At 43.2% G+C, this 288,358-nt stretch overlaps 4 protein-coding genes across 4 annotated transcripts; all 4 read right to left on the bottom strand.

Moving 5' to 3' along the window:
- Positions 1-68,281: 68,281 nt before the first annotated feature.
- PRR18 (proline rich 18) lies at positions 68,282-69,016 on the bottom strand. The gene is made up of 2 exons (XM_066622883.1): positions 68,744-69,016; positions 68,282-68,656 (listed from the first exon to the last, which is right to left on the bottom strand). The coding sequence occupies exons 1-2, from the start codon at positions 69,014-69,016 to the stop codon at positions 68,282-68,284; spliced, it is 648 nt and encodes a 215-aa protein (XP_066478980.1).
- Positions 69,017-71,312: 2,296 nt separating this feature from the next.
- Positions 71,313-87,594, bottom strand: SFT2D1 (SFT2 domain containing 1). The gene is made up of 8 exons (XM_066611367.1): positions 87,459-87,594; positions 83,011-83,097; positions 81,220-81,305; positions 79,670-79,751; positions 78,226-78,261; positions 76,407-76,465; positions 72,763-72,792; positions 71,313-71,940 (listed from the first exon to the last, which is right to left on the bottom strand). Exons 1-8 carry the CDS (start codon positions 87,519-87,521, stop codon positions 71,901-71,903), a joined length of 483 nt encoding a protein of 160 aa, XP_066467464.1. The 5' UTR covers positions 87,522-87,594; the 3' UTR covers positions 71,313-71,900.
- Positions 87,595-91,996: 4,402 nt separating this feature from the next.
- On the bottom strand, positions 91,997-103,939 carry MPC1 (mitochondrial pyruvate carrier 1). The gene is made up of 4 exons (XM_066616385.1): positions 103,689-103,939; positions 95,821-95,917; positions 94,062-94,194; positions 91,997-93,892 (listed from the first exon to the last, which is right to left on the bottom strand). Exons 1-4 carry the CDS (start codon positions 103,761-103,763, stop codon positions 93,874-93,876), a joined length of 324 nt encoding a protein of 107 aa, XP_066472482.1. The 5' UTR covers positions 103,764-103,939; the 3' UTR covers positions 91,997-93,873.
- A 7,169-nt stretch (positions 103,940-111,108) lies between these two features.
- RPS6KA2 (ribosomal protein S6 kinase A2) lies at positions 111,109-236,474 on the bottom strand. The gene is made up of 21 exons (XM_066616399.1): positions 236,151-236,474; positions 190,814-190,930; positions 188,660-188,741; positions 171,316-171,396; positions 170,058-170,137; positions 164,940-165,046; positions 161,128-161,165; positions 160,185-160,327; positions 155,620-155,690; positions 152,590-152,678; positions 140,535-140,599; positions 133,228-133,330; positions 131,215-131,345; positions 130,371-130,496; positions 120,332-120,421; positions 119,556-119,714; positions 119,064-119,225; positions 116,153-116,229; positions 114,843-114,960; positions 113,887-114,024; positions 111,109-113,330 (listed from the first exon to the last, which is right to left on the bottom strand). Exons 1-21 carry the CDS (start codon positions 236,247-236,249, stop codon positions 113,205-113,207), a joined length of 2,202 nt encoding a protein of 733 aa, XP_066472496.1. The 5' UTR covers positions 236,250-236,474; the 3' UTR covers positions 111,109-113,204.
- Between the last annotated feature and the right edge of the window lie 51,884 nt (positions 236,475-288,358).

Genomic DNA, 288,358 nt, shown 5'->3' on the forward strand with positions numbered 1-288,358 from the left:
TTAGTAAGTTGACAAGGGTGTGTGTGTGTGTGTGTGTGTGTGTGTGTGAGAGAGAGAGAGAGAGAGAAAGACTCTACAAGTTTTCAAAATCAGAATTTGGAGGAATAATACCATCATGTTATATATCAATCAATGCGTAATTTCATGCAGAATGCAATGAAACAATCCACATTGAAATATCTGTGTTCTAACAAAAGGTACAGCCAAAAAACCAGTGGAGGCGTGGTGATGTGCCACCTGGGGCGTAGCCCCACCCATTGCATGGGGTGACGTGCAGGCCTCCTGCACCAGGTGATGCGAATCCTAGTGACACCACTGCTATGAACTAATAGGTACTACAAGTAGGCCAGCATGATAATGTGCAGGAGGCTTAATAAAGAAAATAAAATGTAGCTTACTACAACTGGACAGAAGCGAGTAACATCTTCCAGAGTTAAAGGCACAGCAATCATTTCATGCTGGACAAAGGTAGAAATATTGCATTTCTGATCTTCAGTTCTGCAGTACAGATTCAGAATATTATTAACAAATTGATTAGAAATTACAAATGAAGTTGAAAAGTCATTTGTAAGATACATGTTGTCACTATGAGAGTCATTTTGTAATTCAATTTTGTGTTCTAGCACTCCCATTTTTGCACACATTTACATATTCAGTTTACATATTCATTCTAAAAGTCAGGTGGGGTTTATCTTCATAAAATCAATTGATATGAATGGACTCTTATATGATATGAATGGACACTGGGGACAACAGCCAAGCATTAGAATTTCCTGCACAATGTGCATGACAACTCTTAGATTCTGTAGTAATACAGTATGTTTCCTGCCTTGTTTGATTACATTTTTATAAAAAATGTCAAATGAACAGGTTATTTTTTTTCGGTTATCACCAGGGTGAAACAATCACCAGGGTGTGAAGTTTAGCACCACCACCACTTAATATTATGTAGGAGCTTGTATTTCTATATACAGGTACGCGCCACTTAACAACTGGATACGTCCACCAATCCCCGTTGTTATGCAGTTAGATCATTAAGTGAACATTCAGTCCAATCTATTGCCTTTGTTGTGTAAACAGATATTCCCTGCTAGATACTAGGTGGCTGCACAGGCTACTAGAGACAGATTGCCTCTTCTTTGCATTGAGCCTCTCTGTTGTGTAAACAGCCACTCTGCTGCAGGCTATGAGAGATGCAATTGCCTCATTAAGAGCATTTTTACTGTGCTTTGACCATGGTCATATATGAAGTCTGTCATTAAGCAAATGGTTGTTAAGCGGAGCACACCTGAAGTCTTATAGTTTCAGTATAGGCCTCTGGAGCTTGTATTCAGGCAAGTGTTTCTCTATAATTTTAATAAAACGGGGGGAATAGATCCAAAATGAGGTGCAGTTGAAAGGAAGAAAATGAATGAAATCAAGTCTCTCTATCAAGTGTACTCACATTTCAGCAGCATCATGACCCTTTTGTTGCCTCAGCATCTTTTTCTTTTCTTTTGAAATCTTTAATATATTGGAAGAGTCTTTATGATGCAACTCCTGATGCTTTCTACCTACTAAAGATGGAAATGTGTTTTCTCCCATTCTCGTTTTGTTGTGATTCTCTCCAGATTGTTTATGCCAATTTGGAAACAAATAATCCATCTTGGAATAATAAGTAAAACAAATTAGTGTCCTGCCTTAAAAAATTCTATTGGTGAACATTATTTTAGAGAATTCTAGTCAAGTCAAAATTCTAGTCTAGTCAAAATTCAACCAAGTCCTGTTCAACATGTGAACGTAATATTCACTGAGCTTTATTGCTGACAGTTGTAGGACTTGTATGGTAAACATATTTATGTCATCTTCCTTTGATAGTATGCAAGCACCATCACAAAAGTTAGATCTATCTATGCTCAGATCTATGCCTCTTTTCTTACTTGACTAATTCAGTTTCAAATATAGAAATATAAGGAAGAGTTCAAATGAAGTACAGTATTATCAGTTTGCTTGCAAACCAATAATGCTGTGCATAAAGTGAGGTACGATAATACAAATGTTTCTATTACTTTCACACTTCCAATGACATGTTAAAATGACGCCCTCTGCTGCTCTGGACTGGACCTAGTTTTTTTAGAAATGACAGATAGGCAGACACTGGAAAAAGGAAAATAATGATCATGCTGGAATCTGCTGCCAAAGTGGTACATTGTCCCCTGGTAAGGCTGGCCTGGCTCACTGTGCTGCCATATACAACTGCAATTCTGTTGAAAAATGACCCTACTGAGGATAAGCTGCTTGTCAGCAGGAAAACAGAACGTATGAAAAAAGTTAAAATGGATTCTACTATCCACAACATCCTTACAATATATCAGTAGCTCTTCCCTAATATCTGTCAACTGGTATTGACCACATCCAGCCTCTGGAAGTGTCAGGTATGGGAGAGGCGCTTGAACTGCAGGATGGATCCTCTGTTTAGTAACAGTTGCCAGTCCCTTATCTTCCAGAAATTGTTCTAGTTCTCTTTCAAAGCTCACATGCCATTTTTCATGTAACTACTAATCTTGGCAGAACATTCCCCTATCAAGATGGGGACACTGACAGGAGAGGAAGGCTCTGCCAGTACTATATGGACTGTATAACCACATAACAGCATGACAACATCCATTTTGAACGGAAAACCTTAGCATTTCCCAATTTTTGCTATAAGGTTAAAAAAAGAATGCACCGTTGAAATGAAAATCATCAAATTCTAGATACGATGAATTTCCAGAAGGACTCAAGAATAAGCTTTCATTTTGCCTTGATTATTAACAGTATTTATATACCGCTTTTCAACTAAAAGTTCACAAAGCAGTTTACAGAGAAAAATCAAATAACTAAATGGCTCCCTGTCCCAAAAGGGCTCACAATCTAAAATGAATACCAGCAGACAGCCACTAGAACAGACAGTGCTGGGGTGAGGTGGGCCAGTTACTCTCCCCCTGCTAAAAAAAGGAGCACCCACTTGAAAAAGTGCCTCTTACCCAATTAGCAGGGGTTAATTATTTGTTAAAACTCAATATATGATAGTAGTAAGTACTAACCAGATCGTGGACACATGACTCATTCCTGACATCTGAAAACTGTCCGTTTTGCTCTAGGAGCCTATTCCAGGTAGTACCAAACATAGAAAAAAATTAGAAAGCCACACAGATCATGGCATATTAAACTGTATTGTCTTAGCTGCTTTAAATTTGTGTTCCTATTTGCTTGCTTCAGGGTAAATACACTACTGTTGTGGCAAATTATCTAAAACAAGCTGGCCGGTAGCTGTTCTTTGGGTGCATACATTTTGAATACATATTCTGTTCTAAAAGAATCTCATTGATGTCAACACAATCACACCTCTGAAGACCCAGTGCTATTTGGACACTGTGCTGATGTCACATAGATGCCAGTGCAACATTTGTCATATCATAAGCCCAGCCAGTAAGAGCAGGGGAGAAGGGGAGATAGCAGGGCCCAAGCCACATCCTGCCATTGCAGCCAGCCCAGCAACATCAGCCCAGCAACATCATCATACTGTTCCTGGTAATCACAGTGCCACCCAGATGCCATCATCAGGTGTGACAGTTGCACAATGATGGACCCACAACCAAGCAGTTCCTTGTGTGGCAGTTGCCCAGCAACTGAGCGATGCTACACAGATGCCCCTGAGACCCACCTGCCAGTCTGCAAAACTGCCTGCCAAGCTCATAGCCAAACACTGGCCCCACCCCCACAGAAGCAAGCGCACTTAACTATATAACTCTGAATACAGCTCACCTTTTGGACGATGCCATGTTAACAAGGGAAAAATAATACATGTGATGCAAGTAGTGAAGATGCTGTTCATATTTCCTCTTTCTTTTATATGTTTTGTTCTGTCAATAAAATAAAAATAATAATGAAGCATGCTGGAATTTACCTGTATTTTAGTGCCCAGACCTTTGGCATTACTTTTTGGGTATAGTATAACTATACTATACTATAGTATAGTATAACTATAGTATAACTAATCTTTCTCTGTTTAGTAGTTCCACAATGGCACAATTTACATACTATCTCTGCAGTGATTTTATTTTTGATTTTCAGGACGTTCCATTTCTCCATCCTTACCCTGCCACTTCACTTCCACTGATACCGTCTTCATGCAGCTCAAGCTTCATGCGCAGCTGGAGCATATTTTATGACTGGCACTGGCTGCTTTATGGCAGTCAGTGCCAGCAGAAGAGGCCTTTGCCCAGTCTAGGTAGGACTAGCCTAGTCCTATGTGCTTTCCAGCTTTTATAAATTCTTTTAGCAAGTACACTATCATTGTGGTGGTTCAAGCATCATGCCAAATCATGGGGTGGCACTATGTGAACAAGCTTTGTAGAACCTTCTGACTCGCACACTCTTTCTTCCCCTTTGTTAGCTGCCATGTATGTTAATATATGTATGCAGTCACAAGTGCATGCTAAGAGAGTTTCTGACCCGACTCAGGTTTTTCTTGATCAAACTGTGCTAAAGGAGCATCAAGTCAACAAGCCTCTTGCAAAGGGCAAACTTTGGTTCTGTGAATTGATTTCAACCCCTTCTCCCACCCCTTTCTGGCTCAGAGAAACCTCTAGTAAAATTTCAGAAATGGCTACACTGCATCCTGCCCTCCTATACAAACCTACAAAACAATGCCACCATTCTGGTAAGGCAAAGAAAATGGCCATCTTCTCACCAGAAGTGTTACCTGCTCTGGCAGGTCTCCCTCTGCACATTCTGGATTTCCCACCAGTGTGTACAGCCTTCCGCAGTAAGCTTTTAGCAGAAAAAAATGTACTTTTTCCCTGCTAAATTGTGTGATTTTCTAGTCTACATGACATCGTTACTTAGCAGCAACATCATAAAGGGTGGTATACAGTATTGGTAAGATTTTTTTAAATGAAGCTATACACCTAATATTAGGCTAAAATCCCAGACATACTTATCTTGGAGTAGGTCCCAGTCAGGTCTTACTTCTGAGTAGATATGTCCTCATAGTTTGCACTTTTAGTGTCCTTAAAATGCAAGCAATTTCTATTTGGAGTTCCACACACAAACAAGCAGTAAAGCAGTCAGCACCAGTCACAAAAGGAGCTCTGACAATATGCAACTCAGCACACTACCCGCAGTGTAAATGGGAAGGCCTGCATCTTCCTAAAAGCAGCAACATGCCTCCTGCCACTAGATTACTTAGGTAAGTCATCAGGAGAGGCAGGAGGAGGGCGGGGAGGGGTGAAATAGGGCAGGAGATGGTGGATTGGGTCCCAAGAGTGGGCAGGATTGGTGCCACTGGCACCGTCAATATTCATCAAGTGATCCTGTGGCACTGGTCAACACAGACCTACAATAGCAATAGCTGCTGCAGTTCCAAGAAGACCCCTCTGTGTTGTGGTGGCTCTGCTGCATTGATGGGTGGTAGAAACAGTAAGATTGAGCCTTTAATCCAATGGTTCCCAAACTTTTTCAACTGGTGGCTCCTTTGACCTACTGGGCCATTGGCTGCAGCTCCCCATTAAGGCTACAATCCTATACATTTTATAGGGTGGTGGGTTTTTCCAAGGATTCTGCGGCTCCCCTAGCTTGTTTCCATCACAGTTTGGAAACCACGGCCTTAATCTATTACAGAGAACAGCATCCTTACGCAACAGTAAAAAGGTGCCCAATTAATTTATTGACAGAGCTTTGCTTTTGAAGCCTTATATAAATATTGTGATCTTTCCAAATAATGAAATATTCTATTATAAAAAGGTTTTAAAGGACCAGTGGAAAAAGATTGCCAGTGTAACCCAAGATTTATAGCCATAGGTAGGAGACAGTACTAAAAGGGGGCTCTCAATCTGCATAATTGATTAGGAAGCTTGATTACACCCCTTTGAGAGGCCTGGTGCCCTGCAGTAAAATGCAAGTGGGAAATTACATTCTGAAATAAAGACAATGTTGACACAGACAGGGGGACAACCTCTGCATCGTTAAAGATACCTTCCAAAATAATCTTTCCTAAACTTACCTGACCCTTGCTTTACAAGCATGCATGCAGTTCAACCTTAGGCAAGCTCATCAACCTTAGTGCTGCTGCAGCCCAAATTTCACTGATGTTGGAAGACTTCAATTCTCTCCCCCATGTCAATGGCTAAGGTCTTTCTTTGATTCACACAGTGTCAGGCCATTTGTAGAAAGAAATTAATAAATGGTCCTATGCCCAATGCCAACATTTCCAATATTTATTATTTCACATATTCCCACAAATCAGGCATATAAGAACAATAAGGGAGAAAAATCAGAACTGCTACATTTGATGAGCTCCTGATAAGAAGGTGAAACCTTCAGCTCCCCTTGTCTTTATAGTTCTCTAATCAGCCTAAGCAAGAAGAGTTGTGAATCTGAGTAGCAGGAAACGGTTGATGACATAGTAGCCTAGCCCCATTGTGTGTAGGCTCTTTCCACTTCAGCATCATTACCATTATCATAACAAAGCCATCACTTCCCTTTCTCCCCCTTTGGGTCTCAGCTTGATCTTGACTTTTCAGAAAATTCCCTTTCATACTGTGACACTTTGGCTTCTCTTCCAGACTGAGAATAAATACAAGAACTCAAAAACAACAACAAAAACCAACCCTCCTCTGGAGATGAAGGGATAGGGGTGGGACGATGCAAGTCTGATAAAAGATTCGCTGAAGGAACTCACCACCTGCTGAGTTCTGGATTGCTCCCCACGCCTCTTCTGCACTTCAGAAAGCCACAAAGGCAGCAACTATAGGGAAAAATTGACATCATTAATTTTAACAGAGAACCTAACATAAATGTGCTCTTTCTCGATGACATTTTGTGTGGGAAGGGGGGAGAAAACAAGTTATATGATCATTTTTCATTTTTGCTGAAGCAAACTAACATAACTACTTACTGGAATCTGTCAATATTATTTATTACAGTAATTATTATTTATTACTAAGATGACTAAGATGATAATAAGATCAGGGAGGTGACAAGGAGGGACAGGGAACTGGGGGACTTCAATCATCCTCATATTGACTGGGTCAATTTGTGTTCTGGTCACAAAAAGGAGAGCGGATTCCTTGACGTGCTAAATGACTGTGCCTTAGAGCAGCTAGTCATGGAGCCCACCAGACAGGTGACTCTGGATTTAATATTGTGCGGTACACAGTACCTGGTTAGAGATGTCAGTGTTACGGAGCCGTTGGGGAACAGTGATCATGCTGCGATCCGTTTCGACGTGCACATCGGGGGAAGAATACCGGGCAAATCTCTCACAAAAACCCTTGACTTCCGACAGGTGGACTTCCCTCAAATGAGGAGGCTGGTTGGAAGGAGGTTGAAAGGGAAGGTAAAAAGAGTCCAATCTCTCCAGAGTGCATGGAGGCTGCTTAAAACAACAGTAATAGAGGCCCAGCAGAGGTGTATACCACAAAGAAAGAAGGATTCCACTAAATCCAGGAGGGTGCCCACATGGCTAACCAGCCAAGTTAGAGAGGCTGTAAAGGGCAAGGGAGCTTCCTTCCGTAAATGGAAGTCTTGCCTAATGAGGAGAATAAAAAGGAACATAAACGGTGGCAAAAGAAATGTAAGGTGATACAGGAGGCCAAGCGAGACTATGAGGAACGCATGGCCAGCAACATTAAGGGGAATAATAAAAGCTTCTTCAAATATGTTAGAAGCAGGAAACCCGCCAGAGAAGCGGTTGGCCTCTGGATGGTGAGGGAGGGAAAGGGGAGATAAAAGGAGACTTAGAGATGGCAGAGAAATTAAATGAGTTCTTTGCATCTGTCTTCACGGCAGAAGACCTCGGGCAGATACTGCTGCCCGAACGGCCCCTCCTGACCGAGGAATTAAGTCAGATAGAGGTTAAAAGAGAAGATGTTTCAGACCTCATTGATAAATTAAAGATCAATAAGTCACCGGGCCCTGATGGCATCCACCCAAGAGTTATTAAGGAATTGAAGAATGAAGTTGCTGATCTCTTGACTAAGATATGCAACTTGTCCCTCAAAACGGCCAAGGTGCCAGAAGATTGGAGGATAGCAAATGTCACACCAATCTTTAAAAAGGGAAGGAGGGGGACCCCGGAAACTATAGGCCAGTCAGCCTAACATCTATACCAGGTAAGATGGTGGAATGCCTCATCAAAGATAGGATCTCAAAACACATAGACGAACAAGCCTTGCTGAGGGAGAATCAGCATGGCTTCTGTAAGGGTAAGTCTTGCCCTCACGAACCTTACAGAACTCTTTGAAAAGGTCAACAGGCATGCGGATGCAGGAGAACCTGTAGATATTATATATCTGGACTTTCAGAAGGCGTTCGACACGGTCCCTCACCAAAGGCTACTAAAAAAACTCCACGGTCAGGGAATTAGAGGATAGGTCCTCTCATGGATTGAGAACTGGTTGAAGGCCAGGAAACAGAGAGTGGGTGTCAATGGGCAATTTTCACAATGCAGAGAAGTGAAAAGCGGTGTGCCCCAAGGATCTGTCCTGGGACCAGTGCTTTTCAACCTCTTCATAAATGACCTGGAGATAGGGTTGAGCAGCGAGGTGGCTAAGTTTGCAGACAACACCAAACTTTTCAGAGTGGTGAAGACCAGAAGTGATTGTGAGGATTTCCAGAAAGATCTCTCCAGACTGGCAGAATGGGCAGCAAAATGGCAGATGCGCTTCAATGTCAGTAAGCATAAAGTCATGCATATTGGGGCAAAAAATCAAAACTTCACATATAGACTGATGGGTTCTGAGCTGTCTGTGACAGATCAGGAGAGAGATCTTGGGGTGGTGGTCGATGAAAGTGTTGACTCAATGTGCGGCGGCGGTAAAGAAGGCCAATTCTATGCTTGGGATCATTAGAAAAGGTATTGGGAACAAAATGGCTAATATTATAATGCCGTTGTACAAATCTATGGTAAGGCCACACCTGGAGTATTGTGTCCAGTTCTGGTCGCCGCATCTCAAAAAAGACATATGTATTGTATTGGCAACCTTCAGTCTTGAAAGACTATGGTATCGCGCTCTGAAAGGTGGTTCTGGCACAGCGTCTAGTGTGGCTGAAAAGGCCAATCCGGGAGTGACAATCCCTTCCACACCGGGAGCAAGTGCAGTCTGTCCCTGGTCTGTCTCCCTGGCTATGGGCCTTCCTTCTTTGCCTCTTAGCCTCAGACTGTTGGCAAAGTGTCTCTTCAAACTGGGAAAGGCCATGCTGCACAGCCTGCCTCCAAGCGGGCCGCTCAGAGGCCAGGGTTTCCCACTTGTTGAGGTCCATCCCTAAGGCCTTCAGATCCCTCTTGCAGATGTCCTTGTATCGCAGCTGTGGTCTACCTGTAGGGCGCTTTCCTTGCACGAGTTCTCCATAGAGGAGATCCTTTGGGATCCGGCCATCATCCATTCTCACGACAGGACCAAGCCAACGCAGGCGTCTCTGTTTCAGCAGTGAATACATGCTAGGGATTCCAGCACGTTCCAGGACTGTGTTGTTTGGAACTTTGTCCTGCCAGGTGATGCTGAGGATGCGTCGGAGGCAGCGCATGTGGAAAGCGCTCAGTTTCCTCTCCTGTTGTGAGCGGAGAGTCCATGACTCGCTGCAGTACAGAAGTGTACTCAGGACGCAAGCTCTGTAGACCTGGATCTTGGTATGTTCCGTCAGCTTCTTGTTGGACCAGACTCTCTTTGTGAGTCTGACATCCGAACACAGGATGTCCGAACAAAGGATCCGAACAAAGGATGTCCCTTTTGACATCCGAAGCAGAGTGAAGCAGGGCTGTGTTCTTGCACCAACCTTGTTTGGGATTTTCTTCGCTGTCCTGCTGAAGCAGGCCTTTGGAACTGCAACAGAAGGCATCTATCTCCGGACCAGATCAGACGGAAAGCTCTTCAACCTCTCCAGACTGAGAGCAAAATCCAAAGTCCAGCTGAAATGTCTGCGTGACTTCCTCTTTGCCGACGATGCAGCTGTCACTACCCACTCTGCCAAAGATCTCCAGCAGCTCATGGATCGTTTTAGCAAGGCCTGCCAAGATTTTGGACTGACAATCAGCCTGAAGAAAACACAGGTCATGGTTCAGGATGTGGACTCACCTCCCTGCATTACAATCTCTTCGCATGAACTGGAGGTTGTCCATGACTTTGTGTACCTTGTCTCAACGATCTCCGACACTCATTCTCTCGATACCGAGCTAAACAAGCGCATCGGTAAAGCAGCTACCACGTTTTCCAGACTCACAAAGAGAGTCTGGTCCAACAAGAAGCTGACGGAACATACCAAAAAAGACATAGTGGAAATGGAAAAGCTGCAAAAGAGAGCAACTAAGATGATTACGGGGCTGGGGCACCTTCCTTATGAGGAAAGGCTACGGCTTTTGGGCCTCTTCAGCCTAGAAAAGAGGCGCCTCAGGAGGGACATGATTGAGACATACAAAATTATGAAGGGGATGGACAGAGTAGATAGGGAGATGCTCTTTACACTCTCACATAACACCAGAACCAGGGGACATCCACTAAAATTGAGTGTTGGGAGAGTTAGGACAGACAAAAGAAAATATTTCTTTACTCAGTGTGTGGTTGGTCTGTGGAACTCCTTGCCCCAGGATGTTCCTGGCCTGGACGCCTTTAAAAGGGGATTGGACAAGTTTCTGGAGGAAAAATGCATTACGGGGTACAAGCCATGATGTGTATGCGCAACCTCCTGATTTTAGAAATGGGCTATGTCAGAATGCCAGATGCAAGGGAGGGCACCCGGATGAGGTCTCTTGTTATCTGGTATGCTCCCTGGGGCATTTGGTGGGCCGCTGTGAGATACAGGAAGCTGGACTGGATGGGTCTATGGCCTGATCCAGTGGGGCTGTTCTTATGTTCTTATGACCAAATATACACAAAAAGATAAAATTGCTACCCACCGAAATCAAATATTGTTGAAATTAAATACTGTGCTAAATTCATGATGATACATGAAATTAAATATTATGGATTAAGGGCCCAATCCTATCCAATTTTCAAGAACTGGTGCAGCCGCAATGCAGCCCCAGAGTAAGGGAACAAATGTTCCCATACCTTAAGGAGGCCTCTGTAAATGTGTCCCCACCACAGGATGCAGTGCACTCCCCATTGGCACAGTTGCACCAGCACTGGAAAATTGGATAGCATTGGGCCCTAAAGCAACAAATAATTATCTAGTTTCAAGCAGCATTCAAAGATACTTAATTTAATAAACACATATTGATATGGAACAAAGAGGGACTACAGAAGCTATGGCCTACAATTGGTTAGGATGTGGTTTGGGATCACTTAGCTCCTCTAAATGAATCTAAGTTTTAGGGGCAGAATGAGCTGCATCCTAAGGTGTTCAACTGGCAAATGAACCTCTGCCAGTTGGAGCCTTGGAGCCTCTGTTCAGGGGTAGCCCAAGTCTGAGGCAACTGCTGAAGCTTGCACTCCAAATTCACTTCTTGCTCGCTAAAAACAAGTGAGAAGCAAATCAGAAAGCAGTGATAAGGAGGCACACTCATTGCCTTCTATGTGGCAGGCAGTGGGTGGTAGTAGTAATTTTATTGTCATTGTGCTACAGCACAACAAAATTTATGCACCTTTGAAATACAAGCATAAATATATACTACAATTCCAACAATCACACTCTACACACTCACCCACACATTCTATACAACATGCATCATAATATAAAAACAGTATAACAGACCATAATGCCCAGGAGCATGGTAACAACTATATTGCCTTATTCAACGTAATTATGGCTGTGGGATAAAAACTGTTCAGGAGTCATGTGGTGCGTGCTGTAATAGTTCTGTATCGTCTACCCGAAGGCAACAGTTCAAAGAACTTATGAGCCGGATGGAAGGGGTCTCTCGGAATACTATGTGACTTCTGCAGACAGCAAGATGTATAGATGTCCTCCAAAGCTGGTAGATGAAGGTTGATGATGTGCTGCGCGATCTTAATAATTCTCTGCAGAGCTTTTTTGTCCCCTGCAGAGCAATTTCTGTACCACACCAAGATATCATAGGTTAGGACACTCTCAATGGTGCAACAATAGTAAGACACAAGCAGCTGCTGTGACAAATTTAACCTCCCAAGCTTCCTCAGAAAATATAACTGCTTTTGTGCCTTTTTTATCAACATGCTGGTGTTAATAGTCCATGAGAGGTCCTCTGTGATGTAAAATACCTAGGAATTTGAAACTAGCAACTCTCTTCACCTCCTCACCATTTATGTATAATGGTGTGTGTACATCCCTCTTTTTCCAGAAGTCAATTATAAGTTCTTTAGTTTTTTGATGTTAAGTGAGAGATTATTTTCTTTGCACCACAGTAACAACTCCTGTACCTCCTTCCTATAAGCAGACTCATCATTCCCACTAACAAGCCCCACCACTGCAGTATCATCTGCAAATTTTATAATTTCATTGGTGTTCTGTGATGGGGTACAATCATGTGTATACAGGGAATAGAGGAAGGGTCTCAGCACACAGCCTTGGGGAGCTCCTGTATTTAATATTAGAGTGGAAGAATGATAAGAGCCCATCCTAACTGACTGTGGCCTATTTGTCAAAAAGTTCTTTATCCACAGACAAATGTCTTGCTGTATGCTCAAACTAGTCATTTTAAAAAACAGTCTGCTAAAGAATGGTGTTAAAAGCAGAACTATAATCCACAAATAACAGCCGTACATATGTACCCCGTTGTTCCAAATGACACAGGACTGTATGCAAAACAATAGAGATGGCATCATCAGTCAAGGGTGTACAGTAGAAGCAGTATCAGGCATCAGATAATTCCACTGAACTTGCCTCTGTCTGTAATCTCTGAGAACTCCTGGACAACTGTGGAAGTGCCAGGACACTGGAAGCAAGTTAAAAGGGTCTCTGTCTTCAAGAAAGGGGAAAAAATTACATCTGGCAACTACTGACTGGTCAGCATGATGCTGATACCAGGGAAAGAGCTAGAGGAAATTATTACGTGATCTGTCTATAAGCACAGAAAGGAGGGCTGTGATTGCAGGTACTAGCTTGGTTCTCTCAAGGACAAACTTTGCCAGATGAACCTTGTCACTTTCTGTGACAGAGTGACTAACTTGGTAGATAGGGAGGATGATATTATTCATCTGGATTTCAATACATAATACATCTGAATTTCAATACGGCTTTTGACAAGGTTCCTCATGGATACGGTCTAGAGATGATGCTACCGTTGGCTGGATCTTTGGCTGGTTGATGGACAGTACCCAAACAGTGCTTGTCAACCTGCAGAAAGATGGAGCGACTCAAGTCTCTGTCTTGGGCAGTGTTCCCAGGAAGCTGCATGGCCATACAACTCAAAACAAAGCTCCACACAGCTTGGAGCTTGGCTGAACCAGAAGTTGGTGATGATTGTGACATTATTGCTGAATGCTGGAAAATGTTGCTTCACAGCAACCAAAGGGGTTGACAACTCCCAAATGACATCCCTATTCTCACTTGACTAATTTTTATTTTACACATTTTTATACCACCCTTCTTCTAAGGAGCTCAGGGTTTTGTACATGGTTCTGCTGCCCGTCAAATGGAAGAAAGCTGTAGCTGCGGTGCTGGGTACCGGAGAGTGGGGAGCGTTGTGCCCAGCACCAGCAGGAGGAGGACCTGCCACTGCTGGAGGTAAGCAAGACTGCTGGGAAGTGGTGAGGTCTCTAGGGGTGGGAGAAGGGCAGAAAGAGGAACCAGGGCAGGAGCGGGGTGGTACGGGCAGAGGGCTCTGCTGGATCCTGAACTCTGTGTTGGGCTGGAAGGCCCAACACGGAGACTGTCATGTCTGCACTGGCAAAATGAGGAGACGCATTGCCGGGGCAGGGCTTTTCTCAGGGGAAGGGGATGAAAGTTCCCTTCTCCTGAGGAGACTCCTGGCTGTGCCCTGGCACCCGCTGGATACAGTGAAAGCCACTTTGGCACCGCTGCTCCAGCACTACTGGAGGAAGAGGAAAAAAGTTCCTCCTGCTGCAGTTGCCTCCTTGCTCTATGAAAGGAGAGGCATTTGCAAGGAGAGGCAGAGTGTGGTGATCAGGAGCTCACCCCATTACTTTCACTTCCAGCACCAGCTCCATCCTCTGCACAGCCCTGATTAAAATAAACAGGATGAGCAGAAAACGTTTCCAGTGGAGGATGGAGGCAGCGCTGGTGCTGAAAGTAAGGGGGTGAGGGTGGGCTCAGGATCACCATACTCTGCCACACACCTCTCCTTGCCCACCTGGCTGCCTTCCTAAGCAACCAGTTGGGCAAGAAGGAGGAGAGCAAGGAGGTGGCAGCAGTGACAACAGTGATACGCAAATTTGTTTATTTGTTGACAGGGTGCATACTAAGAGGGGCAGTAGATCCTGACTGAGCTCAGTAACAAATGCATACACTTGGTCTTTTTTTGTTTTAAATAAGACTTTACTACATGCTATACCTTCCTAGTTAAGCATCAATTTATGAAGGGCTGTGGAAAGGGTTTCCAACCCCTAGTCCCATTTTTACTTCAACACACTCCAATTTTTCAAACTCACTTAAGTCACTGATATATCAAAGTAATCAGCTATAACAGAGGACTTCCAGTGACTTCATTTTTCTCTCTCAATTCCTTGCAATACAAGCCAATAGAAAAGGACAAGTTTTAAGTTTTGTACACACAACCTCAAAATCTACTTCTGTATACATAATCCATCTTCAATCAATTGAGTGATGATCAGAATTTGGCAAAAATTACAGGACCTACAGCAATAAAATATTACATCTGCACAATTCTGGCAAGTAACTGTCACCTTAGAAAACTTAACTATTAATTTCCCATCTTGCTTCCCAATTCCAACTTCAGTTTTAACACTGTATTACGACAGCTCTTCACACTTTGTGAACTTAGAGAGTGTTTTTAGATTAGAAATTCCTAACTGAAAAAGGCTTGTTTCTTTACAGTATGCTAGTAAGAATACTGAAAATTTTAAATACACATTGTCAACTACTGTACTGAGACTCCTTCCAAAACAACAGAGTTAGTGGCTAATATCTTCATGTACCTGAGACAGCTAATTAAAAAAGGAAGTGGTCAAAGTCATTCTTTTTGGCAGACTTCAAAGGTGATTCCTCTCCTTCCTCCTCTTCACATTTTACTGTCTGCCGTCCTGCAGCTGTCAGCTTACCCCTGGTTTCATGGCGTCAAACCTGCCTCCTCACGGCCCATAAAGTTACAGCAGCAGGGATCATGGTATGCAGGTGTGGAAAAGGGAAAAGTGCAGGATGAGTCTGTTAATTATTTTTCTGGCACCCCATGCTGCCCTGCTGAACAAAAAGAGCTGCACACTGCAGAAGGTCACCTCTTTGTTCGGAAAGGTACTCTGGTTTGTATTCTCCCCACTGCAGAGGTGTTGGTTTTTCACGTCAGGGCTGAAATGATGCACCTTATACAGCTTTTAAAAATGCTTTGAGGCTTTAATTAGGCACAGAAATGGGGTCACACCACAGCGAAGCCTTTTACTACCTAGTTAACTTCATGTTGCAAATGTTTTTATTCAGTGATAATTTAATGTAGTTTAGGCTGACTTTGTCTGTCTTCCGTCCTCCATTAAACAAACCTACTATTCCAAAGACGTAACAGACCTTATCTGCAGTCTTGCTATCATTAATGGTAACTAATTGGAGCCTCACTGAAACCAACTGAACAAGTTAATCATCATGACACTCTTTGTTCTCAGTATTTCTAAGTTTGCAATGTAGAGCACACTTATGTGGGAATAAGCCCCACTTAACACAGTGAAACTTACTTCTGAATAAATGCGTATTGGAAAGCACTTAGTCACAACTCTTTTTAGCTGGGTTGGAACCCTTGCATTTATTTGTAGTGGAAGAATATTTCCAATTTTAACAACTTATAAAAGCTATTGCAATTGTGTGGCTGCACTGAATTAACCACCATGCAAAGTATATGCTCAGAGGATCAAAAAAGAAAGCAAACTGCCCAATCCTAACGGGCACTTACAGATCTCACAACCCACCACTTTTAAATGCTGCTTCTGCAATGCAACACGGATCAAATGTGTACAACTGTGGGCTGGGCAGAAATGGGTTAACCACAGTCATAGATTAACATTACCATGTGGGTACCAATGCTTCATATTTAAGGCTAGAGACAGAGGGGAATGTGCAATCTATGCTAGAGGCTTTCCCCCAATCCATTAACCATAGTTAAGGGACAGGCCATATTACACTTGCACTGGCCCTGTGTAAGAAAATGTAAATGCATGAAGCGGCCCTCAATCTCAAATCATTTACAAAGAGAACTGATTTTTGCTTTTTTCACTTTCACCAAAGAAAGCTTCTCTTTTTCAAAAGCTATATGTTGTTCTGAACACTGACCTGCAAGGGACCATCACCAGTTGTTTGTGCTACCTCTTCCACATTGCTGATCACATGCATAACCCTCTTGAATACTGAAGAATAAGTGTGTTCCAGTCTGCTTGCATCATCTTGTCAATTACAGTATTGTGTTGTGAAGCCAGCAATTGGAATCTAGTTCATTATAGTGGAACCTGTGCAAATTTGCAGAAAGGGGGAAACTTTTCCAGTGGTGAAGACCAGAAGAGATTGTGAAGAGCTCCAGAAGGATCTCTCCAAACTAGGAAACTAAGCAGCAAAATGGCAGATTCGTTTCAATGTAAGTAAGTGTAAAGTCATGCACATTGGGGCAAAGAATCAAAACTTTACATATAGGCTAATGGGTTCTGAGCTGTCTGAGACAGATCAGGAAAGAGATCTTGGGGTGCTGGTGGACAGCTCGATGAAAATGTCGACCTAATGTGCTGCGGCAGTGAAGAGGGCTAATTCCATACTTGGGATCATTAGGAAAGGCATTGAGAATAAGATAGCTAATATTGTAATGCCGTTGTACAAATCAATGTAAGGCCACACCTGGAGTATTGTGTCCAGTTCTGGTTGCAGCATCGCAAAAAGGAGATAGTGGAAATGGAAAAGGTGCAAAAGAGAGCGACTAAGATTATTACTGGGCTGGGACACCTTCCCTATGAGGAAAAGCTACAACGCTTGGGCCTCTTCAGTCTAGGAAAGAGGCACCTGAGGGGAGACATGATTGAGACATACAAAATCAAGGGATGGACAGAGTGGATAGAGAGGCGCTCTTTTCCCTCTCACATAACACCAAAACCAGGTGACATCCACAAAAGTTGAGTGTTGGGAGAGTTAGGACAGACAGAAGAAAATATTTCTTTACCCAGCATGTAATTAGTTCGTGGAACTCTTTCCCACAGGATCTAGTGATGGTATCTTGCCTGGATGCCTTTAAGAGGGGACTGGACAAATTTCTGGAGGAAAAGTTCATTATGGGTTAAAAGTCATAGTAGGTATGTGCAAGCTCTTGATTTTAGAGGCAGGCTGCCTCTGATTGCCAGATGCAGGGGAGGGCACCAGGACGCAGGTTGTGTCTATTGTCTTGTTTGCTCCCTGGGGCATTTGGTGGGCTACTGTGAGATCCAGGAAGCTACACTAGGTGGGTCCTTGGCCTGATCCAGCAGGGCTCTTCTTATGGAATATCTGTAAGCTATACATCTTTGACACTAAGGGTGTTCAAATGATTTTTTCATTAGTTCCCCCCCCCCCATGATTTGTACCTTAAAAGCACAGTAGAAGCTTGTATAGTCCACACCTCATCTTGTACCTCATAAAGCAGGTGCTAACTTTGTCACTGTCATTAATGCTCATTTGGGCAAGCTTTTTGCACTGCTCTTCCTCCCTCTCCATTATCATAACCTTTAGATAATATCTGGTGGTGCAAATGTCTACCAGTTTACCAGTCTCTTCCAATAATCCCTTTTCCTATTTTTCTGCTTGTTCCTGACCTTATCCAACCCCTGCTTATTTCACAACCCCACAGTAGTCTCAAGGCCTTCCTCGTATTCTAAAATAATGAAGGTAAATAAAAAAGGGAAATAAGCATAGTCAGGCATTGCTCATATAAAGTCAATCCAATTTTATGCATATTATATATATCCATTCCAAGTCAAAAGGTAATTATACAGTTGGACCTCACCTCAGAATCTGTGGGGATTCATTTCCAGACCCCCCGCCTCCATGGATGGCGAAACCGGTGGATAATTAAATCCACTTGCAGTCCAATAGGGCCACCAGATGTGACTGAAACCTCATTTCAGTTGTGTTCTGAAGCCTGTAGAGCAGTGGTTCTCAAACTTTTAGCACTGGGACCCACTTTTTAGAATGAAAATCTGTCAGGACCCACCGGAAGTAATGACCGGAAGTGACATCGAGCAGGAAAATTGTTAACAATCCTAGACTGCAATGCTACCCACACTTACCCAGGAGTAAGTCCCATTGACTATTATTGTTAAAAGCACAGATCTGTAACATCTCCCAGAAAGTAGTCACATACCATAGTAGTATCAAGCGTGTAATACAGTGGTTCTCACACATTTAGCAACGGGACCCACTTTTTAGAATGAGAATCTTCAGGACCCACCAGAAGTGATGTCATGACCGGAAGTGACATCAATAAGCAGGAAAGTTTTTAACAATCCTAGGCTGCAGTCCTACCCAATCCTACCCAGGAGTAAGTCCCATTTACTTTCATATACCCTGTTAAAAGAACAGATCTGTAACATTTCCCCAAATGCAATCACATACCATGGTAGCATAAAGTCTAATAAATTAAAAATAAAATATTGAAATGAATGGGGACTTACCTGGAATTGGTTCACAACCCACCTAGTGGGTTCTGACCCACCGTTTGAGAAACACTGTTGTAGAGACCTCAGAAAGACTTTTGGATGCAACCAGAGAACATCTCCAGTTGCGTCCAGGAGCTCAGGTCTGATCTTCCACTACAGGTTCAGAACTTGTGGTTAGTTAAAACTGTGGGTCCTGAATCTGCAGATAGGGAGGTCAGACCTGTATTACAGTTCTATCATTGGGGCTTCCATCTTTTACTGGCACCTGTTATTCTTTTACTGGCATCTTTTACTGGCACCTGTTATTGGTGTCTGAGGGAGTGGCGCATACCTGTCAGTGCACACACATAGCACTTATTATTTTAAAATAATAAAATTATATTAAAATTGCTATTCTCTTACTGTAAGGTAGATATCCCAAGGAAAAAGTGAATGAATTAAGAGTAGTCCAAAGAAATGCAGAGAAACACAGGAATAACAAGGGACAAATTAAACCATAACAAAGTATTAAAAACTTCAACAAAATTATCCCTGGTGCAAACATATTCAAAGGCTGTGTCCAAATTTCTTGCTACCAGCATTCTACAACATGTTCCAAAAGCAGCAGTCATAAAATATGTTACTCTTAAACCACAGACAATGTTGCATTCAAAGACACTGATCATCCTGACCAGATTACAGCTACTACTGCAATATGACTAACAGATGCTCTCTTTGGATACCATGACTTTTTGTACTGGTATATTGTTGATGCACAACTATCCTGTAACATGGTGCAGGTCAGGAGTCTGCAATATTTCTGAATTTTCCTTATATTTAAAAAAATGCTCCTGGAAAATTGTCACATCAGGGGACATCAGATAGAACCATTCTCCTTGATCTGAAAATATTCTGGGCAGTAATTTATTTTTGTAGCTATAAGTAGGAACTTGTTGTAGCATTTAGAAATGTGTTCCTACAGTTTGAACCAGTAGAAATCGACACAATCTATGTCTTTTTTTGAGATCAATTCATCTATAAGGCATTTGTTACTTAACATTCAGTCCAATCCTATTGGTCTGTCACACTTGTGGAAAGCCATCCGCAGCTGCGGAGTTGTAGCAGTACTCCAGCACTCCAGCAGTATGTGCTGATGAACTGCCAGAAGGAAAGTCAGAGCTTTCTTCTGCATGCCAGTGGATCTATAGAGACTCAGCAGAGGTGATAAACCAGCATAGGAGGTTGGCGAGAGATGAAGAAGGGTTGAATGAGGCAGAGGGTGGAAAGAAAGGGGTGGTAATGGCGCAGGGAGGAAGGCAGGCCTGGGAGGGGGGGCAGTGTACACCAAATCCCAAACCTCTTCTCAGACATGATCTGCTTTCCTCAGTCAATATGGACTTGTGCCAGTGCGGTGGTGAAGTTCCAAGCTGACCAATAGTGGCTTCTGGGGCTTACCTTGGGGTCAAATGTCACACAAGGGGACAAATGTCATGCATTGCCGCACAGGAAGTTAAGTATGAATGGGCCATAAATGTATTTCAGGAAGTACCAGAATTAAAATTGCTACTGAATCTCACCAGCTTTAGACCTTCCAAAGAGAGGAACTGCTAAAGGTTTTCTCACTTACCTTAGGAGACCTTTGCTCTGTTTGTTGTTGGGTCTTTATCTGTTTGTTAATATGGAAAGTGGGAGGTTGACAGGTATCGACAGGCTGTAGCAGACAAGTTTTGTTCTGTCATGTAAATTAGGAAAAATTAAAAAAAAATTGTTACTTTTTTTAGTTTTGTTAGTTTTTGTTACACATTAAAAATACATGTGCACAGGCATACATATACACACAGTCCAGTGCTTAACTGTGTTGTTTTTATGAACTCATTTGCCCCAAAGTTATAAATAACCTGAATATAGAACAAAACTAATATACGTTTGGGTTATCAGCAAACAAATAAAAGAACAAAACAAATCCTCTCATCTAAAAAACAGTTACAAAGAACTCATCTAAAAAAAAGGAACAAAGAACATATTTATGAATAAAGATTCCCCAGGCCTCCCAATGACTTATAAGGCATTTAAGACATTACTTCCATTTTTAGGAAAAACTGGAAGTCGCATTTTTTTTTACTCTAGGAGTCAGTCTGAGTCTGGAGGAGGCTGTGGGCAGACATGTGCGTGGTTTTTGCCAGGCTCAGAAGACCCTCTGGAGGTTAAGGGAACAGAGCTCACCTCGCCTCTGGAGAGGGTACATGCGATGGGAGGGGTGCATGTACTCAATCCGCAGATAAATGAAACCACAGATATGGGATCCATGGATGCAGACTCCCCCCATACTTATGTTTCATGATTCTACTCAGCACTGATGCCAAGTTTGACATAACTTTTATCATTCTTTGAATTTTGCAAGACAGATTCATGAACAAGATCTGCACAGCTTTAGCATTCAGACACAATGATATTCTGTATTCTCTGAATTATAATTATTAGTACTAGTGGGCTTTTTATGGAAAACTGGACACAAAATACAAAATGAGCAGAAAAACAGTGGGATTGAAACCAGCAATCTATCAGTGGCTCCCAAACTTTTTTGCATCATGACCCACTTAAAAAAGGTTTCATTTTACCAGCCATTCAAGCCTCTCTGGCTATAATGGTGATTGGGCAGCAGTGTTCCCTCCAAGTAGCAGGTTGTTTCACCTTGATGCACAGAGCCTAATGTACCCTGTCAGTTTCGTGAACCACCAAAAACTGGATCTTGACCCACTGGTGGGCCACAGACCCACGGTTTGATCCTATCCAATTTTCCAGCTCTGGTGTAGCTCCACTGCAGCCCCAAGGTAAGAAACAAATGTTCCCATACTTTAAGGACACTGTGACTGCTCCCCCCCCCCATCACAGGATGCAGTGCACGCTCCATTGGCATGGCTGTACTGGCACTGGAAAATAGGATATGATTGGGCCCTGAAACTACTATAATAATCAGTTCAGTTGTCTTAAATAATCCGTCATTTTTATAAAAGTATGGCTATCCCTCCATAGAGGAAAAATGTTATATCAACATGCAGTCCTAAAAAAAAAATGGTACATTTTTATTTAAAAAGTCAAAACAACAAGAACAACTAAGAAGTCCTAGTGCAACTGAAAAAGTCTCTTGTAAATTCAGAGATTCCAGGTGACAGTTTAGAGAGTTTAGGACACATCAATCATGGTACTCACCACTCATAAACCACATGAGGATAGTATGATGTCCATTGTTCTTAGTCCAAATGACCAGCAATACTGCACAAGGTGATAAACTGACTGTAGTGCCAACCCTACTGCAGTGCTAGCAGTAGCTGCTGCCAGCTTTTAGAGAAGCTAATCCTGGATATTTTTTTCCCAATATGATATAATACCATTTAGCCAAGGAGAACTTGTTAAAATCTCCAGGATTGCTCTGGAAACTGATGCTGATTCTTCAAATCTCCAGGCCAATTCTAGTAGACTGGCAGTCTTAGCTAGTAGCTACCTCTTGCATGAAATTCCGGTTCCCCATTTTCATTTTCTTGCCAGTATGTATCCAGTTGTTGATGATTGTGCTATATGAAGATGTGCTTAGATATACAGAAATTGCAACTTTTCATTCTCATATTAGTATTATGGCAATGCAGAATATAAATGTGATATAGTAAAACTTCAAAAGGTTCAAAATTGTAAACTTTGCAAAAGAAGAATCAATTCTGCTTCGCACCTAAGGGAGACCTTAAAAGGAAGTAGCAACAAGAGAAATACAAGCAACACATGTATCCTCTTTTTGGTCAATCCTGTCTGTGTAATATGTGAAGTGATGAGATGTGTGAGCTCCATGCACTTCTGGAACTCTCACCTCAAGCCCTTTTCACACTGAGTCAGATGGGAGCCATTTCCCCCTGGCGAAATGGCCAGCATGGCCACAAAAGCTACATGCATGTAGGGAGGGCCAAGTGCATTTTTCTGCACTTCTCTGAAATCATGACATGCACACTGGCTTAACCACTCGCTGGAAATAAAGCAGTAACCGGGACTGGAAGAGAAACTAATATTTCCAAATAGATACTACAATGTAATATTATGAATTACAACAGAATTATGTTAACTACTTGCAATGTAACATAATTCTGTTTTCTTTAATTTTACAGAATGCCATATACAGTAAAATTGATATTGATATTCTTAACACAGAGCAGCCATTAAATTCAGCAGAAAAGCTAGATTCTGACCCTACATCTCACGCTACAAAGCCAATAATAATCCCTATAATAATAATAATAATGCTTAATAACCCCTAGAAAAGGAAAGATGGTTGGCAACCTTCAGTCTCGAAAGACTATGGTATAAGCCTACAGCACCCAGTAATCCCAGGCGGTCTCCCATCCAAGTACTAACCAGGCCTGACCCTGCTTAGCTTCCAAGATCAGACAAGATCAGGCATCTGCAGGGTAACAATTGCTGCTAGAAAAGGAAAAGGAAAGAACCACCTGAAATATTAGATAGTATTAACTGAGAAGTAAAAGAAAATCTAGCTCACTGAAAATTATTTAGCGAAGGGCACTATCCTATGCATGTCTACTCAGAAGTAAGTCCTGCTGCATTCAATAGGACCTACTCCCAGAAAAGTGTGCACAGAATTACAGCCTAAATTTACAAAGATGGGGAAGTGTGTATAGAATTGAAACCTTAGATAATCCTATACACACTTCTCCAGGAGAAAATTCCACTGAATTAAATGAGATTTTCTTCTGAGTAGGCATGCATAAGCTTGTGCTGTAAGTTTCCTGTTTGTAGTCTTCAAGTTACAAGTCTTTACCCATGTAGAACCACCACAAACATCTTTGTTAGGAAAGGTTGTTTAATTTAAGCACAAGCCAGCTGAACAAAGAAAAGGCAACATATTAGTCTTTGTGTAATTGTGCTACACTTGGCCATCTATTTTACCCTTACTCTGCAAACAATAAACTCTTTCTCAGAAGCAATCCTTCTCCTGACCTTCCCACCCCAATACACGTTCTACAAACAGAGCTCAAGCAAACACAGAGGCACACTTTCACTAATCTCAAGGTCTATAAACCTAACAGCAATCCAAGTTCACCATGTTGTAATTATTTTAAATTCAACCAGGTAAATGGCAAAGGTATAGTGATATCTGACACATAGGAACATTAAAATAATAACATCCAACACACACCAGCATTAAAATTGGAGCTTCATCTCTCCTGAGGTCCCAGGTTCAAAGAGAGATAATGGAAGCAATCCAGGAGAAAATGTTGGTGAGACAATTAGAGATGAAGACAGAGAACAAGCCAAAGATGGAAAAGCAGGTTTGGGAGTAAACGGTGATGAAGACTGGGAGTAACCACAAACTAGGCAAAAAGAAGAACAGAAAGCACTGATACTCTGGAATCACAGTACTCTGATACTCTGGAAGAGGCAGAAGGAGAGGAGAAGCAATTGCACAAGAAATTACATAAAATTTCACTGTGTAGAAAAGAGGTAGAGAACCAGAACACAGTGTCACAGAAGCCCAAGAAGAAAAAGGTCCAGGTAGATGAAATATTCAGCAGTCTTACAAGACACAGAAAAAATGCAGGTTTATAAACTGGGCCAGAAAAATAAATGGAAAATTTCATAAGCTCTGTTTCAACAGACTATAATGAATTAAACTTGGTTCCCAAATGGTTCCCAAACTCATAAAAAGGAGATAGGAACCACCTAAGTAGATGCAGGGGCAGGGCTAACACAGTGACACCATTCCCAGGATTGTGATGCTGCTGGGAACAGTACAGGGGTTTGCTTACCTCCTACAAGCAGTGCTGGCATCCGGGGAGTGCTGGGAGCCCCACAGCTGCTTCTGCAGGGTTCCACAAGCCTCAGAAACTGAAAAAAAGCAATTGGAACCCACTTCCAGTTTAAAACAATGAACCCAGAAGTGGGTTCTGATTGCTTCCCCCCCCCAGTTTCTGAGGCCTGGGGGGCCCTGTGGAAGTGTAGACAGGGCTCCCCACACTCCCGGATGAGGACACAGCTTATAGAAGTTAAACAAACCCCCCTTCCGTTCCTGGCAGCAGCATGATCCTGGGGATCACATCACTGCCTTCCCCCCCTCCCCGCCCCTTAAAGGGGCATAGGCCAGTACTTCCCAGGCTGATGGGTCATGACCCACCAGTTTGGAACCACTGAATTACAGTCATATTGGAAGGGGCTCATAATGAAGATCATAATGAGGAAGCAGTACATGGAAACCAAGTAAATGTGAAGTAGGGCAGCAACTGAGAGAACATGAAGCTTCTGTGGAGGATTTTTTTAAGGGTGGGGAACACTGAAGATTAAAATAAATGAGAAAGAAAGATGAAGAGATAAGAACAAGCTTCAGAATGAATTCAAGGGGAGAGAATCAAAGGGAGGGTATTGAAGAAAATGTATTCCAGATCTTATTAGACTCCTTGAAGAAAACCAGGTATTTAGTTCTGCCAGAATGGATTTAGGAATGAATCAAGGATACATACATTTTGAGATAAACAATCAATGAACTAAAAGATCAAATCCAGTCAGCTGCTCCAATAATGAAGCAGACCAATGAAAAATAAAGTATGTAGGACTCCATATTACTGATGTGAAAAAAGAAAAATGAATACCACTTGCTACTTCTGTTGGATAGCTAGGTATGTTGCAATGAAAGGCTCTATACAAGGATGACAAAAAAAATTCAAACTTCTCATTTGAAAAGTGAACTTGAAAGAGAAATTCCAGGCAACAAGAATGTAACAATTACCAAAGACTAAACAAGTTAAATATCATGCATTTGTTCTGCATACGTGTGGATAAGATTTCTATATTTATGTAAACACAGTTCCTTGGTTTTTGCCTAAGATCTCTTTCAGGAGAGATTTTTGCACTAAGCAGTCAAAGTGTGCCAGCACTGGAGTGAGCAATATTATTGGGTGTTAGCTGCAGCACTCTGATACATCCTTGAGAACTAGCACATAATTAGTGATACCTTCGCAACTAAATGTTCAGGCCCTAGGTCAGATGGCAGACAAAGCCCAGAATGCCTCTAGCTCCCACCTCACCTCCACCTATATGCTTCCAGACTGTACCAACTTAAAAGAATTTTGGAAACTGATTCAGTGACTTTGCAACACTTTGTTTGTGTGTACATGTTTGCATTCTCTCTCTCTCTCTCTTCATTTTACAAGAATAGGCAGGATCAACCTGCTCATCCAGTTAACTTTGCACTGAAGCAAGTTACAGTGAAGCAGAACAGTTACAGTTTTGTGTTGTGTGTGGGCGCACAATGATGATGATCCACGCATATACTGTTTTGTAACTTCTTGTGTGGATCCATCCAATTTACAAAACATGCAAGTTGCAAAAACCCATTAAAGAAAATAAATAAATAAGATGCTATGGTGACTTGTGAGTGAGCACAAAAGTAATCTCTGTCCCTATTTCACATGCAGGTAGGGCATGTCACACAGGGAATTCTTATGTAAGCATACATTTATGAACTATAAAACCTTACCATTTTTATGTGTTAATTATACATGCAATTTATCTCTCTTCTCAGTTCTAATAGTTTTGTATTTCCTCAGTTCTATTATTTCCTAGTTAGGAAATATTTATTGACAACCCCTGCTAATTGGGTAAGAAGCACTTTTTCAAGTGGGTGCTCCTTTTTTTAGCAGGGGGAGAGTAACTGGCCCACCTCACCCCAGCACTGTCTGTTCTAGTGGCTGTCTGCTGGTATTCCTTGGCATCTTTTTAGATTGTGAGCCCTTTTGGGACAGGGAGCCATTTAGTTATTTGATTTTTCTCTGTAAACCGCTTTGTGAACGTTCAGTTGAAAAGCGGTATATAAATACTGTTAATTAAATTAAATTAAATTAAATGAGTGGGGCAGCACATTATTTCTTGGAAAGCACATCTGCACATGATAAAGTGAGTTTGGACCAATAAATGAGCTGTCCACACAAGTCAGTGCAAATCTTCTAGACTCCTTCCTGGTCTCAGTTGGCTGAGTCCTACACCCTAATTAAAAAGCTTATGCATATACCTCCTGCTAGTAGAGTTAGAAGCGCAGTGGAAAGTATAGCAGTTGACTTTGACAAGTCTTAGTTATAAAATATTGTTTATAGCAGGGGTGTCAAACTCGTTTCGTACAGAGGGCCAAATAGCATTTGTGATGCCTGCTAAGGGCCAGAAGTGATGGCATTAGGCAGGAAGTGATGTCATTAAACAGGTCTTAACCAAAAATAAGCACTTTTTCTCACTTAGGAACTCATTAGCTGCAAATGACAGAAGAGAAAATATGCAAATCTTGATCATATTTCAAAATATGAGAGAGCCCAATTTTCATGTGGGCTGCCCTTTCAGCAGTAACTCCTTAGCACTACTTAGCAGCTGAGAGCCTGAGGGTCGCATAAAAAGCTTCCACAGGCCACATCCGGCCCCCAGGCCTTATGTTGGACACCCCTGGTTTATAGTATTGTCCAAAAACAAAGTTAAACTGAATTTCATCTAGCAAGTCAATTTTTCTTTTCTTATTGACCTGATCCAAAGGTAAGGGGCTATGATGGAAGCATAGAGTTCTCACACAAGCAGGTTCTTCTCCATGTACTGCTATGTTGGGTCACCTCTGCAATATGCCCACACAAACTTGTCTTCCAATTGTGTCTTAATAGCAATCTTCCCAGTGGTCATGTCTATCACCTAAACAGATGTCCAGTCTTTCCACAAATCATCTTAAATTCCTGTTGGTCTCTGTTTGACATATTATGGTAATTAGTTCCTTAATACATTCCTTAAGTTCTTGTCCAAATAAAAAAAAAATAACTAGAAAAACTTTTATACCCTGGTCATTTTGGAAAACATAAGATCCAACTCCTGTGTCCCCCCTACCAGTATTTTCCCCCCGATTTCCAGAATTCTTGTCTTTCTAAAGTATTCTATGTTGGTTATTTTGTTTAGTTGCTTTACTTGGTTCTTTAGTGATTCTCTGTATTCTGTTTCAACCTCCTCCTCCTAATTCAGAAATATTCTTCTTGAAACATAGCACATGAAATCTGAGTGAGGCTTAGTTTTGTATTCTGGGGACTCTTCCATATACAAATGTATATCCTATTTCTTTTATTCCAGTACTGTCATGCAGCTTAAAATGAAAGCTCATATTTTCAAAAATGAGCCTTACTAAGCTGTCCAATGTGGTACATATCAGAAAGATTTCAGAAACAATTTAAACTACATTAAAAGAAAATGTTAAATTCCAACCGCTGGAATATAACGATGGGATCAGTTTACTAAAACCTTTGTTTAATTTTGTTTAGCTTATTCTCATAGGGAAATATATCTTGATTGCATTTATCTTACTCTCTAAAATGAGCTTTGCATTCATTTTCAAGCGGTACTTAGCCATTCTAATGCATAAAAGGGTGCTTCTTCATTTCTCCATTTTATTTTCTTCTCACATATATGTGAACAATCTCCCTTATTTCACCCAGGCTCACAGTAATAAGGATTCTGCTAAGATATATTTGTCTTTGGCCAGGCAAACAGGGGCCCATGTGGCCTACCTTTGACTGGGGAAGGATGAAAGACTAGCAAGGCCTCCTAACGGTTTGGTGACATCTCCACTAATCCTCCCACCCCTTAGAAACAATTACAGAAGTCACCTGAAAGTTTTCAGTGGAAGTTCTGAAGATTTCAGTTTCAGAACCAAGCTTAAACTTTTTGTTATATATTCTGAATAACTGATTCCATTGGGTTCACTGCAGTTACTCATAATCAATACTGGTGAAAAGAAGCTGGCATAGCACTAATGCAAAAATTCAGTATGACAAGATGTGTTGGTTACCACTTGCTTAAACAGACTTTTTAAAGGGTTAGACAAATTTATGGAAAGCAAATCATCCACAGAGTTAAATAATTAAAAATGGAACCATCCGGTTCAGAGACTCTGGGCAGGAGGTCTGGTCTAGAGGGTAGAGCCTCCATTTGCCTGAAGATTAACATCCACAAGGTCGCCAGTTCGAGGACACCGGCACCATGCGACCTTGAAGCAGCTGGCAAGCTGCAGCTGGGCTGTTCCATCTGCTCGGAGCGTGGGAGGATGGAGGCCAGAATGTTAAACCAGATCGGAGTGTAACAGCTTGAATGTGGTGGTTCTTGAAAGAGAGAACCTTCTTTCAATTTGTAAAAATCCCTGCGTGGATTTAATAAGCCTGCCTGTGTAAACAGCCTTGAATAAAGTCTTGAATAAAGACCAAGAAAGGCGGTATATAAATACTGTATATTATATTATATTATATTATATTATATTATATTATATTATATATTAATAGCCAAATCCAACATTACTCCCTGCATGGTGATGCAATGGTACCAACACGGCAACTGCTATATCCCATGGGGGAGTTTTGGCATGTTGAGGTCTCCTCAGGTAAGAGAATATTTGTTCTCTTGCCCCAGGATAAGCCCCATCTGCTATCATCTATCAACTTGCATCAGTGATAATTGCTGGCAGAAGCCCACATTGACCTGCAAAGGTGGGTCAGGCCAGGGAAGGGGATTAGGATTTGGCAGGCATCACCGAGCATGCCCCCTTCCTGGGCCTAATCCACCCTCCATTCTGCCCCCATATTCTCCCCATTCTGCACTATCCTAGCACTTGCTTTTCAATCCAGAAACTGCAATCAGAGCTAGGATGGAGAAAGAGAAATTGCTCCATACTCCAGCAGCTACCATACAGAGAAACAAGCATTTGATCCCTCTTATCTGCCTCTAGTTGCAACCCATTTATTTTGTCCCACTGAACTCAATGGAAACCACAGACAACCAAGTCAGCCCCAGCAATATCATCTTCCCCTGTTCCTTCGTCACACCAGAGGGCAACAAAATACAAGTCTGCCCTTATCATCCATGGTTTGTCCATCTGCAAATTTGACTCAATGTGGATAGCCACTGTGGAGAAGGGCCATGCCAATCCCTGGCAGAAAAAAAAGCATCCCTTATAAACTGCTGTTTAAAAATCACTTTTCTTACCTTTACAAAGTGGCAGATAAGCAGTCTCCAGAGATTAGAATGGTTATTTCTGGGTTGTGCTGAGGTTGCAACCCCTTCCCTTGGTCGCCCCAGAATGCAATGTGGAAGCATTTAATCACCTTTGCATTGCATTCTTCAGCATACCAGGGCCAAGGGAGGGGGTAACTTACCTCGGTGTGACCCAGAAATAGCCATTTTAATCAGTGAAGATTGTCTGCCTGCCACTCTGTAAAGGTAAGAAAAGTAGTTTTTGAACTCCAGTTTAGAAGGGACACTTTTTAAAAGTGTGGGTTTGATTATCTGTGATTTTTTGCATCTGCGGGGATTCCAAGAATAGAACCCCCACAGGTGCCATGGTGGACTGTACAGGCAGAATAAGGAGCTGATCCTATCCAACTTTCTAGCACTGATGCAGTCATGCCAATGGGGCAAGCGCTGCATCCTGTGGTTTGGTCGCAGTCATGGAGGCCTCCTCAAGGTACGGGAACATTTGTTCTCTTATCTTGGGACTGCATTGTGGCTGCATTGGCCCTGGAAAGTTGGATAGGATTGGGCCATCAGACTGATATTCGTATATTCACTCAGTTCAGATAAACCAAGCAGGCAATGGCCTAACATGTTTTCAGTTTCAATAATCACAAGATGTCACATGGCTGCACAACCTATGCTCACAGGGGGAAAATTATGTCTGTAAAGAAGTCTAGCTCATGACATTTAAATTAACTTTCCAACTTAACAGTGATATGCTGTTCTTATTGTACTCATCAAAACAGTTCTCCCCTGAGTCAACAGCATAAGAGTAAAGGCCAGGGCAATATAACCATAGAGTCTGAGGCACTGAAAGCAGCCATTTAAGGTTCATTGGGGATTATTTATTATTTACTAAACTGAGTTCCTGTATGAAGACATATACCATAAGTGCTACAATGACATATAATCACGACTTAAACCTAATGCCTCCCTTTGCACAATATAGAGAAGAGATGGAGGGCTGGTATGGTAGCAAAGTTGATATGATTCATAAGTTCCAAGCGAAAAGCCTGCAGTCAAAAAAATGGGTACTTTAGAAATGCTTCTTAAGAGGAGAGAAATGGCTGGTATGGATGCTCTGTCTGAACATCTTCTCCCAAACCGGCAAGAATTTTCTTGCAGCAGCAAACTCATCATCATCCATATGAGGGGCTAGGCTCCAGGGGAGCTGCCTTGTGGCATCAGAGGACAAAACTGACTCTGGATCATTCAGCAACCCTGCACTGGTCATCACTCATCACCAAGGTGACTTACTTCTGAGTACATCTGCATAGGATTGCTTTGTAAGATTTTGTTTCCCTAAACACCTGGAACATTGACAAACATTCCATGTTATCACACCAGCTCAGCCAAGAGAAATGTGGATGTTTGTGCTAAGGTGAAACATGTAATTTACATGTAATATGCATTAATTTTACTTCAGAGTGGCAATTGTAATCTAATATGTAGAACGTCCCCCCCCCAAAAAATAACAGGATTTCAGCACAGTCTAATGCAGGGGTCTCCAGACCCCAGCCCAGGGGCCAGATGCGGCCCGCAGCAAGCCTCTCTCCGGACCACAGCCAACCTCTTGTCCTCTTGTCCAAAGCCTCTGGCCCACTCAACTGAACATGACCAGAACTGTGCTCTGATTGTGTCTGGAGGGTGTTCTGAGGGCCAGAGAGGTTGAATGAATGAGCCCATTCATTCATTTAGTCACTCATCTAAGTTCCATCTCTAATTTATGTATTTAAATTTTATATTTCAATTTTTCAAATCCCACAATGAAAAACGAACAAATTGGAAAATTATAACTTCCCTTTAACTATAATTCAAAGAATATGCTAGATGATCAAATGAAGTTGAAAATTAACCCTTTAACCGGTTTCAGCAACCTTTTAAAATTAATTTAAATTTTTTATTTTCGTTATACAAGCTATCTTGGGTGTTTTAGAAATGAAGTGGGAAAATGGGAATTAAATAATTTAATAAACTGAGCAACTTGCCCTAGCATACTGCCAGGTATAATGAACAGGAAGACTAATGTGATCATTGCACAGAAGTGTGAAGAGACCAACTATCCCTAGATCATCTTGCAGGTCATAGCTGGTGAACTACACAGAGAAGTTGAGAAAGGGCAAGTTAAAATGATAGCAGATAACTCTAGACTAATTTTTTCCTTAAATTAAAGGACAGGTTGTTTTTGCCTTCTCCTCAGCAGTCTTAGGTGATACAATATTTGAAAAACATTGATTTTTCTTCCAGCTGCATGTATCCATCTGTTGACCAATCAACTTAGGATGCAATCCTAACCAACTTTCCAGCACTAGCATAGCTGTGCCAATGGGTCATGTGCTGTACTCTGCAGATGGGGGGGCAGTCATGGAGACCTCCTCAAGGTAAGGCAATGTTTGTTCCTTTACCTTGGAGTTGCATTGGCCTTACCTTGGTGCTGGAAAGTTGGTTAGGATTACACCCTTAGAAACTCAAGAGGCAATGCTGCCAGGTCAGACATTCTACTTAACACAACTTTTTAAAATTCAGGAATGACTACCCATTTGCAAAATATTACAAAATTGAGACAAGTTATGATTATTATCCATACTCTAGCACTGATACTGGCACAAGAAATATATATTTAATTTCATTTTAATTGCATTTAAGAGTATATGTAAGCTTTTCAGCATACTCAAAGATGTTTACAGTATATTGTATCATAAGACCCTCCAAAAACCTCTCATTTATGCTGAAGACACTGGCAGAAGCCAAACAGTTACGCAGGGTGACTCCATACATTATGTACAGTATCAGGATGTTTCCCATCTGATGACCAGTTACCTGTATCACCTGACATGCCATTCCCCAAAGTCAGAGGGCTTTAAGAACAGCCTCCTATAAAGTACAAGGCTTTGAATAAAGTAAAGGAAGCACTCACATGCTATGCCAGAAGCAACTTGCTTGCACCCAGTAACTCAATAGCTCTCTGTATCATAGACTTAGGTTGTGATACAAAGATATGCACAATTTGGGGCTTCCTATTTTGGAACTGCTTCTCCACTACCTCTTTAGAACTAACTTGGTTCACTCATATTTTACAAAGATAGCTAATGTTACTGTTAAATCATTGTACTCGAGAGTACGTTTCTTCAGAAATGATTTGTGACAAAAAAAATTGACCAATAAATCACAGCAGCGACTTGTCTGCTCAGATTGGACAAGGCCTATGGAGGCTTTTGGGGGCTCATGTGTCTTTAATTCAAAATTTCACCTTTGAAATCTTTGATCCCATCATTGTTCTGCTTCCTATTTCTGAAGCCAATGAATTTTTCCTTAACTGTCACCATAAATAGCTTCTTTTGTCCCAGTGCCAGTTTTTGTTCCTGGGTCTGGGGGTCAAAGGAGGGAAGACAGGAGGCTTTCTGTATTTGTTTCCTTGCATTACTTTTTCCTTTTCTGCTTTTATAGTAAAATAGTATTCTATTATTTAAAAAAATTAAGAAAAATGAGAAAAAATTGAGCTTTCTGTCTATATAGGAACCGAAACCGACACTGAGCCAATTAAATCAAGCTATACAAGGGGCAATTCACCACTATCCCCCAGCAGTATTCAACAAAAAGCCATCATAGGCAGAATGTGCAAACAGAAACCTTTAAGTAGCATTGAAAAGGAACTTACTTGTGAATAAAGATATAAAGAAGATGAAGAAAGAACCTTGCCATGAAAAAGGGTATTGCTAAATCAGTGGTTCTCAAGCTCTCAGGGAGTCTGAGAGGCACTGGTAAGTTTTGACGGGGCGGGGACTGGGATGGTGGGGATGTCCCAACAGCTCCACAGCCCATTTCCGGTTCTGGAAACTCTGCGCTCTGGAGCTCTGACTGCAAACCAGAAGTGAGCTCCGACTGCAAATCGAAGCCTGGACTGATCGGAGGCCACTGCAGCTGAGGGGAGGCTCACAGAGGGGGCTGCGAGCCTCCAGGACCCTCCAGGAGGCTGCACAGTCCCCCCAGATATGTTGAAATGCACCTGGGTGCCCATGGCACCACAATCACTGTGGCGCCATTGGGATACCCATTTATGGGTCACTCTCCTTAAGGGGAAAGTGACCTTATTTTGGTTCCAGTGGTGGGTTGTAACCCACCACTTTGAGAACCATTGTGCTAGATAACGTGCTACATTGCTGCTTGGAACTTATGTTTAAATTTCACTTCTACCAAAAGTAGTGCCTCAGCAATACTAAAGTGTTCCAGTGCAGAATCATCCCAAATTGAAAACTCTCTCTGTTGTATTTTCCAATGTAACACAAAATGTTTTCCATCTTACAAAAGAAAATGAGAAAGCAAGAGCTGAATTAGAACCAGGGCTAACCTGAAATCTCTTTTTAATTCCAGACCTTAGTAGAGTATATAAATAATAGGCAAGAGACACTAACTTGAAGCTATGCAGATAGGTTTCCCCTAACCACTGAGAAACTAACTTTACTCCCACATATGTTTAGGGAAGAGGGGGAAAAGGCTTCTAAGCAGTTTAAACCTATCACTGTTCATTTTAAAAATTCAGATCTGAGGATATGAGCAGGACTCCTGTATAAAAGGGCTCTACATGGAACAGTCTCCTCCATCCTCTTCTGGTCAAAACAACTGTTTTATTATCTACATGAAAAAATATGGAATGCCTAAAGAGATATTTTAAACAACCTAAACAGATTGAGTCAAAGCAATAATTTTATTTTTTTGGGCATTTTCATACGTGAGGAAACCTTTTACTCTGGAATGCGAGTACTATTAATGTGGCACAGAAAGTGTGCAAGACAGATTTTTTTGAAAAGATACATATATAATCTACGTTGCTTTTTCATTTAATTTAGAGGTGTGGGAAATGCAAAAACCCATTGAAACATCACATGACAGCAATCAACAAGGACAATCCCCCCACCAATACTCTGTTGAAACAAATTGATTTACAATATGGAAGAGGAGCAGCCTCACAATGAATTAGTGACTGTAATGAGAAACTTAATCACTTACATAGCAGAAACTCAAGACATTAAATACAAAAAAAATTGGCTTACTGTTTCTAGTCCACCACTGTTTATAAAGCCATTAAGGGGACGAACTGGATTTGTTCTTGCTGATGTAGAAAGAGGCAAAGACTTAGTAGCAAACACTGTAGGTTAAAAACACAAAGTAAGTAGCAGATCTCTAGGATAAAAAATGAAACTGAGGCTGCAGTCTTATGCATGTTTACTAAGAATTAAATTTCATGGAACTGAATGGTTTTGCTCCCAGGAAAGTATGAACAGGACTTCAGTCTAAAATTATTTATTGTCAATTGAAAAGAATAAAAGAAAGTTGTGGCAAAATTTAACAGTGAAGCTTTATGATTACCAAGCGTTACATATTACCAACCCATATTTCCAAATACCTGAACATGACTTCTTCAATGCAAAGCAGCATCAGTAGCAATTTGATTACCAATTACCCTCTGGAACTCTCCCCCCAGCTGAGGTTCCAGACCTGTATTTGGAGATCTGAAACTCCAGCTAAGGGAAAGTGGTTGGTGGAGAAGGGAAAGAGTTGTTCAATATTTATGCGCACATGAGAGCATTACATTGCTTTAATAGAGCCTGCTTCCAACAATTTTATCACATTCTTACTGATGTCATGAGCTCTATTTAAACAAATTTTTCATGAAACTCAGCTTTTTGTTTTGATATCTGGAAGAGTTTCTTTCAGTTTTGATGAGTAAATGCCCTTCTGAGTCAGTTTCCAGAAATCTTCATAATCTTGCTGATTCTTTAAAATTCCAAGTTTTGTTAATTCATTTTGTAATCCAATAACCTTTAAATGAGAAAAAAAAGAGAATATGGAAATTGTAACATAATTTACAAGCATCAAAACCAAATATTTTGCCAAGCAAAATATGACTGATTATAATCAAAGGCCATAACTTGTATTACAACCCAATCTTATGGCCTCAGGAAGTGGCAGAAGTTTCCCGCCAGTACTATTTGCCTTATGGCAGTTATGAAAATGCTTCTAGCAGCGCGCAAAGTAGTGTGCTTCCTGAGCACTGGCAGGAAGGCCAAACCTTCCCGCACATGTCAGGGGATTGCCGGCCACCCCGTGAGGGAGCAGGGGAGGAGGAACAGGGCAGTGACGGGGTGGGGGAGGGTAAAATGCGGCCACATTGGGGGAGGGGGGAGAACAGATTGGGTCCGTGAAGGAGGCGGGTTCAGTAGCAGCAGCGGCTGCCAAATCCTAGTCCCCTTCACAGACCCAGTCCCACCGCATAGGTCCACTTGGACCTGAGCTAGCAAATTCACTAGTACACATCCACATAGACCCCTTTGCACTGTGGAGGCTTACTGCCAGGAAAGGGAACAAATGTTTCCTTACTTCCATAACTGCCCCCCTCAAGAGATGCAGTGGTAGCCTTTTGGCATTGCTGCATTGGCGGGTGTGTGTGTGGGGGGGGGGGAATAGATAGAATTGAGATCTTAGATGATGAAACTTGCCGGAATGATTTTTTTTAAATACATTCTTTATAATAGATAAACTGTTGGTTAGGTAGGAATTCACATGGCTCATAAAGGGAGGAGAAACATGCTGCTGAAACAAGATCTGAGAAACCCTCTAGTGTTCTCTGCAGTTCATGGCACATAGACATATGCTAGATGAAAAGGAAAAAAGTACAGCGGCCTATTCCCCCCCTTGCCCCTCCCCCATAATCTTCAATAGCCATTACAGTAGTTGAATGCATTTGATAGCAGTCAGTTCAGCACTTGTATTTTCTGTTGTGTAATAACATAAAAATAGCATCTTTGTGAAAGCAAATATTTAAAACATTGGCTTCAAGATGCGAGCTTAGAACTTGCACATTTATGGACGTACACACGCACCCCATCATCTCTGAAGGTTAAAAAAAGCCTCCAGCCATGAAACAACTTCATGTACTAAAACCTATTTCTACTATACCAATTCCAGGACATGTCTACTTAAAAATAAAATTTAAAAAAATCAGTTTATGATAGGTTTAATAATTTTTCTCTCTAAGCAGTCATCCTAAGATATGCAAACTAATTTGCAGAAAATATCCAGATGACTAAAAAAGATCTTAATAAAACTTCCTAAATGATGACTTTTTTTTCTTCCTGAAGAAACTGCAAAGATTTCACATCTCTTCAAATATCCTTTCTTCCTTCTCTGCAATCAGTCAACTGGAAGCAAGCAGGTTAAACAATTGCTGCAAAGCCTCCTGTTATAGACTAATGCAGCTACTGTTCTGGAACTAGCAAAGTAATTATAGTTATTCTGGCTGTTATTCTGTATGCCCACAATGAAATAAAACAATTCAATGATAGAGAATAACTTGTATATCCATGAGGGATAATAGACCTTTCATTCCTGTCAATTCATTTATTATTAGAGCAAAAGTATACAGTGACACACATAAAGTGATATGAAAACAAAATATACACAATCAAACCATTTCTGAACTGAAAATCGTTTTTTTATATGTTTATGAAGTGCTGTTTTCCTATTACATGGGATATTCTGTGTATCTCAAAGTAAAAATCTGCACTTGAGAGAGAACTTAAAGTTATGTAGATTAAGACTGAGTTCCTGAAGATAAGATGCATTTTCACAAAGGGCTGTGAGCCTGTGAGTAGGATCTATTTGTAATTCAAAAACAAGAAATAGGGCAATCTCCACAGGGACAGCAGATGACTAGGAAGATAGGCATAGATTCATCCAAGGCTTCTGTTTTCTTCATAGTTCTGCTATAAGTTAAAGCAGTCATCTTCCAATATCCACTTTTAAATTAAAACTAAATTACCTGGCAGCACCTGAGTTGTATGTTAATGGGTTTAACATTGTTTTCTTGTAGACAAGCCTATCTAGAAGTTAGTGCTAACTAACTATAATTGAGGTGGGGGAGAATACTCAAGCAAGGAGTTTAAGATGGGAACTGTTGCAAGTGGTATATTTCAAACCAAGTACTTGTGGTGGGAAGCATGGGAAACTTGAATATAGTGTAAAACCACGCTATGTCCGCCATCCTTAAGTGTGGATTAAATGCTTATCAATACCCAGTTACAGAGGGCATCTCCGCACAGCAATTATAATCATATTTGGGAGTGCTCTTTTTGGGTTCCCAGCCTTTGCAGCTTAGATGTATAGATTTCTTGGTTCAAAAGCAGGCCCCTTTGGTTGGACATGGCTGACGGTGATTAGATTACAACCACTAGTTAGATGAGAACGGAACCTTTGGTCCCCTCAGCTGCCAACCTGCACTGAGCAGTCCTCTCTGAGGAGAAAAAGTAATCATCTTTCCTTGGGATCCTTTTTAGTACTGTACTGTACTTGTAACATTTTCTAAAACAATTAAAAGAATAAGAACAAATGCAGGCCTTGCAGCTTACCAAGTAACAACTTGACTGTGGAATAGACTCCAAGTACTTTACATTGTGAGACAATTTGCAGAAGGGTGCTGGATGACTGGGGATATTCTTTAAGAGAAAATAAAATTTTGGTCAGCATTTTTCCCTTAGTAGCTGGGAAACAAAGCTCAAAACAAATGACAAGTAAACACTCAGCCACAGGAAGCCATTAACAACAGTGGGCACCAATTAGGACTCAGCAGGTATTCCCAACACCGCCTGGTGCTTTTGCCCCACCCCAAATGCTTTGACATAACACTCCCAAACTCAGGCTTAGGAAGCAGGCTGTTTCGTTTACTCAGCAATTTGTAGCCACATATTCCTGCTGATAGGCTTATAAACCTGTTTGTAGTCTTTTTCTACTTCCCTTCAAGTTTGTGTCATTAGAAGTCACAATTACTGTCTGCCCAAAGGAAAATACTTTTGGAAGAAGAAATTAAACTGTGGCCATCTCTTTTCTTGTATTTTTCTTTTTTCCCCTGCATATAACAGCTATTTCTAATGATGTCTTCAAGCACTCTCTTTATAAACAACACATTTGCTAAAATACTCTTCTCTTTATGGGGAGCACTTTTAAAATGGTCAAGGACAACTTCTCGGGGGAATGGAAAGAAAATAATTTGTTAAATAATTTTAACAAGATTCCGCTAAAGACTTTAATACCTTACAGGCTATTCCTTAAGCAAGTTCACTTGGAAATAAGTTCCATTGGGTTGAGCAGCAATTACTCCCAAGTAAGTTGGCATAGTGCTACAAACTTAGGAGATTATGCATATATCCATACACATTCCAGTTTAATAAATTAGACTGAGTATTGCAAAAAAAGGTGAGAAATTTACCACTTACAGAATGGAGTATTATTATTACGAATATTTATATACCTGTTTTTCAACAAAGTAGTTCACAAAGTGGTTTACATAGAAATAAATCAATAGTTCCCTGTCTCTCAAGGGTTCACACTTTTAAAAAAAATTCAGAAGAGGCAACAGCCACTAGAAAAGACATCATGCTGGGGCGAAGAGGGACAGTTGCTCTCCCTCTGCGAAATAAAACAGGACATCACTTTAAAAGGTGCCTCTTTCCCGGTTAGCAGGGGTTGTCAAGTAGGTATGTTTAGAAAGGCCTTTGATCCTTGATTTTTAAAACTGGTTCTAGGTAGTATGGAACTTTGTTGGGGAAGAGTGTAACAGCTCAATCCTATTTAAATCCCAGTGAGGTGATGCAGCGTCACCAGTGTGGTGACCACTGTATCCCGCAGGGGATTTTTGGCTCATCCGGGTAAGGGGACATTTGTCCTCTTGCCCCAGAGTAAGCCTCAGCATCTGTTATGGGTCAACTCAGACCTACACCAGCTCAGTTGCTGGCATAAATCTGCATTGACCTGGGAAGGCAGAAGAGTTTTGGTGTGTGCTGCCATTGATCCCCTGCAGGCCTGATCCAGCCTCCTCCCTACCTCCATCACTGCCCCAAAGTGCCTCTGAGAGGAATTTTATCAGGGGGTACGAAGTTTCTTTTGGATCCCTTTGCAAAGGGGGAGGGGTGAAACAGAGCGGGGGAGGGTGGTGACAGGTGAGCAGAATAGGGGCAGGGATGGGCAAAGCAGGATGAGGGGAGGGCAGAGACAGCTGGAAAAGTCTTTGGAGCCCAGGTCTACCCACCCAAGTGGCATCAGTAATGTCCCCAGCATCCCATACAGGCAGCAAGTCTGAACAGATAGGAAATTTCTGGGCCCCCTCCTTTGGCTCCTGGGCCCCCCCTTTTGACCCTGGGCACAAATTTACCACCCTCTCCTAGGCCCTTCTGCCCCACTCCTCCAATCCCTCCTCCATTCTGCACACTCCCTCCCTATTCAACCTTCATCAATGCAACACTAGTTAAGCTGGCAGGCAAAGGGAATAGGATCGGCCATAAGAAAATCAAGAGAAAGGCACCACAATGGCCTCCAAAATCTCACTCACTAAGGGTCAAACTAGACAATCTGCTAAGCCTATCATTAGCACAGACTTCACTTAAAAACAGCCAGGTTGGGGGGGGGGGAGGAGGCTTCAACCCCGACTCTGCCACAGTTCTTATTCAATTCAGGATCCCACAGCTGATACTTGCCAAGACAAAAAAGCTTCTACTGACACAAATATCCTTGTCAAACAGCAGCTTGTGGGGCCCCTGATCTGGATTTGAACTGTGACAGTGCAGGGGTTTAAAGATGTCTGCCCCTACTGGATGCCTGATCTCAGGGCCCTGTTTTGGCTACATTTAAAAGTTAAACCTGTGATTAGCACGGAGAGGCCTCATGCAACATGCAATTTAGTTCCAATTTAATTTAATTTATTTATTACAATATTTATATACAACCTTTTTCGTAAAGTCATAGACTTGAGTCCTGTAAACCAGTAGTTCCCAAATTCCTTTTCAGGAGGAGAAAACAATGTAAGTATTTGCTGGGGTGGGGAGATTGCAGCAACACGATCCCCGGGATCATTCCGCTGCCGGAAATGGGAGTGGGGCTTTTACTTACCTCCAGCCAGTGCTGGAGTCCTGAGAGGTCCATGGGGTCTGGGGAGCCCTCTGCAGGGCTCCCCAAGCCTCTGTAATTGTGAAAAAAAAAGTTTAAAAGGGCACATCGAGTTTGTCGCAAAACAGAAAGTGCCATTTATTTTTTTCACATTTGCAGAGGCTTGAGCCCTGTGGAGGGCTCCCCAGACACCGAGGACGCCAGTACTGGATTGAGGAAAGTAAAAAAACATCCTCCCATCCTCAATAGATCCCAATTCTGGGGATCACATTGCTGTCTTCCCCCCTCCCCACCCCTTAAAGGGGCAGGGATAAATGCTTCCCTGGCTGGTAAGTCATGACCCACCAGTCTGGGAACGACTGTCGTGGAATCAAGGTAGTTTACATTGGCAGGTTGACCATAAACCTCATTTTTCCAAATGGGATATTTAAAACTGTTATTCTATGAGAGAAGCTCACAGAGCCCTCTCTTTCTCCAGGTATTTCCCTTCATTTCCTTTTCTTCCCTTCTCAGAAGATGCTCCATTTGCACAAGGGGGAAAGTGTAATTTTTGCCAGTCTCCCCTTTGCTCTGCAGTCCCCTGCACACTCCCGAAAATCAATTACTAGCGACTGGGGATTCTCAGGAGCAGATATTTGGGTGAAGGGGCGCAGAGGAAATGGGAAATTGGCAAAAATCACCCCTCTTCCTCTTGCGCAAATGTGTTTCTTCCGCAAACAAAAAAGATGACTTTGCTGGTGTGCTACTCCTTCCCCACTTTCCCAGGGTCCGCTTGAGAACTGCATGCCCTGAGGAAAGAAGAAGAGGTGGCCAGGCCAGAGGGAGCAGATGACAACACCAGCTCCCATGGCTTGAAAGTTTTATTACTTTGTTACGGTGCTGTGTTTTATGACCATTTTGCCAGCGGCCTTGGGCATTTGCTTTGGCAAGGGAAGGCAGGACAGAAATTCTTTAAACAAATAAAGCACTTAGGATACAACTTGAACAGATTTTTTGTAGTGTACAGTATAAAGCCCATTAGTGGGTTCTAGTCCGTGAAAGCTCATGCTACTACTGCATTTCTTAGATTTTAGGGTGCAACAAGTTTTCGCTACAAGAGGCTAACACGGCTATCCTTCTGAAGATTTTCTATCATGCCATAAGTCCTATTCTGGTATCAGACCTGTAGAGAAGGTTAGCAGAATTAAACTGGTAGGCCATGCCCCTGAAATTACATGCTCTCTGGCCATATCTCCTGATATTGCCATCTTCAGCACTTGTTGCAAGCTTCTTAATCACAGAGAGAACACTCACTACAGGCTAGTGCTGAATATGAAGCTGTCTGCTGCATAGGAGTCCGTATTCTAGCCACTTACTTTTAAATCTTCCCACAGACTTGTAAGGTAGGTCAGAAGTATTATACCCATATTACAGATTTTGGATGTGAGGCAAGGAAATAGTGGCTTGCCTATGGTCACCTATTGGACTCATAGCACAGGTTAAATTCTAACTGGGGACTTCCATAGTCATAGCTCACACATAGTTACTATACTTATTTTGGAATGTGCCATTTCAAGAATGTCTACTGATCCAAGGCAGTGGTTGGAATCTTCCAGCTACGATATCCAAGTTGATACAAATTACTTTAAAAGAAAAAATCTGGCATCTAATTTAAATGGAACCAGTCAGAATTTAGCCATCTACTCTGTAGCACTGGAGAGACAGTAAAGTTAATAAAAATCCACATTTAGACAAAGAGTTTCTTCAGAAGCAAAATGCTGCAAAAAAAGTGAAACAGTTTATTCAGCTGGACATTATACCCATGAATGAATTATAAAAGGTAAAAAAAAGCACTCATTGGGGAAAAAACAATTTATATCCTGCCATTCTATTGTGTATTTGAAGAAAGATACCATACTTAAAAATCATATACAATAATTTTAAAGATCATTTAAAAAATCACTAACAGCAAGTTAAAACAGCAGGATAAGAACATATAAAACCGACAACCAGATTAGTAGTAGCCAATGATTTTAGTAATCCAGTTGTTTACTGCTACTGGATTGTTTCAACTTTCTCCACACTTTTTAACTTTATAGTACCAATAAAGTTATTGAAATTCAAATGGTAGGGGGAGGAGACTTTGCCTGCATTTTCTAGTCAGCTCATCACAGCCTAGCTTTGCTCTATGGTCATAGAGCAGTGAATGCTGTATCCTTCAAGTAACGCAAAGAGGCAAAATAAAGTTTTGAACACTTAAGGGATGGTAAAAGTGCCAGCATGTGTGGAGCTATGCAGTATTTTTCACTTTCCTCAATTCACTAAATCTTATATAGTTAATGTGCTTAATGCATAGATCTGTTGAGTACCAATCCCAAAATAATGAGGGCTTATCTGAATAATCACCTGATGTGTTAAACTAATTCTTTAACCTCCCACAGTTGTGTTCTGTATTATTCTTTCTTGTTAAAATAGCATGCTATTTCCATCACTCTACAGTATTTCTGCAGCAGCATTCTACAGTAAACCTCATAAGTATATTGCTCCCTTTAGGGGTACAACGGTTTTGCTGCTGTTTGCTACCCTGTTTTATTTTCAAAATCTTACAGTTAGTGCTGTATGCTGTAAGAGTTGGTGGGTGCAGGTGTCTCAGACATATACTGTGACGTTAAAAAAGAAATGCAGGTTGGGAGTGGAGACATCATAAGCAGAAGCATCTCTGTGTAAAGGCTAGACAAAGGTCACACAACTACTGTCCACACTGCAGTTGCAAATTTGTATCTGGCATACATATTGCATTTTTCCAGATGCAAACACAGATTTTTGACTGGTTAAAAAATGCAGTCATTATAATTACAAAGTTTTTTTAGGCAACTTTAGGATTATCAAACATCATTGACCACACTTTCACCAAGTACCACTTCAGCATTTTCTCATCACCACCTGAGTCACACGAAAAGGACAAAAAGTTGGATATCATCAGCATACTGATGGCATCCCAGATCTCTAGAACATGGAGGGCATCAGACTATGGCATCATTGAGCAGCCACTGGGAACCCATAGCCCTCAGAAGAGCTCACTGCTGATCCTTGAGACCACTTCTGTGCCCATAGTTTTTGTGTTGTCATTTACTTATACGGTGACATCATCACATGTGTCTCCCCCATATCATACATAATTAGCTGCCTCTTCTAGGGCAGGGAAAGGTGTGGGTACAACATGGGAACAATAGGCAAACGTTTCAGGGAAAAACACAACACTAGGATGCTGTTTTGGGGCTGTGTCAAGCACAGCATATCCTTCCACCCTCAAGAATATCAAACTTTTCCTAAATGAGCAAAACAAAATTTGAATCCTCAAAATGGAAGTTACAACCTATCATTTCACAACTGCTTGTTAATCAGAGTAGATTTCAGAACAAAAAAGAAGAAACCTCAAAAATAAGGATAGATAGAAACAGTCTGGATTTTTAACAAATAAAAAATAGCATTGATTTTTAAATTAGTAACTAGCATGTTTGTATACATTTGGTAATTTCTGTTTCTAAACTGCAAGGTCAGTTATCAGAAACTTTATTGTACTGCAGTTTACTCTCTTACAAGGTCTTATCTATTTTAAAAAATGTTTTTTTTTCAGAACTATGAAGAACTAAGCTCTGTGTGGCAAGCGCTTACTGACAATTTAGCACAAAATTAAGGTGAACAAGGCAGTTTCAAAACAAAAGCAAATGAACTAAAATTGGCATTATATTTTATATTTTTTCTTAAACAGATTTAAGTTAAATTAATGCAGCTCTTTTTTGTTAAATGATTTTCCCTTTGCATATTCAGAATGTTTCTATAAGCAAAGAACTCAATTGGACTCCTCACTTAATTCTGGTATCAAAGTATTATTTCTTAAGTACTTTTAAATACAAAGTACTATTTCTTGAACTGAAATCTTGCTTTAAAAATGGTATGTTCATTATTCCTGATGCATTCTACAGCAAGGAAAACAAAAAAATTTTGAAAGAAAGAGAAATACTCAAATCTTTCTTTTTTCTTTCTTAAAGATTAAAACAAGTCCAGACTTTGTTCAGTAGGATTCTTCCATTTGTGTCAAAATATCACAATTAAAAGGTGTTTCTGATCTCTCAGTGATCACATAGCTGTAAAGAGAATTTAATGCCATATTCGCCTGTTAAATATGGAGAAGTGTTCCCTTTAGAAGAGGAAATTCTCTTGAGGAAGTTGTTTTTAAGATAAATAAAAGTTCAGGATGAAGCCAGCAAAAGGTGTGAAGGATTTCTCTTTGATTTCCCAATTTGTGTATTTGGGCTGAGACACAGACTACATTTTATGCACATATTAATAGGATGCTAATAAGCCCACAATCTCTATTTTAACATGGGTTTGTAGAGGCAGCCTGATATATTAGCCTTCGTAAGACAGAAGGCGTCTTTTTTCTTGCAACGAGGTGCTCAGGACATGCTCTTTAGAATTCTGAGTGCCAAAGAGAAGTCCTGTAAAGGGGAGAGTTCTTTATTTTGATGTCAGACTGTTCAGCACCTGAACAGGCCAGTTAAAACTTACATTAAAGTTCCAACACACTAGTGTCAGGACTAATATAGAGGATAGTTTTCCCCTCTGTAAATGTACTTGATTGGACAAAAACATATATAGCTGGCCTAAATAATCATCTTCCTTTGACATGCAACACGAAAATTCACAATAGTATATTTAAAGGTTAGCTGAAATCTATTGGAAAACCCTGAAAGTCATTGCTCAAAACAATTCTGAGCAATTTTTTAAATTGAAAAAATAAATACTGAAAGAACTTTCACAAAAACCAAGATTTTCAATGGTTAATTTTATCACTTTCAGAAAAATAAAAAGTTGCTTAAGTGATAGAACAGGGAACCAGACTGTGATGTCATAAAAGAGTTTGCCTACAGTTTGGAAGAGAAGAGAATAGAAAACAGAAATAGAGGAAATGCTTTCAAAAGTCAGAGCATTTTCATGCAAATATCCTCATCATTTAAAAATAAAGCAAATATCCCAGAAAATACGTAGACCCAATACTTAGCAACAGTGAAGAATTTAGAAGTAATCCTTAAAATATACTTTGTCATGTTAAAGGTCAGACTATCCAGATTTTTGCGTACATTTTACGTTGCCCAAAGTTAAGAATATTTAAACCAAAAGTTTTAACCTATTATTTCTTCACTTGTGTGTATTTTATTCATAACTAATAAATGGATTCTATGCATTACAGTTTATTTTAAATGTTTAGTACATTTCATTTGTGGACTCCTCAGATCTGCAAAACAAAGTACACTATTTAAAATAAATCAATTTGATTTGAGGAGTAAAAAAATCTTTAAAAATGTAAAAATTGATTTTTTAAAACTATTAACTCTTTTTAGTGACCTAAACGTCAAATCCTATTTGCTTTATTATGGCTCAACCTTGTAAACTGCAGAATACTCCTGGTAATTTGAACAAATTATATAAGTATCAGTGGTGGTCCTGGTGTTTTGGCGCCAATGGACGCCTCCCCATCTGCCACCCCCGACCTGGAAGTAACTGCAGTGACGTCATTGCATAAACACAATTACTTCCGCGCTGCCTCCTCCTTCCCCCTTTTAAAAAAAGGGGGATTAAAGAGGCAACCCAAGCTCCAATTGAGCTTTTCATGCCATTAGAAGCAGCATCCAGGAGGCAAAAGCCATGGAAAACTCAGCCGAATGCAGCCCTCACCTCTTTCACAATTGGATCAGGTGGGTGCCACTTCTAGCAGAGCAGAAAAACTGCAATGAAGCCTTGCACACAGCTAGCAGCAGCGCGAAGGGTTCTATCAGAGCTAAAAGTGGCTTGTGCCTTCTCTGAAATTGGAGGAAGCAAGTGCCACTTCCGGCCGGCTACCTGGCCATTCTGAGGGCAGCCCTCTTCTCCTCTCCTTTCTTTAAATCAGTGCGGAACTGCACCGACAGTGGCTGCAAGAGCACAGGCACTGTAGGCGCGGTTCTGGACTGCAAGGACAAAACCAGTGGCAGGATGGAGCAAGTCTCAGCACCGCCCCCCCAAGCCTGCTCCTGGGGCATTTGCCCCCATTGTCTCCCCCCAGTAAGCCATTAATAAGTACATGCTGAAAATATACTTAAGGAGCAGAATTATCTCCAAGCAGAATTATACATGTGCAGGTTTAATTCTAACCTTTAACTGAAAGTTGTAACAGGCAAGGACCACATGATTGATCCTGCTTCTGCCTCTTCCACATGCGTTCTCTCCAAGCAGACTGAATATTTGAAAAGTGTTATAGTTGAAATAGACATTAACAAAGTGATGGAATGCAAGTACTGCTTCTGTCAGTACTCAGCCTTTATGTTTTTGGTGGAATATTTACAGAAACCATAATTGGATTTTAAACATTCATGGCTTATCTGTATAGTAGGGCTCTCCACCTGACAGGTCTTTGGTGCTTCCTTTCCTCATAAGCCACTTGGGACTTCAAGAACTGCTTTCTGATCTGCTAGTACTCTGAATAAGAGACCACAGGAATCTCTTGGTAAGTAAAAGTGGTGGTGTCCACATGGCAAGAAGGTGCGCAAAACTCTGAGCAACACCATGCATTTTGTGTGCCCAATGCAGGAAACAAACTGGGAACATGGAATGCTTCCAAGTGTGTGTGGTCTTGCTCTCTAGTACAGTGGCCAATAGCCAACCTAAACTAAATAGCTGGCATAGATCTGAGTAGCCCCATAGGGCTGGCTGGGGTGCTACATGGGGTAAGAGCAGGGGTCTCCAAACTTTTTGACCAGAGGGCCGCATCAAATATCTGGCACGGTGTTGAGGGCAAGAAAAAAAATTTAAATATAAAATTTATTTAAATAAACCAGAGATGGAACTTAGCTGAGTGAATAAATGAATGAATGGGCTCATTCATTCAACCTCTCTGGCCCTTGAACATCCTCCAAACGCAACCAGAGCATAGTTCCAGTCATGTTTGGCCAAGTGGGCCAGAGGCTTTCAGGGGACAAGAGGCTGGCCGCAGGCCGGATAGAGGCTTGCTGCGGGCCGCATCTGGCCCCCGGGCCAGGGTTTGGAGACCCTTGGGTAAGAGGAAAAATATCATCCTGGAGTGACCTCCAGCCCACTCCTACCCTGTGTAGGATACAGCACAGGCCAAGTGGCCTGGTTGTGTCTGGCACATGTTAAGATTGCGCTCTAACCATCAGAAGAAATGTATTATATTCTTTAGTCTGAATATTAAGCAGAATATTTGAAAGCTGATCTTCTCCCACATGAGCTTCCCTGCCAACCGCATTCATTATTATCAGAGGTCCCTCACCATTTCCTGTAGCCATCAGATGTTCAACTCATGAGAATGCAGAATAGGATCTTTTCACTAGTGGTGTCCAGATTGTGAAATTCTCTCCCCTGGGAAGCCTAGCTGACCCACCTCACTGCTGGTGTTAAAACTTATCTATTCTTCTGTGATTTTGGTTAGGGTTTGTGACAATGGTATTGGCTTTGTTCCATAATTGGATGTGCTATCTCTATTGATATGCATGTAATTTATTTTGTTATTACTGTATAACATTTGCATTCTAAAGTGTGCTCTAAGTTGAGCTCAATTAAATGAGATTGAAAAGCAGAATATAAGTCAGCATTTTAGCAAGCAAGCAAGAACTACCATTCTAGATCATCAGATGAACATTAATATTCTGACTAGAATACCATATGCTCTGAGAAGGTCAACGAGGGTCAGGTTTCTAGCCATCCCTCACTGTTCTATGGTCCCTGCATATCCTGACCTATATATGTAGGACATGACTGAGTCCAAGGGTGTAATTACTAAGATATCTTTAGTGTTTAAGACACAGAATGCATTAATCTTAAAGTGCTTATAAACAAACAGAGAATCCTTCCCCAGTCAATATTCTGGGACTGCAATAAATTTCAACAGTGTATTTCTGCTTTACTTTTGACCACGTATTTTTAATATAAGACATTCATTGTCTCCACATGGTCAAAGCAACAACTATCCCACTGAAAACACTAGCTTATAATGCGTTGGAACTACGCACATAGATCACATACAAAGACTATGTGTATGTCAGAAGACATACTGACATGTCTTCTGTCAGAAGACTCAAAAAGAATTAAAAAGTGTGTTTTTCAGAATAGTTTTCTAGACTGTGACCAGGACTGTGAAGCCTCAAAGTCAATAGACCTGCATGGCAATTTCTCATTTTCCTCCTATAGAATAATGCATCTAACCTTTTTTCCTTTCTGCTTAGTATGTTGTTGATATCTAAGATTAGACATCTTGATCTGAATTCATTGCTTTTGAACTTTTTCATTCAGCAAAGCACTGTAACGTTCACACAAAATATTTCTCAGCTTGTACAGGTTCCTGTAAGTTTCAAGATGACGCTGAAAGGACAAAACATTCAGAAATATATTTTGAAATTCTCACCAGGAAAGTTCAGTTTACAACATTATCACAACTGAAATTTTCTTAGGTAATGTCATAACGACAGTTTTCTGCATTCAAACACTAGATCAGCTATTTTCAACCACTGTGCGATGGCACACTGGTGTGCCACAAAAGATCTGCAGGTGTGCCGTGGGGGTTTGACAGAGGGTCATTTATTAGTAGGGCCAATGGGGATGTGAGCCCCCAACAACAGCATGGTGTGCCTTGTCAATGGTCAAAAAACTGATGGTGTGCCCTGACAATTTTAGCACCTTGTCAGTGTGCCATGAGACGGAAAAGATTGAAAATCACTGCACTAGATGCTATAAAAATCCTTTTTCTACAAGATTATTATTATTGATATTTATATAACACTTTTCAACAGGAAAAAGTTCACAAAATTGCTTACAGAACAAAATATATAAATAGTTCCCTGTTCTAAAAGGGCTCACTATCTTTTAAAAAACTTCTTCTGAAGAAACATCTTCTTCTTCTGAAGAAACAACAGCAAACACCACTGGAAAAGATGCTGTGCTGGCATGAATAAGGGTAGTTGCTCTTCCTCTGCTAACTCTAAGAGGTGCTCCATTTTTAAAAACAACCCTTAGCTCAACTAGTGGGGTGAGACAGCAGCTGACCAAGCCATCTTCCATACAACCAACACACTTTACAGCACTCAGAAGAAGTTATTTCTTTATGTGTGAGATCCAGATATCTTCCTTCATGGAAGTGTTACTGTTTGGGGAATATCACATTCTTCCCAGGACTCAAAGTGTACCTGCTGTAGGGAAAAGTCAGGGAGGGCTTTTTCCACCCTTCTATATATATTTTTTGTTGCACCCATCTAAGTAGCACAGTTCTGCACTGCCATCTACAGTTGTGCCTTTCTATTGCACTCTAACCCTGACAACTCTATATTTCACAGCAATTTGTGTCACAATGTCTCTTGCTATATTACATGACAGTCACACGGGCTGTATCTTAAGGAGCAAATGTAGAAATAAGCTGCATTTTGTGTTGCTCTGTATACAGTCATGCAACTGCACAATAATAAAGAGCTGATATTATGTGTGTCATCTACTGGAATGTATTGAGTAAGCAAAAGGCCATGTCAGAATTTCACTTGGGTCATTTAACTACGCATTGGGTCATTTAAATATTCTTTCAGATGTGCAAAACTGCTCAAGGATCAGTTGCTCCCATATAACTGGGAAAATATCTGAAGGGCACCTAGGATTTCTTTATTTGGATTTATGTTGTTCAGATTATGTCCTTTCAGAGTTCCAACGTAGGTACCTCCACACCACAACATTTTGAGCTGTTAACCTAGGAAGCAAAAAACCCCAAACCTTAATGGTGCTCCATTAACTACTTTATTGAAGTCTGTGAGTCTTTGAGTCAAAGTACATGTGATGCCAAAGAATTGTTACAGATTTCCACCCCCATGCCTCTTTTTCGGTTTAAAAAGAGTTGGGGGGGGAGCCTCCAAGTTGGACGAGGTCTACAGTCCTAGGAAAGGGAGGATAATATTTCCTTCTGCATCATTCCCCTCATTTAAATCAACTCTCCAAAATTACTCCTTAGCTGCAGAAAAGGAGGGGGATCAAGTACAATAAAAGTTCTTTCTTTCTTTCTTTCTGGGTCTAACAGCAGCTTTTTTAGATCAGGAAGAAGGGTGAGAACTAGGTTAAGCACTCCTGACTTTGCACTTCTACCATAAACTTAGGAGCTGCCCACACCACGAGTTCTAAACACAAAACTTCTTCACAACATCTAGTTTGATGCTTAATCAATTAGGAAACTAAAACCTGTTGTGTAACTCAAATGATAACTTACGAATAGACAAGGCAGCTTCGTTGTCTGTAAGAAAATATTTCAGTTAGGTTACATTTATACAGAAATGGGCTACTAATTGGAAATTTTGATAGTAAAGTATTCCACAGACTTTGCAAACATACTCCATTAATTAAAGGATATCATGGCACCACCAAATTTGCTATGGCTACACTAGGTACAACACTAGATACAACACTAGAGTATAAAACACTAGAGTTACTTTATAACATCCAAAAATGGCTTTCTTTGCAAAAGAGACTTGGGATGCAGAAGCACTGATACAAGAAGATGCATCAAAAGATTTGGCCAAAATCTTTGACATTATCAAAGTACAGGGGTGGCAACAGGGGTCAGCCAGGTGAGGCTATGGCCAAGGATTCACACCCAAGCTGAACTTTGAACCCTCTGTTCTGATGGAACTGGTAGAGGGACACCATGGGCCTAGTGCAGGTTGTGCCGCAGGGCCCCCAGCAACCTGCCACCAACACTCTAGGAGCAACCTGGGTAAATAAGCTGCAGTGGCTCCAACACTCTTAGAGCCACATCAAAAGAGGCCCTAACAACACAATCCTAAGCATATCTACTCAGAATGCAGTTCTGAATTCAGTGGGACTCATTCTTAGGTTCACAGGACTACCGCCTAAGAGTGAATAAAGTGCCAAATTTGAGAAAGAGAAATTCGCATATTGAATGAACCAGCTGGATTTAGCCACTGATCTTTGATACCATGACATAGAATTGTTTTTGACAATGTATCACTCATGGAGGCAAACTTCCCATCTGCCATGTTATTTTACCCATGTCATGCAAGCAACATTGGGAACTGGCTCAGCTACACTCACAGCAAAATGACAACAGGTTGAAAAGCTGTAGCACCAACTTCTCTGAGCAAGTTCTAAACTACATTTCTTCAATTGAACAAATCATCAAGTACATTATTTGCAACAGCAGACTGAATACCTGTGCTTGCAATGCTTGCTTGATGCGCTCATCTTTCTCCTTGTCACTCAGAGCTTGTTTGTTGTTCCTTGTCCCTTTATTGTATGTTTCTATCTTTTGCTGGTTTGGGGCATTTTGGGAAAAAAAAAATAAGAAAATAGTTATTAAATTAAAAATAGTTATTATGATAAGAGGAAAATTAAGGCACAACATTTTCCTCCCATTTTATATATTAATGAGCTCTATTACTGACATATACATCTTAAAGATATCCCAAATGCCAGCTAAAGAACTGCTCACAAATTTTCAGTACTACACAGATTTTTAAAATATTCATTAGAGATCTCTGCTCCATCAGTTGAATGGGCGGCTGTGGTAGATCTCCAGAATGCAGGTGGGGTGGATTCAAATTGTGGGAAGTCGCCACCATGGTCCAATAAGGACAGCATATTCCAGTAGCCCTTGCTTCTTCCAGGGCTGTAGTTAGAGATTTGCGTGAATTGCTTCACTGGTTTCCTGGAAGTTTACAAGCCTCAAGTATTTGTGTACCTTACTTTTTGCAGTTACTGTTCTCAGTGTTATGATACCACAAAAAGAAAACAAGTAAATCTGGATTGTGCAGGCCTGAAATTGTTACCAGAATATTCACTGCCTGGGATGCATAATATATCTGGAAGACACTGTGCTTGTGACAACTTGACAAAATTGTACCGATTCACACTAAAAATGAACCATGAGGTAACCTGATGTGGCTTGCACCAGACAGCAGGGGTGAGAGGGCAGCAGATTAAGGGTGCCCTTTACCCAAGTCCGCCGCCACCTCCAACATGAGCAGCACTGATTGGTTTCCACCTGCTACAAGTGAGTGGAAAAATGGATCATCCACTTCACTATTCGCTCCCCTCATTTCTTCCTCACACGGATGAACTGAGGAAGAAGTAAAAGGAGTGAACCAGCTCACTGCTGCTGTGCCAAAAAACCCATACAGACAGCAGTAAGCCCTGCCCCTGGTTCCTTCCTTGCATGGTCCATTTAAACTGCAAGAGGCTGCACAAGGAAGAAGTTAGGGGAAGCAGTCACTTACCTGACTCCTTCCTGCCAATCACTTTAAGTAAAAAAGAAAGTGCAGTGTACAGTGGGAGTTTCCAGCACTTCCTGTTTTACTAAGATCAGGCAGGAAGGAGCTGATGTAAGAAGCAGTTATTTTTCCTCAGCTGGAAAGGATGGCACAAGCAGCAGCATCTGGCAGGGGTATTGGTTCAGCCGTCCCTGAGGAGAGCTGTCAGAGGCAGTGGATTTTTCTTCACAATGGTATCTCCATGCCAGGAGAATCTGCAGCTATTGAAGTCTGCCTACCTTGCTGCTCATAAAGACAAAGAGATTAGGTATCAATGTTCTGAATCTTGAGAAATCTTCCCCAATCCATGGTTGGAGGTTTGATAAGAACATAAGAAGAGCCCAGCTGGATCAGGCCAAAAGCCCATCTAGTCCAGCTTCCTGTATCTCACAGTGGCCCACCAGATGCCTCAGGAAGCACACAAGAGACCTGCATCCTAGTTTCCACCCTTGCATCTGGTTTCAAATGGTCAGAAACCAAATCATCAAATGAGCTGGCATTGAGTCTGCAACTCTCCTTTCTACCAAAAGAAAAATGTTACAACAATATTAAATTGGATGGTTCCTTTAAGAGGATATAAAATGAATGATTTAATGAAGTACTACTGAACTACGGCAAGCATTATTTATTAAAATATCTCACCTTTCCTCACAACAGAGGACCTCATCTCAAAAGACAGGGTTCCAAGTGGGCAGTACCACCATAGAGAAGGCCATCTTGCATATACCATCAGCTAACCCTCAGACGGTTATGCAGTGTGCAACAGGAGCTCTCCATTGGTGGGGAACCCAAACTCATAATTCAGTCAATAAGGATAATAAATGCCACTGTTCTTACCTGAACTGCTTTGTAAACTTTTAGTTGAAAAGCGGTATATAAATACTGTTAATAATAATAATAATAATAATAATAATAATAATAATAATAATAATAACCCAGTTTAAATCAACTTGTTGATCTTTTGGAATCTATACTTACACAGATCATATACATGGCCCTAAATCAGGACTACATAGTTCAATGCCTAATAAACATCATGTGCAACAAAGAATGAGCCATTTTCTCCTCTTACCAGTCCTACTAATGTTCACGAGAATGTTTGCAATATGCAGAAATTAACAGAAAAAACTGTTTAGATGGCAGTATTAAAAGCTTTACTAAGAATGTTATATGTCCAACCTAATGCATTAACCTGATGAAACTTAGTAGCTGTATTCCTTAAGACAAAGGAATACAGTTTAATATGGAAATTGCAAACAGTCTAATAAATGAAATTGAAATGTCTTATTTTGGTGAAAAGACTGAGTAGTAATAAATGATAAATTTACTCCAGATTTTATAAGAGTAACTTCAGTTTTATCCCCACAACCTGCTTAAGGAATACAACCAAAGTGAAAATCTTGGAGAATAGCAAGGTCAATCAAGGGTCATTTAAGTGGTATGTGAAATCCTATATGTGGCTCCAAAGATACAATTGACACCATCATGTTTTACAAGAATAACAGTATCATTCACACCAACAGTTGATTGTCCCTCTTCAATTATTTTATCTGAGCAACATTTATCTTGACTTAAGAATTGGGGGCAATCAGTTTAAATCAGAAAGTAGCTTTCTGGAAAAAAAATATCACCAAACAAAAAAGCTTAACAAGTAGAAATCAAACTTCATATCAAAAGCTTGCTTGCAACACATACTGCCTCCTGAACACAGTAGCCTAGAAAGTATACAACAGAATGCAATGCCTTGAGATTTAGTCAGAAAACAAAATGAGTACAGTACATGTAATATAACAAGAAATAAAGTATTTAGCACAATGGCTAAAGTTAAATAAAACAAAACCTGCTAAACTATCTATTCCCTTTTTTAATGTCTTTGGATAAGAACTAACATACTGCTTAATTAGAACTTTGCTCAGACTGGCAAGAATTCCCCTTTCATTCTTTGCTACCAAGGACACACTGCAAACATGCATAATCCCAGCCATTCCCAGAAAGGTCTGCTTGTGTAAGCCTCAGAGGCAACAAAAACAAAAGTGGGGGCTGGAAATTGCTAAATGGCTAAGAAGTTCAAGCTCACCACAATGGTAGCAAACATGAGACAAAGTTATGAAATACCTTCAGTTCAGTGCATCAAGTTATACTGAGGAATAAGAAAAGAGTTTTGATAGTGATTTTTAAAATGTTTCCATGACATTGATTTTCCCATTAAAAATCACCTTCCCTGCCCCAACCTGCTTTTCCTTCATGGGGCAAAGATACAGACAGATTTTTAACAGAACTGATCTGTTTTCCCCAGCATGGCAAAATAAAAGCTGGAGGGAATGGGGCAGAAAAGAGATTAAAAGTTACAGAACAAAATGTTGGACTTTTTTTTAACAACATGAATTTTTAGACACAGCTATGGTCTAAAATAAATTGTTAGACCTGGATAAATGTTAGATAAATAGCCCTTCTCACACACTCACTGACTCACACTCACCACTGCTCTGATCCAGTTTGAATCCTTCTCCCCTATGGCTGCTTTTAAGTGAAAATCAAGATGTCAGAAAATCTAATTAGAGTCCGCTTGCATTCATGGTCTCATATACATACCCGTGTAAAACTTTAAAACAATGCATAGCTCAGGTTCAAGATAATGATAATGCTCCTTGTGGAAACAAATAACAGGTGAACAGAAGGTGCAAAGGGGGAAAGTAGCATAAATTACAACTGAGTTTACATTACCTTTGCACTTTGCATTGACATGTGGCTTCTATATGGAAGCTGAAGTGCCAAGACAGGCTATGTAAATCATTACAGAATACTATAATTAAGAAGGATGCACTTTAACAGCTTATGGTATTGGTTGTACAAGACTTCTGTGTGGCCCCTAAGGAACACTGCAACTACATATAACCTCAATGCTAATAAATAGAGTTTGTATGCATCCTTCCTCCACACTTTGTGAAGAATGGCTATATTTATCACCTTGTTACTATGGCAATATTATGTATGACGTAGGCCAGAGCGTTGGCACTTTTATCCTTCCTCTTTGTACTTGCAACAGATCCTTTTCATATGTTGCTTTGAAGATGACCCTCCACTAAAAAGTGCAATTAATTACACTGGCAATTTGGCTTCGGGGGGCCTAGTCAGGGATTTTTTTTCACTTGTAAACCTTTCCATACACTGATTTTGATAGTACTGAAGAGGCTGGGAAAATATACTGTACTGATATCACAAGCTCCCAAACTGAGCATCCATGTTGTTTTACTGCACAACGAGAAAGAAAAAAAACGTTTTAGACCCAAGTACAGCCTCCTCGTTATATGGTTTCCAGCGGGGTTTGAAGACCTCTCTCTTTCACCTGGTCTTTGAGAAGAGAGGTATTCCCTAGGGATCCCTTCTTAACTTTTATGCTGTTTTTACATGCTAATCAGTTCTGTTATTGCTCTTATTTGTAAAAAAAATTTAATGGTTATTTATGTTCTATTGTACACTGTTTTGGGTTTTTAGAAAGGTGGTATAGAAATCTTTTAAATAAATAATAAATACTGGTATACATGGCTTTGCTCATTTGGCAACAAACCATTCATTGATATGCAGTAATCTTAAATATCTTTTTGGTGCTAATGGTACTTTCCTGATACTGCACAGTTATTGGTGCTGCTTTTATGCCAATTATTGTAATTGTTTTTCCTGCATTCTGTAGATTCTTATTTACTGCTTAAATTTCATTTCATCTCAATCTTTTCTATATAGTGATGCATATTTACATGTTCATTCTATACTGCAACACTTCAGTATCGGAATATCCTCTTCTCCCTTCTGTGACATTGCCACTATTTATTCCTGATTACATTTTAAAAACTGCCTTAAGCCATTTCAGCATATACGCAACAGGGATAAAATGTGTACACCTGTGGGCTGGGCAGAAATGGGTTAAATGTCTTTTTCATATTTCCTCCAATTCTGCTTTTCCTGGGGTTGGCACCTCACTTCCTGTTTTTGATTTCCCACAATCACTGCAATGCTTGCTTGATTGAAGCTCAATCATATATAAAGCAGGGATTGATTTTTAGAGTAAGCAGGCTACCTGTGCATAGGACAGCAAGTTTTAGGTTTAAATTAACACAACACTACTACACCTGTTTGCTTAAAGCTAGGCCTGCCTCAAACACATCTAGGGCTGGGATGGATTTTTATAGCAAAAAGGAGTTAAGTGATAGTGGGGGCGCTGCTTGTTCCTGCAGCTTACCTCCTTTTAACATCTCTCTCCAGGTCCTCTTTGCCAAGCAGGGATCAAATTCAGTGTTTGATCCAAGCTAGGGAGAAAGTGACACTGGGGAATTGCTGGGTGAGAAGGTAAGCTAAAGGTAGTGGAAGGTTTAGAGTATGTACTGTTATCATGTTATTTTGGACCAAAGCTGCAATCCTATGTACAATAACTTAGGTACATATTCTACTGAACACAGTGGAACTTCTCTGGGTAAACATGCTAGGATTGTGCTGTTAGACTGAAAGTTTGAAGCTGGAGCCTGTATAAATTATGAGTACCTGTGTTCAACACCTAGTCTTTCAGGCACTTGCTATTTTACTTATCCTTAGCAACTTATGTTTAGCAATTTTATATGATTTTATTTATACGATGATATTTATTAAAACTGTCATCAGTGCCTGAAGCCTTAAGAAAGGAGTTTAGAAATCTGAATGAATACGTTGATTGAGATACCAAAAGTAAAAATAATTCCTCTAATGCTATTTACCACAACCTCAAACTAACTTGGAGGGGACTGGAGACACAATCTCAAACTATAAGGGGAAAAAGAACATTGTATCAGATCAAAATAGTAGTTGCTGACCTATAGTTTGTTCCCTTATGACATCTGTACACATGGTAGCTTCCATTACCTGGGCAATTTTCACACCAGGGTTCCCTTCTGTCATAGGCACTGATTTGGTAAAGGTGCCAACCATGAGGATACAGTTTGAGGGCAAACTTATAGCCAAGGCAATTTAGGAATTGGGTTTACTATTCTGAAAGCTTTGGAGCAAATCAACATTAACCCACAAAATGATTTTATTTTTTTTTGCATTTAATAATCTATGAACATTCTTGTAAACTGTCACCAAATCACACCAAAAATAAACACTCTGATAAAGAGCCACACAACAACAATGCCTGAAATCAAATCCAAAGACACATCGATAGCCTAGGCTTAATCCATTCCTAAAGATTAGTGCTGAATGCAGCAGCCTGTGTAGTTATTGGAGGTAGGCGGTTTGACTCTGTCGGACCGCTTCTCCAGCGGCTGCACTGACTGCCCATTCGTTTCCAGGCCCAATTCAAGGTGCTGGTTTTGACCTTTAAAGCCCTATACTGCTCTGGGCCAGGGTATCTTAGAGATCGCCTACTCCCATACAATCTGACTCATTCGCTTAGAGGAGGCCTTTTTACAAGTGCCGCCACCCAGGGAGGCACATAGAGTGGCGGCAAGAAATAGGGCCTTCTCAGTAGTGGCACCAACGCTGTGGAATTCCCTCCCCCTTGACTTACGAACTGCTCCCTCTCTTGAAACTTTCCAGCGAGGCCTGAAGACTCTTCTGTTTAGACAAGCCTTCTGAGTTCCTGGCCTTTTAAACATCATTTTAAACATTTTAATACCTTTTAAACACCTGGTTACAGGCCTGGATCCTTTTATAAACTGCTGCTCTGCGCTCTTTTACACTTTTATCTGACTGCAGTTTTTAAGATGTGTTGCAAATATGTTTAATCTTGTTTTTTAAATTATGTTTTTAATTTATGTTTTTAACCTTTGTTGTAAGCCACCTTGGGTCCCTCCAGGCAGAAAGGCTGGGTAAAAATAAGGTTAATAATAATAATAATAATAATAATAATAACAACAACAAACAACAACAACAACAACAACAACAACAAAAGATATTCAGTGAGTCATTCAGTGAGTCATGTGGGGCTTCATCAAAAATGAGAAAGGAGGAACTAAAATACAAATTTGTATTTGAAAATACAAGTTCAAATGTAATTATTACAATAATCACACTGAAAACCGCATTCACGACCAGTGACTATTGTAAAAGGATTACCTGATGTTCGCCATGAACTGGCAGGTAACCATCCAGAAGTGGGGGAAATGTACTCTTCTTGTAAAGTGGTAAGCAGGTTGCCATATCACGTCACTATTTCTCTAGTGAGATGTTGTGAAAGAAAAGGTAAACATGCTTATGCGCTGCAGAGAGAATAATATGACCGCATCTGATTAGGTTAAAATTGCTAAACTCTTAAATCAATATTAGGCACTTGCATAAAGGCTCCTGTTCACACTGTTTACCTGAGCAACATGATAGTTACCTGAGTGACCCAGTTCTCAAAGTGCTCCATCGGCACCAACAGAAGCCTGGTTTAAACAAACAAGGTGCTGCCAGAACAACTGTTTAAGGATTACAATGTTTTATTCATCAGGTAATAGTTAAGCCATCCACCTTTATAAAATTACATTTTCCTTAAAGTAAATCCTCAATGGACTTACTCTGCAGCAATGGAACAGATTATTGTTACTGGGGTGCGGAGACACAAAATAAACCCAGGGGCACACATTCAATTACTATGACTGCACAGTCATAGTAATTTGGATAGGCCGTGAAAAAGAACACTGAGATATCAAGATAGCCATGTTTCTGAATACAAGATGCTGGGAAGCAAAAATAAGGAGGAGCTGTCACTTTCAAGCTTTGCTTGTGGGCTTCCAAGAGGCTCAAATCTACATGACAAAGAAAGTGTGAACTACAGCCTCTCCTTTCCTCTACTTCCAAAATGGCCTATCCAAATAATAAACATTTCTGAACATTTTCAGTTTCAGCCGTTCAGTCACAGGGCAAAGCTTCCATTTTCTGTAAGTACAGCTGAGTGCTTGGGAGGAGATAGGAGGAGATCCTATCTTAAATTTTGCGAAAAGAGTCCATTATAGTCCAGCTCTGCGGTTCTCACACATTTAGCACCGGGACCCACTTTACAGAACGAGAATCTGTCAGGACCCACCAGAAGTGGTCATAACCAGAAGTGACATCATCAGGCAGGAAATTTTTTAACAATCCTAGGCTGCAATTCTACCCACATTTACCCAGGAGTAAGTCCCATTGACTATCATTGTTCAAAGAATATACACAGGAGCTTGTTGAAATTACAGGTCTGTAGCATTTCCCCAAATGCAGTCACACACCATGGGAGCATCAAGTCTGATATATTAAAAATAAAAATGAATGGGGACCCCCTGAAATAGGCTCATGGCCCACCTAGAGGGTCCCAGCCCACCGTCTAAGACACACTGGGCCAGCTGAGCAGCCAGCAAGCAAGCAAAGCAGAGTCCCCCTGCTGGGCGCGCGGCTTCTGCCCACGGACCTCCCAGCCCAGGACTGACTCACCGCGCGCAACGAGGCAGGCGGTGACGCAGCCGACGCGGGAAGCTCCTGCTCCTCCACTTGCCAGAGCGGGGCGAAGCAGCATCAGGCTCGAAGTGGTGACCAAGCGCCCGCCTTTTCAGGCACCGCCCCCTTCTGCTAGCGCCTCGCCACGAGCCTCAGGCTGCAGTTCTGTCTGTGCGCACTTTCCTGGGAGTAAGCCCCACTGAACATTGTAGGGCTTACTTCTGAGTAGACGCGCATAAGAGCAGTGCCAACACTGCAACCCTGACTACGCTTACAGCCCAATCCTATCCACACTTTCCTGGGAGTAAGCCCCATTGACTATAATGGATTTACTTCTGAGTAGACATGCATAGGATTGGGCTGTGAGGCTACAATCCTATCCACACTTTCCTGGGAGTAAGCCCCATTGACTATAATGGGACTTCTCAGTATACATGCCTAGGGCTCTTACTTGGGAGTAAGATTCATGGAAGTCTTTGGGTCTCTGAATACATATAGGATTGAGCTGCTCATTTGTTTCCTTCCAAGTCAACTGTATGGAGATATTCTAAAACTGACTGGCTAGGAATGCACTGAATTTGGCCCATCCAGAGGAGCCAGTGGACATCCTCTGTCAGGGTGGACCAGGCACCCAAAATGTAGGACATCCAAGAAAAATGTAGCACATGACAAAAGAAAAGCTAAAAACACTCGTCTATTGGTTTCATGTGGTTAATTTAAATACCATATTACTTATTATTAAATTTAAAACTATATTACATATATTTTGTTACATATAATTTATTACTTACAAGACGACTATGTGCTGCCTTCAGGGACCCACTCACTGGGAAAAAGAGGATATTTAAGTTATTTTCCAGGGCACTGGGCTATAAAAGAGGACATGTCCTGGAAAAAGAGGATGCCTGGGCACCCTGCCCTCAGTCATCATTCGTTTTAGACTGTCCCAATTTTGAGGGAAAGCATACCTGCAGAGACGCATACTCAGAGCCCAGTCCTATCCAACTTTCCAGCACTGATGCAGCTGTGCCAAAGGGGCATATACTACATCCTGGGGAGCAGTCACAAAGTCCAATCCTATCCACAGTTTCCTGGGAGTAAGCCCTATTGACACTAATAGGACTTACTTCTGAGTAGACATGCCTAGGATTGGGCTGACAGAGGCCTCCTCAAGGTATGGGAATGTTTGTTCCCTTAGTTCAAGGCTGCATCAGTGCTGGAAAGTTGGATAGAACTTAGAAGTGCAGGATAGGAGTACAAAGGATGTACCATGTTCCAAATAGGAAAATGAAACATAAGCAGGAGCTTTCCCCCTTTGGGAAACAAATGCAGCACCTTCCATGAAGCAGGGTGGAAATGCCCAGAAATATTTGAGACTGTGCCCAGGATCTGGGAGTAAGCCCCATTGATTCTAATGGGACTTACTTCTGAGTAGACATGCTCCTAGTAACAGCCCAATCCTATGCAAGTCCTATTACTTCTGAGTAAGCATTCATAGGCTTATTCTGTGAGTGCTTCGTGCATAACCACCAGCAGGAGCTGCCCATGTACTGGTGTTTTGACAGGGAAACAGCATGAGCTTCTGAAGGGAAGCCCAAATCTTGGTGTTGAAGGTAGTGCCAAATTCTGCTGCTCAACCCCACCACATTCTGCCTCCCTCATCAGCATGCAAGTGTGCACACCAGCACCAAGTTAACTCCACACCAGTCCAAGCGCCAACAATCTAGCTCAACAATCTAACCCCATGCCCCAGCTCAAGGACCAACTAGCATCCACCCACCCTCACCCAAACCGGTTCTTCTCAATTTTGTCTTCCTCCAGTACCACTTTGCTAAACTGGCACAAGGGAGTTTGAGAACCTCTATACTCCCAGCCATTAAGAAGTGGCTCTGGAAGCAGTAGTATATTCCCCCAACCTCTTTGCATTTGCTCTCAAGAGAGTAAGTGAAAAGGCGATAGGACAGAACTGGGCAGGTGATGAGCTAGGGCAGGTGCAGAGTGCAGATAGATGCCAGTTTGCCTTCTTCCCCAACCTGCCACCTGAAGCAATGGCCTGGCATGTATATAGCTCATATCTTCATGGATGGGCCTCCCCTGAGAGTCCATGAGACTTCACACAGACTTGGGAGTTTGACTCTGGTCAAAAGAAACTGCTGATTCTGAAGTAAATACAGAGTGAAACTGTCTTCTAATGCAAGCTGTTCCCTTTGGCTCCACAGTAATACAAAAAGAAGAGAAAGTCACAGCAAAGCCACACACCATGTTATCTAATGGAATGTAAAGAGGATTTAGCTTGTTTAAAGGAGTTTGAGATCACCAACATAAATTCTATGAGGAGATTTACCAAGGGCAATAGTAAGTGACCATTTCTTCAAAGGCACTCACTTCCTCTTGAAGGAGAACAGGGAGCTGGATTAGATGACCTACCTATCTACTCAGTTCTTTGATTTTAGACCTTCTTGATCCTAGTTTTGAAGAGATAGCTACACAGTAATTCCACAAGACATTGCAGGGATTTTGCATTTATAAGTTTGTTAAGTATATACAAAGTTACAATGACCATCAATAAAGATTGGCTTCTACAACTTTTTTGTTGATTATACAACTCTTTTTCATCCTGATCCTAAATGCATTCGGTGGAAGCATATCACCTTCATTTCAGTTGAATACACTTGTACGTCAGAGCCTAGTAGCCCAATCCTGAGCTGCCCTGCGCCCAGAGGAGCAACAGCGCCAAAGTGGCTTTGGGCAGCCACTGGCATCTTCTCAGGGGAAGAGGACATTTTCCCCTTCCCCCTAGGAAAGACCCAAGCCCTGCAATGGGGCTACTCAAGTCTCCACTGGCTATTTTGCCAGTGCAGAGTTGAGAGGCCCCATGTCAGGCCGGAAGGCCCTATGCGGAGTTCTGCATTTGGTGGAGCAGAGCCCCCCTCCTGCCCCAAGACTTGCATAAGATTATTCGATGCATCTTATGACTAACCACTTTTGTAGCAAACTTTTATGAACATGAAAAATTCCAGATGGAGTCCTGCCATTTATTTATTTAAATTATTTATAATCCCATCTTTCCCTCTGAATAAATGGAGCCCACATTTCCATTCAATCTGCAAATATTCTCTCCTGGAACTGAATCCCAGCACAGGAAACACTTGCTCTTTACTTAACTGATGGGTTGCTGCAATTATTATTTAGAACCAAAAGGCTCATTTGTTGACAGGGCCTCTGCTTCTCAGGGCACAATCCTAACCAGGTCTACTCAGAAGTAAGTCTAATTTTGTTCAATGGGGCTTACTTTCAGGAAAGTGTGGTTAGGACTGCAGCCAAAGTCACACTACTGGACCTTGTAAAGCTCCACTCTTGCAGCTCTTACCACCACCTTCTAGCAATCTTTCAATTATTTAACTGTAAGAGCCCAAGCAGCCCCATAAAGGTAAACCTATTTAAAGTTAAGTACCCAGGTATTTATGCTGGTGTATTAGTTCCACTCTGTTACACAGATAGTGTGCAACTATACATAAGAAGAGCCTTGTTGGATCAGGCCACAGGCCCATCTAGCCCAGCTTCCTGTATCTCAGTGGCCCACCAGATGCCTCAGGGAGCACTCATCCTGTCATGCCTGCATCCGATGCCACTCCCTTGTATCTGGAATTCAGAGCTAGGGTACCATGAAAACCCAGAGGAAGCATATAGTCAAAAAGGTGTGTGCTGCATGCTGGGGAGGATGACCTGAAGGCAAACAGGTGGTAAGTAAAAAAATATTTTTACTCATCTCCACAGAAGCAAGTTTCATGGAGCTCAATGAGTTACTTATTGGTGCACAGAGCAGAGCCTCGGCATCCAGCTGAGCCTGCTTTGTTGTTGGCAGCAGTGTTTGTATGAAACACTGTTTATTGTATGAAAAACCCTTCTATGAGTTTGTTCCTTGTATTTTAAAATAAATATTAATTGCATGAGTCATACCCAGTATGTGTGTTTAGGCAGAAGTTGAACTGCATCAGCATGACACCGCATAGTCAGGTCTGCCCTATCTCAAAGCATTGCTTGTTGCCTTCATTCAGGTAGTCTTAGTCCACCCAGTTCAGTTGATCTGAGCCTTGTGCTACTTGACGGAAAAAGAGATTTTCTCATTTTTCAAGACAATATACAGTATGCAGGAAATCTGCTGTTAGCAGTTCTCTTAAAATGACAGCTACACAAAAGATGTTTTATAACCCACACAAGTAACTGCCATTGCAAAACAAAAATGAGCATGCAACTTGAAACCAGACTGTTCTTCAGACAGTGCCTCCCTATGTAATTATCTCAAAAGTCTAACTACCAGATCAATGTGAGTTATAAATGCTGATCAGCTGGACTGGTTTAACAGAACAGAGCTGTTGTCCGTGTGGTTAACATCACCAAAACATCTTAGTCCCTTCTGTTTCCCTGGGTGAATGCAAACATTAGGCACGGTCCAGTCAATACAAAGCAATGGTCCCAGTGACTGAAATACGAGTTATATGCTGAAACCTATAACTGAAATAATGGGACCATCCAACTTTCCAGCGCTGATGCGCCCACAATGCGTGCCCAAGGTACAGGAACAAACATTCATGTCTGAGGCCTCCATGACTGCCCCCCTTCTCCAGGATGCAGCACACACCGCATTGGCACAGCTGCATCAGCCCTGAAAAGTTGGGTGGGCCCTAAAATTGCAATCCTATACACACTTGCACGAAAGATAGTGAACACAGTAAGACTTCTGGGTAAACAAGTATAAGATTGGACGGTTGGGCTGCAATTATATACATGCATAACTGAGAATAAATTCCATTGAACTCAGTGGGGCTTATTTTCAAGTAGTCACGCATAGGGGATTGCACTATAGCACTGATCTCTAACCTTTTTGTGCCATTACCCCCAAAGCCAATAAAATATGGGACTGGAGACCCACCATTGATCCCATCCTCTCCCAGGACCCAGTTCACCCTCCATGCCTGTCACTGCCCACACCTGCCCCATTTTCCCCTGTCTCTTGTGTCTTCGCAACAACCCTGTGAGGTAGCAGCCTGAACAGGGCTGGCCTTAGGAGCTCCAGGGCAAGACAGCAAGAAGAGGCTGTGCAGGATTATATCATAAATTCAGTTTTGATAAGGCAGTACCATTATTGGACTGGATCCAAGCCCTCTCTTGGATCGAATCCAATAATGATACTGCCTTATCAAATGGTACTTTATTTATCAAACAGTACTGCCTTATTAAAAGGTTGCCGCAACCCCCCAAATGAGGTTTTGTAACCTCATTGGGGTCCCAACCCACAGGTTGAAGAACACTGCATTATAGAAATGTTTAATTTTGGCTGGGTATTCTCAACCAAATTGGCCTTTTCAGCCACACCAGACGCTGTTCCACAACCACCATTCAGAGCGCGATACCATAGTCTTTCGAGACTGAAGGTTGCCAACAACATTCTCAGCTCTTTCTATGGTACATCTTTTATCTTCTTGTCCCTTCAATGACTGAAGAGTTGTAGGGCAAATGCAGTCATATTAAGCCAAGTCACACATTTCCTCACAAATTTTAATGGTCTATTCAAATAAATAGAAGTATTACAAATTTACAAAAAAAACACTGTGCTATTCTTTTTTTTAACAATGTATTCTTTTTTTTTTAAAGTTTGTCTACAGCACTGAACATTGTATTTTGAGTCCTTGGAACATACAGAGCAGATCACACTTTACTCTTTCATAAACTTTGCAGTATCTGGTCTAGGAGAAAGGAAGGGCAGTTGGAGAAATGGTCTCCAACTTTTCCCCTTCTGGACCATAGGCTACAAATTATGTGAGAAAATAAACGGGCAGTCCAATCCAATGCTTCCCAGCACCCAGGGTTGCAGTAGTGCCAAAATGGCAACCACTGCATCCAGCGGGGCTTGAAAGCAGTGCCAGGTCTCCTCAGGGTAAGGGAGCTTATGCTTCCTTACTTGTGTAAGATCCGGGCGACCCCAATGGGTCTCCTTGGATCTGTGCCCATTATTGAGTGGGCACAGAATCAAGGAGAACTGTGTTGGGTCTCCCAGGTCAGGATATGGTGGCAGAGCCTGGTGCCATCTCTGCCCTGCTCCCCCTGCCCTGGAATGCCTTCCCCCACTCCCATTCACCATTCCACTGTCCAGCACTCGCCTGGAGCTCTGGGCAGCATTCAACAGGCTTCCACCCAGCACTGGTTCAGTGGGGGCTCATGCTGAATGCCAGTGCTGGGCATACATGAGCCCAATAGGATTGGGCCCTGAGTACTTTAAGAGACTTTAAAATAAATGGAAAGTGTTTTTCCATGTGTTTAGCATGTGTTGCTATAATTGGTTATTAAAACACAATGAGATGAGAAAGCTTAATACTTAAATTTGGCCAGTCACAGTAAAATTAGCACACTGTTGGGTCTGAACTCCATTTACTAGGTGAGCCACAAGCTGCTGTCTCCCACAAGAGATGAGCAACAGCCTACTAGCCTCCCACCAGCCCTGGGAGCGCTGGAGGCAGCCTGTGATGCAGGTGGACCCCCCCCCCCGAAAGCCCCTGAGCCAACCAAGAGACTGTTCAGCTCGGGGGTGCCTGGGGGGACATGCCACCTGCCCTATGCAGTGAGGAGGTGGGACATGCCTGCCTCCAACCTCGGACTGTATACCACCTGAGCAACTCGGCACCCGCATATGCTGTCAGAAGGACTGACAAACTTCCTACTCTATTCTCTTTCCCTTCGCCTCTAACTAATTGCTTATTACTCTGTATGTCACCTTATGCTGATTTGTGCCCCACTGTAATGCATGAACAAACTCATCCAGAAGCCAGACATGCCTGCGACAACCACGGAGACCACGCACAGAGGACCCCCCAGGACCCACGACTGGAGGCTGCCATTGGCAGAAGAAGCCTGGCCTGGCACAACTGGCCATGTGCAAGGCGAGAGTGTTGCTCGCCAGCCTTGGACCTAGTGACCAATGGACTTCCAACCTACCACCTGTAACCCCTGGAACGGACTTACATACCAAATGCTCTATGCTTGTGAATGACAATACTTTCTCAAATGTATGTAACCGTGTTTCGGGATCTTGTATTCTCTACCCAGTTGTTTTTATGCTTGTAAAATTGAAACATTCTCTAATAAAAGTTAATTTGTTCTCTTAAAGCTATCATCGCTCATATTCAGTCACTATTATTATTAAAAAATGTCAAGCCAAGTACTGTATATAGAACAAGTTAGTGCTCCCTAGCATCATCATCAAGTGCTTTTTTTCTAGAAGATTTTGAGCAAAGACATTAAGAAAAATGTTGCAACCACAACACTGGAAATCTAGAAAACAGTTGCAGCCACAAGAGTGGCAATAGAGTCCATGGAGCACGTGAAGCAGATTCCCATCTGAGAGGACCCAAGAGTGGTCTTCAAGCAGAGGCATCTTATTTTCATCTGCACTGTAAGGCTCCCTGGGGGTGACTGTCAGCAAAGATTTGTTCAGAGCACTGAAAACCTGTTTCCCTGAAGGACTGCTGGAAAGGAGGCTGTGGCTGCCTCTGGAGCTGGTTTGCAGGGAAGGGCAGAGCTTGATGTGATGGTGGAGGAAAGGCACAAGAAATGCTTGGCACAGGAAGAAGTCCAGTGACAGCCCACCACAGGTGAAGGGGAGGTCTTGGGCCAAGACCAGACCAATCCAGGACGGTGCCAACCTGGGAGCTTCCTTCTCAGGGGTGATGCCAGCCTGGCTGGGGCCCAGCGCGGAGACCTTCCCTTCTCAGGGTGCTGCTTGCCCCGGGGGCCGAGGAAGCACCTGGAGGCCGCTCAGAGGGTGCTCAAGTGAGGCAGGCTGTGCAGCTTGTCGGCCCGGTCGCGGGCAGTGGCGCTCTCCACGCCGCGCAGCCACTCGGTGCACTTGCGCACCAGCCCCTCGTCGGCCGCGGGGGCGCCCCCCGCCTCGTCCTCCTCGTACTCCACGTCGTCGTAGCGGTGGCGCTCGTTCAGCAGCGACACCTGCAGCAGAGCGCGCAAGTCCCCGCCGCCGGGACAAGAGCCGCCCCCCAGAGGGCGCTTGGCGGCGTCGGGTGAGGCGGAGCGAGGTGCCCGCGCCCGTGGCCGCCGCTGCTGCTTCTCCAGGCTCCGGCGCTGCAGGACGCGGACCGCCTCCGGGGGCAGGCTGAGGGAGAAGCGCAGGGCGGCCTCCCCGCGCCCTGCTGGCGCCGCGCAAAGGCTCTCCAAGGAGCGCGCTCCGGAGCCCGGCGGGGCCACCGCAGAGCGACCCCTGGCGAGAGCCGGAGGAGCCTCCGCCCCTGGGGCGGCTGTGGCCGGCGCGGCGGAGCACCTGCTGCTGCTGCCTGGCGGGGCTCTGCTGCGCGGCTGCTGCTGCCTTGGGAGAGACGCGCTGGGCCAGGACCCCGCGAAGGGCGCCCCGCGACCTCTCCGAGGCGGCTTGGCCGGTGCTAGAGGCGCCGCCGCCACCGGGGACCGCGCCTGCTGCTGCTTCCTCGGCTGCAGGCGGGGGGCGGCAGCAGGAGGCGGCGCGATGGGCGGCAGGGACATGGCCTCGCTCCTCCTCCTCTCCCGCCTGGCGTTCAGCGCGGCATCCCCCTTCCCCCGCTTGGGGCTCCTTGGAGAAGCGCCTCGCAGCTGCTGCCAGCGGCGCCGCCGGATGAATGAGACACGCGCGGCCGCGGCTGGTTGGAGGCGAGAGGAGGAGCCGGCGGGCAGGGGGAGAAGAGGCGGCTTTGGGCAAGGCCGGCTGGCGAGCCAGCCCCTCTTGCTGCGGCCCCAAGCCCGCCCCTGGCAGGCCGGGAGAGAAGGGGCGCCTCACTCCGAGGGATGACCAGCCGGCCCGCTGGGGCGTCCTTTACTCTCTTCATCGTAAAGACACCACACACCCCCTTCCAGGCTGACTGGGGAATTTTTGAGGCTACAGCCTTCTTGGAGTTTCCCCGATTTTAAACCCTCTATCAAACCTTACCAGCCTGTGTAGAAAGACAGTGGTGACAACATCATGGTAGCTGTGCATAAGGCCTGTGCTCTGTGTGCTCCCCGTGCCCTAGAAACACACACCTGATCCATGCTTTTAGTCCATTTCCACACAGCTGACTTGCCTGCAGAGCCCATTCTGGTGCTCATTTAAGTAAAACTAGTCCACTGAGCAGCATTCCAGCATTGCTTGCTCATATTATGAAGATGAATCAAACACCTTCCCCCATTTACAAGGTTCAGAGTAATAGCACCTCTTCACTTTTTCCTGAGCAAAAGCAATGGGACTTGGGCTGGGACCAGGTGCTTAATAATTTTGCTTCACTGGGCTTTTATCAGTTTGAATGGTTCTTTCAGGGTTTTTTATCAACTCACCTTGCTCTGCCGATCTGAAAATGGCTTTTTATCCTGTTTTAACTATTCATTTTGTGTTCTTGCTTTGAAAATTAAGCATTCTAAACCAAAACATTTTATGAAAATGCAGGCTAAAAGTATTTTGAATACACCACTCCTATACCTGCTTTCTTGCTGGCATGTCACTGTATGAAGCAGACACCTATCTCCCCCCCATTCCTGCACCTTTCCTTCTGGATATGTCACCTACTAAGTATGTTCTGCACAACCTTGTTCCTAGTACTGCAAATAGGGATGGAGGGGCAGCATGCAATCTGTAGTCAATGCCGTCATAATTATGAGCTTCAGTATTCCCCCTATTCTGCAGAGTACAAGGATTGGGAGTGAAAGAGAGAAACCATGGCTGCAACCATGTTTACTACTTACATAGCATGGAAGCTAAGGTTGAAACTTTAGAGTCAGAGCCTGAGCCACTATACAGCCTGCTAAAAATAATGCTGGTTTTAACTGTTTAAATAAAGGACAGGTTATTAGGGCCAGCTCCAAGCTTCAGCCCCTAACCCAGTGCTTCCCAATCTCCCCCAGCCCATGACACTGTAAATACAGAGCATAATGCAATGCTACAAAGTGTGGTAAGAGGCTCAGAGCAGGTAGGACAGCCTTTCCAATCCTGAAAACCATGCACGAGCTCTGCTGGCCAAGCCTACTACCACTGTTTGAGCATTGCAGCACATAGTTTGGGAACCCCTGAACTAACCTGTTAGGGCTTACTCCCAAAGTTTGCTTTAAGTGGGGCCCCCTGAAAAGCAAGAGGCCATGGGAACAAGCCTTATTGGCAGGTGGGGTAAAAGAAAGGTTCATGCTAGATTTTCATGGGAACTTTTTCTCCCAATCAAGCCTACTCCACAGGGACAACTTTCATATAGAGTTAAGGAGTTGCAACAACTTAGAACTAACAAAAGTACAGCAGAGCCATGCTGTAACTTGTGCAACAGCTCCCCAAAAGGATGAGTCATGCTTGTATGAGGCACCTGGAGGGCATGTGCCAGGGATTAACATGTAAGAGCCTATTGTTGGTGCTGCTCCCAGTAGCATAATCTGTAGGACTATATAGGCACCCAATTGGTTAAAACTATGTTTTGGTATTAAAAGAATGAGCTGTGGGCTCAGTGCTCCCTTCTCTGTATTTGATTTTCTCTGTAAACCGATTTGTGAACTTTTTGTTGAAAAGCGGTATATAAATACTGTTGTTGTTGTTCTCTTGCAAGTTCCATTCAGTTATTTTCTGGTTTGTGACAAACTGCTTCTCAGCTGTAAGAGCAAATTATGGTTTGCCACAAACCAGGAACTAATCAACCAGTGTTCATGTGGACAGGTCAGTGAACCCAAGAGTAATTGCTGTCGTACCAAACCATGGTCTGGCATTACACAATATCCATCTCAATTTCACTTTAAAATTATTGTATAAAGCATATTTTCTACTACACTCATGATTCAACTATGTTAACCTTGATATTTTTAAAATAATTCCATTTATTTTGTACAATCATTCATTAATATATTATCCATCAGCACTTTAAGTATCACAGTAGAAAAGTTGGCATTTAAAAATAACCCTAACAAAAACATTCAAGAACTGCCTTCTCACATCCAATTCCATACTTGTTTAAACATTTCAGTTATACCACAGTAGCTATAAATTTAGTGAAATACTTCATTTTACAATTTTAAAAGATCTTTGTCTTTGGAAAAAGCATATAACAAATGCACAAATGGTAAAGATAAATAGCACATTTATGATAAAAGTATTTACATGTTTTACCCAAAACCCAAAAGACCATCTATGTTTGAGATTAAACTACATTAGCAGAACCTGACCTGACAATTTTAAAATTATGAGGTGAAACAATTTTAAGATTTAACACTGTACAAGTTCTCTAGACATAGGACTTCTCTTTTTAATAAATTGTTCTGCTAACACAATTTAATTTCCACTATAGAAGGAAGATGCTCATGTTTCATAAGCTGAAGTAGTCCGAGTAAACCTGAAGGAGAAATGAATTGAGCTTCCAAAGGTATTCAAAAGTTCCTGTTTATCACTTTAGCCTAGGCAGGATGTAAAGCATTTCATTATAGCATCCCTATTAAAAAAAGAAAAAAAACCTGTTAACATGCAACTTCTTAATATACAAACTTGGTACTAGCTAAATGTTAAAACAAAATTCACTTGTCCACTACTTCCCAATCATTGTGATATAATTTGTGCAGGTTGATACTATGCAACAATTATTTACAAAGATAAATGTAAACACGCTATTGCCATGTGCTGGGGAAAAAAGGACTCAAGAAAAACCTGCAAAACAACTGTTCTCCTATAGGACCCAGAGCAATTAAGATGATATCCAAAACACACAAATCATAAAAACACAACACCAATTAGAAAAAATAAAATAGGGCAAGATTGTCTGAATATAAGTCAACATTACTCAGTATCCAAGGCATGTAAACAGAAAGCACTCTTAAGTGGCCAGTGCTGATACTGAAAAGGCCCCTTTGCATGCCTGTCAAGCTTCTGTGACATCTGAAGCAAGACCTTAAATGACTAAGTACACTGGGAGACAGGAACAAATAAGAGAAGGTATTCAAGTATCCTGGTCCCCAACTGTTCAAGGCTCTGAAAGTTAAAGCCAGCACCTTGCAGTGAGATGCAGCTGGCACACTGCCTGAAGCTGGTAAAAAGCACCCCTCAACTTGATCCTCTATAAAGGAGGACTGGGTCAAGGAGTACCCCCAAACTGCAAACTTGCCTTTTCGGGTAAAGTGCAACCCCATCCAGAACTGGTTGTAAGCCTATTCCTGACTCAGCTGAACCTCCAACAAACAGCAATTCCATTTTGTTTGGATAATGTGTTCTTAGTTGCTGTTAATAGGTGTTGTTAGGATAACCCGACAAAGCTACTCACCTTGCAAAAGGGATGTACGACAGGCTGTACCTAAAAAGAAAGAAGGAAAGATGACATTGTAGCTGACTCATCCTGTTTTAGTTCCACCTCAAGGAAATAAACCTAATACAACAAACCTTTAAGATTGATTATTCAGATTATACATACTTCAGAATAAAAGCACTTTTCAAAGGACTGGATGTACTGCCAAAAAATTCCCATCGCTGCTCTCTATTTCAGATTTTGTAGCAAGTACATAACATTACTCAGCCAGCTGCAAGTGGGTGCACAGGTTGACCTTATGCAAGAGCCACAGAACAAAAATAGCAATGAAATACCATAAAATAGTCTTTTATTGATTTGCAAGCTACCTAGAGAACAGGAAAGACTGTAAATAACCAAGAGGTTTAATACAAGAAGAATTCAGTTCTATTAACATGGTAGCAAATTAGTACCAAATCAACTACAATTACATGTTTTATTATACAATCCTACTGACACAGCCTTCTCATGGAGTATTTTCAACCATATTAGAACAATTTCCCTTAACTCATTTTTACTTGACCCACAGGTGTACACATTTGGTCCCCATTGTGTATATGCAACATTAAGAGCCAACAGCATCACACATGGCAATTACCACGGCAAACAGACAATATCTTTCCCTATGAGCTATAGCTATCATATACGAGGGTCGCCCAGAAAGTAATGCACCACATTTTTTTTCTTCAACAATTATTTATTGAACACAATGAAACTTACACACAAGAAAGAATGATGTTTCTTCTACACTCCCTATTTTTCCACGTAATCTCAGTCCAGTTCTATGGCCTTCAGCAAGACACAAGGGCATGTATGCCCTGTCGGTACCACTCCTTGTTCTGGTCACGAAGCCATTTCTGCACTGTGCGAATCACCTCTTCGTCATCCTCAAAATGTCTTCCGCGAATGGCATCCTTTAATGGCCCAAACAAGTGGAAGTCTGAGGGAGCTAGGTCAAGGCTGTAGGGTGGATGGGGTAACACAGTCCAACCCTGTTTAGTGATGTGTTCCAAAGTCCTCAAACTTGTGTGAGGCCAAGCGTTATCATGTTGAATCAAACATTCACCTGGGTTGTTATGGCGCCGAAGTCGCTGGAAGCGCTTCTTGAGTTTGGTTAATGTCTTCACATAAGCTTCTGAATTAATGGTGCTGCCTCTTGGCATCACATCAATGAGTATGACACCCTCACAGTCCTAAAACACAGTGATCATGACTTTACCGGCGGAAGCAATTGCTTTGAATTTTTTCTTCTGTGGAGATTGAGGATGACGCCATTCCATCGACTGTCATTTTGTTTCGGGCTCAAAATAGTGAACCCAGGTTTCATCACCTGTCACAATCCTGGACAAGAACGCTTCCCCCTCATCTTCAAAACGTTTCAGCAACTCAGAAGAAATGTTTTTTCTGAGAGATTTGTGGTCCACCATAAGACAGCGCGGAACCCATCGTGCACACACTTTTGAGTAATCAAGAGCACAGATGATTGCATCCACACTTCCTTTACTGATTGACAGCTTCAGCGCCAACTGCCTAGTCGTTATGCGTCGGTCCTCACAAATGAGCACATCAGCAAGCTGCGTCTTGTCAGGTGTGACAGCCGTGGATGGCCGCCCCGAACGCTGCAAATCTTGGAGCTCTGCCGAACCGCCTTCTAATGGCCTCACCCTCTGTGCCCAGTGACTAACCGTACTTCTGTCGACTGCAGATTCTCCATAAACTGTACACAAACGTTTGTGAATGTTCCCAACAGTTTCTTTCTCCGCAGTGAGAAATTCAATGATGACACGCTGCTTGTAATGTACATCACTTACAGACGCCATTTTGAAACACTGCTGCAGCTACGCTATCTGTCTGAAGAAACCAAAAATTTGTGAGCGCACTCCTGAGAATTCAAATAATGTATATCTAAAGTTTCGCATTCGTACCATTACTGTAGGCTGAGAAAAAAATGTGGTGCATTACTTTTTGGGCGACCCTCGTATTAAAGAAACATCTCTGATCGTGAGCCTCTGAGACAGGGACTGGTAGTTGATTTTTTCCACTCTATGCAGAGAGCTATGTGCATGGAAGACACTATATTAAATAGGAAAGAGCACATTTGCACAGGAAGGAGATACAAATACATGCAAGACACACATATGTGGCAAAGAATGGATGATAGGAGAATATGTGACCCAGACCAGAACTCATGCCTTCATTAATCAGGATTGGTGCTAAGAGATCAATCTCAGAAACCTCTTGCAAAAGAGAAGCTTTCCCTATGACTTGATGCAAGCCCTGCCATTCTGCTTTGACTACAGGAAAATTTCAGTGGCCACACTCTGCCCTGCCATCCTATTTGAGCTTGCAAGACAATGGAACAATTGTTGGAGCATCCTGTCCTCCAGGCAACTGAATCCATTTAGTCCACAAAAGAAAGTACTTTTAGCCTCTAGCTCAGTGTTTCTCAAACTGTGGGTCGGGACCCACTAGGTGGGTCGAGAGACAATTTCAGGTGGGTCCCCATTCATTTCAATATTTTATTTTTAATATATTAGCCTTGATGCTACCCTGATATGTGACTGAATTTGGGGATATATAGACCTGTACTTTTAACAAACTACTATGTATATTCTTTTAACAATGATAGTAAAGGAAACTTACTCCTGGGTAAGTGTGGGTAGGATTGCAGCCTAGGATAGTTAAAAAATTTTCCTGCTTGATGGTATCACTTCTGGTCATGACATCACTACCGGTGGGTCCCGACAGATTCTCATTCTGTCCCGGTGGATCCTGGTGCTAAGTGTGTGACAACTTAGTCAGAGCCCAATGTTGAGTTTCAGACTCCAAGTGCAATCAGGCTCACTCTAGTCCCTCTAGGGTAGTGATTTTCAACTTTTCCATCTCATGGTACACTGACAAGGCACTAAAACTGTCAAGGCACACCATCAGTTTTTTGACAACTGACAAGGCACACCATACTGACGGTAGGGGCTTGCATCTCCCAGTGGCCCTACTAACAAATGTTCCTCTCCATTTTCAACCATTGTGTCATGGCACACTGGTATGCCGCAGATGGTCTGCAGGTGCGCCGTGGCACAGTGGTTGAAAATGGCTGCTCTAAGGCTTGGCACAAATGAAATAAAACTGCCATTCCCTTGAAATCCAGGGTGGTCCATCAAGGACAATTTAGGAATAGCAGATTAACCCAGGATGAGCTCATCCCACAAAAACATTCTCATGTCAGTATATGGCAAAAAAAACTCTATAATGTGGCCACAGACTCTAAATCAGCGTTTTAAAATTATTTTCCCCATGACCCCCCAATGTAATGGCAATGAAATAATCACTGGGTCCTGCAGCCTGCTGCACCAAAGAAGATAAGTTTCCCATTCTTAATGCTGCAAACTATAACACATGCTATAAACTATAACACATAAGAAAGCATGCTTTCTTGCCCTCCCCCTTGTCTTTTTACGTTCTATCCTGAGTGATGAGAGCACCCTAATTCGCTTTCCTCCATCCTGTTTCAGATCTCTGGGTGAGCCATGGCACAGTGAAGACAGCCTGATTTTGCTATGTAAACCACTTTGTGAGCTACTTTTTGTTGAAGTGGAATTATTAATATTAAAAAAGAGACTTACCAGGTCATTGCCAAAAACTGCACTATGCAGAACAGCAGCCCTAGTGCTTTCTTGTGCCACTAAGAGAAGTGAGATAAAGAACATGATTTGAAATCACCACTTTTAAAATCAAGAAATAAAAATGAAGCTTCAGTTGCAATTTAAACAAGTAACTACTAGAGCTGGTCACTGCCATTATGGGGCAGGAGCAGCACTTCAAGGCCACTGTCCACAGATTCTAGCAACACATGCAGCCCAATTTATGCAGATTTACTTGGAAGTAACTTATACAGAGGTCTATGAGACTTCTATCCAAATATGCATACATAAGACTGCAATCTTAAAGCACAACTTTTCAGTGGGCTGGTTTACCTTGTATAAAGCAATAGATTAACAACAGTGTTATTCAAACTGTGAGGCGTGGCTCTTTAGGGCGGCGCCAGGAACTCAAAGGGGAGGCTCAGGATGTCCTCTCGCAGCGATACAGTCACACCCCTGGGCAGAAGACGAGCCCATCATCTGCGGGTTTTTTTAAAGCAGAAGAAACAGGAGTCGCTCAGCTGCGAGAGTGGCTGCTGCCGCCCTGCCCTCTTCCGAGCATGCTCTGCTGGCAGTCCTTAACCCTCGCTGATCCTTGTCTGGTTGTTCCTAGTTCACAGCCTGAGATCGATTCTCATCAAAGTGAAATCTCTCTTTTCAACCCCTCCCTCTTCCACTCCCCAAACCTTCTCGCTTTCCTCCCCCTCCCCATAAAGTTGTTTCCATGCAGTTGGCAAAGGGGGAGGGGAGAGACAAGCACACACTTTACTTGGCCAGGAGCAGAAAAAGGGGACTGTTTTTAAAGTGATTTATTAATCGTTGTTTGACTGAAGAAGAAAGGCTGTATTTTTAAAGTGATGAATCTTGCTATTTCAAAGGAATACTTATCAACCATTGATGAAGGGATTGCCAGCCCAATCCTATCCACACTTTCCTGGGAGTAAGCCCCACTGACTCAAATGGGACTTACTTCTGAGTAGACATGCTTGAGCTGTGCATCTCCTAGTATAGGAGACAAATCAGCTTCCTAACCAAACCCTTTTCAGCTCTGATATATTTTCATGGTCTATTTTTGTTTTCCCCTCCAGCTGCTGGAAAAATTTAATTTCATTAAATTAATAAAGGGTTCAATCCTATCCAAGGAGAATGGGAGAAATGGACTAGTTGTATTGGGGTCCACAGGGGTGTGTGTGTGTGTAATGTTGGTCAGACTGGTTGTTCACAAAGTTCATTTGATAAAACAATTCTATTGGTATGCTTACAAAGTTTAAAAAAATGAGTCTTCCTGGACCAGGCAAAATCTGCCTACTGCAGCATCCTGTCTCCAACAGTGATCAGCAGCTGATCATTTATAAAGCATGTATATTGCTGTGTATTAATAATATATTTTTAAGATCTGCATTTAATTAATGATATGATTAATATAATAAATATATATTTAATATTATATTATAATAAATATATTATAATATTATATTTAATATAAATATTTCTGGCCATTTCCTGTTCAATGATGTCACTTCCAGCCCTTGGGAACATGATGGGGAGTCATGGCCAACAGCCACGGGGTGAAGGGAGCCACTGGCCGGAAAAGTTTGAGTACCACTGGGTTAACAAGGATGTTTTAAAAAAGTGAACATGCTACAAAACACACACCAATGTTTGGACAGTGGTCAATATTACATCAGCTCTAAATCTATTTAACCTTCAATTAGGCAAAGCAAAACATACTGTCACAGTCCAGTATTACACCAAGATAAATCTTGCTTATGAAGCACAAAATAAAGTCAATATTACTTACCCAGAATATAGCACACAGGGTGAGAATAAAAGATAACTGGGGAAAAAGAAAAATCAGATTGGTACCTCTTAATTTATGTGGCCTTGATTTACATTTTTGAAATAGCATGATTTGAAAATTAATACTGGAAGTTTTAATTTGTAGCCTGCTAATTTTCAGAATAGCAGGGTAAAGCTTCCCAGACTTCCACATTTTGGGCCAGCAGCATGGACACGTGTGGTATTTGGCACATTTTTTAAGTGTCCATAGGCCCAAGTGACAGTGGTGCCAAAGTCTGTTTGCGGTTCACAAGCAGATATTTTGGGAGGTCTCTGGCTACAGGAGCAGCAGCAGCGGCCACAGCATTCTCAACCCCCTCGAAAAGGAGGGAAGCCTCTGGCAGGAGCCAGCTCAGTAGAGAGACAGAGTCCAGGTAGTAGTGGAGAAGCTGCCCAGCTGCAGGTTGTTTCATCCATCTCCACCCGCTTTTCAGACAGCAATGGTGACAACGCCGTCAGACACCGAGATAATACGCATCAGCGAAGAAAACTGTGTCTGAGCTATGCTCCTGAGAAGAGGGCAAGTGGTGGTAGTGTCTGTGTATATATATGGAAAGCACCATTTGCTCTCAGGGGTATTGCGGATGGAAAAACCATGTGTGTACTTGTGTTTTTGTAGGAGGAAGACAAAGATGAGAGAGCTGGTATCACCGCTGTCTGGTTGTTCTCTCTCAGGGAAGAGAGCCCTGGGCAATGGGCTGTTCCTTCTTTGCTTATTTGTCTACTGAGAACATGCCATAAGAACAGCCCTACTGGATCAGGCCAAAGGCCCATCTAGTCCAGCTTCCTGTATCTCACAGTGGCCCACCAAGAGCTTCAGGGAGCACACAATACAACAGACACAACCTGTGTCCTACTACAAAAATATTTTTGCATTTACATGTTTTAATATATACTGAGATTTTAGAGAATGCCCATAAATCAACCATACCCCATAAATCAAGAGATGCTTGTAGAGGATTGCTCTACAAGCTATAGCAGGGCATGAGATCTTGAGCATCTGTTCAACAGTGCTGATGGCCATTTCCTCCTCCATTCTCAGTTCATTTGATCCAACCCTACAGCTGGATCCAAAGGGGGAGGGGGAGAATTCATGAGGCCAACTTAAGTCATTGCCTCAGGCAGCAGATTGATAGGAAGGGCATCTCTCCCCATTTGCTTCCTCTGCAACTTCTTCCACTCCCTGGATTGGAAAAGAGGGGGACAACAAGGAAAAGGAAATGTGGAGGTGAGGAGAGTGCCAAGCTACAACATTTGTGAGTGGAAGAAGCAGAGACTCGCACATCATTGGGTAAAGGGCTTGGCATGCTGCCTCAGGAGGTCTTCGACTGCCCTGCCTCCAAAGCAATTATACAATATTTTTGAATGCTACCACTTGAAAGCAAAGGGAAAAAACTGTAACTCACCAGCATAACAATGGTTGCAATTAACCTTGTTGGTTCAAACATTTTTTTCAGTTGCTTCACAGGACCCATCAAGAAGCAAGTACTAGTTTAGAAAAAAAAATAAGCACATATTTCATAACTGACCTAAAGCAATATGTGGTTATTAAACCGTTCAAAAGTTAAAGCAAAGCCCCAGAGATGGAAAAATGGAGCTGTGAAGAACAGCCAAGGAAGGACTCTTTGGAGGCAAAAGTCTCCATGAAGAAATGATTTGAAAATTGTTGCAACACTGCAGTTTTCCACTCCTAGTATAAAGTGTATAAGTTACAGTAGGACTGATACAGGTAGTGGAATATTCAGAGATCTAATTCCACCTACATGTGGAATTTTAGGCGACAGCCATCTTGTACACTGGGCACTTCAGCTTCCTCAACATTAGCCAATCAAACTAAATTAAACAATGGACACGTTGTATCCTATAAAATACCTTAATATAATTTCGTAGTATTCACCAGAATGTTGCCAAGTGCTCAATAGAATATAGAATATGCAAGTGTACTAACAAAACTCATTTTGAAAAAAGAAAATGGCTTTGCCATTTTAAGGTGTTTCTATGCAACTACAGCAAAGACATACATATGCAAGCTGGCTATAACCTCTCAATCTGCACCTCATGGTAGGCCATTCCCTGCCCTTTCTTTTTCTGGAACAATGAAGTCAAGATGTTATCTAAACTACTTATGCTGGACTAATTTATGCAGCTTAATAGGACTGGACTGTTTCTGTGGTTTGGTCTCTTTACCATCACAGACAGGCACCAAAGCCACCTGCAGCTCCTCTTGATCCCCCCGGGGGGTGGGGCAGAGAAACACCTGAACTAGGACATCACCCATCAGGAACCAGAAGAGACTGCCATAAACATCTCCACATATCCCTTATTGCTAATAGTATTCTTAAACTTTTTTTGCTTGTTTTGTCCCCACCAAATAGGAAAAAGTGCAGAAAGTTGATGTGTTTATTCCAAGAGCGCATTTTTAATAAAATTATAAATTATAATAGCTTTAAAAGCTTACTAGATAGGTCATAGTGACAGTGGATGCAACTACAGTCAATTAGGTATTAGAAAATGGTTGGATTTTTTTTGCAGATTTCAAGGTGATTTTTGTTTTTACATAAAAATGAGAAGTACAGAAAGCAGTGTTATGTGCTAGTTCATTAATACCAAAAAAATCACACCTCTACTTATTGCTGTACTTGTGTATTTGCACTGCAAGCTGCTTTGGAAACCAATTTTGGCTGAAAAGTAGGGTTAGAACACCAAAGTCTTGATTATATGCAAATATAAAGCTATAACAAGCACCTAATAGATGTGCTTTATCTGAGAAAGATATTGAATAGTTTTGTCATGTGTGGTCTTAAAGTGGCAAGATTCTTCTCAGTTTGGGTGTTTGCAGTTCTCTCCCAATAATGGGAACAATGTCAGTATTATCTTAATATATGTGCTTGCTGAAGCAAACAACAGTTCCACAAAACTCTTAAATAACAGCAATAATAAATCAATCCTTCTGTACCTGCATAATGCAGAAATATTGCCGAAAGTGTAGAACACTGCAAAGAGTTTTGCACCAGCACCTGGGAGCCAGAGCAGTCCTGTCCCCTATACAAAATAAAGCCATAAGAACATAAGAACATAAGAACAGCCCCACTGGATCAGGCCATAGGCCCATCTAGTCCAGCTTCCTGTATCTCACAGCGGCCCACCAAATGCCCCAGGGAGCACACCAGATAACAAGAGACCTCATCCTGGTGCCCTCCCCTACATCTGGCATTCTGACTTAACCCATTTCTAAAATCAGGAGGTTGCGCATACACATCATGGCTTGTACCCCATAATGGATTTTTCCTCCAGAAACTTGTCCAATCCCCTTTTAAAGGCGTCTAGGCTAGACGCCAGCACCACATCCTGTGGCAAGGAGTTCCACAGACCGACCACACGCTGAGTAAAGAAATATTTTCTTTTGTCTGTCCTAACCCGCCCAACACTCAATTTTAGTGGATGTCCCCTGGTTCTGGTATTATGTGAGAGTGTAAAGAGCATCTCCCTATCCACTCTGTCCATTCCCTGCATAATTTTGTATGCCAGTTACAAACTTTGTTAAGTAATTTGTATGCAAATAGGCATTTTCATATTAAGCAAAACATCATCACAATAGCCAACACGTAGCAAGTTTCTTTATTACCCTCCACTGGCAACTGGTACTATTTAGCAGTGGCTGCCTTAAATAGGTTTTTAAAAGTCAATTTCACAATTTTATAAGAAGTACAATAAAGGGCAATATAGAAGTCTTATATTTGTGTTGAAGCCATCTCAGAAGACCAAATGTGCATTTGATAGCTTGGGCTATTTTGAAAGACTATTACAACTAACAGTACTTCCTGCTCTGAAGTTTCTGCCACCCAGTACAGGCACTAGAACACAAGTCTAGTCTCAAGGGCTCCATCCACCTAGAGTTCCAGGAACAATAAGACAAAAATGTGTTTGCATTGCTTAGACTCAATGGTTCTTAACGGATTCTTTTTCTCCCTTATGTATCTCCTCAAAAACAACCAATGTGACCTTGCACTATACACCCTAGTTTACAGAGGTCAAGCTGATCTGACACAGAGAGAAAGGCCTTTTCACGGAAATGTCAATGAATTTCAGGAATTCAATATTATGGAACTCCTTGTCCTAGAAAGATCTGCCAGGCAATCTTCCTCAACAACTTTTCCCAACAGGTAAGTTTTGTTTTACTTTTTGAATATTTCTCCTGCCAACTGATGACTTACAGGCAGTTTTGATTAATATTGTTGTCAAATTACATTTTGACATTGATCATTACTACCATTCATGTTTTAACCAGTTTATTCTAGTTTTACATGTGCAAGTAACTCCAAGTTGATTTTTGGTGTAAAAAGGCAACTGAATTTTTCCAATGAACATCAGTGTGCAAGCATAAAAACACTGATAGGCCCTTGGGGAGTCATGCATGCCTAAAGAGATTTCCTGTATTAAAATCTCCTTTTATGCAGAAAACTTGCAAGCCAGAGAAGATTGATCTAGAACCCTTTGCCTTGATAGTACAGCTTTATATGGACATGAAACTTCTGATGGAATCTCTCATCCTTCATTCTAAAATAGCCTCATGGATACTCTTGCACGAACTTTTCTGAATGTGCAGAGTCACCATTATTTATCTAAAGAATCCATGTGTGCAAAAATTGATGCAGAACATAAAAAAACGGAATACAAATACAAGCATAGAGACACAAGACACACTATTGTTGCTTTCCTCCATACTTTCCACAAAATAGTTACTTACAAGAATAGAGCACAAAACGCCACTTGCAAAGCATATAGCGAACCATTTCACTCGAGTACTATAACTAAGAGAAGAAGAATCAAGCACCTTGGGATGATAAAAGAAAAGGAATAGATTAGTTTCTAACAACAAAACAAAGATCTTTAGCAAAAAGTCTTTACCAATGCAAGAACCACAATAGTCAGCCTATAGTGTACAGCATATGTGATTGACGACAATTTACACAGTACAGGTATGATTTTCAAATTGAGATCCTTTCTGACAATAACCAAATGATCACTGGAGAGCAGACAGCATGCCACATGTTCATAAACTGTATCTGTTCTTGTACTGCGCTGTGCTGGTTATTCATTCCGGAGGAGAAGGGTGGTTAGCTGACTGGCATCTCTTGCCTTTATAGGCATATCAGGTCCTTAGTATTTGACCATTATAATATCAATCTTTATCAAACAAATGGCTTTTGTTTGGGGGTACGTTTATACACAAATCTTGCAATTAGATAAGGAACATTTTCCCTACAGGTATCAAGCAAGCTCTTTAACTTCAACCAACACCTAATCATAAAATTAGTCTCTGTATATTCTAATTTCAAAGTCAAAAAGACGGTGAATTCCATCAAGAAGTAAATAAAATCTGTTTACATCATATATTCTCAATGGCTAAATACTTTGCCTTCAAGTATTTAAAAACCTGCTACCACCTCTTTGGAGATCAAAACTATAAACTGCATTAAGCACAATCCTGCCTCTGTGCCTAACTGTCTCCAAAATCCCACAAATGCAATTGCCACCATCAATTCCTTTGGGGTAACCATCTATCCCTAGATGCCCAGCACTCAGTGAGAAACAATTCTTCACCCCCATTCAAATTTGTTTAGGATTATTAGCTACTGTGTTACAGGGATGGGGTGGGGCAGGCAGCAGAATTATACAAAAAAGAAGAAAGATCAAGAGTGAAAGAGAAATCAGAAGCATACCATAAAATAGAGCCTTGAAACTAGCTAGGAATATACATTTTTCAGTGTTGTTGCTTTCTCTTTCATTTTTGTTCCTTTCCATTGCTTGAATTTCATGTTTTGCCCTAATCCCAATCTAAGATCACCCAATTGCTAATAATCTAGCAGTTTTTTCTCATTAGGTGCTTTTATCTCTTCAGAGACAAAGGGCCCAGAATTTTCCAGAAGTGAAGGCTGGCAGTTCCTGGGGACAGCACATTGTAGTCATACAAAACGGAAATGTTCTTGTTTGCTTAGAGAATTACAGTTAATTATTCTTTACTTGAAAACTGAACAAGTTACAGAGCCAAGATTGCCAAGATCATAAAAGCGGGGATAAATAAAACTAGACAGAGGAAAAGGAGGATGATCCTTATAGTGATATATTATGCAAGATGGCAATGCCTGGATCTCACTGCCTGTGATGAACTGCACTCTCCTCCCCCCCCCCACACCTGGTATCATCCATAATATTACTGCATATGATCTACTAGGCCATAAGTATAATATATGACTATAAGATTCTCATACGATTCTTTACTAGGAAGAATAGCCCTTAGCTCCATGTGTTTTATAGAGAGCTACTGATACAGTTTTATGTTATAGGTTGTATTCAGGGTGCAGAACACAGCAAAGCATGGAAACAACCCTTCCCACAGCAGCCACCATGTGCCCCACAAGCAGCTCCTTCTGAGGACTATGAAATCTCCTCAGAAAGGACTTGGGATAAAGGCATGAGGAATTGCAGAGGATGGAGGAAATTCTCTCTGGCAGTCGGGAAAGTCTATCCAGGAGAATAGGGCAGTTCTCTTGCATGATGTTCCTTCTAGTCAGACAATACTGGATATAACCCTTTAAGCAGAGACTCAACATACTTGTACTTAAGATTTTAATTTTAACTAAGCTAATTTACTGTTATTTAAAATTTAAAATACTTAAACAATTGTTATACCCGATACCCCTTAATTATTACAACTCTTATCAAGGACCAGACCTTTTTCCCCCGAGTTAGAAAAATGAAAAAGGACAGACTACTGAAAATCTTCTTCCCAAGAGTAAACAGCTAAACTTTAGAAAACATAACCACAAACAACTTACCTTTTCCAATCAAAATCTTTATCCTTATATAGGCAGCAAGGGGAAAAAAATTCAACAAGAATTCAACAATCACACTAACAACTGAGACTGCAGGCAACCCCCATATTCCTGTTCAAGTGATTTGATGCGTGACAAAGGTTTCCTCGTATTCTGAAAGTGATTTCTAGAAACTTGAAAACTGAACACCCTGAAATATCACAAGACGACATGCAGTACATGTAAGCGTACTTTCATACAAAGTGCTGTAGAAAACTGCAAGTGGAGCTGGTGCCACTTTTTGAGGTTTGGATAGAGCCTAGAAAAAGTTAAGTGCTTAAGACAATCCAACTCTAGCTTCAAACAGACATAAAGAAACAAATATGAGCATATAGTATTGGAGGAGGAGAGCTGTATTCAGTTCTGCACTTTGTTGGAAGTCCAACAAGGTGCAGAGCGACCTAATAGGGATAGTTCAAGAACAATGAAGGTTACTTCAGCACTGACAAACCCCAAGAAACTTCGGTATTAATCTCTTATGTCAACCTGTGATATTTTCTCTTTTCAACCAGCAACATGTACTGAATCTCCCCAAATTACAATGTTATCTACAATTGTCAGGCTCTTTCTTCATGTGCTGCCTAAACATGACCCAACATACAATGTTTCATTACAAGCTGTACAAGGGAATTGCTGTTACTCAGATCATACACACATGGTTTCCTAATAGTCTTTTTTATGACAAGACAGAAAGATTAAGTCTGTGACATATACACACAGTTCTTGTAGTGTAGTATGTTGAGAGAGCTCATTAAGTCTGGGGTAACTTTACTGCGGTATTAGGAATATATTAAACAAATGCAGTCATGTGATTGCTTATGAGGTACTCTGAACAAACCATTAAAGACACCATTTTGCAGCTTGAATCGTGAACAATAGGCTAAATTGTTCCTTAACTAGTGGGGGGGGGGGAGGGAAGAGATGGTAAACATGCTGTTGCCAGTACAGTATTCTGTATGAGAAAGAAAGATTAAGGACCACTGCAAAGTCTGTGTACAAATTTTTAGAACTTGCATGCACAGTGGAGTTTTCTATCCCTCCCGATAGAAACATCTCACAATGCTTTGAAGCAGACTAGAATTCAGCAGGCTGCTTTTGAAGGGGGTCCTATTGGGCATTTACAGGTTTACTACCAGATCCTGGTTATTGATAGATCCTTTAGGGCAGTGGTTCCCAACATTTTTTCACTTGCATGCCCCTTGGCAGCCCCTTTCCATACCCCTCATCTTAGCCATGCAAGGCATTCTAATACAGACCTGCCTTTTCCCACTATGATTCAGTTCTTTTTCAAGTACTCCTAAAGGTCTTGGCAAGTACCCCTGGAGGTACACGTATCCCAGTTGGGAACCACTACTTTAGGGCACAAAAAGTACACATAAGAGGCACAGGAAAAGGTTCAGTATTACAGTTGTCAGCTGATTCTGCCAGATAGCTTTGTTATGTTATTTTTCAAAGGGAAAATCTCCTTCCAGACCAAGGTGCCCAAGGGACAGCTTTTGCCCATAAGAACCTGCTTGTACCTCAAGACCAGCAGCTGAGATCTTGCTCTCTGCTGCAGGTATTTGATCAGCAAGTGCCAAGGAGAAGGTCTCCAGTGGCAGCCTTTTCTTTGGCTGTTTTCAGACATACTCAAAGCCTTTCTGGCTGAGGGCGATTTCATAACCCCCTCGTCAGTGATTCTCAATCCTTTTCATTCATTTTTTATTTTAAAAATTATTATTTACTTAAAAATAAACTATTTTTTAAAAAATCTTTATTTTTTATCATTTAGCACACTGACAAGGTACTAAAATTGTCAAGGGACACCATCTGTTTTTTTTACAATGAAAAAGGCACACCCGCTGACAGCAAGGACTCACCCCCCCCGCCTCTACTAAACGAGCCTCCCCAAACTGCCACGGCACACCTGCAGACCACACAGGGCACACCAGTGTGCCACAGCACAGTGGTTGGAAACGGCTGCCCCACAAACCAGTTTTTCCAGTGTGGGTGCTGGACATTTCCCGGTCCTGCAAGTGCCTGTGACCCACTCAAGAGCAAAATGCGAGTACATTAAGTAGGGACTGCGCGGGTGCTGAGCCTTAAGGGGGGAGGGGCCACGCACACGACCACCCCCGCGCGGGGGGAGGGAAAGCATCACCGCAGCGCCCACGAGGGGAAGCGGAGGCTGCCTGCAGCCCGCGCCTGTGGGCTTCCCCAGGGGCAGGAACCCGCTGACCCCAGGGTGACTCGTGAGTAAGCGCCTCGGGGACCAGCGCTGCGCGAGGGGCGGCGGGCGAGGCCGGGACCGCAGAGGGGAGAGCCCCGAGGCGAGCCCCACCTGCGACGTCAGCCCCTGCTCTTCGTCGTCCTGCCCGCTCAGCACCCGCCTGAGCTTCTCCATCGCTACAGCCGCTCCAAGACAAGCCCGCTCCTCCGCACCCCTCACTGGCCCAGCGGGAGCGCCACACCGGAAGTCACGAGACCAGGAAAACCGGAAACGCCACCGAGGTGGACTCCACCAACCGCCACGAAGCCAGCCTTCCGCCCGCCCGCAGCCCTTTGGAACCCCTGAGGGCTTTTGTCCCGCCCCCTCGCTTCTTATTGGCTGCCGTCCCCTGCAGAGAGGGAATGATCGACAGCGTCCGCTTCTGGTGCGCGCGCCGTACTGAAGGGGCGAGGGTCTGCTAGTCCTGCGCTGCGGCATTCAGCCAGCTCTGGTTCCCAAGCCGTGGGTCGGGACGCGCCGGTGTGTCGCCGGAGAGTGGTCGGATAACTGATAGCCTCAAGCCCTGAGGCCGTCCACAAAGCAGAGACTGTCGCTGCAAAGAGCTCAGCTCCCCCGGTTTGCAGGATAGCCGCCAGCTGCCCTGCAAAGACCACGGCACAAGGGCACCTGCAGCTCGCAAGCATAGGGGGAGAGAAGCAGTGGTGGGCTGGGAACCAGTGTGGCAGCACCATTTAAACTAGTGGGTCCCAGTGCTGAAGAGTTTGGGGACCCACCAAGGAACCTGTTGCCCACCTGGGGTACTGTCCCCACACAGTCGAGGTAGAAAATGAGGACAGTGAGGCCACACTTTGCTGGGAGTAGACCCCACTGAACACAAGGGGACTTACTCCTGGATAGACATGCATAGGATTGGGCTGATGGAAACACGACTGAATCCCGCTTTCCATGCAGGGGTGGGCAACTTTCAGCTTCCTGGACCTTTAACAATTGTGTAGAAGGAATTTCAGCAGGTGCAGCTTGTCATCTGTGAGATGAGAAGTGGCACCCACTGCAATTCCCTCTTCTATACAATTGTTAAAGGTCACTATCCCTGCATCCTAAGAGGAAGCTGGGAAGCACAGCTGACTCCTTAGGAGAAGGGGACTTCCCTTCCCCCTACATAAGACAAGCAGCCTCACACTGGAGCTACTCGATTCTACAACTGGGTCAGCATAGAAGTAATAGCCTCCGTGCCAGGTGGGTGGCCTGACAAAGAGGCTTAGGATCTGATGGAGCGAAGCCTGTGTGTAGAAACACAATGTCTACTTCCTAGATAGGGGACTGTACCTGTGCAGTGGAACACACAGTCTTTCCTTCAGGCATTAGTATTGTCCTGTGTTTTTCCTAACACAAAGTCATCAATTTCAACACTGGGCAAAGCAGAGTTGAAATTTTGAATTCAGTGAATTTGCATCAGTTCCCATTATTTAATAGCATGATCTGTCAAAAATTGAACATCCCACTTTGTAAATGAACAAATATGAGGCATGTTAGTTACCACAAAACAGGCATTTCAAGAAGCAGAATGAAGAATGAGGATAAAAATTGGGCCCTGCTGCTTACAGACAAGCCACAAACTATGTAATGAGCATATACTGAAGACATCTAACCTAAACTGAAAGCTTTCGCAAAAGCAAGGTTTTCCTGAATAGAGCCAAATGAGCATTTGTATTCCTATAATAGTGATAACCCAGTTTCCTTTTTTTAAGGGTTTTATTTTACTGTTATTTTGTTAGCATTTAGATTGTTTCCACAGTAACCAAATTAGGAACAGTCATACCTATTAAAACAGTTAAAAGCAAGGAAGGGGAAAGAGATGCCTAATGTGAGAAGTACAATACCTGGGAAAATTAGAGGTGGTTGGGGGAAAACACGTGTGCACATGCACTTTCCAAACTGAAATGTTTATCCAAAACCACACAACTATGCATCTTTCCTTCCTGTCCATATTGATTTTCACTTAAAACCCAGGCTAGTATAGAAATTATTAGTCTCTGCATTTTAACCCAAGGACATGAATATATTTCTCTGTCAACTCTACAGCACAGTGAGAGCACAGTAGAACTACACCATGCAGCTTACAGGCAAACATGCCTCATAGCAGTACAGTGTAAACTGCCGCTGCAAAGAATAAACAAACTATATAAATCTGTTTTTAAAATCTTGATGCTGCACAATGTTGGGATCATTTATCAAGTAGTAACTTATTGTAATATGCATCTTTCCCTTGGCAAGCTGGTAAGTAGGAAGCAGAGTTATTTTTCTCCTGTTTCTCTGAATTTCTGATTGGGTATGGCTATATGGTAAAATTCTAACTAATAAAATGGAATATGAGACGATTCTAGTTTCAGAATCTGATTGGCCATCTTTCCCACTGGAGGATCCTAAACCAGCTGGAAGTTCTATGACCTTCATTCCTTTTGGGATTACCCATCTTTCATACATACTTTTATTCATTTTCACTGAGCCTTTCCTCCTTTAGTATAGTAGCTCCCAACTTGATACTGAGATCAAACATTTAGGAAACACCTTTCATGTCAACCCTTGATGTGGAAATTGTTCTCAAGAAAGCCAAAACTACTTGCCAGTTTTCTCAGTAGTAACAAGAAGTTACTGAACAAGAACAGCACACCTTAAGACCATTCGTGGCACACCAATGTGCCATGGCACACTGCTTGAAAAGACTGACATAACTAAACATGATTAAACTACGGTTATGTCAATTACTATGTGATACAGTTTACTATGTGATCTTTCTTTGAGTGGGATTGCCCAAATGGAGGGATTTCTATATCATTAATAAATACATACTACTTTTCAACAAAAAGTAGTTTACAAAGCAGTTAAAGAACACCCCTGAACGTGACCGGAAGTCACCAGCATGAACCAGAAGTGACTTCTGGTTGCATCCAAGAGGTTCTTTGAGACCCTCCAACCATGGACTCAACATCTCAGGATATTGAAATCCACAAATAAGGAGGGCCCACTTTACTGATTGAAAAAGGTAATATATGAATCCAGATCTTAGTAAAGGCATGTGAAATACCAGTAAGCAGACTCAAGAACTAATGTCAGCATATAAATGCATACACTGTTTAGGAGGATACTACATGAGCAAAGCTGTCAGAAAATGTTAAAGAATGGTGATAAAGCCATATCTGTTTCAAACAGTTACCCCAGATCAGCGGTTTTCAAACTCTCGGAGAGTTTGAACTGCAGTAAGTCTTGGGGGGGGAGGCAGCAACGCGATCCTGGGGATCGCTAACGGGGCTGCAGAGACTGGGATGCACTCACCAGTCCCTGTAGCAGCCTTCCTGGGGCGTGGGGAGCCCTGCACAAGCATCTGCAGAGCTCCCCAGGCCATCAAAAGTGAAAGTGGAGCGACTGCGCCCCACTTCCGGTTTTATGGTGGTGGAGCACGATTGCGCCACTTTCACTTTTAGAACCCTGGGAAGCCCTGCAGACACTCATGCAGGGCTCCCTGCACCCCAGGACGGCTGTTGAAGGGACTGGTGAGTGCATCCCAGTCCCTGCAGCCCCATTAGTGATGCGATCCTGGGGATCACGTCATTGCCTCCTCCCTGCCCTTGCCCCTTAAGAGGGCAGAGGCCAGGGCCTTCAGGCTGGGGCGTCGCAACACCCCAGTTTGAAAACCACTGCCCTAGATGTAGGAGAAAACAAGGAAAATGGTTAAGTTATCAAACCTGTATTTAAATTAAGAACAATAGCTCTTAATAACTGTTGCCTTTCCATTGCCCAAGAACAGCATTAAATCCCCAAACCACATTCTCCATTCTTTCAAAAAAGCTATCCTATGGCACAGGGCTTGCAATGTCACATTAATCATGCTTCATTGTTAGAAGATACCATGGAACAAAAATGAACCAGTTGTTCTAATAAGCTTGCCACAAACCACGAGTAATCATAGCTTTAGAGCAGTGGTCTTCAACTTTTCTGTGGTAGAAGGCAGGGTATAAATTTTTTAAATGAACCCTCCCAACAAAGTATGAGACTGAGGACCCACTACCAATCCTGCCCTCTCCTGGGATCTGATCCACCCATTCCCTTGCCCCTGTTGCTGTCCACCCCGTTGCCTCATTTCCCCATACTTCTTATGTCTCCACAACAGCCCCGTCAGGTCGCAGCCTGACCAGGGCTGGTGTCAGGAGCTGTAGGACAAGACAGTGAGAAGAGGCTGTGCAGGACTATATCAAGAACTCAGTTTTAATAAGGCAGTTTTACTGGATTGGATACAAGCCCTCTCTTGCATAGGCTTTGAATGGTTGCCACAATCTCCAAATGAGGCTTCGCAACCCCACTGGGCTTGTGACCCACAGGTTGAAGAACACCGATGTAGAGGACTCCAAATGCAGGAGCTGGAAACTATTTGAGGAAAATATTGTATGAAACAATTTCATACAACCTTTGTACAGCTAGCCTTGAGTCCAGAGTTTAGCGTTCTGAGAGACAGAAGGTCATATCTTATTTAACATAGCAGAGCTAATCACTATGTACAAGCATTAACCTTGAAGATGAAATACACGTGGCAACCAAGACAGATTTCTGTATAATTTGCTAAGAAAATTGGTGTTTGAAGTGCACCTGTACCATTCTTAGTTGCAAAACATGTTTATTTTGTAATTTAGTATCTTTACTGAAGTACAACATATACATGAACAGTGATTCTATCATCCTATGAATCTGAAATTCTCATTCCTTGAGAAGTCTTCGAATATCTGCTATCCATTTGTGAAGGGGAGCATGTTTTTGTCTTCATCGCTGCAGAAAAAAGTTTAAGAACAAGACATCCGCAACACTTTTCAGAGAATTACAATTTTAGCATTACCACTGGTCACAGAACTCCAGTCTAGACCAAGAGAATTCACTTCCATTAAACAGAAAAAAGAGAAACAATCTGTATATTTTTACCAATATATTAATATTAGTTTGGAGGTCATAACAGATATGCACCTCATAAGTAAGTCCTATCCTTCATAGAGTTTCCACAAAATGATAGTTGGTTTTGTACAATCCAGTCATGCAAGTACAGTACCATTTATTAACATTGGTGAAAATGGTTATTACAAAATTCCTTAAAATAGTTTATTGCCATTAGTCTGATGAAAACTTTTATATCATAACTTCACCCTGTTGAGAAAGTATACTGCTCCAAAGTTGTTGCACTAAAAATAAAATAATTAAATACATTCCATTTATGGTGCGTTACAATAGCGGATAAAAGTCACAAGTGCTATAGAAGGAAATTATTAGAACATTCGTTTGCCAGAATTTTAGAACTTAACTTCAGATATCCTTCAGTTCTTTCCAAAAGTCTTCACTTAAAGTCAGTGGATGTTTTTGTTTTAATTATTTGCAATAAGTATTCAGTTATACTGACAAGAGGCAGCTAGTGTGGAATAGGAACTGGACACAAATTTTATGATTTACAATTTTAGAGGATTTGGAACAAACAGGATACTTCAGCTGAACTCTTAAGGTAAAGTCTACCCACAATCGGGTGTAGGACTGCATACCCAAATCTCCTTTAGGACCACCAGATAACCAGGAATTGGATGTAATATCTGCAGACTACTTACATGAGAATATTCTACTGTACATAGATTCAAACTATGCAGTCAAGTCATAAAAACCAGGAAGTGTGCATGGTTCAGATATACAAATGCAGGCCTTAAGTAAACATGTCCAAAGTGTGTATACCTGGCAAGCCCAAAGTGAGATAGATATTCTTGCAATAATCCTTCTTTCCCACTACATATAAGCTACATCTCCCCTTGCCTGAAGTAGTCCATAATTTAGGATTTGTGTGGACAGTTTACTGGGAAGGGGGAGAAATCTCTCTTTATACAGACCAGGACTTAAATCGAGCATAGGAATAAGCAGGCATATAATATCTAAATTAGTAACCTGAAAGCAATTAGTTGGCATGTAGCTGCTTTCAATCAGAATTGTGTGGCTGAAGTGGAAGCCTTTAAAAAAAAATGTAATTGCCTAAGTCAAACATGGGTTTTCCAGAACATAAGTAATATGTATGACAACACCAATGTACTTAAAAAGGCAAAGTCACAATTTGTGTTCCTGACTAACAAGTACACATTAGTGAGCAAGTATAAGAAACAGCATATTGGCTTAGTGCCTTTTTTTAAAGAGTCAGAAATGAACAATTGTTCTTATCCTTCTCAAAAGTTTGTGTGCACATAAACTGAAGAATTTCATAAATAGAAAAGTAAAAATGTAGTACTTGTAAGGCAGCACAGTGTTTGATGTGATGTTTTAAACCGCTATGTAGTACTTCTTTTTTTAAAAGGCAGGCTACAAAATGTAGTAGATGGAGGACACTGATAGTTGGCAAGAATGTGTTCATAATGAGAATGCAACAATGAGACACAGCAACTTTGGATGGCAAAGACCTTCCGTGGTTGTAGTCTGAAGAGGAGCACCTTTTCCATTTTCCCAATTAAGTTGATATTCAATTCTTTTTTTGCATACTGCCAAGGAGAGAGAGAAAGAGAGAAAAAAGTGGATTCAGTGAGAATCTCTGGTTGACCAGCAGCTATATCCATGGCTTAAGAAAACAGATATTTGGGATAAAACCCTTGTGACAGGTTGTTTAGATTGTCTGACTAATTGTATACCAAGTTTTAAAGTTTTACATACTTGTGTTTGATCAATCTTCCTCCTTGGACAAGTTGTGCGATTTCGTTAGTAAAGTGACAGGCAAACAGCAACCAGTTCCTGGGCTGCACCTTATACGCAAACCTCATGAAAGTCAATGAGTAACAGCAAAGTGCTGTAAAAGCAAAATCAACAAGAAGTTAATGGCTTCAGGATCTCAAAGTATGTTTTCTTATAAAACTTGCATAAATTAATATGTACCAAATCAACCATATGTCAAGTAGATATGTCTATTTTGTCCTTGTGCAGATATTAAAGTTAAAACTATAAGGAATCCAGAAACTTGCAGGATTTCCTAAAAGGTTCAATATCTATCTTTTCCCAAATAGACTCAAAGATTAAGCAACTAAGGGCACAATCCTAACCCACTTTCCAGCACTGACATAAGGGCAATGCAGCTCTGAGATAAGGAAACAAACATTCCCTTACTTTGAGGAGACCTCTGTGAGTGCCACACAATTGCAGGATGCAGCATACGTTCCATTGGCACCACTATGCCAGTGCTGGAAAGTGGATTAGGATTTAGGTCCTGATGGAGTGTCATTTTTTTAAAAAATTACTCTTCTGTGGAAATAAGTAAATGGTAAACAATTTTCAGGGTTTTTTGTTTTTTTTAAGTATTCCTGATTTTTAAATGGGAAAGTAAATTCTGTCTGCAGAACACAAAGTTAACTGTCTAATTTAATGTTTGCGCACACAAGTTGTGAGGGCAACACATGGCTATTTATAGTGTACTTCAGAGTTGCAGCCTATCGTAAATAAGCAGAGAACCACTTTCACAAGTGCAAGATTCACAACATAGGCCTAGTCCCATGGAAGCTGTGGCCATTTAACAGCCCCACCCCCACTAAGTTTCTTCCATAATTGCAGCTGACAGATCTGACAGATCAGAATTAGGGAAATGGGCAGGAATCCAAAGAGCTATGCCCTTAAGATATGCCTATAAACTTGCACAGCCTCTGTGGAATTTTTTGTTTTGAGTCATAGACTATAAGAAGTGCCCTACTCGATCAGACCAAAAGCCCATCTTGTACAGCCTCCTGTCTCTCACAGTGACCCACCAGATGCCTCAGGAAGCATTCATAACAAGATACCTGTATCTTGTTGCCACTCCATTGCATCTGGCATGTAGAGATATGCAACCTATGGATTTAGAGGTTCACTTGACCTGTGATTGAGTTTTCCTCCATAAATCTATCCAATCCCCTTTTAAAGGCATCTACACCAGATGCCATCACATCTTGTCTTGTGTCAAAGAGTCCCAGAGTTTAGTTACACATTCTGGGTAAAGAAATTGGAATAGACTACCTCTCCACACCATATCAAACTGTTTTTGAGATGTCTAAAAAAAAAAAAAAAAAAAAAAAAGCTTGTCATGCAGCCTGTGAGGCTGCTGTTAGAGAAATGCAAGTCAAGCGCCACTCTAGCCCAGCTTGGACATGTAGAACTGGCTAGGGAGTTCCTTAGATCCCTGTCAAAGGCTTGGAGATATTAGAAAAAAAGTAAGATGGTTTCCATTTGAGAAAGTGATGAAGCATACTGAAGAAGCAACTTAAGCTTTCTCCTAAACCCAGGACTGGCCATTTCACATTAAATCCAACACTGTATGCACAGGATGTTAATATTAGCATATCAGAATTTAGATACTATTAAATACAGTGTACAAAGCGAAGTCATTTGCCAACAACGTTGAGCTATTCAGTCTCATGAGTGATTATCTAGAACACGTTTTACTACTTGCCAAATGTCATTCGGCCACTGATGATCTCTGGCGATTTCTTCATGTCATTGATAGCAGCAATAGGAAGTCCCCAATTAGCTACTGGTCCCCAAAAGTGCTAAAACAAAAACAAGACAGAGGAATGGAATTGCATTTCCCCTTTTATTCACATTTATCTTTAAATTAGGATTTCTAGATTCAAATCAACACTATATTATCTTATTTATTAAATATGACTTACATGCAACAGTAGAAGCAACGTACTGACAAAAGGGTGTTTTACCTTCTATTTACCATACATTTTTGAGTCAGATAACCAAAACACAACATACTTTCTCTTTAAAATAGTGACAAATGAAGCTGTCTTACACAGATTATTAGCAATCTAACACAGTACCCTGCAGACTCTCTGACAGGATCTCAGACAGAGATCGCCCCAGTCTGCTGGGGATGCTAAAGATCCTTTAATAGAAGATGCCAAGGATAGAGTATGAAATTGTCTGCAACTCCTTGACCAGCCAAAAGTCACTGTTATACAAGTGAAAAACAAAAGGACTTTTATGTATATGCTACCCAACTCTATAAAGGTAGAAATATAGCAATGACTAACTGAAGAACCAGTATAAAATACTGTATATATTTGCAAGTATGTATTTTTGCATGAGTTAAAATAGCTATATCCATAGGTGCTAGATTACTACACTTATGCAGGTAAAGAAACCTAACTTTTCATTCATTTACAATAATTTGACTATTAAATTGTAAGAAAACTAAGAAGTTAGGTTTCTTCACCTGTAGTATATTACTCCTACCATCTATAGCTATAGATAGTCCTCACTGGTGAATCCTCCTAATTCACCCAGATGACAAAATACATTTTCCCTAGAACTTTTAAATTTGATCATTTTTCCTTAATCTTAGTTCCTGAGAGAGAGACTGGATTTCTCAGCTCCGTTAGTGCAACTGAAAAACCGGACTTATTCCTTCAGTACATACACAGAATGCCTTCACCACAATAAGATTATTCTGCCTTATTTCTCAGTCTAATAAACTTCTAGTGTTGAGAGCTGAAACAGGAAAGGTGTCCTTTCAATCTTCCCTAAAATTTAAAACTTCATCTTGTGACCAGTTTCACTGAGGGAGGTTTAAATGGTTCAGAAAGAGATTATTCCAATACCACAATGAACAAAAGTGTTACACACACACACACACACACACACACACACACACACACACCCCTACCTCAGTAGGATACTGGGAAATAACCAGGTGGTAATTATTATTGATAAACCAACTGGTTTCACTGGTAGTTCAGCAAAATATTGCTAAAGTAAGTAATAAGAACTTTCAGTATAATGGTCAAACTAGGCATGCATGTAAATGCATACTACACGGGAATACTTCCCACAGAAGCACTGTTTTGATTTTGCAGAAATCACATGGCGGGGAGGGGAGACCCCAGTTGGGACTGGGACACAAGGCTGCTTTGGAAACACATTTCTAATTCAAAATGGAGTGTGGGAGAAGAATGGACCTTCCTCTCCCCAGGCATCCTACCCCTGACTGCAGTTAATTCCCAGCATAGTTGTTTTGAACAAAAAGGAGGTGCTTTGTCTTGGAAACATATTTGTATAGTTTGCATTATATGAATGTCCCAAGGCGACACCACATTTAAAAACTACACACAAATAGAACTGAAATTAAGTTTTTCCTTCTTCAGGATTTTACTAAGAATGAAATCAATTACTAATCTGAGTCCTGCAAAAATAATTATTCACCCAAGAGTGTTAGAGTTCTGTTTAGGAGTTACAGGAACAACTGTCGCACAGCCTGTAGTAAAAACAGAACGGAAGGATGAATATTTTATCTAACTCTTCATATCTGAAGAGGAACCAGCACATCAATAGATCTGGGGACCAGTTCATAACTGCTGGAGCAGCACAATTACAAGTAGTGAAAACAAAGCAGCTACTTTGTCTTACCGTACTGTTTTATGAGCAGCCATAGTAGTTCACCATTCAAGAGCATACATGAAAGAGAAAACAAGAGAGTCATTTGCCTTCATGAAATAAATTACAATAGATACATCAGTGATGCTGGATATATTTTTGTCCCAAATGTCAAAATACTTTAGTATGGTAATTTAGCAACCAATTGTAAAATGAGGTTGAGTTTGCCTCTCATGGAAGAAATACATGCAATGACAGAACATTACAGTTTCTCCTAAACAGCAGTAATCCCAAACTTCTTCAGTTGTACACTGGTCAGTGATAGGGGATGTTTTGTGGTATTATTAAAAATTGATTTCCTAACTAGTTCAGTAACTGTATACAGAGATCAAATGCCATATATACATCTAGATGCATTTTCTCCAATGCTGTTCTCCTCTAAAGTACACTATATGACTGGGGTTGAACATTTTCAATCAACTTACAGTGTTGATGACCTAGTGATCCCAAGGAGCTAACTACATTTCGTTGTGTGTAACTTGTTTGTGGAAAGATTTTCAAAGTGATAATTATGCTGACTTTCATAACGAAGCTGAAGGAATGAAGAGTCAATTTCACAGGGTCACCCATAAATGATCATATTGTGGTAAGATAGCCAAGGTCCCCATTTTGTAAGGAACAACAAGAAATGTCTTTCAAATGACACTAACATTTGTCCCCAAAACATGGACTGTTCAACAACTTCCAATTCAAGCCAGCAAGAAATCTTAAAGATGAAAAAGATATTGCATACAGTTTTAAGCAAGTTTTGGAAGTTACCAAGAGGAAGCTGGAAATAGCGTTAATGTTGCTGCATTTGAGCTATTTTCAACTCCCAAACTTGTTTAAAAACAAAACACAAATCTTTTTTTTTTAAAAAAAAAAAAAGATCTGCATTATATAACCAGAGGAGCTACTGCATCCCCATTTCATGGGCAGTCACACCAAGTGGATCAAACTCACAGGGCCCAATCTTACCCAACTTCCCAGTGCTGATGCAGCCGTGCCAATGGGATATGTACTGCACCCTGTGGTCAAGGCGTAGTCACAGAGGCCTCCTCATGGCAAGGGAACTCTCCTTGCCTTACCTTGGGGATGCATTGCGGCTGCATCAGTGCTGGAAAGTTGGATAGGATTGGGCCCTCAGTTGCAAACACATTGTTAGACATCTGTAGCCATGAATGTATTATTTACAGTAATAGGTGTTACATTATTTTGTCTCTTTGCTTCTGCACCAATGTATTTGATTCTGAGAATTAAGAACAACGTGCCATCCACAATGCACCATAATCACCAGAGCTGGTCAGTGACTCAAACACTGTTTTACACACAGCTCCCATACAAATGAGATCCATTGTTCCCAAACTGCAGGTCATGAATTTTTGGTGGTTTATGAAACTGATAGGGCAGATTAGGTTATGTGCATCAAGGGTGCTGCTATTTTTTTTGGGGGGGGAGCACTGCTGCCCAATCACCATTATAACCACACCCCTTGACATTTATAAATTAGGCAGTAGCCTCTAAAAAGTTTGGGAAGCACTGAATTAGATCAAATCAAGCCTTTCTGAAATAAATGGAGCATTTTCTGATCCTAAGTATGGGGGGAGGGGGAGAGAGACAGAGAGAGACTACAGGGTTTATTATTGCCTGGTTTCCTATGCAAGAATTGCTTCAAGGTGATCAAGTAGGGAAGTTTCAAAGTTGCTTCTTTTGGGTCACATTTGGACTAATACAGTGATGTGCAGGCTGCTAAGGGCTCAGTCCTATCCAACTTTTCAGCGCAGCTGCAGCTGCAATGCAGCCCCAAGGTAAGGGAACAAATGTTCCTAAAACTTGTGGAGGCCTCCATAACTACAGGATGAAGCGCACACCCCATTGGCATGGCTATATCAGCACTGGAAAGTTGGATAGGATTTGGCCCTAAGCTAGTCAAGGGTTTTGTGGATTAGTAACTTTTGTGATCTTGTTTGCAAGGCCAATTCACAGCATGAGTTCTCTTCTACCATTCTGCAAGTAAGATTGCAGAAATGTCAAAGTGCACATTGCTGCTAAAAGAGTGGAAGAAGAATGAAAATGATAACACAGCAAACTCAATTTGGGTCAAAGGCAGCCCAATTACAGAAAGATAAGTTTTGGATTCCGGAATGGGAAAGAACAGTCTGCTAAAAGCAAATGCCTGTGACCAATGAAAGTCAAACATGTACCAAAATGAAGTGAGGCAACCTGCAGAGCAGACAACTTTAGAAATTTATGCATGCCCTTTGGGTCTGGAGAAAATGCTGCACAGCAACAGATTCTTTTCCAGCAGCAGCCCTTTCTGCTCCCCATGTCTGGAGGGGAAACCTGGAACCCTGAATCTCACTAATTGCTCCCTAAATGACCAGAATATTCTACAGAACAATGGAGGGACTGCTTCAGTGGGCATGCATCTTTACCATCAACCAGCCCCTGAATTCAACTGCAGCTGTTTCCTCTCTAAACTCTTATAGACACCCACATCTAGCATTATGGTACATTTCATTTCAGCTCTAAGCTGCTTTGGAAGCTGTACTGACTGAAAAAAAGAGTAAAACTACTTTTACATTTAAAGTTTAAAAAAACCCAAATCCTGTTCTTGAATGGCTATTAAACTGAAGTTTGTACAGCAGCATTTTAAATTTGTTAAAATCTGAAGCCTTAAAATTTAAAAGACAATCCTGTATCAGCAATCCCAACATATTCTTGCATACACATCTGTGGTTAAAATAATATGCTATCATACCAGCTTTGGACTATCTCCGCAACAGAACACGAAAGCTTAGTAGAAAGATACATAAAGTCAACTGAATGAGAACTGGTCTGAATGGGAAATCCAGTTCCCTGTAAAGGTTTGATTCAAACTGGAAAATTTTTAACCCAATCAGACCTAGCTTAGAGGAATCAGAGGCGATGCCCTAATACTGTATATTGACTAGATGCAATGGTTGCTTAGGCCAAGGATTAGAGAATTCTAGAAAGCTATGCAAGTGACTGAAAATGCCTGTATTGTGCAAGCTATTTCTATATCATGCAACATAAGGAGTAATGCTGGCAAAAACAACTCAGGTATGGTGGTGTTGTAGAAATAGACATCATGCCCTTTCCCACAAGCTGGAAATCCAATTGAACAGTGTTATAGTGAACAGACTATATTAACATTAACATTTAGCAATAAAGAACTACCACCCCTCAATTAAGATTATTCTTCTTCCATAAAATGAGCCAATAATCTTGCGTCATTTTAAGGCGTTCTTAATCCAAAACACCTCCTCGATCTCTCTAGTCTATTTCATGTAGTATTTTCGTGCATGTTAAAAAGATGCCTCTCTCTTCTATAAAGTAACCTTTCCACAAGTCATGCAAGTACGTACTGCAAGATTTCTTCACTACCTATGCTTGCTTCATTCCCTTGGGTAATATTGTATATCTACAAAACATTGCAAGTTAAATTCAAAGACAGTTATGCAATTCTAGAAGATGGCTCAGAGCTGGGGGAGGGAGAGAAGAAGGGAGAGGTTCCATTAGTTTATAATGACACAAGGAAGAAGATACCTCTTTTCCCATGTTTTCCAAGTCAGCTAAGATTTATGAAACACATACCTCTATTAGGAGTATGTGTCCTAATACGACACACATGAGTATGTGTCTTTTACAAAAATTGTTAAACAACCCAATTCATTTGTATTTTGCATGAATAAATAATTAAGTTGTCCCAAAATAGTAACAGAACTTAGAGTATGAGTGTTTCATTAGCATCCAATAGTGCTTGCTACCAATTAGCTAGAAACCTGTAGAGGCCTCATTCATATAAGAGGCTTGATCTTGTGGAGGAGTTCCATGAGTGGAACCCATTCCACAGTATGCACGCATGTGCATGATTTCTGCAGACACCTCCTTCCATCAAGGGCCCACTATCTCATTCTGAAAATTAATGCTGCTCATATCTTTAAAAAAAGCTTCACCAGCTCAAGTCACCTATTTGGTGCAATGCTTTTTGAACTTTTGAGGTCATTAACAATTTAATCATGGGAAAAAGCAGAAAAGAGATCTTGATTGCTAATGGTTTTCTGTAAAAATCATCATGGACAGATAAAGAATGCTGTCTCTTCATATGATTTTAACTTCACTTTCCAGGTTTGATATGACAGAACATAATGGCAGGAGCCTATGACATTTATCATCTTTATTTTGCAAACTGTATGTGTATTCAATCAAAATAAAAGCCATTAACTTCTTTTACTTTTCTGCATCTTATTATGTCACCAAGGGAAAGTTATTCTTCTGTTAGCAAAGACTAATGAGTTACTGTATGTTTCTGTGAATGTACTACCACCACTAAGGGTCACTGCACAGTGGAACAGCTTTCACATGTTTCAGGTTCAAAGACTAACAGAAATTTGGGCAAGTTAAGAAAAAAAATCTGTGTTTACCAGCAGTATGAACAATACATCCAGCCAAAGATGATATAACCCTTAAGTTACTTAAACACACAGACAGAACTAGAATCACATTAATTACTTCAACATGTGAAAAATAAAGAACCAAGAACCTGAGAGACTGTCCTACAGGAATGTTTTGTAAACAGAAATAAGAGGCAACTCTGAGAATAACTGATAAATGACAGCTTTGGGTGAACAAGAAACAATAGTCTAAATATACTGAGACACAATTGCCATCTAACAAAACACTAAAGCTGCACATGTGGAACTTTGTTTTCCTTCAGATTTATTGAAGAAAGCCTATTAGTTGTTTTAGCCTAGCCATTACAGTTTTTTTGAAAGTGGGAAAGCTTCCACATTTGATGGTTACTGACTAGTTTGGGGTAGGGAAGGAAGAGACCATTTGCTGTGAATCCAACTCTTCACCACCAGGTCACGAGCACCCTTGAGCGTTTCATTAGAATCTGTGACCTCTGCTAGGAGACAACACTTGTCAGTGCCTCCACTCCTTTGTAATCAGAGCACAGATCCTTCTCAGTTTCTCAATGCCTCACTACTGTTATCCTGCTGAATCCACTCATACCACAAAAGTCACCTTGAACATAGGCTATTATTACCTGCCCTGTTTCTCCTCTGCTTTGGATTATCTGTGACAGAGGGACAACCAGCCTTTACGGTACTTGTCGACTATGGGTCTCCTGCCGGTATTTAGCCTTAGATGGAGTTTACCACCTGCTTTGGGCTGCAACCCGACTCCAAGAAGACCCCTGTCCCAGCACGCTGGAGGCTCACACAAGCCTCCTCTTCCCTGCTGAACCATTTATCCCCTTTTCTCTCTCTCTCTCCCCCCCCCCCCCATCATGATCACAGTGTGGTGGAAACACACCAGAAAACATACGAATTTGAGGTCAAAGCCACACACATGGGGACAGGCTTCAAAAGGGGTGGGTGGGTGGGGAGTCTGACCAACTTGCTATTAAGGCTGCAATCCTATCCACTTACCTGGGAGTAAGCCCCACTGATTATAGACATGCCTAGCATTAGGCTGTCAGGCAGCAATCCTATTCAGTTACTTGGGAGTAAGCCCCATTGACTGTAATGGGACTTACTCTTTAGTAGACATGCAGAGAATTGGGTTTTAAGGGGCCTAACTCCCAAATACACCCGTGTGTGTGTGTGTGCGCGCGTGTGACAGTGTCAGGCCCCGAGTCTATTGTCTGGTGGCTCCTGTCCAAAGCCCCAGAGCCCAAGCCTATGCACGTCTACTCAGAAGGAAGTCCCGCTGTAGTCAATGGGGCTTACTCCCAGGAAAGGGCGGGCTCTCCGTCCCGCACCGAATACAAAGCCCCAAGGCCACTCCGAACCCCTGGCGGCAGCAGGGAGCAGGTGCGTACTGTGACCCCGCAGGCGGCGGGGGGCCTTCAGTGGGGGGGGGCCGCGGTGCCCACCTCATGAGGTAGTCCCTGAAGTCCTTGCTGCGCACGTAGTCGGCGGCCTTGCGGGCCAGCGCCGCCGCCATGGCGGAGAACTGCGGAGGAGGGACGGAGGAAGGGAGCACGACTCAGCCTCGCCGCCGCCAATGACAGACTGCTCGGGCGCTCCCGCTGGCGACTAACTGCCCCTTCGCGACGGCGACGGCTCCTGCTTGACGGCGCCGCCTGCGTCTCCGTGGCAACCGGGCCCTCATTGGCGCGAGCCGCCGCTCCCCCTTCCCCACCGAGAGAAATCTGGCCGTAAAGCGCGAGCAGGACACGTCGCAAAGCCCAAAAGGGTCGACTTCCGCCCTCACCCTTTGCCAGGCTGTGCCTCCTGCGTCGGGATGGGCAGCGCTCTGCTGAGCCACTATTGGTCGCGGCCCAGAGGCTGCCGGCTTCCTATTGGTGGACAGCAGGGTCTCGCGCTCGGCCGTTGTTCTCTGACCTCCCAGTGCTCTCAGGGTCCTGTCAAGGGCAAGTCGCTCAGCGGCTTTCCCCCTTTTCACCCGCGTCTAAGGCTGCGCTCCTGGCCACGCTTGCCTGAGAGGACGCCCCATTGACTAGAATGGGACTTACTTCTGAGGAGACATGCATTGATTGGGCTGTGAGGCTGCAATCCCATCCACACTTACCTGGCAGTAAGCCCCATTGACTGTAATGGGACTTACTCCTGAGTAGACATGCACAGAATTGGACTCTGAGGCTGCACTCCTAGCCACACTTTCCTGAGAGTAAGCCCCATTGACTAGAATGGGACTTACTCCTGAGTAGACATGCATAGGCTTGGACTTTAAAGCGCCTTTCCCACTCAGTCAGTTGTGCCTGTGCTTCAGAGCACCAACTTGGCACAGAGATCAGACAAGAAGTGAGTTTGGACAGAGTTGGGTTTGAAGTGAACCTGCCTTGCCTGGGTCTCTGTGTAGGCCTGTTTGGGGCTTCCCTTGTGGCTTGCCCCAGTTCCTACCATGGCCAAAACAGATTTCCAGTCATTTGAACCCTAGATCTGGAGAGGCTTATGGGTTTATTCCACAAACCCATCCTCTCCCTCTCCCATCCTCTTCCTTTCTCTGGGCTGCTGCAGTCAAAGGGGTATTTTCCCCCACATAAAAGACATGAGTTTTGATTGAAGAAAGAAGACATGGAATCCTCTGAAGAGCTGGTCAGTAGGGTTCACTTAATCATAAACAGCATTTGTAGAACTTAGGGCGCAACCCTAACCCCTTATGTCAGTGTTTTTCAGGACCAACATAAGGGCAATGCAGCTCCAAGGTAAGGGGACAAACATTCCCTTACTTTGAGGGGGCCTCCGTGAGTGACACCCAACTGCAGGACTCAGCACATGTCCCATTGGAACAGTGCTGGAAAGTACTGACATAAGGGGTTAGGATTGCGCCCTTAATCACATGGCATTCAGAGTGCTTTGGTGCCTGTCAAATACAGGATTCTTCAGTTTTTGCATTTCCTTGCTCTTTAGTGCTCAAGTAGTTTTAGGTTTGTGCCATAATGAGGATTTTTTAATTTATTTTTTGCTACTGAGTCAGTAAATTTAGATTTGTGTAACTTTCTTTAGAACTCAGACCATCAGGCTCATGAAATATTTCAATTCCTAAGTATCAGGATTCATCTGCTTGGGCAACCCAGTCCCTGGGATTTTTCCAGAATTGTTATATATGAGTGATTAATAGACTTTCCACAATGAAACTGTATGCATTGAATATTTAAGACAGCTATTGCATAAATGCGATCATTGGGTGACTCTCAAAAGCTTTCAGTTTCAAATGTGTAAGGCGAAAATTTATCTTGAAAAGATAGTTTGAAAGATTATTTCTTAAAAAGATTATTTCTAACCCAGGTAATGTTGACCTTCTATCTAACCTTTAGTTTCTCATAAAGCAGGCAAACAAGTTGGATTGTTGTCTTATCTTTGCTTAGAAGCCATAGATAATGAGCATAGGCATTTCACCTCTTAGCTTTCAAGATTACATTGTGAAGGCTATAAACAGCACTTTTTATGGGCAAGTTTAAGCAGGGCTCATATCTCTGTTCCTTGTAGTTCTTGTGCACAGAGATAAATTATAGGAAGATGGTATTTGCTATTGATAGGATTTTTGCAAGAGGGGAATAGGGCAATGCAGGGTCAGCTTGTCCATGACATGAGTTGAAAATATATTGATGGCAAGTTGGAAGAGGGTATACCGACAATCTCCATACCTATCAACTCCCAGCCTGCTGCTCCATAGAGTCCAGACTGGCTCCACCCTCTTCTTGTGTGGTGGTGTGCAAGAGGGGGGCAGAGTGGGCTTATCAATCTGGTGCCACCTTCTGTAATGGCCAGTGGAGGGAATACTGGAAGTCCAGAGGAAGTAACAGCGGCAGCACTGGATGCTGAGGAGAGAGGTGCGCTCTTCTTGTAGATGGAGAAGTGGACTCCACTTTGTGTGCACCATCAATGGGGTGCACTGGGGCTGTCTGCATGTACAAGGCATGTGATAGAATTGGGGTGGGGGGCAGAATTGGGGGGATTCAAGTTACGGTTCAGAGTGAACTGCCCCCTTGGAGCATGTTTACTGAGGTACTGGTTGGGGCTTAACAAATCTCATCAGTATTGTGGAGACATTGTATCTCTTACTACATCAGTGGCAGACACAAATAATCCTTTGACCTAATTTTTTTTCTTGTTCACCTTTGATCCAGTTCTTTGACAAGCACATAAAAAAACCAATTAAGTCAATAAATGGGGGATAAATAAACACTGAGTACCATAGATGACTGACCTGAAAATTGTAAATAAGAAATGGCCTTTAGGAAATAGCTGAGGTCAAAGGGAAAGTGACAGCAGTTTCCAGATAATTAGAACTGCCAAGTTTTTCAGGAGGCCTCATGTGAGCCAGTCTGGGAGTTTCCTTCAACATGAGTATCCTTTCATTAAGAACATGCTAAGGATAATGCCACCATGTATAGTATTCTCTTCTTTTTGCAGTAGAGAGTGTGCTGGCGCATCCATGAGGCTATGAGGCCCCCCGAGGCAATTCCTCAGGCAGCAGGTTGGGGGCACCTGCTTGCCTCCACTCCTCCTACCGCTCCTTGGATTCCAAAAGGAGTGATCTGCATTCTAGCCCACCACTCTCCTCTTCTCCACATTTCCTTTTCTATTATACTCCTTTTTCAAATCAAAAAGTGGAGGAGCAGCTGATACACCAATGGGTAAGAGGAAGCAGGACTTGGAGAGGAGGTCTTGGCCCAGCCCAATGGATTTAGATTTTGGGGAGTAGGCCTGGGCACACCATAGCAGTCAGCCATGATGGGCATATAGTGGCTACCTACTTTATTTGATGAGGAGATATTGTAGCAAATTGCATTGGAACCATGGGAGAAGGATGAAAAAAGAAATCTCAGTAAATAAAATCTCAGAGGGATCCAGCCAAGCCTGCAAACACAAAACCAGTTTGTACTAATGCAAGGTTCCACCGCTCAGGTTTTTCCTACCTATGACACAGGCAGCTTAAGACACAAACACATGCGTTTTGCAACTGTGGCAGTGCTTTCCACTGTTGCAATCCATAGGATTGGGCCATAAATCATGTAATGGAGGTTAAGATGCTCTTTTTTGTACTTGGTACCTTCTTAATGTGTAGGAGGTCTTGCAGAAGTTAATGAGCACTTCCTTCATGAATCTGAAAATAGAATCAGCCCTTCTGTTCTCTCTCCCCATACAAGGTTAATAAGGACTAACCCCCTTACAAGCTGCAAGAGTAGTGGAATGAGGCAGGGATGGCCCCTGTAGCAAAGGGATGACCTTTTTTTTAAAACCAAGATATGATACAAAACCTCCTTTAGGATTGCCACCTAGCTTAACACCAGCCTGATATTCTAATTAATTTTAAAAGTTTCACATCCATTCAAAATTGCCTATGTTGACATGAATAGTTTCATAATGCTTTATTGTACAATGTCCTTACCTCAGCATAAAACCCATTGGGTAGGGTAGGCTTATGGAGTGTGGAGCTGGATATATAGTCCTTTGTCATATGCATATCATATTTTATGTTATAAGGTTCTGTAACCTCCTGTCTGTGCTAGTCAGTTAGGGCCCAGTCTTAAAATGGGGCAAGAGGTGGTGGGGGAAGAGCTCTGCTCCGCCTTATTCTGAACTCCGTGTCAGGCCAGAAGGCCAAACACGGAGTCTCTCAAGTCGGTGCTGGTAAAATAGCTGGCGCAGACTTGAGAATCCCCATTGCAGGGCCTAGGGCTTTCCCTGGGGGAAGAGGATGAAAGTTCCTTTCCTCGGAGAACACCTCCATCTGCTTCCTGTACCCACTGGATATAGTGGTAGCCACTTTGGCACCTCTGCTCCAGCAGGCACTGGATTGGGTTGTTAATCAGAAGTTTTTAGTTTTGCTTGTAAGAAAGGCTTACAGGAAGCTGGAGTGAGTTCTCACCTGTTGTAATAAAAATTTGCTTGAAGTTAGAAAGCACAGTTTGTTAAAAGAGATTATCCAATGGCTTCCGGGAATAGTATTGCCCTAGCTACCTAGGTGGTCAAACTAGAGACTGAGGAACATTTTCTGTGAAAACATTGACTCAAAAGTTGCTACTGATACGATTAATTAGGACTGTTAGGAAAAATGCTTCCCAACTTTTAAAACTGTATTTCAGTGGTTCTCACACATTATAACTGGGACCCACTTTTTAGAATAAGAATCTGTCAGGACCCACCGGAAGTGATGTCATGACTGGAAGTGACATCATCAAGCTGGAAAATGTTTAACAATCCTAGGCTGCAATCCTACCACACTTACCCAGGAGTAAGTCTCATTTACTATCATTGTTAAAAGCATATGCATAGTAGCTTGTTAAAAGTACAGGTCTGTAACATTTCCCCAAATGCAGTCACATACCATGGTAGCATCAAGTCTAATATATTAAAAATAAAACATTAAAATGAATGGGGGTCCCATCGGAAATTGGCTTGCGACCCACCTAGTGGGTCTCGACCCACAGTTTGAGAAACACTGCTGTACTTAAATTTTATTTGGTTAACATGAGACATGTGCATTTCTTGTTCTAATGTGCTAATCATTCAAGTGTGTTAATCATTCAAGAATATTTGTAATCATCATTCTCTTTGGTGTCCTGCAAGTGTACATATATAATTTTACTACAGTATATAATTTGAAAGCTGATGTGTGTCAGTAATATTGTGGCATATGACAGCCCAGCCCAGAACAGTGTGTGCTAGCTCACTCCCAGTGCGTACTATCACAAACATGCTGTAAGGCACATTTGCGGGACTTAGCGTTGGCCCAGCACTGGAGCTAGTCCAGCATGAACGTGTGCTGGGCAGGTGCCAGTCGGAGGCCGGCAGTCTGTCACTCAGCGTTGTGTGAAGCGCTGGGCAGTGGAGAGGTAAGGTTGGGCATGGGGGGAGGCATTCCTGGGTGGGGGAGGGCAGGAAGAAGGTATGGCGGGGGAGGGAGCGGAGATGGTGGCAGGCCCTACTGCCATATCCTGAACCCCCTTCCAGCCCAGGAGTCCAGACATGGGTTTCCTTGTATCTGTGTCTTTTTCAAGCCCAGGCACAGAGCCAAGGACACCCATTGGGGCTGCCTGGGGTTTACATGGGGTTTACAATGTTGCAAGGTTGAGGATGCAACAGCAGAAGAACAACTTGGTACTCAGGAGTGAAGGCTTACAAGCTTTTATTGAATTGCATGCCATTGGCCCACGGGACTCATGTCACAAAGCATGGAGCCCCTTCTGAATGCTGGTCCTTAACCTTTATACCTCTCACAGCTCTTTGTCCTCAATCTAGACTTCTCATTCACTGAAGATTTGACATCATGGATGGGGCTAACTTTTAATAGGCTAAAGATAACCTTAGAGACACCTCATAGGTGAGTTTCAAGTTACAGGTTTCCTAAAAAGGTGAAATTAAACATATTGAATTACAAAGTTTTCAAGAACCAGCAGGGGGTGCTATAATATCATTTTATCCAGTACTGACTCAGTGCTGACCCTTACTCACATCCATCAATCCAATTAGGACTTCCTTGACAGGTCTCATTAAAAATTAATTTAATGAGGTCTCATCCTCATTAAAAGAGATGACACAATGTACTTTGACTGGTACCGTTATCTTTATCTGCATGCCTTTCTCTTATGCTAATATCAACATAGAGAACATCTGTGAAGCCTTCCTGCAATGTTAAAGCTTTGTCTGTTTTAAAGACTTTTCTAAAATCAAGCAACAAAGGTTGCTTAAGACTTACTTCTAATGACTACTATGTTCCCATATATGTTGGTTACACTTTAGGGCAAAGGCTATTTTACCTATATGTGCCTTTTCCTCTGATAGCATGGAAGAATAACAATTTAAATCTATAAATGAACACAGGCAGACTGCCCTTGCTAAGACAGGTATACTTCTGCCAAGATGGGACCTATCTGCTCATTACCTAGCAATTTTATCTATTTGCATTCCAAGGCGTATTATGCCTAAGCAGCTCTGTGAGAATACAATTTTGCCTTTAAATGAAGTCAAACAGCTTTTTCTATTCTCTGTGTTTCTATACTTTGGCAGTGTGGTTTTTGCTTTTACTCAAATGCTATGTCACCCTGGTTATCCTGCCTGCCACCTTCCATCAACAGTGTTAGCTCCTTTACCCCGAGTAGACCCCGTGCTGCTTCCTAGCCCCACTGGATGCAGTGGTAGCCATTTTGGTGTGACTTGGGCACTGGGAGGCATAGGATTGGGCCCTAAGTCTGTAAGAAATGGTTAATACTTATCTTCATTTTCTGACAAGATGTCATTTGAATGATCCCTGTTTTTCTGTGTGACTGCCTTTCATAAGAAGAGAACCCTGTCACTGTAAGCTGGGAAGCCTCAGGATGCAAGAACATCTCTGCTTCCTTCAGACAAGTAGCAACTTCAGTTCAGAGAAAGCTAGATGTACTTAAGCCCTGCTTAAATAAATGAGAATCAAGTTAGGCCTGCAATTGGTCTTAAGTACCACCAAGATCAGGATCACTTCCTTTTTCAAAGCTGAGCAACAATTTGAATCTGAGTCTGTAGAAGGGAGGTGTGATATCTCTTGTGACATCTGTGGGTATGCATGGCAAAGAGTTAGCAGTCATGGACATGGCTAACGAGCTTCTGACACAGTAAGGGTAATGAGAACAGGCTAGCGCAGGAAACAGAGAAAACTGGTTGATTGTGAAAACACCCTCACTTTTGTTGTAGCAAAGGCTCTTGAAGTTTCCTCCATCATCCGGTTTCTTCTGAATATGCAACAAACAGCAGAAACATAGGACAATGTCTTCAAGATTCTCATGTCCATAAATACCTCTACCAGACTCAAGTCAACTCAATCACCTTGCAGAGTTTCACAGCATTATTTTATTCTAAAAATCAAACTTAGAAGAACAGCTGCTTCGTTGCAGTCTTGTGTGCACAGCACATAAAAATGTAACATTAAATATAATTTTAAAATGAAGGACAAAATAAAATAAAAATAACTTACATAACAATTTTGTTGAACACAAAAACAAACCCTAAGAAGCACGTTACAGTAGCTAATGCAACTTTTTGTTCTCTTGCGTATGCAGGCTCAGTTAATACGGATTTCCCAAACTCTGAGCAGCATCAGAATGGCCTTGTTTTTCAGCAACATAAACATAATCTGTAGGATATGACATACTATCTTTGCATTTTTTCCTCCATAAGAGGAAATGAAAGACAATTTAGCACGCTATTTTTTCTCCTGCACAGCTTTGGATGGTAACAAAATCCATTTTGAAAACAAAAGTCAAGTGCTAAAAATAATGGCCACAATACAACACAGAGCTAAGGGCCAAATCCTATCCAACTTTCCAGCACCGGTGCAGCTGTGCCAATGGTGCATGCGCTGCATTCTGTGGTAGGGGGACAGCCACAGAGGCCTCCTCCAGGTAAGGGAATGTTTGTTTCCTTTCCTCGGGGCTGCTTTGCAGCTGCACCAGCACTGGAAATTTAGATAGGACTGGGGCCTTAGTCCTCTTAAGTCCACTGTTTTAAGGAGTTTAAACATGCTGAAATCTGTTGTTGGGTTGTGGCCCATGGATGCAGTCCAAGTTCATTGACCAACATGAAATTTGTCACTGAAATCAGTGGAAGGTGGAATGTACCCATTTTGTCAACCAGCTTATGCTCAGCAAAGCCAAGATGGGCAGGGGATGTCATGAAAGACAGCCCAACATCAAAATTATGCCCATGTTCTTTGACACTGGGAAAAACTGTAGATTTCACTTACTCAGATTTTTCTAGATAAGAAATAATAGCCTAGCATTTTGAGCTGCAATTTTTAAGCAAAACAGGCAAACAAAAGATCACTCTTTCAATTTGGTAATAGTGGGAGTTTATAACACAGTATAATGTATTTTAAGCCCTGTTCATGCTTTCAACCATGAATGAACGCATGAGAGGGGACTAGAGTGATGTCAGCTGGCACCACCCCCATGCATTCATGGACCCCCTATACAGAGCACATGGGACCAGGATGCTGGACTAGACGGGCCTTTGGTGTGATCCAGCAGAACTATCTCTTATGCATATACAACCAAATTCATGTAGACTCCTGTACATGTGATCCATGTCCTCTTTTTATCCAAGGTACAGACTATGCATGTGGAAGTCTCTGTTTGCAAGTATGTGTGCAAACTGGACCCTTGAAAATGTAGAGGTTGGAGCAGGGCCAGTGAGTACGACCCTGATCCCCCCTTCACACATTCAGTTCTAATAGATTAATGCAATGATAGGGCTGTCTTGGGACTCTTCCAAACATTGGGACAGGTACTCTTCCAAACATTTTTTTTCTTCACCTTAACTGCCACTTAGTAGACCACTGATTTCATGACATTGCAGGTTTCATCACATCCAGCTCTTTGGAGATTCAGATGCAATCCTATATCACTTTCTTGGAAGTAAGGCTCATTGAACACAATGAGACTTATATCTGAGTAGACATGCATAGGATTGCGCTGTAACTTTACTGCAGCTGATAATGGGTAGTTCTAGTTTGACTAGCCATGTCAATTCACAAAGACACACATGCTGGTAGAATCAACATCTACAGTATAACCAAAACAAAAAGTAGTTTCCCTATTGAAAAGTGCTTACAAAAAGTGGTCTTACAGAGCATCTAAAAGATTAAAAAAAATAGCATTTTGGAGAAAACAGGACCTCGGCAGTTGATACTTAAATAAGAAGCAATACAGCAATTGAAAAATTGGCACATCTTTGAATATTTGCTAACTCGGGATCTTGGCAGAAATGTAAAAAACAAAACCTGAAAGCAAAGAATAACTTTGCCTTATGCTGGAGTTCTGCTAATTTTAGCCATTTATGTGCCAATAGTCCAGAGTGTTGCAAAATGAGCAATGTACATCAGCATTCTTGATCAACACATGGTTGGTGTTTTTCTTTGTTAACCAGGCATTATTTGGGACCACTACAACCTCGTTGAGGTCAGTCTTTTCATCCCCCTCCGCTGGGCTAGGTTGGAGGACAAGACAGGTTCCAGCCTTGGTGCCTGAGGTGTTCGGTTTAAAGCAAAGTAGGTGGCTGCCATTGCACCCTGCAAAATAAAAATGAGACAATGCAACATGTAAGAACAATTCCTTCTTTTCCACATCTCATTCCTACTAGTGTAAAGAAGAGGAAGTACTGGCAAGATAGCAGTGGGAAGGGGACATTTCTCCCAAAAACAGCATCCTAGGAAGTTACTTTTAGCCACCAAACGTGGCTATGTGACCCAGCTGAATCACTAACTACAGCATATGACCAATATGAATGATTGTGTGTGTGGCTGTTTAGGAGGAGAGGGGTATTAACATGCAAGACAAGTATACAGACATGTGAGAGTGCACATGGCTGTTGGTTCCAGGTTGTGTGTACATATATGGGAAGAGGGGTGACTAGAACCTCAGTAGGTTTGTTTGCACCAGAACCCACAATTTCCAAGGCCACTTCTGAAAATCCCATCCGGAAAACGTACTGATAAAGAATGTCTCTTTCCTATAGACTTCTACTACGTAGTTTACGAAACCTCAACAGGAAGTTGTACTGGCAGATAATGTATAAGGCCATCACTTGTCCTTTATGTACACAGAAGTAGCTGCATTTGGACTTACCTTTACCAGGTGAACATCCTGTCTGCTTAGCTGATTCTGGGATAGATAGTCCCTGTTCACTATCCATGGGTGCCTTAGAACTTGGGTTGCTGTTAAACGCTGATGGGGGTCTACATGAAGCATCTTGGATACAATATCCTGTTAAAAAGGAATTATGGAGAGGAAGAAAAATGTGATGTTATTTTTTTGAGTACAGGTTCCCATTCTAAAGTTAGGACAATAGCAGTTTGAAAATATGGAATAATGGAAAGGACTATGCCATTAAGAAGTCATCATTTTGGGCCTGGTTTTGCATTGCTTTAATATAGGCACTGCGATGAAGTTCCACAACAGAAAAAAACCCCAATTGTCTTCTGCCTAAAACCCCAGATACAAGCCCCTTGCCAGGATACTGTCAAGGAAATTTATATAAAAAAGAAAAATGTATTGAATTTTAGGTAGGTTTAGGAGCAAAGGAATAGTAAACTACCTAGGATTGCAACAGGCATGATGCATGTCAGGGACCTGTTCTAACTTGTTAGTGCATTTCTTTTCTTAGTAAAGCAGCTGACCTGGGGTCAGTCCAGATCAGCCACTTTTGCTGAATGAATAGGATGACATGCAAGTGAGCTCTTGGCAACAGCTCTCTACAATTTAAAGTATTTTGCTCAAGTTTCAGAAAGGGAGGGGAATATACTTAGGGTTATTAACAACACTTACGTGAAGGCTGAATTGCACAGTTATGAATCATACCTGTGAAACCCATCAGATTCGAAAGGCATTGTTGGTGTGGCACATAACCATGAAATCCAACATAATAATATGGATTGAAGGTTCTAATTTTACTGGAGCAATGTGGGAGCAACTACAGGCCAGGTACATCCATGTCACTTGTATAACATTTAACTTGGGCCTTTGAGAGACATCCACAATTTACAGAGTTTGGACAGCATAGAAATATATGTCATTCTGCTTACCTTAGCAGCATCAGATATTGAATCCCAGTTTCCTCCTGTAAGTGCGTATTTTCCACTGCCAATTCTAGCCAGAATCTCTTCTGGAGTATCATCTGGTCCATTTGCAAATGGAGTAAATCTGTTAAGTAATAATGTTAAGTGATCTTTTTTCTGTAAACTGCTTTGTGAACTTTTTGTTGAAAAGCAGTATATAAATATTGTTAATAATAATAAGTATAATTTTATACAAGTACAATGTACAATGCATAGTTATTACTACAATGCACATACTGGAATGGTGCACCTTTGTACTCTGGTCTAGAAAGGACTTGTCCTCTTTGAAGGGCCCAATCCTAATGGTGTGTTATGCCAGCGTAATGTGTGTTCTGCTGACATAACGAGCTTTGCAGGTATTGCAAGCACAACACTAGAAGCAGCGAGAGGCCACTATGCAGCAATGGAAATGCGTTGTCTGAGATAAAACTGCGCAGGAGCTGGGAGGGAAGAGAGGGTGGGTGGAATGGGGTGGTGATGGGGGTGGGAAGGAGGACAGATCAGGTACAGAAAGGGGGGCAGCAGCACCCATTGAATCCTGATCCCCTTCTCAGGCCTGAGGTCATCACTGTTACATGCCTGAATTGATCCACTGGGCCCACATGCACTTACTCTGGGGTAAAGGAACAAATGTTCCCTTATCCTAAGGACGCCTCCTGAGGCCAGAACTCCCTTGCAGGATTCAGTGGATGCCATACTGGTGCCGCTGCATTGCTGCATGGGGAGTTGTGGTGAATTGGGCTGAAAAAGTCACAAAAATGGTAAACTGGTACAATGGGTTGTGAGCGTCAAGGAAATATCAACGCTTATATTTAAGGTGAAAGAAAGGAGAACACTATAGTCAGCCCACCTCTTATGTGCATTTTATTCATGCGAATTCAACTACATATGCTTGGCAAACAAAAAAACCAGAGAAAAACAGCAGTTTAAATAGTGCGGGGAAATTACTCCTGCCATTCCACGTACTAAATACATGCCTGAGAGTGAGCCTGTAGATCAGAGAATGAAGCTGCTGTTCTCTCAGTTCCTGCTTGCCCCTTGTAATTTTTAAAGAGAGAGTATGTATATTTGGCTGGAAGGGATGTTCAAGATAATTTTGAGTATATGCGATTTTAACTTTACGTGCTGACACTGGAACGTAACCCTTGCATAAGGGTATACATACTGGAATATTCACTACACTCTTCCACGCTTTGTTTCTGTGCTTGATAATTTTTTACCTCTGGCTTCTGAGGTCTATCAGAGGCCTACAGATGCTAAGAACCCCCTGCACCTACCCTGCTAGCATGGTGTACAGCAGAATCCCCAAGCTCCAGATATCACAGGCTGCATCATAGCCTTGCCGTTTTAGGACCTGAAGAAGAGAAAAAAGAACAAGTAAAGAAATTATTATATATTCCACTATTGAATTTTGCTGAATTAACAGTGATTTTTTTTTTGTGATAGTGCCCTGGTTCACATTTGCTTGAATTTACCAGAGAAAGGTCAGTTAGAAAAATATTCAGTAATTTTGCTAACAGCCCAGTTCTAACCAACACTGATGTAGTGGGGCCAGTGCAGCTGCGCTGCATCCTATGATGGAATGAGCAGGCTGGAGGTTTCCTTGAGGTAAAGGGACATGGGCAGCCCAGTCCTAAGCTGCCTGGCATCCAGAGGAGCAGCGGCACCAAAATGGCTACTGCTGCATCTTATGGGTGCCGTAGCAGTTGCTGGAGGTCTCCTTGTGAGAAAGGGATTTTTGTCCCCTTCCCCTGAGTAAGGGTGCAGGCCCCGCAATGGGTCTCCTCCAGTCTGCACTGGCTGTTTTGCCGATGTAGACTTGAGGAGCTCTGTGTCAGGCTTTTCAGCCCAACACGGAGCATAGAATCTGGTCAAAGCCTTCTCCACCAGTCCCACCTCTCTCACAGGTTTGATCCACCCCTCTCTCTGCCCCATTCCACTAGGGCAGGGGGAAGGGCAGGGAGGGGTGAGCAGATTGGGTCTTAGGAAGGGAGTGGGAATGGTGGCAGTTGCTCATGCTGTATCCTATCCCCCTCTTCAGCTTGCCAGTGATCCTGCAGCACCGGCCAGAGGTTAGGCTTTTGGAGATGGGGGCAAGGATCACTGGCAAGCCAATGAGGGGGACAGGATACAGCATGAGCTCCAGTAAAGATGGAGGGATTACTGAACATTTATATATTGGCTACAGCTAGTTAGGATGATTGGCCTTTCCCTGGTGAGGACTTCTGTGCTTAAAGAACCCTGTCTGATTTTGCAAGCATTGGCTCTGGGTGTCCAGGGGACAGATACACCCTGACTCCAGACCCCATCTTCCCATGTACAAGGCTTTCAGGTGAAGTAGAAGTATCTGATATCTCTAGTGGGGAACTGCCCCCTCCAAATCTGTCTTCTTTCTCCTCAGAGTTTTTCACCTCATCCCCAGATGGGAAGTGGGGAGGATCTGTTCCCAGGAACCTGATAGGTTACCAAAAAACAAAACAAAACAAAAAAACCAACAAAAAAACAACAACCAGGTTATACAAAGAGGTAACAATGAAAAAGCTACTACAGTATGTTTCGTTTTCCTTTTGGCTTTTATTTTATATGCATAGCTTTAAACTACCTAACTGTGTGTGTTCAAAGAGTTTTAGTGAATTAGACTTTTTCAGATTGTAAATAAAGCCCAGCATGTTTGATGAATGCACAGGGCAGACAATCTTCCCTATGCTGCGCATTTGAAACAATGGCGAATTGCTACCTGGCACCAAAACTGTGATTTCTTGCCCAGTATTCCATAACAGCACAAATAAAGGCCTCATTTATATCTGGGTGAGAAAGGGAACAATAAAGGCTCATTTATGACATGAGATCAATAGTGCCTGGATGATGATAGATGTGGTTTGTTTTCCTGCAAAGTGCTGTTTGTATGGAGTACTGCTCCCACTAGATGGCATGCTCATTCTTCCTTTCAGACAACCATAACTAACTGTGGAACAGAAGTCATGTTGCACTTAATATACTGCTAATACACAAAAGGAAAGGACTCCAAATAAAAAGAGACTTACAGCTCAATCCTATGTATGTCTACTCAGAAGTAAGTCCCATTAGATTCAGTGGACTTACTTCCAGGAAAGTGTGGATAGGATTAGGCTGCTAGGGCACAAGCCTAACCAGGTCTACTCAGAAGTAAGTCCTATTTTGTTCAATGGGGCTTACTCTCAGGAAAGTGTGGTTAGGATTGCAGCCTTATTTAAGCAAACCCTTTAAGTCACCTCTGCCAGCCTCATCTTGTACCACCTGCTTGGCTGCTTTTCTAACATTCCATTTACAGTGCAATCCTAACATCCCTGGGAGCCTCATGGAGCCAGCCCCACACCTGGAGGAGGTAGGTTTGTGCCAGCCCAGGCAAACTGGCAAAGGGGGTGGGAGAGGACAGCGGGAGGGAGGAACAGAGGTGGGGAGGAGTCATTTCTGGGTGGGGGAAGGGCAGCCTGGGGGTGGATTGGGCCAGCACAAATTAGCCAGAAGAGACTTGAGAAGCCCCATTGCAGGGCTTGGGGCTTTCCTTGGGGGAAGGGGTTGAAAATCCCCTTCCCCCAAGGAGACCTCCAGTGGCTTCCCTCCTCCAGCGAGACCTCTGGCAGCTTCCCCACACCTGCAGGATGCAGCGGTTGCAATTTTGGTGCCGCTGTTCCTCTGGGCGGCGGGAACCATAGGATTGGGCTGCCCATGACTGAATAATTTTTTAATGGTATAGTTTTGTAATATGTATTTTTGTAGTATTTGAGAGAATAGGATATTATTTAGAAAAAACAAAAACAAACTCAACCAATTTCCCCCCAAAATGTGATTTCCTTAGGAGAAAAAAAATGAATGATAAACTTCAAATAGCCTTTCAAAATCACAGACATTTTACTTGTTTGAAAGCAGATAAATATTCACAGTAAGAAAAATATGAGAGGGAGTAAAATTAATCATGGGCGCAATTGTAACCAACTTTCCAACACCAAAGTAAGGACAATGCAGCTCCAAGGTGAGGGAACAAACATTCCCTTACCTGGAAGAGGCCTCCATGACTGCCACCCAACTGCAGGATGCAACATATGCCCGACTGGCACAGCTATATCAGTGCTGGAAATCTGGTTAGGATTTGGGCCTATGTTTGATATACATTATTTGTCAATTGTGAAGCATAGTTGTCCTACATACCTCAGGCGCTACAAAATTTGCTGTATAACATGGAGTCATTAGCAGACCATTCTCAGCTCTCAGCTGTTTGGCAAATCCAAAATCACAGATCCTGATGGAGTCTGGGTTTCCAGACTCATCCATGTAAAGGATATTACTAGGCTTCAGATCTCGGTGCACAACCTGAAAAGAAAGTTAAATGGTTACTAAATGAAATTGTTGAAATTGCAATGGGAAATGTCAGATTTGGCTTGTGCTAATTTGATAATTGAGAAGCTGGACTGTGCTGCTCTCATAAACTGCTAAAGTTGCTCAATATGCTTGATATTCTGACAAGGAAGATATTTAAAAATATTGCAGTTCTAGACATTGTTTTTCAGTTGTAATCAAACAACTTTCAAGTTTATGGGAATTTTGGTATTCATTTAATGCTCTTTACTATTCAACATTTCAGAGAAATGAAATCGACAGTATTTTTTAAAACTAGTTGAATACAGAACAAATGATACTTACACCCTGGGAATGCAGATAGTCTACTGTCTTGGAAATGGTACAAAGGACAGCACTAGCTTCCCGTTCTGAAAAGCACTTTTGTCGAAGTATTCGGTCTAGGAGTTCTCCTCCCCGCATGAGCTCCATCACAAGATACACGTATTTCCCATCATCATAAACCTGTATGTGCAGAGAAGCCATCAGTGCTGATTCATAAGGCTCTATTACACAAGAACATAAAGATCACTCTGGTATAATCTCAGTGTGCCGGAGCAAGTTATTATAAGGGTGAAACGGGCAGGGGAGAGTGGAACGTGGGGAAGATAGCGAAATGATGCAGTGACAGGTGTGGGCACAAAGGGGTGGACTTGTCTGGGAAGGGATGGATTTGACAAAAGTCAGTTGCCAAATCCTAACCCCCTTCCTGGACCCAATCCCATGGTACGAGTCCATGCAGATCTATGCCATCTACTGCGCCAAGGAGACCCACCCGCACTGCAGAGGCTTACCCCCAGGTAAGGGAATGATTGTTTCACATATGTATTGCACAAGGACCTCTGCATCAGGACTCTAATATTCTATTTGTTTCATGATTTTCCCCTTGAAATTCAACAGCAGCAGAGTCAACAAATATATTTTTCTGCAAATGTATGAAGATCTCTAGCTAACTCAATGGTATTATGAACCACGATGGTGCACAAAATGCTGAAACTGGAATTACAGCATCTGTCTTCTTCCTGCAGATTAGCTTGCTAATAAGGAGCTGGGCACAGCTGGTGACTTGAGAGACCACTTACATCTTTGAGAGTGATGATGTTTGGGTGCTGACCGTATCTCAGAAGAATCTCAATTTCTTCAGAGGGGTCCCTTTTGCTCTTATCAATTATCTGAAAAAGTGAACATGATTGCAATAAGCTAAACATTGACAGTATCCAAGTGGAGGTGCAGCTAACACCCACAACCTTCATTTATTCACTAGAAAGAAAAACTTCACAAGCATGTCCAAGGCATACAGGGCAACAGCAGGGCTGCAAGATGCACTGACAAAGTGGTTGAGATAAAAATGACTCATCAGCAGCAGTAGGAAAAACTCTCTCTCTCTCTCTCTCTCTCTCTCTCTCTCTCTCTTTCCTTCCTTCCTTCCTTCCTTCCTTCACCAATAAAAATGTGCCAATTGCAATGAGGGAGCATAAAGAAGGAAGAGCCAATGTTATACTTTCATTGCTTAAACTACCGTATTTTTCGCTCCATAAGACGCACCTGACCATAAGACGCACCTAGTTTTTAGAGGAGAAAAACAAGGAAAAAAATATTCTGAACCAAATAGTGTAATAAAATATTTAATAAACTATAACAGAATAACATTTGAACCATGTAAAGTGAACAGCAGTCAACAGTGGCATTAAGAACCATTATCACTGTCATTAACAAATGGAGAGACTTAAAGGTTTGAGCACTCTAGTTTTCTGGAAACACCAAGAAATCATCATCTTGAGAGTCAGAATTTATGAAGCTCACAAAAGCAGGTGCACACAAATAGGGGATCACATTATCTTTCTGCTACAATGATGTTCTGCCAAATTCCAATCCACTGGGCCTCGTGCCCACTTAAGGCTGATCAGCCCCCCTTGTGCAACTCACCAGTGCAGCAAGCAAAAATGAGTCCAGTTCCAGTCCACAGATGCCAAGTAAATCAGTCCCATCATTCAGAGTTACCAAATCAGAGTCCAGAGCCAATAAGCCAAATTACAGTCCAAGGTCAGGTTCCAGGTAGGTCAGTTAAATCCATCAGGGTATCCAAGTCCAGTCACAATCCACAGTCAGATTCCAAATTCAATAAACCCAGTCAGTCTCCTCCCCTACCTCCAACCTGCACTCCTTCAAAACCCACAAACCCTTTCTGCCTCAGGTACTCCTTATATCCCTGAGGGCCCTATTGCCTTCCAGTGGCTGCAGCTATGCAGCACACTCTGCTGGATGCCCAGGGCTTACCCTTAAAGGGGCCACTGCTGACACCACATCTACCTCCTCACCAGATCTTCCTGGATTCCAATACAAGGGGGGGGGGGAGCAGATCTCTATACAGACCAGTGCAAAAACAGGGGAAAGGTGTGGGGGAGGTAAGATCTTTGTATAGGCATCACAGCAAGGCCAGTGCAAAACCCCTTGCACACAGAACCAACAGATGGAAGTGGGGGGGGGGCGCAGATCTCCATACATACCAGTGCAAAAGCAGGGGAAAAGTGTGGGGGAGGTAAGATCTCTGTATAGGCATCACAGCAAGACCATTGCAAAACCCCTTGCACACAGAACCAACAGATGGAAGTGGGGGGGGGCGCAGATCTCCATACATAGCAGTGCAAAAGCAGGGGAAAAGTGTGGGGCAGGTAAGATCTTTGTATAGGCATCACAGCAAGGCCAGTGCAAAACCCCTTGCACACAGAACCAACAGATGGAAGTGGGGGGGGGCGCAGATCTCCATACATAGCAGTGCAAAAGCAGGGGAAAAGTGTGGGGCAGGTAAGATCTCTGTATAGGCATCACAGCAAGACCATTGCAAAACCCCTTGCACACAGAACCAACAGATGGAAGTGGGGGGGGGCGCAGATCTCCATACATAGCAGTGCAAAAGCAGGGGAAAAGTGTGGGGCAGGTAAGATCTCTGTATAGGCATCACAGCAAGGCCATTGCAAAACCCCTTGCACACAGAACCAACAGATGGAAGTGGGGGGGGGGCGCAGATCTCCATACATAGCAGTGCAAAAGCAGGGGAAAAGTGTGGGGCAGGTAAGATCTCTGTATAGGCATCACAGCAAGACCATTGCAAAACCCCTTGCACACAGAACCAACAGATGGAAGTGGGGGGGGGCGCAGATCTCCATACATAGCAGTGCAAAAGCAGGGGAAAAGTGTGGGGCAGGTAAGATCTCTGTATAGGCATCACAGCAAGGCCATTGCAAAACCCCTTGCACACAGAACCAACAGATGGAAGTGGGGGGGGGGGCGCAGATCTCCATACATAGCAGTGCAAAAGCAGGGGAAAAGTGTGGGGCAGGTAAGATCTCTGTATAGGCATCACAGCAAGGCCATTGCAAAACCCCTTGCACACAGAACCAACAGATGGAAGTGGGGGGGGGGCGCAGATCTCCATACATAGCAGTGCAAAAGCAGGGGAAAAGTGTGGGGCAGGTAAGATCTCTGTATAGGCATCACAGCAAGGCCAGTGCAAAACCCCTTGCACACAGAACCAACAGATGGAAGTGGGGGGGGGGGGGCGCAGATCTCCATACATAGCAGTGCAAAAGCAGGGGAAAAGTGTGGGGCAGGTAAGATCTCTGTATAGGCATCACAGCAAGACCATTGCAAAACCCCTTGCACACAGAACCAACAGATGGAAGTGGGGGGGGGGCGCAGATCTCCATACATAGCAGTGCAAAAGCAGGGGAAAAGTGTGGGGCAGGTAAGATCTCTGTATAGGCATCACAGCAAGGCCATTGCAAAACCCCTTGCACACAGAACCAACAGATGGAAGTGGGGGGGGGGCGCAGATCTCCATACATAGCAGTGCAAAAGCAGGGGAAAAGTGTGGGGCAGGTAAGATCTCTGTATAGGCATCACAGCAAGGCCAGTGCAAAACCCCTTGCACACAGAACCAACAGATGGAAGTGGGGGGGGGGGCGCAGATCTCCATACATAGCAGTGCAAAAGCAGGGGAAAAGTGTGGGGCAGGTAAGATCTCTGTATAGGCATCACAGCAAGGCCAGTGCAAAACCCCTTGCACACAGAACCAACAGATGGAAGTGGGGGGGGCGCAGATCTCCATACATAGCAGTGCAAAAGCAGGGGAAAAGTGTGGGGCAGGTAAGATCTCTGTATAGGCATCACAGCAAGACCATTGCAAAACCCCTTGCACACAGAACCAACAGATGGAAGTGGGGGGGGGGGCGCAGATCTCCATACATAGCAGTGCAAAAGCAGGGGAAAAGTGTGGGGCAGGTAAGATCTCTGTATAGGCATCACAGCAAGACCATTGCAAAACCCCTTGCACACAGAACCAACAGATGGAAGTGGGGGGGGGGGCGCAGATCTCCATACATAGCAGTGCAAAAGCAGGGGAAAAGTGTGGGGCAGGTAAGATCTCTGTATAGACATCGCAGCAAGACCATTGCAAAACCCTTGCACACAGAACCAACAGATGGAAGTGGGGGGGGGGGCGCAGATCTCCATACATAGCAGTGCAAAAGCAGGGGAAAAGTGTGGGGCAGGTAAGATCTCTGTATAGGCATCACAGCAAGGCCATTGCAAAACCCCTTGCACACAGAACCAACAGATGGAAGTGGGGGGGGGGTGCAGATCTCCATACATACCAGTGCAAAGGCAGGGGAAAAGTGTGGGGCAGGTAAGATCTCTGTATAGGCATCACAGCAAGGCCATTGCAAAACCCCTTGCACACAGAACCAACAGATGGAAGTGGGGGGGGGGGCGCAGATCTCCATACATACCAGTGCAAAGGCAGGGGAAAAGTGTGGGGCAGGTAAGATCTCTGTATAGGCATCACAGCAAGACCATTGCAAAACCCCTTGCACACAGAACCAACAGATGGAAGTGGGGGGGGGGCGCAGATCTCCATACATAGCAGTGCAAAAGCAGGGGAAAAGTGTGGGGCAGGTAAGATCTCTGTATAGGCATCACAGCAAGGCCATTGCAAAACCCCTTGCACACAGAACCAACAGATGGAAGTGGGGGGGGGCGCAGATCTCCATACATAGCAGTGCAAAAGCAGGGGAAAAGTGTGGGGCAGGTAAGATCTCTGTATAGGCATCACAGCAAGGCCACTGCAAAACCCCTTGCACACAGAACCAACAGATGGAAGTGGGGGGGGGGTGCAGATCTCCATACATACCAGTGCAAAGGCAGGGGAAAAGTGTGGGGCAGGTAAGATCTCTGTATAGGCATCACAGCAAGGCCATTGCAAAACCCCTTGCACACAGAACCAACAGATGGAAGTGGGGGGGGGGGCGCAGATCTCCATACATACCAGTGCAAAGGCAGGGGAAAAGTGTGGGGCAGGTAAGATCTCTGTATAGGCATCACAGCAAGACCATTGCAAAACCCCTTGCACACAGAACCAACAGATGGAAGTGGGGGGGGGGGCGCAGATCTCCATACATAGCAGTGCAAAAGCAGGGGAAAAGTGTGGGGCAGGTAAGATCTCTGTATAGGCATCACAGCAAGGCCATTGCAAAACCCCTTGCACACAGAACCAACAGATGGAAGTGGGGGGGGGGGGCGCAGATCTCCATACATAGCAGTGCAAAAGCAGGGGAAAGGTAAGTCAGCCCCAGTAGAGCCAATGGGGCTCACTCCCAGGGATGAATGGACGGGAGAAAAGCCTGCCAGCGCCTCCTCTCCCAGGGAAGAGCCCGTCTCACTCCCTGGGCTCCCTGGACTCACTCCCTAGGCTGGCTCCCTGGGCTCACAAGCCTGCCAGGGGCTCACTCCTAGGGATGCGTGGACAGGAGAGAAGCCCGCGATTGACTCATTTCGCCTGGAGATGGACTGGTAGCTCGAGGATCGACATAATGAGCACCCCTGCTCTAGGGGCTTGCTCAGCAAGACTGCCATCCCACCCACGCTTTCCTGGGAGTGAGCCCCAGTGACTCTGAGACTTACTTCTGAGTAGACACATGGGCTTTCGCAGTGAGCCTGCCATCCCCCCCCCTTTCCTGGGAGTGAGTCCCAGTGACTCTGAGACTTACTTCTGAGTAGACACGTGGGCTTTCTCAGCGAGCCTGCCATCCCCCCCCCTTTCCTGGGAGTGAGCCCCAGTGACTCTGAGACTTACTTCTGAGTAGACACATGGGCTTTCGCAGCGAGCCTGCCATCCCACCCACCCACCCACCCCCGCTTTCCTGGGAGTGAACCCCAGTGATTCTGAGACTTACTTCTGAGTAGACACGAGGGCTTGCTCAGCAAGACTGCCACCCCACCCACGCTTTCCTGGAAAGCGGAGCCGAGCAGAGCAGGCAGGGGGCGGGGCCAGGGGCAGAGTTTTGTTTTTTTTTTCCCCAGTATTCGCTCCATAAGACGCACACACTTTTCCCCCCACTTTTTTGGGGGGAAAAAGTGCGTCTTATAGAGCGAAAAATACGGTAATTTCTCACTAGGGTACAGTATTAGCAAAGTGTGCATTTGGGATAGCAACATCACAAAATGTCATCATGGCACATTATGCTGTGTGGTAAAAAGCATCACAGGAGGCAAAATATGCTCATTCGTATTTCCATGAATCATTTCATATATTCCAGGTTTTTTTGTGAAAAAAAGAAGCTCAGCTATACATGGAATAAATATTGCTTCCTGATAAAAGTAGTTAATGGAACACTGACATTTTAAACTGACATTTTAATGTAAGATGAATTAAAATACAGAGACACTACCGAGAAAGACTACTGGACACCTTTGCTGCTGGGAAACATACGTTTTCAGTGCAACCACAAATTCTTCTAAACATAAATCCTCTGTGTGTCTTCTGTTTCAGTTTGGGAATTTCCCCCCAATGTGAAATTACCAAGACAGCAGGAAAACTATTACAAGATTGCTAACGTTATTTCAAAGGACATGGTATAATTCTACTTGCATAATACCTCAAAAGAGAGATATTATAACCATAATTGTTTCTAAGGGATCATTTTCTGCACAGTTATGCTTGATTGATTTCAATGATTCAGTCACTCCTTGGCTGAAACTTCCACAAAATTAGAGTAATAGTGTTATTAAAAAGAGAAAGGAACAGGCTTATTTATAAAAAACAAGACAGATTTTCTTTCAAGTGGTGTGACCATCAGCACAGTGTGTCCTGACCTCTGCAGGTAATATATGCTCGGTCATTTACACTATTTATTGATTCAGCATTCCCACCAGTAGTCTTCAGTTTTAGTGTAATTTAGCATTGTGATGATCTTAATGTACAAATACTCATTAACTTACACACAAAGCAAGTATCAGTTGGGATGGATTTACTATTATACCAAACTGGCGACTTGTATAGTATGATATAATCTGTGAACACCCCTAGCAGCAGATAATGCACAACTACTACACTGGCATCCTTTAAAATCCTCCATGGCCAAGGCTTAATTTCTATATTTGCTGAGTTGGAAGCTCTTGTTCTTCGTCCTAGATGTGTCAGTGTGTGAGGGGAAGGAGAGCTGATTGTGATTATCCAGTCATGACACAAAGACACTTGGAGCATGCTTAAAACATTCTCCTTCATATTACTTCAAACATTTCAATGGATCTGAGCAGGCTGGTGCTCTCCTTGGAGGAAGGGAACATTTGTCCCCTTACCCTGAGTAAAGCCCCTACGTTGACATGTAGGTCAATGGGGCTTCTCAAAACAGCACCAGCTTGGAAGCCCGATACAGGGGATAGGATGAATTTAGAAAGAGGAGTGCCAAGTATTTCACCTGTGCAACCTCACAAAAGACACCCAACAGCCCTTATCATATCACCAATGCTCTCAACAGTATTCCACTAGTTTAAAATAAAATGCCCAACTAAACACTGATGGAGTAGATATTATTGTTGGCCATTGTGGTGTGGTATTAATATCTAACACTTTACGAACTGATTTAAATAGAGTCAGTGCTTTATGCATATATCAAACTTAAGAGTTGGAAGCTCTTGAGCTGGGTTTGCTGGTTCCAGTTAGAATCCACCCAGGTTCCATTTTGTTTAGTATGGGTTCATACATAGTGTTTTATGGTTGCAAAGCTATGTGTACAAATGTAATGGCAAATAGGCTGAAGAATCAAAAATAAATGCTAGAAGACCACACACATCTTTTTTTAGCTCTCCTGAGCCATGAGCCAGAGAACCATGCAACTAGTTCCATGTGCCAAGGGGAATTTGGGCCTGTGCATTGCAAATCACAGCCACCCCATAGGCAACCTCAGGCAACCACTTTTGAAACTATGTGGACTTTCAAAAATAGTATGTGATACGGCATGGAGGGGAGGTCTGCTGTGAAAAAGAAGAAAGTAAAAGGTCTACAGGGCATACCTAACTCTTGGAGGGGATGCCTAAATTAATCTCTTGAATCTCAAGGCCAAATCATGTTATATAGGAGTTCCATAACTGGAAGTCCCCATTTTTTTTTAATCGGGGATTTGGATCAGGGTCACTATATGGCAGGAGGCGAGATGACGGTGACTTCACACTGCAGTCCTTTTCCAAATTGCCTCCCCCCAAAACGGTTCTCAATTATGGAGGGGGAAATGTTTAAGCACAAGTTAATGGAATAAGGGTGCAATCCTAGAATGGACTTTGGCCAGTGCAAGTCTCTTGGGCCTGGGAGGGTCGCAAACTGCAGTAAAGCACGTTTGCGCCTCCTTGAGAGGAAGCTGGGCTGGTGCTCCGAGAAGCGCCAGCCTGCGGAGGCCGACATAAGCCTCTGCGCTGGGTTCCCTTGGATGCTTGCATTGGCCCGCCTGGGCTGATGCAAGTGGAAAAGGTAGGCAGTGGAGGCGGGAGGGAGGCATTCCTGGGCGGGGGACAAGTGGGCAGTGGGGCTCCCCAGGTGGGGAGAGGGAGGCAGAGCTGGGATCTGGCAGTCATGCCAGATCGCAACCCCTGTTCCCAGGGAGAATGGAGCGGCTTCAAGAGGTGGCACAAGTCAGAGGAGACCCATAGGGGCCAGTGGCCCTTACCCAGGGGTAAGGGGAAAAGTTTCCCCTTGCTTCTGGCTAAGCCGCTTCTGGCCAATATCCTGCGCTGGTTACAGTGCAAGCCTCTTGGCTTGCCTGTTCTAGTGCAGGATAGGATTGTGCCCTGAGTTTTTTCCCCATTAGGAGCTAAGAGCAGCTTCAGAGGAAGAGACAGTTTAAGCCAGGGAATGAGTATTGTGGCAAGAGGATAGGTTATCTGCACTGTGATCCAAATCCAAAGGGAACCCAGTTTGCAGCTGTTGTATGAGACAGAAAAAAACAACAACACAGGGAGTTTCAATCATGGAACTCCCATCATGGAAAGACAGGTTCCTTACTTGTAACTACAGTTCTTTGAATGGTCATCTGTTTAAACACATGTAGTAGAGTTCTGCACATGTGCACAGACAACCTTGGAAGCTTCCAGAACTTTGTCAAGCATTCTGCCCCTGCTCTTGGGAGGGATGAACCCCTTTCACATCATATGTCTTGAAAGTGAAAACAACACCCAACACTGAATTATTAAATGGGCAGGGACAAAGTTCCTTGGAAACTGCAACTTTAAGTGAAATGACTTATAACAAAATGAATTTTACCTTTGTATAATTGATATATGTAAACATGTTCCTACAGCATATTGCTGGATACAAAAATATCACCAAACTTTTAAATAAAGATCCTAAACACTTCTAATATGAAAAAATGGAAAGAAATGTGAGCTTTCCAGGCCAGAGAAAACTCACACAGATGTGCAAACACCACAAAGACAGTGGCCCCAGTCAGGAATCAATTTTTTCCCCTCATAAACTTCATTATGAAATGACTTAAAATGAAATGACTTTAAGTGAGGACTTTCTGTATTTCAGACAACAAATACTGAAGAATGCCACATGAAATATCACAGAGGGAAAATTAAGCATACACATCATTAGCACGATCCAAATGCAAATCCATTGTTGCTCTCTGTGATAGATTTGGACAGGGACAACACTAAGCAAGTTGTCCATCTCTGTGTCTACAAAATTAAGCAAAAACAAAGGCAAGATCCAACCACAGTGCACAAAAAAAGAAAAGGATAAAAATCAATGGGCAAAAGAAATATAAAGAGCTGAAGTATGTTAAAAATCCATGAATATTGGCTTAAGGCAATATTTCCTCTAAGGCAGTGTTTCTCAAACAGTGAGTCAGAACCCACTAGGTGGGTTGCGAGCCAATTTCAGGTGGTCCCCATTCATTTCAATATTTTATTTTTAATATACATTAGACTTGATGCTACCATGGTCTGTGACTGCATTTGGGGAAATGTTACAGATCTGTACTTTTAACAAGCTACTCTGTATATTCTTTTAACAATGTTAGCAAATGAAACTTACTCCTGGATAAGTGTGGTAGGATTGCAGCCTAGGACTGTTAAACTTTTTCCTGCTTGATGATGTCACTTCCTGTCATGATATAACTTCTGGTGGGTCCTAACAGATTCTTATTTTAAAAAGTGGGTCCTGGATGCTAAACGTGTGAGAATCACTGCTATGAGGGGCCTGCTAGCTGGATGAAAGGGTGGGGCAGGGCCAATTGCAGACCTGGCCCTGGTGCTGCCCAGGGGCACAGGACTACAAAATGCCACTTGGAGTTTTTTTGTGAAAACCAGAAGTGCTGTTTTTCAGCATTCTGAAGGCCTCAGAAGGCTTTCTGGAGGCCAGGAAGATCACGGGCAGCCTCCCCAGACCTGAAAAGGTCTTCTAAGGTCTAGAAAACAGGCCTGTAAAAAGAAAAAAAAAATGGCAGTGGAGGGAAAGATGGCAGTGCTGCCCCACCACAGGGTGCTGCCTGGGGTATCTGCCTCCCTGATACCCCAGGGCATCTTCTGGCATTCAGCAATGACTTCATTGCTGACTTCCAGTTCAGCAGAGCTGTGCATAGCTCAGCTTTAAGCTATGTGGCTTACTGGGGACAATGACTACAGACCTTCCTACATTCCTCATGCAAACATTACCTGTTGCCTGCTAACAGCCAACAAATGAAAATTTTCCAAGGGACTAAAGCTTCAACCACTTTCTCATCACAGCTTGCTGCGGTATGATGGAGCGGCCTTGGTCACACGCAACCATATGACATTGTGGTTTCTTACCTTCACTGCAAAGTCTGTTTCTGTGGCTTTATGCACACACCTTTTACATACTGAATAAGAGCCAACCCCAATGTCCTCCTTGATCTCGTATCCATCTGTAAAGTGAATGTTGTTCCCATGTAACTGCTACAGAGAAAAACAACACAACAGCAATAAGAAGACAGGCCTTATAATAGTACCCATCAGAAGACTCTTCAGCATTGGTAATTAAAAGACAAGTCTTCCTTGCATAGTCTCAGTTTATTCATCATCTGTTCTGTTATTCCAGTTCAATTATATACCTTTTTAAAAAAATTTATGCCCACAGTTCGCTAACATGTTCAAGTTCCAATTAATACAAGCAGAGAAAAAATGTTATATGCTTACTATACTAAAAGTAACACTACCCAAAAATAAACCCCCAAAACAAAAAATTCTATAATTCTATTCTATAATATTCTATAGATTCTATAATAGAAAATTCCATAATAGAAAAATTCTATAATTGCAAACAACTAACTAGCAACTCCCAAAATGTGGATTGCAACCCAGTTTCTGGTGGGCCATGGGCCTGCCAACTCTGCAACCTAAAATGGTGGACAACCTGGAAGTCATGTCTGGCTCATGCATGTAATTTTCCACATTTTTCTGTGACCCACAGTCTGGGAACCGTGGCACAATGCAAACAATGATACAAGGAGCCTGTGCGTGCAATTCAGTCATGACTTCCGGGTCATCCACCATTTTAGGTTGCAGTTTCCTAGGCTCAGTGGGCTCTGGATCCACTGTCCACAACGCAATGGGTTGTGAAGGTATGTAGTTTGGGAACCCCTGAACTAGACTATACCCAAGGATGCCTCATTACCTGGACAATGGGATTAATGGTGATTTTGTGTAACTCTTGCTGTGTTGGTTCCTGAACCAAGCTGGATGCGACAAAGCTGAATCCTCTGAAGAGATGGTGAGCATTGGCACTTGGAGGGACACCTGGGGAATCTGCCAAGGAGGTGAGATATGATTCAAGAAGCAGGACAGCTAGAGATGGCAAAGTCAGTTCAAATGAAGGAAGCCTTCAACAGGCTCAGTGCTACAATGCTTCCCTTAGTCTATACTGTCAAACATTAACATACCATCCACATTAATTTCAACAGGATTGTATGTGAGCCACTCCCAATTCACCTTTGCTGGCATATAAAACAGGTTGTTTAAATCAAGGCTTAATTGTAATTGTGCACGATGCTGTCAGAATGTGCTTTCTGGCTGTTGCAAATGTGACTGTGCTGGAGAATGCAGTTGGGCAGCACAAGAAGCAGCGAGTGGATGAGATTGCATGGCAATGGACTGCAGATGCCTTCCGCCTCAGGTAAGACTGCGCAGGAGCTGGGAGGGAGGTCGGGAGGAGTGGAACAGGGTAAGGGGAAGGCAGATCGGGTTTCAGAAGGGGATAGGTTCAGTGGCAACTATGCCTGTCACTTATCTCCTTCCCAGGCCTTCTGCCTTCATGGGTCAGTTTGGACTTGTGCCAGCCATAGAGCTGGCATGAACTTTCCCCAGGGCAAAGGAAGCCTCAACATGCCAAAACATCCCACTTAGGAAACAGCAGATGCCACGATGTTACCACTACATCACTGAGCAGGGAGTTATGGTGGATTGGGCTGCCTGTTTCATAATCTGCATTTAAGATCCCATAAGACTAAAATCATTTCGATGGACAGATAATGGTGAAACTATTAATATGTATTTCTTTTCTGTTCCTTGACTGGAGTAGCCTATCTTTGAATACCAGATGCAAGGGTATGTAAGTAATTTGTAAAGTAATGTGTAAAGTACACAGTGTAAGTAAGTGTAAAGTCATGCATATTGGGGCAAAAAATCAAAACTTCACATATAGGCTAATGGGTTCTGAGCTGTCTGTGACAGATCAGGAGAGAGATCTTGGGGTGGTGGTGGACAGGTCAATGAAAGTGTCGACCCAATGTGCGGCGGCAGTGAAGAAGGCCAATTCTATGCTTGGGATAATTAGAAAAGGTATTGAGAACAAAACGGCTAATATTATAATGCCGTTGTACAAATCAATGGTAAGGCCACACCTGGAGTATTGTGTCCAGTTCTGGTCGCCACATCTCAAAAAGGACATAGTGGAAATGGAAAAGGTGCAAAAGAGAGCGACTGATTACTGGGCTGGGGCACCTTCTTTATGAGGAAAGGCTATGGTGTTTGGGCCTCTTCAGCCTAGAAAAGAGACGCCTGAGCGGGGACATGACTGAGACATACAAAATTATGCATGGGAAGGATAAGTGGATAGAGAGATGCTCTTTACACTCTCACATAACACCAGAACCAGGGGACAGCCACTCAAATTGAGTGTTGGGAGGGTTAGGACAGACAAAAGAAAATATTTCTTTACTTGGCGTGTGGTCAGTCTGTGGATGACCTTGCTGCAGGATGTGCTGCAGGATGTGGTGACGGCATCTGGCCTGGATGCCTTTAAAAGGGGATTGGACAAGTTTCTGGAGGAAAAATCCATTATGGGTTACAAGCCATGATGTGTATGTTCAACCTCTTGATTTTAGAAATGGGCTATGTCAGATGCAAGGGAGGGCACCAGGATGCAGGTCTCTTGTTATCTGGTGTGCTCCCTGGGGCATTTGGTGGGCTGCTGTGAGATACAGGAAGCTGGACTAGAAGGGCCTATGGCCTGATCCAGTGGGGCTGTTCTTATGTTCTTAAGGGAGTTGCAACAGGATACAGGTGTCTTGTTGTCTTGAGTGTTCCCTGAGGTATCTGGTGGACCACCATGAGATACAAGAAGCTGGACGAGATTGGCCTTGGCTTGATCTAAAAAGGCTCTTCTTATATTCTTTCTATTGGTGGTTACCTATTGGTGTCCGTGAGGTGAATTCCGGGTCAAAATGAAAAGTGTCCTCTGGCCGTCCCACAGCTGGTTTAAAAGGTGGCTTGATTTCTTTCCTGTACAGCTTCTGCAAACAATAGCAGCCACACATTACAGAACAGGCAACAATCTGCATTGAAAAAAGAACTAAGGTGAAAAAAAAAGTTTTCTATGCTCATTTCATTCTCTGGTTGTTCATCACTTGACATTAAATGACCTAATGTTGAAAACTCTTTTCTCCCTTTGCATAGCATTGCCATACATTGAAGAAAGTATTACACAGTTTCATGACACGTACATATAAAAAAATGTGCAAAAGAATAGCTTAATTTTTTTCTAATTTGCCCCAAATCGTATCATATTATATAGAGCACTGCCTTTTTACAGGAATAGGGAGACTTTCCATATGACTAAAACATGCTCCAACCACATTTGATCCTTAGAGAGCTACTCCCACAAGCCCAAAGCCAACTACGATAGCGTGAAAGCATACATAATTAATGTAACACAGATCATTTATTGATTTATCACCTTTTTTTCAATGCAAGCTCATAAATATAAATTGCCCTGAACCCCTGGGGTTGGGATTCAACATAAACCTCAACAAATAATTAAATATGGTGTACCATATTTAAGATTAATCATACAAGCAAATTTTTGCATATTTTTAACAATCCTGCTGTTTTGATAATATCACACACACATACAAATATGATTTATATTAAAAAACCTACTCTGATGTGAAGCTCACTGGGAATTGGAGGGTTGGTGTAGCATATCATTCAAATTGGAGGCTTGGTGGAGCATATCATTACCTCTACCATGAATTTACTAGTCTTAGGTAAGGTAGTCCCTCTCAGCTTCAAACCCCCCACCCCACCCCCACACACAATCCACAATATGGAAATAACACACATGAACACAGAAAGCACCACAGTAGTCCAGTGGCAGAGCATATACTTTGCATGCAGAAAGTCTCAGTCTCTGGCATCTCCAGGCAGAATGGAGGGAAAAGCGAGTCTGAGTTGTTGCCAGCCAGTGCAGAAAATACTGAGCTGTGTGGGACCTTGGTCTGACTCAGCATGGCAGCTTTCTATGTAAAGCTTTCTTTTACTCAGACCATCAGGAAGGCAAATAAAACAAGATATGTACTTTACATAGCCAAATAACTTAAAACCTACCTCAATCATTGATTCAAAGAATGTCTCTCTCCCTCTCCCTCCCTCCCACACCCTCAGTTTCTCATCTGTTAAATGGGCACAATACTACACAGAGCTGTTACGAGGACAAATGAAATAAGGATTCAATGCACAGATCTTTGTATGCAGCAGTGGCATATAAGGAGGATATCTGTGCACAGTGCCAAACAGATGGTCACTGTCAACTTCAAGCTGTCCACTTGTGAGAAAAGAGAAGGTGAGCTTGGATTAAGTCCGCTCTCTCTCAAACAGCTGATCAGACCTGTCAAGGCTGAGAGCACCAGCCATATGTTTGGCAGTACACGTGATCCCATGGGGCCATGCATGATGCCCCATTGCTGGATTTGCAGTTATTTATCCCACACAGCATCTTTTTGGATGCGTGGGTAGGGGAAGTGGGGGGGGGGGTAAGCTTAATTCACTGGGGAATCCATGCGCAGAATTAGACTAGAAATGAAGGACGGAAAATCTTAAACTTTGTTGAATGCAGTAATAATAATTCAGCGAAAATGTTTCAAAGCATAGCTATAATAAAATTGATGGGAAGGGAAGAGAAAGGAAAATAACCTAATACTTCTCCCAAAGTTTCTTTTAAAAAAATTAATAACTTTAATTCTCCCTCAGCATTCTTAGTATTTTTTACACCACTAGAAGGTCTGTCAAGATTTTGTTTTGACAGGCTAGGTTCTGATTTCACTGAAACGTTGCCATCTCAGCCTCTCTTAATACAGGATGAATGATCTTCTAGAACATTATCTCTGAACTGCTGCACTGACAAAGTGACACCATTAACAGTCACCAAAAAAGAAATCCGTTTAGATCTATGAATCACTTTTCTATTTTGTATGTTGATAGGATCATATTAATTCCATTCTCTTTATATTTTTAAACTGATGTCTGTAATGATCTCTTATGGCTCAGTCCTAAGGTCTGTTTACACCACCAGAATGAGCATGCCGATGCGTAAACAGCTTTATGGCTGTCACAAACACATGGCATCGATGGAGAACGGATGCCTGCTGGCACCAGTATGTTCGCACAAGGTTCTGGAGGGAGGAACAGAGCAATGAAGAGCAGAACAAGGAAAAAATGGGGGGAGTGTGGTGGATCGGGCCCAGGAAGGGGCTAGATTTGGCAGCAGTGACATTCACTGAATCCTAACCCTTTTCCTGAGCCTGATCTGCCTTCACGAGTCAATACAGACTTGCACCAGCTATAGAGCTGGCACAAGTCTGGGTTGACTCATAGTGGCTGTTTGGGCTTACCCTGGGCCAAGGGAACAAATGTTCCCTTATCCCAAGGAGGCCTCAACATGCCAAAACTCCCCTACGAGATACAGCAGAAGCCATGTTGGTGCTGCTGCATCACTATGCAGGGAGTTACATAGGATTGGGCTGTTTGGCAGTAAACTTGAGCAAAAAATCCTTCTCTGCAACTGTTGCAGTAGGGTGTGGCTGCTGTTAGCTTCCTCTAAAGATCAGGTGTCTCATTCACTGCATCATATATTTATTTACATCCACAAGTCTGCAGCTTGTGCTGGTCCCCTGACCATCTGTACAATGGGCAGGGACAATAATGAAGCCAGTGTGTACTTTTGTTGTTGGCATCCTTCAGTCTCGAAAGACTATGGTGTCACGCTCTGAATGGTGGTTCTGGAACAGTGTCCTCTCCAGAGCGCGAAGCCTGGGTAAAGTAGGTATGGAGGATAGGCTGTTACCCATGCAGCAAATCCCCCCTCTCCACGTCGCTGAAATGGTCCAATGGAAAGGCAGAGGCCAATACGGTTGGTTCCAGCAGCATCGCAGGAGTTGCCAATTCAAGGGACAATGTCTGTGTACCTTCTTTTTCAGTCAACATCTCCCAACTGCCACTGTAGTGCTAAAATATCAAACCATCCAAATCCCCAGTTAGATCTGATTTTTTTAAAAAAGAGAGTAATACATGTCAGGAGGAATATTGGCAGCCCAAACTGTGATGGGTGAGTCATTGGGAGGCACCAGCTGTGGCACTGGGTTTCAATGGGGTGTTAACTGGTAAGAGGGATGTTTGGTGCTGATGGCAGTGTTCCTCTTTCTTCAGATTGCCACCTCAACCAAACCCTAACCCTATGTTTGCTTCAGTAAATGCACAGATACTGGGAGATAATGTGGCTTTTCCATTAACATGGAGTATTCCACTCTGGCAGATAGGAACAGGAAAATCTTTGTGGTTGGGGAGCTCCATGTATGCATTGCTTTGGTTCCCATGCCTGCAAGAGGTTGATGAACTGAAGCCAATACGTTGGTGAACCTTCCAAATAGGATTTCCTTTGTCTGAATGAAACCCAGTTAAGCCTTTTATCTAAGTTAAATATCTCAGAAATTTTTTGTACTGACATGCTGGTTTTAGTAAATGTTTTGCCTTTTAAATGAAATGAGTTGGCAGCCTTAAAATACTTATTTGAAACTAATAATGTGAACTGTATGTATTTGGGTGTTATTTTGGCTATGTTGGTCAGATGCAATGTTTGCATAAGAATGTGGGGGAAAATGGTTATAGAAGCACTCTGGCCAAAGTAATTAAATAGACATTACTTTCCTTATTACTATTTAATGAAAAGCAGTCTGAATATTTCTGTACACATCCAACAGTGAATGCAAAGAGATTTTCATTTTCCTTAATGAAATATATCAGTATTCACAGCTTTGTACTGTGAACTGCAGCTGAATGCTGCAAGAGGTATAAGAAAAATGATGAGGCATGTGATCAAAAAATGAAACTGAGGTCAGCAATGACCTTTTCTGTAACAATAGCAATCAGAACAAAGCACCTGCACTAGCCCCATTCCTCTGCTCTAATCTTTTCCCCATTCACAGAGGCCTTTTTAGCAGCTGGAAGCAGCATTATTGTGTTGTTGGCATCCTTCAGTCTCGGAAGACTATGGTGTCACGCTCTGAATGGTGGCTCTGGAACAGAGTGTCCTTTCCAGTGCGCGAAGCCTGGGTAAAGTAGGTATGGAGGATAGGCTGTTTCCCATGCAGCAAATCCCCCCTCTCCACGTCGCTGAAATGGTCCAATGGAAAGGCAGAGGCCAATACGGTTGGTTCCAGCGGCGTTGCAGGAGTTGCCAGAACGTGACTGTGTTCAGCCATGAACTGCCTCAGGGACTCTGGCTTCGGATTTTGCCTCGAGGTTGACTCCTGAAGCCTTTTCCATAACTAGATGTAGCCACAAGGCAGTGGAGGTTTGGGATCAGAGTTTTCCTTCTCTCAGATGAGCTGCCTTCCCAGGCTGACGAGTTCCATCTACCCAGTGGCTGTTTAGTCGCCTCTTACGACAAGTACAGCCAAAATGAGGGCCTATTCTTAACCCCCAGGGGATTATAAGCAGCATTATAAGCATTATAATATGCATTATAAGATGGCATAAAAGACTAGTTTTAGTTAAAACTCACACTGGTTCATATTCAGAAAAGCACAAAGTTAAACAGAATATCTTCTATTACAATGTGGGCTTTGGGGGAAGCTACAGTAGTAAAAAAAAACACTGTCAAATTATGGTTGGGATAAACAAGATGACTGTACTACCAAGGTAACTAGGCTGAAATATTAACATCTGGACCCTGATCTTAATCATGTTGCGTGAAATCCAGGAAATCTTCCTTTGGGACGATGTGCTCATTATGCGGCAACATGCTTCTCTGGTTTCAAAAAATATTGCTTTCATATATATTTAGGATTAGGCAGGTAAAATTAATATTCTCCTATCTCACTGGAGTGTTCAAAGGATATGTTCTTCCCAATTAAAATGACAGAACATATTTATATATTTTGGTGACATTGCAGAAGATGTCAATCAGCCACAACTTTATTTTCAAAAGGAAGAGAAAAAGTATATGAGGGATGCCATTTACTTTTCATCCTTTATTGTTTTAGCACAGCTGATCAAGTGTCCAGGTGAGCGTCACAAATCCTCAACACAGTGAAATGTAATGCTAAGGGCAGAGAGCTTCAATTTAGGTAATGTGGTGCTTGCCGTCCTCCCTGTGTCACTGATCAGGTTTGGTGGTGGAAATATAATGAGGCAGAACCAGAAGTGGAGTGCGATCACTGCACTCCACTGCAGACACTCACGTAGGGCTCCCTGCACCCCTGGGAGGCTGCTGCAGGCAGCCCCCTTAGCGAGGTGATCCTGGGGATCGTGTTGCTGCCTCCTCCCTGTCCCTGCCCCTTAAGGGGAAAGTGGTCAGGGCTCACAGGCTGGGGTACTGCGATGCCCCAGTTAGAAAAGCCATGCGTTAGCCCAGGGGTGCCCAAACCTTGCAGCCCTCGAGGCCTCTTAATGTGGCCCTCAGGGAGCCCCCAGTCTCCAATGAGCCTCTGGCCCTCCTGAGATTTGTTGAGCCCACTCTGGCCCGACACAACTGCTCTCAGCATGACGGCCAACTGTTCGACCTTTCACGTGAGCTGCGGAAGGAGGGCTCCCTCCACTACTTGTTGTTTCATGTCTGTGATGCAGCAGCGGCAGCAAAGGAAAGGCCAGCCTTGCTTTGAACAAGGCCTTTTATAGGCCTTGAGCTACTGCAAGACCTGCATTCATTCATATAAGTTCATCTTTAATATATTCATTTATGTAAACTTATGTAAATTTATTCAAATTTTAAATGTAAATTAATTCTTTTTTTCCCCTGGCCCCCACAGTGTCAGAGAGACGATGTGGCCCTCCTGCCAAAAACTTTGGACACCCCTGCGTTAGCCTGATAAACTGTCTATATGTAGTCAAAAATTTCTGTTGCCACACTGCTTAGCTCGCATCACCCTGCCCACAGACTCTATGACAGAGAAGGAAGAATGAGCTATTATTTTTGATAAGGTAACCATTGCCCTTTCTTATTGTTCATTTGTTTCAAAGCCCTGATGTACAACTCTCACCTGCTGTACCTTTCAACTGCCTTTATTTATATGCTTAAAGTATTTTGTGTCTTGTAACTCCTAGGGGAGTTCTCTACATGCATGCACACATACACTTAGAGTAGCCCAACCAAAGCATGCCGCAATTTAAAAAGATTTCAAATGCTGTTTAACTGCCAGCTGGTGTTAATATGCACGAAAGGGAGACAGGTATGTTGCAAAAAGTTAGGAACAGTAATCACAACCATAATGAACAGTGCTGTTTATAAAACTGATGAAAATTAAATAGCAGCAGAGGAGGAGAAGGGCCCCACACCCTCAAGTGGGCCTCACTCGACAGCACTGGAAGCAAGGGGTGGCTGGGGTAGCACTGTGGAGGCTGGAGTTCTGAAGGACAGTGCTGGATCACTGTGGAGGCATGGCTGATGAATGAACAGTAACTTCCACAATGAAGTCACTCCATGCCTGTGTTGGTGCCATTAGACATTTGTCTGTTGTTGACAAATACTGCTTCAACTTCTACTGCCATTAAACAATGCCTGCCAGTAAGGCCAAAGGGCTCCTCTTTTGTTAGTGCTCAGCACCAGCCCTTTTCCTACTGTTTGTGCAGACACCGAATTGTTCTTATTCTCTGAGCATGGGAAAAACCTCTTAATCCATCTGCAAAAACGTTACAGTGGGAAAAAGAATATACCTTATACGGTATCTAGAGAACAAGATAATTTCCAAGATGGGAAAAAAAAAACCTTGAATACGGAGATGAACTCTGACATTGTTGCCAAACTGCTTAGGACATCAGATTAGGCACGCGCCTTTTGTGTGTTGTGGAAGCAATGTTGGAACCAGCGGCGCTCCTGGAGGGGGGGCAAAGCAGTAAGTTTCTTCAGGCGCTAGGACGCCCGTGTAAAGCAGCCCATCTCCCTCGACTTCCAAACCAGTTGCAGCTGTGAAAGCAAAGTGGAAGCAACTCTTTCACTTTGCTCTCTGTGAATGGCTTGGAAGCTGAGGGACAGAGGGGGCTTTACACCAGTGTCCAGGCACCTGAAGAAATGTACTGCTTTGCCCCTCTCCAAGAACAGGGTAGAAAAATGTTGGACTGGGCTGCAAATGTAGCCAATTACAAAGTATTATTTAGCTATTTAATGAATGTATACCCTACCTTTCCCCCAAGTTGTAAAATGAACAACTCTAGTGAGTTACCTACATTCCAATCTATAGTAGCAAAGAAAGGATGTCGCTTAATTTCTTCAACTCCATCAAGACCAGCACCTGCCAAAGCAATGAGAGATAAGGCATGTGAAAAAAGCTATGCTGGCATTAGATGCATGTCAACATAATGTCTGCAGCAATAGTAGCACCACAACCTCGTGTATCAATGTGCTTCCTCCCCGTCCTCCTCATCTGAGAGGCTCCATCACCCCTCCAACTGTCATAGGCCTTAAAGTACTTTAAAAACAGTAAGATTAGATCTTTCTGTCCAAATGGCTCTGGGTCTTTCTATAATGAAGGTCATCAGGAATCTAAGGCCATATTTAAGGGGGAGTTTTGGCCACCAACTTGGCTGCATCCTATAAGGTCAGTTTTGCCATTTTTATCCTAGTGGGAAGCCACTGAGAACTTACAGTGCAAGTCTATGCACATCTACTCTGAAGTAAGCCCCACTGAGTTTAATGGAATTTACTACTTCCATATAAGTCTGTACAGCAGGGGTGCCCAAACCCCGGCCCTGGGGCCACTTGCAGCCCTCAAGGCCTCTCAATGCAGCCTCAGGGAGCCCCAGTCTCCAATGAGCCTCTGGCCCTCCAGAGATTTGTTGGAGCCCACACTGGCCGGACGCAACTGCTCTCAGCATGAGGGTGACTGTCTGACCACTTGCATGAGCTGTGGGATGAGGGCTCCTTCCACTGCTTGTTGTTTCATATCTGTGATGCAGTAGCAGCAGCAAAGAAAAGGCCAGCCTTGCTTTGTGCAAGGCCTTTTATAGGCCTTGAGCTTTTGCAAGACCTTCATTCATTCATATAAGTTCACCTTTAATATATTCAATTATGTAAACTTTTGTAAATTTATTCAAATTTTAAATGTAAATTAATTTTTCCCCCCGGCCCCCAACACAGTGTCAGAGAGACGATGTGGCCCTCTTGCCAAAAACTTTGGACACCCTTGCTGTACAGAATTGCAGTCCTATGGCCAAATCCTATCCCCTGCCAGCCCGGAGCATTCAGTGTTGCTGATGGTACATATGCTGCGCACTGTCATGAGTGGGGGGGGGGGGATGACATACTGACCAGCCCAGATGAAGTAAATAAAAATCTTTTTTACTTATCTCCCTGTAGGTCAGCTGGCTTCCAATGGGCCTCTTCAAATCTACACCACCTATTTAGCTGTGGTAAGCCAAAAGAGCCTTTGGGGTGTGTTGGACTGGGAAAAGAGGGATAGGAACATGGCATGCACTGCTGCCACTGAGATCCTTCCCCTTTCACCTCTGAACTGCCCCCAGTTTGGCTCAATCCACACCCCAATCTTTCCCCAAACCACTCTTGCAACCCCCTTACTTGCTTTTGGGGGGGGGGCATCAGGGAACTGTTGACGTGCACATGGAGTTTCAAGCTGTTTGTGATAGTGGCCCCGAAGCTTATGACAGAAGCACAGCTTCTGCACCACCAGTATGCTAATGCAGTGGTTCTCACACACTTAGCACCAGGACCCACTTTATAGAATGAGAATCTGTCAGGGCCCACCAGAAGTGATGTCATGACCAGAAGTAACATCATCAAGCAGGAAATTTTTTAACAATTCTAGGCTGCTGTCCTACCCACATATACCCAGGGGTAAGTCCCATTTACTATCATTGTTAAAGAACATACATAATAGCTTTTTAAAAGTACAGGTTTATAACATTTCCCCAAATGCAGTCAAATACCATGGTAGCATCAAGTCTAATATATTAAAAAATAAAATATTGAAATGAATGGGGACCCACCTGAAATTGGCTCGCGACCCACCTAGTGGGTCCCGACCCACAGTTTGAGAAACACTGCGCTAATGGATCACTGTCACAAACAGTCTACATTACTGCAATGTCCTCCATCTCAGTCTGCCTTTGAAAAGTGTTCTGCAACTACAACAGGTAGAGAATGCAACCGCCAAGCTGCAAACTGGAATTGGCAGTTTGGAGCATATTGCACAGTACTGCTTTGGTTCCCAGTGGTTTCCAGGCCCAATTAAAACTGCTTGTTCTGATCTTTAAAGCCCTAAATAGTCTGGTTCCTGGAAATTTGAAGGACCAACTTTTTCATATAAAGACCAGCTTCTCCCATATGACCAGCTTCTTCTGCTGGTGGAATGTGAGTTCTGCACGCAGAGGTCAGCAGATAGGATTGGGATGTAGCTCTCCTCCTTGTTTACATTTATTTGCTTCTATTTACTTTTCTTAATACACTGATTTGTGATAGACTTTTTACTGTCAGCAATACACATTGTTGTGACGCATTGTATAGTATTTTAAAGGCTGACAGTTGTCTTAGGTATTTTTAAGTTGAAAGTCTGGCTACAAACTAACACACATTAGAATGCGAAGAAGAATCCAATACCCAACATCCTGTAAATATTCAAGCTGTTAAACTGTCCAAGTGCAAGTTTAATTTAATTCCAAATTCAGACAAGATAATGCTGTAAACCAGGGGTCGCTAAACTTTTAGGCCAGAGGGCCACATCAAATATCTGGCATGATGCTGAGGACCAGAAAAATAAATTTTAAATATAAAATTTAAATAAATACAGTAGAACCTCCAAAGTTGACTGCCTCTCTATACTGACCACCTCCTTAAGTTGACCTAATTTTCACAGTATGGACAGACGCTGCATATACACTATGGGAGACCAACCTCTCTATACTGACCACCGCCGTAAGTTGTATCTTGACCACTTCGACCATTGTACAGAGTATTAATTTACGCTCCGTAAGTTGCCCACTGAACGCGATACTGTGGGCCTGTGTTTTGTCTGGTTTGTCCCATCTTGGAAAAACAAGAAGCCACGTGACAATCCCTTCCCTACGCGGGCTAGTGCGTGTGTGAAAGGGTTTTTATAGGTGGGCACACTGCACATAGCCAACAGACCTGCGCCGGCTGCTGTTTGTACCTGGACACGTACCAAGTTGTGAGGGACATGAGGTTGCTTGTGCATAGTGAAGCCACTGTCCTTTCACTTTGGTTCCCATCACCAGTGCATTACTTTACACTTCTATTGAAACACAACTGTTATTTTGCTGCCTATTCTCCCGATTTGGAGAGATCCTTCTGGAGCACTTCACAATCCTTCTAGTCTTCACCACTCAGAAAAGTTTAGTGTCATCCACAAACTTGTCCACCTCCCTGTTTATCCCTGTTTCCAGGTCATTTATGAAGATGTTGAAAAGCGCCAGTCCCAGGACAGATACTTGAGGCACTCCACTTTCCACCTCTCTTCACTTTTTTTGTCAATTGCCCATTGACACGCACTCTCTGTTTCCTGGTCCTCATGTTCCCAGTCCAAGAGAGGACCTGTCCTCTTATTCCCTGACTGTGGAGTTTTCTCAACAGCTTTTAGTGAGGGACCGTATCAAACACCTTCTGGCATTTAGTGAATATGAGGAGACCCAGTGGAGGCCAGGTAGCCTAAGTAAAAAAGTGTTGGTTTTTTTTTTTAGCTGTTGGGGCTATGTAACATGCTACATGCTATGGGCTGGCAAGGGATAGTATTGGTCTGCCTGTCTGCTATGAAACCAAGTACTTTTTTTAAACTTACACTTTTTTTTAAGCTTATGAATTTTCAGGATTTTTTTTAAACACTGACTGTGGGCTGTTTATTCTCTGTCTCTTGATATAGATATAGATATAAATAGTAGGCATCTCAAGAGGATCAATTCTCATTGATATTTGCAATAAAACTTTTTAAAAATCCAATCTAAATTTTAACTTGGCATTGTGTTTGTTGTCCTGGGAGCTAAACATGATAATATTTAAATGCTTCCCCCCCCCCCGTATGTTCACCACCTCCCTATGTTGACCAATTTCTCCAGTCCCTTGGGTGGTCAACTTAAAGAGATTCTACTGTACATTAGAAAGCCTAAGAAAGCCTAAGGCCTTCAGACAGCCCAAAAATGTCACTTCTGGTTTTTCAAGAAAACCAGGAAGTGATGTTTTTAGACCGTTAGAAGATATTCCGAGGGGAGGTGCATGGCCTCTCCAACCCTCAGAACGTGCTCCAGACGCAACGGAAGCATAGCTCTGGTCACATTCGGTTGAGGGGGCCAGCGGCTTACTGCGGACCGGATAGAAGCTTGTCGTGGGCTACATCTGGCCCCCAAGCCAGGGTTTAGTGACTCCTGCTTTAAACAGCTCCTAACCATCTTTTCACCAAACTCTTAAAAATGTACGAACTGATGTTCAGCTTGACGAAGTGCTATGGTATGACTTGTGTCTGTGTGCTGGGTTTGCTGTTTGTTTCCTGAAAGCCTAAGAATTTTCCTTCTAAAGCTCTAAGAGCCCAATCCTAGACTACTCAGGAGTAAGTCCTATTAGAGTCATTGGGGCTTACTCTCAGGAAAGTGTGGATAAGACTGCAGCCTAAAAGTTCTAGGATGGAATGGGTGTGTAAGTAAACAAATGCTTCTTCTGTTCCATTTGCTTTGTTTTTCATGTATGTTTCCTGTTTTGTCATTTTCAGTATGTTTAGCAGCACATTTGATTCAGTACCTTAAAAAGAAATAGTTACTCAGTAATAATTAAGAAGCTCCAGATATTCATAGCACCTTCTGCTATACCACTTCAGAATGGAATACCTGGAGGTGGAAGACCTGATCCTGCAAGGCCATTGTGGGCCACTCCTGTGAGCTACTGTGTGTTTTTTTCTCAGGAATTTCTGCTTCTTTAAAGGGACTTTAAAGACACCCAGCCCCTGGCACCAGACATCCAGCCCCCCAGAATAACATCTTTTTCATTTGTACTGTAGTATTTTTACTTGCTGTTAAATAGCTGCTTACTGTTTGGTTAAAGGCTTTGACAACTAATGACTTTGTAAAATGTGACATCTGCCTCCACGGCAAGAATATGTAAGCTGTGTTTGCCAGTGCAGTGATTCTGATGTCGGCCTCCCACAATCTGTTCATCATTCACCATGAATGAGTACTAGGCACAAATACTGCTCACATCTTGTGTGTGTGGCTGTCAGATTCCTGCAGCCATGGTAGTAGGCTCCTGAGATGCATCTGCTGTTTTGAATTTTCTTTAAATGAAGAATAGGCTGAACAGTATCAAGAAACACCACAGACTGAACAGCTAAACATTTTGGGGGAGGGACCTCAGCTCGGTGGGAGAGCACTGCTGTGTGTGCAGAAAATCCCAGGTTCAGTCTCTGATATCTCGAGATAGGGCTGAAAGAAGGAAAAGCAGCTATCTGAAACCGTGAAGAAGTGATGCCAGTCAGTGAAGATTCCATAGGTGACAGCTTCCTATGAGCATGTTCTCCCAGTGCTGTGTTCTTATAAATATTTAGATACTCTCAGAATTCCATGCACACTCAAACCTTTTAACCAGATGCAGAGAGGGGTTGGTTCTCACAATGACTTTAATCATGATTGGTTGCTGCTTTCCTCCATGGATTTAACTACGTTCATAACAAATTGGTCATCTGGAGTGTATGCTGCATGCACAACCCACTATTTTGCCTGTCACCGCAAACCAGAGAAAGAAACCTGTTCTCATAAGGGAAGAGTAATTTCTCATTTCCAGCAAGGAGGTGCCAACTAAACTCTGGTGAACATTGGCTCAGATTAAGCTGTAAGGTCACAACACATTTAAAACAAAAAATGGTAAGAAGATGGATTGGTGACATTGAATCTATGAGCCTTGGGTTGCAAAAAGAAAAAGAAGCAGCCATCACATTCTTAGAACAAGGAGCACAAATCAGGCTGTGTTTGATTCAAAGAAGAAACAAAAAACAAAAAACCACAATGCCTGACCTGAAGGGCTGCCGTAGACATGAATAGCACAGAACATTTATTTTAAGTTGTGGAAGCAGACAAGATATCCAAGCTTTCCAAAAAGTAAAGTGTTCCTTTTCTGTCCCTTGCTTCTGTTATGCCTGTGGTATTTGAAACTAACTCTGTCAAGGACCACTCTAGTTTTCTGTTAGTGCTTTTTTGCTAACTTAGTACTAAGCTTTGAAAATTAATTGGGATAATTCCTGAAAGGTTACTGGTTAAATTTTAGTTCTTCTAAGGAAAGGTGCTGAAAAAAATAGTCCTGTCATATATGCCACTGGCCCATTGCCAGTGTACTGAGGCAGAAACTTATGAAATCAAACTCCAGAGAACACGTCCTGGCGCAAGAGAACAACTTGTCCCCTTGCACCATACTGGGACCCAATTCCATCCTGAGGATGGTTCACATATCTCTTGCACTGGATCCAAAGGCCACTGGAGTTGCATTGAATCTTGAATATTTACTAGCAAGGGGCTATTATAGCACTGAAATCTCAAAAGGGAAGAAATGCAGTATTTCTAGAATAAAATGAATCTCACCAGTTTACCTGACTATGATCTTGTCCTGAATATGCTGATTTTACAGGTCATAGAACTGGCCTCTGGTGCACCATGTCTGTGTTTTTGTTTCCATTCTTGCAGTTGATTTTAAACACGTTTCCTACTGATAAATATTCAGGTTTTTTTTCTAGTACAACATCCACTCTTCCAAAACCAACATGATTTTCAGAAATTCAGCATTCTAGATTCTCATAATAGTTGGAAGGAAGTGAGAAGTGGGTAGCATTGCAGTGGAGTCAATGTGCATTGACTGGCTGTGCCCTCTCGACCACTGTGGAGTCAGGATCCTGTCGCACAGATACAGCTGGACAACAGCTAGTTGTTCCCATGCATTATTCACCAATTAGTGAATACATAAAAGTCTGAGAAGGGAAAAGGCAGAGCTGCACTTGCGCAGTCATACCACATGAGTATAGCAATTCTTCCACAGTTTAACTCCCTCTATTAGCCACTAAATATGAGCAACTGGAAGCTCTCTGCCGCCCCGCCCCCCCCCCAGTTTAGTAATAACGGTAAGAAATGTGTCCATAAGGATAGAGCATATCAAACTGGCAAAGAGCTTCCTCTAACAATGACTATAGCAAAGCCCCAGAACAGTCCTTGTCATTCCAAGTGGATCTGAAATGGTCCTAAACGCTTTTTCCATGTAACACTTACAGCTTTCTCTGAGTAAACACATGAGAGAGATGCAGTCCAATGAAAGATTTAAGGTGTTTTTTTAAGGTTTTTTCTATGAGCAGGCTAACAGAGTCCAGAAGACTCTTGCTCACATTGATCTTACATTGCAACGGAATCTTCTCTACACTATACCTTTATTTGAAGCATTCAAATAGGATCCTAAGGAAAGATGTTAAACAAGAAGAGGGCCTTAAAAAAATAGGAGCGCCAAAACTTATGGTTAATACAACAGTGTTAAAAATAGATTAGTGGGACCATCTCTGTTGGACCCAGTCTACTCCCACTGGTATGACTAGTCATAAGCAACTAGATAAACACCAGTCAATTCAAAAGAATTGAATTCAATTGGATTCAATTGCTTTTCAATTCAAAAACTTTTTTCCGTCTTGCATCTACGTAACGTGTGCTTGCCTTCATGGCTTGTAGCTGATGAGATATAGACAGTTTATCAAATTTACAGCAAAATCAAAATTATCTTTAAAATAAACGCTCACTATTTTTTTCTCTCTTGCATTGGAATTTCTAGCAAAACCCTAAAGATTATGCAGCAGTAAAGGGAAACAAAAATCCAAGCGCTTCTTCCTCCTCCTCAGATGCATATCATTAGGAAATGCAAGATCTATAGCTCAGCCAGATGGCTATGAAATAGACTGCCAAGAATCCTGTTAACAAGTGTCTGTCAGAGTGCTAATGCAGGAACTGGTGGGTGTGGGATCAAATGCTGCTGTACAGGAGGCTTCATCATGTCACTTCAAGAGGTTGAGCAGCTAAGGACGCGAGCCAGTGGAAAAAGCACCTTTCCTGTCTGACTTCCTTTTCTTTTTCTTTTTCTTTTTTTTTTGGCTCAGACCAGATCAAGTTATTTACTCAATTTAGCTTTGAATATTTGTTTCCACTCCAAATCAGAACGTTGGTAATGGAGCTTAGACACAGCAGCAAATTTTCATATCTACTTACACTTTGTGTCTATTCTGTGCTTGGCTCTCTAAAGTAAATTAATTACAGCACATGCCCAAATCTCCTGGGATGGCTGCTATCAGTTAACCCCTTACAGTGCAGTCCTAACATGAGCTGGATCAAGCAGGCTGGCAGGCCTGCGTTGTATCCAGCACAAGTTTGGGGTTGACTGCAGGCCAGTCCGAAGCAAGGGGAAAAAAATTCCCCTTAACCCGGGTAACACTGCAGCAGCCCCAGTGGGGCTACTCTGATCCATGCCACCTAAATCGGTGGTGCAAATCTGAGCAGCCTAGGGTTGGCCCAGGCTGCCTAGGAATGGAGCTAGATTCCGGCATAACTGTCAAACTCTGGCCCTGCTTCCCACTCCCCGCCCACCCATGGAACTGCCCGCTGCCTGCCATCCCTCCACCCCAAAACACCTCCCTCCCCCCCACCTCCCCATGCCCCCCCCCCAGACTCCTGCACCAGCCGAGCTCAGCCAGTGCAAATTCACCCTGTCCCAGGGCCTGCGTTGGTGCAGGGAAGCTGGCGCATGTCTGTGCACTGGGCTATCGAGAGTGGCACTAAAGTGCTTTACCGCACTTTTGCGACACTCATTGCAAGCGGGCACTTTGGATTGCGCCTTTATTCCAAAAAGGCAAATTAGTTATTCTTTATTCCTATGACCAATCTTAGAAAAGCCATTAGTTACTTTTCTTTCTCCCCCTAGAAGCGGTTCCCAAACTTTGGCATCCCACAGTGCCTCTGAGTGCTTGCAGTGCCTCCTGGAAGTGAATGGCAATTACATAATCACCAGTCACTTCTGGGTTTGGAGACCAGTGGGATGCTGCAAAGGACTTTGAGAAGGTTCTGGCCAACCTTCTCAAGCACAGGGAGGTGGCATGTGGCTGGAGCCTTCTGAGAGGCACTTCCAGTTTAGCAAGAGAACCAGAGGTTCTCAAAGGTCTTTGCAGTGTCCTCGCTGCTAGCTGGCTGCTGGCCTGTGGCTCCCCTGGGATTGCCTCACGACATACAGTTTGGGAACCATGGTCCTACAGTATTTGTATTTTCTGTCAAAGGTTCTGAAACAATATTTCTTGCAGAAACATAAAGAAACACAAGAAGAGGATATCGGACGGATATTAGAAGATGTTAAGCTAATGTTAAGCTAAACAGATATGCAGTACAGTTCTAAGGCTCATTTTGGTTTCAGTGTTAAATGGCTCCCTGTCCCAAATTGGCTCAATACTTTAAAAATATAAAAGATTAAAAATATAAAAAGATGCAGAAGAAACACCAGCAAACATAGCCACTATTAAAGACGCTGTGCCAGGGTGAAAAGAGACACTTACTCTCCCCCTGCTAAGAGGAGCACCACTTGAAAAAGTGCCTCTTTGCTCAGTTAGCAGGATAACAGAAAGCAGGATTAGCAGTTAGCAGGGTTTTCCCAGAAACGGAAAGGTTAAAATCTCCTAGGTGGATAGAGAAAAATGTTTAGGGAGTATTCCATGACTGTATGAATGAATACACTTTACATAATACTGCTGTACTATGATCAGATTGAAGATGTATATGTGGGTAGGTGGGAAGGGGGTGAGGCTCATTTGAAGTCACTGAAGGTACACAGTTTGGGTCTCATTGACTGGCTGATCCATTCAGTCATGGGAGTATTGAAATGGCTAGGCTACTTCTCTTCCATGAACTTCAGTCTGAAATTTGATATAGGTGTAATCTAAGATACCCCAATTATGAAAAATCAGATGTGGATACAAACATTTCCATTCTTATTCCAGCCAGGCTCAGCAAGACGAACAGGCCTTGCTGAGGGAGAGTCAGCATGGCTTCTGTAAGGGTAAGTCTTGCCTCACGAACCTTATAGAATTCTTTGAAAAGGTCAACAGGCATGTGGATGCGGGAGAACCCGTGGACATTATATATCTGGACTTTCAGAAGGCGTTTGACACAGTCCCTCACCAAAGGCTACTGAAAAAACTCCACAATCAGGGAATTAGAGGACAGGTCCTCTCGTGGATTGAGAACTGGTTGGAGGCCAGGAAGCAGAGAGTGGGTGTCAATGGGCAATTTTCACAATGGAGAGAGGTGAAAAGCGGTGTGCCCCAAGGATCTGTCCTGGGACCAGTGCTTTTCAACCTCTTCATAAATGACCTGGAGACAGGGTTGAGCAGTGAGGTGGCTAAGTTTGCAGACGACACCAAACTTTTCCGAGTGGTGAAGACCAGACGTGATTGTGAGGAGCTCCAGAAGGATCTCTCCAGACTGGCAGAATGGGCAGCAAAATGGCAGATGCGCTTCAATGTCAGTAAGTGTAAAGTCATGCACATTGGGGCAAAAAATCAAAACTTTAGATATAGGCTGATGGGTTCTGAGCTGTCTGTGACAGATCAGGAGAGAGATCTTGGGGTGGTGGTGGACAGGTCGATGAAAGTGTCGACCCAATGTGCGGCGGCAGTGAAGAAGGCCAATTCTATGCTTGGGATCATTAGGAAGGGTATTGAGAACAAAACGGCTAGTATTATAATGCCGTTGTACAAATCTATGGTAAGGCCACACCTGGAGTATTGTGTCCAGTTCTGGTCGCTGCATCTCAAAAAAGACATAGTGGAAATGGAAAAGGTGCAAAAGAGAGCGACTAAGATGATTACGGGGCTGGGGCACCTTCCTTATGAGGAAAGGCTACGGCATTTGGGCCTCTTCAGCCTAGAAAAGAGACGCTTGAGGGGGGACATGATTGAGACATACAAAATTATGCAGGGAAGGGACAGAGTGGATAGGGAGATGCTCTTTACACTCTCACATAATACCAGAACCAGGGGACATCCACTAAAATTGAGTGTTGGGCGGGTTAGGACAGACAAAAGAAAATATTTCTTTACTCAACGTGTGGTCGGTCTGTGGAACTCCTTGCCACAGGATGTGGTGCTGGCGTCTAGCCTAGACGCCTTTAAAAGGGGATTGGACAAGTTTCTGGAGGAAAAATCCATTATGGGGTACAAGCCATGATGTGTATGCGCATCCTCCTGATTTTAGAAATGGGTTAAGTCAGAATGCCAGATGTAGGGGAGGGCACCAGGATGAGGTCTCTTGTTATTTGGTGTGCTCCCTGGGGCATTTGGTGGGCGACTGTGAGATACAGGGAGCTGGACTAGATGGGCCTACGGCCTGATCCAGTGGGGCTGTTCTTATGTTCTTATGTAAGCCCTGTTAGACCCCTTTTCAAGGCTACAGTTTAGAGTGCTGTACTGTAAGTGTACTCTTTAAAAAAAAAATTCACAACATATTTGCTCCTGATAATAGTGATGTTGGACTAAAGAAAAAACACCTTACAAACAGACCCCTGAAATCTAACTTGTTCTTAAATAGGGGAGTTTCTGTACTCCCACGCTAGCAAGGAAACTGAGATTTAATAGTCCAAGGCACTATGATGACCAACAACTCTTAACAAGAAAGGATCATTTGTACATCTCATCCTCAAAACAAAAGACTCAAAGCACATCCACAAATGGATGCCCAGAAAGCTGAAATTTGGCACATTCAAAATCCAAGTCACTCTGAATTATTAGAAGCTTAACTTATACAAATGAAACCTGGAAATGTAAGAACAAAACAAAACAAGCTCTGCTGAAGCAGACCAAGATTCACCCAAGTCAGAATTCTTCTTCTTAGAATGGTCTTAGATGCATTTGCCTGGAAGCTCACAGGCAAAGCTTGAAGGTAAGGGTCATCCCCGTCATTTCTCCCCAGCATCTGGTAGCCAGTATTGTGCCTTCTGTATATGGAGATTCTATTTAGCTACTATGGCTAACAGCAATTAACAGACCTATTCTTTGTGAACATGTCTAATCCTTTCAAAAAGCCGAACATATCATTGATTGCAGCTCTCTTACCTTGCAGCTATCTTACCAGCTCTCTTCCCAGTACATTGTTTAGCTGCATTATATACATGACAATAAATGTAAATGAAGTGCCAAGGAAAACAAACTACTGATCTGACTGAAATGTGTCACTGCATTACACAGAATAGAAATAAAATTAATTCCCATACCTAATCTGTTGGATGGATTCCTTTTGAAAAGAGCTCGCAGCAAACTCTGAGCTTCTATGCTCAAAAACTGTGGCATTCCCAGCTTGGCTCTGAAATAAGAGAACAGTTACAAAGAGTTTTGAAATTTCTAAAAATGTACAAACATAGTTTGCACTGAAAATGAATGAAGATATGCAAAAAATCCTACAGTTCCCAAAGGAATTTCATGCCATAGTAGATTTAGACCAAAGCTGTTAAACATCTGTTTAGTTCTTTAAGTATGCAAAGCCTTAACAATGTTTATAGTATTCTTCCTCACAATACCTTTGTGGTGTAAGTAACAATTGTTCCCATTTTACAGAAGGGGAATTGACCCAATGCTTCCCAAGCAAGTTGCTGTCTGAGGAGACATGTAAATCAAGAGTTCCCCCCAAAAGTCTAACATACTGTATTGCACTCTTATGGCTCAATCTTATGCTGTCTGAGTGTTGGTGTACCACACATAGGAGGCATGGAGGCTGATTTACAGCAGGTTTAAAGCAGCCTCCACTAATGCTCACTACTGGGCTGCAGGCTGGCAGCTGGCCAAATACTAACTAGAGCAGAAAAGGCCATGCAGGGGGTGGAACAGGGAGGGGCAGGGGCAGGTGGAGGGAAGGGTGAGGAGGCAACAGGGGAGGGGGCGGGCGGAATGGGGCAGTGATGGGGCAAGGAGGAGGGCGGAGCAGGTCTGGGAGGGGGCGGGTTCGGGAGCAGCACATGCCAAATTCTGACCCTCTTCCCAGACCTGATCTGCCTTTTTGTGTCACCACAGTATTGTACCAGTGATCAAGGTCCAAGCTGACCCACAGTGGCTCTTAGGGCTTACCCCAGGGCAAGGAGACAAAAGTCCAAGGAGACCTCTAGCAGTCATAAATCCCCTGCGGGATACAGTGGAACTCACACTGGTGCCACTGCATCACTGCATGGGGATTTAGTTAGGATTGGGCTGCCAGGCTGTAATCCTATAAACACTTGGGAGTAAGCTGCACTAAATATAGTGGGACTGACTTCTGAGTCAAAATGTATAGTATTGCACTGCTGTTTCCAGACACCAACCTCCCCAATGTCAGCTTCCCATGACAACAGCATAGAACCACTTTATGAAACAGACAGTTGAGCCCAACCAATAGATACCAGGGATCTGACATAATCACACAGAGAAGCCTGCAACTTACTGTAATCACCAGGGAAAGTTGATGCCTGGATTAAGCAGGCAACAATGATCCACCAGTTTCTATGCTTTCATAAGTATGACCAATTATAGGTTGTGTGGGGCTGATGATAGGAGTGGCATTGAAAGACAACATCAGACCATAACATAGAAGTGCAGGCAAAAGGGGAGAGCAGCGCCTGTACCCCAGTAATGAAGAGGCAGTAAGGTGATGAAAATTGTTCTGGTTACTATGGTGATGACGGGCACCCAAATTCTGAGCTGCCCAGTGTGCCATGGTGCCAAAATGGCTACTGCAGCATCTAATGTGTGCTGGGCAGCCTGTGACGGCTTCTTGCATGAGGGAAGTAGCCCTGTAATGGGGCTACTAGATTCTGTGGCAGCTCTTGAGCCGTTGCAGAATCAAGGAGTCCCATGTCGGGCCTAGCAACTGAGCTCCACCAGTCTCGCCCTACTCCCGCGCCTGCCATGCCTCCTCCCTACCCTCTGCCCGCCCTGGAACTCCTCCCTCACTCACCTCTCTGCCACCTGGTGGTATGGACAAGCTGCTGGACAGTGGACCGTAGGCCCAGTGCCAGAGCTGACCAGCACAGGCTCACGCTGGGCTAGCTCTGGCGCTGGGCCCATGTTAATGAACACCGATGTGCCTTACAGCATGTTTGCAACAGTGCACACTGACAGTAAGCCAGTATGCAGGGCTCTGGATTGGACCCTGAGCGCTCTCACATCATCATGTGGCTCCGCCTGACGCTGGAGTCACCCACTGCCCGCCCTCCCCCTACCCAGGAACACCTTCCTCCTGCCTACCCCAGAGGCTTGTGTTCAGCCCAGCTGAGCCAACGCAAGACTTGCGGAAGAAGCCGGTGTGGAGGCTTGTTAGCGCCAGCCCATGGGCGCCTCTGGATTGCGCCCTTTCTTAATTAATTTGATTTTGTCATATGAGAGTGTTAAAAGTTTTCCTGCTTGATAATGTTACTTCCAGCCATGGGTCCCAACAGATTGTCATTTTAAAAGTGGGTCCTAGTGCTAAAACGTTTGAGAAACACTGCTCTTGGGATTCTAATAAAGCAATTGAGGGCCCAGTCCTAACCAACTTTCCAGCGCCAAAACAGCCCCGAGATAGGGAAACAAATGACCCCTTACATTGAGGAGGTCTCTGTAACTGCCCCCCCCCCACAGGATACAGCGCATGCTCTGTTGGCACAGCTGCACCAGTACTGGAAATCTGAATAGGATTGGGCCCTGAGTGATTCTTGGGCTAAGAGGAGGAAGAGGAGCAACTGCATATGAACTAGCATCCTTTGCTCTGCCTGTGTTGCAACTGAGATATGTCTCATGGGGACCCACATGAACATCCAGATACTGAAAATGTCTCCAAGGGGTTTTGCACCGCTGGATAAAAAGTAATTTGGAATTTTTTCTTAAGTTCAAGCAAACATAAGTAGTAAATTTCAAGAACAAAGTGGGGAGATGGGTAGGAAAAATCCATGGTGATTTATATAGATGTAAAGACTAACACAGACATACCCTGCTACAGAATGTTGCATCTCCTCCTCCCTCGCATGCCCACCTCCACCTGTTAAAGGCTCAAGCAGGTCAATTCTGTCCTTCTCAACCTCCTCTCCCCCCTGTTCCTCTGCCGATGACTGGTCCTACACTGCTGATCTCAAGTTTCTGGGTATTTATTTACATTGATGCCTAAATATGAACAAGGAAATTCTTTATCTTTCTGTGCATTTTCCCAAAAGTTTTCTACAGGTAAATAGACTTAGTCCAAATAGTTTATTCTGAGTTCAAGAAAGCATATCTTAAGCAGGCAGTTCGATTGTACAACTCACTTGAGAATGAGTGCCATTGTTTCTTTTCTGTCTTTCCCCTGGAAGGGCAGGGACCCCGTTAACATTTCAAACTGTAAACAAAGAACAACACTGAATAAGAACCTAAGAGCAAACTGTGTCTGTATTCAGATGCTTTTCTTTTAATGCGTTGGCTGTCTTGTTCATCACAATACAAATAAGCACTTTACTAAAATTGTCTGTGAAAGGTTCGAGATCAGAACAGTACAGATGTTCCTGAGTACTTGGATAAGTTATCCGTAACACTTAATAATGTGACACCTATGACCAAAATATGACTCAAAGTTATAAAGTGGTAAATAAACAATGCAGAATGTAAATATTAATAACAGCAATAATAGCAGCCGAACAATCTTATTATTGACAGGAGAGACTTATCTACATAAGACAACAGTGCTTCTCTGCCCTCTAAGGGCCCAATTCTATCCAATCTTGTTTTTAATCATGTTTTTAATTGTTTCCTTTTTTTGCATTCTTTTTAAGTACTGTTGTAAGCAGTCTTGGTCCCTTCCGGGAGAAAGGCGGGATATAAATGTAGCAAATCAAATCAAAAAATAAAATTTTCCAGTGCCAGTGCAGCCATGCCAATGGGCTGTGCACTCCTTCCTGTGGTGGGAGGCAGTCATGGAGGCCTGCTCAAGGTAAGGGAATGTTTGTTCTGTTATCTCGGTGCTACACTGTGGTTGCACCAGTACTGGAAAGTTGGGTAAGATTGGGCCCTAAGCCGTTTCCCTAGACTCCTAGCCAAAAAGCAAGCAGAAGCAGTAGAAGTAGACATGGTACAAGTCTCAGCTACGAGCCCCTGGCTTCATTCTTCCATTTGCTTCCTTTTCCCACCGGTTCTTTCCGTTACATAGTTTAGTCTAAGTGTTACCACTTAAGCATTATCAGTGCTGCACTACCATCTGCTCGGGTTTGATTAAAACAAATTATAATTAGGTACTAAATCTAAATTAAATAGCTTCAAGTACATCTCTCAGTTCCATTTTGGTAAATGAAAGTAATCAAAGTGAAAATATAACCCCCAAAGAATAGCTGCTCTGCCATTGCTTTGACATATAAATGGCTTTTTAAGAAGCAGTACAAAACTCAAAATGCATTAACAAGAAGCATCCCATGAGTTCCAAAGGAATTGTTGTTTGTCCCTGTTGAGATTAATGGAAATCAGCTCAAAATATCATTTAATAGTTTGAATTCAAAACTGTATCTGCTTTGTTAAAAAAGACAATAGGTTGGACCAGAGAAGCCTGAGCAAAACTCTGCCCATGGAATGCGACTTTTTCCACCCCTTCTAACTGCAGCCCTTTGTGCTACAGAAAGCACCACTCCGCAGGATTGGGGGACTCTCCAGAATGACATGAGGTGTGGGGGGGGGGGTGCAGAAGCAGGATTGGGTTGTTAAGTTCCTTTCTCTTACACTCTTTTTTTTTTTGCACAAATTTGGCTGAACAGGCTGTAAACCAAGGCTCTCTAAGATTCCTAGCAATGACATGTAACAGATTATGAGGTTTCACTTCTGTAATGAATTGTAGCTGCACCAAATACAGAAGTACTTTCACTTCTTCAATTTTGGATGGGATTGGATGCTAAGAAATGCACGATAATGAAGGTTTGGAAGGGTGGACAGCCTCCACTGAGGGCACAGTGGGTAACCAAAACTGTAGGCTCTGGGTGAAAGAAGCTGAACTGGAATATCTGAGCAGAGGGAAAACTGCCCAGCCACAGCACTCTTGAATTGCTTGGAAAGAAAATTAGAAGCAGAAATGGGGCTTGAAATGCAGTAACAGTCCTAACCTGGAAGGCTAAAGACCTAGCTTTGCCACCGTTTCGTAACCCCCCTCCTGGGCTGGGAAACCCAACATGGTATCTTTGGTTCTGCACCCACTCAATAGTGGTGAAGGTTCAAGGAGACCCATTGGGACCTCTGAGTGTCACACATAGAGAGGCTTCCCTTGAGGAGACCTGGTGCTGCTTCCTTGGCCCCACACGATACAGTGGTCACCATTTTGGCACCACTGCAGCCCTGGGCAGTAGGGAAGGATAGGACTGGGCTATGAGTAAGTTTTAGCTGTAGTCTATCTTACCAGTGCCTTTGCAAAGGAAATGGAAGCATTGAATATTACAGCACTATAGATTATTTAAAGGCAGTCTATTTCAAACAAAAAGAAAAGGCCCCGTGAAGGTACTTCCCTCTTCCCTACTGTTATGTGCCTACTGAAAATCTATCAAACAATCTATCTTTAATGAAAATCTATCTTTAATGATTAAAGAAAATGTAAGGGTCGCTCTGGGCAGAAATGAGAGAAAAATGTTCTGAATCCAAGAGCAACTTCTTTCTTTGCTGGTGAAAAAAACACCATCACTCTCAAGGGTGATTTCACACAAGAGAATCTACACATTTCCACTCCTCTGGCACCTGCCCATATTCTCTTCCTCAAGCTTATTTCGACTTTGACAATATGTTTCCAGAGATGGCCTTTTGTGTTTGTAGCTGTGTGAATCAGCTACCAGAGCATATGAGGAAATACTTTCTAAATATAAAAAAAATCCTAAAATTTATTCCATCATGAGGTTCTCCAACAGCTGTATCCTTCATTAAGTTTATGTGTCATGGCAACGTGTCTGCATTTCACTCCCATAGCTAAAAATCCTTCTAAAACATTATTTCCTGAACTATTCTGGACTTACCATATTAGCCAACTCTCCCTAACAACAACCAACAACAACAACAAACTTTATTTATACCCCGCCCTTCTCCCTAAAGGGACCCAGGGCGGCTTACAACATGTTAAAAACAGATTAAAAACATAATTTAACAAACAGATAAAAACATATTAAAAACACATTAACAGATACCATAAAACAGGAGTCAGATAAAAAGTCAGATAAAAAGAGCATAAAGCAGCAGATTGTAGAGGAATCAGGCCTGTAGAAAATCAGGCCTTATCCCATCCTAAGAACTCACTGTTAGTTCCTGACCTATCCCATTCTCATATTGTCCATTCACTGCAGACTGTAATAACCTCCGGGCACTGACCACATCACTTAGGTATAGTGCCTAACTCACTACTGTTGCTAAATAAAATCATAGTGACCGTTCTAGCAGCTGCAATATGAAAATGACTGAGATGAGCGTACCGCTGAGGAAGATGCACATATTTCTGTGTTGGTTACAAAAGTCTAGAAGACTCATGGCTTCCTTAGAAGCTGCCACAGGCTTTAACTTTTCCCATGTTACATTACCTTGTTTTGTAAGCTGCCTTGAGTCCCTTCGGGGAGAAAGGTGGGGTAAAAATAAAGTATAATAAAGTATAATAATACATTAAGTAGAACTACTGTTTATCTGTGGAAACACTCAGATATTACATAAACACAGTGCAGGAAGTGACCCTGAGATCTTACAGCCAATTCTTACCTTATATTTTGTACTCAGGTACTGCTATCCACGTACAAAGTACACATGCTTCTCATCAAGTCTGAAGAGTGTGCATATGTAAATGTGACATGTATCTGTGAAAGGATCAGGACCCTCAAGAGCTGATATCTCTCCCTCATCTCACCATCCCTGAATCCACATCAGCAGTTAACAAAACAATCTTCCTAAATATATATGTGAGGGCTATGCTATTTTTTTACATTTTTCTGCCCAGTTAATTGACATTGGGATACCATCTCTCATAGTAATCAGCTACAGCATCTTTCTTTACAGAGGATCAGAATGATGGAGAGACATTAGAGAGCAGCAATAATTCTGAAGCAGAGCACATGATTGGAATGCCAATATCCTGGGTTCAATCCCTAGATCTTTAATTTAAAGGATCTCTGCTATTAGGGTTAGAAAATACCTCTGCTTGAGACTCTGCCAGTCATATAAGTGGTACTGAGTATAAATAAGCTTCATAGTGATTACATATGTTAGAGGGAATTCTTGTCTCATTGCTGATGAGTCTCATGTCTCCCTGTCATTCCAATGGTCAGGAAACACACATTCATAATGTCTGGGATGCTGATCCTATTTGGGTGATTTCAGCAATGGTGGCTGGCAGGATGGTTTTGGCTCCAGTGACTCCAACAGCCCATCAAAACTTTAGCCCAGAGATGATGGGATTCCTGCAAGGAGGGCTGCAAGAATGATGGACTGGTGTGAGGAACCAGTTGATGAAGCAGCCAATGGCAATGATGCTGGGCCAAACATCTTGTAAGAGATGAGAGAGGCCCAGGGACCATGGCAGGTTTGCCACACTCTCTTGGCATGGCATAAAGCGCTGGAGGAAGCCAATGAAGAGGGTGGCAAACAGATGGAAGCCTTGTGAGTAGTCTGCAGCTGAGAGAACTACAGTGGAGAAGGAACCAGGTGACTAGGAAAACCCCTCCCCCACCCTGAGGCTAGGGCCAGAGTGAGGAGGCAGAGGGAGCCCTGGGCAATGGGTGTGCACATATGAATGTACTCCTTAGAAAGAGGTCAATAACTGATTAATGCAAAATATCAAAATTAGTGCCAAATTGCCCACCCACCCATCTAATCCTTAAGCAAATTCTCTCATTACCATTAGGATACCAAAAGACCACCAGTCAGCACTTTGTGTGTGTCCTCTCCGGTTGACCACCTCTGGGGCCATGTACTCTATCGTCCCACAGAACGAATAAGCTCTCTTGTCATGGTCAATGGCTTCCTTGCTCAGGCCAAAATCTAAACCAAATAGATAAAAAAACAGAATCTTCATATAAGGATCATTATAATCCCTTTGAGTTCCATACAGCATTTTGCACTCAACCAGACACAACAGCTTAGGAAACTTAAGGGATCGAAAAACAACAATTTTTACAAAGAAACAAAGGCCCTGACCTCAGTTCTAGTTTGCAACTTTATCCATTTCAATAATTTGTCACTTTTCCAGAACTACTCTGTTCTAAGCAATTATAAAGAGAACAGCATTAAAAAGCAGAGGCCACGTGTAAGATCCTGGAGAAGAAACATTATTAAAGTTAAGGTCTCTAGAAATTAGTCATGAGTGCTATGCATATCTGGTTGCCCTGAATGAGCATGTGAATCCTCATCTGCATCAACAGACACAGCCATCAAGTTCACTGGAGGAATGATGCAATATGGACACTTACAAAAAGAGCTCAGGTTTGAACTTTGGGGAACCATCAATGGTAGTGAGTTCCATAAGTGAGGGGCAGACCCCCAAAATACATAACTTGATTCCTCTGTTGTCTGAACCTTAACAGTATCATTAAAAGGATACCCTTGGTGGTTCTTAAGATATCATAACGGGCTGCAAGGGAAGAGATTCACTTTACATCATTTTGTGAACACTGAAGGAATTTAGGACTTTCTAGATAACCCAGAACCTCGCTCAGAAGCAAAGAAGAAGGCATTACAGACAGTGTATTGATGCAAGATGTTCTCTGAATGCTGTCCCTTCAGGAAGGTATGCTGAGTAGAATATATTGCAGATACCGCCGCAGTAGGAAAACCTTACTCACCTGTAATCTTAATGTGCCCCTCTTCATCCAAAAGAATGCTGAAAAATCATACAATACAATGTTTAGCACACATGAAAAATGTAATAAACAAGAGCAGATCTTTGATAAGTTACCCATATAGTTTAAAGTTAATTCAGCAAGAAGGAAACTGCATATCTATATGGGCAGCCCAAGCATAACAAAAGTCCTGTGTTGCGATGCAGCAGTGCCGGTGCAGCCTCTGCGGCTTCTAGTGTGAGAATTGCAGCTGCTGGAGGTTTCTTGGTGAAACAGCCACTGGCCCCAGTGAGTACGGTACTGAATGGTGCAGAAAAGGGGGGAGGGTGGTGAGAGGGTAGAGCAGAGGTGGGGAGGGGTGTTTTGGGGTGGGAGAAGGTGGGGAGGAGGGTGATTCAGGCCTGGGAGGAGGAGGTCTCTGCTAACCTCATCATGGGCATGAAAGCCCTACCTGGGTCTTCTCAGATTTGCGCCAGCTATTTATCTGGCACAGATCCAAGTAGCCTCATTTGGCAGGCTAGCACTTAACATGGAGTAAGGAAACAAATGTTCCCTTACTCCAAGGAGACCTCCAGCCTGCTCAATTTCAGCACTGGTTACACCGTAGGCCATGCAGCCCCACTGCATCAGTGCTGGTTAGGATTGGGAAGCAAGTATCCTTTCCATCCAATGTATGTGTGCAATTTCAGAGTGCAGTCTTTGAAGAACAATGTATCAATCAGTCCTTCATTTCCTCACCCAGCTCGCAAGCCCTATTCTTCATGTATCTTTGTACCAAATGCATGTATGGCTTTTTTTCCCGCCTTTCAGGGGAAAAAGCAGGTAGAGAAGGGAGAATAAATGTCACTGGGAAAATGATAAATGAGAAAGGGTTAATCTTTTCTCATTCTCCCAGTGTATGCCATAGCAGTGTGTGATTTCCCCTCCCTAAGATGAATTAAAAAAGAGAAAATACTTTTAAAATTTGCAGCACTAACACCCACTAAGTATTGTCTTTTTCAGTGAAATGTAATTTGAAAGGAAATGATCTTCTGTAGGACACTTGTAGGCTGGGAACAGACTGTTATTAAGTATAAATGAATAATGAATGCTGACAGTTGTCACTACTATTGTTCAATACAAATTCTTAGTCTCCCCCTTCTCTCCACTGCCTTTCTGAAAAAGGTTGCCTACCAAAATAATAAATTTGTAACTTAACACAGTCTGTAACTTAACACAGGGATGCACAGTCTTTGCATCCCTACAAGCATCCATTTCAGAAAACAAATCAGTCCTACGAGCCATCTATCTGTGTGTAATTTGGAGATGGAGAGAGACATCCGTCTTGGAAAAGAGAAATGACAGACCAATCCTATCTTGCGCTGGAACAGGCTGGATGGCTGGCCTGCACTGTATCCAGTGCAGGGTTGGGGGTGGCTGCCACGCAACTTGGAGTAAGGGGATTTACTTCCCCTTACGTTGTGTCCTGTGCCAGCCACCCAGAAGGGGCTAGATCTACACCAGCAATTTCACTGATGCAGATCAGAGCAGCCCAGGGGTAATGCTGGGATGCTGGGGAGGGGGGTTAGAATGCGGCCTAGGTAACCCAGGCCAGTCACTCTCCCCTTCCAGGTTTGGTCCACCCTCCCCCACCCCAAACACCCCTGTTCCGCCATCCTGCCATCCTCTCCAACCTGCTGGGCCAGCTGCTCTCAGTCAGTGCAAACCCACTCTTCAACGGTCTGGATCCAGTGTAGGGAAGCCGGTGTGCATTCTTGTGCTGGCCTCCCCAGTCACAAGGAAGTATAAATGTGTCTTATAGCATGTTTGCGGCCCTGGTGCAAGGGACTTGCACCAGCTGAAGACTGGGCTTGGATTGCGCCCTGCATCTACTGGATAAGTGTGAATAGCAGCAAACATCAGACTTCTTTTAACAACTCATTATTTTTGTTATTACAACTTGGAAAACCCCACAGCAGAAACAATGGCAGAATTATAGCTTAACTGAGCACACTCATCGATTACTGGTCCGTGTGGGTGTTACGTGAAAATCCCCTTTTCCCTTCCAAGTTGTGTTTTTATATCTAGTTATGTATTTTGGACTAAAATGCAGGCCTAAAACTTCTCTTTCAGGCCACAAAAGGAGTCAAATCTTAAGCTCACTCATTTCTCATGTTGTTTGTTAGTCTGGGAAGACTCATTTTCTCTAGAGACACTGGAAATGTCTTTATTGTTTAAGTCAATCACTGAATATGCAAACACCTTAAAGGAGGAGGACTTTGGCAGCAAAGTCTATCACCTATTGTTAACTAAATCACAGCCATTAAGCCACCTCCAGACTCCAAGATCCAGTAGCAACAGGAAGTAAGCTACTCCCCCTCCCCCAGAGTCAGGCTTTGCTGATAGCTGATTTCTGGACCCTTCCACCTTTTTTTCACCTGGGTGTATACTGAGCATGTGCACAGCTCTGGGATACTTCCGGTCAGTTTAGGTCAACTTCCAGGTCAAAGACAACTCTTATAAGAGAGAACTCAGAGCACATGTCTCTCTCTCTCTGATTGCCCTCCTGCAGGAGTGGTCCTACACGGGACTCTTCCTCCAACTGCCCCCCCCGACAGGTAAATATAACTTGCGTCTAAACTCCCTCCCTTCCTCCTTATCTATTCCTCCCTTCTCCCCCATCTTTAGTCAGCAACTGGGTTTAGCAGATTAAGGAACCCCTAAATACTTCCCTACACCCTATCAGTTTCTGATTCCTTTTCGGATGCACCCAAATACATAGCACATGCAGCCACCACTAGCTAGGTACACTATACACAAGTACTAGAAATCTATACTTATCAATTCTCCATGTGTATTATGTTTACCTTTGTGTGTTTTTGCAATAAAAATATAATCCTTTGATTGAAAGTTACCTTTCTCCCAGTCTCCTCATTAAGATAGGCAAGGGATCTCTTTGCTCTACGCTGTCTTGTTATCCAGCCTATGGTCCCAAAAAGTTTCCAAAAGGCTAATATATTAATTCCCCTAAACAAAGCAGCCTTTTTGGTAACATGGGCACCTAAGGAGATGGTGCACACTCAACCCTCCTATAGTCCTCTGCTGCAAAAGTGAAACTATTCACACAAATGACCAGTGTCATTCCAAGTCCCCCTGGCTTCTTCACTTTTGGCTAACTTCTGAACTTGACTGCCAGTCTCACTTCCCTGGGCTTTCTTCCTTTTAAGCCTCTGCTGCCGCAATAATTGGAAGCTATAGTCAGGGTTATCTTCACCAGCCAACTCTGGTTCAAGTGGACTTCAGCTAGGACATGGTACTGAGCCCCAGAACTTGGTCTCCAACTTCCAGGGTTCCACAGCAATGGTTAGGACATAGTACCTTTATTTAATGCACATCCTCCACATGAGTCGTGGGTGATGGTCACCCTATCAGAGCAGTTCACAGCTGAATCAGCACATCACAGTAATTTGGTGCCACATGGGCAAGAGAAAGTGTCTTGGTAGGTTAGATATGGCACATATGGACTGCGGGAAGAATGCTTTGTACTGTTTGTCTCCAAATTACACCATAAATAATAGCGAATAGGAATTTATAACATTTACGCAACCATATAAGCACAACTGCAATACGCGCATTATCTATAGAAGGATACATTTTACAGTTTGCTGGGGAAGAAATATTTCTGCAAAAGAAGTCAGTCTTGAAAGAAGTTGCGCAGATGATATTCAACAAATTTGAAGCCGTGATACATTTAATGCAAGATATAGTTGATATTCTGTGATCAAAAGAGTAATTTCATTTACAGGCAGTACACGTGTATTTATGCACTAACTTACTTTTCTGGTTTCAAATCCCTGTAAATAATACCAAGACCATGGAGATGATCTAAAGCCAAGGCCAGCTCAGCTAAGTAGAACTTAACATCTTCTTCTGTAAACATTACCTAGGGAGAAAAGGAATGCCAGAATATTTAATCTATGGGAGTGGGCTTATTTACTTATTTTATTGATGTTTCATGAGGAAACTAAGAATTTGTTGGTCAACAAATATTACATCAAACAACAGATTATAACTTAAAAAATTGGAGGTTATTTATCCTCCCTGCAAAAGCCAAAGAATTATAATCTAGATCCAATTAAATACACTCAGAGACATTTATTATATACTGACGTGTCCCCATATCCATGAGGATTCCATTTCAGAACCCCCTGTGGTTAAGTGAAACTGTGGATATGGGTGAATGCCTCCCCCACACTCTCTGGAGGGCTTCCTAGGGCCTCCTAATGCCTTATAAGGCATTAAAAAGTCACTTCTGGTTTCACAGAGAAACTGGAAGTTGCATTTTTTACACAGCAAGACTCAGAGCCCAATCCTGAGCTCTGCAAACTGGCTTATCATCAGTGCGCACTGTTGCAAACATGCCATAAAGTACACTAGTGAAGGTTAGCACTGGCCGGGCACTGGAGCGAGCCCAGTGCAAGCTCGTGCTGGGCCAGCTCCAGTGCTGGGCCCGCATTCCGCTGCCCAGTGATCACCTGGAGTGCCTGGCGACACAGAGGTGAGTGGAGGTGTGGGGGGAGGCGGGGGGGAAGGTGGGTGGAGGGAGGGAGTGGGGCAGGACCAGTGGAGCTTGGCTCCACTGAATTCAGAGCCCTGTTTCAGACCATGCAGTCTGACACGCTACTCTTCGATTTTGTATTGGCTCAAGAGCCGCTGCAGAATTGAGTAGCCCCACTGCAGGGCTACTTCCCTCACTTGGGGGAAGGTGACAAAAGTCTCATTCTCCCAAGGAGGCAGCTATGGCTGCCCAGGGCATACTGGATGCCATGGCCACCATTTTGGTCCCGCGGCAGCCCTGCGCACTGGGCAACTCAGGATTGGTCTGCTAGTCTGAGTTGGGCAGGGGTTGTGGATGCCTGTCCATGACATCTGCTGGGCTCAGAGGACGCTCTGGAGGCAATGGGAGTGGAACTTCCCTTGCCTCCAGAGGGGTGCGTGTGGGGGTGTGCACAGAGGGGCCATGCAGACCTGATCCACGAATAAGTGTATCTGTGGATGCGGGATCTGTGGATACAAGAACCCCCCTGAATCCCTTTTTTGTATTGTTGTCATGTTTTCTTTATGCCAAAAGGTTTGGGAGGTGGACTCAGATCTGGAAGACCCAGGTTCAAATCCCCCCTCAGCTATGAAGCTTCCTGGGTGACCTTGGGCCAGTCACTTTCTCTCAGTCTCACCTACCTCACAGGGTTGTTGTGAGGAAAAAAGGAGGGGAGCAGCCATGTATATTGCCATGAGCTCTTTGGAGGAAGGACGGTATAAAAATGTGATAAATAAATAATAAGATAAATTTTGGACTTTCTATAAATCCACTCGATGGCCTCTTCTTTCTTTTTCAAAATAAATTTATCTTCAAAATGTCAAAACTTACTAGTTGTTTAGTTAGAAATCCAAAACTAAGTCAGGACAGTTCAGTCCCCGTCCCCCCCCCCCTGTTCACAGTCAAGATTTTGCAGGTGAAGGACTGTATACAAACTCTACCATTGATTTACAAAGTATCGTATAAAATGAACAAAGATGTATGACTACCCAAAAGGTCATATTTACTTCCACCAAATGTCTTTTAATTATAGCCTACCAAGCATGGAGAAAATCTTCTTATGGAACAAACAGCAGGATTGATTTTATTAAGCGCTGTGACAAGTGGCCATACTTAGCTTTAAAAACAGAAACTTACATTTTCCTCTCCATATTGAAACCATTGTTTCTGTGCTGCAGAGGCATACATATGTTCAACCATCTATCTCCCAGCATTATTATTCTCTATGATAAATTCTCCTCATAAATTCTCCTCATATCACCACAGTGGCAATCTGGAGCCTCCTGGCACCTGGGGCTGGGCATTGCAGTGAGCAGAAATGTCACTCTCCTGCATCACTCTGTTGCCCCTGCACCTGCGCACTACACCCCCCATTTCCAGAAAGGCTCCATTTCAGAACCAATCGGACCTGAGGGCGGGCCCAACATCACAGCACTCGCCACTTTAAGTGGCACTACATGTCCCCCACTCGCGGACAGGAAAAACCCAGAGCACTGTGGGGGGGTACATCAGCTCAGCGTCCCCCCTGACGCATCTACTCTGACAGCAAGAGTAGATCTTTGTAGTTTTCTTTCTTTTCTCTCCTTACTTACATGGGGTGGCACTGGTAGACCAACTGGTGCTTCGACTAGGGGAAATTCCCTCTGGAAATGGAAGGAACATTCCTCTTGCACTTCTATTTCCAGAGCAGGTTCCCAAAGTAGAAGTGCTAGATGAAATATTACCCACCGCAATTTCTAAATCCATGTAGGAAGCAGCTAGCAGGGGATGACATTAATTTTTTTTTAATAAATCTTAATTTTCTGTTGAATCTTCTGTTCCTTAGAGGTTCTAACATTTGCTTCCATGCAGAAAAAGAGACTGTATCTGGATGTCCCAAGGATAACTGTATGTTTGTTGACTGAAAATTGTACTTTTATGACCTGAGTTGCTGAGCATATTGAAAGCCACAGGAAGAGAACTGGCCAGCAGTTCACCTGCAGACAAAGAAATTGCTCCCTGCGAAAGACTTTAAAGCCCATCTGCTTGGATGCAATGACTAAAGCAGATTGGTGTGGGCACAGCTGTTCAGGCAGAGAACAAAGATAGACACCAAACTCTGAAATGCTGCATGGACAGATCAGAAAAAGAGGACACTGTGTTTTTAGCAGAAGATAATGATAACCGGATGTCCTATATTCACCTTGTGCTGGTGGTTCAGGTCATCCTGATAGATTTTCTTTTTTTCACTAAACCAGCCCTCATTAGGGGCTCATTTGCTGCCTATGGATGCCACTGAAAACCCTTTATCCATACAGGCAACTATGCAGCTTGGAACAGCACATTAATCTTTGCTGTAGGCACTGAAATAGCCCCCAGTGTGTGGGTCACTGGGAAAAGGGTTTTTGGCAGCTAGTTCATCTAAATCAGCTAGAATCATCTGAATCAGCCTCCTATAACTTCTAAGACTGCAATAGTATAGAAAGTATAGTATAGAATAGTATACTTTCTATAGTATAGAAAGAAAGAATAGTGTAGAAATAGTATAGAAAGAAGTAGGACCAATGAAGAAGGAAAGAGATGTCAGGGAGAGAGGCTGAATTGACCTGAACAAGTGTGAAAACACACAAACAGGTACAAATTGGGACTGAAACAGATTGCTAGGTAAAATCTAAAGGAACAAACAAATTGATTGATGTCACATTTCAGACTAAATATTGGCAGTACAATCTGATATGTGCCTATTCGGAAGTCAGCCCATTAAATTTAATGGGGCTTGCTACCAAGTAAATATGCATGAGACTGCAGCCTTTATTTTGGAAAGTCTGAAAATCCAAAACAGCGCAACCTCCTACTTTGCCCTATAGATTGAATGACTTGTGTTTTTTTCCTGCCAAAATAAAAGCTTTTTTCTGCCAAACGCCAACATCCATGTCCAGGCTAAAATACCAATTTTAGTATCATCAACTACTGATTGTTGAGTTCAAATACTTAAATTTCCAGTAGGGAAAAACCAAGCATGCCAAGGTGCATTTCAAGTGTAAAATGTGCCTGCGTGGTAGAACAAATAAGTGACTGTGATTGAAGGATGACTAGCTCCAAGAAATCAAGAAAATCCCATTCTGGCTGCCAGCAAATGGGAAGCAGCAGGCATGACTCCTCTCTCCAGCTGTTCCCATACTCTGCAGATGGTGCTTTGATAACTATGCTTCTTCACACCCTCAGCCGGATGGCACGTCCTTCTAACCACCTACTGGGCTTTGCCCCATGACTGATTTAAGTGGGAAAAACAGGGAACAGTTCGATGTTACAGACAGTATTTCAGACAGCCTTTGTCTCCTTCACCCCTTGTCTGACTTTAGCTACTCTCTGTGGTTTTGGCAATGCATGGATGTACCTAGGGTGGGCAGAAACATGGTTCCTTTCTCTTTTCTTCATATGGTAGGGAGCTTGCAGCACTCTGGGCAGGTCAGAAGGAAGTTTTCCCCCTCATCCAAGATTCAAGGAGTCCATCCAGGCTGAATATGTTTGATTATTATTCCACCCCTTATAGTACCTCGGACACTACCACTGACAATGAGAGTTCGTGGGTCAGCCCAGTCAGTGCCCAACCTGGCAGCTCAGTGGTGCCACTTGGCTAGTATAACACCAAGATGTTGTGTGGTCGTTGCACTAATGATATGAAAGCTTAAGTGAATCCATCCAATAAAAATGAATTATCCCAAATCATGTACAGGTGGTTCACAAACAATTTACAATTGTGCATTCCCTTTAGGACTACTAAAAGGTGCCCCAAGCCAGCTGTTTAAATCTGTGTTCATTGCTTCCTTGCCGCTATACTGCTTACTTAATATGTATAGTATAACAGCCCAATCCTATTCCCTGCCACTTTTTATTTAGCATGCAGCTGTGCCACAGAGTGCTTGCTGCACACTACGGTGGGGGGGGGGAATCAAGCAGCCAGCAAGAGGTAAGTAAGCCACCTGGTTGCCTATGGACCCTGGTTGCCTATGGATCCTTGGATCCACGCCAGCTATTTTGTTGGCGTAAGTCCAAGGAAAGGAAGGTCCAAAAATAAGGGATAGGAACTGGTGTGTGCAACTGCCACAAAGATCCTCCCCCTTCTTCCCTCAAACTGCCCTGCCACCCTGAACCCACTCTCCACTCTCTCCACCCGGAGCCTACTCTCCTCCCTCTCCTCCTTGACCCAGTCCTGCCGCCACCTTACCAACTCCAGGGTGGCCTGAGTAGGCCATTAGTGCTCCCCTGTGCTCAGCAGCAGCATGCCATGTATGGTCTGAGCAGACATGCAAAGGACTACATTGTTCGTTTGGCTTGTTTTCACACAAAATACAGTACATTAATCCACTGGTCTTACCTCTTTGGAAAGCCTGGTAAAAAGGTCTCCTCCTCGTAGGAAATCTAGTATAAGATATAATTTTCCTTCCGTTTGAAATGCTACAATGGAAAACAATAATAAAGTTTCTACCAAGATTTAAGCTTTTATTGATACTAATATTTTCTAATAGAGTACTATTTTCATATTAACATAAGACTACAGTTATGTGAACACGCAAATTTGCTCATGGCCAAACTAAGTGGTAGGCCTTTCATGTGATTTGGGAGTGCATGCTTGTTTTTTCAAAGAGAAGTAGTAATCAGGCAGATTTGCACTGGAACTATGATGTGGGAGGACAAGAATTTTAATTCTTTGCCCCCCTGGTCGAGAGCTGTACTGGGGCTGTGGCAGCTGAATCAGACCTGGGGAAAAAAGTCACCCTCGACTCCCTAAAGCAGTGATTTTCAACCTTTTACATCTTGTGGCACACTGGCAAGGCATGAAAATGGTCAAGGCACACCACCTGTTTTTTGAGAATTGACAAAGCACACTGTCAATAAGGGGCTCACATCCCTAATGACCCTACTAATAAATGACCCACTTCCAAATTCCCACGGCACACCTGGGAACCATTCACGTCACACCAATGTGCCATGGCACAGTGGTTGAAAATGGCTGCCCTAAAGGATGAACAGGATATGAATATCTGAATAGGGAAACTAAAACCACACATAGCGCCCAATCCTATCTGCAGCTGGCCAACACAACCTACACTGCATTCTGTGGGCTGACTGCGGCCCTGGCAGGGGTGGAGAGGTAAGTACGTAATTTTTTTTAACTTACCTACTTCATTGCTCCCTGGACACCAATGGGCCTACTCAGATCTATGCCAGCTCTTTTGCTGGTGTAAATCCTGTATGTTCAAGAGGATACATAGGGCCTGGGATGGGGGACTCTGGATCTTGCAGATGCTGCTGAAACTGAGATCCATCGCTGACCTGTCCCGACCCAGCCCACTCCCTGCCCTGATCCACTCCCACCACTAGCTTATGTGGTGCAGTAGAGGTTCTGTGGGCCGCTGTCATCCACATGCAGCCTCCTGGCCTTTTCATTTTCTGGCGGCACCACTGAAGAGCTGCTGCCATTGCAGCAGCCCACAGAATGCAATGGCAAATTGTGAGAACCCCCAGTGTATCCTGCCCATAGGATTGGGCTAATAGATAATGAATTTGAATAGCAAAACAGTGTTAAGATACACCCAGTTGAAAATGTCCATAGATGAATAGGAAAACCTTACCATAATGAAGTTTTACAATGAAAGGGTGATTCACTTCAGCCAAAATATCTCTTTCCATTTTTGATCGTACACGATCTCGGACTAGAAACAGAGAACAAGAAGATAACAGGAGACCTTATGATGTAAGAGGTCTAAGCTGTATTATCCAGTCTACCACTGTACCGCTGCACAACCCCAAATAACAGGCTTTAAATTTGTATGCATGTTGCCATTTCCTTATTGGCTCACAAAGACAAGAAATCAAAGGAAAGCATGGACTATGCAGGCAGCTGGAGCTTTGTTTGCTGAATTCATGGGCAGTAACTCAGAATGCTGACGAGATAAGCCACTTTAAATACTGAACTGTAGGAACTACTCCATTGAAAAGAGCAGCAAGCAGAGCTCTGCCTCAACACACGGTTCTTTTTGGATGGCACTTTCTTCTACATGTTCTGAGCCTATATTGGGAAATGAAGTAAATATTACAAAGATCCTGTGTTCCTCTACACTGCTTCAAGAACTCTTCCTTAATAGAGAGAAGTGGAAAAACATGTAACAATGTATAATCATAGTAGCAGGTACCAACCGCAGATCAGTTTTAAGTGTTTGAATATTTTTGCTGGTCTAATGTTCCTGGCAAGGATGACTCACTGAACACCACTTCCTGGAGACAGTTTTGATAAAACATTGCACTCTCCAAATGGAAACAATCACCAAAGGAGAAAAGTCAGAGGCCGGGGCTCTGGAGACAAGCCTTATTTTCTTGTGCAGAAGCAACCATAATTATTATTGTGGTTCAAGCAGAGGCAGAAAGGGAAAAATCATTGTGAACTGTCCACTGATTTCAAAGTAATATTAAGAAATGATATGCAACAGGAGGGACTAACTATACTTCAGGCTCCTAAGCAAGAATCTAGTCCAGTGATTCTCAATCTATTTCATCTCGCAGCACACTGACAAGGAGCTAAAATTGTCAAAGCACACCATCAGTTTTTTGACAATTGATGAGGCACACACCTCATTGATAGCAGGGGTTCACACACCCCAGTGGCCCTATTATCAAACCCTCCCCCAAACTCTTGTGGCACACCAGCAGACCATCCACGGCACAGAAGTGCACCACAGCACAGTGGCTGAAAATGGCTGGAGTTGTTCCCAAACTGTGGGTCAGGACCCATTGGTGGGTCGTGACCCAATTTTTGGTGGGTTGTGAAGGGCTGGGCAGAGCTTCCAACGTAGACCCAGGTCGTGGCAAGATCAGATAACTAAGGGCCCAATCCTAACCTACTTTCCAGCCCCAATGCAGCCCTGAGGCAAGGGAACAAATGTTGCCTCACCTTCAGGGGACCTCCAGGAATGCTCCCCCACTGCAGGATGCAATGCATGGCCTGATAGCATGGCTGCACCAGTGTGGGAAGGTTGGATATGACTGGGTCCTAATTGTCTCAATGATAAGCATATTCAAAAATCAGATAGCTGCTAATTGCCCTGGAAACAGCTCAGCTCCTAGGGTTTGCAAAGAGCTGAGGTTCTGCAGTTTGCAAGCATGTGTAAATAAAGGGAGATAAATGTGTCTTACTTGGTGTCCTCTAATAAAGAATTTTTGAATAAAGAATATTTTAAGTTTTTTTTTTAATTTTTCTGGTGAGAAATGTGGGAAAGGAAGGTTCCTTTCATTAAAGTTCATTTGGGCTTTCATTATGAGAAATAGATCAAGGTTTCTTTGTAAATAAATAACTAAAATATTATTGCTTGTAAGTAAATAAAAAATATATTATTTCTTTCTATATCTCCTTTTTTTTTAAAGTCTCATAGGTAGATCCTGATAAGAGTGTCATTTTAAAAAGTGGGTTCCAATGCTATAAAGTTTGGGAACCACTATATTAGACTGTATCAGCTGATTCCAGAAATATATTTGTCTCTTGATCAGAAGTTGACTAAAAATGGACTTTAAAACTCACCATGTTTAATGTTTTCTGATGCCCACAGCAGCAACTGTTAACACACATAGGGCGCAATCCTAACCCCTTATGTCAGTGCTTTCCAGCACTGACATAAAGGCAATGCAGCTCTGAGGTAAGAGAACAAACATTCCCTTACTTTGAGGAGGCCTCCGTGAGTGACACCCAACTGTAGGATGCAGCAAGTGTCCCATTGGCACCGCTATGCCAGTGCTGGAAAGCACTGACATAACAGGTTACGATTGAGCCCATAGAGACATAAGATAAAAAATACCAAAGAGCAACCCCATCACTGTTCTTTGTTGGCTTACTATTGCAGTTGAGTTAGTAGACATGATGCAATCAGATATTTGATGATTCACTCTGCCCACCTTACTTTGACATCTGCACTACTTCAACCAAAGGTACGAGTATAATTGCAAACATTCACATATTTGGCGGAAATTCATAATTTGTTTTTAAACAGAAGACAGCTTATTTGCTAGTTAAAATTTATCCCCATCGTTTCATCAAATAAAGCATCAATTGATTAAAGAAACATTAAATGAAACATATTAATGAAACATATTCAGTCATCAAAATTTTAGAATGATATCACAGTTCATCAGATGAAGAATTTCATTTATTTATTTAAATATTTACACCATGCCTCTTGATTCAAGGAATCCTAAGGAAATGTAATAAATGAAAACACACACACAAAGAGGAAATAGCAAAATGAGGGAAATGATTTATCAGGGACAGATCCTAGACAAAAGGTATTGTCTGAAAATAGGAACAAAGCATATGTTGAGTGCTCAGAAGGCACACATTTCAGCGAAGACTGGCAATTCTGCCAAACAAGATGATTTAGGAAGAAGCGTGGCAAACATGGATCAGCTTACTTTTACCTCTAAAAATGGTATACAAAGAAATAAGACATCTCTGTTTTACTAATGACTTGCTAACATCAAAATCCAGAAAGGATTTACATACGGAATTAGAATTAATTTTCAGCAGATGTACTTTTTGGCCACGTGCCTTCCATTAAAGGGGAAGGGGAAAAAACAAGGATGAAAGGCACTAACTCTGTTGTCTAAATGATGATAATACATGGGCCATTCTTTCTACAGAAATCATGACAGGCCTGCTAACTGAAGAGAAAGTTTGACCATTCCTCTTGAATCATCAGAGCTAAAACAACGTATTAAGGGAGAGCTTGTAACAGGTTTACAGTAATTTTCTCATTCAGTTACGTACAGAATGGGTGATTTATTGAGTGCACAAAGCCAGGGTTGTGTTAATTCTTGTTCTTATGAGGTTAATTAAAAGCATTACACATAGATCTAAAAATCCCGCAGTGTCAGGCACTGCAAATTATAGTAGCATTATATGTAACATGTGACTTTTTTTTTATTTAGAAAGTGGTTTTGTGTCATTAAAACCATGGATCCACGAAGCCATCATCTCAATTTTTATTACATTTTATTATGTTTGGAATCCTGGATTAATAATACCCACAGTTAATAATTTATATAGCATTTATTTCAGGTGCTCCAATATATTATAATCCTTACAGCAGTTCTCAGTTGAAATAATAAAAGCTTGAATAAGGTCATTCAATGTAGATAAGGTAAGGCTTGAACCAGGAATTACATCAATTATGTTTTTGGCTCTTATACTACACCAGTTCAATGTGCTGTCATTAAGGTGATGGTATTATTATTATTCCAAACTACATGAAACACAGTTGTTAACTGTTGCTGTGCAACGGATACAGGTCTCAGCCTGAGACCAAAGTATCAACCAGGTAACAGTGCAGTATGTATAATGTTCCTATAAGTGCTTTTTTTTTTTTTTTTTTTGCAGATCTGATGGTATTATTTCAGTAAGTGGCAGTCACAAAACTTTTCAAGATTGTTCCAGGTGCCCCAATGACAATGGGGACCACGTTTGTATATTTTGTCCCTAGTCGTGTGATTTTAATGGCCTGCTCTTGGTATTTTGTCATTTTTTCTAGTTCTTTTTTGTCGACTCTGTCATCTCTAGGAATTGCAATATCAATTAGCCAAATGTTTTGATTTTCTATTATTTTTATATAAGGTGTATTATGTTCAAGGTGTCAGTCCATTTGAATTTTAAAGTCCCACAGGATCTTGACTTGTTCATTCTCTAACATCTTCTCAATCTGAATTTTCCAAACATTTTTTGATGCTAGCAAATTATATTTTTCCATAATGACCAGTGGATTAATTTTGAAATTCTATTGTGTCTGTCTTTGTAATCTCCTGTGCAATTTTCACTCTGATACACTCACATATCAGATGAGACACAGAGCACAAATCTAAGCACTCTGAATGCATGTCAGCCTCCCCGTGTCAGATCCCCACCAGTGACAGGCGAGTTCGCACTGGTTGAATCAGGCCAGTTCAGAGGTCTGGGGGAGAGTGGAACTGGGGCCTTCTGGGGTGGGAAGACAAGCAAACCCATGGGTGGGCTGGGTCCAGGAGAGGGGTGAAGCCAGGAGTCAGCACTTAGGCTGGATTCTAACCCCCCTCCTGGCACGGTGACCTGGCACAGCACCAGGTTGCTTGAATCTGTGCCACCCCTTTAGGTGGTGCAGATCTGAGTTACCTCATTGGGGTTGCTGCCAGGTTACCCAGAGTACGGGTAATTAATTCCCCTTGCTTTGGGCTGAGCCATAGTCAGCCCCAACCCCGTCCTGGATATGGGGCAGGCCAACTGACCTGCCTGTTCCAGCATGGATTAGGATTGGATTGATAGTCTCATCTTTTCCTTGGCAAAGTCTGCATTAGGGTTTTTAAAATCCTACTTTCTGGATTTTAATCTTCATAACATTTGTTTACAGTGCCTGTTCTTGTGAGGCAAAAATCAGTTCTCTATCATTATTATTGTTATACCAGGTATTTAGACTGGGATTTTTGGGTGCTCCCTAGTTCAAACTCTCCCCAAGAGTTTAAGAAATGGTGAGATAACGCTGTACAATATTTCTAGCAGTGCAGCCTGTTGCAGCTGTTCAACTGTTATCAATGCCGATGTTGGCCAGATACTTCTTAAGGGCATTGGGGATGATGATGATGATGTTAGCATTTCTGTGCCATAAGCAGATTGTTCTTAGATCAGGTTCCTCTTTGGGTCACTGAAGCTGTAATTACTCTTAGCTTCCCTATGACCCTGCTGTTATAAGGCATTAAATATTTTCATATAGCCTAATGTTAAACATTCAGCAGATCTACTAACCTGTGATTATTTCACAGGGATAACTAATTTCACAGCCAGAGCTAATTTCTGAATCCTAAAAGCTAATTGACTGTTAGATACTGTTCTGGCTGAGGGAATGTTGGCACCTGTGTAGTAAAATATACCACGAGATCAAAAAAGTAGTTATAGCTTTCCCTTTGAGCCACGTTTGTTTAAGCAAGGGTTTGTCAGAGATTCCCTGATCGGGATTAGAAGGCTTGAATAACTATAGATGTACTTTAACTTCACCAGTGCAATTTACCATAGCACAAGAATAGTGATTTTGTTGAATTTCTGCCTACTGCACAGCTTCAAAGTAAACGGAAACTTTGTCAAGAAAAAGACAACCTTTGCTTGAAAAATAAATGAATTTGATATGGTTCTAAAGGCAACTAAAACTCTCAAAAAGCACACTGCGGCACCTTAAAAATGAACAAATTGACTGTGACATAGTTTGGTAGATAAGAGCCCACTTCACCAGATACTTCATCACAAACTATTATTCGCATGGGCTTTCTCCCAAGTAAGCTGCAATTAAAACACATTACTTACAGACACTGTAGTTTTGGGAAGACAATCTAACAGTCTGATTTTCGCTAATGGGGATCCTCCTTCTGGAAGATGCTCTGGGCAGTGGGCTACAACCCACTGCAGGATCCCTATCAGCGAAAATCAGACTGTTAGAAGTGAAGAAAAGGTTTTCTTGTCAAAATGCCCATCCTTCTGGACAAACTCTGCCCATCATGATGATGGGCATTTTGCTAGTATTCTGTGATGATAATGATGATGGTGATGAATATTTATATATCTCTGTTCAACAACAACAAAAGTTTACAAAGTGGTTCTATAGTTCATTGTCCAGGAAACATGGTTTAACCAGACCCACTGAATTTTTTAGGGCAGAGTTTTTCAAAATTTTCAAAATTTTGAATTTCAAAATTTTCAAAATTCAAAATTTTTCTGTGGCTCCCTGGGGAGCCATGGTTCAAAATTTTGAATTTCAAAATTTTCAAAATTCAAAATTTTTCTGTGGCTCCCTGGGGAGCCATGGTTCAAAATTTTGAATTTCAAAATTTTCAAAATTCAAAATTTTTCTGTGGCTCCCTGGGGAGCCATGGTTCAAAGCTTGGGAACCACTGTTTTAGGACTATTCCAGAGTAAATTTCTAGAGTGCTGCTTAGTTCTTATACATCTGAGTGCAATCTTCCCTACTTTTTCTAGTACTTAATAGCATCGCATGGTTAATACTTCCCATAGTCAAATTATTTTTACAACAATTGGCTTTATTAAAAAAAAAAATCAAAGGCTGTCTGTAGGATTGGAATTTCAATCCCTCAATTTTTCTGTAGCCTAACTTGATTTAGTAATACTGTATATGTTTTTAAGCTGCATAATAGTATTATCATTTTTAATACTACAAAGAACCCCACTATTTAATAGTTGACAGGCAATCATTATTTCATTGAAAAACATGCAATTTTAAAATGAAAAAATACATAAAGGCCATACTTGAAGTCTTTTGAGACCGCATCAGAAGGAGATTCATAAATTAGTATGAATTTAGGAGCTGATTTTTATATATTGTTACAAATACTTAATTTTAAAATTGTAAACTCCCAGTGCTATTTTTCTCTTTTTCAAATTTAGCATTCTTAGAGGTATTAACAGAAAAAGTGCCTTTCGCAGAATCTCTTAAAATAAAGGGACATCTAGCTCAGATGGTAAAACGTATAAAATATGGGGAAACCTGTGGTAAACTGTAGTGGATAGAGGAGCACTGGATCCCTCTGCCCTCCGCTCACCACTCCATGAGGTCTCTCTGAGCTATGGCCACTGAAAGCCATCCACAGCGTTATGTAGAAGATGAATTAGATACAGCCATAATGTGATTCTACCCCATAATAGATATAATCCTGCGAAGGTAATTATTTTCACTAAGGTGGGGGAAGGGACCCTGAGCATTGGAAAACAGGGCAAAGAGATCTGAGGGAATTGGGCATGGGTGGCAAAAAGATCTGGGCTACAATAGGGCATATGGTGTACTGTGGGAAATAAGAATTGCCCTTACACACCCAATAAACACATGAAACAAGTTCTTGGAATATACACTGGGTCATATTTATTGAATAAAGACAATCATAAATCCAAAACAACTTAGCAGTGGGTCCTGTCTCAAAACTCCTTCTTCCCTTTAGTGTGGGCATCTAACATAAGAAGGCAGCAAACAAGAGTTGCTTCCCCTTTTGAGTATTCCCATCCTGACCCAAAGTTATGGGACAGCATCTTATCTAGGCCAACTCCAAGAGGTTGAACTGTACCACCTCCTCCAGGTGGAAAAGCATTAGAGGTTGATTTTGCAATCCAAAGGATTACCAACCAGTCTCCCTGAGTCAGCCAGCATCTAAGGATTAGTATTGGCTCCCTCTTTCCTCGCGCTGCACATCAAAATCCCAACTCCTACTCCTGGACATGACCGAGCCAACGCAGGCGCCTCTGTTTCAGCAGTTCATACATGCTAGGGATTCCAGCACGTTCCAGGACTGTCCAAGACTGTCGTGAGAATGGATGATGGCCAGATCCCAAAGGATCTCCTCTATGGAGAACTCATGCAAGGAAAGAGCCCTACAGGTAGACCACAGCTGCGATACAAGGACATCTGCAAGGCCTTAGGAGTAGACCTCAACAAGTGGGAAACCCTGGCCTCTGAGCGGCCCGCTTGGAGGCAGGCTGTGCAACATGGCCTTTCCCAGTTTGAAGAGACACTTGGCCAACAGTCTGAGGCAAAGAGGCAAAGAAGGAAGGCCCATAGCCAGGGAGACAGACCAGGGACAGACTGCACTTGCTCCCAGTGTGGAAGGGATTGTCACTCCCGAATCGGCCTTTTCAGCCACACTAGACGCTGTTCCAGAACCACCAGAGCGCAATACCATAGTCTTTCGGGACTGAAGGTTGCCTTTGTCTGTCTGTCACTCCTGGACCATACCTGCCAGATGTGACTACCCTCGCTTAAAACACACACACACGCCCCCAAGAAACAGTCTCACTGGCTCCAAAATATATTTATTTGATTTATACTCTACCTTTCTCTCCGAAGGGCACCCAAGGGCACCAAAAGGCTGTCAGCTAGTCTCAGACGCACAGCAGCTAGATTGTAGGGGTTAGACCGGAGGAGCACAGAAAAAAGAAGGGAGGGTGATGACCAAATGGTTTAAAACTCACACCCCCTCCAAAAAAGCACCTATTGGGTGTAAACATTAGTTCACCATTGCCTTATGGGATGGTAGAGGCAAGGCAAGATTGGTGATGAAGGACAAATCTGATAGGGAAAGAAGTAGGACAAGGCTGCGATAGATATGGAGGTGGTCCATTGATAGTCCAGGGTATAAACATTCCTGAATTTTGATTTCATTGTTTCTGACTGCAAGGCATCTGCTATTGTACATTTGAAGGTTATGTATATTTTGAATTCCTTTTCAAGGAAACTCTTCTATCTCATCTCATCAGTGATGTACTTAGACTGATTAGGAGATTTTATAGACTTATCATGAACTTCAGTTATGAATATTCCCAGCTGGCTTGGAAAGAAACAGATGGTGGCATCCACAAAAGCCATGTGTTACTTAGAGTATATTTTTATAACCAAAACATTTGGCCTGTTGTCTAAATCTTAATTCAGCAACGAGTAGTTTTTTTGTTTTGCTAAGGACAAGTCTTGAAGTGAAAATAAATCACTACAAAAATAAAAATGTGCTTGTGGAGGGGCAGAGGAGAAATGATATAGAGATGCCCATGCACAAAGGAATACGAATATCAAAAAAGCCAAGATTCACTGTTTGTGTTTGTTATATACGTGTTCAAAATATTTAGAAATTGCCTTCCTGAGGATCAAGACAATTTTCATAAAAATGAAATCAGTGTATAAAACTAGTTAAATAAAATGAATAAAAAGATGACAACCATAAATTCTGCTTCCCCTCCCTTTTTCCCCTCCCTCTACCAAATCAGCCTCAGAAAGCCACCCAAAGAGTGGTGGTTGGGTAGCCCAATCCTATCCCAGGTGGCTCCTGGGTACAGTGGCACCAAAATGGCTACTGCTGCCTCCAGTCACACTGCCGGGGCTGCTTGAGGCCTCCTCAAGGGAAGGAGACTGGTTATTTTGCCAGTGCAGACTGGAGGGGCTCTGCATTGGGCTTTTCAGCCCAACACGGAGCATAGGATTCAGCAGAGCAGGGCTCCGCGAGTCCCACCCCCTCCTGCCCCGTTTCCTCTCCCCGCCCTGCCCTTCCCCTTCCCTGGAATGCCTCCCCCTTCCCCCAATGCCCTCACTGCCACCCAGAGCTCTTACTGTGCTCCGGGCGGCAACTGGCCAGCGCTGACTCCTCACAGGGTGCTATAAACATGCTTCATGGCACGTTTACAGCACCCAGCGCTGGAACTGGAGCTGAGCACTAGCACTAGGTCAAGTCTGGATCAGGCCCCTAATCTCTACAAAGAAGTCATTCCAGAGTTCCAGGTCCTGCTTGTAGTTGTTTATATTACCTCACATAATGGGGGCAAACGGGGCAGGGCCTGATCAATAGATGCTACCTAGCAAGTGTATCCATATATGGAAAGACATTCCAGGCAATGTGGACCTATTTCAGGTAAGCATTAGCACCACGGATCAGGCTGGAAACTCACAGGCAGATGCTGTTGCACAGCTGATGAATATGTTTCTACCTCCCTACATTCATCAAGTGGCAACTGTGGTATTCCACAAATGCCGTTAAAACTTCTCAGGGTCCAATCCAACACAGGAGCACCAGTGCCAAATGGTACACACTGTATCCTATGCTGGATTTGAGCAGGCTAGAGGTCTCCTCAGAGTAAGGGGACTTTCGTCCCTTTACCCTGAGTAAAGCCCCAGCCTGTTCAATGGGGCTTCTCAGAGCTGTGCCAGCTCTAGCTGGCACAAACTTGAGAAGCCCTGTGTCAGGTTTCTGAGCTCGGGAGGGGGGACAGGATTTGGCAGAGGAGGCTTCCACCCATCTCACCCTCTCCAAGGCATGTCCCACTCTCCATCCCACCCTTTCCTGCCTTCCCTTGCCCAGAAATGCCCCCCCTAGCCTTCCACCACCCCCATGCCACTCATGCTTACCTTGGCTCCGCTGGTGGCCAGGGGTCCGACTGCGGTGTCGACAAGGCAGCACAGACCTTCCCACCAGCATCACGTACTCCCTGGGTACCATGAACATGCTTTACAGAGCGTGTGTGACACCCAGCACTTGTGCCAGGGCAGCGCTGGATCTGGCTGTCAGCCACCTTCAAGGGCAGCCCCACGCAATACACACTACATTAGCCAATACTTGGGGCTATAAAAGTCTGGATAAGTGTGATATCACCCTTCCAAAAGGGCCAGTGCCTCTACAACAGAATATACACTAACAATAGATGGGTTCACAGGTAGGCCTGGAGAGGGAGTGTGGGGGCAAATGTGTTCCAGATTGCACAGGAAGCCTTGTGAGGCAATCCTAAGCAGTACTTCTGCTTAAGGTTTCCCAGAAGTACTGTTTAAGGCTGTGGGGAAGCCTCCAAACGCTTTCCCAGTTAGTCTGAATGTCCTGAGGCTCCATTGTGATGGGAAGGGGGGGGAAGCATTGGAGACCTTTGCCCCAAAGCGTGTAGCGGGGCAGGTCTGTTACTGGATATGTTAATCAGATGGGAGAGAATCTTGGTGGATGGATACTGAAATAAAGAAAATGCAGTTTGAGAGAATCAAACCAAATAGCCTTTCCCATTGCAGAAGAGGAAGCAGGAGACTGGGGAAGGAAAAAAATAATCAGATTAGACTAAGCAGCAGTGCTGTTGCCAAGAGCTCTTGAATTTTGTGCTTGCAAGAACCCTGGCATTTCCTCTCAGCTTCAAACATGTTAATAACTGCTTAACTTTGAACTGATTTACAGATCTGCTTATCGCTGATAGGAGTGGATAGCTCAGAACATTACTTAAAGATTTAATTGAGTTGTCATAAATACTGCCCTGTGGTGCCAAAATGGACAGAGCGCTGCCTGACAGGAATTCTGATGGCTGCTTATTTAAAATGCCGTTTTCCTGATAAACATCCCCAGTGCCTGTAATGGGGGGGAGGGGTGTTCAGTGTGCAGACAATTTGAAGAGTTCAAGAGTTGATTTGCAGGAGAGATCAAAGCATACCCTTGATTACATTAACGCCTGCCATCCTTCACTGAAGAGAGACTGCCAGATACTACCCAATTCTGTGTTGTACATTAACTGTACTAGAAACATTACAGGTGATAAAAGTGTTGTGCAGGGCCAGCCTTAGGACCTGTGAGACACAATGAGGAACACTTTTATGGGGTGGGGGCATCCCCACACACCCCCTCTCACTAGTATGAGGGGAAGTGGCAAGGCACCATGCAGCAGCATCACTGTCAACTGCTTTGGAGGGGAGGGGGTGATTTCAAGTCAATGTGACCCAGGGTGGGGGTGGGGGCCATCAGGAGGAATGATCCACTCACTACACTCTCCTCACAATATCTCAGCATGGGAGTTACCATGCCAGAGCATCAACTACACAGCAAGGTGCCAGATGCGGATGTAGGCACTCTGCTTGCCACTCCAGGTACAGGGCCCCTCCAAGCATGGGGTCCAATTTGGCCAAATTGATCAAACTGCCCTAAGGTCAGTTCTGGTGGGGTGTATATTTAATTAAAAAAAAATACATTCTCCAAAAATGCACACCTGAAATCACCGTGAAATCTGATCATTTTTGGGCCACTGAAATTTCTAAGCAGTTCTAGCTGAAGATATCCATGTATCAAACAGAGGTTTGCATTTTGACTTTAGCTAGCTATAAACACACCTATAGCGCAGTCAGGTATTGGTAAAAAAATTATGCCCCCAATATTTGACACAGAGGGTTACTCTAGTGCAACCATAACAATAAAGCAGGGATTTTAGAGGGGAGTTCAAAAATTGTTCCGTTTCACTAAATTGTACACATTCTAACTTAATCAGATTGTATAATCTCCCGAACATGTATGAACTGACCTTTGTATTTACAATCAATGCGGGTAAAAACTGGCAAAAGAATGCATTCTCCTTTCTTCAAAAATCCTTGCTTATGACGGTTTCTTATGTGAATGCGATTACAGACACATGGACAAGTGATATCATATGCCTTCCTAAGGGTCAGCGTGTTCTTGCCTTTTTCGTGTCACATACTTTCAGTTCTGATCTGAGAGTGCTCCTGCAAGATCACATAATCCAGATTAGTTAGCCCAGAACATAATCAGCTTGTTTTATCATCCTGGTGGCGAAAGAGTGTGTTGGGTACAGTGATTCCAGATAAAATTATGCTGAATATGGGTGGCACATGACCTGTATGAGTATCCTACTCGCTTGTTTGGGCTGACAGTCACTACTGCTCCCCCACTTAGAGGCAACAGAAACAAAGCAAACTCAGAATTATCAGATAGCTGAAGACAAAACCTCTGAACTCAAAGAACAATGAGTTACAGTACTCTGAAGAGTCTCATCTAGAGATCACCATTTCCCAGTTTGTCGACTCACCCTTTGTACCAAGTGCACAGTGGTTAATAGGGATAAGGGCATGAATCAAATCATTTTGTAAGAACATTTCTGACTTTCCTGTACATGCATAGCAAATATAATCTACTACTAGACAGTGTTACTAGTTGTTGGAAGAGCGACAGAATCTGAGCAGAACCACCCAGATTATAATCAGTGTGCAGGACCGTGGTTCCCAAACTGTGAGCCATGGCTCCCCAGGGAGTCATGGAATACTCGTGAAAAACCCACCACCCTATACAATGTATAGGATTGTAGCCCTATACACTGTATAGGGCGGTGGGTTTCTTGTGAGGATTTCACAAAAATCCTCATGAGGAGCTGCCAGTCAAAAAAGTTTGGGAACAACTGGTACAGGAGTAAACGAGGGGCCCATATCCACGGATAGGCTCCATGGTGCCCCACTCCCACCCCATCTGGAGGCAAGAGGAGCTCCAGAGGCTTTTCTGAAGTGGGCTTCAGAATGGCTGTTTGGGCAACAAAAGCTGCAACTTTCAGGAAACCGGAAGTGACTTTTTTGCCCTTATAAGGAATTCTGAGGACAAGGGAAACTGAGGAAACCAGAGGTCGCTTTCTAAAATTTTTTTTGACCAAATGGCTGTGGGCAGCCTCTGCAGGCCTCAGAAAAGCCTCCAGACCTGACTGAAGCACAGCAAATTCAACAAGGTGGCCACAGCATGCAGACCGTTTCTTAGGATCACAGCTTCACTGGACCATCAGTTCCAGGCTTCTGTTGTCAAAATTTATTTACATTTATGCCTTCTTCTGCACAGTTGCATATTAAACTAATTGCACGAGCATTAAAAATAAGCCTAATTATAACAGTGAAAAATAATTCATGCAGATTTAGCAATTAGGAAATGCTGTCTTGGTTCACATGCTCCATGGTGAGAAAAAATAAAACAAGTGAATTGACTTAATGACCATTTTCTGAACCCCAGCTATTAACTGGAATAAAATAGGAAACAGAGGAGCATTTCATTTTCTGTGTGCAAAACAATATTATCATTGTTACTCAGACTGAGTTACGTATCTACTGTAGACAGACAGCCACTCTATTTTTCTTCTATTCCATTCTCTCCCATTCGAGTCAGTGGATGGCTTTCCTTGGCAATGCCAATCAGCCGTTATTAATTCAGAATGCAACTATATCTTCAGGGAACAGAGTCAACAATGGCAAAAAGTCACGAAATGCTCCTTTCTTTTGTCAGAGAAGAGGCTATATTTAAGACAGACAGACAGACAGACCGACAGACAGACAGACCGACAGACAGAGAGAGCACAAGAATAGCTGGCCTGCAATTTTGCACCCCAGAATATCTCAACATGCAATTTATGGCTTTCATAGATAATATTGACATTTACTGGCTAATTGGTATATACTTGAAGGTGAGATTTTGCATTATCTAGGGATGCCGAATAGAAGACCCAGTTATTTACAGATTCTGTGCAGTGGTGCTTTTCAATAATTGCCATATCAAGAAAGCAACTGCTTGAGCACCTCCAGGTATAATTAAGACAATACAAAGATGGTTTGCACTCAATCTTGTCCTCCACTTAAAGGAAAAGGAGCAGGGAAAGATGGGATGCAGTCTCTTTAACAGCCCAATCCTTTCCTGCCCCTGTCAATGCAGTCATGCCCAAAACATTTTCCCTTACCTCACTGTAAGTTCCTCAGTTGCCAATGAGTCTCCTCAGACCTGCTCTAGCTCTTTAACTGGTATAAGTCTGAGGTGAGAAAGGGGGCATGCAGGCTGCTATCAGAGGGGATAGCTTCTGGTGCAAATTGCCCACAACAAGTGCCTCCTCCTCTTGCCTCTGCCTCACACTTGCCCTCCCCTTGTTCTGTCCCCCGGCCCCATTCCACCTCCCTGCCAACCCACATTGTTTGGGGGGCTCCATCTCCCATCACTGCACATAGGGCTGCTCCAGCCTTGCTGGTAACACACTGCCAGCAGGATATCTGCAATGGTCATAAATCATGTTCTGCCATTAAAATGCTAGTTCCAGTGGCTGCCCTAGTGTATAAGATTGGGCTGTAAATATCCCAAATATACAACTGCATGGAAAAAACTTGAAAACCACCCCAAGCAGGCTGTTCCATTGACTGGCAGACCTGGCACTGAGTGTATAGCTTCCTGAATTGCACAGACTGGTAATGAAATATACTGGTTTTGTGCTAGGGGGAGAAGGAGGAAAGGATGTTATTAAAAGGCAGCTGCCTCTGAAGCAGACTAGCTGTTCATACACAATTCCTCACCTGGTACTGAGACACTGTTGTCTTTGAAGTGGATGATGTTACTTACAGATAGGTCCTTCCATGTTACAGATAGATCCTTTACCCGGTGCATCAATTTAATGGCTTCTCTATCCATATAGTGCCAGACTTATCATGCATTTTTTTTGCATGTGGTAAGGCTGTGACTCGCATATGACTAACACAGTGTAGCCTGACGCATGATGTGAAGGTCAAAAGGTGCTGTCTGCTTTCCAGACCTTCAACAGAATATCAATCCATAACAACCACTGAGATGCACTGAGATGCACACAAAACATGAAAGTGCATTTCCTAGTAATGCAACTTGCATTTCACAGTTTTCTATTTTGGAAGAAAAAACTAAATTCATGTGGACTGAGATTCCAAAGGAGGAAACTTATCTCACATTTTTCCCAGGATCCTAGGCATCTGCCTAGCATTCATCAAATGTACAGATGTATAACATAGGATGACTAAACATAATGCTTGTTTTCTTCCCCTTGATATGTGGGATGCAGAGAAGAATGCAAAAAAACCAAACATTCCTCTCAGACTTCCTCTTCCCCCATCACATTTAAAGCTATTCATACATCATATGCAGCATTCCCTCTCCCCACAGTCATGTCTTCCTTCAACTGTTGAGACTAACAGTCCAATCCCAAGGCTGCCTTCCACTGAAGAAAATTCCCATCAGTGGAAGACCCTCTTTGTTTGTGCTGCAGACGCAGGGATGACATGTGCAATGGGGCTGCCAGCATTAATGGCTGGCAACCATTCATGCACACCACTGCATGCTCAGCCACCGCTAGTACATTGGTAATGGGAGTGGGCAATGCACAGGGAGGGAGGCAACCGCACATGCCGGATCTTATGTCCCATTTTTTGGGCCATCCCACCCTTAGTTTACCTAGCACTTACACCAGCTATATAGGTGTAGGTCTGAGGGGCATAGGTCTGAGGGGACCCTTGGGGCCTCACACAGAGAGGCCTTTCCTCTCATAGTTCTTCTGATTTCCCTACCCATCATAACGTGCAGAACGTCTCTATGGCTCGATTGCATGCTACGCTGTGGTCAAGGACAGGATGGGCTGTAAGTGAAATGCAAACAAAATTGGTTTTTTAGTAGGTATATCCCTTCCCCACTGGCTGTGTTTCTTCTCTTTGCAGTTGTGTACTATTCTCAACTACCATTGTGTGTCCATCAAAATGACTGAGGTTTGTGGTTTTGTGTGTGTTTGTTTTTAAAAAAACAACAACACAGAAAAGTGTTATTTTCCAAAACAACAAGATTTTTCTGCATATCTCAAGTTCCTCACCCCTCTGGCAATTCTTGCCTGCCCTCTCCTCTGAGCACTGACACATAATATACACATATATTTATTAACAGAAGAGGTGAGAATTATCATTTAACAGTTCCTCATTGGATGTATATTATGACCCTATGCAAGACAGAAAGCCAAACTGCTCTCTGCCCAAGGGAAGAGAGACACATCACTTTGTGTAGGACCCACTATTTGGGTCAGTTAGGATGCAAACAGAACACCATTTTTTATTAAAGCTGGCATTTGGAATACACTTTTTAATGTTACAAAAATCAGAGAATGTTGACACCATGATTATTCAACAATGTCCATATTACTTGGTTTCAGGGTGGAAGACAATGTGGTGCAACAATGGGATTACAGCCAAAACTGAAAACTCAGTGTCAAGTTCTCCTTCCTTTCCCATAACTTACAGTTACAGAAAAGGATGATGTGGCATAATTGTGTCATTGTTTCCCCATTCTTTGCATCAGCAGCCACTGCCAATGATGAGGAGAAGGGATTGAGAAGTTCATGATGGGATGGTGTCATGTCACATGCCTCCATAAGTACACATTACAGGGAAAGAAGGAGAAACTTTTCAGCTACAACTCCAAGGCTGTGAGAATCCAATAGTCCAACTCTCCTCAACAGGAAAGAGGAAAAACACCACATAATATACCAGGAATCTGCTGTTTGTTCACCTGGCAGGCAACAATAAACACAAAAGAGTAGCTTTTAGAGTATAAATGAAAACTACTAACAGAGATGAAAGGGAAATTCCTTCTAAGTGTCTGAATTTCCACTTTCCATTTCCATTGGTCCTGCCTAAACAACAAAAAGCTACATGGCTAGCCTGCTTCTATCAACCGTTTTTTGATATAAGATCCAAACTCACAGTGTAATATATAATGACAGGGTAAGGCTTTGCTTTGTGCCTGAATAATAAGTACAACTTCAAATACATTAAAATAATTTGATATCACTGCCATCTTGAGTGCAATTCTGCGCCTCACCTTTCAGAGTTGCCTTCTTCAGTACCTTCATTGCATAAAGTTGACCAGCATCAGATCCCTTGATTTTCCTCACCAGAAAGACCTGCAGAAAAAGGCATCAAAAATATTCAAGTGATTATTTTCAATGAATGATATTTGCAGCACTTGCCTTCATTCAAAACCCAGAATTTTGCCCCAAAGGTTGTAACTTGGGGCAACTTGTACAATGAGGTTCTCAACTATATCTGCTTAGATCTAAATACACACAGGAGGAGATAGAAACAAAGAATTGTAGTGATGAAAGGAGACCAAAGGTTATCAGCTCCATACCTTAATTCTAATAACAGACTCTACCAGCATTAGCCCTCACAGATTAAACTACATAATCCAGATTGTTGTGCCCTGAGCAGCAGAACAGAGAGCTCCAGCAGACACTCTAGATGTGAAATCTGCCCTTAATATTCCTTCTCAACTCCAAAGAGTTAATATTCTTTCTTAATTCCAAATAAGACAGGAACAAAAATCAATCCACTGAGTCACCCAAAAAGAATAATACATAAATACACAACATGTGACATTCTTCTCTAGTTGTGGCAACTATCAAACCCTGATTAGAATTCTGAATTGCTTTCCCCACAGAAGCCAGATGGACTCATGTGCTCTTTCTCTCTCTGAGCAGAACAGGAAGTTCAGGAGAACACAAAAACAAAAACATATCAAGTGACTTTTTTGGCTCTAGTATAAATATTATGTTTAGTTTCAAGAGGGTTGAAGTAAAATTGGAAAGCCTCAATGCAACTAAAATACTTTTAAGAGTGCAATCCTGCACATCTACTCAGAAGTCCCATTGTGTTCAATGGGGTTTACTCCTAGGAAAATGTGTACAGGATTGTAGCCCAGGCCTTAGTTACATGCTCTCTTAATGGAATTTGAAAATGCTTAATTTTAGCTGGATTGTGCCAATATAATTTAGAACCAATGCTGTCAAACATTACCAAAATTGAAAAATGCATGAGGAGAATGTTATCTTTATTCTAACAAAGCCAAGGGGTTCAATAAAAAGTACTACTCTTTGTGGAGTGGAACACGCTGTTCTTAGGGGATATGAAACTTTATGGATGTATTCAGGGAGGGAAACACTGTATGCTGTGCAATTTTACTTAGCCTCACTGTCAGAAAGTAATTGGCTTGAGAGCCAAATCCTATACATGTCTAGTCAGAAGTAAGTCCCACGACAGTGAATGTGACTTACTCCTAGGTAAGTGCAGATAGGATTGCTACCTTATGTTACTAGTCACTGTCAGCTGTTCCCAGTAATACTGGGTGGTTGCATTCCCCTCAAAACAAGATGAGTCAAACAGGGAACACTGTGTGCTGTTTTAGAAGTCCAGAAAATAGTTATCAGATTCAGAGGGAAAGATAAATAAAAGTGCACTGTGTTGCAAAACCCCATGATTACCGTATTATTTGTAAAGAGAACTGTACTTTGCAAAATATTTTTTACAGTTCTATCTACAGAAACAATGCAGAAATATTGAGCATCGGCAATTATTTAAAAAAAAAGTACAAATGAAATGATATGTTGGCTTGACAAACGTCCAGAACACACTCCTCATTATGTTTAGTAAGGCAAAATATGTGATGTGCATGACCACATTGTGAGTTTCCCTATACCTGCTCCACTTCAGTAGCTCAGGGTTGTGCCAAAGAAATTGCAACACAATGCTATGAAATTTTGCCTCACTAAAGGCAAAGAGGAAATGGAAGAAGAGATGTAGGGCTACTGTTTTGGTGACAGTCATGTGTCAGCTGTAATGGTTTTTGTTCTTTTTTTCCTCCAAACTGGTCTAATTACAAAGATATGGAGGACCCATAGTATTTAATGATATAAGGTAAATCACTTGTATCATTATTAAGGCAGAGAAATAAATATCTCCCCAAGAGATGATGCATATTCTTCAAGTTTAGAGTTGGATATGCATCTACTTCCTTTGAGGGAGACCTAGAAATGTGGGGAAAGGAAGCACAGGTTACTCATGCTATCTTGTAAGTTACTTCTGTGGAATGTCCAAAGCAGCTTTTGAGAGGGGTGGGGGAATGCTCAAGTTGCCACTTCTTTAATTCACTGCTAAGACTAGATGTTACTATAAGAGACTATATATTATAAAATACTACCTTTCCATAGGAGCCTTGCCCTAACACTTTCAGTAGCTCAAACTGTGATGGGTCTGCTTTTTCAAAACCTTCCTTTACATGATGACTGATGTCTATCTCCTTCACAATGCCTTCTTCCTGTGAATGAAAGGGAAAAAAGCACATATCTTGGCATGGATAGTACAAATTATATTACTTATTTCAACCCCTATCACTTTTATTTCTTGCCCACGTAGGAAAAGAATTGATCTTGCAAAACTATTAAATTTAACACTCCCTTTGCCCAATCTTTTCCTTTCTTATACTAAACATATGCAGCCTGAATGCAAGGCACCAGACATTAACTTGCTTTTACCTAAGAAATGCATGGCTGTATCACTAGCTAAGAAGAGAGTCTGTAAATTGAAACACAGCAGTCAGTTCCTGCAATTGAAACACTGCAGTTCCACAGCAGTCAGCCACAGCAGTTGGCTCCAGTTCCACTGGAGCCAACAAGCCAGACCATCACAGATCTCATTACCTGTTAAAAGGAACAGCACAAGATAGGGAAGCACAATATAAGCTTGTTCGGCCAATCCAGGAGGCCAACTGAAGTGGCTGCCTCAGGCAGCAGATTGGTGCGGGGGGAGGGCACCCAATCTCTGCTCACCTACTTGCCTCCACTGCACCTCCACCTCTTTCTACTCCCTCAAATGTGGAGGGGAATGCTGAGCTAGAATATTAGCGAGTGCGAGGAGCAGAGGCTGGCACATCGTCAGGTAATGAAGGCAGCATCTGGCATGTTGTTTCAGGTGTAAGTCCAAGGAGAGCCAAGGGGCTGGCCCAGACCAGAAAGGAGGATAGGATTCGGCGAATGCTGCAGCCACCAAGATCCCCCCTCCCAAACTGTCCCCGTTCCTCCCTCAAACTATATTGATCCCCCTTGAACTACCCACAACTTGCTTCAGCAGCCATTGTATCTGCTCAAGCATAGCCTGGGTGGGCCATTTGCAGGTGTGCAGAGCCATTTGCGCCAATGGCTCCAGAGTGCCTGATGGCACTATGCCTTTCACAGTGCTGCAACTGAACTTACGGCAGCAGATCATGAGATCCGCTGCCGTAGGCCCAGGATAGGATCTTACTATGGAAAACATCTCTCACTATGATAGGGAGTATAACACTACTTATACTACTTTTAAATTCTTTCCTAAAATAAGAATGAGAAGTTGTCTACAACTACCTTCTTAGCACAAAAAGATCTGAAAATTAAAAAGGCCATGGGGAAAGAAGGTCACGTAAGTCTCTGCCAGACTTAGAAACACCATACACATACACATAGCCGCCTTGAGTGCTCCTTTCTGGAGTGGAAAGGTGGGATATAAATTCTACAAATAAATAAATAAATAAATATTCACACATACACACACAATGCACAGGTGCCTGCTCCCTTTTATAACCCACAACCACCTGTTTAAAAAAATAGAGTCTTTGTACTTCTCAGTCTGGATAGTTGCTGATATTTATTAAACTCCTATTTTATATTTAATACTATTGCACTGTTGTTGTTTGGTGAACAGTGCATGGTGAAGTTGTTGTTTCTACATACTAAGCATGAGGGAAGTTCAAAGAACGTACAGGATTGTACAAAGCAGAAGAAAGACACACACCATGCTGAAGAGTTCCGAGACAAAGGCCACACTTTGGCTTGGGCCTAGCACACTACAGAGCAGCGATCTTCAACTGTTTCCATCTCATGGCACACTGAGAAGGTGCTAAAATTGTCAAGGCACACTATCTGTGTTCTGACAGTTGGCAAAGAACAGCACACTGATGGTGGGGGGCTCACACCCTCCAATGACCCTACTAATCAATGACCCCCCCCCCCAAATCCTGCAGCACACCTGCAAACCATTTGCGGCACACCAATGCGCTACGGCACATTGGTTGAAAATCATTGCTGTAGTAGAGTGATGGGTCTGCATCTGGTTTATTAAAGATTACACAATGAGTTCATGGCTGGGGAAAATTTGACCAGAGACTTACTAGTTTGAAGCTTTCTCTTAATTGTTATAATATACAAGCTCTAATTTCTTTCTCCCCATTTCCTATCCCTTGATATAAACAATTACAGATAAACCAGTCAATAACACCACTCAGAAGTAATTCCCCACTCTCCCTGGAGTGCCGTGGGGTAGGAACATGCATCATTTTTCTTCCTGGCTTCCACAACTTATCTTGTCTCTTTAAGATAGTCTTAAACAAATGCGTTGTTCGTAACCCATCCTTTCTTTTCCTTTATGACACGATTACTCTTAAAGCCCCATCCTGTTCTTTTCCTTCTGCTGATGCAGCAGCGCCAAAAGGGCTACCACTGCATCCTGTGCAAGAGGGGGGGCAGTTACAGAGGTCTCCTCCGGGTAAGGAAACAATTGTTCTTTTACCTGGGAGCAAGCCTCTACAGCATGGAGGGGTCTGTTTGGACTTGCACTAAATAGCTGGTGCAGGTTCTCACAGATCTGTGCTGTGGTTTTGGGTCTGGGAAGGGGGTAAGGATTTGGTGGTTACCACAGCTGCCAAACCACCCCTTCCTGGACCTGATTCATCCACCCCCACCTCTTCCCAACCAGTTTTTCCCCCCTCCATGCCCCATTCTGCCCACCCCCACCCCTCCTGCTTCTCCCACTAAATTACCTATTCTGGTAAGTGGTGAGAGAGCCAACAATGCAGACAGGTAGGCTCCAGCCTTCCTGTCAGCATCCCTGGCACTGCACTACTTAGTGTGCTGCCAGAGTGCTTTTTATGATGGTGCTGATTGCTTTATGGCAGTCAGCGCCAGTGGGAGAGACACTAAAATGTCACCCAGTGATTATAAGTTTGGGCCATTAAGCAGCTAAACTGGACAGAAATCGAGTCCTCCGTCAGGAGCTTCAAAGTACAGAACGTATTTTGAACCTCTGAAGGGAGTTACTTCCTTGTACAGAGTGGGAGGCGGGAGTGGAGAGAGATGCCAAGTCTTCTGACTTTATGTTTTCAGAGGGGCAACTCTAGTGTAACCGAGTCACTGAATCACCCACTAAATATAACTCCAGTCCACCATGAATACAGTTGGATTAACTGGGGGAAAATGCTGCTGTCCTAAGAAAGCTTAACTGAATTCTATGAGACTGACCCAATTTAAACATTATGCAGGGTGAGGCAGTAGGCCAACGTGGTAGAATTCTGTTCCACTTTGGACTGCAAGTAGGGGAGTCTTTTTTTTAACTCACCCTCATGCAAAAAACCCTGCATATAGTAAACCTGTCAATCAGAGACAAGTCTGCACTAATTTTTTCTTCCACTGTGCCAATTTATTACAAGCAGTGAGGGGTTTTTGTTTTGTTTGCATGGGGAAGCATCCTAATATGTCCCCTGCCTTGCAGTCTGAAACTGCCCTGAATTCTACCACCAGTATACTACCTCACTGCATGTTATGGGTAGATTGGGTCAATTCTGAATAAAGATGGCTTGGACTGGGATATCAATCTGAATTGGAAGCGGTTCCACTTTTTATCAGAAGCATGTACAGGCTGAGTACCCTTGATCCAGACTGCTTGGGATGGGAAGGTGTCTGGATTTTGGAATAATTGCATAAATATAATGAGAAATGCTCTTCCTCTTTTCACTGTAACCCATACAGTTGTCTGTGCCTCTTTCACATTTTCCAACAATGTCTGTAACAGGTACACGCAGCGAACAGAACTTTTACAATTTATAACTGCACTGTGTGTGGGAATGAGCACAAGACGTTCCAGCGTTCACACTACAGAAAGCTTTAAAAAAAAAGAAAAGAAAAAAAGGTCTTTTCCCCAGTTAATCCACTGTATTCTTGGTGGACTGGAGTTATATTTAGTGGGTGTCTGAATTTTGGAATGGTTCAGATTTCGGATGTCTGGATAAGGGGCAATCTACCTGTATTTTAATACCTCTGTCCTATACTTCTTGCTGAAACTTAAAAAAAAAACTTAAAAAAAAAACAAAAACAACTGACTTCTCCAAGCACAATTAAATCTTTCACAATGACAGTCTCAATCACAGCTGCTTCCCTGCACAAGATACAAGTCAGAACTATCACAGAGCAAAGGCCAGAGCCATAGAGAAATTAATTTAACTGAACACATTTTCTCTGAAACACATGAACTTTTGTGATCGATGTTCATGTCAATCCACACGCGAAAAGAGCTTTTGTCCTTGCCGATGAAGTCTACCAATAATCAGCTACTGTGCCATGGCATGTAGATCTGTGTGCCAAGGTTCACTGTGGGGACAGGACTTCAGTGAAGGAATGGATTCAGAATCTTTAGCTCTTTTGTTGCGATATGAAATATTTACAGCAAAGCATCATCTAAATGAAGCACTCTCTGTAGGCAAGAGAGAAGACAAAATTAGCTCTGAAAATGGAGAAGTTGATGAAGGAAAGCTTATCAGAGACGCAGGAGAGACACAAAAATTTTTCTAAGGAAAACATTTACTGAAACCCGTAGTGTCAGTGGCTCATTGTTTTTTCATTACAACATCATCATCTTTGCACATATTTGGCTATAATAGGCAAATTGTTGCGACAGCAATAAAAGACTGAGATTGGGCATACACATTAGTACTAGGTAACTGATGGCCTTTAAGTGGTCAAACAATTGGCATGCTGCTTTACCAATGTCTGGCAGAAGGAAGGAAGGAAGGAAGGAAGGAAGGAAGGAAGGAAAAGGACTTGGTCACATAGTTCCTGCTCTCTGGCCAATACCAAACAAGTTGCTAGACTATTCTTACATTCTTATCACTACATAAAAGAAAATCTTGCATGGAATACTGTTCTGAATGAATGAAGAAAATAACTCATATTTTTAATTATAGCAAAGGCAGGTGCTTATTACATAATGTTTGTTGATGACAGCACAAGTAGATGGGGAAATGTCAAATATATGCCGCATCAACAGATTTAAAGTGAGAATCAAGTATCACTGTCTCCAGCAGTTAATCAACAAGATGAGACATGTGGGACAATAATTATTTCCTCTTAATCATCTAGACCTGTCTGTCACCTCTTCAGTAAAGATGAAGTTGCTAGACTTGTTTTTGCTGAGAGTTTAGCAACAAAAAGAAAAATCAACATCCAGAAGGGAAGTTAAAGTTCTGTCCTGCATGGGAAAAACTGTACAGATTTTTGCAGCTTTTGGATTATGCAATATAAAAACTCCAAGGTCTACAAGGAAAAAGCTGTACCTTCCCTCACCTGACTAAGGGAGCAATCCTGACTCCTCATTAGGCTGGCGCAAGTCCCTTGCACCAGCCTAGGAGGGTTGCCATAAAGCACGTTTGCACCTCCTCAGGAGTTGGCTGGGCCGGTGCAGGGACATACTCTGGCCCACGGAGGCTGCATCCAGCCTCCGCGTCAGCTTGGGGAAGAAGGGTTGCATTGGCCAAACTCGGCTGATGCAGGGGTCTGGAGAGGGAGGGGAGGAGGTGGGGAGGAAGCGGGACTGTCTCAGGGGCGGGGCTGGGACCTGGCTTTTATGCCGGATCCCAACCCCATTCCCCGAGCAGCACAGAGCAGCTTGAAGCTGCTTCGTTCTCCTCGGACTTGTGCCACCTCAGGAGGTGGCACAAATCCAAGGAGACCCATTGGGGCCGTGGTAAGGGGAAGCGTTTCCTCTTGCCTCCGGATGAGCCACTTCTGACCCCAGTCTTGCACAGGATACAGCCCAGGCCTGCTGGCCTGCCTGTTCCAGTGCAAGACAGGATTGCACTGTAACTTTCCTGTAGGACCACTAAATGAAAGAAGAAAGGGATGCAGTGCCTAACATCAGCTTCCAAAGTGACCTTTCCTGTTGCCACTTTGTCCATTTATTTAGCCTATAAATTGGCAATTAAAGAAAGCCAAATAGCAGTCATCAGTGGATCAGCTTTAACTCAGGGATCTCTCCACTGTTAATCACCCTAGACCAGAGTAACCACTCACACACACTCCTATCTTCTCTCATCTGTCCTCTCTTCAGCCTTAGTCCCAGCTCAGGGTAGAACAGGTTCACTCTCTTTCCAGAGACAATATCTATCATATGATCCTGAGACAACTGATTCATATTTAAGGAGTCAATCCTAGGAAGAGCTCAGTCCCAGACAGAAGCTGTCCTGCTCTCCACAATCCCACTGAAAAACCTTCTAGATCTGCCAGAAAGGAAACAGATGACAGAGAGCAGAATCAAGTGTCTTAACCAGTGGCATCACTAGGGTTTGCGTCACCCAGTGCGGGATGCCAGCGCGTCACCCCCCATGCAGTGGGCAGGGCAACATCCCAAGGTGGTGGGCGTGGTGATGAACCATCACTCCGTCCCCACTGGTTTTTTGATTGCACCTTTTGATAGAACAAAGATAGAACACATTCTGCATGAAATGACGCATTGACTGATATATAATGGTATTATTTCTCCAAACTGTGATTTTAGTGATTTTGGTCACTAGTAGTGTCACACACACACACCCAGGGTGTCAACTAACTAACACCTTATTGCAGCAGTTCTCAAACTTTTGGCACTGGGACCTACTTTTTAGAATGACAATCTGTCCAACACCCACCAGAAGTGATGTCATGGTGAAAGTAACATCATCAGGCAAATTAAAATAAATAAGTATAAATAATTAAAGTAAAACAAATAATTAAATAAGCAGAAGCCAGCCCTGTTCCACCAAGTGAATTTCCTCTGTGGCCTGCCTGCAATAACACCCCCCCCCCCCCAAAAAAAAAAAAAAAACCAGTAGGGTTTTCAGCTCTACCCAGTGCCCAGTTCAATTTAAGAACTTCTGTTTAAATCAGATCACTGTCAGGAGCCACCTGGCTTTGCAAGCCTAAAAAAAGTTCACCTTATCAGCTGAAGCCTGTTTTGATCCTTTTTAGCGTGGGGGGGGGGAGGCTGCCTTCTGGAGCACTTGTTTAGCTGCAGGTGCATAGGATCAGGACCATTCTGGTACCTTTGCACTCTCCTTCACCTGATCTTCCACACCAGACAAGGCATGTTTGCTTACTCATGAGTAAACTCATGAGGCTTATTTTTGCTTTCCATAGGGCTCAATACATTCATCTGCTTGGAGGGAGGGACTTCCTTCTCAGGCTTTTTGGGGGCTGCATTCATTGGATCAGGACCATTCTGGTGTCGTTGGATTCCTCTCAGCCTGCCCTTTCTGACAAATTAAGGCAACTTTGCCTACTCCTGATATGGCTCACTTTCACTTTCCATAGGGCCTCATGCATTTTTTTGTTCTCCAGTTTTTTGGCCCTAACTTTTGATAGAAAGAAGATATTTCACTCTGATTTGTTGCATTGCATTCCGCTCGAAATTCCACATCCAACAGTTTATAATATGATGGGGTTACTCCTAACCACCGCGATTTTAGCATGTCACCCCCCAGTGCGCATCACCCCCCTTGTGTGTGTCACCCAGTGCGGCCCGCACCCCCTAGCAACGCCACTGGTCTTAACAGGATAACAGAGCAAAATACAGTATTTCTTGTGCTGAGATATTTTGATACATCATCTTACCCTGAATGTTGTACATGTAAACAATATGCAGCTGCTTAAGACTTTTCAGAACATGAACTTTGACAGATTCCAGTTAACTCAAGATAATTCTATGGAATTCCAATTTAGAGGCTCTACAGTTCATATTATTTCATTAATAACACACAATGAATCAACCTCAAATGGTTCATTATTCAGATAGCTCAAGAGTTTAGGGCAGGGGTGGGCAAACTTTCAGCTTCAGGGATCCTGAACCTTTAAGAATTGTGTAAGAGAAAGAATTTCAGCAGATTCAGCTTGTCAATTTTGAGATGCTAAGCAGCACCTGCTGAAATGCCCTCTTCTATATAATTATTAAAGGTTCAGGATCCCTAAAGTTGAAAGTTAGCCCACTCCAAGACTTTGAACAGGTAATTATGGCAGCTATGAGTGCTTTGAACAGGTACCTGTATATACCTGTACATGTATATACCTGTAGATGTAACAGCAACAGGCCCATGTATCAGACTTTGGTTGCTACCAAAGCCCTGTAGAGCAGAGGAAGATAGGAAACAATTAATTTAAAACACAGCATGAGCAGGGAGAATGGTGAACTCATTCCCATTCATGGCTTTTTCTCTGAAACTATACTTCCCTAGCAGATTTTCTCCCAGGAGGATTTCTCCCAAGACCTGTTTTTCTCCCAAGACCTGAAGTTATTGCCACTGGGAGGAAAGTGACTGGGGAGAAGCAATTTCTGAGGAAAAATGTATGGGAGGAGTAAGTTGTTGCTACCCCTCCCCCATGCTGCACTTTAAATTGCCCTCTTGCTCTTCCAACCTCACTGTACATGAAACCAGTGCAACTAGCACAATGACATACAATACTAGTTCTACCATCATAATCTAATTTGCCTCTGAAAAACAAATGCCCCAATCCGAACTCTCTCCCCCGTTGGTAAAAGTAGCACTATGCCAGCAGAGGCTGCTTTATGGCTGTCATAAAGCAACCACCATCAGTGAGTGCAGTGAGCCCACTGGTGGGGAGGCTGTAACCGTCTCCTGCAGTTGGCGACCCACGGACACCCATTGGAGCAGGTAAGCCCATGCAAAGAACTGGAACAAAATGAGAAGGGTAAGGTGGTGGAGGCAAGGAGGAGAATAGATCAGGGCCAAGAGGGGGCAGAATCAGCAGAGCTGCTGCACACATTGGGCCTCATCAGCCTACATCAGTGGTATTCAAACTGGGGCGATGCAATGCCCCAGCCTGTGGGTCCTGTCCTCTGCCCCCTTAAGGGACGGGGGCAGCCAGGAGACAGGGGGAAGGCAGTGACGCGATCCGCAGGATCGTGCCACTCAGGGGGGCTGCAGGGGCTTGGGTGCACTTGCCCAAGCCTCCTGCAGCCTCCCTGGGCTGCGGGGAGCCCTGCGCAACCTTCTGTAGGGCTCCCCAGGTCAGGAAAAGTGAAAGTGGAGCTATCGCGGCCCGCTCCTCAAAACCGGAAGCAGAGCACGATCACTCTGCTTTCCCTTCTGACAGGGCTGCAGGGACTGGGGGGCACCCTCCAGTCCCTGCAGCAGCCGTCCCTGTGTGCGGGGAGCCCTGCGCGAGTGTCTGCAGGGCTCCCCAGGTCAGGGAAAGGGAGAGTGGGGCAATCGCTTTTGCGGAGGCAGAGCAGTTCGCTCCACTCTCCCTTTCCCTGACCTGGGGAGCCCTGCAGGCCCTCGCGCAGGGCTCCCCACACACAGGGATGGCTGCTGCAGGGACTGGTGAGTGCATCCCAGTCCCTGCAGCCCCCTGAGCGATGCGATTCCCCTTGCCCCTGATGCCTGCTGCTCCTGCTGCCTCCCCCCTGCCCCCACAAAGACTTACTGCGGGTTTCAAACTCTGTTTTTTTGTTTTTGATTGCTGGAAAACAATAGAGTAATGTCAATGTCCAATACTGGAAAAGATTTCAAAATAAATTAGAACTCAATTTGAAAGAGATGCATTTCATAACTTCCTAGTATAGCAAAAAAGTGATGAAATATGTATGGTTTCCCTGTGCTCTTTTCAGTTTCTCAGGATATATAGGAAATTTTTCCCTGCCCCACCCCAGTCTCTGAGGTCACAGTTTTCCAGTAGTCTACAATTTTCTCAATTATCAAATTACTTAAAGGTTTAGGTGTTTGCCATGCTGACCTAGACTGGAAAATGAGAAGACAGGTCTTTATCACACTTCCAATATAAAATGGCAAAATGCAAAATTTGTCTGTTTTTACTTTGCTAACTACTTTGCTACTACTGAACGTATTACTCCACAATTTAAAAATACTTGTGTAGGATGTACCTTTTACATCTGAAGGCTGTAATTAACCTAAGCAAATAGCACATTTGCAATGCTTCCTTTTAGGAAAAAAGAAATGTTTACTCCCACCCCCCACCGTACCAGCAATAGAATAATTCAAATGTTTTTAAGAACCACAAGCCCTCTGAGCTAAGCAAATACTGAAACGTAATACCAACATCTGAGTGGTGCAGAAATGAAATACCTCCCTAAGCTTGCATATAAATATGCTTATGTATATTCTCAAATCTCCAGGCATCTTTGTACTCTAATACCTTCATTTTACTTCCCACTTCTCTATTTGCTGGAGAATGCAAGTTACTTGGGAGGGGAGGCAGCAGGGACAGTGTGCAGAGCTTAGGACAGAACAGCCAGTAGAGCACTGTGCTGCATTCAAAAGGTCCGAAAGTGACATCCCCACTAAATCTCATTTATTTTAGCAAATTAGTGTAACAAAGGAAATTCACAGATTTCTAGAAGCACTTGAGCAGAATTTGCCTCACAAGGGATGAAAAGCATTTCAGCTGTTTCTAGCTTGTTCCTTGACCACAACAGCTGCAAGATTCAGGTTGTTAGTGTTTCTACAAAAATGTTTAATACCTGAAATATGTCTAGGAATAATTAGTGTGTACAGTATTTGTATGTGAATGTCAAGATGCATTGATTTCTCAAGCAAAATCACACACAGAACAGTTTAAATTTCCTCTCTAGACAAGGATATTGTTAAGAGAGTTTTCAGTTCATAACTTGGACCCTGTTAAAAGTCTCATAGATTCCAGTGTTGACAGAAATACTGGTTTACCATACTTCTGAGCCGTTCTTGACACATCAGATCAATTATTCAAGGAGATTGTATCCATTTAGAGAATGTAAATGACATCCCAATACAGTATTTCAATTTATAAAATCAGCTGCAGCCCTATTATAAATTGGTCTTTGAAATGAATGGTGTGGGAGCGTTTCTTGCAGAAATTGTTCTGCATATTCCAGGGAAATTATTTTTCCCCTTGGTCCACCACATATAGGAGGTTTGATATTTGCACAATGACAAAAGTCTCTACTGAACAACCAGTTCACAGCTGTGGAGTGACTCAGAGCAGAACCAGGACAAAAGCTGCCCTCACTATTTTTCCCTTGATGAGACTGAGAAGAGCATCTCCTTTGAACTATTGTAAATGCAGAAGGGACAGGATGAGTAAATAACAAATGAAGGCTGAGAACCCTTCAACAAGGGCTAAGGGAATAAAGGATAAATAAAGATGGATAATTCTATATGGCAACAATATGACCCAGGCTTAAAATGGGCTTATGTTACTAGTACTGAAAAACAGCCAAGGCCCCTAGTTCTTCAAGCCTGAATATCCACAGGCTGCACATCAGAAAAAAAACAGTAATAATTTTGAAGCTATAACTGTTTCCACACTAACAACAGTCAGAAGAACAGTATGATAAAAGTAGTACTTTTTTGGGGGGGGGGGTCTGACAACTACTATATACATATTTAAAATCAGGCAGATTAGCACAGGCAAAGTGCTCTGATCTATAGATGCTACTTGGGGACATGAGATTCTATCTCAGCTCCAGCAACTCTTAAGATCTTTCCTTCTTAATTTAAATAAAATACTAGTTTTGCTCAGAAACCAGAGAATCTCCCTGCTACAGATCAGTTGCTTGGCACACTCCAGAAGTCATTCACTGGGGTGTACGCATGCATAAGAGGAAGACTAGATGTGTTTGAAGCCTCTAGTCCAGGGGTGCTCACACTTTTTTGGCTCAAGAGCTACTTTGAAACCCAGCAAGGCCCGGAGATCTACCAGAGTTTTTTTTTTACAATGTTTGCGCCATCATAACATATAATATTTATGTGTACAATGTATGTTGGTGTACCTTGAGCCCCACTGAGTATAACAGGACTTACTCCTGAGTAGACATGCCTAGGATTAGGCTGTGAGGCTGCAATCCTAGCCACACTTACCTGAGAGTAAGCCCCATTGAGTACAATGGGCCTTACTCCCGGTGTTTCCTCCCAGAGGCACCTGAAGGGGGGGGGTCGGCACTCCGCGATCTACTCATTTTGCCTTGCGATCTACCGGTAGATCGCGATCCACCTATTGAGCACCCCTGCTCTAGTCACAGACTGGAACAAAGGAGAGGACAATCTGCGTTTTCACACCCCATTAGAAATGTTGAAGTCACTTCTAGGAAAGTTGTTTGCAATTAAAAGTACTGGATTATGCACTGATAATAGCCAAGGGTTTATAGACCACCCCCTGCTTTGTGCAGGTGACCACAGCATCCCTGAAAAATGGCCATCCAGCCTTTGCTTGAAAACCAGCCAGTGAGGGAGTCCTCCAACTGCATGAGACAGTCTGTTCCAGTGCCAGGCAGCTCTTATTAAAAGGAAATTCTTCCTCTTGTCTAGCTTAAATCTACTTCCCTTTAGTCTCATTAGTTCTATTCTTACCCTCAGGAAGTAAACCCTCCAGATACTCAAAGATGGTGATCAGAGGACCACACACTGCCCCAGCAACAGCCATCACAAACATGCCATAAAGCATGTTGCAGTGGCTGGGAGATGAATGGCGCTGCTGGAGAAGCCAGTGCCCGTCGGTGATGGGCCTCCATACCGGGGGGATGACAAGCAGGAGCCCATAGCAGTGAGCAGACTGCTGAGTGGCAGGGAAATGTTCTAGGGCAGGGGAAAGGCAGGGAGGGGGCAAAACTTGGCAGGGAGAGGGTGAGCCAGGAACAGCAGCCTCGGTTGTCACCAAATACCATCCGTCCCCTCAGGCCACCAAGCATTTGGAGCCTGACACATGTCTCCTTGGTTCTTCATCAGCTAAATAGCTGGTGCAGCTCAAAGTAGACCCATAGGGCTGCTGTGGTTCTATAGGGGTAAGGGAACGCATGTTCCCTTAGGACAGTGTTATTCAAACTGTGAGGCGCAGCTCTTTAGGGCGGCGCCAGGAACTCAAAGGGGAGGCGCAGGATGTCCTCTCGCAGCGATACACTCACACCCCTGGGCAGAAGACGAGCCCAGAGTCGTCTGCGCTTTTTTTTTAAAGCAGAAGAAATAGGAGTTGCTCAGCTGTGAGAGTGGCTGCCACCCCGCCCTCTTCTGAGCATGCTCAGCTTGCAGTCCTTAACCCTCACTGATCCTTGTCTGGTTGGTTTCTAGTTCCCAGCCTGGGATTGCTTCTCATCAAAGTGAAATCTCTCTTTTCAACCCCCTCCCTCTTCCACTCCCCCCTTTCAATCTCCAAACCTTCTCGCTTTCCTCCCCCTCCCCGTAAAGTTGTTTCCATGCAGCTGGCAAAGGGGGAGGGGAGAGAAAAGCACACACTTTACTTGGCCAGGAGCAGAAAAAGGGGACTGTTTTTAAAGTGATTTATTAATCTTGTTGTTTGACTGAAGAAAGGCTGTATTTTTAAAGTGATGAATCTTGCTATTTGAAAGGAATATTTATCAGCTATTGATGAAGTGATTGCCAGCCCAATCCTATCCACACTTTCCTGGGAGTAAGCCCCATTTACTTGAATGGGACTTACTTCTGAGTAGACATGCATAGGCTTGAGTTGTGCATCTCCTAGTATAGGAGACAAATCAGCTTCCTAACCAAACCCTTATCAGCTCTGATATATTTTCAAGGTCTATTTTTGTTTTCCCCGTCAGCTGCTGGAAAAATTTAATTTCATTAATTTAATAAACGGTTCAATCCTATCCAAGAACGGGAGAAATGACTAGTTGGATTGGGGTCCACAGGGGGGTGTGTGTGTAATGTTGGTCAGGCTGGTTGTTCACAAAGTTCATTTGATAAAACAATTCTATTGGTATGCTTACAAAGTTAAAAAAATGAGTCTTCCTGGACCAGACAAAATCTGCCTACTGCAGGATCCTGTCTCCAACAGTGATCAGCAGCTGATCATTTATAAAGCATGTATATTGCTGTGTATTGATAATATATTTTTAAGGTCTGCATTTAATTAATAAGATTAATATAATTAATATTAATATAGTTAATATGTATATTTAATATTATATTATAATATATTATATTTAATATATTTAATATAGTTAATATTTCTGGCCACTTCCTGTTTAATGATGTCACTTCCAGCCCTCAGGAACATGATGGGGAGTCATGGCCAACAGCCACGGGGGTCAAGGGAGCCACTGGCCGGAAACGTTTGAGTACCACTGCCTTAGGAACATGATGAGGAGAGCTCCGGCTGCTTCACTGGCCCTGCAGTATACAGCAGTGGTTGTTTTTGTGCTACTGCACCATGGAGCAGTGGCCGGGGATAGGATTGGGCTCCAAGTTTCTGTCTTTTCAGTGCCAGGTCAGGATCAGAATTCTAAAATGCTTATTACTGCAGTGTTTTTTAAAAATTTATCAATGTTTTGTTGTTTTCTGTTTTGCTGTGATGCTTTGGTTTTTAAGGATTAGCATTTTACTATGCATTTTATATTTTTACAGTTTTGTAAGTCACTTTGGACAGTTTACATGAATGTCTTCATTTTATGTGAATGAGGACTGCTTCTAAGAAAGCACCTACTACCCACAGACATATTAAAAATTAAGAATAACTGAGCACACAAAAAGGTTTAATTTGATTAATCAGTTAATAGTTATAGCCCTAGTTTCAGAAGGAATCTTAAATTGTTGTCATACATTGGCTCAAAGAGCCTATTCCTCTCAGTATTCCAGCAGACTTTTAGCACTACAAGTGCTGGGAAAGGAATAAATTATCTTTCCATGGTGAGAAGCCTGGTACACGGGACTGGTGGTGAATTATGCTTTCAAAAATTGATGCGTGCATCCAGTCCTATCAGAAATAGCTAGCTTAAGGAAAATGGGTTAACAAACACTTAATTCATAAGCAAAAACACAAAACCCAATGAACAAAGCAACTGACAGCACAATCCTATACATGTGGTAAGTACCACTGTGCTCAATGGGGTTTACTCCCAGGAAAGTGTGTATAGGAGTGCAGCCTGAATCCCTTCGGTCAATAAATCAGCATAGACCCCTCACTGTGTAAATTCATCTCTTATCTACTAACTAGATAGTACAACCATCTTTGGATGAACCGTCTAATTAAATGACCACACGTGTGCTTAATTTGCAGTTCTGTCACACAGTTCCAGCAAACATTTGCTGAGTAATGCCTCTGCTCCACTGCAGACTTTGACGTAATATAGGATGTGATACAGTGTATTTTTAAAGTGCTGACCAAGCGAAGTAACTATTGTCTTGATTAAATGAAGGTGCCCGAGGCTCAGAAGCAATGGTTGTTACACAATGAAATGTCATGACAAAGTATAAACCTAAATGAGTTGTAACTAAGACCTCAAAAATAGGTAGAAATTACATGATGAGGTTATAATTTTGTGTATAAAGAACATCAAAACAATAAGAAGAAATTACTGCATTATTTCTTCATACCAAAGGACAATGTACGCAACATGTATGCTGTCTTACATTTGGCTGCATTAGAGATCCACAGAACAAGAAATATGCAAGAAAAAAAACAAGCTTAATGGCTCTGACAGATATGGAAGAAAAACAAGACAAGGAACACATTAAAAAATAATCACCTTTCAAAATGTATATGGCAATGCCTCATGCAATGTCATAGTCTGTTTTGTACTCTTCTCCAGTTGGTAGCTGAACTGATACTACTCAGAATTATTAGCTCTATCTGCAGTAGCTGGATGTAATACTCATTTACTTTTTTTTTTTTTTTAAATGAAGAACACATTGTTTTTAGATCCTACACCAATTACAAGCAAGTATTTAGCTGTCACTTTTTTTGGCAGGCCATTTGCTACTACCTTTATCAGGATGTTCAATGGAGTAAACAAACTAATTATAACACACTTGAATAAAATAATGCTGGGTTCAAAAAGTCTGTATCTGGACGAAATTATCAGGAAATAAAGCTTTAGTATGCATGATTAAAGCCAATATTCACCATTGCTCAACTTGCATCATTCGCGTTGCCATGTTAGAAAAACAGCAGAGGAAACACAGAAGAGCTGACCAGTACTGAAAATGAGTGTTCTGCATGGAAGATGATTATCCATTTATCCATTCCTGGTGCTGGGATGCTGGGGCTGGAGGGAAACTGCTATGCTGGGCCCCTGATGGCAGTCCCTGTCCACTTCCTGATGATGCACTGGTCACTACTACTGCAACTGGTTCTGAGGGTTCAGGAGCTGGTTTGGTAAGGCAGGCTCTGGGCAACTGGCTGAGCCCTGATACAACCCCTACATCCATCCCCATATCAAAAGGAAACCCTTATTTAGTCCATATGCATGCGGCCTGATTCTGAACTTCCTGTTAGTATCATAAAATGCAAAACCAAATTCATAACCCCCTTAACCCTCTTTAAATTGATAAGCATTCACAAAAGAGGGAGGCAGGTTAAAGGTTATACAGCTACACAAGCACAGCAGAAAAAAACCTAACAATCTGAAGAGAACAGGCCAGGAAGTAGGTTGATACTCAGGGATAATCACTAGAAATTTAGAACTGATCAGCAAAGAACAGCTTGCTGTTTCCAGCAGCAGCCTGTTTGTGCGCTATACAATGTGTTTTGCGATGCTGTAGGTTGGGCTGTGCTACCAGAACGCAGTTCCTGAACGCACACTAGCAACTTCAGTTAGAATTTGCTAGAGTTGTACAGCACCTATCAGCACATGTACGTAGGTGTTTAGGAATATACATCTACTATTCACAGTTAGTTTGCTGAAGGTAACTCTTGAGTTAACACCAGAGTACCTGCATAGAACACAATTGCTATGGAAAGTACGAAGGAATAATAAAAATACTTAGCATTCTATCATGCACAAAGCACTTCACATGTATTATGTGGACTTTGCAATAACTTCCAAACTGTAAGAGAATATTATATTTATTACGTATATAAAAATGAAAGAAATAAGGCAATGAATATATATAAGTTAAATATTCTTGCTGGGGCTGACAAAAAGTGGTTTACCTAAGGCCACCTGGTGGGTCCTTACCTAAGGTCACCTAGTTCCTTACCTAAGGATTTGAATCAGGGAAGTTCCAGCTCACTCTCTTAGCCATCATGGAACATCAGTTTACTGTGTTCCATCCTTCTAGTAAACAGGGGTGGCTGACCAATGAGGCTGGGTAAAGGGTTGCCTTGGGGCACTGGGTGTTGGGCGGGGGTGTTCCCTGTGGCCCTGCCACATCTGTCAACTGCCTCCAGGCAATCTATTACCCTTCCCACTTCCTCCTTGGGCCAGCCTTGCTGGTAAAGACAACAGGCAGCCCAATCTTATCCCCCGCCAGCCAACAGCATCCAATGTACTTCATGCCGTGGTGGAGGAGGGTGACCAGATAGCCCAAAAGAATTAAATAAAAATCTTTTGCTTTTGCATTTTCAGAATAAGAATATTTTTTCAATAAAAATTATTCAGAAAAAACTAAAAGTTCCCCATTTTGAGAGACTTGCTAGCACAAAACATCATCTGCCTACCAATGGAAAAAAAGGCAAGCTCCCCTTGACTACATCTATTTTTCTGGCAGATTAGAACTACAAGTGGTTGTCTTACTACAAGTGGTTGTCCAGATGATCCTTTAATATGAAAGCATTCTGCATATATTTTAGAGGACAAACGAGTGCAGTGTTGACAGCACAAAGGCCAGAAAGCAAAATTTCATCGGCATTATTTGTTTGAACTGACAGTGCCTGCTTATTTTAAATAATGCAGAGTGATTGCGCTTCCAGTCCTTTGTGCATATGGTAGCAGTGAGCATTATCAGTGTATTGGTAATTGTGCCAAGTCAACCACTCCCAGAATTGTTGGGATGCTAGCCTTGACTAAAATAGTAAGGGAACCTGTTATTTCAACTCTACAGAATTGAGGTCATTACTTGATGGTCTTAATTATCTCCTTCTCCACAAACAGAAAACTCTTGGCATGAAGAGGCATTCGTAATCAACCACTACGGCTCTAGTCCTAGGCCTAGGAACTCAAGATTTACTGAACATGCTTCCCTCCTCCCCAGATAATTTCACATGCACCTAAGATTAGTCTATTACACAACTCCTATTGGTTATGTACTACTACAGAATAATTAAAAAGACTGAAAAACTGGGTCACAATGGAGTAATATTTTCTTCACAAACTTAATTCTCACATCCCTCTCCCTCCTCTGTTATGTGGGATTTGGCCCACATCAGAACACAATGTGCAGAGTATAATTAGCACACATTTAACAGGGAGGAGCCTTTAAGAGATAGTAGAGCTATAGCTTAGATGTAGATCACATGCTTTGCACACAGACTGCATTAAGTTCAATTCCTGGCATCTCTAGATAGGACTGGGAAAGGCTCCTGTCCGAAATCCTGGAAAGTAGACAGACTTTGAGTGCAGGGCATCATGTTCTGAAGAATGTGGGTCTGATGCTGAAAATGCAACATTTCTTTCCATGTGAAGAAAATGGGAACATGTTTATAACATTGAACTCAACTTACCCAGTGTAGTGACATCGCTGTGGAGTGCCTCCAACTGGCAGGGGTGGTAAATTCACACTAATATAATGTAAGGGTAAGTGAATCAGACAGTATGAAGGGAGGGAAGGGCTGCAGTTTTCTGTTGCTGCCGGGTGTCCTTTTTACAGTGTTCTTCTGCCTTGATTCTGAGTATTCACTTATAAGGCTACTCAAGCCAGTTCTCTAGTCTGTGCCATAGAGCTTGAAGCCCCCCCCCAAGCAGAGTTCACAAAATGGGTTGCATTTTGACACTGTTGCTATTAATACCTATTGCTTAAATGGCACTATGTCCTATGGGCATCAGTCAACAGAAACAGCATGACATCAGAACCACAATATAATCTGTTAAGATTTCAAAAGGAGAAAGAAAGGGCACCGAGCACCTCAACAGGTCATAAATAAATTAAAAACCTGCTGGCTTCTTTCTATGAAAGAAACTTGTCTGCGACCTTTCTAGGTCTGGCTAAACAGCAGTCGCCACAATTGAACTGACCTTCCTCAGCCATTCTGACAAGTCTGTATTAATTGTCCTGATTGCATAACGGCAATCAATTGGAAATTGGAGAACAACGGCCTGGTAAAGGCTCATAAAAACAGAATGCAAAAATTCTCCACCAGTCACTCAAAGCCACATCATGCCCACAATTACGTAGATGCTGTTTCTGCCAAAATCAATCTGAGTTTTGCCTCAGGAAGGAATTCAGTGAAGATATCACTGCCTGTGTTGGTACAGTGAAAGGAAACCTGTTCCTATTCCCCCTTAATCAGGTGAATGCCGTCAGTCTTTTCCTACTAAAGCTGCTATCACACATATGGCAGAAAAAGACAGCAGTTTGTTCTGTAAGGCGACCATGTGTTATCTCAGTCATGAAAAAAGGTCAAGGCTGATTGTCATTTACCAGCTTAGATAAGTTATATTGCGGAAGTCCATGAAATTTGTCAGTTACAAAGCTTGTTGTGGTTATTTAGTTTCAGATTTAATCCCAAAGCACTCTACTCCTAAACATCTTTATTTGGAAGCGAAGTCCCACTTATTTCAATAGGACTTTCCTTCAAGAAAGGACGGTTAAGGGCACAATCCTATCCTGCGCTGGATCAGGCAAGCCAGGAGGCTTGTGCTGTATCCAGTGCAGGATAGCGGCCATAAGCGGTTCAGCCAGAGGCAAGGGGAAACTTTTCCCCTTACCCCTGGGTAAGGGCCACTGGCCCCTAAGAGTCTCCTTGGATTCGCGCCACCTTTTGATTCTGCCCACCACCCATGTTCCCCCCATCACCCTTGTTCCCCCGCCCAGGAACGCCTCCCTCTCACCTCTTCCCCCCCTCCCCCTTGCCTACTTTTTCTCCTTGCGTCAGCCCATCTGGGCCGATGCAAGAGTCAAGGAGGAAGCTGGCACAGAGGCTTCTGTCAGCCTCCACAGGCTGGCGCTTTTTGGAGCGCCAGCCCAGTTTCCTCTTGAGGCGGTGCAAACGTGCCTTACGGGCACTTCTGGATTACACCTTAAGTCTGTCACACACTTGGAAGTACTCTTCCAAGTAAGGTTCCTAACTTTTGATTTCAAAAATACTGACCCATTTCAAAAATACTGACCAGAAAGGTCCATGGCAGTCATGGTGGAGCTCGAAGGGATGTGGCAGAGGGCTGCAGATGTGGGGAGCCTTATAAAGACTGGGGGAATCTTGAATACTTGTGTAATAGGTGTAGTATGGCAAAATCTGAAATGTTCCAGTTTTTCAGGTCCTAGGTTACTTGACATGATTTTGCTGGATGAACCTGTAAAATATTGGCTGACTGGCAACTCTTCTCTCCGCTTCAAGTACTCTCTCCACTACTTTATCAAGTTGCTTAATCCAGAAAAATGAATCAAAACTAACAAGGACTAAAGACAAAAAGGCAAGGCATGGCTGGATTTGAAGGGGAAAAAAAGGTTTCTGAGCCACAGGCAAATGGAAAGAAGTGAGGGAACTGATTCATAGTGGGCATGGTGGAAGCACCAGAACCTTAAGGAAAAGAGAGGAAGCAGTTGAGACGTGGCTGGGAAGAAACAGATTACAGAAGAGAAGTAGGAAAGTGATGGAGAAAAAGAGTTTGAGAACCAGACAAGTCCATGTAGTAGACAGAACTGTGATTCTTTTCCTCTGAGAATTTTGATTTCCTTGGGTTTTTTTAGGTTAGTTATGTCACTTTTTAGAAAAACGGCACAATAAACAGATAAACACATACCGTTTTGAAAGGCACCAGTAAAAGTGCTACTTGAAACATATTCGTTTGCTTGCTTGTTTATATCTTCAAGGATATGCTATGATCAGCTGTGCCTGTTGCACCTACAGGGGCTAACAGAGACAAGTCAGAAAAATGCACATTATAAACAACACTCCTGACAGGAGAAGTGTAAAAATATTAGTTTGCAGCCTAATTCCTTTTGGTAATGTCTGCAAGCAAATGAAACAATAATGGATGAACCACAACCAGAAAAACCAGTAGCAAAAGAAAAAAAACAAAGAACAAAGCCAAACTGTATAGGGCAGTTTCACCATATAAAGAGATCACAGTAAAGTCAGAGTAAGAGTTATTGCATGATCTCCTGGTTGTAGCCTATTCTTTATCACCAACCTACCTGCTCCAGTGGGGTATTTAAGAGCTGCTGTTGCATGTGCAGAGCCTCTAGCCCGATGTGTCAAACATAAAGCCCAGGGGCCGAATGTGGCCCCTGGAAGCTTTTTATCTGGCCATCAGGCTCTCAGCTGCTAAGCAGTGCTGAGGTGTTACCACTAAAACAGTGCCCCACATGAAAATTGGGCTTTCCCATATCTTGAAATATGATCAAGATTTGCATATTTTCTCTTCCGTCATTTGTAGATAATGAACTTCTATATGAGAGCAAGGTGCTGATTTCTGGCCATCAGCTGCTTAATGATGTCACTTTCTGCTTAATGACATCACTTCCAGCCCTCAACGGGTGCCCTGAATGCTAACTTCGGCCCTCTGTATGAAACAAGTTTGACACCCCTGCTCCAGCCCTTTGTGCCAGTGCCCTGAAACACACAAGAGCAGTGCACCTTTTATGCCAGCATCCTAGGCTTGACAATACTGCCACTATAAGGCTCCCAAAGGATTGGGCCATTAGTGTATTTCATATCCTATAATGTCCTTCATACCATTTAAAATGTCCCTCCAATGTGCTACCTTAGGTCTCATTCACTTCAATGGGCATCTCCCCATGGTTGATAGTGTTGCCAGTCGTTGTGTGGCTCATTCTTAGAGGCTGGCATCCCCCCTCCCAGCATTGGGTACTCACTGACCCTAAGCCTGCCCCTACCTCTGCCTGGTTCGCCTGGTGGTGCTTCTCTGGCTGCCAGCACTGGAGCTGGGTGAAAGCAGTGATTGGCTTCTTCAACATCACACTGATGACATATCGACATAACACCAATGACACACAGATGTCACACCGACATCAGGATGCCACTCTGTGGGTGATGGACTGTGTTGGACTTTCCCAGCTATGTAGCTGGAATGGTGGGCTAGAAAATGAAGGATAGGATGTAGTGTGCGTCTTTGCCACAAAGATCTACCCACTCCAGCCCACTCCCTGTCCCCTGCGCTCCCCCTTCCTACCCTGAAACACCCCAAAACCTCCCTCCGCTGCCACAACTTACAAACAGGGTTTCCTGTAGCTGCTGATGTGCACACTGCACCTTTATCCATTTGCGGAGGTAGTCAACAAGTGTGCAATGGTGTCCCTGCTTTTGTGCTGCTGCAAAGCGGCTTGCGCTGCCAGAGGCATAAGATCTGGTAGCACAAAGTCCAGATAGGATTTGGTCATTAGTTTGCATAAATTTGCATAGGAGTGAAAATAATAGTACAGAAAAATAAGGTGTACTGTGTTTTTGAATGATGCAGCCTGTGCGTCAGTCATAGCAAGCAAAATCTTTTTAATCTATTATTTAATAAATGTTTGCTGCCTTTTGATAGATATTTCAAGGGTAGTTTACATAAAAAAACAGTGTAATCTTTGAAGAGGCATCCCCTCCTGCATCTGAAAGAAGAGGCAATGCCTTTTTAAAAATAGTGCTTTTTGCCGTCTACAGTTTTTAAGAAGTATGTGTATTAAAAATTAGATATACTGTATTAAGAAGCTTTCTGCCTGATTAATCAGGAGCATGTTTTTAGTCAAGCAGAAGGTTTTAAACAATTTATCTGATTTATTAATTAAACATTGTGCAGCCTTACAAGGTATGCAATAATACCTCAAACAATCAAAATACTTTGATATTTTGACAACATCAAATTATACACAATGCCCCAAAACTGCCTCCAAAAGAGACAAGTTGTAGCTGAGCCAGAGAATGGATGGTTATGTATGCAGCCTTTTAATGCCTTTGGTAGATGCAGCAGTAGGAGTGGATTAAGTGCACAATTTTAGCTTTGTGTCCACATTTCATAGCTTTTCGCAGTTTAACCTTATTTGACCAGAGCGTGTGCTGGGGTGCCTTATATGTGTTAAATTAATCAACTTGGGTGGAGAGGGACACCTGCAGCTGAAAAGCAAAGGAGACAATGATGTATTTTCCTGTAAGTGTATTTCTGGAATCAAACTTCCAAAGAAGAGTTAAGGTAATAAAAATACAGTAAACAATACTTAGGCCTCCTACAGAATTTTGTGCTTCTAAAGGCTTATGCAGACTTTAATCAGATTCATTTGGCTGAGAGAGTGAGGGGAAAACTGTTAATGCTTGCTGTAAATAGAGCATTTGGACACTGGAGCCTGCAAAATGAATTTTGAATCTCAGGAAAGAAAGAAAATTGTGATTTTGGTTTTGTGTTTTGATTTCTATCTGAAGATATTTTATATCCGCTGAGTAACACAGAGCACAATCCAAAGATGCTCTTGGGCCAGCGCAAGTGCCCTGCACCCGCCTGAGGTATCACAAAAGTGCAGTTAGGCACTTTTGCACCACTGGGAGAGTCAGGAGGCCAACACACAGTGGCACACAGGCCTCTGGAGGCCAAATCCGGCCTCGAATGCACTAGCGGACAGGTAGGTTCGCGCATGCCTGCCTTGGTAAGCACAGGGCGTCCCAGGGGTGTCCTAGGACAGGGGGAAGGCAGGTGATGGGCAGGCAGCGGGCCCAAGGAGCGGGTGTGCCAAGATTTGGCACTTAGGCCGGATCCTAACCCCCCCCCCCCCGGGGGGCCTGGCCAAACACCAGTCTGCTCAGATCCGAATAGTCCCATTCCCCTGTGTTGTGTTATTTGGAGTAAGGGGAATTACTGAGTTGTGCCACAGCCGGCCCCAGGCTTGCTCTGGATGCCACGCAGGCCAGCTGGCCTGACTGCCTGTTGCTCAGCAGCTTAGGATTGAGCTGCTCGTCATTTTTCAAAGCAGAGCTAGTTCCATTCTAAGTAATAAGTAGTCGCTGGACTCATGAAAAGTGTTCATAGCAGGAGACATTAAAGTTGCTGAACTACTGATTTGATACAAGGCAGCCTAGTCTGCACTCAGCTGACCTTCTGCTCATCATTACTCAATTCACTTGACCCTGTCAAATTGTTTGTCCACAGATATCTCTAGGAGATATTCTAGAAAATACATACCAGCTAATGGTGTAGTAGGCAGGCATATTTTTTGTGATTTTGGCAGCACCAGTGATATGTCAGGAAATGCTATAATTTTTTTCAGGTATAAGAGCTATTCAGCACCTGAGAGCTGTGATAATTGGTTTTTAAATTTAGCTTTGACATTTCAGAATCAGATAATCCCACTTTACTTAAAAAGAAACAAGACATATTATGGCCTAAGAGTATTAAAAGCTGTTTTATACTGAATTAGTCTGCTTATCCAAGTATGCTGACCACCAGCCAATTTCAGAGATCTTTACCTACCCAGTTACATATCAGATTTTTTAACTGGAGATGCTAGGGATTGAACCCAGAATGCCATGCAATGCATGTACTTCATGACAGACCAGTGACCCCTCAAATAGCATGAGCTTTGCTCAAAACTTATGCAAGTCAGACTTTGTGAAATGCCAGCACTTGTCTGAAAATAGAAGCTGTGGTTTCAGAGACTGGTTGAGGGTATGCTTACTTGGAAGTAAATACTACTGAAAGATGTAGGATTTATTGGATAGCAGGTATACGATCAGACTGCTAATCTTTGACTGGGCAGAACTTTTATGCAAAATAATTAAACAAGGACAACTCAGAACAATATCATTGGCCAAACAAGATGAGATCTTTTTTTCAAACTTCCATTTGGCATTCTGTCTGTACCTGTCAGTTTGTTTCCACAGTGAAAACTCAACTGAATGTCAAGATATTGGGACAATTTGATATCTACAATCCAAGATACAATTATATTTTTCAAGTCTCAGCAGACATTTCTGAATTGTCTTCAAGGACATCCTCACAGAGAATTCCACAAGTAAACTGAAGTCTGCCAAGGCATGCCTGAGTAGCAAGACTCCTTCTGAACATAGGGAAGTGCAGTGGGGGGGGGGGGCAGATGATGCAGAATCACCCAACTACAGTCCTTTGAAAAGTGCCACCACAGCTGTAAGCACGCAAGAACTCACAATACACATATTCCAGCTGCTGTTCAGATGGTGGAAGCAACACCTCACATGGTGGCAGCAGCACTTTTTGAAGGACTCCAGTGGGGCAGTTTTCACCTGCCGCTCCCACACCACATGTCCCTGTCTGGACACACTACTGCACAAGCACCTATAGTCCTGCTTGGGTGTTTACACAACACACAATATGACTTAAATATCTGTCAGTCCTATTGAAAGAGGACATAGGACTGACATGGGGGGATAGCAAATGTCCTCTGAAACCATCTTCAAATTACAAAAGAATTGATGGTTCTATTTGGTGATTGTTTCTGAAGAATAATAAAATCATGGCAAAAAGCAAAGTAGAATGCAAACACAGTCCGGAAAGTTGAAAACAATTGACTGAGCAATTTAATGCCAGTCTTTGAAAAGTATTTGGAATATAAAACTTGGACAAAACAGAAATTATAATCCCCAAATGACTCCTGAGCAAAAGCCACAATAAAATAATAGATGCTGCACAAGAGCTCAATGAGAGCAGCAAGGAAGGAAAAAGCTGCTTCTTCCAACCATTTTGCCCCAGAAGAACATTCTTAACAGCCCAGCCCTAGTCTGAATTGGCACGGCACATGAGGTGATATGTCGACAGCCATTTTGGGAGCACAATGACAACAATTGGCAGTACTCCTGGGATATCACTGGACCTACCTGGACCAGCTGAGGCAGGTAAGATAGTGTCAAGGGTGGGGAGGGGGCAAAATGGAACAGGGAGTGGGAGGCATGGGAGGTGGGGAGACTGCAGGAGGGGTTGGATACAGCGGTGATAGCACATCTCAGATCCTATCCTCCCTTTTAGCAGCTTCTCCATCTCCTTTCATTCCATGCACAGAACTAGCACAGGTCTAAGGAGACCCATTGTGGAGCAGGAGGCTTAAAGAAGGGTAAGGGGATTTAAATTCCCCTTTGTCTCTGAAGCCTCTTGATCCCCCCCCCCCAGATATGGTGTGCCCATTTTTTACATGGCTGCACCTGACGGGGGGAGGAAGGATAGGATTAGGCTTGGGCAGCCCAATCCTAAAGGCGCCACTGCCCCCAGGTGCAGCGGCACCAAAGTGGCTACTGCTGCATCCTGCAGCCCCACAGAAGATGCCCGCAGTGGGGCTTCCCAAGTCTGCGCTAGCTACTTTGCTGGTGCAGAGTTCAGAGACTCCATGTTAGACTGGAAGGCCCAACATGGAAATCCGAATCCAGAGGAGCCCACCCCTCCCACCCTGGTTCCTCCCCCACCCTGTCTCCCCCCGCTTACTCCCCCCACCCCCTCCCCGATACTACTTACTGCAGGCCAGCACTGCTGTAGCACCAGCTGGCCCTCCAAGCGGTGGCGAGGTTCAGCACTGACTGGCACTGGCTCAGTGCCAGCAACTCCTCCTCTCTGGGTGCCACAGACGTGCCTTACAGCATGTTTACGACACCCAATACCAGTGGTACACTTGTACTGCTAGCACTAAAGAGTCTCTAAGTCCTTTAAAAATGTTTAAAAATCTTTGGCTTTCAGAGGTGTTCTCCATGGAAAAGTACATTGATTATGTAGACGGCGCAGTAAAATGAATTCTCTGGAGAAGTTCGCATGTCCATTTTTACTGACAATTTAAGCATCACGATGTCAATATTCACCCTGCAGTTCCATGGAGAAAGACATGAACATGATGTACCGTCTATATTGAATTAGCAAATGAACTGTTTCAGAAGGATGAGACATCCGAGGTGAACCATTAGAAAAACAGAAAGAACTTACATAATAATGATATCTGGAATCCGAAAGGGAATGAATGAACGGACCTCTCAATAATTTCAACTGAGCAGCAATCAGACCTAGATATGTTATTCATCTACACACTTTTACAATGCTAGGGAAATATAAATCTTTGCTATCAACTCCAGAATCAGCCATCTCCAATACTGCTGCACTGTGGAGCTATCAAAACATGGGTCTATACAGCAGTATATGGTTACCTTCTCAAATCTGTCTGAACAGGCATGAAAGAATAGAAAATCTGAAAGAAGTGCAGCAACTTATTTCTGTGCTAATGCTTGTATAATTACTTCTGTAATTACCTCTCAACCCTTTCTTCTCTTTTCTTCTTTCCTTCTCTCACTCTTTTCTTTACCTTCCTGCATGTGAGACCATCTTTCCCTCTCATGACCATATGAAACTCTGCTTTCATAGTGACAGAAGGGAGACACGGGTTATCTGAACCTCTGTACTGAGGCCTCAAATGCTTCAGTTTAGTGAACCAGTTTGGTAGCTTCCCCTTCAAGAAGAAAATACATCAGCAAAATAGCATTAAAAAAAATCAAGCACAGCCAGGTGTTAGCTTCATCTTTAAGAGAACAATTTCTTTGGTGGTATATAGGATGATATAAAATCTGGCCATGGCCTTTTATTTGGAATTTTATTTTAAAGTAGTTAAAGAACACAATAAATGCCCGGCATAAAGAGCCCAGTTCAATTTCACTAAAAGCCAAGCTCTCTGGCTGATGATCAAGCGACTGCAAATTATATAGTTCTTCACTCTTTAATTTGGATCCTGCTGCTCAAAGAAATAATCATCCACACCCATGATCACTTCTCCCTTACCTCTTGGTTGCTCAGCCAAAAATAAGTAAACATAAATAATTCCAAATAGTATATCTTGGCTGCTGTTGCAACATCAGTCTGTGGTGATAACTCGCGAGCACAATACTTTCTGGCACCTACTGCCAAGACAAAATCTAATATTCTAATGACCAGAGTCCAACCTTGATCACAAAGGAACATTTGTCCTAGAGTAAACCTGCTTCACCTTGCAGTTCCCATTAACAATGGATTAGGTGAACGTTGTGTACAAAATGTTATGATTTCACTGTCAGCTCTTTAGAAACTCTATGGTAAGCAATTTTCACAAGTCTGTGGTGGCTTTACAGTCAGCATTGTGTGGACTGTGACCTAACGCATCAGTGAACAATGCTTGCAACTAGAGCTAGGTCCAGCGTTGCCACTGGACATGGCTGACGACCTATAATTTTGCCCTATAAGTTGCTGCTACAGAAGTATGGCTATAAAGATCACTCGCTGCATTTGGACCAGGGAAATTTTATTCACCGATAATGAATATTTGAGGGTGCAATCCTGACCCCTTATGTCAGTGCTTTCCAGCACTGACTTAAGGGCAATGCAGCTCTGAGGTCAGGGAACAAACATTCCCTTACTTTGAGGCCTCCGTGACTGCCGCCCAACTGCAGGATGCAGCACATGTCCCATTGGCACAGATATGCCAGTGCTGGAAAACAGTGCTGGAATAAGGGGTTAGGATTGCGTCCTGAGTGATATTTATTCATGTACTCCCACATATACTCTCGCAACAAATGCTTACCCTCACCCTTCTGCACTTCTAATGGTATCCAATCACACTATACACACTAAACAGCAGCAGGAAAACGCCATGGAGCTGAAATCAGACAAGATGGAGACTGCTACTTGTCTCAGCTTTCCCAGACAGTTCAGTATTGCCACCACAGCAGCTCAGTCCAATCCTCCTGTTACACTGACCTGATAAGGAGGACTGCAACTAACAGCTCAATCCAATGCTTCCCAGTGCCCAGGGCTGCAGCAGCGCCAAAATGGCTACCACTGCATCCTATGGAGCTGGGAAGCAGCACTGGGGCTACTCAGAGTAAGGGAGCTTACACTCCCTTACCCTGTGTAATCCCCAGGTGGCCCCGATGGGTCTCCTTAGATCTGTGCCCGCTATTGAGTGGGCACAGATTCAAGGGGACCTGTAACCTGTGGCTGAGCCTACCATCATCTCCACCCCCTCCCGCCCCGCTCCCTCCCCCTGCCATGCCTTCTCCCTTCCCTCCCCCACCCCAGAACGCCCCCCCATCTGCCCAGGTGGTGGTCCTCTGTCTGGCACTGGCTCAGCATGGGCTCGCACTGAGCCAACTCTGACGCATGACTGGCGCAGACTATCACAGGCGTGCCTTATGGCACGTTTGCAACACTGCGAGCCATCATTGGGCCAGCGTGGGCTGCATTGGATCAGGCTCTCAATCCTCTACAGCTGTGTACCTTCAGGTTACAATGACCTACTGACAGTGTTACACGATGGTGATGTTAAATCACTGTAAGTGCTATGTGGGGGGGGGATGGCAGAGTTAGGGAATATGGTAGGGAAGATCAGAAGATGTGTCAGCTACACAGGCATCCTAGTCTCCCAGGGCTCATACATTTTCAACAGAACGCAAAACAGCCATTGCAAATAGCGGCAGAGTTCAGGCCGGTTGTTTCTCTAATCAAGTTCTGTAGTGCCAGGCCCAGGAGAGGCAAGATTGCCAATTCACACAGACAGTTCAGTTAATCTGAATTCCTAAATCTGGCATACGGCCTTCATCTTATCTTCATATGTGACAGGAAGCAGTCACCTCAGGCAACAGAATGGTGGGAGTACCCATCATTGTCCACCTACTTGCCTCCACTGCTGCTCCTTCCATTCTCTAGATTAGAAAGGGAAGAGTGAGACAAAGAAGAAGAGGAAATGTGGAGGGGAGGGGAGGGTGGTGCTAAAATACTGAAGAGTGGGAGATCAGAGGCTAGCACATTATTGGGTAGGGAGGGGCAAGCATTTGGCATGCTGCCTCAGGTGTTAGGAAGTCTTTGGCCATCCATGCTGGGCAAGATGGTCTGTTTATAATTCAAATGTAAAACAGTTGCTTATATCATCTGAAAATCAATCCTTCCTCCTTAACTTGGAAGATGTAGTCAAAAGTCCATTGAGATGCCTGGGACTGATCATGTCTCAGAGATATTTGTCAGAGCTATTGTTCTGGCATTCAAAAGATTCAATTAAATACCACTGCATCCATGAACACAGTTTCACAAAGGAAAGCAGCAATTTGTTTTTGAATGACGGTTTAATAACAGTTCTTATGTATACAGCACTTAACAGCTTGAATTCTAAATACACACCTACATACCCCATTGGTCATGAGTACGTGTACTTTGTGCAAAAGACCCACGGATCGTTTTCACAACATTCTGATCGAGCAGACAAACTAGTACGATGAGTTCCTGCTTGTTAGGAAAAAAAAATTTCCAAGAGCAATCCTAAGCCTTTCATGGAATCATCCCACTGAACTCAATGGGATACATAGGAGCAACCCAGCCATGAGGCCAGCTGAACCTCTTGTTTCATGTGGTGAACTGAGGAAGGCAGCAAGCTGGAGGGAGATGCCTCAACCCTGTCCACCAATTAGTTTCTCAGGACTGCTGCTTGCTTGCCAGCTCTACCCAGCTGCCCCATCATGCACTGAGCTTGGAGCAAGGACTTCACCTTCCTGTCCTCCAGCTCTGCCACTGCTAAGATCTTTTCCTGAATGCTCTCAGGAGAGTGGTTGGGATAAGAGCTGAAGCCGGAGACACAACCTCCTTTCCTCCCTAGTCATTTCTTGAAAAACAGCCAGGTAGAGCCAATGCGGGAAGCAAAGAGGTTCTGTTCTCAGGCTCCTTCCTCCAGCCACTTTACAAAAAGCAGTAGCTGAAATGAATAAGGATAGTGAAGTGTGCCCTGGCAGAGAAGTGAGATATCTGCTGGCAGTGATGGCAGAACAGAGCTCAAGAGAAGGGGTAGTGGATTGGCATCATTTCAGACAGTGGATAGGTGCTCTTTTGGGCAGCCAGTCAGCATGGGCCACCACCAAGGGGCAACAACCCACATAATGAGTTTAGGTTCGTGGTGCAAAAATCAACATATTAGACCAGCCATTTTCAACCTCTGTGCCATGGCACACTAGTGTGCCGTGAGTGGTCTACAGATGTGCCACAGGAATTTGGAGGAAGATCATTTATTAGTGGAGCCAATGAGGATGTGAGCCCCCCACTGGCAGCATGGTGTGCCTTGTCAATTGTCAAAAACCTGATGGTGTGCCTTGACAATTTTAGTGCCCTGTCAGTGTGCCACGAGATGAAAAAGATTGAAAATCACTGTATTAGAACATGCCAGGTACAATTTCAGTTGGACTCTCCAAAGCCCAAATTTAATAATTTTCAATTCATGCTGGCTATCTGAGGGTTCACATCTTGAGAGTGTGTGGGGATAACACAGGTTCCTGCCTAGGCCTTGTGCATGTGCAAACAGTTATTCTGGAGCTGCTGTAGAATCCTGCTGCTCTTGAACCAGAAGTAGAAGCAGACTCCATAGAGCCAATAGTCAGAGCTACCACTGACACTGGCAAGAACAGAGAAGAATTTCCTCAAGCTTTCACCTGTGAGGAAGTAACAAACCACAAAGTCGTCACATCACCCTATAACCACACTTAACTATGTACTCACAAAATAACCATATGTCCTCTCCCATTTGTTCTTGCTTCCACTTTCTCCTTTCTCCCTGTATCTCTTTTTATGTTGTGAGCCCCTTAAGATGGATAAGAACCATCTTTGGCTACACACAAAACGTTTTGAGAATTTCTTTAATGGAAAAGCAGTATCTATGTATTAACTAAAAAGTAATCACCACAGGAAATACATTTACAGGACCGACCAGCCATCTCTGTGAGAAAACTACATGTTACCTGGAAACAAATGTAAGGAACTCCTGACAATTGGTTTGTTTAACTGAAAAATTTCACAAGGTAGCAAACTAGGGTGAAAAATTGGCTGGCTGTGAATATTCTCAGAGAATTGCTGGTTTATAGAGTCACTTCACATGAGCATGGCTTGGCTAGAAGCCTGGCAGCATCCCCAAACATCACTAAGAGCCATGCTTGGAGACTCCTACAACTCATGGGCTGACAGAAGAAGCCAGTTTAAATCAGTAGTCAGATATTTGTCAGTTTGAAGCTCCAGTTCAAATCCTGTCTTACTAAATACAGGGGGGGCCCTATATCCATGGATCCCATACCCGTGGATTCACTTATCCACAGATTGGGTCTGCAGGGGGCCCCCTATGCATGCCCCCCCTGGAGGTGAAGGGAGTTCCACTCCCTCACCTCCAGAGAGTCCTCTGAGCCCAGCAGAGGCCATGCATGTCCATCCACAACGTCTGCCATGCGGAGACTGAGCCTTAGAATGAAAAGTCACTTACATTTTTTTGTAAAACCGGAAGTGACGTTTTCAGTGTCTTATAAGGGAGAGTGTTCCCTGGTATCTGAGGTTTCAATTAACCATGGGGGGGCCCTACAAAGTTTGGGATGTGGTTACCTAAAAGCAATGGCATAGCAAGCAGGGAGCGGGGGTGGCCCGCCACAGGTACTAGGTCAGAGTACGTGAGGTCAGAGCTACGTGAGGCCCAGCCAGAGCTAGGTCAGAGCTACATGAGGCCCAGCCAAGATGGCAGCAGCAGGAGAAGCAGCACCAGCACCAGCCAGGGTCACCACTATGCTCACAAGAGCATCCTTCAACCACTCTGAACCCGGCTGCTGGCACTGCAGAACTCAGCTTCTCCACTGTTGGGTCTTTGTTGCACCCTTCAGAGAGGAGAGAATGCTTGGTGTCCTTCCCAGGCTCGCCACCCAGCATGAGGAGGTATTTTGCATGCTGGAGGTCTCTATGAGGTGAGGGGACATTTGTCCTCTTGTCCTGGGGAAAGCCCCAGCAGCTGCAATGGGTTTACTTGGACCAGTGCCAGCTAAATCATTGGTGCAAGCCAGAGTGGATCTGTGTCAGTGGATCAGGCCCAAAAGAGGGGATTGGATATGACATGCACCCCTGCCGCCAATCCCATCCCCTTCTGTGCCCAATCCACCCACCCTTGGCCCACTGCTGCCCTCCACTGCCCTCCCCATACTCCCCCACACTTCTCTCTCCCCTGCACTCCTTGGTGTACAACACACCTTATCTGGCATGTGCTGCTCCCTGTGCCCGTGCCAGTAAGATGGCGCAGGCCTTCCCGCTATCCCTCCTAACTGGCATGCTGCGGTTACTATGGCAGTCTGTGCCGGCAGAGCACATGCTCCTCCAGTGCAGAAGGGGGATAGATTGAACCACAAAGATGTGAAGATGGGAAGAAAGGGAGAGTTTTTAATATCTCAGTAAAACGAGAGAAAAAACTACAATCCTAAGCAAGCCGATTTGGGAGTAACTGTGTTCCATTAAACTAAGTGGAACATATTTCTGAGTTAATATGCAGAGCATCCAGCTGAATTTTATGACAAAAGAAATTGCAAACCAAAAAGAAGGAACGTAAGGGATTTTTATTAGGAAAATTAGCATTCTCATCTGTGACATCTGGAGAAATAAAATGCCAGAGAAATAGAAGATTGTACCATTAATTTAGCCTATCAATAAGAAAGGAAACATAATGGAATGTACTAATTATTGTGGGATAATGTGGCTGAATTATTGCATGCAGAATTCTGCCACTGTCTGATCAAATAAGTAGTTATTCAAGATGCTTGGATAGTATCCGTGTGGTCTTTGCCAAATAAACCTAACTATAAATTGGGTATTCTGCCTGCTCTCTGTTCTATAATTCCAGAACAGTGTGCATAGTCAGACCTCATGGAATAGGAAAAATATTAAATCCTCCAGCATTCAACTGGTTTATTATGGCATGAGCTTTCATGTCATGCAAGAGCCTATTTAATCAGATGCAATTACCAGAATGCTCTGTGGGAACTGGAATCAATATTCCTGGAAGTGATGGAAGCATATCCAGAAGGTGCAAATAGAAGGCTGATTATAGAGAAAGGTATAGATAAAGGTGTGCACAGACACAGGTCTTATGACAAGGAGACACATGTTTATACATCTTTCATCTTGTCTTAGAATGGGTAGGCTAGCAAGTGTTTTTGGCCCAAAATGTTCTCTAGGAGTAGAAACTTAAACAGATATGTTAGGAGAGATAACCATCTTTTTGTTTGTAGACAGATAGCCCAATCCTAAACTGCACTGCCAGGGAAGGGCCACATGGCCTCTACTGCATCCAAAGCAGCTCAGGAGCAGGCTGGAGGTCTCCTCGGGGCAAGGAGATATTTTACTCTTTACCTGCCCTATGGTACTACTCAATCTTCTCTAGCTATTTAGCTGTTGGAAGTCTAAGTGACCTGGTATAATGCTGGGAGGCCTGGGATGGTGAATGATATGGCAGAGGAGGCCTCTGCTAATCCCAGCCCCCTTCTTGGGCCTGATTCACCCTCATTCCACCCTCTTCTGCCCCAAAACGCCCCTTCTCTGCCTCCAAACCACCTGCTCTCCTACCCTCTGCTGCCCAGCACAAATCTTACCTCCACTGCCAGCTGTCAGGCTGGATGCAGGGTCAGTGTGGCAGTGCAAGCCTCCCTACCAACACTGTTTGGTCTCTAGGTGCACAAATCTTACAGCATGTTTGTGACACCCCCCACTAGTGCAGGGACCACTGCGCCAGCTGAAGCCTCAGATGGAATTGTGCTTTTAGAAACTTTGCCTGTGGCACAAGTTGTGTGCTGCCACCATCATTCACAGTGCCAAGCTTTTTGCAGATTCCACATGTGGGGGTGTGTGTGATTTGTGGTGGGCAACAGACAGGTTAATTGTGGCTGCAGTGCAGTGCAATGGCTGCACTCAAACAGCTGGCCACAGACAGGAAACAGATCTGCATGAGAATTCAAGTGGCTACCAAGGGCTTTGTGATATGGCTCAAATGCTATATAGTTAGGACTATTTTGCATATTAACAAAAAAATGCAAAGAAGACGCACAAGCAATCATGCATCTTCTTTCTATGTTTCTGGGATCATATGACGGAAATATATGTGTGTTGACTGCATTGGGAGACACGCATCTGTCCATGAGGAAAATGTTTAGCTTTCCTCTTTGCATCAAACTCAGAAGCATGGAAATACAATGCGTAATTCTCCTGTGCATCCCCTGTGTCTGGTTCTTTGTAATCTGTGATGTGGTACTAAGAAAAAAAAAGATGAGACATCCTCCAGATGGCTTGGTTGCAGCACCTGGTAAAACAATTTTATTGGTGATTTATATTGGTTATTTTCTGAAGGAAAACTTATGTAAATAACGAAGCCTTGAGAAAGGTCTCACCCTGTTCTTTCCACAGAGCAAACAAGTCAGGCTGCATATTGTCAACACTGATCTTAAATTATCTTTGTGTAACTGTCCATTGTCTATCTGAACTATCAAGCACTTACACTGACAATTCTCTACAGTGCAATTGTAGCTACAATAAGTTTCCAATGCCTTCAAGTCAGATGGTGGAAGTCCTCTTCCAGATCAGGAAATGGGAACAGGATCACTACCACCACTACATCTCCTTCCCACCCCCAGCGGTGGACCGCCCCAGCCCTGTGCCCAAGGCAAAGGTCTATGATGGCGCCCCCCTGCGGGCTGTCGTCGCCCCCACACAAAAATCTGCCCCCCTACTCACCTGAGGTTCACGGAGCCTCACACGACCCAGGGTTGCATCGGGGAAGCCTCTCTGAGGTTCCCCAACACGATAAACTTTGCTTCCAGAAAACCGGAAGCACAGTTTCCAATCCTGTTGGGAGCCTCAGAGAGGCTTCTGCAGGGTCCTAGAGGCTCACACCTGTGGCATTTGCCCCACTGGACTTAATGGTAGGTCCACAACTGCCCACTCCACACCAGCTCACTCAGCCTACTGTTTTCTTCTCCTTGCTCTTCCGCTGTGTTTTTAAATACAGAAGTCAGCAGGGACAGAAAAAAAGAAGCTGGGGGAGGGATACAGTTCTCTCTCACTCACTATTTTAAATATACAGTGGCACAACTAGGAAAAAGTGGTAAAGGGAAAATGGAGGCTACAGGAAGTAACTGCGAGAGTGACTGATGGGCAGTGCCGTACATGGAGGAGGCAAGGGGCTCAAATGCCCTGGGTGCCAGGTTGGGGGGATGGCATCATGTTGCCAACTACTCCCCTCATGGTGCCCCCACATCATGCCATGCAGAGTTTTTTGCCCAGAGGCGTTCTGATGGCCAGGGAAGCAGCCTGCTGCCTCCACAACTCTCCATAAACCTTATAAAGGTCTCAGAGGTCAAAGAAAGTCATGTCATTTTTTTAAGCCCTTAGAACACCTTCTAAGGTTATCAAAACATCCGAAGGTTTGAGGTTTCTAAGGTCATCAAAACGCCACTTCCGGTTTCCTTCGTGAAACCTGAAGTGATGTTTTTTGGCCCTCTGAGGCATTTACAAGTTTACTGCCTTCCTGGGCCTCCAGAAGGGAGGCAGGGGGTGGCAGCCTGCAGGTGGGGGGTTGGCAGCTCAACCGATGGGGTGGGTGGCAGTCTGCGGTCTTGGGCCCAAGTGATACTAGAACCAGGATCGCCACTGCTGAGGGGTACAGGTGCCACACTGTGCCCATCTCTCACCTGAGGCAGCCTGCCTCACCTGGGTTCATGACTGGGCTGGCCCTGGTGTTATTGTTTATCATATAGTATTGTTTTTGTGAACTGCCCTTGGTCCTATGAGAGGGGTAGTGGGTATGTTTATAGTAAAACCTGTGAAGATTGAGGGCCCAATCCTATCCAACTTCCCAGCACTGGTGCAGCCGCAATGGAGCCCTGAGTAAGGGAACAAATGTTCTCATACCTTGAGGTGGCCTCTGTGACTGCCCCTCCACCACAGGATGCAGCTCACGCCTTATTGGCATAGCCAATGCACTGGCACTGGAAAATTAGATAGGATTTGGCCCTGAGTCTACATATGCCTCACTGCCTGCATAATGTGGGGCTTGCTTGCCCATAAAAGCACTTTCTGTTTCCTGACAACTCCAAATACCTGTGAGTCATCCAAAATATTTCTGCTAGGACAAGCCAGGACATGTCTTCCCTCATGTACAAACTGGTCCATTAAAAATGCTGGCCCGTGCTGGACACAAAATCAAACCCATGGAGGATTCAATAATATACCAGATACTAGCATGGCACTCTTATTACAGTGTGATCCTGCTCTCCTCTTTAACAATATCCTTTCCAAAGTCTGTTTTATCCCCATGAGAACAGTTTAATCTAGCACAGCTTTATCTCAATTACAAAAAGGGAATTGTGTAGACACGGGGCTGTGCCAAAATTCATCCTGAACTGAAAGTATATTATGAGCCTTGTGTTCTCCTTAACCATTTATCTTATGAAAGAAGGAAATGGCACAATTTTAGCTATTGTTCTTATATTTAAATTGGCTACTACTACAGGTACTTGCTTCAGAAGATTACAGTTTCAGGCATTGCTGGGTTTCAGAACCAGCACAGACCAGATTTTAATCTATTTATTCTGTATGAATTGAAAGAGACAAATTTTAATCCCCAGTATGTAGTGTTTCACCTTTATTGAGCACCAGCAGCACTGTGCTCAATAGTGCTCAAAGGCACTTTCAAAAGGACGAGGACCTAGGATGTGATCCCTCCCATTGCTTAAAATCAATAGGAGAGGATCTGCTTTAAAAAAAAAAAAAAAGCAACAACCCTTTAATACAGGGGTCTCCAAACCCTGGCCCGCAGCCAGCCTCTGATTCTTTGAGAGCCTCTGGCCCAGCTGACCAAACACAACCAGAGTTGCGCTTGTGGGGTGGGGGAATGGGGGTCCGCTTAAGTGTGTGCTTTGAGCTTTGTTGGTGTTTGGAGAAATCCTGGACATTTGAGCCCATTTATTCATTCATCTAAGTTCCATCTCTAATGTATTTATTTAAATTTTATATTTAGGTTTTTTTTTCCATCTGTGTCAGATGTTTGATGCAGCCCTTTGGCCAAAAAGTTTAGAGACCCCTTCTTTAATAGTAGAGCAGCTACAAGATCAGAAGAGATGCCATAAAATTCCACTAACAAGCAGTTCTGCCCATGGCTTGAAGTCAGACTGGGGGCTTCAGCACAATGCAATAGGTTCTGCCATAAGACTGTAGGCTTCATTAATGTTGAGCAGTGTTGCAATTGTTTAGAAGTAGCAGCACCAATTCCAGGTCCGCTGAACTATTTCAAAAAAAATCCAGTGGGTCTGCCAAAAGATTGGTCATATGACAGAGATATTGGTTGTGTGACAGAGGGCCCAATCCTATCCTATTTTCCAGTGTCTGTGCAGCTGTGCCAATGGGGCATGCACTGCATTCTGTGGTGGGTAGGTAGTCACAGAGGCCTTCTTAAGATATGGGAACATTTGTTCCGTTACCTTGTGGCTGCATTGTGGTTGCACCGGTGCTGGAAAATTGGATAGGATTGGGCCCAGAGTTCTCAGTTGTGCCTCCAATATTTTGGGGCTCATAATGCTTCAGGAAGCCTGCCAAAGTCATAGCCTGAAGACTTTTAGGAAGCTATGAGGTACACTGGGAAGCCACTCACCAATGTGGCAAAAGAGTCACCCTTAGACACTAAACCCAATGTGATTCATCAATGAGGTCAGCTGAAACAGCCCTTTTGGGCAATGGTCTGAGGGAGGTAACAAACTGGTACAAGGTACCTTTACACCCCAGGTCCGCTCTCCAGCCCACTACCTGCTTGGATGCTGCCCCATCCTCCTCTTGCACAAGGAAAGTATGGAGGGGGCTACCCCCTTCTCTAGTAATTGCCAAGGATCAGAGCTGCAGCACTGGAGAATTTCAATGCCACTAGTCCTTTTCCTAGTACTATCCTTCCAGGAAGCGTAGAAAGGACCTCCTCTTTCACTGCTATTAGTTCTAAACTGGCTGTGCACCAGGAGGGAGGATGCTGGGGGCAATGGAAGAGTACCATTGGAAGAGTACCATTCCCAGCCCAGTCATTTTGGAACCAGCATTCTGGGCAAACCTGGGAGGAGCAAGGAAACTTCACAGGAAGTGGATCTTTCACTGCTAGAAAAGTTCTAGAGGCCAGGAAGTGGCGCAGTTTGACCTGCAAAGGTGGAAATGCAATTTCGACATGCTTTTTTGTTTTTAAAGAGCTTAAAAGGTGGATGCTGGTATTTGCTGGCATCTGCAGTAAGTCAAATTTGTGGATGCCAGATTCACAGATACCACGGGTTAATTTTTACAGCTCTATAATTGTACCAACGGTTAATTTTTACAGCTCTATCATTTTTACTGCAATAACTGCAATTACTGTTTAAATCCCACTGAATGTGATTTCTGTAGAGTTTTCAGGTTGTGTCTATGCAATATTCAGTTCTGACTCTACAGTAACAGTTAAATTCAAAACAATGAACCCAGGGCGATAACAGGGCCTGTAATCCCGCAAAGCACATTTCACACCAGGATGCAGAGCATACACACGCTTTCAAGCTCACTCTTTTGCATGGACCATATGAAAACTGTGGACATTTAAATTACTGGGTGTCCATATACACACACAGTTTATTCAATGTATAGTATTTAGGGGTGAGACACCATGTCCCTGCCTGTACGGCAACAGCTATCAACCAAAACAGAACGGTTTTCCTGCTTTAAATTAGGAAATGAAAAGAAAGACAGGTAACTATAGCAAAAAATACACCACATTATTTTAGTCTAACCAAAATAAGCATGCTGAATCATAAACCTCTGCCTGACAATATGCGTCTAATAGCAAATTCATAAACACATGAGTAAGTTAGGAAAGTAAACTAAAATTCCCTCTCATTTTAATTCTTACTCTGATATTCAAGTCTGTTCATTACGGTGTCTGAAAAATCATCTGGACACATTTTCCATGATAGGCAGCTTGCAACTGTAAATCCGGTTCATTTTCAATCCTTTTCCCATTTCCCCTGTAGCCAAGAGCTGATCCCACATGTTCTATCAGCATTAAATTTATGGTCTGCTTGAACAGCCAGCCAGAGCGCAGAACTGATTTAACTTGGATGTGTAGAGTACATGCAATCTGCTTGCATTTATGATTATTTTATGTAATTAAACAGTAGCATTGCCACACTGCTGACATATCTTCTGCTCTTTTACAGTCCAAACCTAAAGGAGGCATCACTGCCACGTGCTGCGGCGACAGAGCAGCTACTGCTGCATCCTGTGGCCTTGTGATAGCTGCCAGAGGTCTCCTTGGGGGAAGCTCCAAGCCTTGCAATGGGGCTTCTCAAGTCTGTGCCAGCTGTTTTGCCAGTGCACACTTGAGAAATTCCACATTGGGCTTTCTGGCCCAACATGGATTTCAGGATCTGGCAGAGCAGGGTCCCACCCCCTCCCACCCTGGTTCCTCCCCCTGCCCCACCATCCCCACCCTGGAACACCTTACACCGCCACCCAGAGCTTTTACCTAGCTCTGGGCAGCGTGTGGGCAGCACTAGGCTTAGCATCAACTGGAGCTGGGCTGGAGCTGGTGCTAACTCGGTGCAGGGTGTCACAGGCATGCCTTACGGCACATTTGTAACACCCAGCACCAGTGCTGGAAGTTAGTACCAGCACTGGCCCAAGTCAGGATAGGGCCCTTAATCATTCCATTGTTACTTTTCCATTTCAAACTGCCACTGCCCAGAGAGGCTTTTCTTTAAAACATGAGTTGCTACATACAACTGTATAAAACCTTTTACTAGGCCCTGAGAGTGTGAAAAAGACTGAAAGAAATTATACTATGACTAGAGTAGAATACACTCAGAATACAATTTGGAGCCCCCCTGTAGATATAAAACAGCGCTATTTTGAAATGGATGAAATTAGTATTTCCTGAGAAATTTGAAAGAAAATGCTGTCTTCTCTTCCTTCTAAATAGAATTTCATCCAGTCTACAAACCCTATTCCAGACCTTCTCTGATGTATACAGCTTTAAAAATACCACTTGGAATAAGTGGGCAATCAACTATCATTCCAAAAGGCATTTCCTAGTATTTATGGGGTGGGGCAGTGTTTGGGGAGGAACCATAGATAGTACATTCAGTGCTAGTTTGAAGCTGTAATCCTTATTTATTCTAAATACATATATTAACCAGACCAAAAAAGCTACTTTAGGCATGCCAAGGGAATAATGTTCAGTTGTATTATTAATCCCCCCTCCCCCCTTCTCTGTCTCAAAATGTAAAAAGAGATTCTGCACACATGAGGTCAGCAAGCATTCAGGCTGGCTAACCTGCTTTGTCATCTGTGCATTTAAAAAAATATGTTAGCCTCTTCCTCCCAGTGTCAATATATTCCTTGAAAATATTTTATGTGATTGCTATCCCCAGCTAGATTTAGGACTCCATCCTATGGTTGCCTTGTGCTGCCAGAACTTCCATCCTGGTGGTGCAAAAGCAGGCCAACTGTTGTGTGCTGCAGGGGAGCTGTCACAAATGGCAGCACTCTGGAAAGCTCTGCCAGTTCTGGTATGTTGGCAGTAGAGAGTGGGCTGTGGGCAGGAAAAGGAAGCGTTTTGAGGGAGGAACCAGAGGTGTGAGTTGAGGGAGGGAAGGGGTGGATCCAGCCACAGTTATGCTTTCCAGATCCTATCTCCCATTTTTCAGCCTTCCTCCTCCCCACACAACATATAGGTCCAAGGAAACCCATATCAGGGGTTTACACAGGGATAAGGGAGGAAAAGGTTCCCTTAAAAAAAAAAAAAAAAAGGAAAATATTTTCTCTCAACTCTCATACACCTCCTGATCTCTACCCCCCACCACAGAATGCAGCACATATACTTTCATGACCAAGGGCTTGGGCAGTTAAATTGTCAAGTGGCTTGCAGAAATGGGTGGTGATGAGAACCAGAGCTGCACAGTGGTCTGGTGAGAATTTTCAGTTTGAAATTTGTAATGGGTGCATGAAAAGGGGGACACTATGGGAGTTTCTAAAGAGAAAATAATGAAAAGGGGGGTTATCTTTACAGTGGCAGGAAGCAGCACGCTTTCCCTGTTTTTAATATAACTTTTAAAAAATTCTTTAAATGTACCTCATGGTGGTCAACTCCTGCCCACTGTCATGTTGATTTTTCCAGTGCCCCAGATATTGCAACCCATTTTGTGGGCTATTATCAGAAAACTACCGTGGAAGTACTCAGTGGCTGATAGCTCAAAGAAGCTCTAGGTACTACTGCCAAAAAAGGAGGGGTTGAATGTTGGCATGGCTACAAATCAGATATGGTGCAATATGCCCAGTGGACTGTATCTCAAGTAAAACTTTATGAAGAATTCATTCTACAAAATCAAGCTCCACAAATTACAGAAATTTGGTAAAAATAGTTCATAAATGTAAATCAGATGTTTTAAATTATTGTTCTCTATGTACATGTATAACAAAATGCAAGCGGACTTTTTTTATTAATGGGGTTTTGATTTGCCATTGCATACTTATGATGAGCCAAAAGGTGTACTCACATTATGTAAGATGACAGGTACAAGTTCAGGAAATGATTACCAAGTTTCTTTTAATAGGAAGTATCATATCAGAATGCACACTTACATAATCTTTATCCACATAATTTTAGAATCATACTCCCTTTCATGATAAATTTACTTTGGTCTCAAAGATTTTCCCTAATGGAAAGTGCTCCAGCACAAAAACGTGTTAGGATTTCTTCTTTTTTAAAAGACATTTTTCCTGTCATCATTGTGAATATATGCCACTGGCTAGATTTAGCTCATCAAGTGTGCTAGGTATCTGCTAATCTGAATAGTTGAGTACTTTGCACTTTATAGTTCAGTAACTGAAAAATCAGCCTTCAATCAGAGTGTGCTGGGTTCCAGTTCCTAAAAGCATGAACTCAATGTTCATTATCCAAACACCATTTATAGCGTTCTTTTCAGGTGGGGGGGGGGGGTCAACATTTATAAAGGCATTCCCCCAAGCAACCTAAAAGCTTGTCCTCGTGGTCAGGAACACACCAGAATGGTTCCCTATGAAGTTTGCAAGGGGCTGCCGCCAAAAAGGAGTATTGTGCCACTGCCCCTTGTGTACATACAGAAACACTTGCTACCCATGCATGCAGCAGGAGTGGCTGGATCCCAGTCATTGACTAGCTTTGTGCATGTTACTATCACTTTCTCATTTTTAACAGAATCATAGAGCAATTACTGACTTCATTTGGTTTTTATGAGAACAAGCAGCATGCTAAAGTGCTTGGGTATCAAATATGATACTACATTGTATGCATAACAAATATGAACCTCTGAAATGGATTATCTATCTGAATTTAATGGGTCCTTAAGGAAATAACCATGGTTATTTTAAAATTATTTTTTAAAGTAAGTTTAAATAAGTAGTTATTATGAGCTTGTGACTGAAATGGCTCCCGGTGGTGAGCTCCAATGGTACTCCCTTGGGCCTCCCCTTCTGAAAGCTGCCCTTGTGCCACCCACCCAAGGGAGGCTTCAGGAGCAGCCTACAATGCAATGCAATGAGTGGTAGTTCAGTGGAAAATAAAGTGAGGCCAATATTTGAAACAATACTATGATTTGGAGGGACTTGCTTGCTCATTATTCTGAATATTGTTGTTGATAACACCAGAAGCCTCTGCTACTCCACATGGTTGGGAGGGACTAAATATGGACCACCTGACAGCCTGGCCCCTTCTTTCTGATGTGGGTAGGTCAGATCATACTAATGCTACCTGAAGTATTATAACACTGAGATATTCCATACTCAGCGACATACAATGACAAATTTCTCACTGATCTGAACGACCTCTGATATTACAAGATTTTCCCTCCTGCTGGGAAGTGAAATGCACTCCTAAGCAACACAGTTTGGTGGAAACATTTGTTTAAAAATCAGCTCTCACACCATGCTGGGGGCTAACATATACGATCAGTCATCATTACATTTACTTCGAGCAATGCTGTGCACTTTCTCAGTAGAAGATGCCCACTTCTGAAGTGTACCTGCTATTCAGTGAAGGCCCAATCCTTTCCAATTTTCCAGCTTCGGTGTAGCCACAATGCAACCCTGTGGTAAGGGAACACATGTTGCCATATCTTGAGGAGGCCCCAGTGACTGCCTGTCCACCACAGGATGCAGTGCATACCCCTCTGGTACAAGTGCACCAACACTGGAAAATTGAATAAGATTGAGTCCTGAGCTTCTATTGCATTAAGCATTCCTACAATTAGGGCAGGTGGGGGGGGGGACAACAAAGAGAATGTGCATCCTTTGACTAATATAGAAGGTGTCCAAGGTAGCTCTTGCATTTGTTACTGTGGCATACAATGGCATAACAATGTTGATATCAGCAAAAATTAAAAAATGCACAGACAGCTTGTTTAGGAAATAGCTTTAAATAATTGAAACTACATCAATCAGTTCGGGATCCTACTATTCAATACCAATACATGACAAACTTTCTGCATCTTAACCCTGACAGATCCCTGGATAGGATTTCAATGATTATTTAGTAGCTTAGAAGGAACCTGCTTTGTCTCTCATTATATCAGGAAGTTCATGCCACTAGAGCCACCCCAAGGGGGACCAGTGCAGAAGGACTGTTTATGTGACTGCAGTGACTATCAGTGGAAAGCAGAAACAAAAAACACATCTCAGTTAACTTCCCTTGAAATGCAGAAATGTCATGCTCTATGTACAGGGCCAGCCAGCAGCATCCCAGAGAAATCTGGATCCTTTGCTACACGTGGACATGCTGTGCACGTGCTCCCCTCATCTCCTGACTGCTCTAAAACCATTTCCCCTCATGTTGTCTTGATGTCTTTTAGAAGAATAAGGTCTCCTGGGGAAATGTGCATGGCCTGAATATGGATGTCGACTTGCACAGCAGGCAAGGAAAGGCTCTTCTGAGGGTCCTAACACTTAAATGCAATCATCTAAAATGTTAGCCCAGGTTTTACCCAGAGTCTGACACAATTTGACGAAGGTTGCAATCCTATCCACATTTACCTGGGAGTTAGTTCCATTGACTATAATGGAACTTACTGAGTAGACATGCATAGGATTGGGCTCTAAGTCTCCACAGCTGTGATTGTTTGGAGGGGGAAACTTTTGAACAGACCGGCCTCAGAAATGGAATCCCAGGAGCACCGACCTGGAAGCAAAGCTCCTTGACCTCACTGGGACTGACTTCAGTGTCAGCATGCATAGGGTCACGCTGTCAATGTGGCCCTTTGCAATAATGTCTTGCATTGAAGATGGTTCATAACTGTGAGAAGAGCAGTTGCAGAGTCCGCCCGGAAGCCAGACCTGGCCCAAAGGGTCCAGAGAAAGAATGGCTGCTTGGCATTGGACTAGGCTAGCACAAAGGCTTCCAAGTTGCAGAGTAGCCCTCTTGCAGTCTGATCAGCCTGACCCGGCTGCCTGCAGCAAGAGCAGGCACCCTCGGGGCAGGGACCTGCCTGCACCCACTCACTGTGAGGAGGGACCTCCCGCTTAAAAGAACAGTTGCAACACTGAGAACACTTCGATCGTCCCTTATTCTGCTTGCCCCAACCAGTCCCTACCCGGAAAGAAAGCCCAGACAAGGTATTCCTGGATGTTGCCCTCCTGCTTCAGCCGGACTGATGCAGCCCAATGCCCGCTCCTGAACGGCAGGCAGGCAGGCTGGGCTCCCGCCTGGCACTTGGCACAGCCAGCGCCGAGCGCCCGCGCCGCGCCGGGGCTCCTACCTCGAACCTGCTGAGGCTGGAGCTCTTGGAGCGCGACTTCTTGCGGAGATAGACGGAGAAGAAGCGGCGCACGGTGAACTTCTTCATGTTCATGTCCATCGCCCCGCGGCAGGGCAGGGCGCGGGAGGAGCCGCAGTGCCCGGGCGCAGCTAGGGCACGCCGCCCGCCTCCCGCGCGCGAGCCATCCGGGAAGGGCCGGCGGGCGAGTCTTCCTCCTCCTGGGCGGCGGCAGGTCCCCTCGCGAAGGCATCCAGCTCTGGGGAGAGTCACGCGCAGCCAGGGCGCACCGGGGCCACCCAGGCGCGGGGCACGCGACTTGCTGCTGCCGCCGCTGCCGCCCCCGGCCACTGTTCACACGGCATTGCTGCTGCAAGCGCAACTCTTCCTCTCGGCCCCTCCTCCCTGCCCGCCTCGCCTCGCCTTAAGTCCCACTACGTCCAATCGGAGCCGGCTTCCCAGGCCTGCAGAACCAGCGCCGGCACATGAAGGCGTCCAGCCCTGCAGACTGGAGAGGAATATTACATGTGCCCAACACTCCCACCTCTCCCGGATCGCGCCGGGGAAGCCACTGCCCGCTGCTGCTGCCGCCGCCGCCGCTGCACTCCAGCCAGGAAACTGCAGCACCCGGAGAGCTATTCTTATCCTGGTCCGGTTTGGGAAGGGCTGAGCCTGGCAAGGGAGGATTCTCCAGGGAGAGCCTCCGGCCTCTTAGTCAGTCCCATCAGGCCACTGCAAAAACAAGGCTGGCCTTCTGGCTGGGAATCCTGGTCCTCTTTTGGCCCTTCTCTAGGGATCAAGCCCCAGTCTTAATCACTGCAGGCAGAGCGCCCAGGACCTGAATGAAGGCTGCAATCCTAACCTCACTTTCCTGGGAGGGAGTCCCATTGAACACAACAGGACTTACTTCTGAGTAGACCTGCTTAGGATTGTGCCCTAATTCATGCTAGTACATCTCTTTAGTCATGTTTTGATTGGTGTCTTTTAAAACTGCCCAATTCTCCTCCCCCAATTTCAGATTCCATGTTTCTACATCAGCATTTCTCAACCAGTGGTACAGGTGCATGAGGTGGTGTCTGGTGGTCCTTGTGGGCCACCTGGCCCAGCAACAAACCAGCACGTGGGGTGACGTGACCAGGGTGACCAGATGTCATAACCACAAGAGGACAAAGCACCCCAAAATGTAGGACATCCAAGAAAAATGTAGGACACGGCAAAATAAAAGCTAAAAACACTCATTTATTTCATGCAGTTAATTTAAACACTGTATTACTTATTGTTTAAAACTATATTACCTCTAATTAAAAAAAATTATATGTAATAATTACAAGAAGGTTATGCACTGCCTGCTCATAGGGAAAGTTATTTTCCAGTTGCAACATTTCCAGGGAACATTTAAGTTCTTTTCCAGGACAGGAAGCTAAAAAAAAGAGGACATGTCCTGGAAAAAGAGGACATCTGGTCACCTTGGAAGTGACAAACATCAGTAGGAGATCTGGTTCGGTGGGCAGAGCTCCAAAGCATGCTTTTCACATACTCTAAAAAGCCCTCCTGTCCACCCTGAGCTCTTACTGGTGTTTGTCACATTTCAACCCAGATGTAACTGGCAATGACATCATTGCCAGTTACTTCCGGTGGTACTTCCAGTAGATGAATTATGTGAAGTGGTACTGTGAAGGACTAAGGCTGAGAAACACTTTCTAGATCTTTGGAAGTGTGAAGCACTAAAACAGTATCAGCCTGCCACTGCTGCCCTCCACTGCTATTTCTGCAATTTATGAAAATCCACCTGATTCACTGAGAAGCATTCAGTGAAAGGGGAGGGTGGAAATCCACTGTCGACATGCATAGGATTGAGCTGTAAACCAGATTAAGTATCTGGAAGCTGATCCTCTAGGGCAGCCATTTTCAACCACTGTGCCATGGCACATTGGTGTACCGCGAATGGTCCCCAGGTGTGCTGTGGGAATTTGGGAGAAGATCATTTATTAGTAGGGCCATTGGGGATGTGAGCCCACCATTGGCAGCACAGTGTGCCTTGACAATTGTCCAAAAACTGATGGTGTGCCTTGACCATTTTAGTGCCTTGCCAGTGTGTCGTGAGACAAAAAAGGTTGGAAATCACTGCTATAGGGTGTCTGAAGGGAGAAATCCTAAATGTGATTGTGCCTAGATTGTGCAAATCTAAATGTGATTGTGCAAGTGCCTAGAAAAGAGGGCTGTTCCAATAAAGATCAATACTTGGAAAGACTGGGCACGCAAAGAAAGATCTGAATGAAAAAGCTATGAAAAGTGTGCTTGTGTTATCAAACACTTCTGATATGCTCTGACAACATTGTAAATGCACTTATTATCGTCAAGGTTTATCCCACTTCAGAGTTATTATCAAGGCAGTGATGGCGATTCATATGTATGTGTTTCAGGCAGTGGCAATCCTGGGGGGGGGGAGAGTCTGGGGGCAATTGCCTGGTTTTGCAAAACCGATTTTGCAAAAACTGGAAGTCCCTGTTTAAAGGCTCCAAGAATTGGGGTGTGGGGGCTCGAAAATCTTCTTTGACCCCAGGGGCCAGGTCTATTAGCTATGCCACTGGTTTCAGGATGTGCTCTGTAGTTTCACCACATTACTGAAACTAAGCAGATCTAGATCTGGTCACTGCTTGGATGGATAGCCACTCAGGAGCCCCATGCACATCACCTTCAGTGCCAGGATGGAAGAAAGGTGGCACATAAATATGAGGAGCTTGTCTTCTGTATGATAATTTTGGCCTAACATCAACTAAACTGGAGAAATGGAGAAAGAACTGGAGAAATGATCTTTCAGAGCAATTCACCATGTTATTTTTCCCACTTCCCATACAGTACTTCATGCCACTTCCTTTCACTAACATTCCTTCTCCATACCAACAGACTGAAGATGATGAGGATGCCTTCCTCCCACATTGAAACGGAATTTCTCTGATGACTTATTCGTTACTCAGCTGGATGGTCTGACACAAGGATGACAACACCAATCAGAGGTCAACACCACTAACATCAGTCAGTCAGCTTTACAAAGAGGAAGGCACAACGAATGATTCGTTATTGCATTTCAGGTCTGTTGGCATTTCTAAGCTTAGTTTTCTGTTGTCTTAGCCAAGTCTACTGGTCAACTGCTTTTCACAACCCAACTGTAATTATATGCAAAGGCAGAAAAAAGTGTGAGAGTTAGTCTCATAAATTATACTCTCCTTCTTGCCTATAATTCTTTGTGTGCCTCCCTTGAGTAAAGAAAGGGGGCAGCAAGTGAGAAGAAGTCTTTTCTGTGGTGGCTCCCCAAATGTGGAACTCCCTCCTGGGCGAATTATGATCAGCCTTCTCCCTGGACACTTTCTGATTGGGCTTGAAATTTTTTTTAAATTTCAAATAGCTTTTAGTGGTGGGTAGGGTGGGAGGGGAAGCTTCTGATACTTGATGATATTGGAGAAGCTGCTGGACTTCTAATTTGACCTATTACCTGCTGTTTGTTTGATATTTTAATCTGCTATTTTTGGCCACTCAGACAAATGTTTACTTTTGTGTATGCTCTAAATCTATTATGCTTTTATCAGTGGAGGTGCTGGCAATTTTCCTGTCATGACGCATCCCCCCTTTACTGCCCCCAGCCAAGAAATAATTGCAGTGACATCATCATCACCGCAATTACTTCCATAACACCTCTTCCTTTTCCCCTTTAAAAAAAAAAGAGGAGAGGAAGGAGGCGGCCCAGGCTCTATGGGAGGTTTTTAGTGCTGCTAGAGGCTTCTAAATAAATAAATATTCTGGGACTACTTCATAGAATATGGTCATGCTGTCTTTCGTATTTTCTGGGATCAGTTCCATAACACTCTCTTATTTCATCTGAGAGTATGGATAGGGTGCTTGGAGAAGGACATGCAATCATATGTACTTTTGACCCCGCTTATCCTGGCTGTTTAAATTATGCAATCGTTCTCACTTGCTGAAGCAGTAACTAATGCCTCTCTGTGGAAAATAAGGATGTCACTGGCTCTGACCCCTCAGCTAAAGGTTTCCATTTTTTTTGAAAGTGTGATTTGTCAAATTAAGAGTGCAATCCTAACATTCCCTGACTTTGAGGAGGCCTCCGTGAGTGATACCCAACTGCAGGATGCAGCACATGTCCCATTGGCACCGCTATGTCAGTGCTGGAAAGCATTGACATAAGGGGTTAGGATTGCACCCTTAATGTTATTTGTAAATGGAGACCAGTATGATAAAAAAGGAAAAATGGTGACTTTGTACACTTGCCCATGACTGGAGGATGAGAATTGCCTTTATATTCTACCAAAAGGTTTACATGAATTCTATTTTCACTATATGAACCCAGTAGTTATGTTATATCTTTCCTTATAGAAGAGTAGAACACTTAATCCAAGGGTGTTAAACATAAGGTCCACAGGTCAGATATGCCCCAGAGAAGCTCTTTATCTGGCCCACATGATCTGGCCCGGAAGGGGACCCTGAAATGAAGAAACAGATCAGAGAGGTGACAAGGGTTGTAATTATGGGGGACTTCAATTATCCTCACATCAACTGGGTCAATTTGTGTTCTGGTCACGAAAAGGAGACCAGAGTTCTTGATATGTTAAATGACTGTGCTTTAGAGCAGCTAGTCATGGAGCCCACCAGAGGACAGGTGATTCTGGATTTAATAATGTGTGGTACTCAGAATCTGGTTAGAGATGTCAGTGTTACTGAGCCATTGGGGAACAGTGATCATGCTGCAATCCATTTCGACATGCACGTCGGGGAAAGGATACCAGGCAAATCTGTCACAAAAACCCTTGACATCCAACAAGAGGACTTCACTCAGATGAGGAGGCTGGTTAGAAGGCAGTTGAAACGGAAGGTAAAAAGAGCCCAATCTCTCCAGAGTGCATGGAGGCCACTTAAAACAACAGTAATAGAGGCCCAGCAGAAGTGTATACCACAAAGGAAGAAGGGCTCGACTAAGTTCAGTAAAGGGCAAGAAAGCTTCCTTCCGTAAATGGAAATCTTGCCCTAATGAGGAGAATTAAAAGGAACATAAACTGTGGCAAAAGAAATGTAAGAAGGTGATACAGGAGGCCAAGAGAGACTATGAGGAACACATGGCCATCAACATTAAGGGGAATAATAAAAGCTTCTTCAAATATGTTAGAAGCAGGAAACCTGCCAGAGAAGCAGTTGGCCCTCTGGATGGTGAGGAGCGAAAGGGGAGATAAAAGGAGACTTTTAAAGGAGAGATGGCAGAGAAATTAAATGAGTTCTTTGCATCTGTCTTCAAGGCAGAAGACCTTAGGCAGATACCACTGCCTGAACAGCCCTTCCTGACCAAGGAATTGTCAGATAGAGTTTAAAGGAGAAGTTGTTTCAGACCTAATTGATAAATTAAAGATCAATAAGTCACCAGGCCCTGATGGCATCCTCCCAAGAGTTATTAAGGAATTGAAGAATGAAGTTGCTGATGACTAAAATATGCAAATTGTTCCTCAAAACGGCCACGGTGCTTGGGATCATTAGAAAAGGTATTGAGAACAAAATGGCTAATAGTATAATGCCATTGTACAAATCGATGGTAAGGCCACATCTGGAGTATTGTGTACAGTTCTGGTCGCCGCATCTCAAAAAAGACATAGTGGAAATGGAAAAGGTGCAAAAGAGAGCGACTAAGATGATTGCGGGGCTGGGGCACCTTCCTTATGAGGAAAGGCCATGGCGTTTGGGCCTCTTCAGCCTAGAAAAGAGACGCCTGAGGGGGGACATGATTGAGACATACAAAATTATGCATGGGAAGGATAAAGTGGATAGAGAGATGCTCTTTACACTCTCACATAACACCAGAACCAGGGGACATCCACTAAAATTGAGTGTTGGGAGAATTAAAACAGACAAAAGAAAATATTTCTTTACTCAGCGTGTGGTTGGTCTGTGGAACTCCTTGCCACAGGATGTGGTGATGGCGTCTGGCCTGGACGCCTTTAAAAGGGGATTGGACAAGTTTCTGGAGGAAAAATCCATTACAAGTAACAAGCCATTATGTGTATGTGCAACCTCCTGATTTTAGAAATGGGCTATGTCAGATGCAAGGGAGGGCACCAAGATGCAGGTCTCTTGTTATCTGGTGTACTACATGGGGGCTGCAGAAATGTCCACTTGTATAGATCAGTACTAATGTCAAAAAACACCCTTGAAATTTTGAGACTATGAGGGGTTATACTGGCCCACTGGGCTGGTGCTTCCCACATGCAACTACTGATGTACTGATACAGCCCTTCATGAGAAAACGACTAACCCTCAAAAATACATGGAAGCAAAATGTCTGCATAGATCATTGCTGTATTTTGTGCTTCTGAGAGACAGCATTTAAATACAGAGCTACTATGGCATAGTGGCCAAGGCTACAATACTATGCACACTTACCTGAGAAGAAATCCCATGAATTCAGTGGAATTTTTTTTCAAGGAAAAATACTTAGGTTTATACTGTAGAGAATCTGGTTAAAATCCCTCCTTAGTCAGGTAGTGGTGTTGCTAAGGGGGCCAGGGAAGAATTTCTCCAGGCTTTGTAGTGCCATTTGGGGGGTGGAAGGCATCACTGCAACTCAGAATGCTCTCCAGAGCCTTTAAACGGGTTTTTTTTTTGGAAAAAAAAAATATAGGAACTTGTAGGTGGCCTTGAGCAAATCACAATATCTCTGCTGCAGGCCCCCTCTCCCCAATATCTGCAATCTGGAAATAATATGATAGTGAACCCCCCTTGTAAAAGGGTGCTGGAAGTTCTCCTGAAATTGTAACGTGAAGCACTTTGAACAGCCTAAGTGCTCTGCATGGTGTAGTCTTTGAATAAAAGGAGAGTTGTGTTTTTGTACACAGTTGCACATGTGTAAGTCTAACTGACCTAAGCCGGACTTGTGAACGCCCAGGATAGCAGCCAAAATCATTTCTCATAAAGAGTGAACCAACAATGTAATAGTGAAACTAGACAGCACCCAATTTCCTCAGTGACATCAATAGAAAGGTCCAAGCCAAGAAATAAATTAGATTGGAAATTGCCTCACTGTACATACAACTGTCAGATCAATTTACAGTGTGAAAAAATGAGATTAGGAATTCATAATAGTAAATAATTAATGGACTTCCCTTGGAGGAACCATTCCTGGCAGAAGACAGAAGAGAATGAAACAAAATTGCTCTGCATAAGGCAAGAGAGAAATCCACAAAAATATGGTATAATTGTCATGCCTACAAATACAGGTTGAGTCTCCTTATTCTCAAGGGTTCCATTCCCAGAACTCATGTGGATTGCAAAAATTGCATTAAAGCAAATCAATTTAAAAAACAATGTTCCTTTGCTGGGCAATTTAAAAACAATTTTTGTGATGTAAGACAGAGTCATTAGGAAGAAAATCCATCAATCAGTCTCCAGGTGATTAGAAAGGCTTCACTCAGAGCCTGCAACCTGTCCCCACCCTTCACCCAGAGCACAACAAAGTGATTCAATGCAAAGTGATTATCTTTCTTTCATATACTCAGGGGGGGAGGGGTCATTTGCCTTTGAGTGAAGCTGCTGTAAGTGCCTGGAGAGAAAATGATTGATGGATGGTCAGCCAGCTGCCCTCTCTTGCATTAAGGAGGCTATTGTTAAACTTTTTTCCTTTAATTTAAAGGGCCCTTCTCATCACATTAAGATAAAACTGCAGGTAAAAAAAATCTGTGGATAATTAGTACTAATACCTATAGTACTAATATTCAGCTGGTGGCGGGGGGCAGGGGGGCTAACTATATATTTTGTTTTAAAACAATGTTTTAAAAATTGTGCCAAGGCTTTCTTACATATTTATTTATTCTTCATTTCTTCCCCACCTTTCACCAGATAATCCCAAGGCTGCTCATAACATGTTTTTGTACATAACATGTAGTTAACCTCTCAGGTTAACCATAACAACTGCCTCTCAGTGCCAGAAACGTGTTTTTAAAGGGACTGGAATCATGGCCAAATTATCACAGTACTCAGTTGCTCAGACTATGTAACCCTTGTTACATAGGTGGTAAAATAATATAGATGAAATGAAGGAAATGTATAAACAGATTTACCACAGAGTAGCCTGGCCCTTGTTGGAAGTTATTGATTACCAGGTATTAAGATTTTTAGAAATCAACCACTGAGAACACCTGAATCTAGGACATTTGTGCTCAGCAATAAAACAGTTTAAAATGAAGAATAATGCCTCCCCCAAGATTATGCAGCAGAGGGCAATTTGCTTAGTAGTCCACAAACTGTGCTGCTGATCACTGCAGACTGATGAGCTGTATCCAATGTTAACTTCAGTACACAGTAATTTTGCCCAGCCCAGCACGATCAACCTGGATAGTTTACTCACAGTGCCACCATTACATCTGTGACCTATTTTCAATGGGGGAAAAAATTAAGGCAGTCTTTAGCCAATCCTTTATTTGTTTACAATTTATTTACTCAATTTGTATTCTGCTCTTCTCCCTGAAGGGCACCCAAAGCGGCTTACAAAAGCATAAAACCACTTTACATCAGAGTACAACTCTACAGTTCAGTTCTAGACTGTATTGGACTGCCTGTTTTATGGGCATCCGCTCAGCTACCTCTGTAATAATCATGTTAACACTATATATTATAACGAATTAAATGAACACTAAGTTGAATAGCTATCTTGCATTTTATCCTCAGGCTTTATGAATACGTCACATAAGGCATATATCATTTACTTGCAGGGGGGCATCTTAGGGAACAAAGTTCTCCCTCTCCTTTCTTTTACTTTGTTGTAGTAAAAGATCCCGAGTTAACGTGTGGTACAGCCAGTGGCGTCGCTGGGGGGATGCGGAGGGTGCAGGCCGCATCGGGTGACCTGCACAGGGGGGTTACGCACACTGGAGGGTTGACACGCTAAAATTGCAGTGGTTAGGAGTAGTCCCATCATATTATATACCAGGGGTGCCCAAACATTTTGGCAGGAGGGCCACATCATCTCTCTGACACTGTGTCAGGGGCCGGGGGGGAAAAAGAATTAATTTACATTTAAAATTTGAATAAATTTACATAAATGAATTTATTAGAGTTGGAACTTATATTAATGAAGGTCTTTCAAAGCAAGGCCAGCCTTTCCTTTGCTGCCAGTGCTGCCTCACAGATGTGAAACAGCAAGTAGTGGAGGGAGCCCTCGTCCCACAGTTCAGGTGAGAGGTAAAACAGCCGTCCTAATGCTGAGAGCAATTGCGCTGGGCCAGCACGGGCTCCAGCAAGACTCCAGAGGGCCAGAGGCTCATTGGAGACTGGGGGCTCCCCCAGGGCCAGATTGGGAGCCCCTGAGGGCCGCATGTGGCCCCCGGGCCAGGGTTTGGGCACCCGTTATATACCGTTGGATGCGGAATTTCGGGCAGTATGCAATGCAAAAAACCAGAGTGAAATATCCCCTTTCTATCAAACGTTATGGTAAAAAAACAGGAGAACAAAAAATGCATGGATCCCTATGGAAAGTTAAAGTGAGCTGTATCGCACGTTTGCAATGGAGATCCTTTGGGATCCGGCCATCATCCATTCTCATGACATGACCAAGCCAACACAGGCATCTCTGTTTCAGCAGTGCATACATGCTAGGGGTTCCAGCTCATTCCAGGACTGTGTTGTTAGGAACTTTGTCCTGCCAGGTGATGCCGAGAATGCATCGGAGGCAGCGCATGTAGAAAGCGTTCAGTTTCCTCTCCCATTGTGAGCGGAGAGTCCATGACTCACTACAGTACAGAAGTGTACTCAGGACACAAGCTCTGTAGACCTGGATCTTGGTATGTTCCGTCAGCTTCTTGTTGGACCAGACTCTCTTTGTGAGTCTGGAAAACGTGGTAGCTGCTTTACAGATGCGCTTGTTTAGCTCGGTATGGAGAGAAAGATTGTCGGAGATAGTTGAGCCAAGGTACACAAAGTCATGGACAACCTCCAGTTCATGTGCAGAGATTGTAATGCAGGGAGGTGAGTCCACATCCTGAACCATGACCTGTGTTTTCTTCAGGCTGATCGTCAGTCCAAAATCTTGGCAGGCCTTGCTAAAACGATCCATGAGCTGCTGGAGATCTTTGGCAAGTGGGTAGTGACAGCTGCATCATCGGCAAAGAGGAAGTCATGCAGACATTTCAGCTGGACTTTGGTCTTTGCTCTCAGTCTAGAGAGGTTGAAGAGCTTTCCGTCTGATCTGGTCCGGAGATAGATACCTTCTGTTGCAGTTCCAAAGGCCTGCTTCAGCAGGACAGTGAAGAAAATCCCAAACAAGTTTGGCGCAAGAACACAGCCCTGCTTCACTCCGCTTCAGTGTCAAAGGGGTCTGATGTGGAGCCATCGAAGACAACAGTGCCCTTCATGTCCTTGTGGAAAGATCTGATGATGCTGAGGAGCCTGGGTGGACATCCGATCTTGGGGAGAATCTTGAAGAGGCCGTCTCTGCTGACCAGGTCGAAAGCCTTTGTGAGATCTATGAAGGCTATAAAGAGTGGCTGTCGTTGTTCCCTACATTTCTCCTGCAGTTGACTAAGGGAGAATGGTGGACCTGTTGGCTTGGAATCCGCACTGCGATTCTGGATAGACGCTCTCTGCAAGTACCTGGAGCCTCTTTAGTGCAACTCGGGCAAACAGCTTTCCTACAACGCTAAGGAGAGAGATGCTGCGGTAGCTGTTGCAGTCACCCCTGTCGCCTTTGTTCTTGTACAGCGTGATGATGTTTGCATCCCTCATGTCTTGAGGTACTCCAAGCACCCAAGGAGGTACTCCTTACAGCACCCTCTAATTCCCAAGTATGTCAATCTATCAAAGGACTGAAGTCCTATTTGCATTTATAAAAGACATTCAGAGCAGTTCCAGCTACCACAATGGTGATGGTGGAAGAATCCCATGGATGCTATCAATCTCCTAGAGCTAGGGTTCCCAACCCGTGGTCTGTGGACCACGGTGGTCCACAGCACCCTCCCAGGTGGTCCGTGATCTCTCTGGTGAAAAAAGAGAAAAAAATGCCCTACCAGGAAGGAAAAAAGCCCCTGCAGCACCAGCAGCCAAATAGAGCAGCTCAGAGCCAATCAGAGCATAGCCTTTCTCCGTCTCCTGCCTCCCCCCTCCACCTCCCTTCCCTCCTTGTCTGTGAGTGCCCAGACAAGCAAAAAAGTGAAGCACAGGCGCCTTGTAAGGTGCGCACATATGTGCAGCCTCCTGGTTCAGCTGCATGCAGAGGAGAGGTGCCCTGCCACCGCTGCCTCCAGCCTGCTGCCTCCATTCCTTGACCCTGTGCCTTGAGGTGAGTCCTCACAGCCTGGTTTTTCAGGAGACAAATCAGGACTGCAGCCAGCCGGGAAAATCTCTTGGGTAGGCGGGCAGGCAGGCGGGAAGGGGGGCCGCTGTCACTGCCTCTGGAGGAGGAGGAGGTGGGGGGGCCTGGGGAGGGGAGGAATGGAAGTAATAAGGAGGAGGAGGAGGAGAAGGAACAGGCTCCCAAAGGCATCGCTGGCTGGCTGGCTCGCTGGCTGGCTGGGGGGGGGGTTTCCCTGGGAGTGGGTTTCTCTGGATGTGATTTCCCTGGGAGTGCAGACTCCAGCTGGCCAGGGAACACAGAGGAAGGGAGTTGGAGGCAGTGTGGCAGCAGGAGAGGGGAGAAACAATATGCTCAACCCCCAGCCCTGGTACCCCCTCCCCAGTTGGCAGGATTGGGCCCCCTGGCTCTTCTAATGCCCAGGGGTGGAGCAAGGGATCCAGGTGACCAGGTTTTGGCACCCCTTTTGGAGAGGGAAACAGGCAGCATCTCTGCTGTCTTACTGCAAGCTGCCCACTTGGGGAGAAGCAATCCCAGAAGTTGCAGAACAGGCACCACCCCCTGACTTTTCTTCCTCAGAGAGCAGCAGCAGCTTTGTCCATGGGGAGTCCTCCCCCACCCCACACTTGGCCAGTTCCCCTATCTCCTCAGATTGCAATCCTGTGCATGTTTACCTTGGAGTAAGCCCCATTGACCATAATGGGACTTACTTCTGAGTAGACATGCCTAGAATGGGGCTGTTAGTCACACTGTGGCTGTGATGAAATTCTCCAGAAATTTCTCCAATCCCCCTTTAAAGGCATCTAGTCCAGACACCATCACCACATCTTGGGGCAAGGAGTTCCACAGACTAATGGCAGAGTAGGCAGCTGTTGTTTTGTGGCTGCAGCCTACCTATAGGCTTGCTCACACTCTCTTAGCTCCAGCCAAAGTAGTCCACAGCTAGAGCATGACAGCAATTAGAACAGGAAGTGGCTTCCCCCCCCCCCAAGACCTTGCAGTGCACACCAAAAGGACTTTTCTTCCTGAGGCATGCAGCAGCCATTCTGAGATGTTTCTCTGAGCTGGTGCTTCCTTCACACGTCTCTTCTCCTTCAGGACCCACCTGCCTAAATTGTGTTGAACACTTTTCTAAGGACTCTAAGGACTCACAAGTGGGGGGGGGAGCAGGGCCAGGGCTGTGTAACAGAAGGAACTGTGGAGGGATGTGCGTACTTTTTGTTGGTTCATTTAACTACCTTGCATGACTTGTCTATAATCCCCTTGTGGTTACCCTCTCCCTTTTTGAGGTGTTTTTCCACACGTAAAAGAGGCAAGGGCTGGTGTGGGGGAAAAGAGACTGGAATGAATTGGGTGGGTGTGAAAACCTCTAAGTTGAGGGGGAATTATGTGTTCCATGTATTCCATGTAAACCCAAGACTTTCACAGCTAGTGAAGCACATGCAAGCACAACCATCACATTAATTATTAAATAATCTTCTTATGTATTACAAATTTAATTGTATTTTTTATGTGCGAGGGTGGGGGGGGTTGCATGTGGTTCCCACGGTCTCAAAATGAGCTCATAAAGGTTGGGAACCACTGTCCTAGAGGATGACACAGCAATGCAGACATCCTTTCTGTGCAACTTGATTAAATGACAGCTCATGGAACTGCAATTCTAACAACACACCTAAATTATGTGTGTGAGTGAGATGCTATGTTCATTTTTATCAGTGATTTCTAGCACCAAAATGTCATTCAAATCTGAAAGTGGGTTGTTCAAGAATCAAGTAGCTGCTGCATTGTTACAACACAAGCCTATGCATGTCTACTCAGAAGTAAGTCCCATCAGGTTCAATGAGGCTTTTTCCCAGGAACATGTGTATAGGATTGCAGCCTTAACGGCTATATCATTCACTATATCATGCAACACTATGAAACCCCAGTCAAGCAAAATATTCGCTTGAATGGCTTTGTAAATGACAAATGATGTAAATCTGCTTAACAGATGTCATGACATCTGTAAAAGTAACCATTACACAACATAGTACAGCAGTGTTTCTCAAAGTGTGGGTCAGGACCCACTAAGTGGGTTGCGAGCCAATTTTAGGTGGTCTCCATTTCAATATTTTATTTTTAATATATTAGACTTGATGCTACCATGGTATGTAACTGCATTTGGGGAAATGTTACACATCTGTACTTTAAACAGGCTACTATGTACATGCTTTTAACAATGATAGTAAATGGGACTTACACCTGGGTAAGTATGGGTAGGATTGCAACCTAGGATTGTTAAAAATTGTCCTGCTTGATGGGGTCACTTCTGATCATGACATCACTTCCAGTGACTCCTGACAGATTCTCATTCTAAAAAGTGGGTCCTGGTGCTAAAAGCTTGAGAACCACTGTAGTACAGTATATATCTTCCAAAGGAGGAAAAAGCCCCCAGAGTTTGGAATGGATAGTTATGCTGATGAGATCTCATTATATCTTTTGGATGCATCAAATACCCACTTCTCATGAAGGCTTCAATTGTAAATGGGCTCTCAGATCTTTAATAAAGTGATCTAGAGTTAGAACAGACAAAAGAAAATATTTCTTTACTCAGCGTGTGGTTGGTTTGTGGAACTCCTTGCCACAGGATGTGGTGATGGCATCTGGCCTGGATGCCTTTAGAAGGGGATTGGACAAATTTCTGGAGGAAAAATCCATTCTGGGTTACAAGCCATGATGTGTATGTGCAACCTCCTGATTTTAGAAATGGGCTATGTCAGAATGCCAGATGCATCTTTTATACATCTTTTAGTTTTTTACAGGCGTGATTCCTCCTTGAACTGCTGTTTTATGCTCTTTTTATTCTGACTTTTATCTGATTACTGTTTTTATGGTTTCTCTTAATGTGTTTTTAATATGTTTTTATCTGTTAAATTATGTTTTAATCTGTTTTTGTTTTTTTAATATGTTGTAAGCCGCCCTGGGTCCCTTTGGGGAGAAGGGCGGGATAAAAATAAAGTTTATTATTATTAATTATTATTATTATTATTATTATTATTATGCAAGGGAAGGCACCAGGATGAGGTCTCTTGTTATCTGGTGTGCTCCCTGGGGCATTTGGTGGGCCGCTGTGAGATATAGGAAGCTGGACTAGATGGGCCTATGGCCTGATCCAGTGGGGCTGTTCTTATGTTCTTCCACAGAACTTTCTGATGTGAAGCTCTCTAGTTACAGCCTGATCTGATGACAGCATTGCCAAAAGAAGACAGGACCGTTGATTCATTGGTTTGTACCTGCAGTCAAGTAAAGCCATGTGGTACTTCCAAGGATGTTCTCACCTTTAGAGAATGCGGTCAGTAAATACATCACAGCAGCTCCCTTTCTCTATGGCTGATGGTCAAATGTTGAAATTAATTCCAGGGGGAAAAAATTAGCAAAAGGTGTTGAAATTGGTTACCTTTTCTGTAAAAAAAAAAAAAAATCTTTTATATGTACTCAGAATTACAAAAATAAACAAAAACATACACTATGGGACTAGTTAAAGGATATCAAGTAAAAAAATTTACTTTTCCCCTAAATGGTAAGGATTTGTGTACACTGACCTAGGAAGCAGCCGGTCACGTTCTAAATTCTGCCTAGAGCACTAGATCACGTATCACAGACAGCATTCCCCTCTCAAATATGTATTGGAGCCCCATGACTGTCTGGAATCCTGAGAGAACCAGGAGCCTTGACCAAAATCTCTCTGGATTCCCACTAGGAATCGAACAAGTCATTGGTCCACTGTCTTAGGAATGGTAAATTTATTTTATTTTAAATATTTTTCACATTTTTATACCGCTCTTCCTCCAAGGAGCACAGGATGGTGTGCATGGTTCCTTGCCTCCTCTAGTCCTCATAAACAACCATATGAGGTAGGTGAGGCTGAGAGATAGAGATAGTCCAGGGTCACCCAGGAAGCTTTATAGCTGAGCAGGTATTTGAACCTGGAACTTTTAGGTTTAAGTCCAACACCAGAACCACTACACCACCCATCTGTTAATTTCAAACCAACCTATTAGAGCTTTGTGGGGTAGACTCCCTAAAACGAAATATAAAAGAGCTGCTCAGCAGGATTGAGAAAGTAAGATATGTAGGAGACACAAGAAGCAAGATATATGCGCCTTTCATGATGCCAGCCAAGCCAAGATAAAAGCTGTGATCTTGTCCAGCTAGGAAACAATTAACTCCTAAAAAATAATTCTCTTCTATACAAAAATGCTTAACCTACCTTTCTTCCCTAATGTTTTAAAAAGAAAATACCCTGGATGATGGGTTAGGCTTTAAAAGAACATAAAAACTACCCCAACCCCTTGTTTGATCCATGTAAACCTTGTCTTGAGCATTTTGTTAATTGATAATGAGAATGCAATTTTTAATTGCTTGAGTATTACACATTTAAAAGATTTCTTATCAGTGTTCCAAAAGGAAAGATCCTACTTAAATTGGTTGGAATCCAATGGATGTGACATGAAAGAAAGAAGGGATGCAGATGGAAAAGGAAAATATTTGCCAGACCCAAGGACTGACCCTCCTTTGTCAGTATAGTTGGGAGGTACAAGGTTTTCGTGACACAAATGCTGATACAACATCTGAACTATTAGCAGGCCATTTACATGAAGAAGATAATGAAAAATTCCACTCATGCCACATAGAGATAGTGGATAAATCTCTTCTGAAGGAACCCCTTGGGCACTTCCATATTTCAGTTTTGGTTACACAAAGTACCGAAACCATACCACTGTCAATTTGCATAGCTACACACACCAGCACTAGGACATGGAAATCCCAGGGCTCGTCAGTAATGCACCTGCCAGACAGGCACCACACCAAAGCAGAGGAACCACATATGCACTTACTCAAGATCATGTTTCTATAAATAATACAAAGAGACACAAGTCAAGAGAGACTTTCCACCTGCCTTTTAAGAAGCTGAAGGAATCCTTGCTGTTTGGATCAACTTCAGCAGGGAAACTGGCATGACAAACTGGAAGTTGTTACAATTACTGGGCTGAGAAAATGCAAAATGTTAAACAGATCTCTATGTCTTCCTGATATAAAGATAAATCAGACAACTGGAATATAATGGATGTGCTCTGGCAATGAAAATAAACTGGTTTTACAAGTCGTGCAGTTGTCTCGTACTGCGGTTTATGGATGAATGAATTCCAGCAAGATTAAAAATGCAATTTACAGCTTGGTGTTTCACCATGCACATACACAGAAGTAGACACAGACACACGCATCCTCCAGTCTCCATTTACCTTGCCCCGATTGTGACAAATGCCTGTAAAGACAAATAGCAAGGGCACAAGCAATTTAAAAATTCCTGAACGTGCCTGTGTGACTGAGAAAAACATTCAGCAGAACCCAAGATACTGATGCCCATTATAGGGTTTTGGTACTATTGCTTCAAGGGCTTTCTGGTCTCTTAATAGAGGCTCAGAAGGAGACTCCAGGTCACCTGACCCAAAACTGAGAGGGAGGTCAGTACAGATTAAGAATGATTGAGGACCCAATCCTATCCAACTTTTCAGAGCTGATCCAGCTGTGCAAACATGGCATACACTGCATCCTGCAGTGTTGGGGCAGTCACAGAGGTCACATCAAGGTAAGGAAACATTTGTTGCTTTACCTTTGGGCTGCATTGCGGCTGCAACATTAGATAGGGTTAGGTCCCTGAGGCCTCTTGTTCTATTTTCATAGAATAAATACCATTGATTTGCACTCAACTTATTCGGGGTTAGCTGTGCCATGAAGTGACCTGAAACGCACTCCCTAGAAAACCCCTTGGAAGGGCAGCAAAAGGACAAGACCCCAGTCTGCTGCCCTCTCCAGCTTGCAACTCCACTGGGGGCTCTGATGCTCTTCCAACTTGCTGAGAGCAAGCCAGAAGATAATTGAGGCAGTAGCAGCCTCTTTCTCCCTCCAGCACTGATGAAGGGAGAAGAAAAATAAAGGTGCAGCAGCTCCAAAATGCTTTACCCTGCCCACCCAGTGCTTACAAAGCAGCAAGTAAGCAGGGCGAAGCAATCTGGAGTCCACTCCCCTTCCCTTCCCTTCACTTACTACAGCAATGTATGCAGCTTCTCTCCTCCATGCCACTTCTGTCTGAAATGAGCAGGGAGTGCTGGGAAGCGCGCACTGCTCCTGTTCATTTCAAACAGAAGCGGCATGGAGAGGGAGCAAGAGTACCTACAGAGATCCAGGAAGTGAAGGGAAGTGAAGGGGTGGGGTGGAAGTGCCTTTCCTGCCTCCCCAATCATGGGAGGCTCTCACTCACGCATCTACTCTGTGTGCAGTCTCTTCTCCATGTGGCTTCTGCTTGAATTGAACACAGGAGCAGCACATGGTTCCCAGCACAAGCTGTGCAAAAGCAAGGCTGCACAGAGAGCTCTGGAAAGTAAAGGGAAGTGGGGCGGGGGGGGCCTCTCTTCCCCTCTCTAGTCATGAACACTTACTGGTCTGCCCATCTGCCCTCTCCCTCATCACAGGGGTTTGCATGGGAGCAAGCATAGGGGTAGCAAAATTGGTGGGTTCAGGCAGATTGTGGGGTTAATTGTGGGGTTATGGGCCACTACCTATTTTGCTGTCACTTCTGATTCCTGACCTAAAAGGAAATATTATCTGTCAATACCTGTCAATATACCCACCTCTGTCAATAAAGTGAAGGAAAATGGGTAAATTTACCTTCTGAGGTAAATGGGAGCATGTGTGTGTGCATGTGGGTGTTTCAAATAAAACCTCTAGCTGGTCTTCATGTATTACTACATTGTATTACTTCATGTACTTTAGGTTCACTCACCACTTCCTGTCGCGTCTGATGTAGTATTGCTTGCTGACCTGTGGTGACCTTCAAAGTGTGCACAGAATCTTAGATGACAGCCAAGAATTACCAAAAAGACGTAGATGATCCATTTTTAAATTTACTGATAGTCAAAAGAACATCAAGAACACTAATTAATTTTACTAGGAGTCTCTGAATCTATGACACATATTTAAAAGATAAAGATATCACAAGCTGGGCAGCCCAAGCTTAGGATATGCTCCCATGAGAAATTTTCTTGGTTTGTGCTCCTGTTTTGTGCTGTGCATAAGAAAAGCCCTGTTAGATCTGGCCAGTCCAGCATTCTGTTTCCCCCAGTGGCCCACTAGCTGCCTCTGGGATGCCCCCTAACAGGAGAGAAAGGCACACCTCTGTTGCCATTGCTCCCCTGCAACCAGTATTCAGAAGTATACTGCATGGAATCCAGGCATAACTAAAAAAGTAGAAAGTGGTTGGTCCTGTGGGAAGAAGAAACAAGGATGCTAAAGTGTTTGTTGCACCATCACCCCACTTCCCCATAGGCAGAGAATCTGACACTGTAACCTTCATAAGCTACAATGAAGGGGGACATAAGAACTTAAACAGGAAGATCATCTAGTTCAGGGGTGTCCAAACTTTTTGGCAGGAGGGCCATATCATCTCTCTGACACTGTCAGGGGCTGGGAAAAAAACACATTAATTTACATTTCAAATTGGAATAAATTTACATAAATGAATATATTTGAGATGGAACCTATATGAATGAATGAAGTTCTTGCAATAGCTCAAGGCCAACAAAAGGTCCTGAACAAAGCAAGGTCAGCCTTTCCTTTGCGGCTGCATCACAGATGTGAAACAGCAAGCAGCGGAGGGAGCCCTTGTCCCACAGCTCACACGAGAGGTTGAACAGTTGGCCGTCATGCTGAGAGTAGTTGCATCAGGCCAGTGCAGGCTCCAGCAAGTCTCTGGAGGGCCAGAGGCTCATTGGAGACTGGGGGCTCCTTGAGGGCCGGATTGGGAGCCCTCAAGGGCCACAAGTGGCCCCAGGGCTGGGGTTTGCGCATCCCTGATCTAGTTGAACATTCTGGCTCCCCCAGAGGTCAACCTGTAGTTTCCAGGAAGCTCATAGCCAGGGTAAAGATAATAGCCCTCTCTTGCTATTGTTGCCCAGCAAATAGTAGTCAGAGGCAAATTGAATCTGAATCTGTACAGAATGTGTGATATCCAAGACTTGGAAAAATTTCCTGCAGATGCCCCCTTTGCTGAAGTATCTATTCCTTTGGGGCTTTTACAGTCACATATTTGTCAGCAGAATCTGTCTTGGCCACTTGTCCTTAGAGTCACAGTAGAAAAAAAAAATAGCACTGCAATCTAGAAGGTTTACAAATGTGAAGGAGACTTTAGAAAGGATTGTGCCAGCTGAAAACCAAACAGGAAACAACCCTATGTCCCTCTTCCTCCAGCAAGCATGATAAGCCACTCACCACCCCTCCAATTTATCATAGACACATTCTTGCCCACTTAAGTTAAAAAAGGAATGAACATTTTTGCTTCAGCAAATACCCAGAGGAGATTTCAGCATACAGTACATGTCTACTTCATCATCCAAGTAGCTGAAGCAATTGCTTGCAAGAAGAGTAGAGCAGAATATTCAATAACCAGATGTCTGATTACTCTGCTTAGTGTCTTTGTAGTATGCACAAAAATGACAACACATCACATTGAGTTTCTGACAGCCTCTGACTCTTTTCAAATGAATTAAGTATACCATTGCACATTTCAGCAAAGTGACGAGAATGGCATGTGTGCCATAATTAGAGAGTGGCAGACAGGTATCTTATGTGCAATTAGCATTTTGCATTGTTTCATCCAGCAAAGGAAATGCAATATTATTGTTCTCATTTAGTTTCTCAGTATAACATCCTGAAAATAAATAAAAAATAGTAAATAATAAAAATAGTAATAAAAAATAGATGCCTACAGAAATGCTACAAAGAGTCTTGTAGCACTTTTAAGACTACCAAATTTATTATAGTATAAGCTTCTGAGGACTATGCAAAATGATTTCATGCATTTGATGGACTGTAGCCCACAAAAAGTTACACTGAAATAAATAACAGCCCAATCCTATGCATGTCTACTCAGAATTAAGCCCCATTGTAGTCACTTACTCCCAGGAAAGTGCAGATAGGATTGGGCTCTATATTTGTTAGTCTTTAAGGCTGCGGTTTTCAAACTCTCCAGGAGTTTGAAACCTGCAGTAAGTCTTTGCGGGGGCAGGGGGGAGGCAGCAGGGGCAGGGGGAAGGCACAAACATCGTGTCGCTCAGGGGGCTGGAGGGATGTGGATGCACTCACCAGTCCCTGCAGCAGCCGTCCCTGTGTGCGGGGAGCCTTGCGCAAGCGCCTGCAGGGTGCCCCAGGTCAGGGAAAGGGAGAGTGGAGGGATCTGCTCTGCCTTCGCAAAAGCGGAAGGCCCTGTCCAGTCCCTGCAGCCCCGTCAGGAGGGAATACACAGGCCCTGGGTGTAGATCTCAGTAGGCCTATAGGGGTGAAGGAGTTAAGTAAACCTTTGCTATACTGACCACTCCCACTTGACCTGCTCTCCTGCTGGCCTACAGGACACAGCCGAGGCTGCATTGGCAGCCCTAAATCCAGCAGGCCATAACACAGCTACCCTTCTGGAACTTGTTTCCAGAAACACTGCTTCCATTACCTAGGAAGTTACTTTGGACCCGTTAAGGGAGGGGTTCTCAAATTCCTCAGGAGTAAAACTCCCAAGATACGTTCTTGCAGGGGAGGGGGTAATGCAGTTACGTGATCGCTTGGATCATATTGCTGTTGGGGGGGGCAGAGGCTCTCTCTTACTTACAGGAATGAGCAGCAGTGTCCCAGGGGTGCGGGAAGCCCTGTGAACACTTCGCAGGACTCCCCAACACACGGAGAATGACAATAGAACAATTGTGACCCACTTCCCATTTCATGATTGCAAACCGCAAGTGGGTCACGATTGTTCTGTTTACATTCTCCTTGCATTGGGGAGCCATGCAGAGGCTCCCCACACTCCTGGGATGCTGCTGCTCATTCCTGTAAGTTAGAGAAAGCCCCTCCACCCTGACATTGATGCAATCCTGGGGATCGTGTCGCTGAATCCCCCCCTCCCCGCCACTTAAAGAGACAAAGGCAGAGAACTTCACTCTGGGGCGTTGTGACGCTTCAGTTTGAGAACCTCTATGTTAAGGCATAAAAATAACAAAAAGTGATCCAAATGCCCTTCCCTAATAGAATTTAGCCTAAGTATGAAAACTGCCAACTTAACACATATTTCATTTCAGGGGCTGTTGCTCATCAAACACTAACAGGGTACTTTTTCTCATGTTCTGGGGGGGGGATTGTTTTTGACTGTGTGGTTTCAGTGGAACTATTCTGGAGTTCAGTATATGGTTGTTGACTAAAGACTATTCACTTAAATCAGTGGTTCTCAAATGTTTAGCACTGGGACCTACTTATTAGAATCTGTCAGGACCCACCAGAAGTGATGTCATAACCAGAAATGACATCATCAAACAGGAAAATTTTTTAACAATCCTAGGCTGCAATTCTACCCACATTTACCCAGGAGTAAGTCCCATTTACTATCATTGTTAAAATAATATGTATAAATTTTTAAAAGGACAGGTCTGTAACATTTCCCCAAATGCAGTCACATACCATCAGTAAAAGTATATACATACATTGGCATCCTTCAGTCTTGGAAGACTATGGTATCGCGCTCTAAAAAGTGGTTCTGGAACAGAGTGTCCTCTTCAGTGCGCAAAGCCTGGGTAAAGTAGGTATGGATGATAGGCTGTTACCCATGCAGCAAATCCCCCCTCTCCACATCGCTGAAATGGTCCAATGGAAAGGCAGAAGCCTATACGGTTGGTTCCAGCAGCATCGCAGGAGTTGCCAGAACGTGACTGTGTTCAGCCATGAACTGCCTCAGGGACTCCGGCTCCGGATTTTGCCTTGAGGTTGACTCCTGAAGCCTTTTCCATAACTGGATGTAGCCACGAGGCAGTGGAGGTTTGGGATCAGAGTTTTCCTTCTCTCAGATGAGCTGCCTTCCCAGGCTGACGGGTCCCATCTACCCAGTGGCTGTTTAGTCGCCTCTTACGACAAGTACAGCCAAACTGAGGGCCTATTCTTATCCCCAGCCCCCAGGGGACTATATACTATATACATAGTAGCCTGTTAAAAGCACAGATCTCTAACAATTCCCCAAATGCAGTCACATACAATGGTAGCATCAAGTCTAATATATTAAAAATAAAATATTGAAATGAATGGGAACCCACCTGAAATCAACTTGTGACCTACTTAAAATCGACTTGTGACCCACCTAGTGGTCCCGATCCACAGTTTGAGAAACACAGACTTAAATAATTTACAAACTCTTCTGCTGCTGTCACCTTCACTCCTGAATACGCCTTTGTGTGCTCAAGTTCCCCAATGTTGCTGGTATGTCTTTGTGGATCAACATAGCTTTCCAGGTAAACTAGCAAGCCAACAGCACAATGCCAGGCATGTTCACTTAGAAGAAACAGCCCAGCCCCATCCATTTCTCTGCCATATCATGCAGCTGCACTATAATGGGTTGTGTTGCATGCTATGGTGAGGGATGCATGGCTAAATGGGAGGATTGGGAAATGTAAGCCTCCTGATTACCAATGGATCACTTCAGACCTGTGCCATCTCTTTGATTGGCACAAGTTCAAGGAGACAAAGGGGGCATGTCGGGAGGCAAGGAAGGGGATAGTATGCTGGTGCAGGTCACACATGCCAGGCACACCCATTCTAACCCCAACATCCACTCTCTCCCTGTTATGCTCAATCCCCTATCCCATTGAGCCTACTCTGCCAGCTTCCCTGCACTTTGGTGCAGATCCAGGAGCTGGAGCCAGGCCACCACCACTGCAGCATTTTGGATAGCAGATCTGCAATCCTACCCACACTTACCCAGGAATGTCCTGTTTACTATCATTGTTAAAAGAATATACAGGTTAAGTCTCATTATTCTCAAGGGTTCTGGTTCAAGAACTCACATGGATGGCAAAAAAAACGCACTATAGCAAATCAATTTAAAGGCTGCAGTCCCAACCACACTTTCCTGAGTAAGCCCAATTGAACAAAATAGGACTTACTTCTAAGTAGACCTGGTTAGGTTTGTGCCCAAAGTCTCTTTGCTCTGGTGATTTAAAAACAGCCTTGCTGACCTTTTGAAATACACACAGAGGTCATCAGTCTCTCTCCAGACACTTAGGCTTTACTAGGAGGCAGCAATCCCTCCCTTCACCAGGAGCCCCAGCCAGGAGGAAAGAATGGAGGAGGTGATAATCACTGCCACTTAGCCTTCTTTCATGTGCTCAGGAGGAAGGGAGGAGTGAAGCCTGTAGAGAGAATGATTGATGGATTGTCAGCGGGCTGCCCTCTCTGGCATTATTAAATGACTGTTTTCCTTTAATTTAAAGGGCCTTTCTCATCAGCTCTGAGATAGAAAAATCTGTGGATAATTAGGTTATACCTGTAATCACTTGCATGACTGTCTCACTTGCATGACTGTCTCTCTGCAACAGGAAAAACCAGTTTTTCAAACTGTGATTTTAAAGGGGTGCATATTTCGCCTTCTCTAGGGATCAGCACATTCATTCTCATTTGCAGGGGTCATTCATGTTGAGTCAAAACCATGTATAAAAAAATCTATGTATAATGAGGCTGGACCTGTATATACTAGTTTGTTAAAAGGACAGGTCTGTAACATTTCCCTAAATGCAGTCATATACCATGGTAGCATCAAGTCGAATATATCAAAAATAAAATATTGCAATGTATAGGGACCCACTTGAAATTGGTTTGTGACCCACCTTGTGGGTCCCAACCCACAGTTTGAGCAACACTGCTCTAAGCGGTTCTGTGTAGTGGGGTTTGCAACCAGTTACCTTGGTTTGCAACTATCCTTTAATCTAGGAAAACACAGCTCCAGAAATTCCTTTCTCTAACTAGCATGCAGAGCAGGCTTTTTAATTATCTAGAATAGAAGAAACAGTTCTGCACAACTGAACTGTATTTTCATACAGTAGAACTTGATACAATAAGAGAACCAGTATCTTGTACTCTGAATCTTCTTAGAATGTAAATCTAATAAGATTTGCACTGTGGCTTCCTTCTCAACTCCAAAATAGCAAATTTCTCCCTCTCAAATTACTTTTAATGTATAATGTTTCAATTAATCCCAAATAGAAGGCTTTTTCCCCCCTAATTGCACTATAAAGATGCAGGACTGTATAATCCAGAAGACGTATAAAGATGGATTAGATTTCTGTGCAGCAGTTTTCATTGCACTCCACGAGAGGATGTAAAAAAAAAAAAGTTAGATTTTAAAATTAAATAGAGGGCTTCATTACTTGTAAGCAGATAAGAGCGTCATATGAAAATATCCATGCCATTCATTTAGAATACCAGAATCCTTTCCAAACCATCTGTGCATAAATTGCAATTAATGAGGTTCTCTATTACAAGGTTGCCTGAGCACAGTGACAAGAAGCTACCTCCTTGTATTTTTTCTCCCAGCTGGAATGTATTAATGTCTCTAGATACATGACTTACAGCCCAATCTTTTGCATGTTTACTCAGAAGTATGTCCAGTAGAGTTCAGTGAGAAACCTACCTCCAGTTAAGTGTTTAGGATTGCAGTTTTACAGTGCAATCTTATCCATATCTACTCACAACTGTAGCATGGAGTAAAGCATGCCTAAGGTTAGAGTCCTATGACTGCACTTATCTTACCTGAGAATAGATCCTACTAAAATCATTGGAACTTACTCATGAGTAAAGATGTATACGCGTCTGCTGTAATGGTGCTGGATGTTTTTAACTTTGAGGAGGATGGATTTGTGTAATATTTTATAAGGGAGAAAACTAGCGCCCATTGAATCATCACTGTAAGTTTAAGGCTACCCACCAAAGCATACATACACCTAACCAAACTTCATTTCGGAAGTGAAATGAACATCTCACTTCTGAACTTGAACAGGATCAGACTGTAAAGCTGTAATCCCAAGCCTAAACACTGGGAAACAAGTCTCAATGTGACACTTCTGAGTAGGGCCGAATTAAAATTGGCATATGCTTTGGGCCCCACATTGTTGAGGGCCCTGCACTAAATGCTTCCAAGCAAATAGTACATGGGGAGGGCACAATCAGAACCGAATCCATAGTGAGGGCAAAGTGTTGAAGTGCTGATCATGTACCTGCAGGTGCTATTTATCTTAAATAAAAGGACAACAACAGGATCAAGACACCAATGGAAAGTAACATCCCCCCAGATAATTTGAGTACTGACCCCACTCACTCATGCACCAAAATCCCTATTTTAATCAGTGAATTAACTGTGTGCTTTTCCCCTCTTCTTCCTCCCCTTCAGCACCTGAGATACTGAAGGTCACCCACAGGAGGAGACGTAAAGCTTTCAAGCACAACTTTGTACACTATGAACCTGAGTCAGTAATAGCACCTTGTCCGAAATCTACTGCTATTCATTAGGCAATCACTTCTGCACTCTTGTCAATTTTAAGCCCAGCAGGAAGTAGTTGAGTCACCTGTGCTGATTGGCAGCTATAAAATAATACTTAATTAGCCTGTTGACATAAAAATTGGAGTGACTGGCTACACAAGAAAAGAACGGTATTGTGAGGACAAATAAATACACGGATATAAACAGCCCTAAACCTGCCTGACCAATAAATTTTAATTTCTCAGTCAACCAGTACCATTTACAGTGTTAACATTTCAGTTAAAGACTCTGACAACCTAAAAAAAGAAAATAAAAGAAAGCAACATATACTTTGTACATATTTATGTATTTTCCAGACAAGAAGTAATATACTTGGATGCAATGGTTATTGAAGTCACATTTTTTACTCTTGTGACTCATAAGTTCATGGCAGATCATTCTGATCTTTGCTGCTGTCCTTTACTCTAATGATTTGTTCACCTTCTACTGTCATCTTCATTAATGATGAGGAAATGTTCAAATAATGGTAGCTGCTTAGCATGATGTTACCATTTCTCTTTTTCATCTCAGTGTACCAAAAGACAGTATTGTGCTTGAAACAGGATAAATTAATGGTGATGTCTTTATAGTTCACTCTGCCCTCTACTCCACTACTCCTGAATTTCAGTTTAATTAAGAATATTTCTATTTTTTCCCCAGAGTTAGGGCATACACTCTCACAGATAAACATGTGCATCACAAAACACTGCAAAAAAACCAATCTTGATGTGCTTGTACATATAATCATATCAAGATCCTTTTGGGGCAGTGTTTTACTGATAAGTAAACTAAATGAGCTCATGCACATGGATAACACCACACAAAAGGAACACTGAAGCCAGTGCGTATATGTTCAATTCAAGATGCCATGCTTGATCAACATTTATTGAAAATTATTGATAATATTGAAACTGAAGAACTGAAATGAAGTAATAGCAAACATGCACAGTGCTTTGTATGAAATATGAAAATTTTAAAAAAAATAAGGATGGCAAACTCCAAATACATCAGTTTCACTTTGGAAACAAGACTAGGTAATTCAGAACTGCAACATCTGTGAGAATGTCAGATAAGAAGAATTTTTAGAGTGTTCCTACCAAAGAACTATTACAGTCTATAGCTATGTTATGTAGATCATTTTTAGTAATGTCATAACAATATTATTATTAAAAATATGTATAAAATGCCTTTCATCAAAATATGTTCAGCAAGCAGTTTATGGAGAAAATAATTAAATATCTCCTCATCCCAAAAGGACTCACAATCTAAAAAAATGCAGAACACAACTAGAAAACAGCCACTAGAAAAGACATTGTTCTGGGATGCAGGCAGACAGTTACTCTTCCCCAGCTAAATATAAGAGGAGCACCACTTGAAAAAAGGGCCTCTTTGCCCAATTAGCAGGGTAATATTATTTCCTCCTTTGGGAAGTATCTATTCTTTGCCCCTTAATTATAAAGTTTAATTATAATCTAATCACAATCCACTGAGGACTTACTATTAAATCCACTGATTGCAATGGGCTTTCAGTTGCAACTGTGTACACATTTACTTGTTGAGTAACAGCACAACCCTATACTTGGCAGTGCCACTGAATGCAGTGGTGCCAAAACGGCTACCCTTGTATCAGGCAGCACCACTGGGGCCACTGGAGGTCTCCTCAAGGGAAGGGGAAAGCCCAAGGTTACACAATGGGGCTTCTCAAGTCTGTGCTGGCTATTTTGCCAGTGCAGTCTTGAGACACTCTGTGTCAGACTTCACAGCCTGACATGGAAGATAGGATATGGCAGAACAGGGTTCCACCAGTCCCACCCCCCTCCTGCCCTCCATACCTTCCCCCAGCCCCCAAGGCCCTTACCGCTGTCTTGGAGTTCTTCCCTTGCTCCAAGTGCTGTCTATCTGGCGCTGGGCTGGCACCAGCACGCCCCCTACACAGAGGGTGCTGTAAGCATGCTTTATGGCACATTTACAATGCTCAGCACCGGTACTCAAAAGCCCTTAGGATTGGGCTCTGAGTCTCTTTGAAAAGAGTGGGATTTACTTTTGAGTAAACTAGTAAAGGATAGCACTGCACAAGGATTTAAATCTGAGTTCCATTATGGTCAATAATTATATAGGTAATATAATTTTGCCACAATCCTTTCTCCCACCATCTTACACAATGCAGCTATGCTGCTGGAGCACACACTGCATCCAAAAGTAATCAACTGAGAATATGTTAAGGATAGGGCTATAAGACTGCCACTCTTTTCAAGCCTGGAAACAAGAGATTAAGAATGAATATGGTAAATCAAGAGGTGAGAAACAAATAGTGCAACTACTGTATGAAATAACTGAGTGACAGTGTAGGACTTGGGGGAGAAGGACAAAGGCAAGGGTCCCCCAATGGATGAGGTGGGCTAGGCAGTAAAGACCAAAAGGACAGAGACATGCCACAAAGTTAGCTGAGAAGTGATGTTTTCCATTTCCACCAATTGGAGGACGTCTCATTTGTAAGGTTCTAACTCTATATGTACCTGGGAGTAATTCCCATTGAACGTAATGGACCTTACTTCTGAGTAGACTTGTATAGGACTAAATTATAGGGGTAAAAATGTATTAAATAAATAAATACTGACACTGTTTGCCTTCAAGTTTAAGCATATCTACTTGGATTCTGTCAGCATAAGGCCCATTTCAACACGTGTAGCAGCAATCATATTTTCAGAGGAAAAGTCTATTTGCCAGTGTGTTCACAGTATTATTGATGCCGAATGTATGCATGATTTGTGCTTTGCTTCAAACGTAATACAGGGTAGCAGTGTTTTTAATTAGGTTAGGCTAGCTTGCTCTTTTTGTATGTTTTGATGCTCACCAGAAATATCTAATAGATGCCATCTGCTGTGATCTGGTTCTTCCAGCAAGGTCCATCTTTTTCTTTTTTTAAATAAGGCTATTTAGAATCTCCCTTTTCTGAGTTTGCACGCTTTGTTTTGGAAACATCAGATTCCTGTTTTGTGTGCCTCTTTTTTGCACTTTTTCATTCTTCTTGCTATATCCCACCCCAAGAAATTCTGCCTATGGTTTGGCTTCACTGCTTTCTCCCCACCAGCAGCCGTTCGCCATGCACCACAGCTGATTCACACAGTCTGCCAGTCTGCTTGATCACCCATTCATGCTTCAGCTACTTCAGCTGTTATCCTCTGACTTCTTTCTGTGTGTTCACAGCAGATACTGGAATGGTTTCCAAGCACAGTTTGGAATGCAACCTGGTTGCAAAATGATGCATGTATATTCTTGGCAGGACCAGAAAGACTAAGTAGGCATGGGCAGTCTAAAAGCAGGTTGTTGGTCTTCACTCCAGACGCATGAGGGACCATTTCAAAGTTTGAGGCATCAGAAGGCCAAGTAGCTTCCTGACCTTCCTCATGCGTCGCCTCACAATGGCTGAACTGGAAGTTGCAGAGTCACTGTCAGTTGGAATACGTAAGCACACCAGAGAGCAGGTCAGCAGCTCCTTCTTCTACCAAGTGGCGGTGATGGCAGAAAGAACAAATGCTCCTGGGTCTGGCTGTGAGAATCTCTGGCATGAAGCCCTTGGTGCCTATGGCACACCATGGCTGGCTGGCTTGGCTCACTTGTTTGAGCTTTTTATTCATATTGTATTTATTTATTACAGTACTTATATATGGCCTTTCTCATAGACTCAAGGTAGTTTACAAAGGAAAAGGCTAACCACAGGTCCCACCTTTTCAAATGGGGTTTCTAGAAGTGATATTCTATGAGAGAAACTCATAGAACCCTCCAATTTTGCAGATGTTTCCCTTCGCAATGCAGTCACTGTTGTGGGTACAGCCGCAGCCTTCCAAACTTCCATAGGCAATCAGGGTGACCAGATATCATAACCACAAAAGAGGACAAGGCACCACAAAATGTAGGACCACTGGCGTTGTTAGGGAGGTGCGGGGGGTGCAGGCCGCACCAGATGACACGCCGGGGGGTGACGTACCCTGGGAGGAGGATGTGCTAAAATCGCAGCATTAGGGGCTACCCCATCGTGCCATACACCATTGGATGCGGAATGTCCAGCAGAATGTAATGCAAAAAACAGAATTGAAATAGCTCCTTTCCTTCAAACATGGCCAAAAAACTGAAAGAAAAAATGAATGGATCCCTATGGAAAGTGAAAGTGAGCGGTATCATGTGTTTACCCACGAGTAGGTGTACTTGCCATAGACCGTTGGAAAGGGCAGGCTGAGAGGACTCAAAGGACGTCAGAATGGTCCTGATCCAATTAATGCAGCCCAAAAAAACACAAAAGGGAGGAGGTCCCTGCCTCCCTCCCAGCTGCAGTCTATTGAGCCCTAAGGAAAGCTAAGCAGCCTCACGGTTGCATTTCCTCTCGAGTAGGCAGACGTGCCTTGGCTTGTGATCAGGTCAGGCAAAGGGGAGTGTGTGGACACCAGAATGGTCCTGATCCAATAGAGCAGGAGTGCAACAAATGCTCCAGAAGGCATTCCCCCCCCCCGCCCACTAAAAAGGACAACAAAAGAGGCTTCAACTGGTAAGGGGAAAGTTTTCTATTTTGCACTTGTAAAGCCAGGAAGGTCTTTATCTTGATATGCCTGAAATAGAACTTTAAACTGGGCACTGGGGAGGGCTGGAAACTTCTAAAAGCCTATCCATTTCCATCACATTCATTATTTTCTCTATTAATTCATTTTGCATTAGTATTTTAGAATCCTTCCAATATCGAGCATATAAGATCCTTGATACAGTTAAAATCATAATAACTAAGTATACATCGTTTTCTTTATCTATAATATCTAAAATAATATAAAATGTGTTGCTCTAGTACGTTTTTTTATTATGCTTCCAGATCTGTTCCCATTGATCTATTGTGATATTATGGCCTATATTTTACACCCATTTTATCATGCATTTAGGGGTCTCCCTAAAATTTAGGTGTCCTTGGTTAACCTAGGAGAGGGGCTTTCTCAAGGTGGCCTCTTACTATCTGGGCTTCCGAGTCTTGGGTAGTGGCAACAGGAAGACTACCAGTTTCCCAGTAACCCCAGTTTGATCAATAGGAAGAGTGAGGCAAAGATCAAGGGAGAAAGGGACATCATTAACTGCTATACACTGCACTTACTTTGCCTGTTCTGCCCTCCACCCCCCTTCCTTCATAGCAGTGGTGACATTAAAGAACTTCTATTTATCAAGTGTATTTGCCCAATGGTTTGAACTGACTGAAAGTCACATCCTCACTGGCAACATTAATTATACAAATACAGCAGACAGGTGCACTCACTAAGCCAATAATAAGATAGGAGGAGACAGATTTGGATCAAAACGAAAATAGAAAGGTCACATTCTCTAATTTCAATTGTAATCACGGAAACTCGATTTGCAATTAGCATCTATGCAGGATCCACACTCATTAAAATGTGAGTTTTTCCAGTCAGTCTAAGAATACTGATTACAGCCAGATACACCCATAGCTGTGTCATGCTTGGGCCATTTGCACTGAACTGTTCAACAGCTGGTACAAATGTCTGAGTATACAAAGAAGGAGGATAGGAAGCCATTTTCATTTCCCACCTGCATGCATAAATCTCCAATATATTGATTACAACGAACATAATAACGAGAGAGGAGCCATATCAGGTCAATATTCAAGGCTTATAGTGTTATAATGAATCTGCCATTTTTTCCTATGAGAAATCCAACAAAATGAAATTGATTGCAGTTTAAAACACTTACTGTACTGTTTAATAAAGGTTCCAAATATATGTATGCTGCTACCTTCTCCAAATCAACTCAAGGCTGTTAACAGGAAAATAGTCATTGAATTGCTACAAATGTATACATAGTAGGGGTGCACATTTGCTTTCTAACAACTGGAAAAAAGGGACTGAATGCGGGAGGGATATTTTTTTATTAGTTGCAAAATGTATGGTAATTTAAAGATAACAGCACACTTACAAAAATGAATGAAGTAACAGAAGGTAACTCCCGTTTATTAGGCAGCCCAATCCTAACTTGCACCGGCAGGCCTAATGGCCTGCCCTGTATCCAGCACAGGTAGGTGCCGGCTGGAGGGCAACTAGGGGTAAGGGGATATTTTATCCCTTACTCTGTCGTGCATCAGCCACCCCATGGGGCTACTTGGATTCATGCCAGTGAATTTGCTGACGCAAAACTGAGCAGCCTGTGTAATGCCGATTAGACCAGGAGCAGGGGCTAGGATTCAGCCTGCACTGCTGTGGCCAACCCCACCCTCTCCCATGCACCCTCTCCTCACCCAAAAACGCCCCCTCCTCACCTTTGTTGCACCCTCCCACCACCTAGTCCCAGTCCCACTCCCCACACCGACTTCTCTTGGCCAGCGCAAACTTACTCTATCCAAGTCCGAATCTGGCATGGTGCATGACCTTGCACAGGCCCAGTCTGCTCTTAAGGAGAAGCAAATGTGCTTTACGGCATATTTGTAAAACTCCGAGGCTGGTGCAAAGGACTTGCTTCAGCCAAAGACAAGATCTGGACTGAACTCTTAGTTTCTCACTGCTTTCACTGGGAGACCACCTGCTTTTGAAATGCTGAATGCAAGGAAACAGCTGTGGAGGGGACAAAAAGCAACCCACTCCTGAAAATCTTCCAAGCCAGAGTGTATTCAGGAGCAAGGCCCTCTAGATCAATGTTCTCAAACTGTGGGTCAGGACTCACTAGCGGGTCGCAAGCTGATTTTTGGTAGTTCGCAAAAAGTTTCTGAAATATAAAAAAAAAAAAAAAATTGCAAGCACCCTTGCTCAGTTTGCAAAATAAAATTGCAGCAGCAGGCAATCCAGATGGAGACACTGCTCTCATGGCAGGAATGCTAACTTGAGGTATGAGGTAAACATCATAGTCTCAAATTAAAATATCACATTTTACTATTTTCTCTAGTAAGTGATACACGGTAGATGAAGCATGAATCCAATTTCAGCCTTTTGTCTTGCCTGGAAGTCCCTAGTTGCACATCTTGCTTTCCAGTTCAGCCTTCTGCGTACCCTGGAATGACTGTAAAGGTTTGGAAGAGTGTAGCAAATGTCTGCACATACATAGTAATATGTAAGGTCTCTAGCAGCCTTGGGAGCACAGCATCCTGATTATTATTAATTAATGCTTTATTATTAATAAATAAAATATTATTTCTTTCTATAACACTTTTTTTTTGTCTAGTAAAACTATATGGCTCATGACAGATGGTCATTTTTAAAAGTGGGTCCCGGTGCTCAAAGGTTTGGGAAGCATTACTCGTCCAGAAGTTTTCCAGCATGCAGTGAGCTTCTTTCATTCATTTCAGTGGAATGATCTAATTTTAAGTGGCTGTTTATATTCATGATTTTAACTTTTAAATTGCCATGGGGGATTTTTAAACAGAAAGGTGACTTTAGAAATGCTTATATCCATAAGACGTGCATGCCCCAGGGAACATCAAGGTGGCTCCTTCTTTGCTCTCAAAAAGTCATTTCATTATATGCAATGTTTTATTATCTGCTCATTGAAATAAAGACCACAATAAAACTAGCTGGAACTTAGACCCACAATCGTATTCATGTCTACCCAGAAGTCCCCTTCAGTGAGACTTCCCAATGAGTGCATATAGGATTGCAGCTGGATGCTACCTCAATGCATTTGAATGGACAGTTATAAAGAAGACATGAGTAGGAAAACAGCTGGTGGGGGGCACAAAAGCAATCCACCCTTGAGACAAGAATGTCCTCCATGTCAGGTCACCTTTGGCACACTAACACAAAATTTTCTACTGTGCTGGTTTAAATTGCCCATAGATTATGGGCAATAATCTATTATTATTAATAATCTATCTATTAATCTATCTATCTATCTATTAATAATCTATCTATTATAATCCTCAGGTATTGTCCCCACTTGTTCTTTAGGGTAATTTAATTATTTCATAAAATCTAAATTAAAATGATCCCTACTGACTTTTGTGTTTCTAATAAGCAGGTAAAATAATTAATCTATTATAATTTAAATCTGCTCCATTGCTTTCTCTGTACAATTCCTCTTTCCCCAGCATCTCAATCTACCAGTGAAGGCAGATTCAATTAAATTGAATTTAATGAATGACATTAATTGAATGAATGACAAGGTGAATGACCTTTTAAATAACAGAAATAAATGGAGTAACAAAATAAAAAAATAAATAAAACTTGCGCACTCCTAATATAAAGTCCCAGCCAAATCAGAAACTATCAGAACATCAAAGCAACAACGCAATGCATTGCTGAGTTGAAGAATTTGTGGAGTTTAGAAGCAGGGAGAGTAGGCACAATCCTGCTCCCCCTCCATGCACTCAGCCTACATGGTTTCCAGTCATGTGAAAAGGGCTATTCTCTACTTCATTAGTTCTTCCCATGTCCATGCCTTCTGCTGAATGCTTGCATTGAAAACAAGTTCCAGAACAATTACGCTCTTTTCAAAAGTTTGGTATTTGAAATATAATCAGATACTTCAAACTTGAAAGTATAGTCAGTACAGATCCCCAGGTATTGTCCCCACTTGTTCTTTAAGGGTCATTTATTTATTTCATAAAATCTAAATTAAAATGATCCCTACTGACTTTTGTGTTTCTAATAAGCAGGTGAAATAATTAATTTTAGCATACTTAAGTGTTCTCATTTTTGTTTTTGATTAGAGTGTGGATCCCTCCATGAATCAGTCCTTATACTGAAAGTCAATTAGTAAACACTGTATAGTTATTTTTCCTTTTTCTTTCAAAATGAAGCCTGCACAATAAGTCCTGCATGCTAATTGCAGCATCCCTCAGACTATTTGAGGGCCCCTGCAGGAATTCCAAATACAGGTGTCCCCTGTATCCACAGATAGTTGCTTACTGGGGCAAAGCTTTTCTTTCTTTTACAGGACACCATAAGCATGCAAGCTTATAGCACATGGAAGCAGGTTGCAGGCAATCTGAATGCTTGAAGAGACTAGGGGCACACTCCTAACCCCTTATGTCAGCGCTTTCCAGCACTGGCATAGTTGTACCAATGGGACATGTGCTGCATCCTGCAGTTGGGTATCACTCATGGAGGCCTCCTCAAAGCAAGGGAATGTTTGTTCCCTTACCTCAGAGCTGCATTGCTCTTATGTCAGTGCTTTCCAGCACATAAGGGATTAGGATTGTGCCCTAGATTGACCATTAATAGGAAGCAGGAAGTCAAGCAGGAAGTTAGTTCCATTTAGTCTCTTCAAGCATTCAAGCTGCCTGCAACCTGCTTGCACATGCTATAAGCTTGCATGCTTATAGTGTCCTGTAAAAGAAAGAAATGCTTTGCCCCAGTAAGCATCTAGACAACATTAATGGGCCCCTGTAATTATCTAAACAAGATTAATATGGGCGACGGAGATAGGGTTCCCTATACCAGCAGTTTCTGTATCCACGGAGGGGGGATTGGAACAGAACCCCTGCAGTTATGGAGCGACACCTGTACTAGCTGTTTGTAGTTCTTTCCAGTGGTGGCCCAAGATATTCTGGTGCTTGGGGTGCTCTCCCCTTATGTTCTGTCCCTTGTACCCACTCCTGGCTGCAAGGAGAGGCAAAAAGTGGCAATAAGTTGTGCCCAGCCAGCATGGGTGAATAACTGCATCTCCAATACTGAATTTCAAAAGGGGAGGAAGAGGAAGGAGGTGAGGAGAGAGTTTAGCTACAGTGTATCCTCCCTTGTCCTCAATGGCAATGAGGAAAATGAAATGGAAGATAAAAAGAGTGCTGGGCTAGACTGTTTCCTTTCCTCAGTGGCAGTGAAGGGAAAGGGACAAAAGTAGATGGGGGGTGATGGGTTAGTGTCTTGTCAATGTTAGTGGGTAATGACCAGGCAATTTATGGGATGAGGCACCCCAGGCAATTGGGGGATGAAGCAATTGCGAGGATGAGGCACCATCAAACCGGTTTCTGACACAGCATGCTTCAGATTACTGCATGAATGGGACATTCTTGGTCCTTTCTCATCTAGACTCATTGCTATCTGCATTCCAGATCTCCTGAGCATTCTGCCTCCCTTATAAGGTGTAGGAGCCTGGCTCCTGGGAGTAACCACTTGCCAGGATTTGAGCTTCTAGCAGTACCATCCCATGCATGAAGATATGCTGAGCAGGATAGGTACATATATGTTCCAGGGTACAATAATTGTTAGTCTGTGTCTGGGTACAAATATTCACACATTCCATTCAATGCAGGTCCAATCTGTAGACAGTGCTCATGGATTACTGAAAATGTGTGCCCATTCAGACCTGGATACAGTATCATATTTCAACAACTCTTTACATTTTCCAACTTGAAAAAATTTCAGCCATAATTCCAGGATTGCAGAATGACATGTACTGAGAGAAAAGAGAAAACATGCTATGTGGCGCACATCAAAAAAAGAGGGATGACAGAAAAATTAACTCCAAAAACATAGAGTCAAAATAGTAGTAAAAACATGCTTCTCCATGAATAATGTCATCCTGCAGTCATCCTGAAGCATTAAAAATAAGCAAGTGGCCCTCAAAGGTATTTCATATACTACTATCCTCTCTCCCCATTTTAAACTTGATTGTGTCCATATTACTGAGTAGCACAGCCAGATGTAGTTGAAGCCTTATGACTACCACTGAAAGCCCACAACACATGGAATTTTCCATTAGTCAATGGAAAGCTTCTCTGTTGGTTTCATTCTGTTCTGCCTCACTCCAGGAGCCTCAGAATAAAAGGATCAATGGGTTACATAGCATTAGTCACGAACTGTTGGAGTTATGAGCCACTGCCTTGCCTTCAATTATATAACCTAAAAAGAAAAGTACTTTTTATCTCAAATTTATTCTGCAAGAGCAGGAAGAAAATGCACACCTTGATAAACGTATGCTAGAGTTGCAGTCTTTTCCTATTGTTCTCTCATTGTGCCTTCTGCAGTTTCATAAGTACTGAACTGAAAGCTTTACAGGCTAAAGTTTTGCAGCAGCTCTGCAGAAAACCAGACCATTCATATTGTATTCCCTTTTTGCTAGTATAGGTGGCCGCTGCTCTGAGGACAAGGGGCCACCAGTGCAATGTCCACCAAATCCAGTGTTCTGTCCTGGCTGAGGGCAGTGAGAGGGATAGGGCTTATCGGTACCTGTGTGTGCTCTACCTGCCTCCTAGCCTCTTGCTCCTCTGAGCTATACCAGCTCTGTTGCTGCTGTAGTGCTTCAGAGCCTCTGGAGGTGTGTCCAGCTTGGGAAAGGGGTTCAGGATCCAGCAGCCACCAACTCTGCTTTGCCCTGTCCCTACTCCACTCTCTGCCCTTTCCCCACTTCTCCCCTGGAGGACTTGTGCTGGTGACCAGTCTGCACCCTGTTAATGCTGATGTGCGGCTTTTCGGTGGCTGCTCTGTTTAGATTAAGGTGTGCATGAGCAACTTCAGTAAGGTCCCAGTTTTGAATCTGTTATTGTTGCTGTTTGACTCACTAAAATAAATCTTTTGCATTGCACCTTTCACCTTCCCTGCTAAATTATACAGCTGCACCATTGGTCACTACCAGGAACCGGGGGGGGGGGGGGTAAAGGGTGTAATTGTACCCGGGCCCAGGGTCAGAAAGGGGGTCCAGGAGTCAAAGGATGGGGCCCAGAAAGTTCCTGGGATCTTACATTTTCCTATCTCACCTGAATTTGCTGCCGATGCATGATGCTGGAGGTACAACTGTGGGCATGCAGTGGCAACTGCAGCTGCAAGCCATACATACCAGGCCCAGGAATGCATCCATGACCCTCCTTAACACAGTGTCAAATCTGGGAAGGAACATGTCTGCTACTGTAGTTCTTTGGCTTGTGTATCCGATAACCATGAAGGAGTGTATAGGAACTCAGGGACCCAGCTGTAGGGCTACAGCTGCTGCAGAAGTTCATTTTGGTGTGCACAGCACACTGTCCATTCTAGTGTGAACCCAAATATGAAGATGATAACTTTCTGCAATGCCTTTTCTATATTTCAAAGATTTTAAAAAGACTTAGGAGTGTGTTTGGTTTTCCATATTACTTTATCTAGCTGCCGGTGCAGCATGGTCAGGTAGACGACCTGGGCTCTGCATCTAGAAGCCTGGTAGACCTGGGCTCCAAAGACTGTCCTGACTGCCAGCACCCTCACCCTGCCCTATTTTGCCCTCCCCTTCTACCTACGCCCATTGTCCCCCTCTTCCTTTGGGAAGGGGCCCAAAAGAAACTTTGTACCCCCTGATAAAATTCCTCTCAGAGGCCCTGGCCACAACATATGATTGTTTTTCCCTTGTGCACATACTACATGTGTTATTAAAAAGTGCTGCCAGTAAAATTACACACAAATATGATCATGTTTGAAAATAATTTAAAAAATGAACAGAAATAAGTTTCAGCTGAGTCTGGCTCTTACCATACAGTTAGTACTTTGTCCTGAATGCTTGAGTACAAAACACATGTATTCTAGATTTGTTATGAAGGGAAAGGGCATGAGTAACATAATTTACTTATTTCCCCTTCAAAGTAGTTGTAAACCGTAACTGGGAAGAACTGAGTGTCCACTTGTACTTTATAGGAGAAAAAAGTAAATTGTACACAATGCATGAATGTATTTTCTACTCCACTGGTTCTCAGATGTTTAGCACTGGGACCCACTTTTTTAGAATGAGAATCTGTCAGGACCCACCGGAAGTGATCTCATGACCAGAAGTGCCATCATCAAGCAGGACAATTTTTAACAATCCTAGGTTGCAATCCTACCCACACTTACCCAGGAGTAAGTCCCATTGACTATCATTGTTAAAAGTATATACATAGTAACCTGTTAAAAGTACAGAGCTGTAACATTTCTCCGGATGTAGTCACATACCATGGTAGCATCAAGTCTAATATATTAAAAAAAACATTGAAATGAATGGAGTTCCATCGGAAATGGGCTTGCAACCCACCTAGTGGGTCCCAACCCACAGTTTGAGAAACACTGTCCTACTCAGATCGCTGGCATTCCTTGGGGGGGGGGGGTGTAAAATGTTAAATTTTCAGGCGCTTCAATGCCTGAGTAAAGTGGCCCCTCCCCGTCGCCTTCAGAGCCAGTCAAGGCTGTGAAAGCAAAGTGGTGGAGACACCTACACTTTGCTTTCACAGCCGCGATGGCTCTGAAGGCAAGGGGCCGCTTTACACAGGTGTTCAGGTGCCTGAAAAACATTTTGCCCCCCTCCAGGAATGCCAGAGACTCAGATACCAAATACCAAGTACACACTGCACTAGACAAGAAGCTACTTTCATTATTCTAAATTTTAAGATAACTTTAGAGGCTCTTTTAAAATTACTGTATAGGTTTCATGCTGCTTGTAATTACATAAGACTTTGCAGAGGAGACCCCTGTGGCACATTATTTGTCTGCATGCCTTCCACATCTCCATCCGGCTTGCCCCCACTGCTTGGTCAAGTGACCAAGAACAGCAAGTAAGTCAAATTACATTATCGGAGCCAGTTGTGAAGTTCCAGAAATAGCTATGGAATATATCTAGAGTTAATTACAGGTGCAGCCTGTTTATCCATGGATTTTATATCTGTGGATCAAGCTCATGGTGGGTCTTATGGACCTGCATTGAGCCAGACTTGACTCCACCTGAACGCTCCAAAGGGTTTCCTGTGCGAAACTGGATGTTCCATTTTTTGGTCTTTTTTGGCCATTCTGAAGCCCACAGAGGCTGCAGGCGGAAGCACACGGCCTCTGCAGAAAGTCCTCAGGAAGCACCTGAAGCAAAGCTCAAGTCTCCTTCAGAGGAATTAAGAGGCCAAAAACCACGGATTTGCTTATTTGCAGTTTTTGTATCTGCTGGGGATCCGAGAACTGATCCCTTGCAGATACTGAGGCCCCATCTGAACTTTTATTCCAATCCATTATTCTCTCTGCTCCCTTTTTAGAAAGAGTGATGATATGTGAGAGTGGGTGCTGCCTACATTATACATGTAGTACTTTTTCCTGCCCAGCTTATTCAGGAAGCTATAAATGAAGAGAGGCAGACACACAGTGAGGAGGCTGTTGGAAGAATATTATTTATGCAATTACTGGTATTTTGAAAAGAATTGCACCCTACTGTTACAAATATAGTTGTGCAGCACAGTCCTATTACGTTTACTTGGAACTAACTCACAAGGCAATCACCTGGTCCTCTTCTGACCCCCCCCCCCCAAAAAAAAAACACCATTTGGGCTGCCACTTTGAAAACAGAATTGGTAGACTGCATAAATTCATCAGTATATACAAAACCTTAATTTCAAAAATGTAGGGGTGAATTCTATATAAGGAACATTATATTTAAAACTTAAGTCTTGATTTCATTTACATCTCTATATTTCAGCTCCCCAAAACCAGTTTGCATTTTTTCCCTACCATACAAAAAGTATAAAAAGAAGTCTCTTCAAGAAGACCAATTTTTCTAATCTAGCCTTTCTGGAAAATAACAGTGTATTCTAATCATTTCAATAGATTCCAAGAAACTTTATCTCAGAGTGATGTAATAAGCAGACATGGATCTTGGAGACCTGGGAGACATTGCCATTGATATATAAGGTTCATATATAGGAACACAGATGTTGATTTTTAGAACCTATGAGGATGCTTTCAGAGCTACCATTGCATTAGTTCCAGTCCTGCAGCTATTGCATGCTCATGAATAGTAGAACTGGAGGGGCCTTGTTGCCTTAAGATAACCTTCTTTTCATCAGTAGTACTTGAGTGCTCTGGTGCCTGCAGGGGAAAGGGGTGGCAGGCAGGAGGACAAACATCTTTCAAAGGAAAAACTATAGTTGCATACATGAAGAAGAAAATGTTCTGAAATGATGGAAAATTGTTACAACAGTTTTTTCCCTAAGGCTACTAAGACCTCACCCTCTATTACTCATGAAGATACTATAGTTGCAGGATTGGAACTAATGCAATGGCCTTGTCTGACTAACTCCCTTGTCTAACCCCCTCCTCCATCTATAGAAACACTCATGCAACAAAGCACAGAAGCACTCATCCTGAAAAGCAGTTTTAAGCTACAATCCAATGATTACTAACATGGGAGTAAGCAAGAACTTCATTTATAGGTTTTACTTATACACATAATGCTCAATGGCAATATAAAATAATATTTACAACACATTATTAGCACATTATACATCAAATTCAAGGGCTTAATAATACTGGAATCTTTCACCTACACACTCCAATTCTGCAAAAATCGGTGAATAGTTGAACTATTAGGTCTTAGGGCTAAGTCTGAAGGCATCTGTTGGAACAACCTTGCTGAAGAGCAAGATCTGAGAGCCAAGTCTGATCAGTACTTCACTGGGAGCCCATCTGGGAACCTCACATATGCTGCTCCACAGAAGAAAGGTAGGATACAAATGTAATTTAAAAAAAAACATTTGGGGAAAAACAAATTAAATAACTTCTTGCAGGTCAAACTTGTGCAGGTTTTGGGAAAAAGTGCCCAATGTTCTTAGTGAAATTACAGACAGGTTATGCACAGGACCTCCGTTGCAATGGCAGAACAAACAAGTGAAGAATTGCATTGCACCAGAAACCCCAGTTATGGTTATTGCCTGTAATGAAAGCAAAGACATCTTAGGGCGCAATCCTACCCTGCGTTAGAACAGGCAAGCCAAGAGGCTTGCACTGTATCCAGGGCAGGATAAGGGCCCAAAGTGGCTCAGCCAGAGATAAAGGGAAACTTTTCCCCTTACCTTCGGGTAAGGCGCCCTTGCCCCTATGGGTCTCCTCAGACTTTCCCACTACCTGAGGTGACACAAGTCAGAGGAGACTGGAGCGGCTTGAAGTTGCTCTGAACCCCTCGGGAACAGGGGTTGGGATCCAGTATAACTGCTAGACCCCAGCCCTACCTCCCGCTCCCCACCCACCCACCCCGGGACCACCCACTGCCTGCCCTCCCCCCACCCCGGAACGCCTCCCTCCTGCCTCCTCCCCGCCCACCCCAGAGCCTTGCACTGCTGCAAAACTTGCTGCCTCCGTCAACACGGAGGCTGAAGTCAGCCTCTGCAGGCCGGCACACCTCTGTGTGCTGGCCTTGCCAACTCCTGAGGAAGTGCTAATGTGCCTTATGGCATGTTTGCGACACTCCTGGGTCGGCACAAGGGACTTCCGCTGGCCCAAGGGTGCCTCTGGATTGTGCCCTAAATCCCTCACAACAAGTAAGGCATGGCAAATGGTGGTATAAAATTATTATAGAAGGCCTCCTCTTTTCATACATGCAAATCCTGCGTTACATTTGTAACTAAGGGTGGGGGATCTTATCCTAACCAATAATAAATCAGCAGAATAGAGGAGTGATGAGAGAACTGTTGTAGTCATTTAACCTTCTTAGGGAAAAGTTGAAACCAAAGAGAGGCTTCCAAACCCAGGCCACTGTTGTGAGATTCCAAGTCCCTGCCACAAACGTGAAGTGGCACATAGAGAAGCAACTTCATCAGCGCAGGTAAGTTGGCAGTGGAGTCATATCATGGAAGGGCAGGGGTTTTTGGGGGTGGTTGGGGGAGAGGAGGGGGCAGGGAGAGGGAGGGGTAGATCTTGGCAGCACTGATATAATGCATCAGATCCCATCCCTCTTCTCATGTCGCACTGCCCCTTTTCTCAGATATACATCAGGAAAATAGCTGGCATGTCCAACGAGCCCCATGAGTGATCAGGCAGCAATGGGGAGGGGGGGGGGTTAAATAAACAAATAATTGCATGCGCACATACATAATATGTTGCAAATATTTTTACTTACCTCCTGCAGGCTGTCTGATCACTCCCACCCCCACTACTATAGCATGCAGCACAGCCTTTGTTGGTGCAGCTGCATGCTGTAATGTGGCAGGGGTAGGATTGGGCAGTCACTGTATTAAGATCACAGTCACGTGTGTCTTTGTTTACAAAACATGTTTCAAATGTTTAGCAAAGGAGTTGAAATAGGCAGTTCTTCATATTCCTTGTTGGTTCCCCCCCCCTTTTTTTTATAGAGAGCAAGCTCACACAACTTCTGACCAAGAAGCCAAACGTAGCCCGTGTACGGTGGCCTGCTAGGGCCTTGATGCCCTGTCTCTATTTTGCAATATCATTAAGCAACAAAAACAGATTCATCCCATTTCCACTGAGCAACTATACAATACATGGCCTGTAGGCAGTGTTTGACTTGATGGGTCACCAGCTGTGCAGGCTTGTGACGAAGGTATCCTTTTCCAGATGTTTAGAGCTCAGAAAGCTTGACACTCTGAAATTTGTCTTGACAACTACAGGTGCTTGACCTTCTTTAATCTCCAAAGAGGTCTATCTTTATCCTGACAGGAAAGGAAACACTATGAGCGCTTTTCACAACAATGCCTAAGTTTTGAAAGCCTTCACAAATCAGCAGCTGCTACTTTGGGATATAATAACTAGCATGAAAGATCAGAAATAGGAGCAAACATAGGATATGAAAGGAGGTCTGAAGAATAGCAATAACTTACAATTGACTTTGAACAAGCAGGGTGAGAGTTTGTAACATTTGCGTAAATTGATGCTTAGTCTTAGTCTATAAGTTGGCAACAACTAACCATCAAATGGGATAAGCAGGGGCACTCAGATTCAATTCTGATGAAAGATTCTTTGACAAGTTTTCTTAACACATCTTACTGTTACCACCAGCTATATGGTCTGTGTTTGTGGTGGAGCTCTTCCTGTGGCACCCTCACATGTAATTTGCAATGTGTGTGTCCCTACCTTCCCCATCTTGCCCAGCCAAACCATTTTGGTTTCAAGTACTCCTATCAAATGCTAAAATTGGAGGATTTTATAGCAACACTTGGAGGATTTCATAGCAACACTAGAAAATCCCAAATAGTTGAGGTTCAGCTCCCCACTTATCTTGCCTTCTCAAAGCAGCAGGAAGGACTGATGACCAACCACTAATGACAATCACAGCTTCGCAGAAAAGGTAAGAACATAAGAACAGCCCCACTGGATCAGGCCATAGGCCCATCTAGTCCAGCTTCCTGTATCTCACAGCGGCCCACCAAATGCCCCAGGGAGCACACCAGACAACAAGAGACCTCATCCTGGTGCCCTCCCTTGCATCTGGCATTCGGACATAGCCCATTTCTAAAATCAGGAGGTTGCACATACACATCATGGCTTGTAACCCGGAATGGATTTTTCCTCCAGAAACTTGTCCAATCCCCTTTTAAAGGCGTCCAGGCCAGACGCCATCACCACATCCTGTAGGTAGGTCAGAGGAACAATTTGAAGAGACTGGCAACATCCTGGGGAGGAGTGCCAGGCAAAAGGATCAGTGAGGAAGATGGGTCAGAGTTGTTTAAGAGAGCAAGAGACTTTCAACCAGCTGATGATGACGAAAGCTAGAGAAGCAGCTGTCACAGGCAGTGATATAATGTAATGTGTCAAGAGATATAGTAAAAAGAAATTGAGAGCTTTAAAGGAAAGGATAAAGAGCTTATGATAGATGCAGAAAAAGATCATACATTATCAAGGGATAAAAACCTACACAAACGTTTTAGAATTCAGGACACCAGTAGTGAAAGACAGTATTCTGGCAATGAGAGCACTATAAAATCTGCTCACAATGCTCATGTATAGCTGTGAATGATTCTTCACTGAATCATTGCAGCTCGAGTGTTGGCAATAGCTTCTTGAAATTTCATCATTTCAGTTCAAAATCTGGCATTTTAATGGGAAATTCTCATTTGTTAACGTTACTGTGCATTTTTTTCCATATCGGAATGCCTTGTACTCTGGTATCATTTTGTATCAACAATTTTTTTTCTGAAATTATTTTGTTGTTATTCATCCATCCTGCCCACAGGAAGCCCAATCCAAACCGCCACAGCGCCACCTGGTACAGTGGCATCAAAAAGAGCTACTGCTGCACCCAGTGGCCCCGCAGAGGCCACCAGAGGTCTCCTTGAGGGTTTGTCCCCTTCCCCCAGGTAAGAGCACAGGCCCTGCAATGGCACTACTTGAGTCTGCCCCAGCTATTTTGCTGGCACAGACTGGAGAAGCTCCATGTCGGGCTTTTCACCCCAACACAGAGGACAGGATCTGGCAGAGGAGGCCTCCCCCAGTCCAAGCCCCCCTTCCAGGCCTGTCCAGGCTGTCCAGGGTTTTAGGATTTGATGTGCACTGCTGTGGCAGATCTCCCCACCTCCCATGCCCAATCCGCCTCCCACTCCACCCCCCCTGCCCCGAAACACCTCCTCTCTGTCTCCATTCTGTCCTCCTGCCACCATCTCCCATCCCCTACACTGGCCTTTCCAGGTTGGCACAAACCTACCCATTCTGGGTGGCACAAGGATGGGAGCAGGCCAGTGCACATCCTTGAGCTGGTGTGGCCTGCTCCTGAGTTGCTGCAAATGTGCTTTATTGCACACAGCAAGGTTTAGATTGTGCTTTTGTTGCAAGGTCACAGCAAAGTTCAAAAGCAAACTCAGTAGGCAAGAGTGGTGATCATTTGCAAGCTTCTTTATTTCATTGCCAGCAACAGACTTCTCCTTGACTTCTGTCCAAAATGGAGAGCAATGAGAGTTGTGTGGGATCTCTCAGAGCCCTCAGGAAAAAGCCCTGTTCCAGTGTGAGCCTTCTGCTTATATAGCATTTTGGCTTCTTTGTTTGAGAAAACTCACTCCCCATTGCATGGTGAATGTGACATCAGAAATGGGGGCTTTCTCAGGATTGGTTACAAATTTACAAACATCTGATTGGTCAGTTTCAAGTTACAATTTCCAAATATGGCAAAAAAAACATATTTCAAAACCACTAGGTGGCACTGTTTACCCAATTATTACTCAAAACTGGTTTTTTTCTACCCTGACAAGAGCTATTTGTTTATCTTTAACTCAGTTTTCTCTAATTGTATTCTTATATTTGTGTACCTTACGGGATGTTTAAACATATATTTAATACAGGAAAACTAACTTTTATTGTAAATAAAGATTTTAAAAGACTTAAATCCAGCTTTCTCTGTTTGCTTAGAAACTCTAATGATGTTTTGCTGATCTGGGGACCCCCTCAGGAATGTTCTGCCAATTAGGGAATCTCTTTCTTATCTGTTCCTGCTGGTGTCTGCATCTTGGAAAACTCAAATTTTTAATTAGCAGCAGATTTACTGTCTTTGTCAAACAAGACAAACTGTCTGCTTAGATCTCCTCATTAACTGTTGCAGGTGTCTTTATCCCTCTTACTAGCTGTCCAAATTAAGACTTCATCATTAAAAATGATTTAAATTGCCTGATTTATGTTGCCAACGGATAACATTTCCCCAATTAATTGGGCATCCTGCTTTATGTTGCTGGTGCCTTCACCGCATCTCTTGATTTATGCTTGCCTCCCTTAATTTAATTGTACAGTCTTGGAATTTCCAATTAAAATTTCAGACAGGACTTCATCCTCAAGGTCTACACAGAAGTCTTATCTGAGGAGTAACTGTAGAGTCTCTCTGTTAGACTCTCTTAATTTATGGCTGGGAGCAGTCTTAATGGTCAAATTTAATTGCTTTTGCTAAGGCTGCAATTTTGAATCACATGGCTGGAACCTCTTTCAATAGCTAAACTTAATTATTTCTGTGTATTTCTATAATCAAACTTATTCTAACAGCTAAAATTCATTTCTGAAGCTGCATCTTTACATACTGCTACTAACATCAATTACACTCTTAAAAACACTATTAAATATTGACAATGCATACTGTTTAAAATCCAAAGATGTTCTCTTTCCATGTGTTTTCCTAACAGGGAAGAAGCTGGGAGTCTGCTTCACTCCCTTTTGAACTTTATCTGATGCTTTGGCACTTCTGTGATGCTTTGGTACAAGGCTATAAATTTGATTCCAAGAGAAGCTTCATTCTAGCAATTAGCCTGAGATGGAAATTCCATCATACTCTATTTGACATGCAGACATACTAACTTTGTGGTTTTTATATAATATTTTGGTTTAAAAAAAGGAACCAATAATAAGTTTAAATCTGGAAAAAACTTTTCCCTTTCCATGGGTCTTAGTTTAGTTTGTTTGGAAAGAAAAGGAATTTCCAGCTTAGATAGACTTGAATGTCTCCTAGTAACCTTATCTTTACTCCTAAGTACCTTTAAAGGACCATCCCCCTGGCTGGCGGCCAAAGGCACATCCCTTGCTAATTAGACTGCCAGTGCTTGCAGTTTGCAGTTATACTTCTTCAGAGAGAGAGCAAAAATGGATTCCTTGCGAATTTGTTTGTGGGCATGCTTAACATAACACATATAAACCTAACTAATTCACCCATAACATTGCATTAACATAATTAACATAAGTAAACATTTGCATAAATGATTAGTTTCAGCATAATGGCTACATAGCTTCATTAAGCATTTGGTCTGTTAGCATGAGTGGCTCCATGGCCTTGTCTCACTTTAGGGGAGGCATCAAAGGGTGACCTATGAGACAGCGCAGAGTGTTATGCGTCACATGCTATAGGCCAAACTACAGTGAGCCCACAATATCTGCAGGTTTGGAACTCGTGGATTTCAGTATCCTCAGGTCCCTGAACATGTGGGTCAGACCCGCATGGACCTTCTGGTGGTGAGAGGAGCAAAACTCCTCTCTCTGGAGGATTACAGGGTCATGAAACCCACAAATTTCATTATCTGCAGGTTTTTCTTCTCCCGAAAGAGAACCCCTGCAGATAATGCAGGAGGCCCTGTATATAAGATTAGTGGAATTTGCCAAGTACAGCAACCAATAGCGGTACTTAATTTTTCTCAACTTCTACTACTTTTTAATATCTGCCCATGGATTGGGTCACATATGCATTCATTGACTTGAGCGTGTGAATCATCATAGACTCATCAATAGACTTTTCCTGTCATTCAGTGTCAACTCAAACAGTTTTCAGTGAAAACAGCTCACATATTTGGAAGAGAGTCATCAAATGTTGCATAACCAAGTGATGAGAGTGATGTATATACATGTGTGAACCATTCCTAAATATATGTACGGCTGAAAATATAACTTAATACATTTAAGTTTTTAAATTTCCAACATTAACATCACTGCTTCATGGAAGAGAACAATAACAAAGCTGATATGCTTTCTGATATAACAAATAACAAAACTGCTAATATGTAGTTTTACCAAATCTGAACATTGTAATCAATCAGCAGTCATAATAAAACTGAAGTAGATGACAGCAGTGTTGCCAGAGGTCACGTCACCCAAGGCGATGATGTCGGGACATCATATGATGTCACTTTTGGAGGAGGAAGAGCCTGCTCTTTGAGATTAGTGAACACGAAGAGGAGGTGGCCGTGGTTGTGACTTCTTGATCTGGCTGCTGCATCCCTCCTCCTCCCCTAGAAGCTCTCAAGCCTCCAAAGGAGTTAGAACGCACAGCAGCTAGACCAAGAAGCTGCCACACCGAGCACAAAGAGCATCTACTGCCTCCTCCTTCCCCTGAGGTTCTCGTTGAGCGTCCAAAGAGGATGAAAGGACACAGCTGCCAGACTGAGAAGCCACCAAACATGAAGAAGTGAGCATAGCAGCAGCCATGCCTGGTGCTGCTGCTGCCTCTCCCACCATCACCATCTTGGCTGGGCCTCTTGCGGCACTCATTCAAACACGGTACCTGGGGTGGGCTGCCCCCCATCCCCCACTTGCTACACCACTGGTAGGTGATGTATAGCTGGTAGCTTTAGGGTAAACTGTGGCCATTAATCCCCAAGTTCAAACAAGAATACTCTGGGAATGGTTTCTGATTGTGGTATCTAGTAGGTTCAATTCTATGTTATTGCATACATGGCCACTATTCCCTTGACTGTTTTCAGTCATTAGGGAAACGCCATTTCTTTCACTATTCTTTCAGTTCTATTCTCCCAAACACAAGTTAAAATATTCAAAATCTCTCCCTCCTCCCAAAAGCTGAGACACCTGTCTTTGAGCGCAAAAGGGCTCGTGCTTGGTGCCCATGGACCTGAAGGGATGCACTGCTGGCTGCCCCACATCATTGGCCACTGGGAAATAGGAAGTAGAAGAAGTCCTATCACATTATCTGCCCTCTTTTCCCTATTGGTCAATGGGCTTTGTATGTTTGTTCAGTAACAGCAACTAGCAGCAAGGCTGCACTTAGAAGAAACGTTCCCCAGCCTCTGACCAACAGGGAACACAGGGCAGAGGTCCTCCCTGTCTTCTCTACTGGCAAAGGGGCTAGATCAGTGATTCCCAAACTGGTGGGTCATGATCCAACATTGGGAACCAAAATTGGGCCATTCCCCCTTAAGGGGAGTGGCCCGGAAATGGGTGTCCCGATGGCACTGTAACAATCGTGGTGCCGCAGGGACCCAGGAGTTTTTTCCCTTATCTGGGAAGGGTCTGGGAGGACTGCAGCCCCCTTCCCGAGCCTTCCAGATGCTGAAAATTGCTCCGTTTGGGGATCAGAGCACATTTTTAGTTTTTGGGTGGAAATTAACATGCAAAATCCTGTTTGCAAGGTATTCATCTGAACCAAAATAAAGGGAGGGAGTAGGATAATGAACAAAGTCCCAGTTAACAAAAAGAAACTCTTGCATAAATACAGGCAAAAGTGAATTTAGTGCTATTCCTTTGGAAAAGGTTTTTATGTGCCTGAAATAACTGTAAAATAACAGGAAACAATTCCAGTTTTTTAAAACTTATTTCATTGTTTCAACTTTTAATTATAAACCATGTAAAACTTTGTCCTGCTGACAACAAAGTGGATTACAAGTACAAAATATATATATTAAAAAACTACATTTGATCTGAATTGTTAAAAACAGCCCAGTCTTAAGCATTCTGGCATCCACTAAAGTTGAGCGCCAAAGTGACTCATGCTGTATCTAACAGGCTCTGGGAAGCCACCAAGAGTTTCCTTGGGAAAGGGAATTTTTGTTCCCTTCCCCTGGGGAAAGCCCCAAGCCCCACAAGGGGGCTCCTCAATTCTGTGCTGGCTATTTTGCCAGCACAGACTTGAGAGACTCCATGTTGGGCTTTTAAGGCCCGATATGGAGTTCAGGATACAGCAAGTTCCTTATTCCCCCCTGTCGCAGTCTACCATCCCCCCACCCCTTGAGGCCACACCACCACCCAGCAGTTTCACTTACCCCTGGCAGCAGCATCTCCTCCTCCTGCCAGCACTGGGCCCGATGCCTGACTGGTGCAGGCCCAGCGCCAGTATTTCCTGCTCTCCTGGTGCCGTAAACATGCTTTATGGGACATTTACAGCACTCAGCATCAGCGCTAGGACTCAGTGAAGGTGCTGGGAGGGTTCAGGATTAGGCCCTAAGTGAGCTCTGTTTTCATTGATGTTGGGCATTCCGCTTGTTTGTCTTGAGGTATGGAACAACCTCAAGAAAATAGTTGTTTTGAAGTCTTACATAGACTACATAAGTGTGGAAATTAGGGGCTGATTAAATAAGACAGCAAAATTAGTAGTAATCAAATCATAGTCATGTTCTTCTAGCCAGAATACATTGTGTGAGATGGGAAGCATAATGGAATAGCTGAACAGCTGAAAATCTGTTCGGCTGACTTCACACAGACGGCAAAAATTAAAAAAAATTATATATGTATAATTTGTTCACTCAGACTATGAAACTCAAGGACTCAAATGCTCACATTAAATATTAAGGTGAGTATTGTGGTCACTGAATTCTTTTCCAGCTTGAATTTCAGGTCAATCCAAATTGAGCCTGAGAGAATTTGCCCATCACTACAACAAACATTTTTAACATATGTTTAAAGCAGAGGTTCTCAAACTGGGGCATTGCGACACCCCAGCCAGAGAGCCCTGGCCACTTTCCCCTTAAGGGAGGGGGAGGGGGGAGTCAACGACACAATCACCAGGATCGCTTATCTGTGAAGGGCCGTAGGGTCTTGGCTGGACTTACCAGAGCCTCCTGCAGCCTCCCAGGGGTGCAGGAAGCCCCGCACCAGCCTCCGCATGGCCCCCTGAAGCGCGCTGACATTGAAAATATAGATTGTGACCCACTTCCGGTTCGTGATCATGGGTCTCTTGGGGTGGGGGGGGGGCGGTAGACCGAGGCAGGGAGGAATGAGGGAGGGGGAAATGAGGGGCTCTGCTGTATCCTGAACTCCATATTGGGTCTTAAAAGCCCGACATGGAGTCTCTCAAGTCTGTGCCGGCAAAATAGCCAGCACAGACTTGAGGAGCCCCCTTGTGGGGCTTGGGGCTTTCCCCAGAGGAAGGGAACAAAAGTCCCCTTTCCCAAGGAGACTCCCGGTAGCTTCCCAGAGCCTGCTAGATACAGCAGTCGCCACTTTGGCACCCTGCTCCAGCAGATGCCAGAATGCTTAGGATTGGGCTGTTAAATCTTTCAACAATTCAGATCAAATTTTGCTGTTTATTTTTTATATCTATTTTGAACCAGGAGTGCGTTGCGATTGATATTTTCAATGTCAGCGCACTTCAGGGGGCCCTGCGGAGGCTGGCGCGGGACTCCCCACACTCCCAGAAGGCTGCAGGAAGCTCTGGTAAGTCCAGCCAAGCCCCTGCATCCCTTCACAGTGACGCGATCCTGGCAATCATGTTGCTGCCTCCACCCTCTCCTGCATGGACTTACTGCAGGGCTCAAACTCCATGGGAGTTTGGGAACCGCTGGTTTAAAGATTTGTCAAATTTAATATATCCAAAACTATTTGACTCTTGGTGTGAATCTTACCCCTATATTGAACTCTTTTTACTGTTAATCTAATTTTTTTTTATTTTTTATGTTGTGCTTTTTTATTTATAAGCCTATTTGAGTTCCTTTTCAGGGATTTGAAAAGTGGGTATTAAATCTCTAAAATAATCATCTTCTTGCCCTTCTGTCCCACTGATTCCTAAAATAGTGCCCCTGTCTCCTTTGGACTCTGCTAAATGCACTACAGTTTTACCCAAATACAGACAGATAAGAGAAGAGGAGCTTTGGGAACTTTGAAACATGCTTTGGGAATAAGCGGCTATTTAGGCAGTTGGAAGGCACCGAGGAAGAAACCCCCCAGCTAGGAACCCAACTTCCAGAAAGGAGCAGGTCAAGTCAGTCAGTGGAGAGGGAGAAGAGTAGCTGGCCTTTCCATGAAGTGATCTGAAATGGTTGCATAGAGCAACTGAGCTGGAGGGACAGTGAACAGATGTGTCCCCAACCCATCTGCCCACTGCTCTGTCCAGCCTGCAACTCCACTGGGCACTCTAATCTGCATCTGACTTGCCATGGCAATGCCTCCAGTGCTGCTGGAGAAAGTGAAAGGAAAAAAATCTGATACTGCTCCAAATCCACTTGGGGTTTATGAAGCACCAAGTGGGCAGGGAGAGGTGATCCCTGTCCCTGCCTTTCCTTTATTTACCAGGAACATGGTGTAAAACTGCCCTGCTCCACACCACTTTTGTTTCCAATGAACAAGAGTGATGCATGTTGGGTTCCCAGTGTGAACAAGA

This window comes from Tiliqua scincoides, chromosome 1 (genome assembly GCF_035046505.1).
Source record: "Tiliqua scincoides isolate rTilSci1 chromosome 1, rTilSci1.hap2, whole genome shotgun sequence".
Taxonomy (NCBI): Eukaryota; Metazoa; Chordata; class Lepidosauria; order Squamata; family Scincidae; genus Tiliqua; species Tiliqua scincoides.

Bases quoted from the DNA above. Each gene is read 5' to 3' on its own strand.
- PRR18 (XM_066622883.1), bottom strand. From the start codon at position 69,016: ATGTCCCTGCCGCCCATCGCGCCGCCTCCTGCTGCCGCCCCCCGCCTG. The intron at 68,657-68,743 runs GCCAGGGGTCGC...GGGCGCGGGGAG, and splicing joins CGGAGGCTCCTCCGGCTCTC to GCCGCCCTGCGCTTCTCCCT.
- SFT2D1 (XM_066611367.1), bottom strand. From the start codon at position 87,521: ATGGAGAAGCTCAGGCGGGTGCTGAGCGGGCAGGACGACGAAGAGCAG. The intron at 79,752-81,219 runs GTACAGAAGGAT...TTTCTAAACTAG, and splicing joins AATATTTCTGCATTATGCAG to TACTTGCTTCTTGATGGGTC. The intron at 72,793-76,406 runs GTAAGTCTCTTT...CTTTCTTTTTAG, and splicing joins CAGTTTTTGGCAATGACCTG to GTACAGCCTGTCGTACATCC.
- MPC1 (XM_066616385.1), bottom strand. From the start codon at position 103,763: ATGGCGGCGGCGCTGGCCCGCAAGGCCGCCGACTACGTGCGCAGCAAG. The intron at 95,918-103,688 runs GCACCGCGGCCC...TTTTTGTTTTAG, and splicing joins GGGACTACCTCATGAGGTGG to CACTTTTGGGGACCAGTAGC. The intron at 94,195-95,820 runs GCAAGTAGTAAA...TTGCTTTTACAG, and splicing joins CAGTGGCCGAATGACATTTG to CACTTTGCTGTTACTCATTG.
- RPS6KA2 (XM_066616399.1), bottom strand. From the start codon at position 236,249: ATGGACATGAACATGAAGAAGTTCACCGTGCGCCGCTTCTTCTCCGTC. The intron at 120,422-130,370 runs GTAAGAAACCAC...TCACTTTTTCAG, and splicing joins AAACAGACTTTGCAGTGAAG to ATAATTGATAAGAGCAAAAG. The intron at 119,226-119,555 runs GTAAGTATCATT...CTTTCTTTTCAG, and splicing joins ACTATCTGCATTCCCAGGGT to GTTGTGCACCGAGATCTGAA.